The sequence below is a fragment of the Salmo trutta genome, chromosome 8 (assembly GCF_901001165.1).
Source record: "Salmo trutta chromosome 8, fSalTru1.1, whole genome shotgun sequence".
Classification (NCBI taxonomy): Eukaryota; Metazoa; Chordata; class Actinopteri; order Salmoniformes; family Salmonidae; genus Salmo; species Salmo trutta.
This window is the reverse complement of record NC_042964.1, coordinates 12,740,345-13,028,702: the sequence shown is the minus strand read 5'-3', so window position 1 is coordinate 13,028,702 and position 288,358 is coordinate 12,740,345. Positions and strand designations below refer to the sequence as shown.

The 288,358-nt window shown below is 42.5% G+C and overlaps 11 protein-coding genes, 3 long non-coding RNA genes and 1 pseudogene across 33 annotated transcripts in view; 8 read left to right on the top strand and 7 right to left on the bottom strand.

Annotated features, from left to right (window-relative positions):
* LOC115199230 (putative uncharacterized protein DDB_G0271974) overlaps window positions 1–2,688 on the top strand; it is a gene marked incomplete at its 5' end in the record, with an annotated part of 24,979 nt that extends 22,291 nt beyond the window's left edge. The window contains one exon of the mRNA XM_029761855.1: window positions 2,633–2,688. Coding sequence (XP_029617715.1) covers window positions 2,633–2,688 — 56 coding nt within the window. The remainder of the gene's footprint in view (window positions 1–2,632) is intronic.
* Window positions 2,689–32,454: 29,766 nt separating this feature from the next.
* On the top strand, window positions 32,455–33,649 carry LOC115197905 (uncharacterized). Its single transcript, XR_003879102.1, has 2 exons — window positions 32,455–32,705; window positions 33,196–33,649. It is a non-coding gene; the product is annotated as an uncharacterized LOC115197905 (long non-coding RNA).
* A 28,596-nt stretch (window positions 33,650–62,245) lies between these two features.
* LOC115198246 (pre-mRNA-splicing factor ATP-dependent RNA helicase DHX15-like) lies at window positions 62,246–79,482 on the bottom strand (annotated as a pseudogene).
* Window positions 79,483–102,586: 23,104 nt separating this feature from the next.
* On the bottom strand, window positions 102,587–106,476 carry LOC115198247 (pre-mRNA-splicing factor ATP-dependent RNA helicase DHX15). 5 transcript variants are annotated; one of them, XM_029760049.1, is made up of 3 exons: window positions 106,304–106,476; window positions 103,837–104,149; window positions 102,587–102,744 (listed from the first exon to the last, which is right to left on the bottom strand). In XM_029760049.1, exons 2-3 carry the CDS (start codon window positions 104,074–104,076, stop codon window positions 102,703–102,705), a joined length of 282 nt encoding a protein of 93 aa, XP_029615909.1. In that variant the 5' UTR covers window positions 104,077–104,149; window positions 106,304–106,476; the 3' UTR covers window positions 102,587–102,702. The 5 variants fall into 5 exon arrangements, with proteins under 5 accessions (XP_029615909.1, XP_029615910.1, XP_029615912.1 ...); XM_029760050.1 differs by lacking the exon at window positions 106,304–106,476 and adding an exon at window positions 105,720–106,296; XM_029760052.1 differs by lacking the exon at window positions 106,304–106,476 and adding an exon at window positions 106,197–106,281.
* LOC115198248 (uncharacterized) lies at window positions 105,398–108,824 on the top strand. Its single transcript, XR_003879195.1, has 2 exons — window positions 105,398–105,527; window positions 108,019–108,824. It is a non-coding gene; the product is annotated as an uncharacterized LOC115198248 (long non-coding RNA).
* A 22,419-nt stretch (window positions 108,825–131,243) lies between these two features.
* On the bottom strand, window positions 131,244–159,926 carry LOC115198244 (serine/threonine-protein kinase/endoribonuclease IRE1a). 7 transcript variants are annotated; one of them, XM_029760045.1, is made up of 10 exons: window positions 148,563–148,659; window positions 148,370–148,447; window positions 148,217–148,271; window positions 136,277–136,335; window positions 133,892–135,859; window positions 133,566–133,726; window positions 133,256–133,488; window positions 132,603–132,732; window positions 132,404–132,504; window positions 131,244–132,130 (listed from the first exon to the last, which is right to left on the bottom strand). In XM_029760045.1, the coding sequence occupies exons 5-10, from the start codon at window positions 135,825–135,827 to the stop codon at window positions 131,968–131,970; spliced, it is 2,724 nt and encodes a 907-aa protein (XP_029615905.1). In that variant the 5' UTR covers window positions 135,828–135,859; window positions 136,277–136,335; window positions 148,217–148,271; window positions 148,370–148,447; window positions 148,563–148,659; the 3' UTR covers window positions 131,244–131,967. The 7 variants fall into 7 exon arrangements, 5 of the variants coding, with proteins under 5 accessions (XP_029615905.1, XP_029615906.1, XP_029615903.1 ...); XM_029760046.1 differs by having other exon boundaries at window positions 135,323–135,859; window positions 136,277–136,338; window positions 148,563–148,658; XM_029760043.1 differs by having other exon boundaries at window positions 136,277–136,338; window positions 148,563–148,657.
* LOC115198243 (serine/threonine-protein kinase/endoribonuclease IRE1a) lies at window positions 152,285–178,019 on the bottom strand. Of its 5 annotated transcripts, none has more exons than XM_029760040.1 (7): window positions 169,119–169,419; window positions 164,718–166,709; window positions 164,392–164,552; window positions 164,082–164,314; window positions 163,380–163,509; window positions 152,538–152,635; window positions 152,285–152,449 (listed from the first exon to the last, which is right to left on the bottom strand). In XM_029760040.1, exons 2-7 carry the CDS (start codon window positions 166,693–166,695, stop codon window positions 152,311–152,313), a joined length of 2,739 nt encoding a protein of 912 aa, XP_029615900.1. In that variant the 5' UTR covers window positions 166,696–166,709; window positions 169,119–169,419; the 3' UTR covers window positions 152,285–152,310. The 5 variants fall into 5 exon arrangements, with proteins under 5 accessions (XP_029615900.1, XP_029615902.1, XP_029615897.1 ...); XM_029760042.1 differs by lacking the exons at window positions 152,285–152,449; window positions 152,538–152,635; window positions 164,392–164,552; window positions 164,718–166,709; window positions 169,119–169,419 and adding exons at window positions 162,301–163,040; window positions 163,127–163,224; window positions 177,150–177,344; window positions 177,422–177,587; window positions 177,753–178,019 and having other exon boundaries at window positions 164,082–164,119; XM_029760037.1 differs by lacking the exons at window positions 152,285–152,449; window positions 152,538–152,635 and adding exons at window positions 162,301–163,040; window positions 163,127–163,224 and having other exon boundaries at window positions 169,119–169,418.
* Window positions 171,074–176,168, bottom strand: LOC115198245 (uncharacterized). Its single transcript, XR_003879194.1, has 10 exons — window positions 175,045–176,168; window positions 174,259–174,958; window positions 173,869–173,960; window positions 173,645–173,740; window positions 173,024–173,558; window positions 172,752–172,924; window positions 172,612–172,670; window positions 172,292–172,344; window positions 171,735–172,192; window positions 171,074–171,647 (listed from the first exon to the last, which is right to left on the bottom strand). It is a non-coding gene; the product is annotated as an uncharacterized LOC115198245 (long non-coding RNA).
* Window positions 178,020–182,099: 4,080 nt separating the features above from the next.
* On the top strand, window positions 182,100–196,905 carry acer2 (alkaline ceramidase 2). Its single transcript, XM_029760036.1, has 7 exons — window positions 182,100–182,501; window positions 182,634–182,748; window positions 183,709–183,850; window positions 194,951–195,088; window positions 195,247–195,384; window positions 195,518–195,714; window positions 196,566–196,905. Exons 1-6 carry the CDS (start codon window positions 182,403–182,405, stop codon window positions 195,702–195,704), a joined length of 819 nt encoding a protein of 272 aa, XP_029615896.1. The 5' UTR covers window positions 182,100–182,402; the 3' UTR covers window positions 195,705–195,714; window positions 196,566–196,905.
* A 1,000-nt stretch (window positions 196,906–197,905) lies between these two features.
* LOC115198240 (U2 small nuclear ribonucleoprotein A') lies at window positions 197,906–203,594 on the top strand. Of its 2 annotated transcripts, none has more exons than XM_029760035.1 (5): window positions 197,906–198,012; window positions 200,872–201,144; window positions 201,559–201,738; window positions 202,030–202,107; window positions 202,778–203,594. In XM_029760035.1, exons 2-5 carry the CDS (start codon window positions 200,960–200,962, stop codon window positions 202,920–202,922), a joined length of 588 nt encoding a protein of 195 aa, XP_029615895.1. In that variant the 5' UTR covers window positions 197,906–198,012; window positions 200,872–200,959; the 3' UTR covers window positions 202,923–203,594. The 2 variants fall into 2 exon arrangements, with proteins under 2 accessions (XP_029615895.1, XP_029615894.1); XM_029760034.1 differs by having other exon boundaries at window positions 201,556–201,738.
* A 1,461-nt stretch (window positions 203,595–205,055) lies between these two features.
* Window positions 205,056–218,195, top strand: aco1 (aconitase 1, soluble). 3 transcript variants are annotated; one of them, XM_029760032.1, is made up of 22 exons: window positions 205,866–206,014; window positions 207,313–207,397; window positions 207,659–207,799; window positions 208,019–208,187; window positions 208,407–208,544; window positions 209,436–209,505; window positions 209,678–209,861; window positions 210,137–210,276; window positions 210,563–210,734; window positions 211,062–211,162; window positions 211,440–211,556; window positions 211,747–211,906; window positions 212,175–212,310; window positions 212,690–212,774; window positions 212,975–213,131; window positions 213,431–213,555; window positions 213,799–213,903; window positions 214,150–214,292; window positions 214,576–214,723; window positions 215,017–215,139; window positions 215,890–216,075; window positions 216,395–218,195. In XM_029760032.1, exons 3-22 carry the CDS (start codon window positions 207,673–207,675, stop codon window positions 216,509–216,511), a joined length of 2,703 nt encoding a protein of 900 aa, XP_029615892.1. In that variant the 5' UTR covers window positions 205,866–206,014; window positions 207,313–207,397; window positions 207,659–207,672; the 3' UTR covers window positions 216,512–218,195. The 3 variants fall into 3 exon arrangements, with proteins under 3 accessions (XP_029615893.1, XP_029615892.1, XP_029615891.1); XM_029760033.1 differs by lacking the exons at window positions 205,866–206,014; window positions 207,313–207,397 and adding an exon at window positions 205,056–205,074; XM_029760031.1 differs by lacking the exon at window positions 207,313–207,397.
* A 381-nt stretch (window positions 218,196–218,576) lies between these two features.
* On the bottom strand, window positions 218,577–224,717 carry LOC115198238 (FRAS1-related extracellular matrix protein 1-like). The gene is made up of 8 exons (XM_029760030.1): window positions 224,255–224,717; window positions 222,150–222,382; window positions 221,746–221,951; window positions 221,421–221,560; window positions 220,993–221,134; window positions 220,767–220,839; window positions 220,559–220,687; window positions 218,577–219,469 (listed from the first exon to the last, which is right to left on the bottom strand). The coding sequence occupies exons 3-7, from the start codon at window positions 221,803–221,805 to the stop codon at window positions 220,677–220,679; spliced, it is 426 nt and encodes a 141-aa protein (XP_029615890.1). The 5' UTR covers window positions 221,806–221,951; window positions 222,150–222,382; window positions 224,255–224,717; the 3' UTR covers window positions 218,577–219,469; window positions 220,559–220,676.
* Window positions 224,718–227,368: 2,651 nt separating this feature from the next.
* LOC115198237 (phospholipase A-2-activating protein) lies at window positions 227,369–244,734 on the bottom strand. The gene is made up of 14 exons (XM_029760029.1): window positions 244,511–244,734; window positions 243,823–244,016; window positions 243,586–243,686; window positions 243,301–243,421; window positions 243,038–243,205; window positions 239,686–239,821; window positions 236,148–236,317; window positions 235,670–235,821; window positions 232,902–233,121; window positions 232,124–232,189; window positions 231,928–231,999; window positions 231,638–231,745; window positions 231,222–231,389; window positions 227,369–228,081 (listed from the first exon to the last, which is right to left on the bottom strand). Exons 1-14 carry the CDS (start codon window positions 244,657–244,659, stop codon window positions 227,507–227,509), a joined length of 2,400 nt encoding a protein of 799 aa, XP_029615889.1. The 5' UTR covers window positions 244,660–244,734; the 3' UTR covers window positions 227,369–227,506.
* A 232-nt stretch (window positions 244,735–244,966) lies between these two features.
* On the top strand, window positions 244,967–251,724 carry LOC115198236 (probable palmitoyltransferase ZDHHC21). Of its 3 annotated transcripts, none has more exons than XM_029760027.1 (8): window positions 244,967–245,096; window positions 245,671–245,835; window positions 245,927–246,025; window positions 246,587–246,698; window positions 247,049–247,187; window positions 247,912–248,028; window positions 249,353–249,396; window positions 249,671–251,724. In XM_029760027.1, exons 2-8 carry the CDS (start codon window positions 245,682–245,684, stop codon window positions 249,813–249,815), a joined length of 810 nt encoding a protein of 269 aa, XP_029615887.1. In that variant the 5' UTR covers window positions 244,967–245,096; window positions 245,671–245,681; the 3' UTR covers window positions 249,816–251,724. The 3 variants fall into 3 exon arrangements, with proteins under 3 accessions (XP_029615887.1, XP_029615886.1, XP_029615888.1); XM_029760026.1 differs by having other exon boundaries at window positions 244,968–245,096; window positions 245,635–245,835; XM_029760028.1 differs by having other exon boundaries at window positions 244,987–245,045; window positions 245,635–245,835.
* Window positions 251,725–275,331: 23,607 nt separating this feature from the next.
* The window catches only part of LOC115199229 (nuclear factor 1 B-type), a 76,830-nt gene continuing 63,803 nt past the window's right edge, over window positions 275,332–288,358 (top strand). Inside the window, exons 1-2 of the mRNA XM_029761854.1 lie at window positions 275,332–276,009; window positions 280,081–280,612. Coding sequence (XP_029617714.1) covers window positions 275,980–276,009; window positions 280,081–280,612 — 562 coding nt within the window. The 5' untranslated portion in view covers window positions 275,332–275,979. The remainder of the gene's footprint in view (window positions 276,010–280,080; window positions 280,613–288,358) is intronic.

Genomic DNA, 288,358 nt, shown 5'->3' with positions numbered 1-288,358 from the left:
CGTCCTCCGAAATATGACCCTGCCAAGACTCACTGCTTCTTGACACTACTCGCTTAACCCGGAAGCCAGCCACACCAATGTGTTGACTGAAGTCTGGCGACCGAAATCAGCGCGCCTGCACCCGGCCCACAGGAGTCGCTAGAGCACGATGGGACAAACTCTCCCCTAACCCGGACGACGCTGGGACAATTCTGCGCTGCCTCATGGGTCTCCTGGTCGCGGCCGGCTGCGACACTGCCTGGGATCGAACCCGGGTCTGTAGTGACGTCTCAAGCACTGCGATGCAGTGCATTAGACCGCTGCGCCACTCGGGAGGCGCAATTACATTTTTTACACATATCATGCAGCTGTAACATCAGCACACACACACACACCACCCCCCCCCCCCCCATCTCCTTTACCAACATACTACACAAGGTTTCAGAAAACCGCCTCACACAAAACAGAACTAAAACAGGAAGCGATAGTGAGAAGACAATCTGCCGAGTTTCTCCACAGCGCTCGATTCTACACTGCAAGACATTCCCCTCGGTTGGCTGGGGATTGAGAACAAATGTAAATGAACGATTACTACGATTTTGCTACATTACGGTGAGGTTCCCCTCTCAGGTTAGGCTGATTTATAGGCCCATTTGGTTATATTTCTGGCACAGCTCCCTCCTTAATGGGTGTACCAGGCCTTGAATTGGTGTGTGGTGGAAGTAGTTCAATTAATGTGGTGCCACCATGAAATAACTATTGAAACTGACAAGCGGGTGAATGGCTGAGCGTATACGCCCCAGGCAAGGGGAAGGTTGTTTGACAGGTTGAAAATGTACACCAGCAAAGCATGCGCTTTTGGGGAAGATGCCGCTATGACTAAACGTCCCTCTGCAGAAGGCAATGGGTGAAAGATGATCCAGTTATTTCTCATGACATTGACAAAAAAAAAAGATGCCTCATTTGAATATTAATGCTCTTAAAATGATCGCTGGCGATTAGGCTGCAGCCCTTAAGCGAGGCAATGAGATGGATCAACAATGGCAGCTGTGGAGGTGAGCCGTATGAAGGTAGGAGAAATCTGGCAGAGGTGAGAACATCGAGCTAGCCCAATGAACAGAGAAGAGTGAACAGAGAAGAGAGGGGAGAAGTAGCTGTAGGAGGATCCACAGACAAACCGATTCCACGGGGAGACAGGGAATCTGGGGAAGGCCTGGAAAACACTTGCACAGCAGTCAATCATTTCAGTTGTATTGACCAAGCCTGGAACAGATGAATATGCATGAAAAAGAAGGAGTGAGGGAGGGAGGAAGAGAGAGAGAACTCCTGGCCGCTCTCAAGCCCACAATGTTCCCTGCATGCTGATTAAACACTTGAGTGTGGGGATGACTAAGTCAGGTACAGACGACTGAGAAGAGGTAGTATTTTCTTAGTCACGGCTGCCATCTCTCTAAGAGAAGTTGACTACTCACAGCAGGTGTTATTTCTGGTGGTGGTGCAACACAGTCATGAGATTAACATTTTGCCGTGGTTGTCTACTTTTGCCGTTTCCAGGAAGGCTGAGCAGCTGTCATTAAAAAAGATGAGCTTCCAGGAAAAGGGAAGAACAAAAATGACACCAAGTAAATTCATTCAGATTGTGCGGCGAGCATTAGAAAATTGACAACACGTCTTTTTTTCTTCCTTCACGCCCATCCCATAGCTGGTGTCATCGCATGGTTCACACGGGATTCAATTAGTGGTTGTCTAAATGAATTAAGAGGCTTTAATCCCGTTGCTGTTTTAGTGGTGGTGTTAACCTGGTGGATCTCATTAGCCACCCCTGGCTGATAAAGAGAGTAGGGAGCGGTGTTGCAGACAGACACCTCGCGCTGACAGGGGTGACAGAGTGGATCACATCGGCTCATGAATAGTCAAGGCCGCCGCCATGTCCCCGCTGCTCTCCCTTGTGTGAGGAGTGACTGATTCCATGTCGACAAAATGACGACTCAGACAGAGACGTTATGGAGGCAAGGCGAGAGAAATATATTTTTTTTAAAACAAAACACCAAGCCACCATGACATGAAGGCAACGTCATAACATTGTTCAGGCTGTCAAAAGTCAATGCCGTCGTCTCCCGGAGAGTAAGTAAATAAAGTTCACAGGGAAGTCGGACTAGATTTTCGGTCTGTGCCCTTTGGGGGAATAGGGAAGGCACCGGAGCATTTCAACAAATCAGACCGAGACGCCGTTCTTAATGCACTCCCCAGAACTATTGATAAGGGTTAGAAAAGTCAAACAATGCCATTCAGAGGGGTGATGTCACTGATAACCTGCCGAGCCTGTACTCGTCCCTGCTCGTCGGGCCCAGGCCAATCGATAGCAGCACAATGCTTCACTTGGCAAATGCATAGGTGAGCAGAATGTGAAATAAGGAGTGTAGAGGGAGTGGAACAAAGCCCCACTCTTTAATTGATCTAGGTAGGAGTGCTCACTGCAATGTACAGTCCTATATCGACAGACGCCAGGGCCGCTCTCCTCCTGAGCAGTATGGAAGTCACACTCCAGTTGACTCTAAAGCCATAAAAGAGTGGAGGGAAATGGAACGGCACTTCTGCTCCCAATTTTCTGGATGTGTTATTTTTGTCTGTTGTTCTCGTCTCTCCTGTTCAGCTCATCTAAGAGAAAAGGGTGACGACTGGAAGTGGAGAGCACAGCTGGGTCCCTGAAATGTTCATTTGTTCCCAGTGAACCCCCCTGGCCCACTGAGAGATCTCGCTTATGGCCCTTTCTGTTAGCCAAAAAAAGAAGACCGTACCGCCAGCCAGTTCTTTTCAAGGGAACATGCAGTTCCTCTCATTTAAAATAAAATCTCTCCCTCTCTCTAGCCAGGCTGAGACGTCACATCAATGTTTGTCAGACAGCATTCAGACGCGCTTGCTTTTTTTATTTTATTAACTGTAATGGAATGTTATTTGGCTGCAATTTCTTGTTAGAATCTTAATACCATTCTTTGTTGAGGTGTGATATGTGGCATCAAAAGCTAGGTGGCTGTCTGGATCTGAAGTGGCTGGAGAGAAAGACAGTGGCAGGTGAAATCTGATGTGATTGGCTGTTGCTTAGATACAGGATTCTACAGGAATATATATTGGCAATTGGAGGGTGTTTTATTTAATATGACTTAATTCTGACTAACAGAATACTAGGCTGTATGTTAAAGTCACAGTCCTATGACAATGTTATTCTAGTGACAGCTAATCTTCTAAAGTTCAAAAAGGTCTGAAACGTTGCTACTGGTAACATTAGCTACTGTACTTCATGCTGTTTCACTCTTTTAGAAACTCTTTGGCAAAATTGTTGTTTATGTTCCCATCGCTAGTCATTCCAGTCATTGGAGAAGGCTTCAATCTCCCCTCAAGAAATAAAGATCATGTTAATTTAAACTTTAAAGACCCACTTTCAAAACAGGCGGTAGGGTATTAACTAGACAGATCGGTTGTAATCACAAGCTTAATTCTATGGGTGGCAGAACTGTAGTGTCCTTGTTCGATCGCTAGGTATTAGCTAAATTAATCATTGTTTTCAAAGTGCTGGATCACAGAGGGGCACATTGATAGAATGATGGGGGGGGGGGGGGGGGTTTCTTTCATTATGGAGTCTGAGAAAGCTGAACATAATTTCCGGCATCCATTATTCACGCAGCCTGTTTCTTTGATAGATTTCCCATTGTCCCCTAAACGTCCCAAAATCACCACAGAGTCAACGAGGAAGACGGAGTGTACACTCAGCAGGAACTGAGGGGGGGGATGTCGTTTCCTATTGGTGGGAGCTGCACTGGAATCCAGGAAGTATCAAACTGTGGACGATAACATACAGCAGCATCAAGTTCATATTTTAAGTCATCTGACACAACCGGAAAGATACCTAGCTTTTACCTGTGAATCCCCCCGAAAAAGGCGGAATTTTAATCCATCAAATTATGACAAGCAAACTCAATATAACCACTTTATAGCTCTGGGTATTTTCTGCTATCATAGAGTGCTATTCTCTGAAAACAACTACACTGAACAATAATATAAATTAAACACGTAGTGTTTCATGAGCTGAAATAAAAGATCCCAGAAATGTTCTATATGTAGAAAAAGCTTATTTCTCTAAAATTTTGTGCACAAATTTGTTTACATCCATGTCAGTGAGAATTTCTCCTTTGCCGAGATAATCCATCCACCTGACAGGTGTGGCATATCATGAAGCTGATTAAACAGCATGATCATTACACAGGTGCACCTTGTGCTGTGAATTAAAGGCCACTCTAAAAAATGTGCAGTTTGTCACACAACACCGCAGATGTCTAAAATGTTCAGGGCCAGAGAATTTAATGTTAATTTCTCTACCCTAAGCCGTCACCAACGTTGTTTTAGAGAATTTGGCAGTACGTCCAACTGACTTCACAACCGCAAAGCACCTGTTGCCACACCAGCCCAGGACCTCCACATCCGGCTTCTTCACCTGCGAGACCTGCCACCCGGACAGCTGATGAAACTTAGGGTTTGCCCAACTGTAAGAAACCATCTCAGGGAAGCTCATTGCGTGCTCGTCGTCCTGACCAGGGTGTCCTTGACCGGACTGCAGTTCGGAGTCGAAACCGACTTCAGTGGGCAAATGCTTTCATTCGATGACCACTGGCACGCTGAAGAAGTGTGCTCTTCACGGATGAATCCCGGTTTCAACTGTACCCGACAGACGGCAGACAGCGTGTTTGGAGTCGTGTGGAAGAGCAGTTTGCTGAGGTCTCCCTTGTGAACAGAGTGCCCCATGGTGGCGGTGGGGTTATGGTATGGGCAGGCATAAGCTATGGACAACGAACACAATTGCTGCATTTTATCTATGGCAATTTAAATGCACAGAGATACCTTGACGAGATCCTGAGGCCCATTGTTGTGCTATTCATCTGCCACCATCACCTCATGTTTCAGCATGACAATGCACAGCCCCATGTCGCAAGGATCTGTACACAATTCCTGAAAGCTGAAAATGTCCCAGTTCTTCAATGGCCTGCATAGTCGCCAGAAATGTCACCCATTGAGCATGTGCGCAATGCTCTCGATCGACATTTGCGACAGCGTGTTCCAATACCCATGGGACAACAATCAGTGGGACAACATTCCACAGGCCTCAATCAACAGCCTGATCAACTCTATGCAAAGGAGATGTGTCGCGCTGCATGAGGCAAATGGTCACACCAGATACTGACTGGTTTTCTGATCCACGCCCTTACCTTTTTTTTCTGTGACCAACAGATGCAGATCTGTATTCCCAGTCATGTGAAATCCATAGATTAGGGCCAAATGAATTTATTTAAACTGTAACTCAGTAAAATCTTTGAAATTGTTGCATGTTGTGTTTATGTTTTATTTTTTTATTTCACCTTTATTTAACCAGGTAGGCTAGTTGAGAACAAGTTCTCATTTGCAACAGCGACCTGGCCAAGATAAAGCAAAGCAGTTCGACACAGAAAACAACAGAGTTACACATAGAATAAACAAACATACAATCAATAATACAGTAGAAAAGTCTATATACAGCATGTGCAAATGAGGTAGGATAAGGGAGGTAAGGCAATAAATAGGCCATTGTAGCAAAGCAATTACAATATAGCAATTAAACACTGGAATGGTAGAATGTGCAGAAGATGAATGTGCAAGAAGAGATACTGGGGTATAAAGCATGGTAAATAAATACAGTATGAGGATGAGGTAGATTGGATGGGCTATTTACAGATGGGCTATGTACAGGTGCAGTGATCTGTGATATTATATTTTTGATCAGTGTAGATGCCATTTTCACTTTTATTTTTTTTTTTCAAGGTGAAAAATATGAAAATTAAGTATAAATTCTTCAGATTAGATTTCCCCTTACAAAATTATTATCAACCCCTGCAAAAATAGCCATTCATCATAATCCACATTTTCTGTTGCTGCAGGGATATTTTCCTGCTATAGCAAACTGGCTCAAACTAAGATCCTACATCTGTACAGTATGTATTAAGGAGTACATTTTCTGGAATAGAAAAATAGAAAGGTCTTTCAATTTAATTAGGCAACAAACATCATATAAAGCCTTCTCCAAGGGAGTCAACTCGACAGCATCATCAATCCTTGAATAAAGTGGTGACTTTGATAGAACACTGTCCATGACTTTCAGATTAATAAGGTTTGGCCAAGCGAGACAGCTTAAAAATCACCGACTTCATGGGGTTCACTACATTAATCTGAAAATGGCTCGAACTGTACGGTATAAATACACTGTCATTGCATTTTCATAGCCACTACAACAAATAACTAAATCGTAATCTGAGTGAATTTGGGTTAAGAGCAGAACAGTTGATGTTTATATCAGAAACACCAACAATTCTCTTTTGCAGAAATCAACCATTTGCAATGTGTTACATTTAATTCTGTCCCCGTTTTAGGGTAACAAGTTCATGGCCTGCTTAAAAGGTTCCCCCTTCAATGGAAGTGGGACTGCTCCTTGATAAGGATAAATTTGTCTGGACAGCCTTGCAAATTGCACAAAGAGACAAAGTTGTCTTTGTCGTGCGCGACGTTGATGGATGTCCCCACACCTAGGCCGTAAATCCTCCCGACAGTGAGACGAATCTCTAGCGTGCGTCTTCTCCCCGTCACTCCTCCCAATCTCCTTCCACACTCCCTCACCCCCCTGCCCCTCACCCAAACCGAAAAACGCCATGCGGTTCAAAGTTTTTAATAGATATCCAAAACACATCCATCGCATTTCTTCCCTTTTATGTTTTGCATCAAAAATGTGCCAACTCGCACTGGCAACACATAAATATGCTTATCAGACACTTTATATGTAAATTCGCAGTGAGCAGTGAGTTTATTTTGTGAGGCTGTTACAAAAATTAAAAAAGCCATCCCCGTGAATACCAGATGAAGTCATTCCAAAATACTTTTTTTTTTATCATCCTTTTTTTGTCAGCGTACACGATAGAGTCGCTGTGTGCGACGCACAAGAACAAGCAGTTGGCGGGCGCAGTGTTTAAACCCCCAAAGTTAACAGCAGTCGGAGATGAAACTACTTCTCTCCGGGGCTGCTTTGTGAGGGAGAAATCACAGTATTCCCCGGAGGAGGCCACACCGCTGTTTGTTTCTGCTGAAACGCTACAGGCCCCGTTTTAAAGCCCCCCCCTCTCTAATCAAATGTGATCTGCTCAGTCACACGCCCCCATCCATCCTCCCTCGGGAAGCACTGCTCTGAAAATCTATTTTCATGCAGTCCCATGCACAAGAAAAAGTTGTTAGGAGATAAAGAATGAATGACTAGAAAATGCATTAAAAAAAAGCAGTTTGAGAAGAAAATCCTTAACTCTGTGAAGCTCTGAAAATGGGTCATAATTCCTAAAGTAAACTAAGATCTGGCTCCGTGTGAGTGAGTGAGTGAGTGAGTGAGTGAGTGAGTGAGTGAGTGAGTGAGTGAGTGAGTGAGTAGGAAGATAGAGAGAGCCAGTGTGTGTGTGTGTGATATATATATACACACACACACACACACACACACACACACACACACACACACACACACACACACACACACAAACACACATCATATTGTATATGAAAGGACACTGATCTTTGCGTGGGTATATTTCGTGCAGTGTGTACGTGGACATTTGTGTGCGCGCGTATGAGACAAAATAAGCCATCTGCTTCTTTTGACTTGACAGAGTAAAGGATTTGGAGAAAGCTGAAGTTTAAACTAGGCACCTCTCTGTTGGATGCATGTTAGTGTCCTCGCGGTTTTCATACCGTAACAGATAGGTCTAAATAATTAAGCAGGCTGTTCCCCCGAATAGCCACAGAGCAAAAGATAAGAGGGGATGAAGAAGGGGGGGGGGGGAAGAGGTAGCCTGCTAGCGCCATTTCAGAGAACCAACAACATCGTCATACAGTAATTAGGGCTTCTTTCCAGGGATCACCAGGAATTTTTTGGACTACAAAAAAAAGAAAAAAAGCTTCCAGGACTTTTTTCTCCTCTGCTCTCCAGTAATTAAAAGGGAAACCTTGCTGTCGTCTAACATGGAAGGCGCTGCCGCAGCACACTCCATTCTCCCTGGAACTTTAATGAGAGCAATAAATGCTACGCTCATTTTGGCTATTTATACATTTTTATGGCACAAATTGCAGCGTAAAGGGCACAAATCACAGGAATGACAGATGAAGGACAGCTGCGGCAAGGTCCTCCATTAAACGATGCAAAATGGCCAACTGTGGCCGTGGCAGTTAATTAGCTAAAGAGGGCCTAATCAGAGTTTTGGATGCCTGTCAGTCCCCAGGTGATGCTCTAATAGGAGACGTATGAAATATGGCCATGTGGAAAAGTGCCACTTTCTTTTTGGCATCTCATAAAGCCCAGTCTAACAGCTCGAAGAAAGCCAATGGAGCCAAAAAGGCAAAACAGAGGTGGGAAATTAACCACATTTAAAGTTGCTCCTGTTTAAGTATGGATCTTAGCATAAACGTTTAGTCATGCCATGGTTGTGAATCACACAATAAGATCTTGAGAAGTTTGGAATAGGAGTTTGCTGCTTATTTTTTTTCTCATCAATTAGGGCCAACCCACATAAGAGATGGTGCTTGGTGGTTCAAGTGCTTAAGCATTGTTCTGCTATTCACGGTGCCTAAAATTGGATATGGCAGTAACCTCACAGAGTGGACAGGGGGCGCTGCAGAGTGCACTGTAGCGAGGAGGGCATGGTATGAGAGCCATCATCACAGAGCAACAGCCAGCTCACAGACAGACAGGCAAACACTCGCCGAGATAAAACACAAAACGCCTGCAGCGCTCTGAAGTGAACCACAGCAGTTCTCTATGCATTTCAAATAGGCTCCTGAATAAAAACAGGAGGCTCCAGTTTCATAATCTACCACATAAAAATCAGCCAGCAAGCACATTCTGCTCCACTGTGAAAGACGAAAGAGGGGAAAAAAATCTAAAGTCAGGTTATCCTGACAGATGTGATGCTGTAAACAGGGAATCTTTTTTTTCCCTCACAATTAAAGAGTGGGGCTTATTGATTTCCGATGGGGCTCTCCGATGACTCGCTGGCTGGCTGCTGTCACAATGAGGCCTGGGGTAAGGTGGCCATGCCCTCTGCGCCACGCTGCGCGCTCCACCAACTACCGTGATAAACCTCCGATGTCAGCCAGAGAGGATGCCGAGTCCCCCCCCTTCCATTGCACGCACGCCGACCCCTCCTGAACTGCCACCGCAGCAGCAATTACCCACAAGCTCGTGCGATGTTGTTGCGGCCCACTTCATTAACTAATGAAGTCAGCTAGGAGTTACTGTAGCTAGCCTGTGTTATACCTGGAGAGACTAGAGTCAATGTTAACAGTTTACTGTGTTGTCCAACACCACCCACCAGGTGGTTTAAAAAAACACAAAAATCCAACCTTCACAAGAATTCTTGGTTCCATCACCATAACAAAATGTCAGATCAAAAAGGGGAAGTAATGCAATAAGCAGAATAGAATAGCATGAAGAGCATTATGGGATTGCATCTACACAGAGGTCAGCTTCAAGTCCAACTCCTCTGGAAAACAACCGTAAGTCGGGAGAGAAGCTGTCAAGAGGAACAGATCCATCAGAACGGACCTGCGACAACCCCTGGCACATTGACCTGTGTCAGAGGGGGAGAAATAAGGCTATGCAGATTGATAGATTGATTCATTCTTGAAATGAGCGCCGGTCGGTTACGTTTATCGATTCCATGGATAATTTACTGATTCCAATGTTGTTAGTTCCTAAGTAACAACTTCATGTCAGGGTTGTAATGGGGCGGTCCGCGGGGCACTAAGCACGGCGACTGATTTATGCGCGCTACAGAGTTCCGAGGCGATGGCGGAAGCATCCCCGCTCAGCAACACACGTAGCAACAGATGATCCTTTATTGCAAATGCAAATGTTGTTAGCAGCTAGATGTATTATATTTATTGTACTGTAACTGCATTAAGGTTTCAGCATACGTTCCAGACACATCTTCAAAACTGTACATTTGCTAAATAATGACAGTATAATCTTGTGCAGTGACAAGATATAATCGCAGCACGATTAAGTCTACAATTAAAGCTCTTGATACAGTGAAAATAACACAAAATAGACCTAGACTGTCATTTGTCAATGCAGATTGCTTTTTGAGGGGAGAATTGTGCCCGCATTCTGGTGTACAAGGTATTCATTACGGATTCTGCACCTAAGCCTACTATTCCTACGGAGACAATTTGTTTTCAGGGGATGTAATGTCATGGAGGACAAACAAGCAGTTTTCATGGACAAAAACCCAGAAGGCCCTGGAACAACCAAGCACATGTATTCATTACATCACCAGACTTCTAAACCTGCAGCATGGGATGCAGCAGGACTAGGCTACGATGCAAATCTGCTGGTCAGTACATTTATTCAGCCCATTATTCTGACAAACAGAATTAGGCAATAGACCCAACATTAGCAGCCCACATCAAAGTATAAAAAACGAACGGATTGGCCGCATCAAGCCACTGGGTTATCTTGGACTTGTCGACCAGTGTCACTGGCAAAGATTCCATAGTGTGGGGGCCGGGTGGGGACGATATTCCAGCGTCAAGTGCCTCCTCGTGTTCCCTGGGTCCCGTTAAGGGGGACATGTCTGGATGAAAGGGGTCATGGGAAGTTGTGTCGCCGGGCAGTGATAGGGGAGAAAGCCTGCCTGCTGGTGTGACGATATGGAACGCATGCAGAATAACTTCGAGAGGAAAGAGCCTATGACAGCATTTCCTTCCCCCGACAGTAAAACAACCACAATCTGGCTGCATGATGAGGGTAACATTAAGTCCAAGAAGCGACACTGATGAATATTAGACTGAAGCGGCATTAATTACTCTGGAGAAGGAGAAACAGAAACCCTTGGCTTGTTTACCACTTTGCCGGGAAACAACTTTTTATGATTGCTTTGTAATTATCTCCCTGATAATGTAAAATGGTTCCCTCCCTCTCGATGTAGTGGACCATGACCATTTATAAAGGAGTCATTATTAGACCAAATGCTTGACTTTTTATTGGCTGGGACAGGCAGGCTAGGAAGGCATGTCCCAGCAGATAATCGACTAACAAGAAAATGCTTGTGCCAGTGCATGATAATGTTTGTTTCTAAGGAGACATTGTTTTGTGAATTAGCAACCTTTCCCTTTCTTACAAGGTGCTACTTTAACCAAAACATCCATTATCCCCTCCACTGTGCGGCTTTAACAAGACATTAGCCATGCTAACAAGCAGGCAGCCGACTGAAACCGAATGTGACTTTCTGCGTAAAAGCCAGTTTTTAGACAGTCACCACTCCCTGAATGCAGGTTACGAAGGAAAACAATTCTCTGGGTCTCCATCTCAACAGCTTGTGGTGGCTTTTACAATGGGACCCCCAGGGGCCATGGAACACCATAAAATGTCTTATTATCCTCAAATACATCGGGTTAATCTGCCTGCATTGTTTGCTGTTGTTCCCAGATACAGAAAATGCAAAACAGCTGCTGACTGCCGAGCCAATTTAATCTCCAAGCTTGTAATGCTGTTTTATAAAGTAGAAAAAAAGTTGAAAAAGTAGGTCCCGCTGTTCTAAGAGAGTTGTTATCCGATTGTGGGTAAGTATATGATTAGCTGTTTGTTTTTACTTTAGAACGAAGTTAACAAAATGAAAATAAATCTGAGTTTCATACCAATCCCTATGCACGTTTCATATATTCCCAATGCATTTAACAAATGTTATTCATTTTCAGTATGGGCTGGGCTCAGTGTGGGATGGGTTTGAACTGTTATTTGTGAGACAGACAGACAGACAGACAGACAGACAGACAGACAGACAGACAGACAGACAGACAGACAGACAGACAGACAGACAGACAGACAGACAGACAGACAGACAGACAGAGACAGACAGACAAGGAAGTGCCACTGCAGAATCTACTCTGTGGAGGGCCCACTCCCCCCGCCGGGCCTCCCAGCTCAATTAGCTCAGCCAGGCTTTCTGCTGATGGGGGAAATCAGCATGCTGGGGAGGGTGGGGGGCAACCCTCCTCTCTCTCACACCTAATATACAGCCCTGGGAGTCTACCTGTGTGTATGTGTGTGCCTCTTAGCGCTGATGGATTGGAGCCCCACGGTGCTGTCCTTAACAAGCACCTGGACTACTACACTAGGGCCGTACTTGCTGAAAGGCCGAAAATACACTGATATTAATTGATGTGCGCAGTCATAGTAAAAGTTAATAAGCACAAGAGAGACTTGAAAATGTGCGAGGAGTTCATCTGTTTGCACTGTTGTGCTCTTGGATTATACTGTACGATGGGCATTTCCATCTAAATGGGCTCATTTCCATGTAAAATGATCCATTTCCATGTAAAAGGACCCATGAGCACCGACAGGTGAAGTTCATATGACCATTTCAAATGAAAATTAACCGAGTCTATATTTTGGGGAATTTAAAGAATATATACATTTTTCAACCATTTCCCATCCTCAAAATGTAGAATAAGCAAAAGGTTTTGATTTCTGGTCAAACAGATCGAAAAAGGGGTCTTAAACAACATCTACCAGAAAAAGTCTTAAAATAGGTATCTGAAATATATCAAAACACAACAATGATGATGTAAAGAGCCCTGCCAACTAATATCAACACATATTTCGTTTTGGAGAAAGTACTTGCCTTTAAGAAACATTGACCTACCTTGCAATTCCGTTACTAAAAACCCACATATCTTTAAGGTATTTTGTCATTTCTCTCCCTCGTGAGGGAACATAATGCAAGTTCACATTGGTAACAAGGTATACCTACCAATTAGTTAGCGTTTTTACTGATATCAAGTTTGTTTATGAATTATGTGATTAATAATTGTGTGAAAATTAAACAGACTACAATGGGAAATCAAAGTAGTCACAAAGTATAGTTTGGTTACCTGCTACTGTCTTCCTTCCACTGGTATACTGTTATGTTCAGCTCACATCTCTCTCTTTAATGTCACCTCTCCCGGCTATGACTGACACCATGACACCTACTGTACCACCAACCCTCTTTTCCATTTACTTTACCGAGCATCCTCACCCGCTGATCACAGACTGACACCGGATGTCCATGAGCCTGAACTAAATCATAGACGTTTATGTTTCACAAGTGTGTAGATTACACTAGAGTACAGTATAATGTACTGAACAGATCTACTTTACTGTACTCTACTGTGATGTCCAAACTTGTGAAACAAGTCCTTGCTTCAATTTGGTCCGGATCAACAAAATGTGGTCTTGTTAGCTCATTAGAATAATACCTAAATATGCAAAATAATTGTGCATTGTGCATAAATATCCGTAATTATGCATTTATGTGTAGTACAGATAAGGGACCCATGATGTAATTCTGTTACCGGATGTAAATCCACTTCACTTGTATGTATATATATATATATATATGTATATGTATATATTTTTTTTTTACATTTTTTTTTAACTTAGCTGACACCCCATTCTTTCTGCAGAAATCTTTTCATCTTCATTCCTAGCAGATATTTAGCAGTTTTTGGAAAACTAGGGAGATTTTACAGTAATTCTGTTACCAAACTGCACAGTTCTTCCAGTAAATGTGTTTGTGTAAATTGTTCAAAAGTAGTCCTTCTGCATAGAGTTTGTGGTTTGTTAAACTTTGAAATCGATGTTTTTTGTTTGGCATACGTTATAAAATGAAAACGTGCGATTCTGTTACCACGGAATTGACCTGATACATATTGGCAGGCATTTTTGACTCCATTGGTCTTATACTGATGACGTGAAATTTCAGCTAAGAAGCATTTTACATCTGAATAAAGCATGATTTTAAGGCCAGGCACCACAGATAAAAATTTTGATTTTGCTTCCTTCTGTCAATTTTCAGATTTTTTATAACTCCATACTTTCAAAAAAATGTAAACAAAAAAAAAGAAAAAAATATTGGCAATAATGTGTATAAATACTTTATTTGTATCGTTGAATCCCAACTCCGTCAACTACACTTATCATAAATGTCGTTCTTGATAGCATGTTTCATGTAGAACTTCAACCCTATTTTAAAAACTATTCATGTTGAATCATATATCATTCAAACGCTTGTTTTCCGGAGCATATCGTTAGCTAGTCCATACATGGCTATTTCGTTTGTAGACGTAGTGCTTCGTACTGAAATATTCGTCATTTCCTGACATCCGATTGGTAACTGGCATTTAAAGGCCCTTTCCGGCAAACTGATTGGTTAAAATGCCTCGCAGCATATCCTTGTTTGAGATAAAATTTGAAAATCTTGAAGAATATACCTACAGTATGTGAATAAAAATGGGCGATGTGAGAAAAGCAGTGAATGAAAGAAAAAATGTGCCTGATCAGCCGATCGAGGCAGTGCAGGTAGAGGAGGAAAAGGAGGAAGCCCGCAGCAGCGCATTGACACGCAAATGAGTCGAGATGAAGATGACTAGCAGCGATCAACCAGACAGCAGCCAGCCAACAGTGGCTTTTATTCCACGTCTCAAATAAACCAACTTGTACATGATTTGATTTTCCCTAAGTGTCTAAACGCTGGACTGAAAATCACCATAGACTTCACCAACCAGTGATTCTGTCATGATAGAATGTGAAGTTGATCGTGATGCATTTAGGAGGAGTGTTTACACTTCCTCCAGGCTGCAGGAGAGCTCCAGGGGAGATGTGGCATTTGATATAAAATGTGAGGATGGTTCTTCTAGCCCACAAACTTGGTTATGCAGCCCTAAAGAAAATAAGCAAAGTCCTAGGGATTCCTTCCTTGCTTCTCAGCTCATATCAGAGACGTGACAGGAGAATGACCAGTAAATAAAAAGGAAGAGTAGCTCATTATTGTCAGGTGACTTGCTGTGTATAAATAACATTTCCTCGCTCCATCAAATGTATTCAAAAGTTAAACAAAACAGAGTGATAGTAAACCAGAACTATACAATGAGACGGTCACATAGGCCTACAGTGTCATAGGGCCACAGGGCCTAACGCAATTAGTGACAAATTAGCTTTACATAAAGTAAATGCATGCTGATGTGCTAATAGTTACATAGTGTAACATGCTGATATTTAGTCCTGCAGTTATGTCTATAATGTCGACAGACATAAGTACTCCCCCCCACTTTAGTTGCAGAGATTCAGAGAGGGCTATAGTCAATGGTAAAAATCTGTCGTTCTGCCCCTGAACAAGGCAGTTAACCCAGTGTTCCTAGGCCGTCATTGAAAATAAGAATTTGTTCTTAACAGACTTGCCTAGTTAAATAAAAGTTAAAATAAAATAAATAAATAAAATGGAGAGCGCTGCAAAGATAATTAGAAGAGCATACGCAGATATTGACCCAGACATTCATGCATCTTCACAGACATTCATGCATCGTCACAGACATTCATGCATCGTCACAGACATTCATGCATCGTCACAGAGATTCATGCATCGTCACAGAGATTCATGCATCGTCACAGAGATTCATGCATCGTCACAGAGATTCATGCATCGTCACAGAGATTCATGCATCGTCACAGAGATTCATGCATCGTCATAGACATTCATGCATCATCATAGACATTCATGCATCATCATAGACATTCATGCATCATCATAGACATTCATGCATCATCATAGACATTCATGTATCATCATACACATTCATGTATCCTTTGATGGCACTTGGCACAAGTGAGGATTGATTCACTTCCAACTACGGGATAGGTGTGTGCATTGGTTCTGGTACCAGCGAGCCAAAGAAAATGGTGAAGATCCACCCTGTCGCAAAAACCTTGGGAGGCCATACATTTTTTAATAGAGACGTTGCACAGAAAATGGTACCTGTAAATCATAAGATGTCAAATGATAACGTCCTCAAAAGAATGTAGCACGGAGGAACCCGGAATGCAAATGAATGTCTGAACTCTGTAATATGGTCGCGATGCCCCAAAACTGTCTTCATGGGCAAAAGCCACATTGACGGAGCAGCCAGTATGGCAGTAGCCACATTCAATGAGGGAGCCACTGCTATAACAAATGTGAAGAACAAATTATGGTTTGACAGCACTTGTGACACTGGAGCAATCAGAGAGGAGTTGTGAGAGCTGATGCTTCTTCAATGGAGTGTGCCAAGAGTAGACGCAGGTCCCATGACACAGTCAAGAAAGTAAAGAGTCAACAGCAACAACTTAGAGGGCCTTAAATGTAGGGCAGGCATAGCTGATTAATGTTCTGCACATTTCAACAACCATACAAATTGAGCAAGGTGATATGAGAATTTGCCCAAAACTGCATATTTGCTCTATTGCTTGAAACAAATGTATTAAACGTGCTAATGTATTAGTAAAATGTATATTTGATGTTTATTTGTCAGTTTAGAAGTGATATATAAATAAGAGTTTAATTAATGTGACATAAATGGTCATATTTATAGAAAATAACATTTTAATTGCATTAGCCTATCTTTAATCGGCCATTTTCTCAAAATGACATGTTCCCGGTGCGCCAATTATTTTTCCTCAGTCTTCAAAGGAGGTACATTCCCAATATTCCACACACAGGTTCTTAGGTCTTATAGTCACACTTTTGCATAGACTTTTTTTTTTATATATCTTGTGTCGTTTTGATTTTAAGCGTCATTTTATGTGTAAATATATTCAAAACATGCATCCGTCCTACATGAAGTGTATTTTTAAATAATTCCATCAAATAACAATATTTTGATAAACTGATCTGTAAGTCTGACAATTGAGTGTCTTATCACAATAAAACAAAAACATTCTGCCTTGAAGCAATGGGTTGAAAAACAGATTCTCGGAATATGCAAATTAGCACATTTAAGGACGGTTTGCCTCATTTACATATCTTAAAATAAATAAAAGTTGTAATACAATAATATATTGTGTTTATGGATACTTCCAGCTGGTAAAGTTTCAGTCTGATGAGAGTAAAGAAAAAAAATCTCTATTAGCCTGTGGTGCCTGGCCTTAACTCCCACACTAAGTGAACAGCCAAACTGATAGGCTCAGCATTGCCGATTCTCTTATGAAACACTCATTCCAACTTTTCTCTATTATCAAACTAGGTTTTCCCCAAAGTGACTTTACTACGGCAAGTTCCAAAATGCGGAAGGCAGGTGGGTCCGCATTTCAGATGCAGCACACAAATCATTGAGATGGGCAGTGGTCGGATATGCTTCCAGGATGTCCGAAAAAAGGTCAGAGGAGGCGGGCCGTCGCCATGAGGAGGCGGGCCGTTGCTTCAAAAGGCAAAGCGTGAGGAAAAAAGGCTCAAGGGGGAAAAAAATAAAGGAAAGTGCTTGGGCAGCAGAACTCAAGGCCAAAATCTATTTAATCACAGAATAAAGGACAGTTCAAGAAGTGGCAATGTAATATTAACCTGCATAAAAATTCCCCTGCTTCTCCAGGTGACCTGCAGCCGGCGGACAGAGCTTTTATGACACTGAATACATTTTCGCGCGAACCCCGTGACCATCAAACTCAACTCATCTCATCCGGTCTAGCAACAGGCCTAGAAATGAATAAAACCTCTTCAACCACACACTGAGCCAAGCCACCTGAACACTCAGCCACCACCGATGAAATTCAGCCCATGTGCTGCAGTGAGCAATGTGACTGAATAAACAAACCAACTAAACTGATAATTGAGATAAGTAATAACCTGGGCGAAATGAAGGGATGAAGGTCAGTAATTGCGAGGCGGTGGGAGATTGGACGGTGGCGTGTTTCTTTTTTTCTGCCGTGGCGGAGAGCAGCGAGGGGTCCGTGTAAGCGCGTGCGGTGGGCTCCGGGAAGGTGTAGGACTGTAGGAACACGATTGTGCAGAGGTTAAGAAAAGCAATTATTTGGCGGTTGAGATAGTGAAAAAGGAACCTCCCTTTCCAGACACCTCAGTGTGAAGAGAGAAAGGGAGAGAATGTGTTTAACAGACAGAGTGTGTCATCACAGCAGCAAGATTTGCGACCTGTTGCCACAAGAAAAGGGCAACCGGTGAAGCACAAACACTATTGGAAAGACAATCTTTATCTGTCCATTTCCCCTTTTGTACTTCAAGTAATTTACACATTGTTACACTGTACACTAACTAAATAGCAGGCAATATTTGAAATGTCTATTCCATTGAAACTTGTGTGTAATTGTTCATTTCTGATTGATTATTTTACTTTTATTTATTATCTATTCCACTTGATTTGGCAATGTAAACATGTTTCCCATGCCAACAAAGCAGCAAGAGAACACTTACAGCTCTGTAAGGACAATCAAAAGCTCAGAGGCTCAGCGCAGGCCCTCCTTTTCAGGTGAAATTGCCAACACTTCAGATGCACAGTTCAAAGATTGAGGGAGCGCCTTCACCTCCTAGTGAGAAAGCAAGCAAGGCGTTACCACCTTTTGTTCTGTTACCTTTCATCTCCACGTTCCATACAGTATCACTGCGTAAAATTAGTCTTCCCTGTGGCTCAGTTGGTAGAGCATGGTGTTTGCAACGCCAGCATGGTGTGTGCAACGCCAGGGTTGTGGGTTCGATTCCCACGGGGGGCCGGTACAAAAAATAAATGCATGAAATGAAATGTATGCACTCACTACTGTAAGTCGCTCTGGATAAGAGCGTCTGCTAAATGACTAAAATGTAAATGTAAAAATTGCCTGTTTCAAGGTGTCTACATAATGTCTACATAATGGCTGGAATGGAGCAAATGTAATGGTATCAAAAACATGCTTAGCCGTTTGATATCATTCCATTCACTCCATCCTATCCATTATTATGAGCCGTCCTCCCCTCAACAGCCTCCACTGGTGTACATGTAAGTCAGAATATCTTTAATTATATGAAGTAGAACCTCAGTATTGAGAAGTCAAAATAAAAACAGAGCTTGACCAGTCAGCATAGGAAGGTCCTGGATCTTTACACATGCTAATAGCCCCTAACACCTTGTCTATTATACTCATATCATGCCCCAGTTCAGCTCAGCAGGCAATCTACTCCAAACATTTATTTAATAGGCCTATAACCTAGTTCATACATTTAAAAAACATCTTTGAGACAAGTAAAAAAATGGAGTCTATTCATACAATCATCAATTAAAAGATCCAATATCAAATCAAATTCCAATTCAAACTGGATTTCATGTGCATTTAAAATAGCAACACACTTAAAACAAAAAACAAGAACTGCAATATAGATAATGTTATCAAAAAAACATAAGTGTAATTGATTAAAGGCCAAGATAAAAAGGCAGGTTGGCAGATGGGATTTTAACACCTCAAACAGTTTGACAGTACAATGCAAAGTTTTATATAAAAACATGGATAATAACGTATAAGAAGTATGATACACTTTATAATTGTTTTATTTAAACCTTTATTTAACTAGGCAAGTCAGTTAAGAACAAATTCTTATTTACAAGGGTCGGGGGGGGCTAGGATTAATAATATATGGGACAAAAACACACATCACGACAAGAGAGAGACTACAACACTACATAGAGAGAGACCTAAGACAACAACATAGCATGGCAGCAACACACGACAACCACATGCAGAGCCTTTCGCCAAATGGAATCGAGGTGGAGTAACTGTGCCAGATCACGGTCGAACCAGGGGCAGAACCCGTTTTTAATTCTCACTATCTTTATGGGGGTGTGTTTGTTAACAATACCACTGAAAATAAAATAAGCTCCAAGTGTCTTCGACAGACGGGATCAAGCTGATTCTTTACCAATTTACAGAGACTAAATCTTGAAGGAAGGCTTGCTCACAAAAGCTTTGACAAATCAGGACAGGTCGTTTCACTGAGCAGCCATTACAAACACAGGCTGTAAAACAGTGATCACTAAGGTCATTCCAGAAAACACCAGACTGATACCCATCAGGATTATTTGTGAGGATAACAAATCAAGGAGAGTAGCCTTTTCTAGGTGTTTGAAGTTGTACCTTGTGGGATTGGTACACATCTGAGAAAGATTTAGGGAGTCCCATTGCTTTAGGACTTGGTCAGGTTGTTTAAGTGTATCCCAGTTTAGGTCACCTAGCAGGACAAATTCAGACTTAGTGTAAAGGGCCAGGAGAGAGCTTAGGGCAGGTAGGGTACAGGCCGGTGCTGATGGAGGGCGATAGCACCCAGCAACAGTCAACAAAGAGCTATTTAAAAGGTTTAATGCTTAATAAAATTGTTTGGGGACAGACTTGGTAGAGACAACCGACCACTGAAGGTGTTCCTTGGTAAAGATTGCCACTCCCCCACATTTGGAAGATCTGTCTTGCCGAAAAAAGTTATAACCAGAAAGGTTAACATCAGTATTCAAAACACTCTTCCTTCACCACGTCTCAGTAATGACCAACACATCTGGATTGGAGCTGTGAACCCACACCTTCAATTGATACATTTTAGGTAATAAGCTTCTAGTGCTAACGTGCAGAAAACCAAGGCTTTTACTAGAGCATAATTCAGTGAAATAGATAGAGCACAAGTCAGAATTGGGGCTAGCAACAGTAGATGGGCCAGGGTGTACATGCACATTGCCAGCGATCATCAGCATAACTTGAGAGAGTGAGGGGGTGGGTACCTGTACAAGACAGGGGGAGACAGGCCAGGGCAAATGGTGAACAGATCGCCAGGTGGTATCCAAGCAGCAGTGCAGCAGGCAACGGGGGTAGTTGTCGCACCCGAAAAAAAAGCTTCTCCCAAGTGGGAGGCAGATTCCTTGTAGAAAATCCAAGCTAGCTAGCTACGTAGCTAACAAGCCTCTGTCCACCACGTGCAAAATGAGGTCGTTCGCTAGCTATCGCTCTTCGGTTTTGGCGAATGGTTCTTTACAACGTCCAAACAAAGTTGTCCTGTGGCTGTGTATTTTCGAGATTGTGAGAAAGATATCTTATGTGATCAAAGCAACAATATTGTTTCTTATTGAGGTAATTTACAATTGAAGTGTCCTGGCAGCATTTCAGTTCAAAATAGAAATGAATCCAGGGGTACTGTATTGTAATGACCTCTGCACAGAGAGAGGGGGATTCAAAGGCCTCTGCATCTCCTACCATTGTTGGGCTCAAGGGCTTCGACACCTAACTTCACACCTTGGTGCTAATTGAAGTTGCAGCCGTATCTGTTCTATCCTAGCAAGCTTGGTAGCCTTAGCATTCAGTCCATATGAAGTAAAATATATCATTGTCATTTATTTTTCTTCTTGTCTTTAAAAGTAGATCCAGACTAAACATTACTCACTCAGTTCCAGGTTGGTTGGTGTTTCCAGGATTCTGTTATGCTTATTTTGCTGTTTGTTGGTTTGCCAGAGCATTAGCTGTATATAGTCCTTGGAAGTAGGAATCCTTCCTGGTAATTTTATCCAAAATCAGGTTGTAGGTTTGGAGTTTTGATTTGGAGTGAATGTTATGTTCTGGAGGGTAGTATCCTGTATATGTCCGTGCGGAAAAATCCAAGTTCATCCAACTCTAAATTTATATTTTTGTAAAAACATGCTGAAAAATGCAGGAACCCATCTACCCATGATCTCTCTACTCATTGTTATCTCGAAAAATAAACAATGAATAAACAAATGACTGAATCAAATGTTTTTTTTTTTACAGCTACTATGTAAGAAATAAACTGTAGCTTTGCTCTCAAATTCCCAATGCTAGACCCCTTGATTTCTCATAGTTTCACCTCCAAGTAGCCTAATGTCTAAAAAGCAGCGCTGCTTGAAACTGGTACTACCACAGCTGCTGTCTCTTTAGTCCTGACAAACTGCCCCTTTATACTGGCAATATACACAGCGCTTCATAATTCTCTGAACTGGAATAAACTGTGCCTTTGATACAGATTCCAATGCCTTGCCCCAAACCTTGAAACGATATTGATTCGGATGTTTCTGGAACCAATTTACACGAGACATGACATGAGTTTAAGGCACACATATGGGGAGTGGAGCACGGCAGAGTTTGAAGGTGAGTAGTCCCATAAAGACATGGACTGACTAACAGTTCTATATCTTACAATTGAAGGATTTTGATGCATATAACCATTGCTAATGCACCACTGGCTCTTCAGATGCAGCTGCAAATCAGTATTGACTGCAAGAGAGGCATACATCGGACACCCCAGACAGAGCAAAGGAACATAAAAAAGTGAATGCGGCGTCGCCAGAGACAGGTTAATTTATAAATGTAAACCAATCCATACATTTTAAATGTCCATATAATCCATACATTGAGATTTGTTCCACAGGTTTTAGTGTGTTCCTTTTCAGCTTTGAGATTCCAGTGTTCAAGACCATTTGTTTATTGGGCAGAATAACTTAGCCTCCTGTCATTTCACAGTTGGTCAAAATAACTGATTTGCAGGGGCAACTGAAGACATGCCTGATGTGGAGAGGACTTGGATGCATATTTAATAGCCTTCCCACCCTGGTGCTCCCCTGAGTTTGAGGACCCGATTGCATCAGCAGACCAGAGAAGAAGGGCCAAGCGCACTTACGGGAGAAAAAGTTCTGTCAGAATGATAACCAGAGCAACCGTCCACATCCGCGGCAGCCCAACCAGAACATCTGTGCAATAGAACACAGACAATCACCTGCACCTTAGAAACTATTTTCACTGACTCACACACATTAATCTTATTTTTACTAGTCTTTATTCCTTAATGATAAAGGTCTTGAAATGTGTATTGCACTATTGAGAGCTTGCAATTTTGGGGGTTTGTTATTTCATTCATTATTTTTTGGAAGGGGGTTTGGGAATATTTTTTTGACATATGTCTTGGCGTATCTTGTATACTCATTTGTATTATGTTCCATTTCCTTAGAGATGTTATTTAAAACATTTGACTTGAAAAAAAAATTAAGACAAATAAAAGCATGTTTATATAGTTTACATTTTTTGTGTTGAGGTAATACACCAATAGTACAGTGCCTTCAGAAAGTATTCATACTCCTTGACTTATTCCACACTGTGTTACAGCCGGAAGGGTTTAAAAAAATGGAATGTTTTAAGTTTCCAACAGCACAGTGGTCTCCATCATTGTGAAATAAAAAAAAACGGGCAAGAAGAACCTTGGCCGGAAAGGTGACCAAGAATCCAATGACCATTGACGGAACTACAGAATTACTTGGTTGAGATGGGAGAACCTACCAGAAGGCCAACAGTTTCTACAGCACCTCATCAAATCTGGGCTTTATGGGAGTGGCCAGACGAGACGAAAGAATATCTTGAGAAAAAAAACGCACGACAGCATGCCTGAAGTTTACAAAAAGGCATGTGAAAGAGATAAGGAAAAATATGTAGTCAGATGAGACAAAAATGTAACAATTTGGCATGAATGCAAAGCACTGTCTAGAGAACACCAAGCACAGCTCAACACCCGTCTAACACCATTCCTAATGGGAAGTGTGGTGGCAGCATCATGCTATGGGGATGCTTTTCAGCAGCAGGGACTGGGAGACTGGTAAGGATCGAGGAAACAATGAATAGAGCCAAATACAGGCAAATCCTTGATGAGAACCTACTTCAGAGTGCAAATGACCTTGGAACGTATATCTTTGCCCCAGTCTAACAGGACAATGACCCCAAGCATACAGCCAAAGCAACCCTGGAATAGCTTCAGAAAAAGAAAAAGTCCGAGGCCCAGCCTAAGCCCAGACTTGAATGCCATTGAAAAACAGTGGAAAGACTTGAAGATTGTTGTTCACCACCACTCCCCATTTAACTTCACAGAGCTTGAAAAAAATCTGTAGGGAAGAATGGGAGAAAATCCCCACTTCCAGATGTGTAAAACTGATACAGACATACCCAAGACAACTAAAATCTCTAATTGCCGCTAAACATGCTTCTATGAAATATTGACTCTGGGGTGTTAATACTTATGCAAATTAGATATTTCAAATTTTCAATAAAAAGTTTTTAAAACATGTTTTACATTTATTATGGGGTAATTTGTGTAGATAGGAGAGTAAATATACAGTTGAAGTCAGAAGTTTACATACACCTTAGACAAATACATTTAAACTCAGTTTCACAATTCCTGATATTTAATCCTAGTAAACATTCCCCGTCTTAGGTCAGTTAGGATCACCACTTTATTTTAAGAATGTGAAATGTCAGAATAATAGTAGAGAGAATTATTTATCACATTCCCAGTGGGTCAGAAGTTTACATACACTCAATTAGTATTTGGTAGCATTGCCTTTAAATTGTTTAACTTGGGCCAAACGTTTTGGGTAGCCTTCCACGAGCTTCCCACAATAGGTTGGGTGAATTTTGGCCCAGAGCTGGTGTAACAGTCAGGTTTGTAGGCCTCCTTGCTCGCACACGCTTTTTCAGTTCTGCCCACACATTTTCTATAGGATTGAGGTCAGGGCTTTGTGATGGCCACTCCAATACCTTGACTTTGTTGTCCTTAAGCCATTTTGCCACAATGACCCTAAGTATGCTTGGGGTCATTGTCCATTTGGAAGACCCATTTGCAACCAAGCTTTAACTTCCTGACTGACGTCTTGAGATGTTGCTTCAATATATCCACATAATTTTCCATCCTCATGATGCCATCTATTTTGTGAAGTGCACCAGTCCCTCCTGCAGCAAAGCACCCCCACCACATGATGCTGCCACCCCCATGCTTCACAGTTGGGATGGTGTTCTTTGGCTTGCAAGCCTCCCCTTCTTCCTCCAAACATAACAATGGTCATTATTGCCAAACAGTTCAATTTTTGTTTCATCAGACCAGAGAACATTTCTCTAAAAAGTATGATCTTTGTCCCCATGTGCAGTTGCAAGCCGTAGTCTGGCTTTTTTATGGTGGTTTTGGAGCAGTGGCTTCTTCCTTGCTGAGCGGCCTTTCAGGTTATGTCAATATAGGTCTCGTTTTACTGTGGATATAGATACTTTTGTACCTGTTTCCTCCAGCATCTTCACAAGGGCCTTTGCTGTTCTTCTGGGATTCATTTGCACTTTTCGCACCAAAGTACGTTCATCTCTAGGAGACAGAACGCATCTCCATCCTGAGCAGTATGACGGCTGCGTGGTCCCATGGTGTGTACAGATGAACGTGGTTGCTCCCAAGGATGAACCAGACTTGTGGAGGTCTACAATTTTTTTTCTGAGGTCTTTGCTAATTTCTTTTGATTTTCCCATGATGTCAAGCAAAGAGGCACTGAGTTTGAAGGTAGGCCTTGAAATACATCCACAGGTACACCGCCAATTTACTAAAATTTTGTCAATTAGCCTATCAGAAGCTTCTAAAGCCATCACATCATTTTCTGGAATTTTCCAAGATGTTTAAAAGGCACAGTCAATTGAGATACAGTGAATTATAAGTGAAATAATCTGTCTGTAAACAATTGTTGGAAAAATTACTTGTGTCATGCACAAAGTAGATGTCCAAACCGACTTCCCAAAACCATAGTTAGTTAACAAGAAATTTGTGGAGTGGTTGAAAAACAAGTTTTAATGACGCCAACCTAGGTGTATGTAAACTTCCGACTTCAACTGTAGGTACATGACGTAATGACGCCAATATTTTGTACTACACCTGCAACAGAGCATTCCTTGACCTTGCCCCCAATGTCTGCTGTGTGGACCGAGCAGCCAAGTCGAGCAGTCATTTAAAAGAGTACAAAAATTTCAGGGAGACAACTCAAAGGTGAAATCCATTAACACCAAGATAATGGAATTCATTGACAATCAACCGTTCTCTGTCGTGGGTGATGTTGGCTTTCGCGACTGGTCGAGCACCGGTACACACTAACGTTACCAAGTGCGCTATTGTTCAGATGTTGCCCTACCGGAGTTACACAGTAATAGCGTCACTGCTATTAGCTTCACGCCATACTATGGAATGCCATTTGGGTCTTTGTGTGTCAAAAAAGATACACGTCAAATAACACTATTTGACGCGTTAAATAGGCGTTTAATTTGACACGTCAAACACAGTTCTATTATAGAATGTTGTGTGTTCTGAATTTGCACGTGCAAGCCAAGCACCATCACTACTATCAGTAGCACTGTCAAAGCTGTACAAAAAAAGTCTGCAAACAAGCAAACACCGGCCACGAACGATGTGTTTACAATACCGCGTTGGTAATAAAGCATTATTTGTTAGACCGCAACTTCTGGGGTAGCCAGCTAGCTTTAGCTTGATACCTAGCTAGCATCAATGCAACCAGCCTGAAAACAATGACCAGTAGAAACTGCAGTCATTTTTATTATTCTTAGCAATGATTTAGGAATCCTTGTGAATAAGTATTAGCTAGGTAGCCACTTGTTGTTCGCCTATTGAAATTGAACTTCAGTTCATGAAAATAAATAGCTAGCCAGCTACTTAACCCTGTTGCCCAAAGCTAACGTTATAAGCAGCTAGCTAGCTTCATCTGGCTAGTGAGGCTCGACCTGACCGGGGTATGTGTTGTGAAGCTAGCCACAATAAGGATTAGGCATAATAGTGGAATTTGCAGTTATACCTTCAAAAATAAAAGTACCTCTTTAAAAGTGATGCAGAAGGTTACAATTGGTGGAATCATGCCATATTTAGACTAGATAATGTTAAACAAGGTTGGAATGTGAAGCAATGAAATGGGGTATCAGTCAACTCGGTGACACCCACAGAACACAATTGTTAAGAGTTTATGCAAATATTAGCGTTGTATCTCTTATCGCGGGACTGTGTGAAATCACCTACCCAGTCAGCCTACTGTGTGTATTGACATTCATATTGCACTGTACAGTTTTACCTAAGGATTGGGGATCAATGATATGGGGTAACAGACTACTCAATACCCAAGATATTTTTTTTCCAATGTCCTCCTCAGAGTTATCAGACTCCCAAACATCCACGAAGTATTGTTTTTCCTCGGGAATAGTCGTTCAATACATATAGGTTGACAATAAATGCGGCTCAATTCACATTTGTTTCAGAGTCCCACAATAAGAGTTACGATGCTAATGATCTCTGGGTGTCACTGAGTAGACGGATACCCCATGTCATTGATCCACAATCCATAGGTAAGGCCATACAGTGAAATAAGTATGGCCCCAATGCAAATCTAAAGTATAATACATCCAGTGTGATTAACAGATTTTAGTTAAATTATAAATCTTTTGTTGATTTTATATAACATTCCAACCTCGTTTAGCATGATCTATTCAATTATGGCATAATTATACTATTTGTATGCATTTGCATCACTGTCAATGACAAACTAACCGCAAAGTCCACAATTGTGGCTAATCCTTAATGTGGCTAGCTTCACATAGATGGGTCCGACCACCATTAATCAAATAAGAACTCTTATAAATTAGGGTTATTTTAGATGATGACACCTAGCTATATAGTTAGCTAGCTGACTATAGCTACTGAAACATACAGTGAGGAGAACAAGTATTTGATAACCTGCAAAATCGGCAGTGTTTCCTACTTACAAAGCATGTAGAGGTTTGTAATTTTTTATCATAGGTACACTTCAACTGTGAGAGACGGAATCTAAAACAAAAATCCAGAAAATCACATTGTATGATTTAAGTAATTAATTTGCATTTTATTGCATGACATAAGTATTTGATCACCTACCAACCAGTAAGAATTCCGGCTCTCACAGACCTGTTAGTTTTTACCTGTATTAACTGCACCTGTTTCAACTTGTTACCTGTATAAAAGACACCTGTCCACACACTCAAACAGACTCCAACCTCTCCACAATGGCCAAGACCAGAGAGCTGTGTAAGGACATCAGGGATAAAATTGTAGACCTGCACAGGGCTACAGGACAATAGGCAAGCAGCTTGGTGAGAAGGCAACAACTGTTGGCGCAATTATTAGAAAATGATGACGGTCAATCACCCTCGGTCTGGGGCTCCATGCAAGATCTCACCTTGTGGGGCATCAATGATCATGAGGAAGGTGAGGGATCATCCCAGAACTACACGGCAGGACCTGGCCAATGACCTGAAGAGAGCTGGGACCACAGTCTCAAAGAAAACCATTAGTAACACACTACGCCATCATGGATTAAAATCCTGCAGCGCACGCAAGGTCCCCCTGCTCAAGCCAGCGCATGTCCAGGCCCATCTGAAGTTTGCCAGTGACCATCTGGGAGAAGGTCATGTGGTCTGATGAGACAAAAATAGAGCTTTTTAGTCTAAACTGGAGGAAGAAGAAGCATGAGTACAACCCGAAGAACACCATCCCAACCGTGAAGCATGGAGGTGGAAACATCATTCTTTGGGGATGCTTTTCTGCATAGAGGACAGGACGACTGCACCGTATTGAGGGGAGGATGGATGGGGCCATGTATCGCGAGATCTTGGCCAACAACCTCCTTCCCTCAGTAAGAGCATTGAAGATGGGTCGTGGCTGGGTTTTCCAACATGACAACGACCCGAAACACACAGCCAGGGAAACTAAGGAGTGGCTCCGTAAGAAGCATCACAAGGTCCTGGAGTGGCCTAGCCAGTCTCCAGACCTGAACCCAATAGAAAATCTTTGGAGGGAGCTGAAAGTCCGTATTGCCCAGCGACAGCCCCGAAACCTGAAGGATCTGGAGAAGGTCTGTATGGAGGAGTGGGCCAAAATCCCTGCTGCAGTGTGTGCAAACCTGGTCAAGAACTACAAGAAACGTATGATCTCTGTAATTGCAAACAAAGGTTTCTGTACCAAATATTAAGTTCTGCTTTTCTGATGTATCAAATACTTATGTCATGCAATAAAATGCCAATTAATTACTTAAAATTCATACAATGTGATTTTCTGGATTTTTGTTTTAGATTCCGTCTCTCACAGTTGAAGTGTACCTATGATAAATTACAGACCTCTACATGCTTTGTAAGTAGGAAAACCTGCAAAATCGGCAGTGTATCAAATACTTGTTCTCCCCACTGTATGTCGTTTTGCTATGTTTTTGGGGAAGAACATTGTTTGCATCCATGAGCTAGCTAGCTTTTTTTTTATGACGAGCACTGTAGGTGTGCGAGACAACTTTACCAGCATCATAGCATACATAGATTAATCGTTGTGACATATGAAATACGAGTGCTAGTGTAATCAATGTGTAATAACTACAAAAAAAATAAATCAACACGTTAAGCTGTGACGTGCAGTCATTCAGGTCCTGATTGGTCAACAAGATCATTTGACACATCAAAGTGTTATTTGACGTGTACCTTTTTGACATGCAAAGACGCAAACGGCATTCCATAGAAATCCTGGTTAAGAATGAAACGCCTGAACAAATGAACAACAAAACAGCACAGTAAGTGAAAGAAATAGGTTTTGATTATGGTACTGGGGACATACGTAAATGCCAACAAAATAACTTTTTGGTCAGTGTGGTGTGTGTGAGTGTAACCTTTATTTAACTAGGCAAGTCAGTAAAGAACAAATTCGGGACTGGCAAAAAGGGCTCTTCACAAAGACCCAAGTGGCGTTCCATAGTATGTATGTCGTGAAGCTAATAGCAGTGACGCTCTTACTGTGTAACTCCGGTAGGGCAACATCTGAAAAATAGCGCACTTGGTAGTGTGTACCGGTGCTCGACCAGTCGGCGAAAGCCAACATCACCCACGACAGAGAACAGTTGGTTGTCAAGGGCAATGAATTCCATTATCTTGGCGTTAATGGATTTAGCCTTTGAGTTGTCTCTCAGAAATGTTCTTGCTCTTCCAAATGACTGCTCGACATGTTGACTGCTTGATCCACAGAGCAGACATTGTGGGCTAGGTTAAGTATGCTGCGTTGCAAATGTAGCGCACAATTTTATGTGGCGTTATTACGTCATGTACCTACGTTATATAGGTATGCACGGTAGCTTTGACATCGGTTTTTAACATTGGCGTTAAACTAGACGTCAGCCGATACCGATATTGGCATTTTTAGCTAATATCGGCTGATTCCGATATGTTCACCAATATATCATGCATCCCTAGTTGTAAATTTGGATTGAGCAGATATTCCCATATAATTTTGATAGCTGCACATGTGACTCCATTTCTATTCATAATATCATTAATAAATATTATTAAAAAAAATTAAAAATCCCATAAAGAATGATTTAGTATTAAATCAGTATATTTGAGTTTAACCATAACATTTGTTGGTTTACATTAACATTGTTTATAGACATTGGAGTAAAACAAGCTTATATTTCAGTTCTGGTGAGGAATTTATTTATATGTTATATTCTTCAATAATCAATGAGTACAGATCATTAAATTTGTCCCAAAAAAATACGTCGCAGTTGTAGACTGCCCCTTTAAAATGCCATGAACTGAGACTGGAGTAATACATTCCCAGTAGCTTAGCCATTATAGTATATATCAAATAGTTGAAATATAAAAAGGTTTGTCTCAGTCTGTCTTGGTTTGAGAACTTCCAGGAGTGATTAAACTTCATGAAAAACAAAAATTAATCTAGTGTTCAATCTACCAGCAGTGTTAGCACTATGGAAAATCTAATACTGTCAAACGTATAGGTACTTTACGATACACTCCCCCGAAAAAACAATTTGATACACGCTGCACAGTAGAAAAGTACAGTTCTGAACCTTTGCATGGAGTGAATTAGGTGGCATTTTCATTTAGCTCTTCAGCAGAGTGGCTATGCAACCTGAACCCACCAGTGATAAAATATGCTGAAGGGGAAACTCAGAACCTACTTTGAGACCGGAGCTGTGGTACTTGCAGCCTTTTGAAGCCTCTGGATGATAGGCCAGAGAGCGCTCGTGCGCTTTGTCGAGACAAACTGAATACATCGCTTTTGAAGAGCGAAGGGGCCAGACAGGGAGCGAGGCTGGAATTTCTAAAAAGGCACGCAGCAGAAATGTCTGATGAAACTTTCAGCACCATGGACAGCTGCCTGAAGAACCCCAGCCAGAGGAAAGGTGTGTATGCTGCCTTTCCTTCACAAAGACAGAGTTAAATTGGTAAATTAAGTGGACATGTCAACCCTTGTTCCTCATCCACCTCAGTGGTCTCCTTGTCTACTCATTTAGAATTAGAAGCAGTCAACCCACCACAGACACACACTAACCCCCGGCAAGAGCCAGCGATTCCACAGTTTACCCCCGGCCTCCATGTCTCAGCCTGAATAATGTAGAGCCTTTACCCAGTGCTCAAGCAAGAGTGGATAATCTGGCCACAAGGACAGACTGTGTCAACACTTCCCCTATTATATATTCTGTAGCAGGAGCCGAGAAGCAGAGGCAATGTGTCCATCTCGCCACATGCAGCAGGCCTGGCAGAAGGGATTTTTTATTGGGTATAAGGTTTATAAGAAGCTTTCAGGCCATATCAGCCTCTCTCCAAGAGGGAGTCCAGCAGGCAGCCCATATACTGTACCAGGCACAAGTCCCTCCCTGGTATTCTGTATAATCTGTATGGTAAATGTGTGAAATTAGGTGGCTCAGAGTTTTTAATTAATTACATGGCTTAGTTTGTTGCCCCACACACACACACACACACATCTGCACATGTGGATTTTGAGTTTTGCTCAGTCTTCTTAATGTAAATAAGCAAAGTCTTAATGGTGGCAGAATTATATTGCAATCACAATGACTTATTAATAATGTTTGGGATGATTTTGTTTTTCCTGCCTAAATACTGTTGCAATAGGATTTTGGAGCATTGCCAATTAAAAGCCTGGTTTAAGCACCTAATCCGCTTTAATTCGCAATTGCTTGTAATTCAAAACAGCTCTCCATGCTAAACTGCAAGTGTTTTGTTTCAATGTGCCCTCCAACTGTATTGGACTTGAATACAATTACATAAAAAGACACCTTTCCAGGAAATGTATCCTTAACCCAGGGGACGGCATCCAAGTAAATTTGCATCAAGAATTCAAGAAAACGTGCCAATATTTTGGCACCAATCAAGCGCCATAAGAGGGCTCAAAGTTATTTAGCAAATTAACATTCACAGCAAATACAGTCGCTCCCATTCTTGTTATAGAGATTATTATAGCTCACATGTTCACAAATTACAATCCTTGGAATTCGATGAAGACAGATTTCATACCTCAACATAAGTGTCTTAAAGCTGAATGATTTGAACAAAAATAGGAGTAAGGTCATTATCTCCAAACACTATATGGCTGTCCTCTTTTCTGTGAAAGCGGCGGGCCTAGTGCTGCAGGATGAAAACATTCCAATACTGCTCTACATCAGGTAGGTTGTTTGAACACCAATAACTCGTAGATCACAAAGTTGCTTCACGTCTACAGGCATTGCATACCAGTCATATTAAAACCACTTAATATGGATGAAACGGTTACGGTAAAAATCCCGATGATTAGTATTACCGTTTTTTTAATAATCATTAAAACCGTGTTTGATTACCATGGTTTCAAAACCTCACGGTAAACAGTGTCCAGCATCAACCAGAGTGAGTTAACAACAGTCTGACGCAGGCGCAGCATGCAACGTGGGTTTTGTTTTGTGTCAAAACATGGAGGAAGGCAGTGACAGCACTCGGGAGATTTTTCAGCCTTCTAAGAGGACCAAATCTGAAGTGTGGTCGTATTTTGGGTTTTACAAGAGTGCTGAGAGAAACTTAATCGAAGATGGTCACCCTGTCTGCAGAGCACGCAAAGAAATTAATTAATAATCGCTGCGAAAGGGGGTAACACTTCAAATCTCTTCATGACCACCACCCACTACTTTATAGCGAATGCAAGGTAAGTTAACTTCTCAATGCATGATGTGGGGACTTCAGAATGGGGGAAAATGTCAGGTTTGTCTGTAACTTGCTAATAGCGTGTCAATAATGTAAACTGAAGCATTCAGTGTTACCTACCCTTGTAAAAATACTACACGTTGTTCTGCTGCTGTATGGGTCGTGTGTCTGCTGACTCTATTGGCCCATTGCACACGATAACACGTTATGTAGTTTAGTAACCCAACCAACATATTTTGTTCATTTAAAATCCAGCAGACGTCGACTTGGTGTCCAACAGGAGAAACACTATAGACTCCTATATTCATGTCGTGTTGGACTCATTGCAAATACTATCACTGTCTTCATAAGACTCATTTGTATTTATGCATGGGGGTCATTGCATATACTCAAATGCAAAACAGAAGATAGTGTGTGTGTGTGTGTGTGTGTGTGAATAATAATAATTATAACGTAACACAGTAATATATTTGCTATTCCCTTGTTTACAGAGTGGGCGTGCAGCAGGCAAACCCAGTGATGCTACTGGTCCCTCATCGTCTACAGTTGTGACAGACACTCGAGCAAGCATTTAAAAAAGGCAGGCTGCTTATGCACCCACATCAAAAAATGCTCAAGACCTCACTGCAGCCCTTTCATATTGCATCGCAAAGGACATGATGCCATTTCAAATTGTTGAGAGGCCTGGCTTTCTGAGGCTTATGAAGGTTGCCGTGCCTCACTACAAAGTGAGGGCTGCTAATTGTATTAGTTGTTTGTTTATTTGATGTGCTTACTTAAGGTTGTGTTCATTTAAACCTGCACTAGGGAAACTTTCCTCATGGCCACATGGTGCCATCTTTAATGTTAAATGTTATTATTTTAATGTTTATGCACACAAAGTGCATTGTGCTGCTAAATTTATTTTTTGTTTGTTGGTTTTCAATATAAAACTTGGTGAAATGATTTCAGTGTGTGCATCAGTACTTTTTGATCATATCCAGCACATTTTAACAATACCGCAATAATACTGATAACCGTGATAATTTTGGTTACTATAATCGTGGTATGAAATGTTCATACTGTTTCATCTTTACCACCTAATAATATACAATGAGTCCCAAGTCATAACTCACTTATGATTTCAATACAAAATGTAGTCTGTGGAGCATCCAGCCAGTGGCTAGCAAATATATCAGATGAATGTTCTTTCAAAGCAATGTTGTGTTCCTGTTGGTTCTGACTGACTGATTAACAGGACTCCTGGCATAAGACGTATTCTCTCTTTTGAGTTAATTATATGGATACACAATATAAAAAAATAAATCAAATAAAAACTTGAAGCATATCAGAATTCGGCCAATATTAACTAAAAATGACAACATCGGCCCGATGTCTAGTTTAACGCCCATGTGCAAAACCGATGTCAAAGCTGACGTGCATACCTATATAAACGTAGGTACATGACGTAATGACGCCACAAAAAATATAGCGCTTGCATTCCTAACCTAGCCCACATCTGCTGTGTGGATCGAGCAGTCAACAAGTAAAGCAGTCATTTGAAAGAGTAAGAAAATTTCAGCGAGACAACTCAAAGGCTAAATCCATTAACGCCAAGATAATGGAATTCATTGCCCTTGACAATCAACCATTCTCTGTCGTGGGTTATGTTGGCTTTTGCCGACTGGTCGAGCACCGGTACACACTACCAAGCAGGCGCTATTTTTCAGATGTTGCCCTACCGGAGTTACAACAATACTGTGTAACGCACACCCATGAGCTACTTGCTATGGGCATCATTGCTATTAGCTTCACAACTGACATTTGGACCAGCGATGTCAGCCCCATGAACATGCCAAGTCTGATAGCACAGTGGGTTGACGAGGATTTCATACTGAGGAAAGCCGTATTGCATGCTCAAGAATGTGCTGGTTCTCATACCGCTACTGCCATTTCAAAGGCATTTGAGAACATGTTTGAAACTTGGAAACATGAACACACTAGCTAGCTCCATTCGATCAACTGACTCGAGAAATAAGCTCATCAACGATGTCTGCAGCAGACGTGATACCCTCTGTCATGGCCTGCTCAACAAAACCCCACGCTCTGTGTCGGCAGTTAACGTGGAAAAGAACTCTACTAGAGGCTGTGGCGAGTCGGTGGCATTCTCTCTGAGCCTCTTTACTGTGTCGCCACCATGCTCAATGCTAGGTACGAGGACCGCTACTTCGATGCAGACAAGAAACAGGGTGTAAACAGATGTAAACAGACACAGTGACAGTGTGGACTGAAGAAGAGAGGCCAAGGACAGACCGAGCTGAAACTTCACTGCTTGACATGTATGATGAAATCCTGGTTGAGATTGAAATGACTGAACTAATTAACAACGAAATAGCACCAGTAGGCGAAAGAAATGTTTTGATTATGTTTTACTGGTAATGAGGACATACGTAAATTCCAACAAATAACTTTTTGGTCAGTCAACTATGTAGTCAACTATTTAACTGCTACAATTTTTTTAATATTGGTTAATCTGTTTTTTTGGCAAGGAAAATATCGGAATCGGCCAATCATTTCATATCGGTGGATCCCTAATTAATTCATTATTGATTTCAAGGGTTTGCAATAGTTGTTTGATCCCTTGCAAAGCTGTGTAACTTTGGAATGGTGGCCTATTTGAGTGATGGGGTAGCTGTTTCCTGGAGAGTAGGCCACTTAGGCAGTGCATTTCCATTCTACCCAGAAGCATCTCCAACTAAACATAAAACCTCACTATTCTTCCCAAAAACAATGACAATGTCTCTCAACCAGTGGCATATGTGCTTTTTCAGTGAGCGCTGATGCCAACTTTGTTAAAAGCAGCGGTGCAACATTTTTTCACTTGTCCATTCTCAGCACGCCTCTCCAGGGTGCTGTTGGAGGCACTTCACTTTTACATAAAAATAAATCATCTAACATACAGTACCAGTCAAAATGTTGGACACCTACTCATGCAAGGGTTTTTCTTTATTTTTACTATTTTCAAAATTCTAGAATAATAGTGACGACATCAAAACTAAGAAATTTACTATATTTGAGATTCTTCAAAGTAGCCACACTTTGCCTTGACAGCTTTGCACACTCTTGGCATTCTCTCAACCAGCTTAATGAGGTAGTGACGGGGAACAAACTTCAATTAACAGGTGTGCCTTGTTAAAAGTTAATTTGTGGAATTTCTTTCCTTCTTAATGCATTTGAGCCAATCAGTTGTGTTGTGACAAGGTAGGGGAGGTATACAGAAGATAGCCCTATTGGGTAAAAGACCAAGTCCAAATCATGGAAAGAGCAGCTCAAATAAGCAAAGAGAAACGACAGTCCATCATTACTTTAAGAACTGAAGGTAAGTCAATACGGAAAATGTAAAGAACTTCGAACGTTTCTTCAAGTGCAGTCGCAAAAACCATCAAGCCCTATGATGAAACTGGCTCTCATGGAGGACCACCAAAGGAAAGGAAGACCCAGTTACCTCTACTGCAGAGGATAAGTTCATTCGAGTTAACAGCCTCAGAAATTGCAGCCCAACTAAATGCTTCACAGAGTTCAAGTAACAGACACATCTCAACATCAACTATTCAAAGGAGACTGCGTGAAAAAACAGGCCTTCATGGTCAAATTGCTGCAAAGAAACCACTACTAAAGGACATCAATAAGAAGAGACTTGCTTGGTCCAAGAAACACGAGCAATGGACATTAGACCGGTGAAAATCTGTCCTGTGGTCTGATGAGGTCAAATTTGAGTTGTTTGTTTCCAACCGCCGTGTCTTTGAGACGCAGAGTAGGTGAACGGATAATCTCTGCATGTGTGGTTCCCACCGTGAAGCATGGAGGTGGTGTGATGGTTCTTTGCTGGTGACACTGATTTATTTAGAATTCAAGGCACACTTAACAAGCATGACTACCACAGCATTCTGCAGTGATACGCCATCCCACCTGGTTTGCACTTAGTGGGACTATCATTTGTTTTTCAACATGACAATAACCCAATACACATCTCCAGGCTGTGTAAGGGCTATTTGAATAAGAAGGAGAGTGATGGAGTACTGCATCAGATGACCTGGCCTCCACAATCACCCAACCTCAACCCAATTGAGATGGTTTGTGATGAGTTGGACTGCAGAGTGAAGAAAAAGCAGCCAACAAGTGCTCAGCATATGTGCTCAGCATAACTCCTTCAAGACTGTTGGAAAAGCATTCCAGGTGAAACAGGTTATGAGAATGCCAAGAGTGTTCAAAGCTGTCATCAAGGCAAAGGGTGGCTTCTTTGAAAAATCTCAAATATAAAAGTATTGGTTGCTTTAACACTTTTTTGGTTACTACATGATTCCATGTGTTATTTCATAGTTTTGATGACTTCACTATTATTCTACAATGTAGACAATAGTATAAATAAAGAAAAACCCTTGAATGAGTAGGTGTGTCCAAACTTTTGACTGGTACTGTAAATCATGTAGCCTAGAGATAAAATGTATGACAATGTAATGAGACGGACACTTTTTACCAGAGGTAGGACCAAGTCATTGTTTACAAGTCACAAGTAAGTCTCAAATCTTAGCACTCAAATCCTAAGTCAAGTCCCAAGTCAAGACAGGCAAGTCCGAATCAAGTCTCAAGTCAAGACCGACAAGCCTCAAGTAAAGTCTCAAGTCCTAAACTTTGAGTTTCGAGTCCTAAACAAGTCAATGTGCTCTTCACCAAATGTAATAACATTTCATATTTTTAACAAGAGTAATAGTTATTATATTACATTTACACAAATCACAGTAGGAACATCAGGCAGGATTTAGGCTACCAACTGCCTAGCCAGTTCTAGCTCAATCTTGGGTGCAATGATCACGTTCCCGCACTTACTGACTGTGTGGAGGCTCAATGATTTAACGTTATGTTAGCCTACATGCTACACTAGAAAAGCTATATATAGCTGTCGGCTATATTAGCCACGACTTACCGTTCTTTGTGCAGCTTCAAATGTCGAACAAAGTTGGAAGTTGTTGCGCCTCCGTCTGTAATTTTCTTCCTGCATGTTTAGCAAGTTACAATCCGTTTTTGTTGACTACTGCGTAGTCTTTATATCCGAAAATAATACATTTGGGTATCATCTTTCCAAGGGCTCCGTCTGAATTCACCCACCGACGTTCCTCTGCACTGCCACACGCAACTTTTTCTTAGCTGGCACAATTTGATTGGCTGCTGTCCGATTCAAACTGTAATCCATTAAATGAAGAGTTGATGCGCGGCACACTTTTTTTAATAGCATCATTTTTTATATTTGTACTTGGGGAGGGTATCAAGTCAGTTCGAGTCAAAAGGCTCAAGTCCAAGTTAAGTCACGAGTCATTGGTGTTAAAGTCAAAGTCGAGTTGCAAGTCATCATATTTGTGACTCGAGTCTGACTCAAGTCCAAGTCATGTGACTCGAGTCCACACCTCTGCTTTTTACATCATCATCATCATCTGATCAAATAGCCTAACCATTCAAATTAAAAAAATGTGCTGACATGTTAACAAACATGTCCTAAAAACAGGACAGGTCAAAGTAAAATGGACAATATGGAATGGATATATACATTTTTGTCAATTACAGGAGCAATTAGAGGTTAGTGCCTTGGTCAAGGGCACAGACAGATTTTTCACTTAGTCGGCTCAGGGATTTGAACCAGCAACCTTTCGATTACTAGTACAACGCTCTTAACCGCCGTATCAGACTACTCACAGCTGCTGTCCAAGAGTTTCACCCCATGGGCTAAATCGTCCTTATAAGTGGTTTCAAGTTTGTATCCGTACATTTGTGACGAGCTGATCATAGCGAAAAAGAAAATACTTCTGCATTTCCCACTGTGTAAACAAATGGAAACTTATTGCAAATAGGCTCAGGATAACTCCTGATAAACTTGGGTAACTGATATTCAGAGCTAATGCAACTGCCTTTACAAACGGTAGGCCTACCACATGAATAGGCATTCATGAATTTCCATTGGCAGACACGGTAGGCTACAAGCCAGTAAGCATGGACCAATGTCTTTTTTTTGGTGTTTTACAAACTGTAGACCTACTACATAGATGGGCATTCATAAAAATGCCATTTCAGGGCGTCACTGTAAGCTACACCCCAGTAAGCACAGCCCGACGTTTTTAGGACAAAGAAATAATATTACAAATTTTCATTCAGAACCCAAACATGAACCGGATTTCAACATCTGGAGAACACATTTTAAAAGTCTGGAAAAAAACGTACTTTCACCTTTCATTCAGAACCTAAAATCAACCTAACTTCAACGTCTGGAAAATACGTATTTTAGATGTCTTTTCAATGTCATTTTGCTTACTGGGACTATTCTGGTTTTGCGGGGAAGCAATTGGGCAGCAATTTTTGCTTAGGACAGTAGAAAGGCCAGGACCGGGCTTGATTCTATCAGCATATCACAAGTAGCAAGCTGAACCAAAAGTTTCAGATGCCAGCAGATGGAAATGTAAAACTATGTTGTTGAGTGGGACAGAGGTAGTATAGGCCTATTAAATGAAACGTTAAATAAGTAAAATAGCCTATTGCTCTAACTTTGTATTTAAACTATGCAGTAAGACCTATACTGCCCTACCAAGCAAAAAGGCAGCAACTGCTCATTTGATCGAAAATGAGTTAATGTAATTTTTGCTACATTAAATACATGCTTAAGCATGTGGACAAGTATCCTGCCTCTATTGTATTGTGTTTTGGAGAAATGGGGGTCATGTTAGCAGTAACTGCATACTGTGAAACCAAGGTAAATAAAAGCCATTTCTCAGTTCCACACTGAGCAGTTACTGCCTTTTTGCTTGGTAGTGCAGTATAATTTTGCAATTTCATAATGTGTTATGTATGACAGTTAAGGATATACTTAAGAGTTAGTGCTATCTAGGATCATTGGGACATCCCTACCCTAAATATTTTAAACTTCAATAGGGTAGGGACCTATATTTGAAGGGTTGGTGTCACCTCTCATGATAAGAATACGTTTATTTAGTGGGATGCCCAAGCACTCAGGCTGCTTGCCTGGAAACCCGACGTTGAATTCTACATTGGGCAGAAATGCGTGTTTGAGTCAGGAAAGCTTCCTCTCATGACCTCTATAAGCCAGAACGTTAATTAAAATTATATTTGAATATACTTTAACAGTTGTCCATGCAGTTGTTCCTTTTGGCGGTAGGAATGTGAAACAATATCCACAGGAAAGTATAAATACATCAACTTTTCAAAGAACTGGTAGTGTATTCAGATATTCTGAAGCATGGACAGAACTGCATGAATTTGGTAAGCATGCTTTTCCTGCATGTACTCTTATTTTGTGCACATGCTTCATTTGATAGTAATCTGAACCCATCACTTTGAAAAGTTGATGTAATTACACTTTCCTACAACCGGTAAAATACCTTAAAATAATATTTTATTCAACATTCTGGCTTGTAGAGGTTGTGAGTGGAAACTTTACTCATTAAATTATGCCCGACATATAATCCAATGCAATGCAATGCAATTAAACGTCGGGGTTCCAGGCAAACTGACAGTGTAGGGCAGGGGTACACAACTCTTACCCTACCAAGTCCAGAGCCTGCTGGTTTTCTATTCTACCTGATCATTAATTACACCCACATGGTGTTACAGGTCCCTGATTAGAGGGGAACAATGAAAAAAAGGAGTGGATCTTGCTTCGAGGTCCCGAGTTGAGTTTGAGGGGTGTAGTGCAGTAAAGTAGCCTACATGGTGAGACGCCGATCCCAGGATCGTAAAAAAAAAAAAAAAAAAACGCTTCAACTGAATTGTCGCATTTGCCAAGAGACACGGTTAAATTGCTTTGCACTATTTCCTACCACGCGTATTAAGTATACATACGGGCTATTTACGGTGCATATCAAGGGAATTGGATGAATCCCAAATCATGCACCTGCACGCGGCAAAGGACAGCAAGGATACTTTAACTGAGTCGGCGAGGAAGACTGAGGAGTCACATTCCTACCTGCTCGTAGGAATTCTCCCAGGTGAGGTTCGGGAGGCAGGAGGAAAACAGCTCATCTTCTGTCAGCGCATAACCGTCCATGGTCTGTTGTGTCGCAACGAGTGAGTGTAATATTTGTTCGGGAATAGATTTTATTCTTCTCTCGTCGAGTCTTTCTACCCCGCTTGCTTCTCCGGCGCAGTGTATTAAACGACCGACAGCTGTATTGCAGCCTGGCTGCGTCACGTGGCCACGTTCCTCTACAAAACAAGGATGCCTTCATTGGACCAAGATTATCGTCCAAAAAATACAATGTTCACCTGCCTGACAGCTCAAATGTAACCTAAGTTTTAAACTCCTTTGCAATTGTCGCCTTAGTTGTTGTGTCGGCGTGAACTTTAACAGGTCGTAACCTTGAGGGCTTTTCTCCATCGTGTCACCTTAGAAACTAGGGACACTTAACCACTTCGATAGTGACCCTCTTAGCAGGTTAGGAAAGCATTTTTTAGTTTATCATTTTCCAAACGTTAACGTCAGTCTCCTAACCTGCTACGAAAGTCTCTTCAACATCGAAGTAGCTTAATAAAGTGTTTCCCTTTAGAAACTAGGCAGTGGAGGCTGCTGAAAGGACGGCTCATATTAAAAGCTGGAATGGTATCAAACAGATCAACCATGTGGTTGATCCCATTCAAGCCATTCTTATGAGCCTGGCTCCACTGAAACTAGCTTGCATCAGCTGCTCTTGATTTCATGCAGTGACAAGTGAAATCAAACAAGTCAGTTTCATTGGTTGGGCTTCATCTATACTGAACAAACATATATAAATGTAAAGTTTTGGTTTCATGAGCTGAAATAAAATATCAGATTTTCCATACACAAAGATTTTCGCTCGAATTTTTTGCACAAATTTGTTTACGTTCCTGTTAGTGAGCATTTCTCCTATGCCAAAATAATCCATCCACCTGACAGATGTAGCATATCAAGAAGCTGATTAAACAGCATAATCATTACACAGGTGCACCTTGTGCTGGGTACAAAAGGCCGCTCTAAAATGTACCGTTTTGTCACAACACAGGAGTGCTGATCGGATCAGGTCCCCACAGATGTCTTACGTTTTCAGGAAGTGTGCAATTGGCATGCTGACTGCAAGAATGTACAACAGAGCTTTATTTAATGTTTATTTCTCTACCATAAGCCACCTCCAACATTGTTTTTGAGAATTTGGCAGTACATTTTTACATTTTAGTCATTTAGCAGACGCTCTTATCCAGAGCGACTTATAGTAGAGTGCATACATTTTTTTTTATGCCTTTTTTTTTTTTTACATACTGGCCCCCCGTTGGACTGCAACTGGCCTCACAACCGCAGACCAGGACCTCCACCACCAGCCTCTTCACCTGCGGGATCGTCTGAGAAGAGGGGGTGGTGTTGAGGAGTATTTCTGTCGAATAAATCCCTATTGTGGGGAAAAACGAAATCTGATTGGCTGGGCCTGGCTCCCCAGTGGCTGGGCCTATGCCCTATCAGGCCCACCCATGGCTGTGCCCCTGCCCAGTCATGTGAAATCCATAAATTAGGGCCTAATGGATTTATTTATATTGACTGATCTCCTTCTATGAACTGTTACTGAGTAAAATCATTGAAATTGTTGCATGTTGTGTTTTATATTTTTGTTTCTATAAAAAATATATATATATATATTTTTCAACTTTTATTTAACCAGGTAGGCCAGTTGAGAACAAGTTCTCATTTACAACTGGGACCTGGCCAAGATAAAGCAGTGCGACACAAACAACACAGAGTTACACATGGGATAAACAAACGTACAGTCAATAACACAATAGAAAAATTGAAATACAGTGTGTGCAAATGTAGTAAGATTAGGGGGGGTGAGGCAATAAATAGGCCATAGTGACCATAGTGGTGAAATAATTAGAATTTAGCATTAACACTGGAGTGATAGATGTGCAAAAGATGATGTGCTGGTAGAGATACTGTGGTGCAAAGGAGCAAAAAAATTAACAATATGGGGATGAGGTAGTTGGGTGGGCTATTTACAGATTGACTGTGTACAGGTGCAATGATCTGTGAGCTGCTCTGACAGCTGATGCTTAAAGTTAGTGAGGGAGATATGTCTCCAGCTTCAGTGATTTTTGCAATTCGTTCCAGTCATTGGCAGCAGAGAACTGGAAGGAAAGGCAGCCAAAGGAGGAGTTGGCTTTGGGGATGACCAGTGAAATATACCTGCTGGAGCATGTGCTATGGGTGGGTGTTGCTATGGTGACCAGTAAGCTAAGATAAGGCGGTGCTTTACCTAGCAAAGACTTATAGATGACCTGGAGCCAGTGGGTTTGGCGACGAATATGAAGCGAGGGCTAGCAAACGAGAGCATACAGGTCGCAGTGGTGGGTAGTATATGGGGCTTTGGTGACAAAACGGATGGCACTGTGATAGACTGCATCCAATTTGCTGAGTAGAGTGTTGGAGGCTATTTTGTAAATGACATCGCCGAAGTCAAGGATCGGTAGGATAGTCAGTTTTACGAGGGTATGTTTAGCAGCATAAGTGAAGGAGGCTTTGTTGCGAAATAGGAAGCCAATTCTAGATTTAACTTTGGATTGGAGATGCTTAATGTGAGTCTGGAAGGAGAGTTTAGTCTAACCAGACACCTAGGTATTTGTAATTGTCCACATATTTTAAGTCAGAACCGTCCAGAGTAGTAATTCTAGACGGGCGGGCGTGTGCAGGCAGTGATTGGTTGAAGAGCATGTATTTAGTTTTACTAGCATTTAAGAGCAGGTTGAGGCCACGGAAGGAGTGTTGTATGGCATTGAAGCTCGTCTGGAGGGTTGTTAACACAGTGTCCAAAGAAGGGCCAGAAGTATACAGAATGGTGTCGTCTGCGTAGAGGTGGATCAGAGAATCACCAGCAGCAAGAGCAACATCATTGATGTATACAGAGAAAAGAGTCGGCCCGAGAATTGAACCCTGTGGCACCCCCATAGAGACTGCCAGAGGATCGTACAACAGGCTTTCCGATTTGACACACTGAACTCTATCTGAGAAATAGTTGGTTAACCAGGCAAGGCAGTCATTTGAGAATTCCAAGGCTGTTGCCTGCCAATACGAATGCGGTGATTGACAGAGTCGAAAGCCTTGGCCAGGTCGATGAATACGGCTGCACAGTACTGTCTTTTATCGATGGCGGTTATGATATCATTTAGGACCTTGAGCATGGCTGAGGTGCACCCATGACCAACCAGCTCGGAAACCAGATTGCATAGCGGAGAAGGTACGGTGGGATTCGAAATGGTCGGTAATCTGTTTGTTAACTTGGCTTTCGAAGACTTTAGAAAGGCAGGATAGAATAGATATAGGTCTGTAACAGTTTGGGTCTAAGAGTGTCTCCCCCTTTGAAGAGGGATAACTGCGGCAGCTTTCCAATCTTTAGGGATCTCAGACGATACGAAAGAGAGGTTGAACAGGCAAGTTATAGGGGTTGCAACAATTGCGGCGGATAATTTAGAAAGAGAGGGTCCAGATTGTCTAGCCCAGCTGATTTGTAGGGGTCCAGATTTTGCAGCTCTTTCAGAACATCAGCTGTCTGGATTTGGGTGAAGGAGAAGTGGGGAGGCTTGGGCAAGTTGCTGTGGGGGGTGCAGAGCTGTTGGCCGGGGTAGGGGTAGCCAGGTGGAAAGCATGGCCAGCCATAGAAAAATGCTTATTGAAATTCTCGATTATTGTAGATTTATCGGTGGTAAGTGTTTCCTAGCCTCAGTGTAGTGGGCAGCTGGGAGGAGGTGCTCTTATTCTCCATGGACTTTAGTGTCCCAGAACTTTTTGGAGTTTGTGCTACAGGATGCAAATTTCTGTTTGAAAAAGCTAGCCTTTGCAGTACGCCACAGGATGATTTTGTGCTGGTCAAGGGCAGTCAAGTCTAGAGTGAACCGAGGGCTATATCTGTTCTTAGTTCTACATTATTTGAATGGGGCATGCTTATTTATGTGGCTTTATGTAGTTTGTTTAGGGATGGACAATTTGCGTTGCACAATGGTTGCTACTAGCCATGTTGCCCCCCCAAAAGGTGTATCAGATAATTCTACTGCAAGGCCTGTACCCATAGAAATAGAATTAGAATTCCATTCTTTCTAAGGTACCCATAGCTTAGGGCAGACTGGGGAACAAAGGCTGCATTTACACAGGCAGGCCTATTGATATTTTTCCACTAATTGGTCTTTTGACCAATCACATCAGATCTTTTCACACCAGATCTTTTTCAGAGTGAAATGAGTGAAAACAAATATCAGAATTGGGCTGCCTGTGTAGAAATGCAGTAACACGGTGCACAAAGTAACGACTAAATAACTAATAGCAATAACTTAAAGCTGTTAAGCCTAGGAAGATTGTTTTTATTTTTTTATTTCACCTTTATTTAACCAGGTAGGCCAGTTGAGAACAAGTTCTCCTTTAACCATTTTTCTTCCTAATTCTGTGATATCCAATTGGTAATTAGTCTTGTCCCATCGCTACAACTCCCCTACAGACTCGGGAGAGGCAACGGTCGAGAGCCATGCGTCCTCCGAAACACGACCCTGCCAAGCCGCACTGCTTCTTGACACAGTGCTCGCTTAACCCGGAAGCCAGCTGCACCAATGTGTCGGAGGAAACACTGTCCAGCTGGCGATATTGGTGGTTACTGTCTTGTCCCATCGCTGCAACTTCCGTGCAGACTATACAGTAGAGATTGAAAAGAAAATAGACCCTATGTGGACACACGTTGGATACAAAACATTGTGTAGCGACACTGAACCATGATTGAATAGTGATCTGAGCCTGTATACATAAAGCGTCTCTGATCTAGCACTAGTTTTGCCTTTTAGATCACGAATATGATTTTATGGACAGGGGGGACCTGATCCGATCAGCGCTCTAAGATGCTGTATGAATACAAGCCTTGATCATCTTGATTGATGAACAACATGTAATAGATTTAAAGTTCGGAACAGTTCATGCATATATTATGATGACGTTTTGGACTACGGCAAGGGATTTTTCCACTGTTCAGGCACACTTTTTTTCTCGAGGCAAGCTGAAGTCGGTAGCTAAAGTCGACACCCCCTTGGCGATTGGTCAACAGTAGGGATTCTTCAATGAAGTGCCTGTTGTCGTTCAACGAGAGATGATTCGTCCACATGCAAAAAATTTTAATTTGACAAATACTGCACCAAACATCCAAGTCAGATGCAAAATTGCGCGATTAAGATCTCTGCAAAAATGTCAAAATGAATGACAGACTTCTTCAGTCATCTTCCTTTAATTCTGAAAATGTATGAGGAAGTGTATACTGGCTGGACAAACAGTACTATTGCCTCTAATTTTTCAAGCGAAGGTCTGTGTGGACTTGTCTACTACCAAAGAGAATCCGCCCTGGTTCCGGCAATCACACTAGGCCAAACAAATAAGATTCGATTTTTGGATTGCCGAGATGAAAGGATATCCAATGTTGCTCATCAAACAAGGGTGGTTCTCTTGCCTTCATTCTCAACTCACTTCAACAAGAGCTTGTTTATAGGGCTGTCTTTCGCACTGTTATCATGACTTGTTGCTGAGGACAACAAAGCAGCCAAAGCCTTTCATTCTCTCTCCATTTCTCTCTTTGCTCTCCTCCTTGTTTGATCTGACGTGTGTTCGCCACGCATCAGCTGTAACCTTTAGAATTTTGGTTGAGTGGCTCGATGTTGTGCGTTTTCATTTGCACAAATTGTCAGAGATTCACTTCTGACTAGAGTAATGGAAAGATGAAATTGACACTGATTGTTCTTTCCTCCCTCATGTTAATAGCATGTTCACTGTAAAAGGCTTTTCATACAGCATTCAGATTTTAGCATGGTCACTTGGTTTGGAGTAAGAGGAATAAGATTTATGAACAGTCAAAATCATGTTTTTCATGGAATTGGATGATATTTGAAGGAAAACAGATCAAAGTATGATGACTAAAGTTTGAAAAATGTCTGCTTCGACTTTGATAAAGTTTTATCATAAGGTTACTGGTCCCCTACCCCATGTCAAACACTTGGAATCATTATTAAGGGGTCAAGGTGACATCACCTTAACTCAAATTTTAATACACCAATGGGAACATGCTATTCTGTTACCTAATTTAAATAAGTACCACCATCATAACCAACATCAGAGAAGACGTTTGCAGAGGGGTGTGGTTTATATAGCTACTCTGCTGCCAAAATTTGACTGTAGGGTGTTAGAAAATGTAATTACAAGTTTACCCTATTCACCTATTGCAAAGATACTTATATGTTTCCCCTTTCATCTGTGTCTGGTGTTTAGCTAGTTACTGGCTAGCTAGGTCTTCAGCCAGCATGGAATGGGGGGGGTTCAAAACTCTGACGCAGTTGTCAAGTCAATACATATGTCAGTGCTGTTGTGAACCGCATCACAAGAAACATGCCGAACAAGAGATGTCTAATTTTTTATTTTTTAAATTAATATCATAGATGCAATTTCATTGCGGTACGAGTTTGTGCATCACCAAATTTGCTTGAGATGACCACTGCTCATTGCATCCAAATTGTCTGACATACTGTGCCTTCGGAAAGTATTCAGAGCCCTTGACTTTTTCCTCATTTTGTTACGTTACAGCCTTATTCTTAAATTGATTAAATAAAACATTTTCCTCAGCAATCTAAACACAATGCCCCATAATGACAGTGAAAACAGGTTTATTTATATACATTTTTAGACCTCTTTGCTATGAGGTCAAATTGAGCTCCGGTGCATCCTCTTTCCATTGATCATCCTTGATGTTTCTAAAACTTGATTGGAGTCCACATGGTAAATTCAATTGATTGGACATGATTTGGAAAGGCACACACCTGTCTATATAAGGTCCCACAGTTGACAGTGCATGTCAGAGCAAAAACCAAGCCATGAGGTCAAAGGAATGGTCTGTAGAGCTCTGAGACAGGATTGTGTAGAGGCACAGAAGGGTCCCAAAAAAATGTCTGCTGCATTGATGGTCCCAATGAACACATTGGCCCCCATCATTCTTAAATGGAAAAAATTTGGAACCACTAAGGCTCTTCCTAGAGCTGGACGACGGCCAAACTAAGCAGTCGGGGAAGAAGGGCCTTGGTCCGGGAGGTGACCAAGAACCCAATTGGTCATTCTGACAGAGCTCTAGAGTTCATCTGTGAAGATGGGAGAACCTTCCAGAAGGACAACCATCTCGGCAGCACTCCACCAATCAGGCCTTTATGGTAGAGTGGCCAGGCAGAAGCCATTAAAAGGCACATGACAGCCCGCTTAGAGTTGGCCAAAAGGAAACTAAAGACTCTCAGACCATGAGAAACAAGATTCTCTGGTCTGATGAAACCAAGATCTTTGGCCTCAATGCCAAGCATCACGCCTGGAGGAAACCTGGCACCATCCCTACGGTGAAGCATGGTGGTGGCAGCATCATGCTGTGGGGTTGTTTTTCAGCGGCAGGGACTGGGCGACTACTCGGTATCGAGGGAAAGATGAACGGAGCAAAGTACAGAGATCCTTGATGAAAAGTGCTCAGGACCTCAGACTGGGGCGACGGTTCACCTTCCAACAGGACAACGACCCTAAGCGTAGTCAAGACCCGTCTCTGAATGTCCTTGAGTGGCCCAGCCAGAGCCCGGACTTGAATCCGATTTGAACATCTCTGGAGAGACCTGAAAATAGCTGAGCAGCGACACTTCCCATCCAACCTGACCGAGCTTGAGAGGATCTGCAGAGAAGAATGGGAGAAGCTACCCAAATACAGTTGTTCCAAGCTTGTAGCGTCATACCCCAAAATACTCGATGCTGTAATCGCTGCCAAAGGTGCTTCAACAAAGTACCGAGTAAAGGGTCTGAATACTTATGTAAATGTATTTCATTTTTTGTCATTATGGGGTATTGTGTGTAGATTGGGGGGGGGGGGGGGCGGTTGAATAAGGCTGTAACGTAACAACATGTGAAAGAAGTCAAGATATCTGAATACTTTCCGAAGGCACTGTAGGCGTTTCAAAGAGCTGTCAGTCAAGGCGAACTCATGAATATAAATCCCCCGCCCACTCAGCCTGTCTTTTCAAACGTCCCGGTAGTTAGCCATGACAGGAAAAGTACTTTTCAGAATGACTGTCCAGGACCGTTTAATGTGGCCAATGGGTAATGTGTATCATGCAAATTTCACATAAAAATGCATACTGTGATTTGTATTTAATTTGTCAAATGAAATATAAAATTGTCTTAATTGGGATTTTTCACCAATGGTTATTAGTGTCATGTTTCCCCTATAATTTCGCCTATACAGAACTTTTCCAATTACTAGTCAGGAAAAATATGTTACCTATCCTATTTAGGTAATTATTTAGAATTCCAGTGTGGCCTTATAGCATGTTACACACAGCCTAAACTTTGTTTCTGTGGGAAGAAAAAATATAAACACAACATGCAACAACTAAAAAGATTTTACTGAGTTACAGTTCATATAAGGATATTAGGCCCTAATTTATGGATTTCACATGACTATGAATATACAGTATAAGTCGGATGTTTACATACACCTTAGCCAAATACATTTAAACGCAGTGTTTCACAATTCCTGACATTTAATCCTAGTAAAAATGTCCAGTTTTAGGTCAGTAAGGATCACCACATAATTTTAAGAATGTGAAATGTCGGAAAAATAGTAGAGAATGATTTATTTATTTCATTACATTCCCAATGGGTCAGAAGTTTACATACACTCAATTAGTATTTGGTAGCCTTCCACAAGCTTCCCACAATAAGTTGGGTGAATTTTGGCCCATTCCTCTTGACAGAGCTGGTGTAACTCAGTCAGGTTTGTAGGCCTCCTTGCTCGCACAAGATTTTTCAGTTCTGCCCACACATTTTCTATAGGATTGAGGTCAGGGCTTTGATGGCCACTCCAATACCTTATCTTTGTTGTCCTTTAAGCCATTTTGCCACAAGTTTGGAAGTATACTTGGGGTCATTGTCCATTTTGGAAGACCCATTTGCGACTAAGCTTTAACTTCGTGACTGATGTCTTGAGATGTTGCTTTAATATATCTACATAATTTTCCATCCTCATTATGCCATCTATTTTGTGAAGTGCACCAGTCTCTCCTGTGGAAAAGCACCCCCACAACACGATGCTGCCACCCCTGTGCCTCACAGTTGCGATGGTGTTCTTCGGCTTGCAAGCCTCCCCCTTTTTCCTCCAAACATAACGATGGTCATTATGGCCAAACAGTTCTATTTTTGTTTCATCAGACCAGAGGACATTTCTCCAAAAAGTACGATCTTTGTCCTCATGTGCAGTTGCAAACCGTAGTCTGGATTTTTTATGGCAGTTTTGGAGCAGTGGCTTCTTCCTTGCTGAGCGGACTTTCAGGTTATGTCAATATAGGACTCGTTTTACTGTGAATATAGATACCTTTGTACCTGTTTCCTCCAGCATCTTCACAAGGTCCTTTGCTGTTGTTCTGGGATTGATTTGCACTTTTTGCACCAAAGTACGTTCATCTTTAGGAGACAAAATGCGTCTCCTTCCTGAGCGGTATGATGGCTGCGTGGTCCCATGGTGTTTATACTTACGTACTATTGTTTGTACAGATGACGTGGTACCTTCAGGCGTTTGGAAATTGCTCCCAAGGATGAACCAGACTTGTGGAGGTCTACAATTTTTTTTGAGGTCTTGACTGATTTCTTTTGATTTTCCTATGATGTCAAGCAAAGAGGCACTGAGTTTGAAGGTAGGCCTTGAAATACATCCATAGGTACACCTCCAATTGACTCAAATGATGTCAATTAGCCTATCAGAAGCTTCTAAAGCCATGACATAATTTTCTGGAATTGTCCAAGCTGTTTAAAGGCACAGTCAACTTAGTGTATGTAAACTTCTGACCCACTGGAATTGTGATACAGTGAATTATAAGTGAAATAATCTGTCTGTAAACAATTGTTGGAAAAATTACTTGTGTCATGCACAATGTCGATGTCCTAACCGACTTGCCAAAACTATAGTTTGTTGACAAGAAATTTGTGGAGTAGTTGAAAAACGAGTTTTAATGACTCCAACATAAGTGTATGTAAACTTCCGACTTCAACTGTATGTATGTATGTATGCATGTATGCATGTATGCATGCATCTCTTAAAAAAAAAAATTGGGGTGTGGATCAGAACCAGTCAGTATCTGGTGTGACCATTTGCCTCATGCAGCGTGACACATCTCCTTTGCATAGAGTTGATCAGGTTGTTGATTGTGGCCTGGGAATGTTGTCCCACTCTTCTCAATGGCTGTGCGACGTTGCTGGATATTGACGCAAACTGGAACACACTGTTGTACACGTCGATCCAGAGCATCCCAAACATGAGGTGATGGCAGTGGATGAATGTCACGACAATGGTCCTCAGGATCTCTTCACAGTATCTTTGTGCATTCAAATTGCCATCGATTTAAAATACAATTGTGTTTGTTGTCTGTAGCTTATGCCTGCCCATGCCATAACCCCACCGCCACCATGTGGGCACTCTGTTCACAACATTGACATCAGCAAATTGCTCACCCACACAACGCCATACACGTGGTCTGCGGGTGTGAGGCCGGTGTGACGTACTGCCAAATTCTGTAAAATTATGTTGGAGGTGGCTTATGGTAGAGAAAGGAACATTCAATTCTCTGGCAACCGCTTGGTGGACATTCCTGCAGTCAGCATGTCAGTTGCACGCTCCCTCAACTTGAGACATCAGTGGCATTGTGTTGTGTGACAAAACTACCATTTTAGAGTGGCCTGTTATTGTTCCCTGCACAAGGTGAGCCTGTGTAATGATCATGCTGTTTTAATCATCTTCTTAATATGCCACACCTGTCAGGTGGATGGATTATCTTGGCAAAGGAGAAATGGTCACTAACAGGCATGTAAACAAATTTGTGAGAAGCTTTTTGTGTGTATGGAAAAATAATTTATTTTTGATCGGTGTAGTTTGTTAACCAATTCAGTGGTAAAAGGTTATACGGACACTCCTGACCTGCAAACCAATATTTAATTTCAGAATTTGTTAAAATTAGGTTATGGTAAGGTTGAAGGATTGGTTAGGGTCAGTTTTAGAGTTTGGTTAGTCGTTTTGCAGGTCAGCAGTGGCCTTGTCTATCCCAATTCAGTGTCTTAGAAGTAAAGAGGCCTCGATGAAAGAAGAGGGGGGTAAAAAGAGTGATGCAAGCGAAATGAACACCGGGGGGAGAGTGGTTTGTTCTTTAGCTCTATCTCAATCTCCATGATCTGTCCTCTACTGTAGATTCATTTAAAGATTGCGGCGCACCGTGCATTTGCACGGGGAGCTGCACAGAGAGAGAAATCACGATAGTCTGAGCAAGCTTTTTCAAAACAAATGGTGTACTATACCACTCGCTACCTACACTTCAGTGTCCATTGGTATACTGAATATTTGCTTTCTGTGATCTGTCTAATTCTAGGGACATATTTGTTTTTCAGAGAATCGTATTGACAGGTTGTAATAATCCACCGTGACAATGTAGCGATCATGTGCGTTTTCAATAATTCCCATGGTTTTTCCATAAGTGGATCACACCAGTGAACAAGCGTAGATATCCTGATATCACCTATCTATGGAGGAAATGAAAAAATATATTTTCCTGCCAGCACAGATCTTTCTGCACAGATCCCTCTGTGAACATACTTTGGATGGTGTATCAATACACCCAGTCACTGCAAAGATACAGGCGCTCTTCCAAACTCAGTTGCTGGAGAGGAAGGAAACCGCTCAGGAATTTCAACATGAAGCCAACAGTGATTTTAAAACAGTTCGTTTAATGGCTGTGATATCTGAGGATGGATCAACAACATTGTAGTTACTGCACAATACTAACATACTTGTAAATTACAGTGAAAAAAAGGAAGCCTGTGCAGAATAAAAAACTATTCCAAAACATGCATCCTGTTTAAGGCACTAAAGGAATACTGCTACAAATGTGGCAAATAAATACATTTTTTGTCCTGAATACATGCAGGAAGCCTAGTGGTTAGAGTGTTGGGCCAGTAACCGAAACGTTGCTGGATCGAATCCCCAAGCTGACAAGGGAAAAAGTTAATCCACTGTTCCCCGGGAGGCCATCATTGTAAATAAGAATTTGTTCTTAACTGACTTGTCTAGTTAAATAAAGGTTACATTTAAAATGTAAATTCATTTTTTGGGGAAAATCCAACAACACATCACTGAGTACCACTCGTCATATTTTCAAGCATGGTGTTAGCTGCATCATGTTATGCGTATGCTTGTCATCGGCAATGACTAGGGAGTTTTTAGGATTAAAAAAAAAACAGAATAGAGCTAAGCACAAGAAAAATCCTAGAGGAAAACTTGGTTCAGTCTGCTTTCCAACAGACCCTGGGACACATTCACCTTTCAGCAGAACAATTATCTAAAACACAAGGCCAAATATATGCTGGAGTTGCTTACCTCGACAACAGTGAATGCTCCCGAGTGGCCTAGTTACAGATTTGACTTAAATCGGCTTGAAAATCTGTGGCAAGACTTGAATATGTCTGTCTGGCAATGATCAACAACCAACTTGAGAGCTTAAAGATTTTTTTAAAGAATGTACAAATATTGTACAATCCAGGTGTGCAAAGCTCTTAGACTTTACCCAGAAAGACTCACAGCTGTAATCGCTGCCAAAGGTAATTCTAACATGTATTGACTCAGCGGTGTGTATACTTATCTAATCAAAACATATTACTGTTTTCCATTAATAAAAGTCAGATTTTTTTTCTACTTTGACAGAGTATTTTGTGTAGATCATTGACAAAAAATGACAAATCCATTTCAATCCCACTTTATAACACAACAAAATGTGGAAAAAGTCAAGAGGTGTGAATACTTTCTGAAGACACTAGCCAATCTCAGGCCTAACACAGTGGTTCATGCATATATATATATATATGTATGTGTGTGTATGTATATATATATATATATATATCACAGAAAAGGCTGGCAAGCGACTGTCAGATGGCATGATTGAATTGTTCCGTCTCACTGTCACCAGAGAGGCTATTACTTCAAATTAGCATACACATTCAAACCAGAACAGATGGATTTGTCACATTCCAGTCGCCATCTTCCTGTGAGATTGGCTGCTCTTGTGCTGCGTGATGGAGATAAGACACATGTCCGGGAGGAAAGGCTAGTGGAAAATACCCCCCTCCCAGCCCCGCCCGCCGCCCAACGCCCAAACTGATGAGGCCTCCATCCAGCGCCCCATGGGAGGTCCAGAAAAGCAGTCGTTCCCATACAAACTGGTGATTTGTGTGCCGATTGGCTAGTGGGGAACAAAGCCATTCCATCAGTACGTTTGTCTCAGAGTTTGTGATTTTGGGAAGTTATGTTTGAAGACAGCTCTTGAACGGTGCCTGTCCTCTGTCACATTCAAAAGGGGGCACATCAGCAAAGGCTGAGAATGACTGTGTCAGCAGGTGAGGGTTGGGTGAACAGCGATGCCCAGGCAATCTCCTTCCTCTACATAATAATGCATCCATGGCTTCTTATCACCCAGGACTCAAGGTTAAGCCTCTAAAAAATGCATTTGCTGAAATTATACAACTCCTTTTCTATTGAAACATGAGATTACTGAACTTCGATCATGCATAAATGCCTAGGCATAAATTTATGTGATTTTATTTTTTGTTGTTGAAAATATCAGCTAGTACGTGGATGGGCCGTGTTGTCATGCAATTACAATTCAGACACAATCATTGAAAACATCTGTGTTTACCTAAAACACATTTCAACATTGGAATAAACTGTACACACCATTGTCTTCCGATTTGATGGCGTCATTCTAACGCAACAAACGTCTGACTGACGTAAGACAATGCTGTACACATTAGAAAAAGGACATACGGTGGATGGGTCTAAAAAGGAAATTGGTTAAATATGTTTTGCTTTCACTGTGATTCATTAGCCACTCACTAATAAAATGATTTTTAGATTTTTCTTTTGTAATTATGTATGACAGAATGGATCAATTGGAAATATTGAGAATGAAAAATGCTCTTAGCTACCCCAGGATCAATACCATATAATTTCCAGATCAGCTTAAACTAATGGCTTTTCTATTGGCTTCAGTTAGGGGTGCTAATCTCCCTGGCACCATTTTCATGGTTACATTTACGTTCCTTTGCAAAAAGCAGCCTATTTAAAAACTGAACCGCTTGCCTCCCAACAGTCTGAAAATATCAAAATAAACATGCTAATCTCCTGCCTTGCATATTGCGCAAGCCATAGCAACTCCCTCAGTCATATATAGGAAGCCATATTCCTCTCCTCTCACTAATAAAGACAGCTCAGAGAACACTTCAACTGCTCCTCCCCACTTAGTTGACTTCGCTTTGAAATGTCAAATCGGGGCAAATGCTAAGGGCCGGTTATGAAGTTCCCATGTCTTTCTCAGTCATGCCTCATCGTACAAGACTCATCCCTTCTCGGGCACGCACGGCTGAGATGTATATTATGCCAAAGGTGGTCCTCATCTACGATTAATGGATCAACACGGAACTAAAACAAAAAGACCCCCTGGGTGCCCTGGCAAACCGTGTTCTCGTACAGTCCGCTGCATAAACATCAACTGTGACGCTGCAAACGCTTATGTTTTGGCCCAGCAACACAAGACACAAAGGCAGATTTTTTTTTTTTTTTAACAAATGGACAAAGTAACTGAAATGGCAGAGGTGAGCCGGTGGAAACTAGACCACCTACGCAGACCAACTGAGAATATGCAATGAGGGACAGGAAGATAAATGTCACAAGCGAAATGTGCCGCAACGGCCAGTTTATAAAGCACCATATTCGAAAATAAGCAGTAAATTTCAAAGACCATATCCACAACCATTGACATTTTTCTTAAAGCAAAATCCACCATGGGGGGACTAAAACGCTAAAGTTCATATAACTGTCAGAGGGCTTTAACTCTGAATAATACTGAGATTTTATGGAAGTCAACGAGCTCAGACAGAGCCAGTCGAAGCTGCCTTGAACACACGCTGTGAAACGCCCCTAACCCAAAGCAACCATGAGGGAGCCTTCAGGGGTGAAAGGACCCAAGATGCTCTCCCAGTTGGACTAGCCTTATTTGGGACCTGGGCTGACCTCAGCCTGTGGGACAGCCCCGGCTTCATGGCTGTCTTCACTGAGGAGTCCTCCTGACGCCCAATTCCTTGTGGCTTTATGCTCTGCCTCACACTGCAGCGTGCCTTATTTGGGCTCCTGACCCATAGGATGACAGGGGAGCTCTCGAAGAAACTTCTCCAGGGCTTATCCAACTTCCTTGAATAGGGAAGTAAAGAAATGTTTGGTTCATTTCTGTTCAAAGTTTGATCATAAGAACTAGTTGTCCAATCTTGATGACGAATTAGGAAGTGTACTGAAGAATGTTTAGGGAATGTTTATGGGTCCTGTTTAATGATTATGCAGCCTCGTCAGTGGCTTGCCAAAAACGTGAAAAATGTTATGCATCCTATGATCCTACCACTCCAAGAGAGATAAAAATACATTTTCATATCGATTTCGCTCTCAAACATTTTTAATTAACCAATCTCTGATTACTTTCAAACTAACAACGATATCTGGAATTATCTGAAAGAATCTCATTATAATGATTCAGGAAGATGTTGTTATTCACTAGGGATAATGTCTTAGCCAGATAATTCAATCAAAAATGTATAATTTTGGTATATAATTCTGGAAGTTTTGTTTGAATGAATCCTCTTAAGGATCCGCCCTTTTTTTAACCCAATTTTCGCCTGAAATTACATACTTTAGTCTAACTGCCTGTAGCTCAGGCCCTGAAGCAAGGATATGCATGTTATAGACTGATCCAATGAACTATTGCATTTCCATTCAAAGTTTTGTATCATGACTGCCCAAACATACCTAATTTGTTTATTAATAACCTTGTATGTTCAAAATTGTGCACTCTCCTCAAACAATAGCATGGTATTATTTCACTGTAATAGCTACTGTAAATTGGACAGTGCAGTTAGATTAACAAGGATTTAAGCTTTCTGCCAATATCAGATACAGTTTAAGTCGGAAGTTTACATACACCTTAGCCAAATACATTTAAACTCAGTTTTTCACAATTCCTGACATTTAATCCTAGGAAAAATTCCCTGTCTTAGGTCAGTTAGGATCACCACTATTTCAAGAATGTGAAATGTCAGAATAATAGTAGAGAGAATGATTTATTTCAGCATTTATTTCTTTCATCACATTCCCAGTGGGTCAGAAGTTTACATACACTCAATTAGTATTTGGTAGCATTGCCTTTAAATTGTTTAACTTGGGTCAAACGTTTTGGGTAGCCTTCCACAAGCTTCCCACAATAAGTTGGGTGAGTTTTGGCCCATTCCTCCTGACAGAGCTGGTGTAACTGAGTCAGGTTTGTAGGCCTCCTTGCTCGCACACACTTTTTCAGTTCTGCCCACAAATTTTCTATAGGCTTGAGGTCAGTTCTTTGTGATGGTCACTCCAATAGCTTGACTTGTTGTCCTTAAGCCATTTTGCCACAACTTTGGAAGTATGCTTGGGGTCATTGTCCATTTGGAAGACCCATTTGCAACCAAGCTTTAACTTCCTGACTGACGTCTTGATGTTGCTTCAATATAGCCACATAATTTTCCATCCTCATGATGCCATCTATTTTGTGAAGTGCACCAGTCCCTCCTGCAGCAAAGCACCCCCACAACATGATGCTGCCACCCCCGTGCTTCACGGTTGGGATGGTGTTCTTAGGCTTGCAAGCATCCCCCTTTTTCCTCCAAACATAACGATGGTCATTATGGCCAAACAGTTCTATTTCTCCAAAAAGTACGATCTTTGTCCCCATGTGCAGTTGCAAACCGTAGTCTGGATTGTTTATGGCGGTTTTGGAGCAGTGGCTTTTTCCTTTCTGAGCAGCCTTTCAAGTTATGTCGATATAGGACTCGTTTTACTGTGGATATAGATACTTTTGTACCCGTTTCCTCCAGCATCTTCACAAGTTCCTTTGCTGTTGTTCTGGGATTGATTTGCACTTTTCGCACAAAAGTACGTTCATCTCTAGGGGACAGAACGCGTCTCCTTCCTGAGCGGTGTGACGGCTGCGTGGTCCCATGGTGTTAATACTTGCGTACTATTGTTTTTACAAATGAATGTGGTACCTTCAGGCGTTTGGAAATTGCTCCCAAGAATGAACCAGACTTGTGGAGGTCTACAATATTATTTTCTGATGTCTTGGCTGATTTTTTTTGATTTTCCTATGATGTCAAGCAAAGAGGCACTGAGTTTCAAGGTAGGCCTTGAAATACATCAACAGGTACACCTCTAATTGACTCAAATGATGTCAATTAGCCTATCAGAAGCTTCTAAAGCCGTGACATAATTTTCTATAATTGTCCAAGCTGTTTAAAGGCACAGTCAACTTAGTGTATGTAAACATCTGACCCACTGGAATTGTGATACAGTGAATAAGTGAAATCATCTGTAAACAATTGTTGGAAAAATTACTTGTGTCATGCACAAAGTAGATGTACTAACAAACTTGCCAAAACTCTAGTTTGTTAACAAGACATTTGTGGAGTGGTTGAAAAACGAGTTTTAAAGACTCCAACCTAAGTGTATGTAAACTTCCGACTTCAACTGTATGTCCTGGGAAATTTCCCGTGAAAGGGACCCTGATCCCGAAGAAGGTAAAATATTTGGCAACAAAAATAAAATAAACACAATTTCAATGGTCTTGTTATTGCAATAGTAACATTCCTTCATGTTGAAAAAAACATGGGTAGTTGTCAAGCTTGGGCGTAGTGGGTGAGGAATCAAGCGCAGGAAGCAGCGATACAGGGTAGTGGCTTTTAATGAGCACAACGGCGAAACACAAGCCACCCCAACAGCGATCCAGAGCGCACACAAAACAATGTGCCCCAAACACAGGGGACAGAAAACAGTCGGCGCAAAACCACGCACTAGAGCATAAACACAATCAGCGTGAACACAAGCCAAAATACAGAGCAACACACAATCACGTACAAACACATGCATCCTACGCTAACCTAAATAACCCCCCCTTTCTAATGACTAACCCAAAACAGGTGCGTGCCTACCTAGACCTAACCAAACGAAAGTGAAACAAAAAGGGATCGATGGCAGCTAGTAGGTCGGCGACGACGACCGCCGAGCCCCGCCCGGCCGAGGAGGGGCGCCACCATCCGTCACTGTTGTGACAGTAGTGTTCATAATGGTAAATAAGTATTCTGCAAGATTTTCCCAAAATTCGGACACAAATTTACATTCAAAGAACAAGTGAAAACACATGTCATCAATAGCCACAAATTTGGACAACATAGGATATATCAATGTAATTCTATGTAGAATTTTAAAGTGCACTTCCTTAAATTTGTTTGATATACAATATTTGTAAGGCCTTAACCAAGCTTTTTTTCCAGACAATGTCAGGAATAAACATGTTCCCGAAAATGTTTCCTCTAGGCGTAAGATGGTTCCGTGAATGGAGAATTTGTTTTATATATTACAACAAGATTTCTCAAGTAAGCCCACGCCTTCCAAACTGAGTTCTGAATAAGCTTTGTGATCATCAACAAAGCTAAAATGAGTTTTCATTAGTGTAGGTAGACCACTGGGAATGGCTTTGATCACAGAAATAAACTCTCTGAAAGGTATTGGAAACTCATTCAATGTTATAAATTGTTCCTATGTACGAATATCACCCCTGTTGTCAAAAACCTCAAGAACAAAGTCAATATTCCTCTCAGGATAGCTGGGGTAGAACAATGACTTATTCCTTGGAGCTACATCTGAATTATTCCACAAAAGAGCTTTTATTTTCCAGGACATTAAAGCTTGTTGGTGAAACCTAGCCAATTTAGCAGGTAATCTTTCAGGAATATAATTACATTACAGTAAAAATCGAAGACCTCACAACTTATTAAACACATTATTGGGAATGAAATACCATATTGAGCAAACATCCTTTCAACCAGTTGATCTTGAAAGTGTTATTTATGTCAACAAAATCCAACACTTCCAGACTGCCGTCAGCTCTTTTATTAGAGAGGACTGACTTGTTTAATTTGACTTATTTTCCAGATGAAGTCAAGAGTCTCGTTGATCTCTTTACACATAGAAGGATTTACAAATAAAGATAATGAGGGGTACACAAAGTGAGACAGTCCCTCTGCCTTGGACAGAAGAACTCTCCCAAGTATAGAAAGATCCCGTTGTAGCCAATTATTAAATATATTTTTGGTTTTCTTAATTTTAGGAGTGAAATTCATATGTTGTCTGACTAAGTAGTTTTTTGACAGAAGTATTCCTAAATATTTAACACAGTCCTTTTATAGGAATACTTTATACTTCATCAGACTCAAACTCAGCAAAAATAGAAACGTCCTCACTGTCAACTGCGTTTTATTTTCAGCAAACTTAACATGTGTAAATATTTGTATGAACATAAGATTCAACAACTGAGATATAAACTGAACAAGTTCCAGAGACATGTGACTAACAGAAATGGAATAATGGTTCCCTGAACAAAGGGGGGGGGGGGGGGGTCAAAATCAAAAGTAACAATCGGTATCTGGTGTGGCCACCAGCTGCATTAAGTACTGCAGTGTGTCTCCTCCTCATGGACTGCACTAGCTTTGCCAGTTCTTGCTGTGAGACGTTACTCCACTCTTCCACCAATGCACCTGCAAGGTCCCGGACATTTCTGGGGGGAATGGTCCTAGCCCTCACCCTCCGATCCAACAGGTTCCAGATGTGGTCAATGGGATTGAGATCCGGGCTCTTCGATGGCCATGGCAGAACTTTGACATTCCTGTCTTGCAGGAAATCATGCACAGAACGAGCTGTATGGCTGGTGGGATTGTCATGCTGGAGGGTCATGTCAGGATGAGCCTGCAGGAGGATGTCTTCCCTGTAACACACAGCGTTAAGATTGCCTGCAAACAAGCTCAGTCCGATGATGTTGTGACACACCGCCCCAGACCATGACGGATCCTCCACCTCCAAATCGATCCCACTCCAACTCTCATTCCTTCAACGATAAACGTGAATTCAACCATCACCCCTGGTTAGACGAAACCGTGACTCGTCAGTGAAGAGCACTTTTTGCCAGTCCTGTCTGGTCCAGTGACGTTGGGTTTGTGCACATAGGCGACGTTGTTGCCGGTGATGTCTGGTGAGGACCTGCCTTACAACAGCCTACAAGCCCTCAGTCCAGCCTCTCTCAGCCTATTGCGGACAGTCTGAGCACTTATGGAGGGATTGTGCGTTCCTGGTGTAACTCAGGCAGTTGTTGTTGCCTGTACCTGTCCCGCAGGTGTGATGTTCTGATGTACCGATCCTGTGCAGGTGTTGTTACACGTGGTCTGCCACTGCGAGGATGATCAGCTGTCCATCCTGTCTCCCTGTAGCACTGTCTTAGGCGTCTCACAGTACGGAAATTGAAATGTATTGCCTTGGCCACATCTGCAGTCCTCATGCCTCCTTGCAGCATGCCAAAGGCACATTCATGCAGATGAGCAGGGACCCTGGGCATCTTTCTTTTGGTGTTTTTCAGAGTCAGTAGAAAGGCCTCTTTAGTGTTCTAAGTTTTCATAACTGTGACCTTAATTGCCTACTGTCTGTAAGCTGTTAGTGTCTTAACGACCGTTCCACAGGTGCATGATCATTAATTGTTTATGGTTCATCGAACAAGCATGGAAAACCAGTGTTTAAACCCTTTACAATGAAGATCTGTGTAGTTATTTGGATTTTCAAATTATCTTTGAAAGACCAGGTCCTGAAAAAGGGACGTTTTTTTTTTTTGCTGAGTTTATAAACATAAGATTTCACATAGAAACATTCCGTTTTAATCCTGATGCAATAGAGAATGCAGTGATATCGTTAAGGGCATGGGCGACCTGGTCTTTGTCTATTAAAAAAAGAGTAGTATCATCAGGCAGTTGGGAAATGTTGATTTCTTTGTTAAAAATGGTTATGACATGCAGATTTGCATTATTCAGAAAATCTAGAGATAGAAGTTCCACAACCAAAATGAATAAAAATGGCGAAAATGGGCATCCCTGTCGTACACTTCTGTTGATAGTGAATCTTTTGGATGTATTAAGGTTTAGTAACACAGAACTATTTATATCTTTGTAAAACATGCGAATGACTTTGATAAACTTTTTGGTTTCGGTGAAAATTGTAAGTGACCTAAAGAGAAATTCATGTTCAATTGTGTCAGGCTTTACAGAAGTCCAAAAATAAGACAACCGCATCTGACTTAATTGCATCTGAATAATCTAGAAGGTCCGAGACTAAACGAATGTTAGAGCTTATGTGACGGCCCTTCATAAATCCTGTTTGAGTCTCATTTATAAATGGTATCTATTCCATTCTTTAATCTTTTGGCATAAACAAGAGCAGTCGATTTGTAGTCAGTATTTAATTTAAAGTAATTGGTCTCCAATTGTCAGAAAAGGGTCTTTATTGGGCTTCGGAATCACTGAAATAATAAGGCCCTGTTTCATAGTTGAGACCATTTCCCCATTTTTAAAGCAATCCTGAAACATCTTAAAAATAGGGTCTTCTAGTAACTCCCAAAACTGCCTATAGAATTCAACTGACAGGCCATCTAGGCCAGGAGATTTCCCATTTTTTCATTGAATTCAGAGCCTCTAATTTCTTCAATTGACATAGGTGAATTGCAAACTGAGTGGAAATCATCAATTACAGGGACATAATTCTGAATGTGGCAAATGTAGCTTTCACAACTATCTTCCTGAAATTGTGAGTTGTAAAGGTTTTCATAAAAGGAATTGAAAAATGTTGATTGTAATGGGATCTTTGCATTACGTATCCTTCATTTTGAGTGCAGTTAGACTTTTTGTAGTTTCTCTTTTCAAGTGCAAAAAAGTAACTAGTGTTTCTTCCCTCTTCAATCTATTTTGCTCTTGATCTGACAAAGGCATCCTTTGCCAGATCTGTGTAAAGCTGTTCTAATTCTAGTTGTAAAGATTTAAATACAGATTCTTCTTCTTGAGATAGATTATCTTTCTTTAGAAAACTGTCAAGCGTGCTCATCAACTCTCTTTCTCTAAGTTTCTTTAAGTGCATCAGCTCTTTGGCATATTTAATGGCTACAACTCTGACTTTATATTTGAAAAATTACCAAGTCTTTTCTTGCAACAATATCTTTGGCTAACGATTTGATGTTTCCAATAAGAATAGGATCTTTAAGAAGTGTGTTGTTTAATTTCCAATATCCTCAAGTACCTTTCATTTTTTTTAGTAGCTTGTAAATTCAGGGAAATCAAGTGATGATCAGAAAAGGGAGCTTTATAACTGAATCCGTTCGTCCCCTCAACTCTCGCTGTGCGACATAAATGTTGGTCACCAGGCGTGTCCGTATAGCCTCTCCCTTGCGGAAACAAGCAAGATGTTGTAGCAAACAAGTCTTTGGTTGCCTAGGCAACACCTCCCACAATGCAGCAGTAGCATACATTGAAATAGAATGGCTTGGAACCTCTAATCCTGACAATTTGACTGGTAAACTCATGGATACACTTGCAATGACTGCCTGGTATTGTGACGCAATCATTTCCATGGTAATGTAGAAGGTTCATTTAAAATATGCTAACTGCTGCCGCTCATGCAATGGAGGGTGCGTTCGTAAATTCGCTCTGGCTATCTACTCCGATTTCAGAGCACTCTCGCCTGAGTTTGCCAGAGTGCAGAATAACTGATTTAATGAATTTACGAATACTCAACACCGGGTGAATATGGCCAGTGTCAGTAAACATCGACAAAAAAGTGTAATTAAATTGTTGCCAGCAGCACAGTTAGTCTCCAAGGATCTGCATAACATAAAAACAGCCTAACCATCTCTGCTAGGGCGAGTAAAATTGTCAGAGTCAGCTGTTCTCTACTTTGTGCCTGGAAGTAGCTAGCTAACATTAGCCAGTTAGCTTGAGTGCTTGACTACCGCTGTGAGGTCAGAATGCTTGGGTCAACCCTACTCCTCGGCCAGAGTGTCCAGTGTGCGCTCTGAGAGCGAAATGCTCTGAATTTATGAACGGGCAATCTGACAAAGCTCTGAATTTACGAACGCCCAGACCGCACTCTCTGGTACTCCAGATTTAATTTACGGACACCTGGAATGTATTTTTTGTAATTTGGGTTGAATCATACGATCACAGCCGATATTGATGGGTACACTTCCTGCTTTGCTGCTATTAAAATATATTTAATATTTCAACCTTCTGAGCTCATCCCCCCCCCCCCCCCGCTTGTCTGGACAAGCAAGACGGTGGGTTCTAAACCGTCAAAGCTGAGATGTATTTTTTCCTTAAATTGATGTCAAAGTTTGTTCAACGAATTAGCATGGACATTCTGTACCTAAGTACATTTTGGTAAGAGTTGACACGTTCTGAAGAGGAATGTCAACATCTACATAAATGGTCATGCTTTAACATGGTCAATGACGGTAATGGTGTTGACCGCTCACTCCCAACCCAGATCAACCGCAATGCCAACCACCTGTTAATCACAATGACCACAGGTGGTTGAAAAAAAAAACATTAAACAAATAAGAAAATTGAAGGCTCAGATGAAGAGTTCAGGGTTCCTGAGTGGTGGTGATGGTATTGTTCTCATGCACACTATAGTGTTAGTACAGAGTATTCCTTGGTTGAGAGTTTAGCGACGATGCGCTCCAACTGTCTCTTGGCTTCACAGTTGGGGAAGTTATCCATCTCTTAGTACTGCGGGGCGATTTTCACCAGCCTGGGAAAGGAGACAAGTAAACATATTAGTCATGACGTGTGTGTGTGTGTGTGTGTGTGTGTGTGTGTGTGTGTGTGTGTGTGTGTGTGTGTGTGTGTGAGAGAGAAGGCTTTCTCTCCCGTGTTCGGACACAGAGATTGCCGCAGACACTTCATCCGAAACATAAATGCGCAAGCACACACAGACAGATGAACAAACACCCACGTAATCCAACAATGTGCACACTGTCTCTCTCTCATATACACAAACACTGTCTCACACACACACAAGGAGCAGGCTGACTGCTTGTTCACACACGTGTACACACACATTCTCACAGGTCTAGAGGAATATCGGAGCAGGCGGGTTGACTGCAGGCAAGCACAGACACACACCTAGCAGAATCTAGGAGAGGACTGACTATAGGCCTGCACACACTCACTAGACAAGATGGATATAGGGGTAGGCAGCCCGTAAGCTGCTGACAGCTTACCAAATCTAATTTTATTGGTCGCGTACACGTATTTTACAGAGAGGTGCAGCGAAATGCTTATGTTTCTAGCTCCAACAGTGCAGTATACCTAACAATGCAAACAATACACATATGTTTTCTAAATACCACTCTGGTTTGATGTCGGTGCAGGTGCGGATGTAGTTCTTGGTGGTCAGCACAAACTCATTGTATATCACCAACTCCGGCTTGTGGTCGCGCACAGGACTGGTACAGCTGGACCACCTGGTTGTCCTTCACCGTCAGGTAGTGGCCTGTGTGCTCCAAATGGGCTACCTGGTAGACACACAGACAGACAGGAAAAAGTAGGCTAGATATGAGCCAGACAGGGCACACAAGACTAACTACAGTACATGTCAAGATCACTTCCACAGACCTGTATTATCAAAATCCAACCCATACAGTATATCATAAAGTCCATACGCATTTAACACGTTTCCTGACCGAGCGCTCCTGCTCTGTAGGTTTGTTTTCTAGCCTGAAGTGATGCAACAATCGAACAGTTATTACCATGTAGGATACTTGATGCCAAATAGGACTAGTACGGTTGAACAACACTGACCTCATGGAATGCAGTGCCTACCTTGATGTACAATGAACACAATCAATTCCACAGAAAAGGGGGGGAAAGCGCCAGCTCTGGGCGTAGGCGATTTAAACTTTGCCAAGTTAAGAGGGCGGTGAGTTTTCTTGTTTCCTTTCGTGGTACTTTAATATGCAGACGACGGCTGTTGCGATTAACCAGGGCAATCAGTCTCAATAAAGACCTCTCCGAACAAAGACGTGCGTTCAAACGCCCCTAAACTGCAACATGAGCTACAAATTTGTCTTTGTGATAAAGGTTAATGTTGACAAATATTTAAATATTAATGTCGTAATTCAACTTGTCAGGTCGCATGTTTTCAGGTTCCCTCCGGAAATGGACTTTCAACAAAATGTCATTTATTTTCCCTGAGTGGGCAGCAAATTGACTTGATTTCTTATTATGTGTTTAACTGGTAGCGCCTGTGTGTGTACACCTAGGGGAGGCTATCCATTACAATAAGTATCTTGACTTGTTGTGTTACAACGACTGATATGCGTTTTTTTTGCAGGCCGATACAGATTTAAAAAAAATATATATATATATATATATATATATATATATATATATATATATATATATATACATATATAAAATGGGGGTGGGGGTCAAGGAGGCCGATGTCTGTCTATTTTATGCCAATATTCAATAGCATTACATTAGAACACTTTGATGACAACAGTTGGTCCAGAGATTATTCAATTTTTTTAATAAACCAAATGGAACTTTATTTTACCTAATCAAACAACATAATGGTAATAATTTGATTTCAATGGTAAATCTCTATTGATAAACTTGGTCAATGAAGATGTACAGTGTCTAAGGAAAGTATTCAGACCCCCTTGACTTTTCCCACATTTTGTTACGTTACAAAATTGCTTTTTCCCCTCAATCTACACACAATACCCCATAATGATAAAGCAAAAACAGGTTTTTTTTTTTTTTTGCTCATTTATTAAAAATAAAACTCATGTCACATTTACATAAGCATTTAGACCCTTTACTCAGTACTTTGTTGAAGCACCTTTGGCAGCGATTACAGCCTCGAGACTTCTTGGGTATGATGCTACAAGCTTGGCACACCTGTGTTTGGGGAGTTTCTCCAATTCTTCTCTGCAGATCCTCTCAATCTATGTCAGGTTGGATGGGGAGTGTTGCTGCACAGCTATTTTCAGGTCTCTCCAGAGATGTTCGATCGTGTTCAAGTCCGGGGTCTGGCTGGGCCACTCATTGGACAATCAGACACTTGTCCCGAAGCCACTCCTGCATAGTCTTGGCTGTGTGCTCAGGGTCATTGTCCTGTTGGAAGGTGAACCTTCGCCCCGGTCTGAGGCCCTGAGCGCTCTGGAGCTCTCTGTACTTTGCTCCATTCATCTTTCCCTCGATCTTGACTAGTCTCCCAGTCCTGACTGCTGAAGAACATCCCCACAGCATGATGCTACCACCACCATACTTCACCGTAGGGATGGTGCCAGGTTTCCTCCAGACGTGATGTTTGGCATTCAGGCCAAGGGGTTCAATCTTGATTTCATCAGACCAGATAATCTACACTTAGTTTCTCATGGTTTGAGAGTCTTTAGGTGCCTTTTGGCAAACTCCAAGCAGGTTGTCATGTGCCTTTTACTGAGGAGTGGCTTCCGTCTGGCCACTCTACCATAAAGGCCTGATTGGTGGAGTGCTGCAGAGATGGTTGTTCTTCTGGAAGGTTCTCCCATCTCCACAGATTAACTCTAGAGCTCTGTCAGAGTGACCATCAGGCACTTGGTCACCTCCCTGACTAAGGCTCTTCTCCCCCGATTGCTCAGTTTGGCCGGGGGGCCAGCTCTAGGAAGAATCTTGGAGGTTCCAAACATCTTCCATTTAAGAATGGACCCTCAATGCTGTAGAAATGTTTTGGTACCCATCCCCAGATCTGTGCCTCGACACAATCCTGTCTCGGAGCTCAACGAACAATTCCCTTGACCTCATGGCTTGGTTTTTGCTCTGACATGCACTGTCAACTGTGGGACCTTAGACAGGTGTGTGACTTAACAAATCATGTCCAATCATTTACCATAGGTGCACTCCAATCACGTTGTAGATACATCTCAAGGATGATCAATGGAAACAGGATGCACCTGAGCTCAATTTCGAGTCTCATAGCAAAGGGTCTGAATACTTATGTAAATAACGTGTTTCAGTTTTTAATTTGTAATATATTTGCAAAAATTTCTAAACCTGTTTTCGATTTGTCATTATGGGATATTGTGTGTATATTGCTTTAAGACTGGTTGCAGACATCACTCTCAAGACACTCCTCTCACATGCAACAGTTTGTCAAGAAAGTGAAATACCAGTCATGTAACCCAGTTAATGTTTTTGCAGCCAATCAGCATACTTTGCGTTATGGTTTGCATTAAACAAATAAAGTTTTAGGGTGAAGTGATAAGCTAGCTAGCAAAGTTAGGTTACATTCAGTCACAAAAAGCTATTTAACTTACTTCATACTGGATGCAGATACATATAAATGGTATCCATGAGTTCATCTGACTCTGGGGATGTAGATAAAGGGCTTTATTGCCAAAATTCCGAAGTATCCGGTATCTTGTTTTGGAAAGTGCTATAGCCTGTATATAGGCATTTTTGTTTTTCACCAAACAGTACATTTAATGAACACTGTGTCTACATGGTGTGTGTCATTATTCAGGTGTTCATAAGCTTAACTAGACGCACCGGCTAGTTTATTAGATTCACTACACCGTTCACGAAAATGGATCACTTCTACAGTCAGTGAGTCATGTGGCCATGGCTTGCAATATAAAGCTGGCAGAAAGGCATCGAGGCATTCAGTTACAGTTCGATTGAACATTAAAATTGATAAAAAGAGTGACCTAAGTGACGTTGAGCGTGGTATGATCGTCGTTGCCAGGCATGCCGGATCCAGAAACGTCCACCCTCCTGGGACAATTGAGGAGTGGAAAAACATCGCCTGGAACATGACATCGAGTTCAGTTTACTTGGGTGGCCTGGTCAGTCCCCAGACCTCAACCCAATAGACCATCTTTGGGATGAGATGGAACAGGCTGTTCACAGCATGAATGTATTGCCGTCCAATCTGCAGCAACTGCGTGATGCCATCCCGTCTGCATGGACCAACATCCCTGTGGAACGTTTCTGACACCTTGTTGAATGCCCTGAAGAATTCCGGCTGTTCTGGATGCAAAGTGGGGTCCGACCCAGTACTAAACAGGTGTACTTAATAAACCGAATGCGTCTCTAACAGGATGCAATCTCCAGCCAGAGGTTCCTCATCAGCTTGCAACAGTTTGTGACAAGAGGCAAGGGCACTCGTACTACAAGTTGTCGAAAGCATTCCACAGGGATATTGGCCCATGTTGACTCCAATGCTTCCCATAGTTGTGTCAAGTTGGCTGGATGTCCTTTGGGGTGTGGACCATTCTTGATAGACATAGGAAACTGTTGAACGTGAAAAACCCAGCAACTTTGCAGTTCTTGACACACTCGAACCAGTGCGCCTAGCACCTACAACCATAACCATTCAAAGGAACTTCAATCTTTTATCTTGTCCGTTCACCCTCTGAATGGCACACCAACACAATCCATGTCTCAATTGTCTCAAGGCTTAAAAATCTTTATTTAACCTGTCTCCTCCCCTTCATCTACACTGATTTTGAAGTGGATTTAACTAGTGACATCAACAAGGGATCGTAGCTTTCACCTGGATTCACTTGGTCAGTCTGTAATGGAAAAAACATGCTTTGCACACTCATTGACTAGGGCTGTGTTCGAATACCCAGACTAATATACTACATACTTAATGAGTGTATACAGTATCTACTATTTACTATTAGTTCATTTTAGTATATTGCAAACAAACGGTATCATTTCAATTGAGCATACTAGCGCTATGCTTGTCTACTGGAACTTGATTCTGTTGCTATGCAACCTCTTGCTAGCATAACAAATTACTAGCTAGTCATTTTTGTGTTGGTAAATTCAATCTTGAGTGTCAGTGTGCTCTGGGCATTCTTAAATTCAGAGCGTTGTCAGATTGTCCATTTGTAAATTCTGAGCGTTTCCCCTCAGAGCGTTCAGTGCGCACACTGGCCGAGGAAGTAGGGTTGAGCCGAGCGTTCTGACCATCACAACTGCACTGAAGTCAAGCACACAAGCTAACTGGCTAGCTACTTTCAGACACAAATGAGAAAATACCTCACTCTGACCATTTTACTCACCATAGCAGATCTGGTTAGGCTGTTTCCACGTTATCCAGAGCCTTGGTCACTGTAACTGTGCTGCTGGCAACAATTTAATTATGCTTTTTTTGCTGAAGTTTACTGACACCGGCCATATTAAACGGGTGTTGAGCGTTTGTTCATCAGTTATTCTGCGCTCTGGCACACTCAGACGAGAGTGCTCTGAAATTGGAGTAGATAGCCAGAGCAAATGTATGTCCATTGAACGCACAACAACTATACCACTGAGCTAAGAATGACATGAATAATCAAGTCAATAAACGTTGGATAGCTAGTTAGATAGCATATAGTTAATATACTGGCAAGTTCAATGTATTATTAGCCAACTAACGAGGTAGCTAGCTAACATACCAGTAGTACCTACTGCTGTAATGATATGCTATGCGGTTCGTGAGGATGAGCATACAGCACATTGTCAGCCAACATAACGTGTAGCGTAACTTATTTGAAAAGTAATTACTTTATTACATTGCTCAACATTTTCTTAACATTTGTCATAATTAGTTAAAGCAATTAATTTGTATCCGCTCTTGTCGGACTACGGCTGCATATTTTCTTCAAATCTGGAAATATTGTGAAGCTGTGCCCATTTCCTGAAGAATTGCATTATGTGCCCTAAAAGTACAGAAATAGTGTCCACTGTGTGTATACTTCATATTTTGGTGAATTTAGTACGACATCCGGGAACTTTTTGCATACAAACTCAATCCATACTATGACCAATAAGCATACTACATACTCAATTTAAGTCACAAATAGTACGGCTAGTATGAGTATTTGGACACAGCTATGGTGTAGCTGACTAATCCACATACTCTGGTCTGTGATGTTTTGGGAACAAGGTACTTCTGCCTAAAGGTCAAAACCAAGTGCTGTGTTGTTGGGGAACATGATGGCACCGTCAAGCATGAGGACATACTGAGACAGAACCCTCTGGGCCCTTTCTCTGTTTGGCCGGTGAGCACTGACCTGCATGAAGAATCCGGTGACCAGTGCTCTGTGAATGTTGATATAGCAGTGTCTGATGGTGAACTCTGTGCTGCAGCGGGGAAGGTTGAAGAGGTCCATGATCTGGGACAGCTGCTGGTGCACGTTTGTCAGCGACCGGTAGTTCACAAAGTTGTCGTAGCACCACTGCGTCAACTCGTGGTCTCTGAGAGGCGAGAGATTTATGTAAGGGGACATTAAGGTTGGTTTACCGGAGACAGATTTAGTCTAGTCCTGGGTTACAAAGCATGCTTGGACATTTTAGTGAAGGACACATACACTGTTTGAAGGTGTGATAGACGTTGAGGAGGGTCAGGTGATTTTCATCAATGTGGGTGAACCTTCTCTTTGACTCCTCGGCCGCCTTCCTAGCCTCCGTGGGTCACACGAAACACTGTGGGACTAAACGAAGTTGGTATGGACTCCAACACAGCCACCCATAGGTACAATTTAATCAGTTCCCACAGAAAGGAACAAGGTCCGAGAGAGCACTTCACAGGGCATATAGGTGCATATTGGAACAGGAGGTGAAGGGAGGTGGGAGAGTGTGAAGGAGGGATGGCTTTCTGCTTTGCGCAGGACTGAGTTTGGCTATTTGATGAGCTGTGTACTGCATAACCAAAACTCAACCAAAGGGATGAGAGGAGGGGCATGGAAAGGAGCTGCAACCCCCCCCCCCAAAAAAAAAGTATATTTACTCAAACTTGTTGGCAAAAGGGCATCTATGAAACTAGCCTGCATCTGACTCAAACTCTTTAAGCGGGGCAGAAAGAGACCAAAGGCAAAGTGTCCTCCTAACCACTCAATCTGGGCCTGAGTAGTTAAGAGAGGGAAAGCCCTGGTCTTGCACCCAAGCGGAAGAGCACTCGTACATCAAGACTGCATCAAACACCTCCCGCCCTCCCACAACTTGCTCGGAGCCGCCTCACTTCAAAGCGTGCTCCGTCATGGACTGAACTGGTGAAAGTTGAGTGTTTAACGAACCCCTGCACTTGGTTGCCTGTGCGACGCTAGGCCTAGGTTCCACTGCTGACTCAGTAGTGAACTCAGCAGAAAACTGGGTTCCCTGACACACCCATTATAAATGTGTGGTGTGTCCAAACAGCTAGCTAGTTAAATTCCCTTTACCCCATTCAAAAGTATCGGATTCATCTCAATGAGGAGCATTCTGCTTTGGCAAGCCTAAAGTGCAATTACTGCCACAGCACATTGGTCCTGCTGAGACTAGCCTATAAACTCATTAATTTACTGTAGACACAAATGTTTCCTGCCTGACAAATATTAACTGACTGACACCTCCAGCTCCTTTTGCTATCCCTCTTTTTTTCAATAGTGCCTTGCAAAAGTATTCACCCCCTTGGCGTTTTTCCTATTTTGTTGCATTACAACCTGTAATTTAAATGGATTTTAATTTGGATTTCATGTAATGGACATACACAAAATAGTCCAAATTGGTGAAATGAAATGGGGAAAAATAACATGATTAAATTATATATTTTTTTAAACAGAAAAGTGGTGCGTGCATATGTTTTCACCCCCTTTGCTATGAAGCCCCTAAAAAGATCTGGTGCAACTAATTACCTTCAGAAGTCACATAATTAATTAAATAAAGTCCACCTGTGTGCAATCTAAGTGTCACATGATCTCAGTGTGTATATATACACACCTGTTGTGAAAGGCCCCAGAGTCTGCAACACCACTAAGCAAGGGGCACCACCAAGCAAGCTGCACCATGAAGACCAAGGAGCTCTCCAAACAGGTCAGGGACAAAGTTGTGGAGAAGTACAGAACAGGGTTGGGTTATAAAACATATCCAAAACTTTGAACATCCCACGGAGCACCATTAAAATCCGTTATTAAAAAATTGGCAAGAATATGGCAACACAGCTAACCTGCCAAGAGAGGGCCGCCCACCAAAACTCACGGACCAGGCAAGAAGGGCATTTAATCAGAGATGCAACAAAGAGACCAAAGATAACCCTAAAGGAGCTGCAAAGCTCCAAAGGACCACTTTAAGCTTGTACACTCCACAGAGCTGGGCTTTACGGAAGAGTGGACAGAAAAAAGCCATTGCTTAAAGAAACAAATAAGCATACACGTTTGGTGTTTGCCAAAAGGCATGTGGGAGACTCCCCAAACATATGGAATAAGGTACTCTGGTCAGACTAAAATGTAGCTTTTTGGCCATCAAGGAAAACGCTATGTCTGGCACAAACCCAACACCTCACATCACCCCGAGAATACCATCCGCACAGTGAAACATGGTGGTGGCAGCATCGCGCTGTGGGGATGTTTTTCATCGGCAGGGACTGGGAAACTGGTCAGAATTGAAGAAGTGATGGATGGCGCTAAATACAGGGAAATCCTTGAGGGAAACCTGTTTCAGTCTTCCAGAGATTTGAGACTTGGGACAGAGGTTCACCTTCCAGCAGGACAATGACCCTAAGCATGCTGCTAAAGCAACACTCGAGTGGTTTAAGGGGAAACATTTAAATGTCTTGGAATGGCCTAGTCAAAGCCCAGACCTCAATCCAATTGAGAATCTGTGGTATGACTTAAATATTGCTGTACACCAGCAAGAACGCATCCAACTTGAAGGAGCTGGAGCAGTATTGCCTTGAATGGGCAGAAATCCCAGTGGCTTGATGTGCCAAGCTTATAGAGACATACCCCAAGAGACTTGTAGCTGTAATTGCTGCAAAAGGTGGCTCTACAAAGTGTTGTTTTTTTTGTCTTATTTCTTGTTTGTTTCACAAATATTTAGCATCTTCAAAGTGTTAGGCATGTTATGTAAATCAAATGATACAAACCCCCAAACTATTTTAATTCCAGGTTGTAAGGCAACAAAATAGGAAAAATGCAAAGGGGGGGTGAATACTTTCGCAAGGCACTGTACATCACTGTGCCCAGTGGGGTCGTGGGCGAGCCTTCGTGCCCTCTCCCGTCTACATGTAGGGAGCAAAGACTAGTCTGTCTGTAGTAGGCAGATCTAAATCACCATGAGATTACATTTGCTATCAGCCGCAGTCAAATCACATTCATCAACATCGTTTCTGAGATTACACCTCCTTTACACAGCTCTCGTTGGAGCTCATTGTAGTCTCAGTGCTAGAGAGATGGCATTGCTACACTGACAAAGAGGCATGGTTTTACGATCTTTCCCGGACAAATATATGTTTTTCTAATGAAACAGCTGGTGTGAAATGGACCAGCTCTAGACACCATACAAACACATTTAGTGTCAACAAATGTTGTCTGCAAACCGAAGCACATCAAAATCTTGGGTTTCAGGAGAAGTTCATTACTTGAACATATCATCTAATTAACTCCAAAAAAACTGTCTGGTCAAATAGACTAAACAAGAAAGGGGTCAAGGTTGAAAGGGAGCATCATCTAGATAACTAAGGGGAAAAGTAGCAACAGGTGCAGTTCACTGAATCTATATTTTGTGGGGGATGGAGGGCAAATTTGCCATGAATATACAACTTTTCACAAGACAACGTATCGCCTACAATAGTGACAGAGGCTTGTGATTGGCATAGCGCACTTTTCCCCCTGACTATTACCTGACAGCATGGCTGTGATGGACAGGATCTCGTTGGAGCAGTTGAATACATTTTGAAATTGGAGAGAAAACAAGGAAGAATAAGGGATGGCAGAGGAGGTAAAGAAGAACAGAAGGAAAGCACCTCTGTGTGTGTGTGTGTGTGTGTGTGTGTGTGTGTGTGTGTGTGTGTGTGAGATGGCAGTTACCCTGGACGCCAATTTTGTAACCGTGGCGGAGAGGCTCATTTTTAATCCTCCGCTCCCCCGATTCAAAACAACTAATGCAATTACAGGGGAACCCTTAACTTAATGCATCAACACAAAGCTCCCAATGTTAGGTTAAAAGATTTTTCCCCAAGATGCAATTATTGACCTTTGGCTCGGGAGAATTGAAGCCTAATGACCAGTTGCATGTTAACTGAAAATTAGCTTCAGCTGAGGGCCGTGTTGTTCGCTTTCATCTCTCTCAAATAAGGAAGAAAAAAGCCTCTTTCAAAATGCAAGGGGGTATATTCTTATGATGAACAAATATCGATTTGGGGCATCAACCCTACTTTTTATACTAAAGTGAGAGCTAGCCGCATCACTTCCCACTGGGCACAGACATCAATTCAACGTCTATTCCATGTTGGTTCAACTTAATTGAATTGCTTTTGTCAGTTAAGAACAAATTCTTATTTACAATAATGGCGCCGCCCTATGGGAATCCCAATCACACCCGGATGTGATGCAGCCTGGATTTGAACCAGGTACTGCAGTGACGCCTCGTGCACTGAGATGCAGTGTCTTAGACCACTGCGCCACTCGGGAGCTAATATGAGTTTAATGATGTTGATTCAACCATGTTGATGCCAGTGTGTTACTACACCAATGGCTTGTGGCTCACCCACTCCTTGTGGACGAAAATCAGATTTTACAGATTGTGTGGAAATGCAATCTATGGCTCACCTCATCAGAAAGAAACTATTGACCGCCTCAATACACGAGAATCCGATATATTAACCAAGGGCCAAATCAATGGGACTAAAGGCTAAAAGGTACATTAAACTCACATTGGCTTTGAAATGTACTACTCTGCAAATGTCACGAAGCAAATGAATCCCACCCAGGGCTGGCCCTTCCTGTAAATCGCTACTGATTTCTCTTAGATTTTCCATATGGGTTCACGCCACGGTACTTATTGAGCGTGGAGTGAGGCAGGTCAACAGAAAAATAGACAGGCCGTTCGTGTGCTCCCTGGTTACAACGAAGAAACTCAATTTCCACCCTAAGATTCAGGCCGAACTCCAATCTAGCCTAACATAGACTAAAGGCCAATGGCCTTCATGCCTGGGTTCTTTGATAACCCTTGATAATCCTAGCCCACTCCTAGGTATCAGCCTGCCTGTTCCGTTTCATGAAATACAGCCACAATGGACAGCAGCTCCATGACAATATTCCCACTTTGTCTTAATAACAGTAGCACAAACCCAAGTCACGATTTAAATCCTTTTAATGTGCCCAAATTAATGACAAATAAAAACAAAAGGCTAATGTGAAGCATCCCCCCCACACCATTATCGAGCAACAGAGGTTTTCAATTGTCTCAAGGAAGCATTTCATCTCTCAAGTCCTTTGTTGAGCAGACGCTTTGTTTCGTGTGTGTGTGGTGTGTTCCCATGTCTCCTAATGAAGCGAACACCCGGACAATCAAACCGGCTAAGGAGAAAAACATGTTCCAATCATGCCCCTCTACCTGGAGATCCAATACCATGGCTCTCTTTAACCAGGTCCAGAGATTCACTTGGCTGAACCCACACCTCCGGCGTAGCCATCTAGGGAGTGGTTCTTCTGCACCGCATGTCAAATTGACCTGTGTGCCAGCGAGATACAAAGGCTTTTCTTGGAGGAGAAGCTTTGCAGTGCGTTGGAGCGATGGCACAGCCTCCGCCGGCTCTTTATCTTTCTATTCCAATCAGCTTGTGTACCCGGGGCGCTGAGCAGCTAGTTAGACAGACCCAGCGCCTCCACTGACAGCGTGTACAACTTCCATATATTCCAAAATATAAACGCAACGTGTAAAGTGTTGGTTTCATGAGCTGAAATAAAAGAATCCCAGACATTTTCCATACGCACAAAAAGCTTATTTCTGAGGACTATTTATGTCTGTAAAAAAAACATTCTGATTGGCTGGGCCTGGCCCCCCAGTGGGTGGGCCTGAGCCCTCCAATAGAAGGTCATGTGAAATCAATAGATTAGGGCCTAATGAATTTATTTCAATTGACTGATTTTCTTTTATGAACTGTAACTCGGTAAAAAAAAAAAAGTTGCATTTTATATATATATTTTTCAGTATAGATGAATAAGGTCATCATTCCTTCCCCTCATTTCCAATTAGACTTAATGGACAGGGCTTGAGTGGGCCGGCGGGGGGCTAAAGCTTGCGTGCTGGGAGACGTATAGCGGTGGATGAGTGGGTGAGGGGGGTGGGTGGCGGAGGTAGGGAGAGTAGGTCAGTCACGTTTCATTGGCGGAATATAAAGAGAAGGCAATAGCCAAGGTGATACCGGGGCTATTGATGTAACCAATTTCATTCTCAAAATGGCGTTTGCCGCAGCGGATGGGGAGAGATGGGTTTAATCTCGGAGGGGAGATGAAAACTGTATTAAGGTGGAGAGAGAGAGGGGGAGTGTGTGTGGGCTTGAGGCTAGGTAGAGAGAGGCCGAGGGAAGGGGGGTTCTCCTTGGGGAGAGTAAGAACACACACGGCACATTGGCTCTAGGGCTGCTGGGAAGGGAAGGAAGTTAGTGGCCTGGCTTAGTGTCTCTCGAGTGTGACATTGGGATGAGACAAAGTGCCTCTGTGTTCTGTCCAGGCTCCAGCCCAGTACGGATGAACAGGGGGAGCGCTTGGAGAAGTAGTAGCCCAAACACAACGACTGACCAGCCACAGACTACACCATGTACCCAGAGTGGATAGAAACAGACTTGTTTTGACACTGGAGTTTAACCATCTATTCTGACAAAAGAGCAAGGAACCACAAGGTCCAATCTGACCATTCTGCTCAACTTCCAAGACTGCTAAATTATTATTAACTACTCCAGAATGTGATTGATTTAAAAAATATATATATTTAAGCTCTCAAGTGACATCGCTGATCCAGATTGGTTGTCATACATCAAACATCTACAGTTAAACAAAAGGTTTTGTGGACTTCAGAGCACAGTTTCTACCGGTCTATGTCTGTTCATTAGATCTTAACAGATGGTTCTGTGATCAGTGAGACAAATTCACCATGATGTTATTTATCAAAGCCCACAATATACAACTTGGGGCCCTATTCAATCAATCGTAACAGGGTTTCCAGGATGAGTCAAGAACATTCACCTTTTTTTCTGTGAAAGAAATGCATGTTTGGCTTTGTGATTTACACTGTGAAACAAACTGTCAGCAACGTATACAATCACACTGTATACACACGCAATGCGCAGCAAGAATGTTCATTTAGCCTCGACTGAGATTGACTGGATAGGGCCCCTAGTATCACAAAAACAAAATGGATCCCTTTTGTCAAAATGCAATATAAGACCTCTTACCTGGTGGGTCCATGAAGTTGAAATGTACCAAGTCGTCAGTACCTAGCTTCTTGAGCTGCAGCACGACCGAATCCAGGTTGGACCTCAAAATATCTGGATACGTTTTGTCCTGTCATAGAGTAAGAAGAGGGGAAACCGGAGGGGAGGGGTCCAAATCAAAACGAATTAGTCAGGGTGCCGATTATCTCGTACGTCAAAGTGAACAGAAAATGGAAGTCTGGGGCTGTTTTGAAGGGCTATTTAACTTGTTTTCAAATCCCTCTGCCAGTCGGCGTGACGTGAAAGAATTACCCTGTTAAAGTGGAGGACTGGGTCTTTCACGTGTTCATTTGTCACGGGGGGGGGGGGGGGGGGGGGGGGGGGGGTCCGTGTCACTGGCGCAGGTTATTAAAAAGGCTGTGGGTGATTGGTGGGGAAACCAGATCTCCAAGTGAAAAGGGCTGAATAAAGAAAAGGCGACTTTTAGTTCTGGGTGGAAATACTGGATAACTGAGATATTTCTATGTACATAGGCTTTTTCTCTGTATAGCCTAGAGGTACAAGTGCACTACGCTTATATGAATCACGGATGTGAGTAAGCGATGAATGAAGACTGGAAATAATGTACGATGTAGGTATGGCTAAACCACCGGATATTAGCATGCCTATGCCTTAAGCTTTGAAGAATCAATCGGTTGTAGACATCAATTCATCTGGGAACAATGTGATTCTTCTAGCTGTGCCACGACGAACCTGCATCTCGGTCTTGTAGGCCTTCTCTGTGTTGGGCCGATGCTTTGCTGATGGCCGTCACCAGGAGGGACTCCGCTCAGATATGAGGATTATACACCTGGCAGGAACAGCAAGGCAGACAGGTGCGGCATAGACTGGATTCAAATCACTCTTTCATAAACACCCAGGTAGGGAGGGTAGCAGAAATCTGGGAAATAAATTCCCTGGTTTAACAGAAATCCTGGTTGGATAATTCTGGATTTTCTGCTTATTCCATCCTGATTCCAGGAATCCTCCAACTGGGATTTTGGGGAAAACCAGGGAATTATTTTGCAACCCAAAACACAGGTACACTAACATCTAGAAAAGGGATGCGGCATAGGGGGCATCAAGGTTACGAGGTGGAGAAATAGACCAGCGTTTGTGTGCAGGTTACAGGGGGAATTTTCACACACAGAGAACGAGACACTAACACACATTCCCAAATCACATACGCACACACACAAACGTGCACACGTGCACACACACACACAATCCACCGGGTGCATATATCATCTCTGATTGAGTCACATGTATGACTTGGCTCCGTGCTGGAAAAATGTCAGCAGAATTAATAACTGGCTTTTCTATCTCTGCCGCTGTCAGGTGCAGCGCTGCTCTGTTTATCTGGGGATTTTCAGGCAACAGAGGCAGACGATCGGAGGAGATTAGGCTGGGGAGGGTGGATGGAGGGGGGGGGGGCAGCAGAGGTGGGACGGCAAATCCGAGATCAATAACAAACACCATGCCGTCGATGGTCAGGGAAGTCTCTGTGATGTTTGTCGACACCACGTCCTGCGGAAATGAGCACAGCTGGGTGTAGTCAGTCGTTAGGGGAGGGGTTGTAGAAGAGAGAGTGTAACATGGGTTGAGGCCCTGCAATGGAATGGCACTATTCACTCATACAGTATCTTATAATGAGATGGAGAGAGCAAAAAACAATTTTTAATAATAGGAAGAAAGATCATTTGTGGCCCTATACATATCACCCTTTAGTGGATAGGTGACTTGAAGCACTGCTCAACACTCGTCACTAGACACTACACTTCCGCAGCGAGCAAGCTGCAACATCTGAATGAATTAAGTCCTGCAGATACCGCTGTGGTCTATCGCAGACTCACTGTTTAATAGATCCAACGGGAGAGTACCGTAACAGTTGCTGCAATCAAGTCGAATGAGGCGTCTGCAAACTGCGGCAGGCTGCCTCGCCGCAGAGTGTCCCTTCCGCATGCATTAGCGCTGCCCGTTTTGGAGGGGGTGCCGCTGTCGGCTCGCAGCATGCTACCCGTCTCCACGAGATGTCATCCTCTCTCTTCTAAAAAGCCCTTCCCACAGGTCTTCAAAATTAGAACAAATAATTTATGTAATAGTTCCTTTTCCAGCAGGTGGTCTGCATTTAAAGTGCAGTCCTTTCAGAATCACTGTGTGCGTTCATCCTCCGTGATGATAGTTTGACAAGACTGGAGGAATTTGTTTTAGGTGAAAAAAAATGAAAGGAAATTCAATTCTGCTTCGCTTGTGAGTAACCGTGCCTGTCGACTTCGACAAACAAAGCAAAACACGCGGATGATTCATGCGCCCCAAGGTGCAGGCATCGTGTGTCAGAGCGAGAGCGCCCACCAAATTAAAATCCCTGACAGAGGAGTGCTCCAAACCCACCTCGAAATAGGAGTTAAGTTGCATTAAAATTAATAAGCTTGGAGGATTGCTGCAATTATGTTTTGATTCACAATAAAATGAGTCACGGCAAATGAGGCTCTAAACTAGAGCGGGTGACGCGAGCAGAGGGTTTGTTTTCAACTGCCTCAAAGACAAGGAGGAGACTTGTTTCCTACATCTTGTTCTATGAATCACCATTTCCGAGTATAATTTTGGAAACATTACGACTGTGTTAGCCAGTAGTTCTGAAAGTAGCATTCACAAGCCAAAAGTGCACATAATGTGCAGATGTGTGCACCACGTTCACTCGGTCTGTCTGTCTCTCTCTCTCTTGCCCTGCCCTGCAACCTCATTGGATAACACTGGGCAGGCCTCTTGCTAGCTGTCACTCAAATGCGAGGGGCTGAAGCTCATTGGCTAGAACTCTAATTGCTAAGGGGCTGGCCCACGTCAGGGGAAATGTCGGGAAAATGGCCCGGCACAGCTTCAAGAAAACAGTCGCTTTCAAACTAGGGATTTTGTGGCTAATTTAGGCACTTCTGCTCATAGATTATACATGTATGAACTACACATTGACACATTCAGCCCAAAAAGTGGTAGGTTTAAAAAATACTTTCTTAGTTGCCAAAGTACCAGAGCATGTCTTTAAGAGAGATTCACCAGAGACAGCACATAGTAATACAGAGCTGAGAAGAAGCTGAGGGGAGACGAGGAAGGAAAAAAAGCCCACTCCTCAGCTGTCAGAAAGGTGGGTCGGTCGATCCAAGCATCATGGCCGGCTGCAACATTCATTTTCCATCAAATGTAATAGGGCCTAGACAAATAGTGCGTAAGGGATGAGAAATTAAAAGCTGTTTGGGTTGTGGGAGCGACGTGAGCCGGGAAGCTGCTGTGGAGTCGCGCGTCTCCCAGTCCCATATCTTTTTCTATTACAATTATCCCCTGTAGCAAGGCTGTCTATGAGAAATGACAGCTGAATCAGAGCACCCGAAATAATAAAATGAGTCATATCACCCTATGGGTCTCTGTCAGCGTTTACACAAACGGGGGAGAGGGAGGAAGACAGATCTGCAGCTGCTCTCATGTGAGCCTTGACCGCCGCAGGGGGGGGGGGGGTTCTCGTTATGTAACGGCGGAGCCTGATTGGCCCCAGAAACCATCGGAGTATGTTGTGCACCGTGACACTGTCGGACAGTCTGAATACTGCTGTAGTGGGAACTTCCACTCCAATGTCTCAGCATAATGTAAAGGGGTGTTAATAAAACTGCCTCATCACTGTCCCTTACATATATAGAAAAGCAAGACCAATACAACTGCAAGCACAGGAAAAATGCAAATGAAGGTAGCTATTTGTATTACATCTGCAAAAGCGTTGAACAGACACACTTCCTTGCAAAGGAAGGATAGGCGTGAGAAACATTCTCCAAAGGAAAAAAAAGACTATCCCTTTTCTCTAACAAAAGTGATCACAAAAGTGGTAGTATTTTTCCTTGGGAAAAATATGCAAAATTCACACACACAAAATTCACTTTGATCTCTTAATCAAAACACTTCTCTGTGAGTCGTCATCCATCGATACATGTCCAGAACAGATTCTGAGCACCGGCATAGCTCTGTTTCTATTGGCTGTCTAAAGCTGTGAGCTTCAAAGGCTTTTTAAAATCCTACCTTTTTAAGTGTGGATTTCTCTCCAGCCAAAGAATACCTGACTGTTTTTAGTTATTAATGCCTTGGGAGTTTTATTTCTGCTCAGCCCTTGGCCTTGTGTAATTCTGCCATCAGATGTAGAACCATTCTGTTTTGTATTCATGCTGAGGAGCGAGGCAGCAGTCAAAGACGGCCCATTTCAAACCTGTCAACGGGCAGCCTGCCCAAGCCAACGGCCGCTTTGATTATAGGGCCGGGACGACACCGGTATCGCAGGATTTTTTTTTTTTCATGGCAAAAATGAAAACACGAAGCAGACCAAACTCTTTGTTCCTTTGAAAACCTACTGTATGTAAAATATTGTGTGCTATAGCTTGTATCGCGGTAACGAGTATCGCGGTACTGGTAACGTCCCGGCCCTAGTTGATTTGTTTACACCTCCCCCTCGGGAGGGATGTACATCTTGATCTGAGTGAACACTAGAGGTGTCATCCAACAACATGTTTGAGTGGATCCCTTTGAACTAAGAGAATCAATCACCTATTACAAAATGTACAAATGTAAACGCTGAGAACCAAAGCAACACTGGAATTAAACCAAAGCCAATTGCTTGGCAAAATGTTCAGAACATTAAGAATGCTCAGCCACACTCAGTGTCCCGTAGGTGTTTCTGGAACAAAGATGGCTAGCCTAGCAGATACAGGCAGCTTGGGCCATCGCTCAGAAAATGTCTGCCAACATTTTCCCCAAGAGGAACGGTTGGCAAGGAGCAGCTTATGTCCTGTTCAAAGGGAGCTGGGAAAGGTTCAAGGGGGTGAGTCCTAGTGATGGGGGCAATATTATTTTTGGACCCAATATTATATCAATACTTTGACTCCCAAGTAAAACATTTGTTTTTGCTAGGTAGCGTTAGCTTGCGCCAGTTGGATGTAGCTGATGCTAAAACGCAGGTATTTTTCATCCTATAGCTTGTTTTCCATCTTTTTTAATAGTGAGCCAACATGTTTTCAGCACTTTTTTTATTTTTATTTCCATGACTGATCAAAGCAAATTTTCTCATTCTCTCTTGTCTCTCTGCAGCAGACATTGTGATCAATATGTTTGGAACATTATCACAATAAAATCACAGTATCGAATCATAATACATATAGAATCGTGAGAATCACAATACATATCGTAGCGTGAGGTCCCTGGCGATTCCCAGCCAATAACCTGTATGTCAGGATTCAGTCAATGTCCTAGCAGCTGCCAGAGTAGCTAGCCTGCCTCCTCACTTCATAACCATATAGGAGGGCCTCTCATTGACTGCATTGATTCAGAATGTGTCTGGAGGCTGGGACCCGTTACACAGATGAGCGCAGGCCCGGCTCCTTCCTGTCTGTCTGCCGGCTGTATAGAGCGTTGCAGACTTTTCATCAGTAATATCATTAGCGCATCATCTCTGCGCATTATTTCTGGGTTATTAACCGGCAGGGGGGCAAGCACTGTGGCTAACAGGGGCCATCTTTCACTCCAACCCTCTGGGAGGAGCTGCCTGTTGACAAATAAAGCATTCCTCTGATTGGTAGAAATGGAGGGCACCTCGAACAATTTGGGCCTGGCCACATCAGCGGCTCACTGCTATGTTCAAGACCCTTGGCCAATTGAGCTTAGTGAGGGACCAGAATTGATGGTATTCATGAACCTGGCCATTGAGTGAAGGCAAGTCATATGGGGTTCAAGAATCGTTGTGACCAACAGGGTCATTCTAGCCTCATCTCCCTGTTTGTAATGTAGGGTTGAGACACCGACACCTCAAGCTCACCTCTGAGACAATTGGGTTAAATGCGGAAGACACATTTCAGTTGAATGCATTCAGTTGTACAACTGACTAGGTATCCCCCTTTTCAGGCCAGGCAGCCAGTCAAGATAAAAAGGCTACATGAGAGGTAGCATGCCATTCAGACACAGTCTGTAATCACCAGATAGGAGAGCTAGCATGTTGGGGAGAGGTCCAGTGTTAGGACTTCAGAGAATTGTTGAATGCAAATTTATAGCCGCTTACCGGTCCTCTCAACCACGCAAAACACCCTGTCCCAATCTATCAAGATGTGGAGGTGGCGTCTGCTGGGACCAGGCGGTGTCCAAACAGCTCCCTGTGATACCCGTGCCCCTCTTTCATGTCAACATCCCTTTGAACAGCGAGAGCAAACATGGGGATCATGTTTGAACTTTGGAAAAGATCCCCGGCCCGGCTTAGGCTAATCAAACTGCTGAGAATGTTGAGCCTCCTTTAAACACTCACTCACACACCACACACAGCGTTAGAGGAGAGAGATGAAATGCTGCCAGACTGGGAGAGAGAGGGAGGGAGGGAGAGAGGTGGCGTGAGGGAGGCCGGAGTGAGCATTTCACCCGCTCGTCACGTACAACAGGAAAAGAGGGGCCTGTCAAAACGCTGTGGATCAAACCACAGTGGTAAAAAGAAGGGTGAGACAGCAGCCTGGCTAGACTAGGCATTAAACATTGTGAAAAAAAATGTATAAAAAAAATAAAAAAACTCTCGGGCTGTGACTTCATTATTCCAAATAAGTCATCAATAATCTTTCTGGGCTCCATAGAGGCAGCACACGATGAGTCATTCATCAAATCCCTGTCAGATGTTGAGGCAAATGTTTGCAAATTTACTGGCGGTGTGACGGGGTTTTGATATTCCGTCAGATTCCTTGCCAACGCCGTGGCCATCCAGGTGGTTCCACTGCTGTGATTATAGTGCGCCTGTTTGAACGCCGAGCTATAAACAAAACGCTGGACGCGTTTGCGGTCCGTATTAATAACAGAAACACAAAGACGAAGGGGCGTACATTGCTGTGTGGGACCAGTTCAGGACAAGGGAACAAGAGGAGAGGAATGTTCACACATTCTATAGACAAGTTGGTTGTTTAGCAATAAAACCGACACTTGCGCGGCAATTGGAGCAGAACAGACCGGGTTGGCTTAAATCAGTGTTTCCCAACTCCGGTCCCCAAGTACCTCCAACAGTAAATATTTTTCTTGTGGCAGCAGACAAGCACACCTGATTCTACTTGTCAACTAATCATCAGGCCCTTGACAAGTTGAATCATGTTTTTTTTCTCCGTGGCAACAACAAAAATGTGTTCTGTTGGGGATACTAGCTGACCGGAGTTGGGAAACGCTGGCTTACATTGTTGACATGTCAACTACATTTAGTCTCGAAATGTTTATTGAAAACAAATACAGTTGAAGTCAGAAGTTTACATTCACTTAGGTTGAAGTCATTAAAACTTGTTTTTCAACCATTCCACAAATTTCTTGTTAACAAACTATAGTTTTGGCAAGTCGGTTAGGACAAACCTGACTCCGTTACACCAGCTCTGTCAGGAGGAACGGTCCAAAACTCACCCAACTTATTGTGGCAAGCTTATGGAAGGCTACCCAAAATGTCTGACCCAAGTTAAACATTTTAAAAGCAATGCTACCAAATACTAATTGAGTGTATGTAAACTACTGACCCACTGGGAATGTGATGAAAGAAATAAAAGCTGAAATAAATCCCTCTACTATTATTCTGACATGTCACATTCTTAAAATAAAGTGGTGATCCTAACTGACTTAAGACGGGGAATTTTTACTAGGATTAAATGTCAGGAATTGTGAAAAACAGTTTAAATGTATTTGGCTAAGGTGTATGTAAACTTCCGACTTCAACTGTAAATGTGCACAATGAACACTTGTCTCTCAAATACATTGTTACAGTTGTTGCTTTGGTAGATATTTTTGCCATATTAGCATAAACATGACGGTCAAAACACCTCAAAACAGACATGGTATGAAGAAGATTTTAAAAAACTAGCTGAAACGAGCCACCTATGATTCCCCACATGGCAGCTTCTTGCCATTATTGCTACCTAGCTATCTGGCCATCCAGGATCACAACAACAATTAAAGGATGCGCATCGTTTTCATGACGTTGTCAGCTAACCCATCTATTGTAGCTGAGAAACCGTTTTTCCCCCCTGCTCTGGTAACGCATGCTGCCTTACCCTGGCACTGAGAAGACCAGATGACTGTAACCTCTGTTTTCAGAGAGCGCGAGAGAGGCTGTGCCAACCAATAGAGGGGAAGAGGTGAAAAGACAGTGGTACCGGTGCCTTACGTGCGGAGGACATGAGTAATATCCACACCAGTTATAATTTAGAGCAGGGAATCGTATGATGACAAAAGCAGCATATGGTGTGTGAGTCAGTCCTGCACCAAAGCTGGAAAAAAACATTTCTACCCCTCCAACCCTCTCCATATCCACCCCCCAACCCTCTCCATATCCACCCCCCCAACCCTCTCCATATCCAACCCCCCAACCCTCTCCATATCCACCCCCCAACCCTCTCCATATCCACCCCCCAACCCTCTCCATATCCACCCCCCAACCCTCTCCATATCCACCCCCCAACCCTCTCCATATCCAACCCCCCAACCCTCTCCATATCCAACCCCCCAACCCTCTCCATATCCACCCCCCAACCCTCTCCATATCCAACCCCCCAACCCTCTCCATATCCATCCACCCCCCCAACCCTCTCCATATCCATCCAACCCTCTCCATATCCATCCACCCCCCCCAACCATCTCCATATCCATGCACCCCCCCAACCCTCTCCATATCCATCCAACCCTCTCCATATCCATCCACCCCCCCAACCATCTCCATATCCACCCCCCCAACCCTCTCCATATCCACCCCCCCAACCCTCTCCATATCCACCCCTCCAACCCTCTCCATATCCACCCCTCCAACCCTCTCCATATCCATCCACACCTCCAACCCTCTCCATATCCACCCCCCAACCCTTTCCATATCCACCCCCCAACCCTCTCCATATCCATCCACCCCTCCAACCCTCTCCATATCCATCCACCCCTCCAACCCTCTCCATATTCATCCACCCTCCAACCCTCTCCATATCCATCCACCCCTCCAACCCTCTCCATATCCATCCAACCCTCTCCATATCCATCTAACCCTCTCCATATTCACCCCTCTCCATATCCACCCCCCAACCCTCTCCATATCCATCCAACCCTCTCCATATTCACCCCCCAACCCTCTCCATATCCATCCAACCCTCTCCATATCCATCCAACCCTCTCCATATCCACCCCTCCAACCCTCTCCATATCCATCCAACCCTCTCCATATCCACCCCCTCCAACCCTCTCCATATCCATCCAACCCTCTCCATATCCACCCCTCCAACCCTCTCCATATCCATCCAACCCTCTCCATATCCACCCACATACTTCCCTGTCAAGTCTCTCTGCATCTCTCCATTTCTCGCTTTCTTTAGCCCTCTTGCTTTCTAACTCTCACTCTCTCCTCTCTGAAAGAGAACTATTGAGTTGCTGGGATGCTCTGTGCTTCTCAGGAGTGATTTGAGCAGTGGCGGCATTTACCTTCCTCCCAATAGCTCCGTTGGGCTTGTGTGAGTGGGGGCGGCTCAAAGACCCTCTGCTGCTACTGGGGCAGCAGCGTCGAGTACAGCGGGATGATTTTGATGTCCCCCACATCGTGTCCCAGGTCGTCGATTTCCCTCTTGATGCGCTTGCAGGCCTTGTCGATTTCCTGAAAGATGAAGCGGAACCATTGAAAAAGGGCAGGCAGGTGATGGAAGGCTGCCGAACAGCAGCATTTGGGCGCACAAACAGTCACCTGGGGCTTGGTCTGAATAACACCAGGAGAGAATGGGGAGAAGAACGTCTGAAGAGTAGAGGAGGGGTAGAAAGGAGAAAGGGCCAGGGAGATGGTGGTTCCCGAACAGTACATTTGTTCTGCCTATCACTCCATCTGACTGAGGAAATTAAACCTGGACTGCCGCGTGCTTGGGTGAGCTCCCCATGGCTCCGTTGTCAAATGCAGCAATCAGGAAAACACACACACACACACACGGTTCATTATTCCATACCGCAATATTGTAGGAGAAATGTGAAATGAGGATGCTGCACTGATGCATAAACCAGAGGCAAATCATGGCAGATCAGTTTAGTGGAGCTGAACATTATAGAGCCAGTGGGCTCTGACAGAGGAGGAGGACCTGAGCAGCCAGGGAAATATGAAAACATGACAGTAGACAAGGCTTGGTCTCCGACTGAACTAGCCAGCCTGAACATAACGGACTACCATAATGTGACATTTGCAAATGCTACATATCAACTCGGTAAACGGCCCATGTATATTTAAGACAATTACATTGCTATCGACCATGTCCACGGGACCCCTAAGTGACTAGTCTACATTCTAGCCTGATAATTGTCTAGAATTCCTGGAATCTCTACACTAAATGACCACGCTTGACTTTTTTTCCATCTCCAGACATTGGACAATGTTAGCTATGAAAAGACCAGAAAAGGTACTGAAGCGATAACCGCTGCCTGATTAAGTCCATGTTTATGTCCTACTTAAACAAGTAGCCTAAGCCAACGTGTAAAAGGCCACAGCCTATGTTGTTGCACCACCTTCAGGCCCAAGTGAGCAATGCAGCTCCTTCTATAGATTGGCTGGGAGTGTCATGTGACACATAAATTTACACTCAAACTCATTCCATGGAGGGCCTAGTGTCTGTGGGTTTTTGGTTTTTCCTTTCAATTTAAGACCTAGACAAAGAGGGGAGCTCTTTACTAATTAGTGACCTTAATTCAATCAATTAAGGAAGGAGCAAAAACCCACAGACACGTGACTTACAGCTTAAAATCATGTTTTATTGGAGTGCAAAGGGGGCTGGGACAGAAAGGGGTATTGGCTCGGCGTATTCTGAAATGAAGGGAACCATTTTTGATACGGTCATGTCAAGGGCACAATGTGACACTGACTGCAACCTACAGCTACCCAGCAGAACGACTGCCCTCCTTTGTCCCGGAGCATTTCCTCTTAACGTGGTATTTACTTTACTCGGGGTATGAATTGGCAAGGCTTTGCCTTAGTTGAATACAGCACAAAAACATAAGCAACCTCTGTGTGTTTGCAGACAGTAATGTATTCCCAGCCCAATTTTGTGTTCACTCACTGCACAACACTAGCGGGGGTGGGGGCAGTGCCCCTGTGACAACAATTTTGGACCCCCTTGTGGCCCCCCTAAATGTGGATTATGAAAGAATTTTTACATAACAAATTTTTGCTATCGTTCTTTTTTTACATCCGTTATTAGACAGTGGCAACGCGGAACACTAATGTAACCCACACATTTTCTAGAGGGATGGCTTTAGGCGGAACACAACAGTATCGTACCACATGCAAAACGATATGACAACAATAACGTCTAATGTAACTGGCCCCTCTAACAGTACAACTGGCCCCAGCTTGCCCCCCCCCCAGTTGAAATGGTCTAGAACCGCCACTGCTGCACAAGTCAAATCCATTCCACCGATGGCTATGTACCTCATAATCAACACGTTGACAAGTTAGAGTGGAAAATAGTAAATATGAATGGATTGATAAAATTAGCCTGGTTATTAATAGACCATCAACCCTCTGGATACAACAGCTGTCATGAAAAATGGACATCGTTGCCAAGGTGAGCTGGTGCGCCTGTGTCTGAAGGGAAATGGAGCACGTGCACAGCGGGGCAGGCGGCCAATGGTGGGAGCCTGTCCACCAGCCGGCCCCCGCGACCCCAGGAGTGATGCGGTTGGGCGCCAGGCACCTAACCAGATGCAATGAGGCACTCGCCTCGGTCCACTTAATTAGCTGAGGCCTGGGCGTATCTTTACGTTTTGAAGTGAACCGCTGAAGGGCAGCTTAAATGGTACGGCTTATCAGGGCGAGGCAGCGGTGATAAGCCTTGCCTCTCTTTTTTTGGGGAGTTTGTGTCTGTTTGTTTTTAATGGTTTGTGGCAGGGAAATATCCCCCAAATACTTGAGGGAGGGAGGGTAAGAATCCCACCCCCTTCGCTTTTCATTTGTCATGAATTAAAAACGGCTTAATCTCAAAGCCATACAAAAATGGTCCGCGCTTCGCAGCAGATCTGCGTCCCCGATCACTAGTCGACATTCAAAGTTGCGGGGACACTAGAGAGGTTAAGATACGCTCCTTTGAACGCCCATCTCCTCCGGACCAACCTCACATTAACTTATTTCACCCAATTAGGAGTGTTAATGAAGTCGCCCTGGGAGTGTTCTCTGACTGTACTGTTTTGCCTCGGCAGCTTGACATTCAGAATTATCGAACTGGGAGGTGAGAAGGGAGGGGCATGCTCATCAAAATATGTCCACTTCCAAACAAATGTTTAACACAAGCTTCTCATCTCTACACATTCAAATAGAAGAGGCGAACGTTGTTCCCTGGCCGTCAGTGACTGGAAGGAGACCACTTCAAATACAATGCTCCTCTGGGACTTCATCCCTTCCCGAACCAGCCGGGCATCGGCGAATGAAAACAGATGTAAGTGCGCGGCGGCGCCGTCCCACCCGGCCGCTGAATGACGAATGACCACCGTTAATGAATAGGCTAATTGGGTGGGTATTAGACGGATTTGATTTTGAAGATGGCTATGCTGCATGGCGACTCGGCTCTAACGCGAGGGAGAAGCGCAAGGGGGCTTCTGGACCAAAATCCATACATTCAAAATGAAAAGCTCCAGGCACATTAACAGTCAAGCTCGGTCTTAAACTCAGTCTGGGGTTGCGTTCATAGTTCCCATGGCACAACCGTAAGCTACACAAACTGTTACATTACATAGGGAGAGAATGGTGAGAATAGTAGTGTGGTGCTGCAGCAGTGCTGAGTCCTCTCCCACTCATGATCTGAGAGGCCGACAGACGTTTCTGGGGGAAGGCAGGCAGACGTTTCTGGGGGAAGGCCGGCAGACGTTTCTGGGGGAAGGCAGGCAGACGTTTCTGGGGGAAGGCCGGCAGACGTTTCTGGGGGAAGGCCGGCAGACGTTTCTGGGGGAAGGCAGGCAGACGTTTCTGGGGGAAGGCCGGCAGACGTTTCTGGGGGAAGGCCGGCAGACGTTTCTGGGGGAAGGCCGACAGACGTTTCTGGGGGAAGGCAGACAGACGTTTCTGGGGGAAGGCAGACAGACGTTTCTGGGGAAGGCCGACAGACGTTTCTGGGGGAAGGCAGACAGACGTTTCTGGGGGAAGGCAGACAGAAGTGTGCCGCCCGGCTGTGATTAACCTAAGGTTGATGTCCGTGCCCCCGCGTAAATCGAATTAGCATAATACAAAAATCCACATCTATATCAGTCAGATTAAACGAGAGAGATCTTTTGCATTGGATACGTCTCAATACACCGCATCCGTCGATGTCGCACTTCTGCGTCTGCAGTGAAAGGTGACAGAGCTAGAGAGGTGTTTGTCAGATCATGAGACATCCCGGAAACCGGTCTTCTCGTCTGTAGTGTCTGAACGGTTTGGCCTACAAACTACTGTGACCCCTCTATGGAAAGATGAGACGCTCACGAACACGATGGTGTTCTCCGTTTTGCTCTACGACCCCCACAAGCCGATCTGCCAGATTCTGTCTGTAGCGTCCAAACCGTTTGAGCTACACACTAATACCACTCTGTGCAAAAGTGAGACTCTCACGAACATATACAGTACCAGTCAAGTTTGGACACATCTACTCATTCCAGGGTTTTTCTTTATTTTTACTATTTTCTACATTGTAGAATAATAGTGAAGACATCAAAACTATGAAATAACATCTGGAATCATGTAGTAACCAGCAATGTGTTAAACAAATCAAAATAGATTTTAAATATTTGAGATTCTTTCAATTAACAAGGTACACCTGTTAATTTAAGTGAATTCCAGTTTACTTCCTCATGAAGCTGGTTGAGAGAATACCAAGAGTGTGCAAAGCTGTCATCAAGGCAAAGATTGGCTACTTTGAAGAATCTCAAATATATAAAATATATTTTGATTTGTTTAACACTTTTTTTAGTTACTACATGATTCCTTATGTGTTATTTCATAGTTTTGATGTCTTCATTATTATTTTACAATGTAGAAAATAAGAAAAATAAAGAAAAACCCTTGAATGAGTAGGTCTGTCCAAACTTTTGACTGGTACTGTACATGTCGGATGTTTTTTATCAAATATTTTATCAAATATTTATTTAATACATTTTTTGATTCAAATAGGTCATACCAAGGATAATTTAGCTTTCTTAAAACAATTCCATATAGCTTAGTAGAACCCCTCCCCTCGCTTAGACAGGGTTTAGACTCTGATGGGTTAAATTAATCATTTTGGGCATGAACCTCGCCCTCCATTACACATCAGTGGACAACATTTGCAGGATCGAAACAAATAATAAATTACTTAATTTCAGGGATTCATGAGGGCAGAATCTGGGTCACTTGGTCTTTTTTCCCCTCCAACCTGGTAGGTTCCAAACAGGCAAGCCCACATGCATGAAATATCTATTAATCTAAGCATTGATCGTCTTGGTCGTGTGTGTGTGTGTCTCTTTGGAAATCTGGAATAGTGACAATGAGTACAATGTGTGAGTACAGCACAATAGGACAAGATGGGTGAGTTTGTGTATGTGTGTTTGTGTGTGCACGTCACGAGCTCTACACACAATGTTTATGTGCATTTGTATAGTACTGCTACCTAACGGTATTCCGTACATCAGTGTTCTGTACACTTGACCTAATTTTTGCACCAAAAAAAAAAAGTTATTCTTCCAGGTCAACTGTAATATTAATACCATTGTAAAGCACAATTTCTCCCCTTTCCAGCCAAATCAACAATGAGACCTCCCCCCTGCCCGTCTCTGCATGATTGAAGAAGGCAATGGAGCTTCGCTGGATCTTTTTAAAATGACAGAGCGGGAAGCAAAGGCTGCTGAGCGATAGTGAAAGGGGAAGACATGTCAACAGCTTTTATCACCTCTAAAATGTCAATAAAACACTGCATGATTGATTTGAAGGTTTGTGTCAAATATGAATATGGGTTTTAGGGAGGCGCTAAAGTTAACTGCAGCTGTCACGGCTTTTGAGAGTCATGATGACTCGCAGTGATGACGCGAAAAATTAACTTTTGAATAACTCACAAGTAATTCACTTTACACTCACCATTGATAATGTCTTAATGAATAAATATTGTTAAATATGAGTTACACAAAATAGGGAACTTTATTTTCAGGGTCGATGGATGTCATTCTGTTCAAAGTGAGAGATGAAGGAAAATGTTAATGAACAAAGCGTGAGCATGATTAGGGTTAATATTATAACTTCATCAGCACGAGATAAATACTTTTACAAACTACTTAACGTTACAAAATTACTGTATAAAGCAACAATATTAATATAAAAAATAAATCTAACAGCTGTTGTCCTCTCACTCCATCATATACAGTGTGTGTACATGAACACCTGCTCTTTCCATGAAATATACAATAATGTTATGTTGGATTACACAGAAATTATATCCACATTTGTGAGTGCATTTCCTTGGAACCATCTTAAAATGTTGCATACTTTTTAAAAACGTATTATAATAATTTAATTATGACAGGAAATGTCTGGAAAGGGAAAGACCCAACGAGAGCCCAAGAAACGGAGCCTCTACACCCGTGAACAGCTACAGGCTGCTAACGAGGAAGTGAATGCAGGGAGGAGCCTGAGGGAGGTGGCTCATGCCTCCTGTCAGTACTTGTTTACAGGGAAGCCAATGGTCCAAAAAACATTCCACATAGCTCGTTACCAAACTGAAATAGTTATGAACTGTCTTTTAGGGAGTCCTGTTCATCTTCTTCACCTGGGCACAATCAAGAGCAGTAAGAGAGGCACGCAGGGAGGTTGCGTCTCAATTCGGGTTAGGGCATGTCATTTGCAAACAAGTTGAATAGATTGCACACGTAAGAAATGTAGGATATACGTTATTGGCATGTGTTAATGCACACAATGTATTAAACACAGAGCTCTCGTGAATCGGTTGGCACAGCAAAGGTATTTCAAAACGTCAACGTGGCAAACGTGAGAGCAAGAAAACACAAGCTCTGTCAGCAGGTGTCGGGTTTGCTTGTGTAAATGCAGATCAGCGGTTGGAGCAGTGGAATTATTTTTAAGATTCTGCACATCAAAGTCTTATGCAATTAATTATTGATTGATTCAGTGTTTTTTTTATTGATGACCACATTGCTATTAACACCCAACTCATGAAAAATGTGTTTAATATCAGCCATAATAATATTAATACTAATGCTCATTTAAATGAAAATCATGAATAATTAAGGTTTCTTACAAGTGTATTTGGTTAAGTATGTTTTTAATCTGCGAGAGAAGCACTACCCCTGATGGGAAGACGCTGTACGGCTACAATGAGTTGCATAATGCTTGCCGTATGTTACATTGTGACACGGCACGATGTAACGTATAGTGTCGGAGGGGTGCGTTTTTTCATATTTTCTCGAATACTATTGGTATGCCTAATAAAAGTAATAGATAAGAGAACAAATAATTAAACAGCAGCAGTAAATAACAAAAGCGGGGCTATATACATGGGGTACCGGTACAGAGTCAATGTGCAGGGGCACCGGTGTTGAGGTAATTGTGGTAATATGTACATGTAGGTAGTTATTAAAGTGACTATGCATAGATAATAAACAGGGAGTAGCAGCAGGAGTCTTATGGCTTGGGGGTAGAAGCTGTTTAGAAGCCTTTTGGACCTTGACTTGGCGCTCCGGTACCGCTTGCCGTGCGGTAGCAGAGAGAACAGTCTATGACTAGGGTGGCTGGAGTCTTTGACAATTTTTAGGGCCTTCCTCTAACACCGCCTGGTATAGAGGTCCCGGATGGCAGGAAGCTTGACCCCGGTGATGTACTGGGCCGTACGCACTACCCTCTGTAGTGCCTTGCGGTCGGAGGCCAAGCAGTTGCCATACCAGGCAGTGATGCAACCTGTCAGGATGCTCTCGGTGGTGCAGCTGTACCATGTCAACGTAGCTAACACCCCAGATTTTGATGCCAACACAGTTGCTACATTCCCATTCGTTTTCATTGCAGCCTCGTTTAAATGCTCCAGTTACGCAAAATGTGTACGGAACACCGTTAGGTACCAGTAGAAACACACTGTGTATGAGTATATTACTTTGCATCATGATTCCTGCTAAATACAAACTAATTGTAAAAAGTGTAAAATCGGCCAACCTCGTGTTTGTTGAGGAAGAGATTTGGATGACCGTGCGGATGGCTGCCTCCAGGTAGTCCTTCTCTCAGGCTGGTCAGCAGCGGACAGCTGTCTAAGTACACCTAGAACTTGTCGGCGTCCAGCGTGACGCTCATGACGATGACCTGACCAGACGAGACGAGGGAACAAAGAGAGAAGACAGTGAGACGTGGACTGGGAAGAGAAAATGGCTGCCGATGGGGTTATAGGATAAAGTCGCCCCTAAACACTGATCTAGTTCTAGATTGTAGTTCGCTCCTAGTGGTTCAGGTAATGATTAGTTCATCTTAGATCGGTGCCTAAGGGCCAATCAGAAACAGCAGCTCAGAGCAGGAGAGAAGAGCTGACAGATAGGCATGGGAGAGTGACGTTAGTATAGTGCAGGTAGAAGTGCAAGTAGATGAGGTATTTAGAAGTTGGAGAATGGTATGGTCTGGTGTAGTCTCACCACAGGGTTGTTAAGAGTGACAGCCGATGCAGGTGACAGATGAAATAGATCATTATAAACTGGGTGGTTCGAGCCCTGAATGCTGATTGGCTGACAGCCATGGAATATCATAAATATATCATGTATTTTTACTGCTCTAATTATGTTGGTAACCAGTTTATAATAGCAATAAGGCACCTTGGGGATTCGTGGTATATGGCCAATATACCACGGCTAAGGGCTGTATCCAGGCACTCCGCGTTGCGTCGTGCATAAGAACTGCTCTTAGACGTGGTATATTGGTCACATACCACACCTCCTCGGGCCTTATTGCTATTATAAACTGGTAACCAACGTAATTAGAGCAGTAAAAATACATGTTTTGTCATACCCATGGAACAGATCATAGATAGCATGAGCCAGAAAGAGGGTGTAGATTGGACACTGGCCAAGTGAGAGGAGCCAACATGGTGGATATATCACAGGAGGACAGAACCCCTGACACGAGGATCATGGTGCTCAACGTCTGAATAAGTCTCTGGGCACACCATGTTCTCCCCAGGGCCCATTAGATCAGAAGCACATTAGGATTCTGACCGGAGGCGGCGCGCCTCTCTGCTCTTCCATTTTCGCTCAAATACTTCGGCCCAGCGTCTCGCCAACATTTCGCTTTATGCACTGCGAGACATAATTGCTCTTAATCAAGGCAAATTAAACTTCAAATTTGGGAGAGGGGGACGTGAGCGGGGTCGGGCCAGGAGGATGGTTGCCAGTAACCTAGACCTTATTTAACAGTCCCTTATGTCATGTATAACCTTCGATGCCATCCCTGACAACAACTAGTCATTACCCATCTGCTTTATGAGAATTGTGTCCGGCACATTCGGCCTATAAAAAACTGCATGCCTCTGGTCTCCTCCCACTCCCAACCCCCTCCCATCCTTGGCTGATTGCCTCAAAATGGGCTGACCCGGGGAGCAATCTCGGTGCTGCTGCAGAGGGGACTCGCTGTGCATTTCTGAGCTGAATGGCTGCCGTTTGTCTTTTCCTCAATAGACACGCAGCTGTCAGCCCGTGGAGAGACTGTCAGCAAAAGGTGAAAAGATGAGAAAAGGAGAGGAGGAAAAAAATAGGGAGGGAAACAAACACTGTCTGCCATCAAAGATTTTTTTTAGAGGGGGGAAGTAAAAATTGGGAGTGTGTGTGTGTGTACGCAAGTAGGAATGTGCACGCAGAGAAGCAGGCTCTCGTATAGGATAGAGCAGGAGTACCTAGTGGAAGGTAGTAGAGTCTAGGAGAGTGGACAAAGGAAAGATGCACTGGTATGGTAACATGTAGCAAAGGCAAGAGAGAAGCCAGTAGGATCAGACAGTACAGACAGAAGCAGTAAAGAACACCGTATGACTCTATGAGATGATGTGGAATATAGACAGGCGAGTGGGAACTGTTGGCAAGGCCAGGGTTCCATTCAGCAAGCACGTGCGTGAAAGCCCAGATCGCTTTCAGTGGGGCACAAAGTTACGAAACGTTCAGATAGAAATACCACGTAGAACTGACATGTTCCTCTGACAATTAGAAATCAGGTCTGCTCTATTCAGGACATTTCTACCAACAACGCTCAGTACATTGCACCCGGGGGTATGGAGGTTTGACATGTACCTTGAGGTCGGACTTCTGCCGGACCCACCTCTTTGAGGACGCCCATGAGGATGTCTGTGGCCCGTGTTGATGACGATGTCTGTGGCCCGTGTTGATGACGATGTCTGTGGCCCGTGTTGATGACGATGTCTGTGGCCCGTGTTGATGACGATGTCTGTGGCCCGTGTTGATGACGATGTCTGTGGCCCGTGTTGATGAGGATGTCTGTGGCCCGTGTTGATGACGATGTCTGTGGCCCGTGTTGATGACGATGTCTGTGGCCCGTGTTGATGAGGATGTCTGTGGCCCGTGTTGATGAGGATGTCTGTGGCCCGTGTTGATGAGGATGTCTGTGGCCCGTGTTGATGACGATGTCTGTGGCCCGTGTTGATGAGATGTCTGTGGCCCGTGTTGATGAGGATGTCTGTGGCCCGTGTTGATGAGGATGTCTGTGGCCCGTGTTGATGAGGATGTCTGTGGCCCGTGTTGATGACGATGTCTGTGGCCCGTGTTGATGACGATGTCTGTGGCCCGTGTTGATGACGATGTCTGTGGCCCGTGTTGATGACGATGTCTGTGGCCCGTGTTGATGAGGATGTCTGTGGCCCGTGTTGATGAGGATGTCTGTGGCCCGTGTTGATGACGATGTCTGTGGCCCGTGTTGATGACGATGTCTGTGGCCCGTGTTGATGAGGATGTCTGTGGCCCGTGTTGATGAGGATGTCTGTGGCCCGTGTTGATGAGGATGTCTGTGGCCCGTGTTGATGACGATGTCTGTGGCCCGTGTTGATGACGATGTCTGTGGCCCGTGTTGATGAGGATGTCTGTGGCCCGTGTTGATGAGGATGTCTGTGGCCCGTGTTGATGAGGATGTCTGTGGCCCGTGTTGATGAGGATGTCTGTGGCCCGTGTTGATGAGGATGTCTGTGGCCCGTGTTGATGAGGATGTCTGTGGCCCGTGTTGATGAGGATGTCTGTGGCCCGTGTTGATGAGGATGTCTGTGGCCCGTGTTCATGAGGAAGTCTGTGGCCCGTGTTCATGAGGAAGTCTGTGGCCCGTGTTCATGAGGAAGTCTGTGGCCCGTGTTCATGAGGAAGTCTGTGGCCCGTGTTCATGAGGAAGTCTGTGGCCCGTGTTGATGAGGAAGTCTGTGGCCCGTGTTGATGAGGATGTCTGTGGCCCGTGTTGATGAGGATGTCTGTGGCCCGTGTTCATGAGGAAGTCTGTGGCCCGTGTTCATGAGGAAGTCTGTGGCCCGTGTTCATGAGGAAGTCTGTGGCCCGTGTTCATGAGGAAGTCTGTGGCCCGTGTTCATGAGGAAGTCTGTGGCCCGTGTTGATGAGGAAGTCTGTGGCCGTGTTGATGAGGAAGTCTGTGGCCCGTGTTCATGAGGAAGTCTGTGGCCCGTGTTGATGAGGAAGTCTGTGGCCCGTGTTCTCTTGTGGGCCTCGTCCAGGATGATGCCGTAGCGCGCCAGCAGGGGGTCGTTCACGGCCTCCCACAGCAACATACCGTCTGTCATGTGCATGCACCAAGGGAGAAAACAAAACAGAGAGGTCTTTAAAGTGGACATTTTAATCAAACAACTGAAATACAGTGTCCTGCTATGTTAACCAGGTCTATCTTGTTAAGGATATTTAGAATCTAACTTTTTTTGCTAACAGAGAGACAAGACAGGGAGGTGTTATCTGAACTTCTCCAATAAGAATGCTCATTTTGGTTTTCCGTTGAAAAATGTTATTGCTACGAAGCGCCCCCACTGAACAAGCCCAGTTTTTGGCTTCAGTAGACTAGTCCTTACTTGAGGAAGGTCTTGGCCGAGCTGCAGTCCTTAAATCTAATTGAGTAACCCACCTCCTAGCCCAGCATGACGTGCATCTCGTCTGCCACCCCCTGGGCCACGCTCATGGCTGCCTCCCTAATGGGCTGGGTACAGGTCACTGCCTTCTTAGAGCCGCCCAAGAACTTCACCTTCTGAGGAGGGGGGAGAGGGAGAGGGAGAAAAGGAGATGGAGAGAGGAAGAGGTCATTCAAGCACACTCATTTGTACTCTCGCTTTACCTTCCCCACCTTCCACAAATCAGGAGCCAAACCAATACCATTCAAAAGCACTTTACAAAATGATACTGACGATAGCGTTGAGTAAGAAACACAGACGTTTTGAAGAGCAAAGCATTAATAAACTACCATTTACTGTCTGTAAACCCCATGGCAGCATCCCCCCCCCCCCCTATAAAATAGACAGCGAGCTCCAGAGATGCTGCGATGATAGCTTGTATTAGACAGAGTCTGACAGCTCTCTACTGATGTGCACGCCCGGTGGGGATCCCCTCTACTCGCTGTTCAAAACACGAGGAGACCTAAAGTTAGAAATGGTTCCTTCCGCTGGATTAGCCTTGGGCTCGGATGAGTTTTCCGTTAGTAGCAACCAACCTCTTTGCCACGTTTAGGGAAAACACACACTCTGCATTTAACATGTCAACAAATCAAGATGGGGGGAAAGAAGATGGGTTTCAGTGGCAGGATGAGTCTGCAGTAAATAAAGAGTGGGAGAGTTTGTGAGGACACCCAGGCTTCTCATTATTGAGTTATCAGTTGGCTTTTCTTAGCTGTGTTACCGTATACAGGGCATTCGGTAAGTGTTCAGAACCCTTGACTTTTTGTTACGTTACAGCCATACTCTAAACTGCATTAACTACATTTTTTCCTTATCAATCTACACACAATATCCATATCGACAAAGTGAAAACAGTTTTTTAGAAATTGTTCAAATGAATAAAAAATACAAAACTGAAATACCTTATTTACATACATATTCAAACCTTTTGGTATGAGTTTCGAAATTGAGCTCAGGTGCATCCTGTTTCCATTGATCATCCTTGATGTTTCTACAACTTTATTGGAGTCCACCTTTGGTAAATTAAATTAATTGGACACGATTTGGAAAGGCACACACCTGTCTATATAAGGTCCCACAGTTGACAGTGCATGTCAGAGCAAAAACCAAGCCATTAGGTTGAAGGAATTGTCCGTAGAGCTCCGAGACAGGATCGTGTCGAGGTACAGATCTGGGGAAGGGTACCAAAACATATCTGCAGCATTGAGGTCCCCAAGAACACAGTGGCCTCCATCATTCTTAAATGGAAGAAGTTTGGAACCACCAAGACTCTTCCTAGAGCTGGCTGCCCAGCCAAACTGAGCAATCGGGGGAGAAGGGCCTTTATCAGTGTCAAATCAAATCAAATGTATTTGTCACATACACATGGTTAGCAGGTGTTAATGCAAGTGTAGCGAAATGCTTGTGCTTCTAGTTCCGACCATGCAGTAATATCTAACAAGTAATCTACCAATTCCACAACAACTACCTTGTACACACAAGTGTAAAGGAATGAATACGAATATGTACATAAAAATATATAAATGAGTGATGGCCGAACGGCATAGGCAAGATGCAGTAGATGGTATGGAGTACAGTATATACATAAGAGATGATTAATGTAGGGTATGAAAACATATAAAGCGGCATTGTTTAAGGTGGCTAGTGATACATTACATCAGGATGGCAAGATGCAGTAGATGGTATGGAGTACAGTATATACATAAGAGATGATTAATGTAGGGTATGAAAACATATAAAGCGGCATTGTTTAAGGTGGCTAGTGATACATTACATCAGGATGGCAAGATGCAGTAGATGGTATAGAGTACAGTATATACATAAGAGATGATTAATGTAGGGTATGAAAACATATAAAGCGGCATTGTTTAAGGTGGCTAGTGATACATTACATCAGGATGGCAAGATGCAGTAGATGGTATGGAGTACAGTATATACATAAGAGATGATTAATGTAGGGTATGAAAACATATAAAGCGGCATTGTTTAAGGTGGCTAGTGATACATTACATCAGGATGGCAAGATGCAGTAGATGGTATAGCGTACAGTATATACATACGAGATGAATAATGTAAACATTATATAATATAAAGTGGCTAGTGATAAACTGATTACATCAATTTTCTCATTATTAAAGTGGCTTGAGTTGAGTCAGTATGTTGGCAGCAGCCACTCAATGTTAGTGATGGCTGTTTAACAGTCTGATGGCCTTGAGATAGAAGCTGTTTTTCAGTCTCTCGGTTCCAGCTTTGATGCACCTGTACTGACCTCGCCTTCTGGATGTTAGCGGGGTGAACAGGCAGTGGCTCGGGTAGTTGCTGTCCTTGATGATCTTTTTGGCCTTCCTGTGACATCGGGTGGTGTAGGTGTCCTGGAGGGCAGGTAGTTTGCACCCGGTGATGCGTTGTGCAGACCTCACTACCCTCTGGAGAGCCTTCCGGTTATGGGCGGAGCAGCTGCCGTACCAGCGTGTCACGCTGTATAATGATAGGAGACAGGCGCAGGAATACGTAATAGGTTTTTTTCATTCTCCACCAAAAATAAAGTACATTATGAAAACGATGGGGACGAAGACAAACAAACACGTATAAACACTACCATTCAAAAGTTTGGGGTCACTTAGAAATGTCCTTGTTTTTGAAAGAAAAGCAAAAAATGTTGTCCATTAAAATAACATCAAATTGATCAGAAATACAGTGTAGACATTGTTAATGTTGTAAATGACTAATGTAGCTGGAAATGGCAGATTTTTTATGGAATATCTACATAGGCGTACAGAGGCCCAGTATCAGCAACCATCACTCCTGTGTTCCAATTGCACGTTGTGTTAGCTAATCCAAGTTTATCATTTTAAAAGGCCAATTGATCATTAGAAAACCCTTTTGCAATTATGTTAGCACAGCTTAAAACTGTTGTCCTGACTAAAGAAACAATAAAACTGGCCTTCTTTAAACTAGTTGAGTATTTGGAGCATCAGCATTTGTGTGTTCGATTACAGGCTCAAAATGGCCAGAAACAAAGAACTTACTTCTGAAACTCGTCAGTCTATTCTTGTTCTGAGAAATGAAGGCTATTCCATGCGAGAAATTGCCAAGAAACTGAAGATCTCATACAACGCTGTTTACTACTCCCTTCACAGGACAGCACAAACTGGCTCTAACCAGAATAGAAAAAGGAGTGGGAGGCCCCGGTGCACAACTGAGCAAGAGGACAAGTACATTAGAGTGTCTAGTTTGAGAAACAGACGCCTCACAAGACCTCAACTGGCAGCTTCATTAAATAGTACCCGCAAAACACCAGTCTCAACGTCAACAGTGAAGAGGGCGACTCCTAGGCACCAAATACAGGTGTATTTATTTATCAGTATGTTACTACACTAAAGATCAATGACAAGTGATTGAATTTGAAATATTTTTTTATTTTACAGCAAGGCAAGCTTACAGAATTGTACATTAAATTGGTAGTAAATGCTTTAGCTAGCTAGCTGGCTAGGTTCTTCACATCCACTTGGTTTCACAAGATGACAGCCTGGTTTGCTGGTTTTCTCAGGAGTCCCTAAAACATTAAACAACACGAATTACAATTTATACAAATGTCAAATGCCCAAATGGCAAGCTAAATGTATAGCTTGTTGGCTAATTTTAGCTAATCAGCTGGCTTGTTAAAGTTGCACTATGTAGAAATCGTTCCTCCATTTCCTAATTGCTAAAATTCTAATAGTTCGCCTAATTTCAGTTTATGTGACAAAACAAGCAAGTATCGTGTAGAGACACAGGAGGCTGGTGGCACCTTAATTGGGGATTACGGGCTCATGGTAATAGCTGGAGCGGAATCAGTGGAATGGTATCAAATACATCAAACACATGGTTTCCATGTATTTGATGCATTCTATTTGTGCCGTTCAAGCCATTATTATGAGCCATCCTCCCCTCAGCAGCCTCCACTGGTAGAGAATCATTGTACCATCTAAACCACTGTGAAATATATTTTCCATAACCAAAGATATTGTATTTTCAGCTGTTTGAAGCTGGTGTACAAAACCGAAAGTAAAAGATGCAAAAACAAAACTTAACGGGAAGCATAGAAATAGTGATCTACTGCTTCTTAAGACTTGCTTTCAATGAGAATGACAGATCTATAACTCACATTTCTATGTGAATTTGGTCAGGTCGCCCAAAAAGTTACATATTGCAGTTTTAAATAGCAACTTTCGTAGATTAAAGTTTTGACCCAAAAATATGCAGAATCGTTTTTTTCTCTAGCTACATTAACATATTCCTCTTAACTGTACTTTTTTTTGTTGCTGCATGATTCATTATGAAGTTGTAATTACTTACAATTGCTTCCATCCTAGTATTTTTGGCAGCCATCTTTCTGAAGCAATTTGGGTCGCCGAGCTTTATGGGAGTTTTGATAACCACTCGATAGGAAGTCTGCAAGTCTAGTCTGCATGTCTAGGGCCAACTAGAGGGCTGAAAAGGAACTACCCCACATTCAGAGTTGAATTGGAACACCACTTCGGATGCAGGATTGTGCAAAACGGAGGGGGAGGGCTACAACTCATTTTATTTTATTTGAAGTAACTAAGTAAAAGACTGAGTGTGTGTGTGTACCCCCATGCACGAGTCTACCCCTTTCCCTGCTTACCTGTGTGGTCTTGCCGGAGCCTGTTTCTCTGATGAACACGAAGCTCTGGTGGTGTGCCAGGACGTCTTTGAATTGCTCCTTGTACTCCCACATGGGCAGCTGCAGCCTCTTCTTCAGGATCTCATAGTAGCATGCTGTGTGGGGCAGGTTGGTGAACGGGTTGATCTGCTGCTGTATGGCTGTCTGCTTGATGGAGAGAAGGCCCGCACTGCCGCCGCAGACAGCTGGTTTCAGGGCCATGCCAAAGTGCTTGACGTCCCGGTCTCAGTCCCTGTCCTTCGACCGCTAGTCTCGGTCCCTGTCGCGGTCTCACCTGTGGTGGAGGTTACATGTTAGTAGTGTGTCAGACAAGACAAAGCTTTTTTATAATCAGCCAGGCCCCATTCCCTTGTCTTTTCCCATCTCCTATGTCTTACATGTTGTCAGGGCTAGGGGCTAGAGTAAGGGGTACGGAACAAAATGGAATGACGCCAACACAGAAATAGAACAACTTAGATCCGAGAGGGTAAAAGTGCACCGCGGTTCGGCTATGACGTGTCCTTTTCCTCAAATAACATGAAAAGGTTACTGCGCATTTCCCTTTCACGCTACAGAAGAATGTAATCAAGTGTAGCATTCAAAGGTCACATTAATGAAGAAATTAAGAGTCTAAAATATAAGTCAAATGGTTAACACTTTCCTTTCACAAATGGGCGATATCTTTATTTCCTTTTTATCAAGCTACAATGCATGTCCGCACCCAAGAACCCAAGTCTTGAATTTCCTTCTTTGACAAGACCAATGTTGAAAACAGAGTGATGCTGACACTCAGATTTGTTCCTTTGAAATGTATGCCAAACAAAAACCAATGACTGCAAACCATACAAATTTGTTCAAAAACACATTTTATTGAAGAACAGTGCAGATGCAGTTCGGTAACAGAATGATGGGTTGAGCTGTTTGTTCCCATTTTGTTCCCATACTTTGCATCTGCACTGTTCTTCAAGCAAATGTGTTTTTGTAAAACACGTGCAGTGTCAATTGTTAAAAGTAGTCCTTGTTCAGAGTTAAATGGTTTGTTAACTTGGCAATCATTGGTATTTGCTTGAAATACATTTTAAATGGGAAAATCTGAGTCATGATGTTAAAATGGAATTGCCCCCAATGTAGCCTATGTCATGTCTCTTGAGCAATGCACTATTTCCTATAGCTACAGAATTATAAAGGGAAATGTGATGCTCCCGTGCAGTTTAGCTAGTGTAAAGCCTCAGAAGAGATTTTTCAACTAACTTGTTCTTGGCTAACCTTCCTCGTTCTCGATTTGGAAGAAAAGTGTATCTTATAAAATGGCCGTCTACAGTTGCAGGTGGTTCTCCAAAAACCAGAGAATATTCAGAAAGATATTAAATCCACGTTTTGTATCGAGTGAGAAATGTGTGTAGATCATTGTTTTGGTCGCACTGTGTGACCCGCTGTCGTCTACTTCTACACGTGTTTGCGGCCGCGTCGCATAGAAACGATTAGTTCCTGCAAAGATGTTGGAAAATGCAAGATGTCTAGCGGCTAAAACGGCAGGGGAACTCCTCACTCGATTAAAAAAATATTTGGATTTGAGAACTTTCTGAATGTTCTCTTGTTTTCGGTGAACCACCTGCAACTGGACAATTATAAGATACGTTCTCGATTCGGAATAAGTGTATCACGAAGAACAGGTTAGTCGAAATATTCTTTCTGAGGCTTTACACTAACATAGCTAACTGTAACGGATAATGTAGCGTCACATATCCCGTCACTGCAGCTAACTAGCTATATTTCCTAGGAACATCAGCAGACCACCGTGTTGTCTAGGGTACACCAGAACTCATGTCCTTATGGGCCTAGAATGTTAGCATGACAGTCGGTACCCAATTCCGTGGAAGGATTTCAACAATGTCTGTTCTGCCAACCAAGTTGGCCACGGGTTTCAGCACCACGTCGACGTTCACTGACTGAATCATTGGGGTGACATGCAAATGACACATCTCTTAGGGAATTGGTTATTCTCCTTTTCAGTTGCAGAACGTTCATGATAACGTTGTGTCTTAGCTAGCTAGCTAGCGAGCCAATTCGTTAGCTAACTAGCTCGTAGTATCTACAGAACAGAGCCAGCTTCAGATAGTTTCAATGAACTAGTAATGATCTAGCTAGCTAGCATGCTAACGTTAGTTGCAGCCAAAAAATCTCCTGCGCTGTAGTGCCGACGAAACACAAATACAAAGGATCCTCTCTCCATATTATCCCATATACATAACCATTAGAAGACGTTCTCGTTTAACTCGATGAATAATCATCTCCCAAATCCAACTAATGTCGTTTAGACATCTTTTTTTTTTTACACGTACATAACTATCCAAAATAAGGAACAAAAGTAGGTCGATTATGATTTATGCCATGCAATTTCTGCACCTTGCTGCTAAGCACCACAAATATGGCGACCGGAAGCACTTACCTCAATCATTGTTATCTCTGCGAAAATGACAGAAAAACAGCAATTTAACGTGAGTTTTGTCGAGCCAGATATATTCAATATTTGCGCCACCTGAACTGAACTGTAAAGGACAGCAGCTACCGTGGAGTCGGTGGTTGGCTGTCTGGGGACGTTCTGGCTGACCAAATGCAGCCTCCCCCTAATAAAAAAAGAGGGTCCATGTGTAATACTAAATTGACCTATGGTGATAACATAGACAAGATAAACTGAGTTGTAGAATCCATCCCAAAGCCAAAAATGTGAGAACTCACATTTGTTTATAAATGACATGGATATGATAAATACGTATTTGAAGAGGGCTGTCATTTTTTTTTTGTTATTCCAAAATGTGGATGTCATTTCAAGCCATGTCAATCTTTCAAGAACATATGAAAAACCCTATCCACAAGAGAAATGTTCAGTGGTGGCATCGCTTCCAAGAGATTTCTTGAATGTTTCAACCTATAAGATTATGTAGTGATGAATCAGCTGGCACTGGAAACAATCATTGTCATCGACAGAGGTAATTACACAGCTTGGGCATTGTTAACAAGCATCATAATGGCAAATGGCTCATTGCTTGTAACCAGGGATTGATGGCGATGGGGAAGGAGAGGTCAACGTTACAACAAAGCCTCACTAATGCTCTATATCCAAGGCGAATTTAAAATACCAGCCTTTTTTCTCCCTTTCTTTCACAGGCAATTAAATAACAGTCCAATTGTGTGTGAAATAGGCCTGCCAAGCAGAGCTGCTGACAGACATAGAGAAGACCAATACCACACTGACACAGAGAGGAATAGACCTTTTATTTAACTGTGAAAAGGGACAATAGCCTGCTACCTGAATGGAAAATCCTCTCAATAATATCAAGATGTGAGGATTGCAGGGCTGCACTGTAAACACCAAGTAACTGTATAATAATTGACAATAAAACTGGAATTGTTCAAAATAGTTATTTCAACAGATTTGCAAGATCTACGGTGTATTTTTATTTGTTTTGCACCATAGCTGTTCAATTCTCCAAAATGAACATTGACATCTTAGAATAGAATCAATATAACTTAAGTAGACAAGGTATTTAATACATGTTTATCTGGTTCTAAATATTGATTATTATTATTATTATCATTGTGTCTGGAAAAATGACAGAAGATAGCATTTTACTATAAAGATCATCAAGCCAGTTACAGAAATCTACTTACAAACTATTCCTAATTATTCCTTATCTAATGCTGCTCTCATGTTTGAGTTCATTGCAGTAGAGATTCTCCTCCAAAACACTCCCACTCCATTTGGTTGCTTAAATTCTGTCATTCAAGCAACTCCAGTGGTTATCTCTTCAGGCAATTCACTTCTTTTAGCACTGTATTCTTGCATGTGTGGTGGTAGGAATGTTACTTTTTGTGTCCTTTGTCGAATATCATGTTACTTCATTTCAAATAACCAAGCTACTTTGTCAATGTTGTGAAACTATTCCATGGAAAATATTTAACACCACTTAAAACAATCTATGTAGGCCTTTTGTGCTATTAGACAATTATGCTCAATTATACTTTTGATCCAAGAATCTGCAAGAAGCAATGGTTGTAGACATTTTCCATTTGTGTTGCTATTGTGCTGATGCACAGATGTAACCAATGCACCTACCCTTTCCAATAATATTACATATATTTACATATGCCATTCTGTTACAGGGTTAACAAAAATGGAACACAATACGCCCTTCTATCTGTTGTTAGTTGTGTTAGTGGTGAGACAGTGTACTGTGCCAGGAGGCAGACTCAAAAACTGAGGACAAAATTCCTGAGGTCAATGACTTAAATGGCACCCTCTACGCTACCTGTGATGTTAAACCTAGCCGCACGTTACCCCGGGGTCAACCCAAGGTCCATGGGCAGGTCCTCTTCAAGCAGTCCTACCCAGACTGCCAACTGCCGATAATGGTCTACGTAAAGGGTTTTCCCAACAAGAATTTGGGGCCCCCCATCAATGTGGAAAGTGCCATCCACATCCACCGCTACAGGGACCTGAATGAGAGTTGTGATTCGGCCGGCCCCCACTTCAACCCCCAGGGGGGCGAACCATCCCAACTACCCGGGAGACCTGGGTAACTTTGGCTCAGAGTGAGGACAGATCTGCATTCTGCCCAAAGCCCCTGCCACACTGTTTGCCTGCTGTGTCATGGGAGTGAGCAGTCCTACTCTTTGGGATGAGACAGTCGAGCCGGACTGGGAAAAGCCCATTAACTGGAATCGTGCCCTAACAGAGAGTCAACTACAGACAGTGAGAAGTGTTGGATCATGATACGGCATGAACGTTTGAATGAATCACTTAACTCATTCTTACCTTACACAATTGATGTGATTTCGTGACAAAAGTTGCCGCTTTCAAGGAAATGGATGTCTTTTTGATATTTTGAAATTGATTCTACAGACACAGATCTGTGAAAATGTAAAATCTGCAAATCATTTTTGAAATAAACATTTATTTAATGTAAACATATAGTAATTTGTTAATGTATAGTCCTGATATGTTTGTTTAGTATCTGAACACATTCATACACTCTAAGAAACAAGAAAATATCAGCATAATATACAATTAAATAACAAGAGCATTATCACAGTACCACTGAAGGAGACAGACATCTTTGAGAAAAAACTCACAAATCACAGTTTAAACTCCAGATCACAGTTTAAACTGCATTGCTTTGTGAGCTACTCACTTTACAATAAATTGATTTATTGTACCTAGGGTTAGTTAAAGCACATCTTTAGCCAATCATAAGTTATAAACAAGGCCAATTAATAAGGCCAATCACTGTGGAAAATAAGTCACCGTTTGCCCATACACGAATCTCACCATTATTTGATAAAGTGGCAGCAATATTTAGATCCATGGTTTAATCACAAAATTAGACACATTTGGAATGTTAAATATCAGTGCTGATGAGCACCTTAGATGGGGAAAGCACAGAAATATCCAAACTGTAAATTAGGATTTTCACCCCATACCCTTTCAGATCCAGATAGAACAGGTTTGTTTTATATGGTGGTGTCCCGACTCCCCTCATTATAATTATAGACACACACACAGTGATGCTATAAGTGAGCTAAAGCTGGTTGACTCATATACATTCACTGCTTTTCTCTCTCGGCAACTGTGTGGTCTGGAATGATGTGGCCGCTCAATGTGTCGCCCCCTAACCTGCTTTTAAAGGCTTAATGCTCATGCAGGTGTGTCATTTCGATCAATAGAAATAGCTCAACCATTACTCACGGTTGAATAATAATAATATTTTCCCTGTAACATTTAGCTTAAGCTTTAGTTATCCAAGTCTTTTTTTCCCTATGGGATAACAAAGCGAGTGACTAACCAGGTTGTTGGATAGCTCATTTTGCCTGAGTGAGACAGCGGTGCATTGATCAAGAGGGAGTGTGTGGGAGTTCGAGATGACAAAGCTGGCAGTTTCTAAAGATGGTTGTCACACACTGGAGTAATGGGGGCCCTGCAGGTAGTGATGCCCTGAGGTGATGCACTGGAGCAGCCAACTCCAACTTGAAAGGCTCTTGACGACAATGTGCATGATGGGACTTCTCCCAGCAAGGAGAGGCACACAAACAAGCACAATTCACCATTTCAATAGTTACGCCAAAGATTGGGTAGGAGTGTTGGGGGATGCTCCATCTAACAACACGTCAATAGACTATCATGTAAACACTTCAAACATTTGAATACATTTTTTTTTACTTGAAGATGACCTCATTACTATCCAGACCTGGGTCGAATGCATATTGTGTACTTGACGTGTGCTTGATTTAGCATGTCAGGCACAATGGAACCAATAGAATAGTCCCAAAACTGCATACTCCAGGAGAGCATAATCAACAACTGCACAATGCCAGGTGAGCTAAATCAAGAGCACTTTAAGTATTTGAAAGAAAAGAAAATACGTATTTGACCCAAGTCTGTTACCATCCAGGAGAGGGCCGATCCAGGACAGTGATGTCTATCCCCTTACTGCATATATCAGTGGCACCTGTCTCTTCTTATCTCTCCGGCCCACCCTGTTATCTTAATAGAGATCACACTGTACACCTCGACAGTGTGCTGACCCCCGGCGTGGCCTCTCTGCTTATCGGCCCACCACAACTCTCCATCCCTCCCTCCACAACATCATCTGACGCCGGCCTCACAAGGGTGCCTCGGGAGCCATTTTGGTGCAGCGGTAGATTGTTTCCTCAAAGGAAAAGCGGAAACTGTGAGATACACTCTTAGAAAAAAAGGTGTTATCTTGAACCTAAAAGGGTCCTTCAGCTGTCTCCATAGGAGAACCCTTTGAAGAACCATTTTGAGTTCCATGTAGAACCCTTTACACAGAGGGTTCTACAGTACACGGAACCCTGAAGAGTTCTACCTGTAACCAAAAAGGGTACTCCTATGGGGACAGCCGAATAACTCTTTTGGAATCCATTTTTCTAAGAGTGTAGGTCACAACGGACAAAGAACCATCAACAAATTAGAATAGTGACGCAGATGTACGTGTCTGAACTCGACTCGACGTGAGTAGCAACTCAACTTGGGTGATTTTACACAAAGTATTTGCATAACTGCCCATGGATTCTCCACCCCAATTCCCTGTGCATAAACAAATCAAATGGAATATAAATAAGGCCATAAAAAGCAACAACCCGAGTGGTTCCGCATGTTGTTTCCCCCGGGACTTTGTCCTTGTGGGGAAGCACAACACATGTAATTGGACGTAGTAAATAACAGTGAAGAGATGTAACTCTACAGTATATCTAGGACCTTTGTGGAGAGGAGAGGTTGTTTGATGTTTGCTGTTGGGTTCGAGTGATTGATACTAACGCTAATGCTAGCGGGCGGCAGCTTTATTTGCTTCTTTAATCAAAGATAGTATCATCAAAAACATTGCACTGACATATGGGGATCTGAACGTATAGACACAATGCAATAATCACAGCATCATTCAGTAAGCAGACGCTCGCACAAGGGTGGGAACGAGTTGAATGGCTCATCCATGCGTGGGTGTCAAACAAACAGGAAACATGATATCCGACAAGACATTTCACACTGTTTTTTTTTTTACCCTCCCCATCAGAGATAATGACAGACCTGTCATCCACTGAGCAGAAAGTTACACTTTCAAATCACAACACCAGGCAACGACCCCGTGGGCTCGCTCGGTGCACTCTGATTGGCTCCCTCGCCCAGGGATTGCTGATAGAAGTCAGGTAACGTAAAGAAGAGAGAACTGAATGAGACGTGGGACACAGACACACTGCCATTGGCCATCAGTGGCCAGGGCACCTGGCTGGTAAAGTAATTAACCCCGCCGAGTGGTTGGCATGGAAACCGCTGACTCCAAGTGTCCCCCCCACCCTCTGCTCTCCCCCTAGTTCCCTGGCGATGATGGAGTGTCAAATCCCACCACATCCAGCTGCCTCCTGCCTCCTCCAATCACACCTATTAGAGCTGGCAGGCTCCGTGGTGACCCGGCTGGGCCACTGTGTCTGTTTTTCCAGGGTACTGTGTGTGTCGGTGTGTGTGTGTGTGTGCCTGTCCAGGGTAGGAGAGTAGGGGGGGCTAGGCTGAAGTGTTTGGAGCAAAGCATCTCACTGCCGCTCCCTATGTGAGAATGTGATTATATTGTAGTGCTGCCAAAATCCCCACACTGGATCTCAAAACAAATTCACTGACAGGTACATATAATAAGGCACAACTGTACACACACACACACAATTTTTAACAAATAGTATTTTAAAAACTACGTAACTATTCTAAACAAATTCATACTTGCATAAGAACCCAGGCAGACTCACAAACTGACACCCACACATGAACACACACACATCCTTTCTCACACACACACACACACACACACTGTAGTGGAGTGTATACGCAGGTTTACGCCATATACCCACATGTTTTTCAGTGGGCATTGCCTATACTCACTTCTTAATCCCCAGGATGCATATCAAAGTAGTGTAGTGGAGGTATCCTCCGTATCAATTAATAAGGCTGATGGAACAGATCAGAATGCTTAAAATGTTGATAAACTATTATTTCTTCACATTCTAGGCACAGCAATGTGCCATAGGGCGGTAGGCCTACGCGTGAATGTTCAAAAATGCAATTAGCTGGAAAACACCTTTCTAAAATGCATATCGCACATGCAAGCGGTTTTATGGACAGAGATGGATATATCTGTTCGAAATGTAGAAAGAGAGGAGCTCTAAAGATGCAACAACTATCATGGGTTGCTAATATAATTAGTATAATGTCTTTGGCTGCTAGACCATGAAAGAAAGAAAACCAATCGAACAGGAGAACGCATATGAGGAAGTCTTTAAAAAACAATTGCCTCCACGTTTCTATGGTGAGATTTTGGCATTAGGCTACTTAGAAGCAAGGTAAGACTTTCAAACAATTAAGGTACAGGAAAAATATACCCATGCTAATGATAGGCCTAACCGTACTCTGGTAGATGGAAAGGCTTTCCCAAAAACCTTCTCAATTAAATGTTCACTAGCTACAAAGTAGCCTATGCCTACCTGGCAGAACGATATCATGATTATTTGCATCAATCCAGTGGCCATCTGTTTAGAAACTCCATCTCATGTGCTCCAGAAACACCCCTAACCAAACAACAGTGCTAGGTGCCTGTACTCCAGAAACACCCCTAACCAAACAACAGTGCTAGGTGCCTGTACTACAGAAACACCCCTAACCAAACAACAGTGCTAGGTGCCTGTACTACAGAAACACCCCTAACCAATCAACAGTGCTAGGTGCCTGTACTACAGAAACACCCCTAACCAATCAACAGTACTAAGTGCCTGTACTCCAGAAACACCCCTAACCAATCAACAGTACTAAGTGCCTGTACTCCAGAAACACCCCTAACCAAACAACAGTACTAAGTGCCTGTACTACAGAAACACCCCTAACCAAACAACAGTGCTAGGTGCCTGTGCACTTGAATTAAAGGGTAACTACATTTCTGCGATTTTTCCCAGACCTCAACAGTTGTCTCCTGATGTGGTTTAAGCGTTGTTATGGACTTAGAACATCCAATGTTGTTTTTCTATTAAAAAAGCAAAAACCTGAAAAATATTGGGAAAATTTGAAACCTGTCAATTACTGACTCAGTTGACAGCCTCGTTTATCTGTTTCAATAGTAGGCCTACTATTAGACTACTTGCACAGTACAGCTTGGGTTGGTCTGACGGTGAAAGACCAATATGGGATTCAGCATTTTAGGTCATTCAGAGTGTTTCACAGTTTCTCATATAATTTTTCCCACAGGGAGCCTTTCCTTAGCCGAGACGGGCCGCTTGGAAAATTCTTGGCAAAATTAGAGTATACCCACTTCTCCAGGCACCACTACACCACTGCATACACACACGTTTTTTTGTTGCTGGCTGGCGATTGGGTCGTGGATGTCTCTGTCAGAGATGTGGGGCTGAGATTAGTTTTGGCAGTGGTGACCATGGCCTCATTTTACAACATGCCCATTCACAGGGGGCAATATCAAACTAGCCTGGTAGCTCTCTGCTCGGAGACCACCACCAGGCAACCACCTGACAACTAATGGGAGTCTCCTAGGTAACCCTGTCACAGAGAGTGGAGGAAGAGCAACATGTCATTGGCCAGCAGGTTTTTGCTCTAACATACCTGATTTAGCTGCAGAACATTGATTAGCTAAATCAGGTGTGTAAAAGCAGGGCTGGAGCAAAAGCCTGCATACCGGTTAGCTTATTTACAATAACGTATCTGTCAGAAGGGGGAAGGGGGGGGGACAAAAAAAGTGAAATGTCATCTTCAATCCATGTCACAACTCGAGTAACCCCATGAGAGCAGCTGACATTGCTCACTTCTTCAATGCCCAGCCGGCTGGGCACAGACGCCAATTCAACATCTATTCCACGTTGGGTCAATGTCATTTCATTTAAATTACGTGGAAACGACGTTGATTCAACAAGTGTGTGCCCAGATGGAGGTCTCTCTGAGCGGCATTCAGTTTGGTTGACTTGCACAGGGCAGGGCTCACATTGTAGGCTACCATCTCACTTCTAGAACAAGACAACAATCAACTCTACGCCACTGCCCTGAATTGAACGAAAATGCTAGTTTAAACTTTTTTTCTGTCCATTTGTTCATTTCAAACAGACACATAGAAAAAGTCCAAATAGGCGAGACACCTGAGGATGTCATTAATACACCCCCTTATCGGGGTGAACTGGCACGCTGTTCGGCGTTTTGCTAAAGCCCAAGGCGCCACGTCGCTTCACAATTTCATTAGCGACAAATCCCATCTGCTTTATAAAGTCATCAGATTCCTCGAAACACCTCGCCAATATTCCAAATCAGCTGACTGGCCGCGGGCCTACACTGTGTGTGTGTGTGTGTGTGTGTGTGTGTGTGTGTGTGTGTGTGTGTGTGTGTGTGTGTGTGTGTGTGTGTGTGTGTGTGTGTGTGTACACGCCAAGGCTTCTATTTTGTGTCAAAGATTTAAAAATAGCAAGCAGCCTTCTGCAGAATAAGCACTTCATGGATTCTGGCTTTGATGGTATGCTTGCATGGAGAGGCCAGCTGCCCCCTGAATGTGGAGAGAACTGAATCAGAATACCGTAGCAGGGTCTGGACTTTGGTTTTAAGACAAGAGAGTGTGTGTGAGTGTGTGTGTGTGGTTATGCAGCCGGTATACAAAGCTTGTATAAGAATAGACAACTATGATAATCAGTTAATTGTGAAAACAAGGACTTTGACGTTCCTCGTGCAGCGCTGATGCCCATATTAATTACAAGTCTATGCTCCTACGCAACAAGTTGGACATGTGACATTGAAAGATAGTCATGCAGGTTCATTCAAATAACTTTCGCAAAACAAAAAAAATACCGCATATCACGTGTTGGTGTGTAAGGTACATGCAGTCACTTTCTATTTGTCGATTAGAGAAAATTATATGTAAATGGCACCATAGCTGATCTGTGACTGGAACTACCATCTATATACATAAAGATATATCAATACAGAACAAATGCATTCTTTTGTGTTTCCAAACTCTGGAACAATATCTTTCGCTGATTTCCATGCAAATCTAATATATTCATCACATTGGGGCTCCTCTATGTGGGGAATGGTAAAAAAAAAAAAAACATCTCTCATTTTACTAGCAACCCTTAGGAATAAGCAGGACGCAAACAGATGGGATTATCGTATGATGGGAGATGGTTTAGGGGGGGCTTTGTTATCTTTACTATTTTCTGTAGGGCATTAGGCTTGCAACTGGATTGATTTCAAGATTGTCTGCTCTTTTCAGAGCAACAGCACTGTTTAGATGCTCTGACTGTGAATGGGAGGCTGAGGGAGAGTTTTCTCTATCCATTCTATAGACTCATGCAGATAATGGTTGGGAACACAAACAGGGATGTGGTCTACGTTGCGGAAACGTCGCTAGTGAGTACTAAAGCAACTACCAAGATAAACATCACTTTTCAATGATTGAATTGACTCTCAATGAATCTTCTGAATTGCAATGAATATCGGGTCAACCCTTGTACCTGACTATGCCAAGCTGTTGCCATGGCCTGATTGACAGTGCAGGTCCCAACCCTCTCTGCCGCCCCAAACGGAAGCTGGCTTAGAGGCATCTTCTGTCTCAGGTCGAATTACCCGCCTCATAGGTGTGGTCTATGGTAGCTGTGGGAGGTTAACCAAGTGTGACTCCTCCTCTAAGGGCGGGGTGTTAAGTGCCAGGGCCGCCCCCTCTTCCTCCTCCACTGTGGAGCCCAGCTCATCATCCTCCACCACTTCCACCTTATGCCCCTCCTCCACAGGACTCTACCCCTCCTCGGACAGCGTCACAACCCCCCCCCCCCCCCCCCCCCCCCCCCGCCGCCTGTCACTCGGGCGGACGCAGTTAGTCTCCGCCTCTTTGTTGAACTCGGGGGCGCCCTCCCCGCTGCTGCCATCTGCGCCAAAGTCGCCGCCAGCTGTGGCCCGTTCCCACGACGACGCTCCTGAACTTCCCGTTCTGTCATCTGGTCACATTGGGAGAAGAGGTCATGGTGAGAGTGCACTTATAATTAAGCTGCAACTCCCTCTAAACCTCTGGAGTGGTCAACCGTCCTTCTGAAGAGCTACTTGGTGTGCAGGTTTTTACTCAAATACATTTGTATTCATACTCCTGCTCTGCTCTAACACAGCTGATTCAGCTAATCAAGGTTCTGATGAGCAGCTGAGGAATAGTCTAATCATAAGAATAATTGAATCAGGTGTGTTCGAGCAGGGGAGTAACCAAGTTCCCCAAAGCCCATTGGTGAAGTAGGTTGAGCTGTTCCTACTGCAGTGCCTATACCTGAACAGTCTCAGGCAGCTAGTGGTTACTTTTGTACAGGGTAAATGTCCAACTGATATTTGTATGTCGCAGGCAGCAATGCTTGATAGTGGTCAAAGACTCTCTCTCAATTTGTCTTTCTGCAATCTCCTCGCCTCCTTTCAATCGTATTGGAGGAGAAAGTCCAAGGTCCCTCCCCTCAGACCTTCTCATCCAATGCCTTTTGAGAAGAGGGTGAGGGTAAAGGATGGAAAAATGACTTGAGAAAGAGCCCCTGAGTCATGACCCAACCAAACTCCTGTTGATCGTTAAGCCACATGCTACATCCAAAACAGCTTCGGTGCATGTAGTGCTGTGTAAACAGATAACGTATCAGTGGAAGCTTTGAAAATCACTCAAGAAAAGTGAGTGAGTCAATTTGAATGTTACAGACATTCAAAACACAACTCCATATCATTCTCTCTGAGCGTCTGTAAAAGTTCCTTGCTTAAATCCTCACTTTCAATTGAGAGAATGAGGATGACATTACAGCGTTGCGTAACTAACTACTTCTCTTTGGAGTTGGGGGCGGTGTCAATCGACAAAGTTATTTTGATTACTTATGTGACTGAAGCACTTCCATGGCAACAGGCTAAAAATAGTGCGGCGGTGATGAGCGCCCAGACAGGGGACAGGGAAGCGTGACGCCCCACTATCCCAGCGATGGCAACAGCTTAGTTCTGCCACCTCTCCAAAATATGCTCCCATTCCGCGGATTACTGACCCATATTTGTGAATGTTCATCTAAAAAGGTTAGAGACGGCACACAGAGTACACCTGCCCCACCCAAAATAGGAAAATAAAATTCACACTGGCATCCATATTTATGGGGCCCCTCCTTCCAAAAACACGCCCCAACTTTTTGAATGTCAGCAGGCGAGAATCGTGCACGCATTTCCAAAATGCCATGGCATTTGAGGAGCATCGGGTTCTTATTTGTCAGCACCAATGAGAGGCCAGGGCTGAGGGAGAGGCGGGAAAGGGGTCAAATGTAGAGGGGGGAGGGGGGAGGAGCTAATTACCGCGTTTTAGCTGCTGGCCGAGGGCGCCGTTTAACAAACAGTGAAACCCAGTTACACGATGACATACTTCCCTCTGGGTGGCTGTGTTGTGGCGTGAACGTGGGGCTGAAGCACGATGTGGCAGTGGACGAAAGGAGCTCGGGTCGCTGGCTCTCACTCAGCATAATGGTGTCTCTTTCTTCTTAACCAACAACCCCATTGGGAAGAAGAGTTACCTTCCACTAAGTTTTCCCCACAAAGTCACAAAATACAAGTACACAACAGACACAGAAGCTAAAAACAGAATGACATGAGGGGGGTTTTCAGGCGTAAGCAGGTAAGGACGGAGTGTTCTCCTACACAGAGATAAAGTCATATTCATCCAAATGCGCGCACACGCACACACACACGCAGAACTGTGCTCACAGGAAGTGGCTGCAGTTCCCTGTCATCCGTCTTCATTAGTGATGGCTGCACGCCTCCTGGGCTGACGCCATATGCTACTCATAGGGGACCGTGCACCGTATACCAGACATCACACACGCACACACATTTATGCGCAGACAAACACACACAATCACTGGACGCAAGACAAAAACCACTTCCTGGTGCACTGAAGTGTGAAACACAAACAAAAACAGAAGAATGCAAAAATGGATGATGGCACGTTTCAATATTATGTTTCAATATCATGTTTCAGTATCATGTTCCAGTGGCACGTTTCAATATCATGTTTCAGTATCATGATTCAATATCAAGTTTCAGTGGCACGTTTCAATATTATGTTTCAATGGCACATTTCAATATCATGTTTCAGTGGCACGTTTCAATATTATGTTTCAATATCAAGTTTCAGTGGCACGTTTCAATATTATGTTTCAATGGCACATTTCAATATCATGTTTCAATATCGTGTTTCAATGGCACGTTTCAATATCATTTTTCAGTTTCATGAATGGCAACCAAACAGTTATGTTATGAATGCAGGGCACTGCTCATCTTTTCTGTAGTATATCAGGGGTTGGGGTCAATTCCACTTCAAATCAATCTGCTGTATGGCAACGGTTGCAGACAGTCCCTTGAATTTCTTGTACAGTTTACCCTTTTTCTTTCCTCTAAAGTTGTTTATGGACAAAGACTCACCACAATCCCTTTTCTGTACACTCATTTCTCATGTTAGCATATTTGTCTTAAACACCCATTGGGATCCTTGTAATGGCAAGGCATATCCTACATTTGACATGTCATTTAAAAAGAAAAGGAATTTAGCAGACGTGCTTATCCTTAGCGACTTCAGAGTAGAGTGTACATACATTTTCATACTTTTTCATACTGGTCCCATGTGGGAATCGAACCCACAACCCTGGTGTTGCAAGCACCATGCTCTACAAACTGAACCACGTGCTAAAAACACCTCACCAATACAAACTTTTCTTGTGACAAAATCCCTTATACTGGCTGAGAGATTTGCTCTCTCTGAGTTGAGAAGGCCTTTGGTGACTTGTAAGTTGTTCAGGATGCTTTTTAAATCAGTAATAAGGTGGTTATTATGTATGCAGAGCAAAGCCCGGGCTGAGCACAGCAGGTCTTCAGCACACGCCGTGCTCAGGAGGAGGTGTGGAGGACTGGCTTTATACCCTCCTGACAGCTGCCCATCCATCCGTCCATTCCTCCTCACAAACACACACACACACACTCTCGCATCTCGTACACACATACACAGGCACACACACACAGACACACACACACACACTCTTGCATACAATCATATACACAAACACACCAGGCATGCAGGGACACACTGAGACAGATATCCCACCAGTACGCAGTATGCATCCAGATATGAATGTACACGCTCACAAAGTCGAGTGTCTACGCTGACACCGCATCCTACTTCTGCCCAAACATATCCTACAGCACAAACAGGGATCTGTAAACACCCAGAGGCACCTTCTCCTGATACTGTATACAAACACATTCTAAAACAAAGACAGCAGAGAGGTAAGTACCACCTCCACAAATAGCCCTGTATCCACCTTTAAACTGACAACCAAATGATAAAACCCCATACTTTAAGCCTATATCCCTCTTATTTTGACAAGGTGGCAGGTCTGTCACAACCGAGACACCGTCTTCATGAGACGCCGGCCCGCACCATCCCTGACGTTGATCCGCGGAGAGGTCGGCAGCAACGACAGGGTAGAGAGAGGGAGCGAAAAGAGAGGGAGCTCGGTTCAAATAGACCCTGGTAATGATATGTCTATCTATCAGGGCATTGGACCCTGTATCTTCTTCTCCAGTGTGGTAGGCTACGAGTCTCGCCCCGTTTTGCCGTCGAGTCTGGCTGATGCGCCCTGACAGGCTTTCAGTGTGTATTCCAGCGCTCATTCAACAGGGGATCGCTCCCAGGGGGGTTTTGGGTAGTCGAGTCAATCACAAGTCTATTTGAGTGAGTCGCAGTGTTTTTTTTCCTCCCTTTTTACTTGTCGTTTGGGAACAACGCACTGCACCTCTAATGTTTTGACTCAGGGCGTGCCCCCAATCGGCACCTCTTTCGTTTTTTATTTTCGCCCCGTCGTCTGTCCATCTTGACACGGCCACTGTCTTTTCCTCTCTCTCACTCGCTCTCTTTATCTCTCTCTCTCTGTCTCTTCATCTCTCTCGCCATCTCTCCCTCTCTCTCTCTCTCTCTCTGCCCCACGCCGACTGTGGTGGTGGACAGAGTCATGTGGCACTTTGAGCCTCGTCTCCAAATTCCCTAATAACAGCACATTCCCCTAAATGTGTTTGTAATGTGGGCAATCATTTTCAGTAATGGATGCTTGTCAGTTTTATGGCGGGGAGAATGACAGTCTCATGACAGGCGAGCTTCATCGAGCCGCAGCTCGCCACCTAAATCCCGCCAGTGCACTTTAAATACAGACCAACACCCCCCTCTGGTGCATGCTGGACGTACTGTCTTGTAATCTCAGGTCTGGCTGCCTTATCTCTTAATGGCACTATGTATTACTTCCTTGAGAACTATTGTGTTAAACTAGTTCAGGTAGTAATCATGTTATTAAGAATTAAGACGTTGGTATTTGAAATATTTAATGAGCAGCGGGAACGGCCCCTTCGACAGCCCTGACTTGATGCTGTTATGGGACGCGTCCTTACGGGGGAAATATCTCCCCAAATTACCTTTGCAATTCATCACAGGTAGTTTTGGAACGCATCCCGAAGTTACCCTAATGCATGAGACACGGACAAATGCAGAGGTCCACAGACCATCCATCCTTCCCATATAAGTGAATGGATCTAGAAATATCCTCTGTAAATCCTAACACACATGAAACACCTGTTGCTAGAGGCTAATCTGACATTCAATGATCATCAACACTGCTCTGATTGGGCAGGAGGTAGCATAGCGGTTAGGAGCATTGGATCAGTAACTGAAAGGCCGCTGGTTCAAATCCCGGAGTCGACTCGGTGAAACATCTGCCGATGTGCCCTTGAGCAAAGCACTTAACTCTAATTGCTCTAGGGTCGCCATCAATAATGGCTGATCCCTGGCTCTGACCCAACTCTCAGGGGGAGTGGGATATGCAAAAAAAATACATTTCCAATTAGCACGTGTGACATAGGACAAATGGAAGCACCCACCTAATTATCTATCTCAGCATATGGATCTGACTCATCCCAGTATTGGAGACTGTATTTGTACTTACATTGAAATATACACAAAAGATGGATTCCCCCTCTAATTTTGATAAAAGGGAGCAGTAAGTAGACTCTCGCGACAGACTGTTAACACAAATGTTATGTATTGAGTAGCCAAATTGAGTAGGTGGCCAGTGGGCATGATGATGTTGCTCTGGGTTCAGAGGTTAAGCAAGTGACTACATAGAGCAGGTGAGAAGATCCCAAAAGTTGACGTGAATACACAAGGAGGCTGTAATGGAGCTGGTATCAAGACGGTGGGTATGAGGTGGCATCAGGATGGAGGGTATGACGTGGCATCAGGATGGAGGGTATGAGGTGGCATCAGAATGGAGGGTATGAGGTGGCATCAGGATGGAGGGTATGAGGTGGCATCAGGATGGAGGGTATGAGGTGGCATCAGGATGGAGGGTATGAGGTGGCATCAGAATGGAGGGTATGAGGTGGCATCAGGATGGTGGGTATGAGGTGGCATCAAGATGGTGGGTATGAGGTGGCATCAGGACGGTGGGTATGAGGTGGCATCAGGACGGTGGGTATGAGGTGGCATCAGGATGGAGGGTATGAGGTGGCATCAGGATGGAGGGTATGAGGTGGCATCAGGATGGAGGGTATGACGTGGCATCAGGACGGAGGGTATGAGGTGGCATCAGGACGGAGGGTATGAGATGGCATCAGAATGGAGGGTATGAGGTGGCATCAGGATGGAGGGTATGAGGTGGCATCAGAATGGAGGGTATGAGGTGGCATCAGGATGGTGGGTATGAGGTGGCATCAGGACGGTGGGTATGAGGTGGCATCAGGGCGGTGGGTATGAGGTGGCATCAGGATGGTGGGTATGAGGTGGCATCAGGACAGTGGGTATGAGGTGGCATCAGGACGGTGGATATGAGGTGGCATCAGGACGGTGGGTATGAGGTGGCATCAGGATGGTGGGTATGAGGTGGCATCAGGATGGTGGGTATGAGGTGGCATCAGGACGGTGGGTATGAGATGGCATCAGGACGGTGGATATGAGGTGGCATCAGGATGGTGGGTATGAGGTGGCATCAGGATGGTGGGTATGAGGTGGCAACAGGACGGTGGGTATGAGATGGCATAAGGACGGTGGGTGGGAGCTGGCATCAGGACGGTGGGTATGAGCTGGCATCAACACGGTGGGTATGAGCTGGCATCAGGACGGTGGGTGGGAGCTGGCATCAGGACGGTGGGTATGAGCTGGCATCAACAAGGTGGGTATGAGCTGGCATCAGGACGATGGGTGGGAGCTGGCATCAGGACGATGGGTTGGAGCTGGCATCAGGACGGTAAGTGGGAGCTGGCATCAGGACGGTGGGTTGGACCTGGCATCAGGATGGTGGGTATGAGGTGGCATCAGGATAGTGGGTATGAGCTGGCAGTTTTTGGGAGGATGCTCAGGTTTGTACTGGCATGACACAATGGAGGGTATGAGGTGGCATCAGGATGAAGGGTATGAGTTGGCATCAGGATGGTGGGTATGAGGTGGCATCAGGATGGAGGGTATGAGGTGGCATCAGGATGGAGGGTATGAGGTGGCATCAGGATGGAGGGTATGAGGTGGCATCAGGATGGAGGGTATGAGGTGGCATCAGGATGGAGGGTATGAGGTGGCATCAGGATGGAGGGTATGAGGTGGCATCAGGATAGAGGGTATGAGGTGGCATCAGGATGGAGGGTATGAGGTGGCATCAGAATGGAGGGTATGAGGTGGCATCAGGATGGAGGGTATGAGGTGGCATCAGGTTGGAGGGTATGAGGTGGCATCAGGATGGAGGGTATGAGGTGGCATCAGAATGGAGGGTATGAGGTGGCATCAGGATGGAGGGTATGAGTTGGCATCAGAATGGAGGGTATGAGGTGGCATCAGGATGGAGGGTATGAGGTGGCATCAGGATGGAGGGTATGAGGTGGCATCAGGATGGAAGGTATGGGTTAAGGGCGCAATACACAACACATACTCCCTTTTCCCAGAGACCAGCGGTAGGTCAAGCCTGAGGGCATCCGCAGCAAGGGAGGGGCTACCCCCAGTTAATAAAACTGCATTTCATTGGTCAGTTCATTGGTTAGTTGAAGTGTAAGTAACGCTGGGTAACATTTAATCATACAGTCCTATTGTAGCTGGCATTAACTAGGTATTTGCATATAAATGTTGGTAGACACCGTGTGTTTGCTCATGGTGATGTGCTGTGTTCTCTGTAGAGTTAGCTAGCTGCTAGATCTAGTACTATTCAACCAGGCAGAAGCCCAATGTCTAGGATTTAATCTCATTATTGTAACTAACTAGGAGGAGGGGAGGACATTGCGTGGCGTGGTATATGAACTTGTGTGTGGACTGGGGTGGAGTGTGTGTCTAGGCCTGTGTGTACTTTAGACATTTTTGTTTGTGTGTGTGTGTGTGTGTACCTGTCGTTGCGTCTCTGGGGCCGTGGCCAGAGCCTTGAGGTCAGAAATGGCTTGGGGCGTGGCCGGGAGACAACCAATCCTGCACTGCAGACAGAGAGAGAGACAGAGACAGAGAAACAAAGAGAGAGAGAGACAGAGAGATAGAGGCCGAGAGACAAAGAGAGAGAGAGACAGAGAGACGGGGACAAAGAGAGAGAGACAGAGAGAGGCAAAGCGAGAGAGACAGAGAAACAAAGAGAGAGAGATAAAGAGACAGAGAGACAAAGAGAGAGAGAAACAGAGAGACAGAGAGAGACCGAGCGACAGAGAGACAGAGAGATGAGCTAAAGAAGGGGGATCGGAACATAGAGAGAGAGAGACAAGGGGTAAAGAAACCAAGGTAGAGAGAGGGAGGAAAGGAGTGAATGGGAGAAAGTCTCCAGGACAAAGATACAAGAGGAAGGAGGTCAAATAGAGGAGAGGGAGATAAAGAGACAGAAGTGTAACAGAGTGAGGAGGAAGAGGTATAGAACGAGGGAGACCAAACAGATAGCAAGAAAGCAACAAAAAATGGAGGAGAAACAGTATATAGACAGAAGTGACACGCAGGTCGGTGAGGGGAAAAAGAAAGCAAGAAAGCAAAAGAGAGAGAGTGAGTGAAAGAGTGACAGAGAGATAGAAACAGCTGTCTGTACAATATACTACCTCCCTGCTCCCTGTAGCTTTAACTGCTACCCTATTCTTCTGGCTCCCGCCGACACCTGTCAATCAAGACCTCTGATTTGTCTCACTGCCAGAACTCAGAATACAAATTAGGACGAGGATCAGGTGTTTTTTTTCCTGAAGTTAGGCACCGGAGTCTTAACTTAACTCTAATGAAGAATGTCTGCTTAAGACAGGATGGGGATTACAGGTGCTTTCATGTCTGGAACTGGAATCCTGGTCTGGTTGAAAAACGAGGATTTGCCTTCACAAGAGCTGAAAATAAGTTGAGGGTGCCCTTTTAAATGGTACGACTTCTACACAACATCAGCATGCTATTGTAGACTGTAATGCAACCTGCACTACCACACTACAATACCTCCTGTACAGGTCCTCGAATAGATCCTTCAGGTGTCAGGGAAGGTGACATTATCGCAACTCAGTCGCTGTGTTTATACTCACTGTTGTATGCATCACCTAGCTGCAATGAAAGACGGACAGAGGAGATCACTTAGATAGCTCCTCATTTCTGTTCTGGGATCAGTTGCTCTGACCAGCCTCCTTATCTTATTCACCGCAGAGCAAGCTGCCAGTCTGAATTGGGACCTGCCATGTGGTCGCTGGATGTATCTGTATGTGAGGGTGGTGTACCTCGTCTGGCAGAGAGGACTGCTGTTAGAGCACTGCTGCTGGACTTCACAGACACTTTGGATTTCTTCCTCGTCTCCGACACAGTCTGCAAAACAAACACCCCCCCCCCACACACACCTTCATCAGCTGTCACCTCTATCAACTCTAACTCTCTTTGGGACTGTCAAGAGACACTGGCTAGAATTCAATGTAATTGCAATGCAATGTTGACACAGTGCCATTGTTTACTGCCTACACACACACACACACACACACACAAACAAACAAACAAAGTATTGAACCATGAGGGGAGTCTACCTGATGGTAAAAAAAAAAGTTACTTGTTACTGCAATGCGGTTTGGATCGAATTGAGTCCACTGTCACAGACAGACAGGATGACAGACAGGATGACAGACAGGATGACAGACAGGATGACACCTCTACCTTGTATTTCATGATATTGGACTTGGACAAAAAGTTTCATACACCGCGAGGTTGGCACCACTTCAGTGGCATTCTATTCCAGCTAGGGTGTTCTGTGTGTGCTTGCAGTTGAAGAATTGTTTCTTGCTGCTGTTTTTTGTTTTTAGCTGAAAAGATGAAGGCTATTTTAGCCCTTTGTCAGGTATTTACATGAGAGGTTCAACCAAGTCCAAGAGGAGGTCACACAGAAAACCCCTAGCTGGAATAGCATGATAATGAAGCAGTGCCAACCTTGCAGTGTATGAAAATGTCTCATTTTACAGTGTACAGTAGTTACATTGTTTTGTCTGTTAGGGCTCATTTCAATCTGTTTAATACTGTGTTTAATACTGTGTGATATGTGGCATGCCGTTGTTTTCGCCTACCTTAGTTGAATGCACTGACTGTCAGTCGCTCTGAACAGGGGCGTCTGCTCAATGAATCAACTGTAATGTCAAATGTAATACTAGCAGAGAAGAGTCCATCACCTTTGACCCCCTCACCTGTTCTCCATACAGAGGGCGTCCACGGCAATGATGCGCGTCTCGTGGCCACCCAGGATGTGGTTCAGCTCCAGGTTGAGGCGCTCGGCCTGTGCTGTGCTCCGCCTTAACGTCCTGCAGCTCGTCAGTCAGCGCCTTAACACTCTTCTCCAGCTCCTCCATCTGAACACACAGACAGAAAGAGAGAGGCAGAGATAAAGACAGAAAGAGAGACAAAGAGAGAGGGTGAAAGAGAGAGAGAGACAAGAGGTGAGCGAGCGACAGATAGAGAGAGCGAAAGAAAGAGAGACAGGAAGACAAGAGTAGAGAGAGAGAGAGCGGGGCCCTCTCCTTATTACCTTTCTCAAAGTGCTGATGAAGGAGAGGCCTTGTGCTGAAGTTGATCCCTCTTTAGAAGTATTTTTAAGGCAGCAAAAGGTGGAAAAAAGTTCAAGGGGGTGTAGGCTTTCTATAGGCAGTGTAGTTCCTGGTGTGTAAGTGTAACCAGTGTTATGTCCCTTTCTGTACCATCCTATATATTGTTCCATAGTTCCTGGTGTGTAAGTGTAACCAGTGTTATGTCCCTTTCTCTACCATCCTATATATTGTTCCATAGTTCCTGGTGTGTAAGTATAACCAGTGTTATGTCCCTTTCTCTACCATCCTATATATTGTTCCATAGTTCCTGGTGTGTAAGTATAACCAGTGTTATGTCCCTTTCTCTACCATCCTATATATTGTTCCATAGTTCCTGGTGTGTAAGTGTAACCAGTGTTATGTCCCTTTCTGTGCCATTCTATATATTGTTCCATAGTTCCTGGTGTGTAAGTGTAACCAGTGTTATGTCCCTTTCTGTACCATCCTATATATTGTTCCATAGTTCCTGGTGTGTAAGTGTAACCAGTGTTGTGTCCCTTTCTGTACCATCCTATATATTGTTCCATAGTTCCTGGTGTGTAAGTGTAACCAGTGTTATGTCCCTTTCTGTACCATCCTATATATTGTTCCATAGTTCCTGGTGTGTAAGTGTAACCAGTGTTATGTCCCTTTCTCTACCATCCTATATATTGTTCCATAGTTCCTGGTGTGTAAGTGTAACCAGTGTTATGTCCCTTTCTGTACCATCCTATATATTGTTCCATAGTTCCTGGTGTGTAAGTGTAACCAGTGTTATGTCCCTTTCTCTACCATCCTATATATTGTTCCATAGTTCCTGGTGTGTAAGTGTAACCGGTGTTGCAACACTCACTATAGAGTTCCTAACTACCTCTGGACGCAACTTCAGCACCAGAACTGTTTCAACATGACAATGCCCCCATGCACAAAGCAAGGTCCATACAGAAATGGTTTGTCGAGATTGGTATGGAAGATCTTGACTGGCCTGCACAGAGCCCTGACCTCAACCCCATCGAACACCTTTGGGATGAATTGGAACGCCAACTGCGAGCCCGGCCTAATCGCCAAACATCAGAGCCGACCTCACTAATGCTCTTGTGGCTGAATGGAAGCAAATCCCCGCAGCAATGTTCCAACATCTAGTGGAAAGCCTTCCCAGAAGAGTGGAGGCTGTTATAGCAGCAAAAGGGGGACCAATTCCATATTAATGCACATGATTTTGGAATGAGATGTTCGACAAGCCTGTGTCCACATACTTTTGGTCATGTAGTGTAGTTCACCTGGAGAGAGGAGGAAGAGATAGAGGGAGAGATAGAGGGAGAGATAGAGGGAGAGAAATAGGGGTAGATGGAGTGGAAAGGGATGGAAGTGAAAGAGTGGGAGAGTCACAGGATGCAAAAAAGCCTGGCTTGAAGGCTGAACTGGTAAAGCTTCAGATAAGCCTTGTCCATCATCATTGTGATAAAGTGACAAGAGTTTTAAGAATAAGAATTGAATGGCCAACAACAGCACAACTTACCTGATTGCGTTTTTCTGGTGGCAAAGACGGATCTCCATCCTGAAACACAACACACATTTAAGAACTGATAGAAATGAATAAAATGCAAACATTTACTGCAAGGTGATTTAGGCTTGCTTTTTAGATCATGCTAACAGGGGTCCCATTGTTTTGCACTCAATAATACTAATGCTAAGCTCTAGCAAATAAAATAAAAAACATTCATGGGTCACTGACTTTCCAGGTCCTTAGACCCTTTTTATATATCCATAAAACAAAGTCAAATTCGTCATTTGGACGAACTATCACTTTAAGGCAAAACGTCGCAGAAAAGGAGTACTAAATTCAAATATAAATCCTTTAGGCAGACTCACAATGAGCTCTCTGTATTTCTTCTTGAGTCCATGGTGGTGTTCTCGCAGCTGGTTGGCCATCAGCTTGTACTGGTCTCTCTCCTGTTGACAGGTGTCCAGCTCTTTGGACAGGATCAGTAGGGCCTCCTTACTCTCCAGCTTACGCTTCAACACCAGGAACTATGGAACAATATATAGGATGGTAGAGAAAGGGACATAACACCGGTTATACTTACACACCAGGAACTATGGAACAATATATAGGATGGTAGAGAAAGGGACATAACACTGGTTACACTTACACACCAGGAACTATGGAACAATATATAGGATGGTACAGAAAGGGACATAACACTGGTTACACTTACACACCAGGAACTATGGAACAATATATAGGATGGTAGAGAAAGGGACATAACACTGGTTACACTTACACACCAGGAACTATGGAACAATATATAGGATGGTACAGAAAGGGACATAACACTGGTTACACTTACACACCAGGAACTATGGAACAATATATAGGATGGTAGAGAAAGGGACATAACACTGGTTACACTTACACACCAGGAACTATGGAACAATATATAGAATGGTACAGAAAGGGACATAACACTGGTTACACTTACACACCAGGAACTACACTGCCTATAGAAAGCCTACACCCCCTTGAACCCCCTTTTTCCACCTTTTGCTGCCTTAAAAATACTTCTAAAGAGGGATCAAATAAAAATAAATCCTACAGATCTAGATAAAATAATCCACATTTTCAAAGTGAAAGAAAGATATTTTCCAAATTGAGAAAAAACAACAACTGAAATATCATAATTGGATAAGTCTCCACCACCTTGACTTAATACTTGATGGAAGCACCTTTGGCAGCCATTACAGCTGTGAATCATTTTCATTAAGATTCTACCTACTTTTCACAACATACTGTCGATTGTTTTGGGTGGACCAGGTGCTAGACTACCAATCGCGTTGTGTTAAAATACGTTGTGCAGGGTATAGGACCATGCCTCAGGACTACCTGGCCTGATGACTCCTTGCTGACCCCAGTCCACCTGGCCGTGCTGCTGCTCCAGTTTCAACTGTTCTGCCTGCGGCTATGGAACCCTGACCTGTTCACTGGACGTGCTACCTGTCCCAGACCTGCTGTTTTCAACTCTCTAGAGACAGCAGGGGCGGTAGAGATACTCTGAATGATCAGCTATGAAAAGCCAACTGACATTTACTCCTGAGGTGCTGACCTGTTGCACCCTCGACAACCACTGTGTTTATTATTATTTGACCCTGCTGGTCATCTAGACACATTTGAACATCTTGGCCATGTACTGTTATAATCTCCACCATGCACAGCCAGAAGAGGACAGGCCACCCCTCATAGCCTGGTTCCTCTCTAGGTTTCTATCTAGGTGTCACGTCCTGACCAGCAGATGGAGCTAGTGTTTTAGTTTTGGGGTCAGGACATGACAGGTTTGTGTTTGTATATGTTGGTTGGATGATTGGGACTTCCAATTGAAGGCAGGTGTGTATAGTTGCCTTTGATTGGAAGTCCTATATAGGTGTGTGTGTTTGTCTTTGGGGTTGTGGGGAATTGTTGTGAGCACTGCTGTGTTTGGTATAGCCTGCCACACCGTCACATTGTGAGTACCGTTCATTGTTTTGTTTATTGGTTTTCAGTGGATGCTCTACTCCTTTTTGTTTTCAACATTAAAAACATGAGTATCCACACTTCTGCTGCGCCTTGGTCCTTCTCTCTCAAATACGACATATTCGCCGAAGAGTACGACATATTCTGTGACACTAGGTTCTGGCCTTTCTAGGGAGTTTTTCCTAGACACTGTGCTTCTACACCTGCATTGCTTGCTGTTTGGGGTTTTAGGCTGGGTTTCTGTACAGCACTTTGTGACATCAGCTGATGTAAGAAGGGCTTTATAAATACATTTGATTGATATATGCACACAAACAACCCTAGAATCCATACACGTGGCTTCATAATCGTAACAAAAGATGTATCTTGAGACTTTAATTTCTCCTTCCATATGGCAACAGTAGTTCTATTCGCTAATCATCACTGATGGCTCACGCCACCGATTGTCACAGGGTTTTTGCAGCGCACTCACTTCGCTGACCAGGCTTTGCCAATCACTTTCACTCCTTTTCAAACTATTCATATTTTCTTGGCGTCTTCCCGACACGCAGATGTCACGGTTTCTCCTGCGTTAATCGGTTAAGGCTACAACTGTGTTCAGCAAGGTGAATTGAGATTCTCCTCCGCTGGCTGCTATGTTTAGGTCTAACGTCAGCGGTTGTTGGTGGGCAGGGATGTCAGAGGGTGGACATGTTCACAATAATAAATTCTATTTTATCCTAGGTGTATTGAGAGAGGTGCTCGGGGACTTGTCATGTTTGATTCAAGTAGCTTAAATAAACAGTGAGCAGAGAACGAACAGTTTCTCAAAGAGAATATGAGGAGGTCCTTTTAAAGGTATTTGATTTACTTTTGCCTTTGGGGTTGCTCTTGAGGCAAAAGTGGTCCCCTATATGGTCAGAAATATTGCCTAGAAATGACCTAATTTGACAGAAAAGGGCGCATGACTTATGCTGTATAATATGTTATATGAACCATACAGGCAACTCTCAAGCCTAAATTAAGGTGAGGGCTTCTTGTGGGCAACTTACATTGTGTTCACTCCAGCACTTATCCCTCTTCTTTCCCTCCAGGTTTCCATTATGTTCAGGCAGCCCCCTCAAGCCTGACATGGAGCCTAAATAGTTAATTGCGTTGAACTCTGCAGGGAGACCAAGCATTGACCTCTGGAATATCAAGTGAAAGCATAGAGTTCAGACAGACAGACTGTCAATTCAATTTCTTTATAGGAATGAATGAATAGTATAACCAGCTTTTAATAAAACAACCATGGCTGTTACATTACAGTAACATTTTCTGCTATGATCAGGACAACAACAAGGGCAGAACGTTCTGTCAACTAAACCGTTGCAGCGTGTCATTTACCCAAAATAACCATACAATTTCAATAGGCGGGATTTACGTTGGGAATTACGCAACATTTTAACAGTCATTTTTGAAGAAAGCATTTAATGGTTCCACAGTCAAGCATTCTTTTACGTGAACAATCATACAGTTGTGACCAAATACCCTCGTAGGCAACAGTTAACAGTGTTCCTCCATAAAATCTCCCACTCAGAATGCATGACAATCACTAGGCCTGCTTACAACTGCAGGCTAAAATAGAATAATGGTTAGCAAACCCTTTTCATACGCTGCTGGCCTATGTGCCATATAATATATATTTTTTGTGACAATCTAATAGAATGTATTCCTGGAAATATTATACTAAAATCAACAGTTTTCCTTCAAAACATTGTGTCAAATTTGCACTAATCTATTTACTCTAACGAATGGGAAATATAAATATATTGAATTTCAACAGCATCTTCCAAATGAAAAAAGTCTGTGTTTACACAGGCAGCCCAATTCTGATATTTTTGGTCTTTTGACCAATCAGATCAGCTCTATTGCCAATTATTGGGCAAAAAAATCCGAATTGGACTGTCTGTGTAAACACATATATGTCAGCATCATGAGCTTAGTTCCTCTGCATTAAAAAATATCTCAGATCAGGTCGTCTTGTATTCCAGTTCTGTTTCTTGGCAAACTTGTAAACGCATCCAAAGAGATCAGGAAATGTTGTCTCCAGATCTTTGCAAACACAGCAGGCCGCATCTGCATCCTTATCCGCAACCTTAGTGCTGCAGAAAGACAGAAAATACAAAAGCCATTTTCTATGATGTCAGTGAAGATGCTCAGCGTTGGGCAGTTTCAACATACTGTAACATCAGTTGCAGAGGCAGATTTGATTAACAGAAATCAGAGGAAATCTTTATCTAACTTGATATCTGGTATGTCATGTTAGGACTTGAAATGAGTACAATATCTATTCAATTCCCCCAATTGATTGAAATGTAAAGCAATTTGAAATTTAGATCAGTACCACTAACACTACTTCTGGTATTTTGACTTACTAGTGTGCATCAAGGTTGCGTATGAAGCGCAGTAACCCCAATGTGTTCTCAGTGTAGGCCTTCTTTTTACCTTCCAGCTTCTGGATCAACAAAGGGGGCAGCTGTGAAGACAAAGAATTGCTGTATGCGTTAATATTGCTTTACACTCTCATAAATGGCTTGTGGTGGTAAGTAGTGAATAAAATGTTGTCTGGCTAACCTTGGATTTACACTGATAGAAGGATCTCTTCTCAACACCTTGGTCTAGAGCTTGAACGAGCTCTTGGTCAGCATTACGATGGTTCTCTGCCTCATCCTGATTCCCAATTTTTATCAAGTAATCCAATCTCCTGATCGAACAGTGTACATGAATACATTTGAAACGAATTATAGGGGAAGTTATGTCCATGTTGGAATTGTCCTCTCAGTCTCATGCTAATCAGTTTAAGAATGGCACTGCCTCATAATTCTCCCCATCCCTTGTTGTCAAGCCTCAAGTGATGCAAATAGGTGTAAGTCTCTGGCAAAGGTGTCTATGTAAGGTAAGAATTTCAAGCCATGGATAATGCAAATCTTGCATGATGATAAATCATAGGGCGTCCACAAACTTTATCGAAAGCTAACTACCTTTACACTTGGTTTTTAATTTGTTTAACATATTACATTTGCTTTAATGCCTTAATACATTTGAATAATATGAATTATTGTAATTATGCACGTAGAGTATTATAATTGTGTCACCATGTCAATCGTGTAACTGTAACTAGAATTTAGTTTTATCTCCATGTTCATTATTATTTTCATTATTACCTATTATACACGGTGCCATACTAATAAAACAACTTTTCAAGTGACAAATATAAGGATTTTCACCTCTGTGGTTTCCAGAAGAGGGGATGATTCAGGGTCTCCTCCACTGTAGGTCTCTCATCAGGGTCTTCATTGATCATCCACTCAATGAGGTCTTTTGTCACCTCGTCTGCCACATGTTCTAGTGTGTAAGTCCCCTTGATTATGTTTCGATTCTGTTCAAGTTCATCACCAAGTGGATCTTCAAAGGGGTGGTGTCCACCAGAAAGAATGTAGTATACCAACATCCCAGCCACCTGAAATTACAACAATCATTCAGTCCATCGCTCTACAAACAGGAAATGTTCTGTTTTCTATCTTCACGTTGCTCAACCTGTATATCAGAGCTCCTCTTATATCCAGAGCCTTGTTTGTCTAACGTCTCCTTTGCCATCCAGCATTTTGTTCCTGCGGGGATTGTGTATAGAGTTGTTTGTTCCACTGTCAATCTGCGACTTATGCCAAAATCTGCCAATTTTGCATTTCCATTGATATCTGTAAAGGATAAATAATATCACTATCATGCTTTTCATAAGTATAGATACTAGAAAATGACTTTAAGATACTGCATATGGATTTTTAATCCATAATGATGAAAGCCATGTTTTAGATTTAGTGGGAGTGAAAGGCTTAACTGTGCAATACTATAGTATCTCTCATCTATCAAAACATTCTGAGGTTTGATATCCCGATGAAGGACTTTGGTAGTTGGACAATGAATGACACTTAAACTGCGGAGCACCTCTTGAGTGATTTTCATCAGGGCATGAGTGTCGTCCTTGGACAGGTGTGTATTAATGTACTCATCCAGAGTGTATTCACAGAGCTGAAGAGCAAGATAACCAAAAAAACTGTCTTCTGCAAAGTCCATGTATCTCACAATAAAGGTACTGTCAAGCTCTGGAAGACGTAAAAATCCTTCCTCACTCTTGAGAATTTGATAGTTTGACTTTATCATTCTCTTTATGGCTACTTCAGTGCCATCATCCCTCAGGCCCAAGAAGACCTCAGTTCCATCACTTCCCTTTGCTATGCGGAAGTAATTATCATCATATATTAGAGTGAGATTTCCTACTTTATATACTTTACTTTCACCATGTTGGCAAGCTTCTCTAACTGTCTCCCACCGCTTGCTGACTTTGTGCCATTTGCGCTGTAATGGTGACATGTCAGTGGTGGGTTGGAACGGCTTCACACTAGAACATTCATCAAGGCCAGATTCCTCAACAGGAGTAGATGAAGTATTGAAGGCTAAACATGTTTTATTTTCTTGTGTGTCTGTCTCTTGTTTTGGTATGTCTTTCTTTTTTGCCTTTCTCTTCTTCTTCTTGGTTTCTGACAAATTACTGTCTTTTGAATCTTCACTTGCTGACTTGGAGACTGAATGTTGTCTTTTTAAGGACCTGTTTAGAGCTCTCAGCTTTGCTTTCAGGTTTTCATCCGTTCCCAAGATAAGCAGTCCGTCAGGTACCGGAGTCAGTCCCAGAGAGCTGATGTAACCAGGAACACAACTAAATGTGGAAAGATCTGCTAGCAAGGCATAGGCATACATCATCAATTCATAGGGATAACCCTTCCTCTGTGTGCATGGGACAATGTGCTTGCATATTTTCTCAAGGTCAGAGTTGCTCCAACAATCCTTGTCTTTTGTCTTCTGTGTGATGCCATAGAGCGTAACAATGATCAATGGCATGAGATAATCTTCTGTTTTACAGGAAATCAGTTTCACTAACTCAGGAATTACAGTAAGTGACACCTCATTAGGTATTTCCTTCATGGCGCAAACAACTCTATCTAAGGATTTCAATGCACCTGCCCTAAATTTCAGAGGAATTGTACACAGACGTCTGCTTATATCTTCAACATAGGAAACTAGTTTCTTGGAGTCGTTCAACCATTTAATGGCTTTCTGGAAGTATTCGTCTTCATTTGCACCTTCAATGTTAAAGCACATGTCAATCATAGTGAGGTGGGTTTGTGGGTTCTCCTCTAGTAGGTGAAGATCATAGTGTTTGAAAACATCTGTTGGGGATGAATGTTTTATTGCTTGTACAAAATGTAAAAAAAGCTTGATTTTGGAAAAGAACTCACTCTCTTTAGCAAAGTTTACAATTATTGTGGCCAATTTCTGATCAATTGCAGGATGGACGCCATGTTTTAGCCACATTAAAGCTCCAGATTCTAGCAACTTCTTCACAATATCCTCTCTGTCATGTGCTAATTGAAGTGGAGAGAATGATTGTTCTGCTGGACCATTTGGATCTGCCTTTGCTTCCAGTAATGTTGTCACTATATTCACTGGAACTTTATGCCGTCCAGCATAATGCAGCGGTGCTAAATATCTCCTTGATGGTTTGTTGGGGTCAGCACCTTTTCCCAGAAGAAATGTACAAATCTCCTGATTTGCAAATGCAACAGCAGCAATTAAAGGTGTTACTTCATCTTGTAACTCAACACAAGGGTACAATGCATTGATGTCCTTGCCTCTAATCAATTTCTTCAGCCTCTCCAGATTATTATTAATAATGCACTTTATAAGAGGATCTGTTGACTCTGAGATAACCAGTTTGGCCAGATGTTCAAAAAAGTCTTCCATAATTCCTATCAATTTTTTCTACGCAGGGATATCTGAGGGAGAAAAGGTCATGAGTATATTTTTCAATTCAATCAAATTGAAATGGGATTCATAGTAACTTAACATGATATTTTCAATATGCTCTTGTATGTTAAATAACAGTGTATAATATCCTCTTATAATGTATATGTTATTAGTGTCTAAATAGATAGTGAATATACTGTACAGTACAATTGGTTTAGTTCATTAGGAGAATATTAAATCAATAATACAAGCCCTATTACTCAAAGAAATCTTGCAGTTTTACATCTCTGGTGCATACCTGTGTGGTGCCTTTACCTGACTGAAATACTATTAAAGCTGTTTTATATTTATGTCAAATGCAGAGTTAGGATTTGTTATAACTTGGAAAGAGCAGCATTCATTGGACTGTGCCAATACTCTCAAAAATCGACTTTAAAAGTGCATACCCCTTAGAGTTCTTGGAGCAGAAACGTCCTCTCTCAGCCCGAAGCTCACAGTGGCCACTCTACTGATGTGGAAGAGACACAATTTAAAGTTCTTCCTGAAACCCAACTAGACTGGTACAACAGGTATATTTAGTGCTTTAGACAACTCTTCTTACATTTGTTTTCACAATCTTTATCATGGAAACAGCAACATTTCCTGCACTGTACCAAAAACTCATCAGTACTAAACACAAGGAAACAAAAAGAGATGCAAATCGACTTTAGGAAATAATAAACCAAGCCTATCCCCCCCATCAATACATGGAGTGGATATTGAGATTATGTCAGTACTTGGGGACCACCACTGATTACAAGCTGAATTGGAACATCAATTCCGTCACCAGGGTTGGGGAGTAACGGATTACATGTAGAGGATTACATAAAAAAATCCATTACATTACCAGCAAAAATATTGTAATCAGATTACAGATACTTTTGAAAAACTAGATGATTACTTCGAGGATTACATTGAAATTCGGAAAGGATGTTTGCGGGAAAAAAAATGTATTTGACACTTCTCTGTTTTGTCAATGACATTCAAATCAACATTAAAAAAAGGCTTAAATTTAAGTTTGTTCCACCTGAGCGAGTCTGACTAGAAGGCAGAGACCACTACGATGACACACCAAATGTGTTTGATGGATCGCGGGGAAAAAAGCAGGAATAGGCTTTTGTAGGCTACAGTCCAAGCTATGTCTTCCAATGGTGCGACAGCTGTCGGCATCCAAAGATGAACTAACTTGAATAAACGCTTGGAGGTAAGGATGACAGCAGTGGTGTAGTCTACATATCTACATAGCACATTGATGTGAATCACACTGCTGCTCTCTCATTTAGCTATTTACGCCTTACGGATTGTGGTTGTTGTGGATGGCTGTTCACAAATCTAAATTAGTATTTGAACCCAATAATGGTTGAATTCAAGAAGTTTAAGCTGCCTATCAATCATTGTTTTTGAAACCAGTGGACAGCCAGTGAGAAATGCGCTCTTGCAACAGCTGCATAGTGCTGATCCCAGCCTATAGAATAAAAGTGAGGCTTTTATTGCGCAATCTAATTCATGCTGATAAATAATAAATCCATAGGCCTAATGGACACATGCTTAAACTCAAACACCTTTGTTAGACTTATAGGGGCAATCTGTAGTTGCTACATCCCTTTATATACAGTGGGGCAAAAAAGTATTTAGTCAGCCACCAATTGTGCAAGTTCTCCCACTTAAAAAGATGAGAGGCCTGTAATTTTCATCATAGGTACATGTCAACTATGACAGACAAAATGAGAAGAAAAAAATCCAGAAAATCACATTGTAGGATTTTTTATGAATTTATTTGCAAATTATGGTGGAAAATAAGTATTTGGTCACCTACAAACAAGCAAGATTTCTGGCTCTCACAGACCTGTAACTTCTTCTTTAAGAGGCTCCTCTGTCCTCCACTCGTTACCTGTATTAATGGCACCTGTTTGAACTTGTTATCAGTATAAAAGACACCTGTCCACAACCTCAAACAGTCACACTCCAAACTCCACTATGGCCAAGACCAAAGAGCTGTCAAAGGACACCAGAAACAAAATTGTAGACCTGCACCAGGCTGGGAAGACTGAATCTGCAATAGGTAAGCAGCTTGGTTTGAAGAAATCAACTGTGGGAGCAATTATTAGGAAATAGAAGACACACAAGACCACTGATAATCTCCCTCGCTCTGGGGCTCCATGCAAGATCTCACCCCGTGGGGTCAAAATGATCACAAGAACGGTGAGCAAAAATCCCAGAACCACACGGGGGGACCTAGTGAATGACCTGCAGAGAGCTATGACCAAAGTAACAAAGCCTACCATCAGTAACACACTACGCCGCCAGGGACTCAAATCCTGCAGTGCCAGACGTGTCCCCCTGCTTAAGCCAGTACATGTCCAGGCCCGTCTGAAGTTTGCTAGAGAGCATTTGGATGATCCAGAAGAGGATTGGGAGAATGTCATATGGTCAGATGAAACCAAAATATAACTTTTTGGTAAAAACTCAACTCATCGTGTTTGGAGGATAAAGAATGCTGAGTTGCATCCAAAGAACACCATACCTACTGTGAAGCATGGGGGTGGAAACATCATGCTTTGGGGCTATTTTTCTGCAAAGGGACCAGGACGACTGATCCGTGTAAAGGAAAGAATAAATGGGGCCAAGTATCGTGAGATTTTGAGTGAAAACCTCCTTCCATCAGCAAGGGCATTGAAGATGAAACGTGGCTGGGTCTTTCAGCATGACAATGATCCCAAACACACCGCCCGGGCAACGAAGGAGTGGCTTCGTAAGAAGCATTTCAAGGTCCTAGAGTGGCCTAGCCAGTCTCCAGATCTCAACCCCATAGAAAATCTTTGGAGGGAGTTGAAAGTCCGTGTTGCCCAGCGACAGCCCCAAAACATCACTGCTCTAGAGGAGATCTGCATGGAGGAATGGGCCAAAATACCAGCAACAGTGTGTGAAAACCTTGTGAAGACTTACAGAAAACGTTTTACCTGTGTCATTGCCAACAAAGGGTATATAACAAAGTATTGAGATAAACTTTTGTTATTGGCCAAATACTTATTTTCCACCATAATTTGCAAATAAATTCATTAAAAATCCTACAATGTGATTTTCTGGATTTTTTTTCTCATTTTGTCTGTCATAGTTGAAGTGTACCTATGATGAAAATTACAGGCCTCTCTCATCTTTTTAAGTGGGAGAACTTGCACAATTGGTGACTGAATAAATACTTTTTTCCCCCACTGTATATATATATATATATATCTCAATTGATTCTAGAAGATTATAACTTATGAGCTTAGTTCAACTGTCATACCCCATCAGAACCCAACATATAAACTTGTTTTACTCCAATGTTTCTAAACATTGTAAATGTAAACAAACTGTATAGCCTCATAACATAGTTAAAACAATAATTTTGGTATCATGGATGGTCAGACCTTGCATCCAAAGCTCTGTCTATTAATCTGAGAGTGGTTTCATTTCTCCAGGCCCAACCCTCAGCTTTTCAGCAAAACTGATGCGGGGCAACTGTTTTGTTATTGTTTCATCTGTGGATTTGCCCTTTAAACAACTGTATATTATCAAGATATCAAAGTGTCACCAACAAAAAGGTAACAATAGGCCTATAGCAAATGCAGCATTTGGCATTCATTTTCACATGTAAATATCACATTTCAGTAGACTTTCTCAACTCGAATCAATGATCACAATCAGTCCAACAAAATCATAAACAATAGAGTAGGGCTGGCTAATAAATCCTTAGTTTTGGGGTTATGCTCAGGTAAAACAATTTGGCTAATTTATACTTTCATATTTCCAAGTCCTATTCTTGAAGATCAAAGGGTATCGACCACCACATTCTTTTGGAGAGATTGGAAACCCAAATTGGTCTACATGGACAAGTTCTGGCCTGGTTTAGATCTTATCTGTCGGAAAGATATCAGTTTGTCTCTGTGAATGGTTTGTCCTCTGACAAATCAATTGTAAATTTCGGTGTTCCTCAAGGTTCCGTTTTAGGACCACTATTGTTTTCACTATATATTTTACCTCTTGGGGATGTCATTCGAAAACATAATGTTAAATTTCACTGCTATGCGGACGACACACAGCTGTACATTTCAATGAAACATGGTGAAGCTCCAAAATTGCCCTCGCTAGAAGCCTGTGTTTCAGACATAAGGAAGTGGATGGCTGCAAACTTTCTACTTTTAAACTCGGACAAAACAGAGATGCTTGTTCTAGGTCCCAAGAAACAAAGAGATCTTCTGTTCAATCTGACAATTAATCTGGATGGTTGTACAGTCGTCTCAAATAAAACTGTGAAGGACCTCGGTGTTACTCTGGACCCTGATCTCTCTTTTGAAGAACATATCAAGACTGTTTCAAGGACAGCTTTTTTCCATCTACGTAACATTGCAAAAATCAGAAACTTTCTGTCCAAAAATGACGCAGAAAAATTTATCCATGCTTTTGTTACTTCTAGGCTGGACTACTGCAATGCTCTACTTTCCGGCTACCCGGATAAAGCACTAAACAAACTTCAGTTAGTGCTAAATACGGCTGCTAGAATCCTGACTAGAACCAAAAAATTTGATCATATTACTCCAGTGCTAGCCTCCCTACACTGGCTTCCTGTTAAGGCAAGGGCTGATTTCAAGGTTTTACTGCTAACCTACAAAGCATTACATGGGCTTGCTCCTACCTATCTTTCCGATTTGGTCCTGCCGTACATACCTACACGTACGCTACGGTCACAAGACGCAGGCCTCCTAATTGTCCCTAGAATTTCTAAGCAAACGGCTGGAGGTAGGGCTTTCTCCTATAGAGCTCCATTTTTATGGAATAGTCTGCCTACCCATGTGAGAGACGCAGACTCAGTCTCAACCTTTAAGTCTTTACTGAAGACTTATCTCTTCAGTAGGTCCTATGATTAAGTGTAGTCTGGCCCAGGAGTGTGAAGGTGAACGGAAAGGCTGGAGCAACGAACCGCCCTTGCTGTCTCTGCCTTGCCGGTTCCCCTCTTTCCACTGGGATTCTCTGCCTCTAACCCTATTACAGGGGCTGAGTCACTGACTTACTGGTGTTCTTCCATGCCGTCCATGGGAGGGGTGCGTCACTTGAGTGGGTTGAGTCACTGACGTGGTCTTCCTGTCTGGGTTGGCGCCCCCCCCCCCCCCTTGGGTTGTGCCATGGCGGAGATTTTTGTGGGCTATACTCGGCCTTGTCTTCGGACGGTAAGTTGGTGGTTGTAGACATCCCTCTAGTGGTGTGGGGGCTGTGCTTTGGCAAAGTGGGTGGGGTTATATCCTGCCTGTTTGGCCCTGTCCGGGGGTATCATCGGATGGGGCCACAGTGTCTTCTGATCCCTCCTGTCTCAGCCTCCAGTATTTATGCTGCAGTAGTTTATGTGCCGGGGGGCTAGGGTCAGTCTGTTTCATCTGGAGTATTCTCTTGTCTTATCTGGTGTCCTGTGTGAATTTAAATTTGCTCTCTCTAATTCTCTCTTTCTTTCTTTCTCTCGGAGGACCTGAGCCCTAGGACCATGCCTCGGGACTACCTGGCATGATGACTCCTTGCTGGCCATGCTGCTGCTCCAGTTTCAACTGTTCTGCCTGCGGCTACGGAACCCTGACCTGTTCACCGGACGTGCTTGTTGCACCCTCGACAACTACAATGATTATTATTATTTGACCATGCTGGTCATTTATGAACATTTTAACATCTTGACCATGTTCTGTTATAATATCCACCCGGCACAGCCAGAAGAGGACTGGCCACCCCTCATAGCCTGGTTCCTCTCTAGGTTTCTTCCTAGGTTTTTGGCCTTTCTAGGGAGTTTTTCCTAGGGAGTTTTTCCTAGCCACCGTGCCTCTTTCACATGCATTGCTTGCTGTTTGGGGTTTTAGGCTGGGTTTCTGTACAGCACTTTGAGATTTCAGCTGATATACGAAGGGCTATATAAATACATTTGATTTGATTTGATTTGATATAACATTTATTGGAATGACTGTGTCGTAGGGTGTAGACCAAAACGCAGCGGGTACGTGAATGCTCATATTTACCTTTTATTTTTTATAAACATGAACACTTAACAAGAAAACGAACTAGACAGTCTTGTCAGGCACACAGCAAAACAAGAAACAAACTCCCACAAACCCCAAAACAAACATACTCCTAATTATAGGACCTTCAATCAGAGGCAACGATATACAGCTGCCTCCAACTGAAGGCTCCAACACCAATTAGAAAAACATAGAAATCCAAACGACTAGACAGAACATAGAAATAAACTAACATAGAACAATAACCAAAAACCCCGGAATGCATAAATCTAACACCCCTCTACATACACAACCACCACGAACCATATAAAACAAATACCCCTTGCCACGTCCTGACCAAACTATAAGAACAAATAACCCCTTTACTGGTCAGGATGTGACAAGACTGGAATTCTGATAGACTTTGGTTTTTAATAATGTAAAGATATAATTTAATCGTATTATTATAAGTAGTAGAAAACGATGGGTTAGAAGAAGCCTACATAACCAACCCATAAAGTAAAATGTAACTTCCATATATGGCCAGCCGAGAAAAACCCCATAACTGATCCAAATGGTTGCCCAAACAGGCAGGCTAGATGCAGTTATTTCTAAATGAATACTGGGTGGGTTGCATTCAAAACGCCACGCTTTTGAGCTGTTATTCAAATGATAGGCTATTCACTGCAGTTTACAGCCTAGACTAGAGTTTTGTACTCACTTGAAAACAATAATAGAATGTTTCATTACATTGTGCTGTTGTAGCCTAGGCAGCATACATTTCTTGTCCCTAAAAAACTGAAACATGGTAGCTTTTCCAGCTGCATACCTGGGGACTGGGAGGGAGCGCATTCGGCACAGCTTCGGGAGCTCACATAAATCAAATCAAATTGTATTTGTCACATGCGCCGAATACAACAGTGAAATGCTTACTTACAAGACGTTAACAATCAATGCTGTTTTAAGAAAAAAATTAAATAATAATAATAATTAAGGAGCGACAATAATAAAATAACAGTAGCGAGGCTATATACAGGGAATTCAGGTATAGAGTCAATGTTCGGGGGCACCAGTTAGTCGAGGTAATATGTACATGTAGGTAGAAGTAAAGTGACTATGCATGGATAATAAACAGAGAGTAGCAGCAGCGTAAAAATGAGGGGTGGGAACAATGCAAATAGTCCGGGTAGCAATTGTATTAACTCTTCAAGTGTCTTATGGCTTGGGGGTAGCAGCTGTTAAGAAGCCATTTTGACCTAGACTTGGCGCTCCGGTACTGCTTGCCATGCGGTAGCAGAGAGAACAGTCTATGACTAGGGTGGCTGGAGTCCTTGGCAATTTTTTGGGCCTTCCTCTGACACCGCCTGGTATAGAGGTCCTGGATGGCAGGAAGCTTGGCTCCAGTAATGTACTGGGCCGTACGCAGTAACCTATGTAAAGCCTTGCGGTCGGAGGCCGAGCAGTTGCCATACCAGGCGGTGATGCAACCAGTCAGGATGCTCTTGATGGTGCAGCTCTATAACATTTTGAGGATCTGAGGACCCATGCCAAATCTTTTCAGTCACCTGAGGGGGAATAGGCATTGTCGTGTCTTCTTCACAACTGTCTTGGTGTGTTTAGACCATGACAGTTTGTTGGTGATGTGGACACCAAGGAACTTGAAGCTCTCAACCTGCTCCACTGCAGCACCGTCGATGAGAATGGGGGCGTGCTCAGTCCTCCTTTTCCTGTAGTCCACAATCATCTCCTTTGTCTTGATCACGTTGAGGGAGAGGTTGTTATCCTGGCACCACATGGCCAGGTCTCTGACCTCCTCCCTATAGACTGTCTCATCGTTGTCAGTGATCAGGCCTACCACTGTTGTGTCATCGGCAAACTTGATGATGGTGTTGGAGTCGTGCCTGGCCATGCAGTCATGGGTGAACAGGGATTACAGGAGGGGACTGAGCATGCACCCCTGAGGGGCCCCTGTGTTGAGGATCAGCGTGGCAGATCCAGTTGCAGAGGGAGGTGTTTAGTCCTAGGGTCCTTAGCTTAGTGATGAGCTTTGAGGGTACTTTGGTGTTGAATGCTGAGCTGTAGTCAATGAATGTGCGATTGAGAGTGCAATAGAGATTGCATCATCTGTGGATCTGTTGGGGAGGTATGCAAATTGGAGTGGGTCTAGGATTTCTGGGATAATGGTGTTGATGTGGCTACAGACGTGAGTGCTACGGGTCAGTAGTCATTTAGGCAGGTTACCTTGGTGTTCTTGGGCACAGGGACTATGGTGGTCTGCTTGAAACATGTTGGTATTACACTCAGTCAGGGACAGGTTGAAAATGTCGGTGAAGACACATGCCAGTTGGTCAGCGCTGCTCGGAGTACACATCCTGGTAATCTGTCTGGCCCTGCGGCCTTGACTGTTGACCTATTTAAAGGTCTTACTTACATCGGCTACAGAGAGCAAGACCACACAGTCGTCTGGAACAGCTGATGCTCTCATTCATGGGTCGGTGTTGCTTGCCTCGAAGCGAGCATAGAAGTGATTTAGCTCGTCTGGTAGGCTCGTGTCATTGGGAAGCTCGCGGCTGTGCTTCCCTTTGTAGTCTGTAATAGTTTGCAAGCCCTGCCACATCCGACGAGCGTCGGAGCCGGTGTAATACGATTCAATCTTAGTCCTGTATTGACGCTTTGCCTGTTTGATGGTTCGTCGGAAGGCATAGCAGGATTTCTTATAAGCGTCCGGGTTAGAGTCCTGCTCCTTGAAAGCGGCAGCTCTACCCTTTAGCTCAATTCGCATGTTGTCTGTAATCCATGGTTTCAGGTTGGGGTATGTACGTACGGTCACTGTGGGGATGATGTCCTCGATGCACTTATTGATGAAGCCAGTGCCTGATGTGGTGTACTCCTTAAATACCATTGGAAGAATCCCGGAACATATTCCAGTCTGTGCTAGCAAAACAGTCCTGTAGCTTAGCATCTGCTTCCTCTGACCACTTCCTTATTGAGTGAGTGACTGGTACTTCATGCTTTAGATTTTGCTTGTAAGCAGGAATCAGGAGGATAGAGTTATGGTCAGATCTACCAAATGGAGGGCGAGGGAGAGCTTTGTACGCATCTCTGTTTGTGGAGTAAAGGTGGCCTATACGTTTTTTTCCCCCTCCGGTTGCACATTTAACATGCTGGTAGAAATTAGGTAAAACTGATTTAAGTTTCCCTGCATTAAAGTCCCCTGCCACTGGGAGTACTGCCTCTGGATGAGCATTTTCCTGTTTGCTTATTGCCTTATACAGCTCGTTGAGTGCCGTCTTAGTGCCAGCATCGGTTTGTGGTGTAAATAGACAGCTACGAAAAATATAGATGAGAACTCTCTTGGTAAATAGTGTGGTCTACAGCTTATCATGAGATACTCTACCTCAGGTGAGCAAAACCTTGACACTTCCTTAATATTACATGCACCAGCTGTTGTTTACAAATAGACACAGACCGCCACCCCTTGTCTTATCGGAGGCAGCTGTATGCTGTATGTTATCCATGTCGTCGTTCAGCCACAACTCTGTGAAACATAAGATATTACCATTTATTATGTCCCGTTGGTAGGATATTCTTGATCAGAGCTCATCCATTTTGTTATCCAATGATTGCACGTTGGGATTTGGGGCAGGGATTTGGGGCTGTTCCCGAGAAAGCAATATATCTTTAGCGTCGGACTCGTTAAAGAAAAAATCTTTGTCCAGTTTGAGGTGAGTAATCACTGTTCTGATGTCCAGAAGTTATTTTTGATCATAAGTGATGGTAGCAGAAACAATATGTACAAAATAAGTAAAAAAACAAAACAAGTTACAAACAACGCAAAAAAAATTAACAAAATAGCACAGTTGGTTAGGAGCACATAAAATGGAAGCCATCCCCTCAGTCCCCATTCTACCTATGATTTTGTTATCTGATAAACTATTTTTCTTTCACTGTGTGAAAACATTGAGCTTATGAATGATGGTTTAATATGCATACACCTCTACTTAGGCTATAGACTACATCCAGTGGTGTAGTGGTGCCTGGAGAAGTGAGTATTACTCAAATGTTGCCAAAACATTTCCAACAGCCCGCCCGGCGAAAGAAAGCACCCTGTGTGAAAAATTCTATGAGCAACACTGAATGACCTAAAATGCTGAATCCCATATTGGTCTTTCACCGTCAGACCAACCCAAGCTGTACTGTGCAAGTAGTCTAATAGTAGGCCTACTATTGAAACAGATAAACGAGGCTGTCAACTGAGTCAGAATTTCACAGGTTTCAAATTTTTTTCAGGTTTTAGTTGGTTGTTACATCTTTTAATTCCCTCCCTTTCTAACACATTGTTCCATCTCTGTCAATGAAACCGCTTGCATGTGCAGTGCACATTTTAGAACAGTGTTCTCCTGCATACATAGGCCTACCGCCATGTGTTTTTCTGCGCTGCATGGATCACCAGTGTTGTTGAATGTGTCATTGCTGTATGGTGCACTCAAAATGTAGCTGTTATAGTTGGGTAGCTGAAGGGGTTAGGGTCCCAAAGACCCTCCCCATTATCGATTAAGTGGACCTTAAGATTCATATGTTTTGCTGCAGACCTTATAATAAGATACTGTTGCTATGTGTCTAAAAACTCTGGCACTATACATTGCACAAGCGATCTATATTAGTCTTTGCGGTTAAGCCCTGGCTGTTGCGAGAGTGTGCTTGCAGGCTAGGTCTGAGTCAGACTGAAACTAGATAAAGAGAAGTAACCATTGTCTGCTTTTGACATGTTGATCTTGTGTGACAGTGGACAATGCTAATGAATTCAGAGAAGCTACTGTACTAGGTTGCCTTATAAGGTAACCTCAGCATATTGCTGTATACATACATTGACGTAGGTGATCATACCACTAGGCCCTAGTGGGTGCAGAACTTACTCTGAAACATACACGCTATGTTTACATTGTCAACTTCTGTCTGCAATTGCATTAATAAAGGTTTGATTGATTTACTTAAAGAAGATATTGTCTGACTGCTGATTTCACCAATAAGCCAATGATTGACAAGGAATCAAGGAACCTACCCCGACACAGCCAATCTAGACTACCGCTCAAATGTTGCTGTAATAGGCCTACATGTTTCGGTTTTACATGGTGTTTTGTTTTTTGTGTTATTGTCAGGCTTTAAAAACCGAAGCCAGATTGCAACATTTGAGTAGCCTAGCTCAGACTGTGGCATGTGTCTGTACACTTTCTCTCTGCTGTAAATGGGAGCAATTGAAGTTTAATTCACCAATGCAAGCCCATCAGGCTGTATTTCCATAAAGTAGATGACTCAACTGTTGACTCATTTATACTCACTTGTGTGTCCTATTCGGCACACGGGCCTTGTGTTTGACACATGTGCACTAGCCTATTAGCCACATTATGACTGACTTGTGATCGTTGCTAGTTTGATTGTATTGACATTCCCAGCTTTAGTTACAGTCGTCCGTTTTTGTTCAAAATATGGAGTCATTGAAACTGAAACAGTTCATCCCGAATGGGTGGAGACAGTAAACAATGTACCAGGCCAGCTGTTATTTACAACCTGATAGCAATATTTTTTGGGACTACCAAGAAATGTATTGGTGAATTATATCATGCATTGAACTGCATCCATCTATTCTGCCAACAATGCCTTACTGTACGTCATGGAATAAAAAAACTATTTTAAAACATCTTATAAAGTCGGTATTGAAGCATAAGCTGGGAATTTGATATTTTTGACTAATATGATTGTCTGTTTCAGATCAGCAAAGTAGTTGAAATGCTGTCAGTTCTGCTTGAACTCTGACACAACTAAAGGAATTATCACAACAGAACTACTAGTAGGTCTAGCTAACGTTAGCAAACTTGAAAGAAATACATAAAACGACACTTATAAATTGACTTCAAATAATTTACTCTAGCAAGTTTGACACTGGCGCGCTGCAGTAGGTAAGTAAATTGAAAGTTGAATCCATCACTTCCGTTGTTTGACTGTGCATATAGCAAAGTTTGAACATTTGGTGGATTCTTAATAAGAACTGAGACCCTACAATGTTGGGAACACTGTCTTGACTATGTCCTATCAAAGCATCCTAACCTTCTGCATTATGGGAAGGATCACTGGCAGTTCAAAACAGATGAACAAAATAATCAACTTATCAAACAATATTACCTCTGATTAATTTCCCTAGCGTCCCCATCCTTAGTGACAGATGCCCACAACATATTGCTGATGACCAGACCCATATTCTAAACAGTGATACACCCTGATGCCATCTGAACAGAACAGTCTTGAATACAAACCTTATTCTTAAAATGTACTTACCTCTCATTACTTAGAGAAACATCCTCTCACCTCGAAGCTCACAGTGCCCACTGGACTGATGAGGAAGAGACAGAAATAAAAGTACTTCCTGAAAGCCAACCTAGCCTGATATCTGGTACATGTAGTGCTTTAGCCATATGCTGACAGCCTTACCCAATACAAATGCATCCCATGCAAATTGGATGGGGTGGGCTGAGTCCCAGGAACAACAGACATCCCAATGATGAGGTCCTGATGGAAAACAATTGCAGCCAGCAATTTTCCATAATATTTATCTTGAAAACAGCAACATTCCGTGCACTGTACAGCCTAAAGAAAATCAACCTTATTCTCAAAAAGTAAGTACCTCTTGGAGTTCTAGAGGAGAAATCTCCCCTTTCAGCCTTTAGCTCACAGTACCTGCTCTACTAACGAGGAAGAGACCATATAAGTACTTCCTGTAATGCTTTAGCTGGGCTGACATCCGTTACACAAGTGGGGTTATTCAGGGCAGGCATAGAGCATTCTGGGTGATGGAACCCACATCCTCCATCACTCATTTGCCTCCTGCTGTCAGGAAGGTATGAATTTGAATTGATTTGACTACAACCAAGTCCTATACTTTCAGACGACACCCTGTTTAGACCGAATGCTCAAGAAAGGACACTTTCCTTCATTGGAAACTTCTCAAACGAAACAAAACTAAAACTCTCATTCAAAGTAGTTGTATCAAACTTGAATCTGATGAACAGTCAGTCTTTTATGTGAAACTGCTGTGATAGAAGTCATGTTGTGCTGCTGAGACCTGAGAAACCATCAGAGGTAAATGAGGTCGAAACCTAGACTTTTTACAGCAGCATTGTGGGTAAGTGATGAAAGCAGAAGTAGTTGTCAACACAGGAAGAATTACAGCAGCAGGGACTTCAGTGCAGAGCTGAGCCACGTCTGTCCCATTGTCTCAGACTGGAACCAAAGTTTTTTTCATAGGACCCAGCAGCAGGCCTGGTGGAAGCAGATATTGGATGTGCACCACCTCAGCAGCCAGGAGATGGCACTAAAGAACAGGGCTGCGATATCACTTTCTATGATGGCTTGAATATGTCTACATAGATTCTTAGGGATGACGCAAGCAACAAACAGTAATTTCTCTCAATATAGTTCCTCTGATGTTGGGCCCCTCCACTGCAGTTGGGGCCATTGAAGCGGTCTGCCAAGAAGTTAAAGATGCGGTCCAGGATCTTAAGAACTTATTCATAACATATTGAACAATTTGGAATTCGGAACATATCAAAATACAACAAAATTGCAGGACGAAATGGATGGCATAGTACACAATTGTTGAATTGAACACTACTTTCGAAACGAATGACTGAAATTATACATCTTTTTTTTAAAGTGCTGGAACCAGGGGAATTAGAATGTGTATACTAAACAGACTAGACCTCTTGGTTTCAAAGAGGAACAGAAGACATGTTGTCTGTGCTTCAGTACTGAAGAGCTATAGCAAGCACAAAGGTGTGGCTTTTAGGTTCACACACACCATGCAGGAGCGCCAACCCAGCGTCACCTAAACTGTGTCAGAATTCCTGACGACTCTCTGAGGTCTGTTTTCTTTGTTGTGGTTGATCTGGTACTGGATATGTGGCTGATTGTGGCTTTATACCAGGAAGGAGGTCTATGTTTATCTGGGCCTGCTGGTGTTTCTGCTGCTGAGATTTGTTATATATGTCAGCTGTTGCAGGTGGGTGGGGATGTACGGGTGGGTTGAAAAGAATGACAGTTCTATTTAGCTATTTGATACCTTTTATTATATTGAGACTTGCTGGATTCTTTTGTGGTGTTCAATTCATAGAAAACTGATGATTCTCAGTTCTATCCATAAAAGGGCGTCAGAGCTCCTTGATTGAATCACTGAATAGAGAGCAATACAGTTGTTTCAATGCACACTTGGTAGACTTCATTTTCATACCAAGGAACACACAGATATAAAAAAACGATAGAACGTAAACACTTTGATCCAGACATCTCTAGAAAATCTCATCCAGATAATTCATATTATTACAAATCCCGTAAAGCTCCAAATAAAAACATCCATGAATGTTTGCGATGTTAGAGTAGAAGTGTCACTGAGGGATATTTTGTTGTCTAACAGCTGTGTTAAAATGGAGAAAAAAAAGAAGAAAAAAAAGTGGACAACACTGGACCAAACCTACTAGATACCTTTAAAAAAAACTACTGTATGAACAATAAAGTTGACAAGTCATTGCTATCATATCAATGCTTTGTGGAATAAGTAAACTGAAACAAGTAAACAAATAGTCTTATGAAGATTTCACAAGGTTATATTTTACATTCAAATCCCCCATGATAGGTAGGCTACAACCATGTAATCTTGGTTTGTAAAAATCATATGTACAGTCGTGGCCAAAGGTTTTGAAATATTAATTTCCACAAAGTTTGCTGCTTCAGTGTCTTTAGATATTTTTGTCAGATGTTACTATGGAATACTGAAGTATAATTACAAGCATTTCATAAGTGTCAAAGGCTTTTATTGACAATTACATGAAGTTGATGCAAATAGTCAATATTTGCAGTGTTGACCCTTCTTTTTCAAGACCTCTGCAATCCGCCCTGGCATGCTGTCAATTAACTTCTGGGCCACATCCTGACTGATGGCAGCCCATTCTTGCATAATCAATGCTTGGAGTTTGTCAGAATTTGTGGGGTTTTGTTTGTCCACCCGCCTCTTGAGGATTGACCACAAGTTCTCAATGGGATTAAGGTCTGGGGAGTTTCCTGGCCATGGACCCAAAATATTGATGTTTTGTTCCCCGAGCCACTTAGTTATCACTTTTGCCTTATGGCAAGGTGCTCCATCATGCTGGAAAAGGCATTGTTCGTCACCAAACTGTTCCTGGATGGTTGGGAGAAGTTGCTCTTGGAGGATATGTTGGTACCATTCTTTATTCATGGCTGTGTTCTTAGGAAAAATTGTGAGTGAGCCCACTCCCTTAGCTGAGAAGCAACCCCACACATGAATGGTCTCAGGATGCTTTACTGTTGGCATGACACAGGACTGATGGTAGCGCTCGCCTTGTCTTCTCCGGACAAGCTTTTTTACGGATGCCCAAAACAATCGGAAAGGGGATTCATCAGAGAAAATGACTTTACCCCAGTCCTCAGCAGTCCAATCCCTGTACCTTTTGCAGAATATCAGTCTGTCCTTGATGTTTTTCCTGGAGAGAAGTGGCTTCTTTGCTGCCCTTCTTGACACCAGGCCATCCTCCAAAAGTCTTCGCCTCACTGTGCGTGCAGATGCACTCACACCTGCCTGCTGCCATTCCTGAGCAAGCTCTGTACTGGTGGTGCCCAGATCCCGCAGCTGAATCAAATTTAGGAGACGGTCCTAGCGCCTGCTGGACTTTCTTGGGTGCCCTGAAGCCTTCTTCATAACAATTGAACCGCTCTCCTTGAAGTTCTTGATGATCCGATATATGGTTGATTTAGGTGCAATCTTACTGGCAGCAATATCCTTGCCTGTCAAGCCCTTTTTGTGCAAAGCAATGATGACGGCACATGTTTCCTTGCAGGTAACCATGGTTGACAGAGGAAGAACAATGATTCCAAGCACCACCCTCCTTTTGAAGCTTCCAGTCTGTTATTCGAACTCAATCAGCATGACAGAGTGATCTCCAGCCTTGTCCTCGTCAACTCTCACACCTGTGTTAACGAGAAAATCACTGACATGATGTCAGCTGGTCCTTTTGTGGCAGGGCTGAAATGCAGGGGAAATGTTTTTGGGGGATTCAGTTCATTTGCATGGCAAAGAGGGACTTTGCAATTAATTGCAATTCATCTGATCACTCTTCATAACATTCTGGAGTATATGCAAATTGCCATCATACAAACTGAGGCAGCAGACTTTGTGAAAATTAATATTTGTGTCATTCTCAAAACTTTTTGCCACGACTGTATATTAGGTCTATCAGTGAAAATATAGAATATAAAATGTCCTTAACACAGATCATTGGCTCTACTTACAAAGAGTCTTGACTAAGTATGACATTAGTTAATATTTCATCAGGTTAAAATGACATACAGTTTACATTTCAGAATCATGAGCTTAGATCTCTCTGAAACATGTTTTTCAGACCAGGCCTTGAATTCCAGCCCCGTTTCTTGGCCAACATGTAGACGCATCCAAAGAGATCAGGGAACATCTTCATCAGGTCAACAGATTCTAAATCCTCAGCACTGCAGAAGGAGAAACAAACACACAGCCACCTTCAATGGTAAGAGAGTGAAAACTGTTAGTACTGGGAAAAACATTAGTCTTACTTACTAGTGCTCATGGAGGTTGCGTATGAAGCGTAGTAACCCCAACATGTTCTCAGGGTAGGGCTTTTTGCCATCCATCTTTTTGATCAAATCAGACGGCATCTGTGAACACAAAACAACAAGGTGTGGAAAGCGTTCCACAGGGATGCTGGCACATATGACTTCAATGCTTCCCACAGTCTCAAGTTGGTTGGGGGACCATTCTTGATACACATAGGAAACTGTTGAGTGTAAAAAACCCAGAAGCGTTGCAGTTCTTGACACAAACCGGTGCACCTTGCACCTACTATATTAACCTGTTTAAAGGCACTTATACACTACTGTTCAGAAGTTTGGGGTCACTTACAAATGTCCTTGTTTTTGAAAGAAAAGCACATTTTTTGTCCATATCAAATTGATCAGAAATACAATGTAGACATTGTTAATGTTGTGAATGACTATTGTAGCTGGAAAAGGCAGATTTTTTATGGAATATCTACATAGGCGTACAGAGGCCCATTATCAGCAACCATCACTCCTGTGTTCCAATGGCACGTTGTGTTAGCTAATCCAAGTTTATCATTTTAAAAGGCTAATTGATCATCAGAAAACACTTTTGCAATTACGTTAGCACAGCTGAAAACTGTTGTTCTGATTAAAGAAGCAATAAAACTGGCCTTCTTTAGACTAGTTGAATATCTGGAGCATCAGCATTTGTGGGTTCGATTACAAGCTCAAAATGGCCAGAAACAACAAACTTTCTTCTGAAATTCGTCATTCTATTCTTGTTCTGAGAAATGAAGGCTATTCCTTGCAAGAAATTGCCAAAAACTGAAGATCTACTCCCTTCACAGAACAGCGCAAACTGGCTCTAACCAGAATAGAAAGGAGTGGGAGGCCTCGGTGCACAACTGAGCAAGAGGACAAGTACATCAGAGTGTCTACTTTGATAAACAGACGCCTCACAAGTCCTCAACTGGCAGCTTCATTAAATAGCACCCGCAAACACCAGTCTTAACGTCAACAGTGAAGAGGAGACTCTGGGATGCTGGCCTTCTAGGCAGAGTTCCTCTGTCCAGTGTCTGTTCTTTTGCCCATCTTAATCTTTTATTTTTATTGGCCAGTCTGAGTTATGGCTTTTTCTTTGTAACTCTGCCTAGAAGGCCAGCATCCCGGTGTGCCCCCTCTTGGTGTTTTGCAGGTACTTTGAAAAACAAGGACATTTCTAAGTGACCCCAAACTTTTGAACGGTAATGTATATTTTGTCACACATACACAATCCATGTCTCAATTATCTCAAGGCTTAAAAATCCATCTTTAACCTGTCTCCTCCCATTCATCTACACTGATTGAAGTGGATGTAACAAAAGACATCAATAAGGGATCATAGCTTTCACCTGGATTCACCTGGTCAGTCTAGGTCAGGGAAAGAGCAGGTGTTCATAATGTTTTGTGCACTCAGTGAACATGTACAGGTAAGTACACTGAACAAAAATATCAACACAACATGTAAAGCTTTGTTCCCATGTTTCATGAGCTGAAATAAAAGATCCCAGAAATGTTTGATACGCACAAAAAACGTATTTCTCTCAAATTTTGTGCACAAATTTGTTTATATCCCTGTTAGTGAGCATTTCGCCTTTGCCAAGATAATCCATCCACCTGACATGTGTGGCATATCAAGAAACTGATTTAAACCGCATGATCATTACACAGGTGCACCTTGTGCAGGGGACAATAAGAGGCCACTAAAATGTGCAGTTTTGTCACACAACACAATGCCACAGATGTCTCAAGTTTTGAGGGAGCATGCGATTGATATTCTGACTGCAGGAATGTCCACCAGAGCTGTTGCTGGAGAATTGAATGTCAATTTCTCTACCAAAAGCCACCTCCAACATTGTTTTAGAGTATTTGGCAGTACATCCAACTGGCCTCACAATCGCAGACCACGTGTATGGCGTCGTGTGGGCAAGCCAAGTGCTCCACGATAGCATTGGGGCTATTGTATGGGCAGGCATAAGCTATGGACACCGAACACAGTTGCATTTTATCGATGGCAATGCACAAAAATACCTCTGACCAACAGATGCATATCTGTATTCCCAGTCATGTGAAATCCATAGCTTAGGGCCTAAGTCATTTATTTCAGTTGACTGATTTCCTCATACGAACTGTAACTCAGTAAAATCAATGAAATTGTGGCATGTTGCGTTTATATTTTTGTGCAGTACCAATTTCATAAAATGACATATGGCTTACCTTGCATTTCCACTGACAGAAGGTTCTCTCCACAGCACTTTGTTTCAGAGCTTCTAGAAGTTTTGGGTCAGCATCACTATACTTCCCAACCTCCTCATTCCCAATTCTTCTCAAGTACTCAACTCTCCTGAAAGACAACAATGTTCAGAAGAAAATGTCTAGTCAATACATAGATGTTGCATATTTTATATACTTGGGCATTGGCTCTTCTTGTGCTCAAGCTAAAGCATCCTAGCAAGCATCTCAACAAGTTATCTATTTTTATCTGTGGGATACGTTCTCATGGATGGTCAGTATTTGCAGACATAGCTCCATCTAGAAATGTATGACTGGTTACATTTCTCCAGCTGCATCCCTCAGCTGTTTACCAAAAAAAGTGCCCAGATGAACTCTTCATTTTGTTTTAATCCCAGATTGCCCATTTAACCAAACCTTTTGATTGACTAGTATTAGCAGTTCTTCTTACCTCTCCTCATCCCAGAAGTAGGGGTGATCCAAGGTCTCCTCCACAGTGGGTCTCTTTTTTGGGTCTTCGTTGATCATCCACTCAATGAGGTCCTTTGCAACCTCATCTACAACGTGATCCAGATTGTACTTCCCATCCAGAATGTTGCCCTCACATCGAGGACCTCTGCCAAAGGGGTGGTGTCCACCAGAGAGGATGTAATATGTCAACATCCCAACCACCTGGAAATTACAGTAAGCATTTGAACAATTAGAAAAACATTATGGAAACCAGGATATGGTTACCTATTTTCATTACACTAACCTGAATATCAGTGCTCCGCTTATATCTGATATTGCTGTCTTCCTCCAAAGTTTCCCTGGCCATCCAGCATTTTGTTCCGGCACTTCTTGTTTTTACAGTTGTTTGTCCCGTGGTCAATTGTCGACTTATACCAAAATCAGCTAATCTCGCCCTGCCGGTAACATTGTTGAGAAAACCATGTTAACAGTTTAATAATGACGTGTGGTTTAAAAATATCATAATTAGCATTATTGTTAAATTATAGAATGACATTGTTGTATCATGTATTTTATTCCAATGATCAGTGCTGTTTAAAATGGACATTAAATCTATATTCAAAATAAAGTACATTCTCCTCAATGCTTTTCACATTACTCCCTGATTGATGTTCATTGGTTTGTGTCTTCTGCTGTCTCTGCAAACAGGAGGTTAAGTCAAGACATAATAAAATGTGGTCTTACCTATCAAAACATTCTGGGGTTTGATATCCCTGTGGAGTATGTTGGTGTCTTTACTGTGAAGCACTCCTAGACTAGAGAGAACGTCATGTACAATTTCCTTCAGAACATGAGGGTTGTCCTTTGGTAAGTGGTCTTTGATGTATTCATCCAAGGTGTATTCACACAGCTGAAGAACAAGGTAGCCAAAGATTGTATCCTCGGCAAAGTCAACATATCTTACAATGTAGGGATTATCAAGTTTTGGAAGACGTAGGAATTCCTCCTCATTCTTGAGAACTTGATAGTTTATTCGGGTCATTCTCTTAACTGCTACTTCAGTGCCATCATCCCTCAGGCCCAAGAAGACCTCAGTTCCATCACTTCCCTTTGCTATGTGGAATTCTGCATCATCTACAATAGTGAGGTGTCCTACCCTACAAACTTTACTTTCATCCATGTTGGCAAGCTTCTCTAACTGTGTCTCCCACCGCTTGCTGACTTTGTGCCATTTGCGCTGTAATGGTGACGTGTCAGTGGTGGGTTGGAACGGCTTCACACTAGAACATTCATCAAGGCCAGATTCCTCAACAGGAGTAGATGAAGTATTGAAGGCTAAACATGTTTTATTTTCTTGTGTGTCTGTCTCTTGTATTGGTATGTCTTGATTTTTTGCCTTTCTCTTCTTCTTCTTCTTGGTTTCTGACAAATTACTGTCTTTTGAATCTCCACTTGCTGACTTGGAGACAGAATGTTGTCTTTTTAAGGACCTGTTTAGATCTCTCAGCTTTGCTTTCAGGTTTTCATCCCTTCCCCAGAGAAGTAGTTCTTCAGGTACCGGAGTCAGTCCCAGAGAGTTGATGTAACCAGGAACACAACTAAATGTGTAAAGATCTGCTAGCAAGGCATAGGCATACATCTTCAAATCAGATGAATAACCCTCCTTCTGTGTGCATGGGACAATGTGCTTGCATATTTTCTCAAGGTCAGAGTTGCTCCAACAATCCTTGTCTTTTGTCTTCTGTGTGATGTCATACAGTGTAATAATGATCATTTCCATGTGATAATCTTCTGTTTTACAGGAAATCAGTTTCACTAACTCAGGAATTAGCGTAAGTGACACCTCATTAGGTATTTCCTTCATGGCACAAACAGCTTTGTCTAATGATTTCAATGCACATGCCCTAAATTTCAGAGGAATTGTAGACAGACGCCTGCTTACATCTTTAACATAGTAATCTAGTTTATTGGAGTCATTCAACCATGTAATGGCTGTCTGGGGGAATTTTTCTGCATATGGACCGTCAATAATAGAGCACATGTCAATCATAGTGAGGTGGGTTTGGGGGTTCACCTGTAGAAGGTTCTGGCCAAAGCGGCTGAACACTTCTGTTGGGGATGTTTGTTTTACTGCTTCCACAAAATTTAAAAAAAGCTTGATTTTGGAAAAGAACTCACTCTCTTTAGCAAAGTTTTCAATTATTGTGGCCAATTTCAGATCAATTGCAGGATGGATGCCATGATTTAGCCACAATACTGCTCCAGATTCAAGCAGCTTCTTCACAATATCCTCTCTGTCATGTGCTAATTGAATTGGAGAGAACTTTGGTTTTACAGGTAGGCCTATGCCTACTAGACCATCTGGATCTGCCTTTGCTTCCAGTAATGTTGTCACTATATTCACTGGAACTTTACACAGTCCAGCATAATGCAGCGGTGCTAAAAATATTTTTGATGGTTTGTTGGGGTCAGCACCTTTTCCCAGAAGAAATGTACAAATCTCCTGATTTGCAAATGCAACAGCAGCAATTAAAGAGGTTACTTCATCTTGTAACTCAACACAAGGGTACAACGCATTGACGTCCTTGCCTCTAATCAGTTTCTTCAGCCTCTCCAGATTATTATTAATAATGCACTTTATAATAGGATCTGTTGACTCTGAGATAACCAGTTTGGCCAGGAGTTCTTGAAAATCAATCTGGTGTTCCATAATTCCTGACGATGTCATCTACACAGGGATATCTGAGGAAGAAAAGCAAGGTGGTGAGTATAGTTTAACCTTTAATTAAATAAACCAAATTATAGTAGGCCTAACTTTATATCTAATCTACACTTATACTGAACAAAAATATAAACGCAACAATTTTAAATGGGCCTCAGGATCTCGTCATAGTATCTCTGTGCATTCAAATTGCCATCAATAAAATGCAATTGTTTGTTGTCTGTAGTTTATGCATGCCGATACCATAACCCCACCGCCACCATGGGGCACTCTGTTCAAAGTTGACATCAGTAAACCGCTCGGCCACACGACGCCATACACGTGGTCTGCGGTTGTGAGACCTTATGGTAGAGAATTTAACATTAAATTCTCTGGCAACAGCTCTGGTGGACATTCCTGCAGTCACCATATCAATTGCACGCTCCTTCAACACTTGAGACATCTGTGGCATTGTGTTGTTTGACAAAACTGCACATTTTAGAGTTACCTTTTATTGTCCCCAGCACAAAGGTGCACATGTGTATTGATCATGCTGTTTAATCAGCTTCTTGATATGCCACACCTGTCAGGTGGATGGATTGTCTTGGCAAAGGAGAAATATTCACTAACAGGGATGTAAAACATTGAGAGAAATAAGCTTTTTGTGTGTATGGAACATTTCTGGGATATTTTATTTCAGCTCGTGAAACCAACACTTTATATGTTGCGTTTCTATAATCCAAAGGGGTTTTATTGCTTGATTCATATATGGCATCCTAAAAGGTTCTTTATGAATTGAGTGGTTTGAGCCCTGAATGTCGATTGGCTGACAGCCGTGGTATATCAGACCGTATACCACAGGTATGACAAAACATTTATTTTTACTGCTCTAATTACTTTGGTAACCAGTTGATAATAGCAATAAGGCACCTCTGGGGTTTGTGGTATATGTCCAATATACCACGGCTAAGGGCTGTATCCAGGGACTCGGGTCGTGAAAGAACAGGCTTGCAAAGAACAGCCTTTAGCTGTGGTATATTGGCCATATACCAGGTTATAAATATAGAACCCTTTTGTAGGCTATATAAAGAGTGTACTGTACAGTAAAATATGTCCCAGTGGACGTGTCAATACACATAAAAACACTGAAATGGTTCTAATGGTTTTTCCGAATTACATTTTTCACATTGTGAATTTTACAAAAAAAATCGTTTAGTGTAGGCTTACCTTGGTGTGACGTTTTGATAGCCGTGTATTCGCCTCAATTTACTCAAACATTTGCAATGTTAATTATCAATAAAAGTTACCTTGTCCGAGAGAGAGATTTGTGCGGTTATCCAAATGTCATGCGACGGTAAGCCTACACGAAACTCAGACCTGGGATTTTAGAACTAGCGTTACTTCATAATAAAATGCCAAAATTCATGGTGAAAAAACATGTTATGACTGGACTGTGGTACTGAATAAAACATGCAGTTTGACAGCTCTGGTGCACACCAACTAAAGGTGTGGTGGTTTACCTGACTAAAGTACTATTGACAGACTTTTGGAAAAGCTCATTTTAATAGTTTCAAATGCGGAGGATTTATAGTCTCCACTAAAATAACTCGGAAAGAGTAACATTTACTGGACTGTACAAAAAGCCTCAAATCAATTTTAAAAGTACATACCTCTAAGAGTTCTTAAGAGAAAAGTGAAAGCGCACAGTGCCCGCTCTACTGATGCGGAAGAAACATCGGCCGTGTTCGAGAGCATCAAAACCCCTGCAGGCGACTGTCGACTGACTGCTCTACAAATCACCTTGCATCATAAGTAACGACTCATTATTATTTACTAAAAAGTCAGTCAGTCACAATGTACCCATGATACATTTTGCTTTTGAGTCTTGAACACATACATGGTTGCAAGGCTCATTTGAAAAAAGCTGTATCCCTTCTAGCCATGACCCTCGAACACGGCCATTAACTGTTCTTCCTGAAATCAGAGAGGAAGAACAGATAGAACAATGAGACAGATATTTCACCGGATGTAAAAATGTGAAGCATCCGCTTGGCGTTTCCACTCACTACCAAATATTGTAGTAAGAAGCCCAGTGGCCGGCAGTGGGAGAAGATGGGTTTTGGCCGACATTATGCAAATGTTCTCATCGATTATTTTCGGGGTTTTATTTCAGTACAGTTTTCTGTTCCCAAAACTATAATAATGTTATGAACAAGGTGGACTACGTTTTGTAGACTTTAACCTTTGCTAAGGTTTTAAAAAATAGCGTTTAGAAGGAATGCAAAGGCGAATTGAGTTATTGCACACGTGAACTCTGAGTAAGCGTTCCCTAACGGAAATATGCAGATATATGCCAAAACGGGCTAATAGGATCCCGCAAGCTCGTGCTTGACTCTTTTATTTTATTTAACTAGGCAAATCAGTTAAGAACAAATTCTTATTTTCAATGACGGCCTAAGGAACAGTGGAACGCAACAAAAACTGCCTTGTTCATGGGCAGAACGACAGATTTTTACCTTGTCAGCTCTGGGATTCGATCTTGCAACCTTTCAGTTACTGGCCCAACACTCTAACCACTAGGCTACCTTCCACCTCATTGTTTTTTCTGGCCACTGTTACTCATTTGTTGCCATTGGAAACAGCCTGTGGTCTATCTTATAAAAAGTATTTAGAGGAAGAGGCGAAGATCGAAAGCAGAGCTTGTAAACCCAGAGGCGAGACTTTCGGGGATGCTTGCGAAGGCGGCTAGAAGCGCCCTCCTTTGATCTGTGTGCATGTGGGTGTAGTCAGACTCTTTTTGTTGCGTTCCACCCAGAGAGGAAGTCCACCTTGTGTCGTGGGTATCCACTAGGGGGCCATGGGAGGAGTCGAGGCACTCTTTTTGGACCGAGCACGCATCCATTCTCATTGATGGGCCTGCAGTGGAGCAGGTTGAGAGCTTCAAGTTCCTTGGTGTCCACATTACCAACAAACTAACATGGTCCGAGCACACCATGACAGTCGTGAATCGGGCACGACAAAACCTATTCCCCCTCAGGAGACTGAAAAGATTCGGCATGGGTCCTCAGATCCTCAAAAGGCTCTACAGCTGCACCATCGAGAGCATCCTGACTGGTTGCATCACTGCCTGGTATGGCAACTACTCGGCCTCCGACCACAAGGCACTACAGAGAGGAGTGCGAACGACCCAGTACATCACTGGGGCCAAGCTTCCTGCCATCCAGGACCTCTATACTAGGCGGTGTCAGAGGAAGGCCCTAAAAATCGTCAAAGACTCCAGCCACAATAGTCATAGATTGTTCTCTCTGCTACCACACGGCAAGCGGTACCGGAGTGCCAAGTCAAGGTCCAAGTGGCTTCTAAACAGCTTCTATCCCCAACCCATAAGACTCCTGAACATCTAGTCAAATGGCTACCCAGACTATTCACATTGTTCCCCCCCCTTTCCCTCTCCACACCACTCTGTTTTCGTCTATGTATAGTCACTTTAATTAACTCTACCGACATGTACATAATACCTCATCTAACCGGTGCTCCCGCACATTGACTCTGTACCGACACGCCCCTGTATATATTGTTATTTTTTACTGCTGCTCTTTAATTACTTGTTACTTTTATCTCTTATTCTTATCCATATTTTTTTAAACTGCACTGTCGGTTAGGGGCTCGTCAATAAGCATTTCACTGTAAGGTAATACCTGATGTATTCAGCGCATGTGACTAATACAATTTGATTTGATACTATCACCTGAATTGATCCACATCAGCTTGGTTTGCAAAGTGCTTTTCCTCATGTTTTGGTGGATCATAACTTGATCCAGACGAACCAAAAAGCCCTAATGCTACCACCACTGTTTCATTGTTCTGTAAAGAGATCTCAAATATACTTGCATACAACGTAATAGTTGTTGGACCCCAGATGATGGGGATCCCAATAAACAAATAAAATTAAAGTCTGTTAGTCTGTGCAGTTGTTTGATAAAAATAACATGTTTCTAATATATAAGACGGCACAACATATTAAGTTCTGACATAGCATGTCGACCACATTCACCTGAATGGTGTGATTGGTATGATTTCCACCTTTTAATGAGGTGATTGTCATCTCATCGGGTGGGATAAGGGACCACCAGGTGTCACAGGTGACAGAAGGTCTACTACCCTGTCAGAATTCCTGATGACTCTGAAGTCTGTTTTTTATTGTGGTTGATCTGGTGCTGGATGTGTGGCTGCTTGTGGCTTTATACCAGAAAGAGGACAATGTTTTGTTCCTGCTGCATGCTAGTTTGTTTACTCTACACCAGCAGCTGTTGCAGGTGGGAGGGAATGTCTGGGTGTGTCAAAAAAAGACAGTTCTATATTGTTCTTTGAAAGCCTTTATTATATTGAGACAGATGCATTAACATTTTATTGTGGTGTTCGATTAATATAAAACTGTTGATGATCATCACCACATGTGTAACCTTCACAGTTCTATCCACAAGAGGGCGGCACAGCTCCTCCATTGTATTTCTCAATTCAGTGATATCAATTGTTTCAATGCACTCTTGGGCAGACTTCATTTTCATATCAAGCAAAACACAGATATAAAAAACATGTCAATACTTTGATCCAGACATCCCTGATAAATCTCATACAGATCATTTATATTATTACAAATCCTGTATACCTTAAGTGAAGACAGTAAAAAAGTTATCACTACCTTTTATCAAAGCTTTGTGTGTACTGTATTTTTGTATGAACTCCCATAATATGTAGGCTATAACCATATAAGATCATTATTTGTAAAAAACATATGGATATTAGATCTATCAGTGAAAATATAGAATATAAAATGTCCTTGAGACAGATAAAATCATTGGCTCTACCTACAAAAAGTCAAAAGTATTACAATAGTTCATATTTCATCAGTTCAAATTTACATTTTTTTTTTATAATGACAGACAGTTTACATTTCAGAATCATGAGCTTAGATCTCTCTGAAACATGTTTTTCAGACCAGGCCTCGAATTCCAGCCCTGTTTCTTGGCCAACATGTAGACGCATTCAAAGAGATCAGGGAACATCTTCATCAGGTCAACAGATTCTAAATCCTCAGCACTGCAGAAGGAGAAACAAACTCAGCCACCTTCAATGGTAAGAGAGTGAAAACTGCTAGTACTGGGAAAAACATTAGTCTTACTTACTAGTGCTCATGGAGGTTGCGTATGAAGCGTAGTAACCCCAACATGTTCTCAGGGTAGGGCTTTCTGCCATCCATCTTTTTCATCAAATCAGAGGGCAGCTGTGAACAAAACAATATCTGTAAATTGTGTAGCCTCTGAACTTTCTACACGCTCTGCCAGGGGAGAGGGTACTCCCATTCTTTTGCGTTAGTGTATACATGTTTTAATATACACGTACAGGTATATACATTTAATAAAATGACATCTGGTTCACCTTGGATTTCCACTGACAGAAGGTTCTCTCCATAGCACTTTGTTTCAGAGCTTCTAGAAGTTTTGGGTCAGCATCACTATACTTCCCAACCTCCTTCTCATTCCCAATTCTTCTCAAGTACTCAACTCTCCTGAAAGACAACAATGTACAGTAAAAAATGTCTAGTCATACATTCATGTACTTTGTGTACTCATAGTTTAATGTATATACTTCAGCATTGTCTCTTATTTTGCCCAAGCTAAAGCATCCTATGCATCTGAATAATATTAACTAATTATTTTCATTATGCATGCACAGTATTATCATTGTGTTATAATTGTGTCACTGTGTCAATCATTCTGTCACAATTACTGGAATACTGATCACAAAATGTTTTGTCCTTATCTCCTGATGTTTAGCTTTAGTTTGTGTGTTAAATGCAATGTGGTGTGATATCCCTCCTAAATAGCTCGGGCTAATGTTCCTATCGATCCAGTAAGGCCAGCAGGCTAGTCTCTTTATTGGTTGTAACTTATGAAAGTTGTATTGTCAATTTGTTTTGTTATTTAAATGACACTTTAATGGTGTACATGACACTGCAACAAAATTTCCCCATGGGGACAAAAAGTCAGTAAAGTTCATTATTATTATTTTCATTATTACCCATTATACACAGTGCCATACTAACAAACAACTTTTCAAGAGACAAATAAGGATTTTCACCTCTGTGGTTTCCAGAAGAGGGGATGATTCAGGGTCTCCTCCACTGTAGGTCTCTCATCAGGGTCTTCATTGATCATCCACTCAATGAGGTCTTTTGTCACCTCGTCTGCCACATGTTCTAGTGTGTAAGTCCCCTTGATTATGTTTCGATTCTGTTCAAGTTCATCACCAAGTGGATCTTCAAAGGGGTGGTGTCCACCAGAAAGAATGTAGTATACCAACATCCCAGCCACCTGAAATTACAACAATCATTCAGTCCATCGCTCTACAAACAGGAAATGTTCTGTATTCTATCTTCACGTTGCTCAACCTGTATATCAGAGCTCCTCTTATATCCAGAGCCTTGTTTGTCTAACGTCTCCTTGGCCATCCAGCATTTTGTTCCTGCAGGGATTGTGTATAGAGTTGTTTGTTCCACTGTCAGTCTGCGACTTATGCCAAAATCTGCCAATTTTGCATTTCCATTGATATCTGTAAAGGATAAATAATATCACAATATCATGCTTTTCATAAGTATAGATAGTAGAAAATGACTTTAAGACACTGCATATGGATTTTTAATCCATAATGATGAAAGCCATGTTTTAGATTTAGTGGGAGTGAAAGGCTTAACTGTGCAATACTATAGTATCTCACCTATCAAAACATTCTGAGGTTTGATATCCCGATGAAGGACTTTGGTAGTTGGACAATGAATGACACTTAAACTGTGGAGCACCTCTTGAGTGATTTTCATCAGGGCATGAGTGTCGTCCTTGGACAGGTATGTATTAATGTATTCATCCAGAGTGTATTCACAGAGCTGAAGAGCAAGATAACCAAAAAAACTGTCTTCTGCAAAGTCCACGTATCTCACAATACAGGTACTGTCAAGCTCTGGAAGACGTAAAAATCCTTCCTCACTCTTGAGAATTTGATAGTTTGACTTTATCATTCTCTTAACTGCTACTTCAGTGCCATCATCCCTCAGGCCCAAGAAGACCTCAGTTCCATCACTTCCCTTTGCTATGCGAAAGTAACTATCATAATGTATTAGAGTGAGGTTTCCTACTTTATATACTTTACTTTCATCCATGTTGGCAAGCTTCTCTAACTGTGTCTCCCACCGCTTGCTGACTTTGTGCCATTTGCGCTGTAATGGTGACGTGTCAATGGTGGGTTGGATCGGCTTCACACTAGAACATTCATCAAAGCCAGATTCCTCAACAGGAGTAGATGAAGTATTGAAGGCTAAACATGTTTTATTTTCTTGTGTGTCTGTCTCTTGTTTTGGTATGTCTTTCTTTTTTGCCTTTCTCTTCTTCTTCTTCTTCTTCTTCTTGGTTTCTGACAAATTACTGTCTTTTGAATCTTCACTTGCTGACTTGGAGACTGAATGTTGTCTTTTTAAGGACCTGTTTAGAGCTCTCAGCTTTGCTTTCAGGTTTTCATCCGTTCCCCAGATAAGCAGTCCGTCAGGTACCGGAGTCAGTCCCAGAGAGCTGATGTAACCAGGAACACAACTAAATGTGGAAAGATCTGCTAGCAAGGCATAGGCATACATCATCAATTCATAGGGATAACCCTTCTTCTGTGTGCATGGGACAATGTGCTTGCATATTTTCTCAAGGTCAGAGTTGCTCCAACGATCCTTGTCTTTTGTCTTCTGTGTGATGCCATAGAGCGTAACAATGATCAATGGCATGAGATAATCTTCTGTTTTACAGGAAATCAGTTTCACTAACTCAGGAATTAGGGTAAGTGACACCTCATTAGGTATTTCCTTCATGGCGCAAACAACTCTATATAAGGATTTCAATGCACCTGCTCTAAATTTCAGAGGAACTGTGGACAGACGTCTGCTTATATGTTCAACATAGGAAACTAGTTTCTTGGAGTCGTTCAACCATTTAATGGCTTTCTGGAAGTATTCGTCTTCATTTGCACCTTCAATGTTAAAGCACATATCAATCATAGTGAGGTGGGTTTGTGGGTTCTCCTCTAGTAGGTGAAGATCATAGTGTTTGAAAACATCTGTTGGGGATGAATGTTTTATTGCTTGTACAAAATGTAAAAAAAGCTTGATTTTGGAAAAGAACTCACTCTCTTTGGCAAAGTTTTCAATTATTGTGGCCAATTTCTGATCAATTGCAGGATGGACGCCATGTTTTAGCCACATTAAAGCTCCAGATTCTAGCAACTTCTTCACAATATCCTCTCTGTCATGTGCTAATTGAAGTGGAGAGAATGATTGTTCTGCTGGACCATTTGGATCTGCCTTTGCTTCCAGTAATGTTGTCACTATATTCACTGGAACTTTATGCCGTCCAGCATAATGCAGCGGTGCTAAATATCTCCTTGATGGTTTGTTGGGGTCAGCACCTTTTCCCAGAAGAAATGTACAAATCTCCTGATTTGCAAATGCAACAGCAGCAATTAAAGGGGTTACTTCATCTTGAAACTCAACACAAGGGTACAACGCATTGACGTCCTTGCCTCTAATCAGTTTCTTCAGCCTCTCCAGATTATTATTAATAATGCACTTTATAATAGGATCTGTTGGCTCTGAGATAACCAGTTTGGCCAGGAGTTCTTGAAAATTAATCTTGTGTTCCATAATTCCTGACGATGTCATCTACACAGGGATATCTGATGAAGAAAAGCAAGGTGGTGAGTATAGTTTAACTTTTTAATGAAATAAAACAAATAATTATGGGACTTATAGTAGGCCTAACCTTTTATTACTTTATATCTAATCTACACTTATACTGAACAAAAATATAAACGCAACAATTTTAAATGGGCCTCAGGATCTCGTCATAGTATCTCTGTGCATTCAAATTGCCATCGATAAAATGCAATTGTTTGTTGTCCGTTGCTTATGCTTGCCCATTCCATATCCACACCGCCACCATGGGGCACTCTGTTCACAAAGTTGACATCAGTAAACCGAGATATATGGTCTGATATAGCATGGCTATCAGCCAATCAGCATTCAGGGTTTTAACCACAGAGTTTATAAGGTTCTTTATAAACTTGGTGGTTCGAGCCCTGAATATTGATTGGCTGACAACCGTGGTATATCAGACTATACCACGGGTATGACAAAACATTTATTTTTACTGCTATAATTACGTTGGTAACCAGTTTATAATAGTAATATGCACCTCTGGGGTTTGTGATATATGCCCAATATACCACGGATAAGGGCTGTGTCCAGGCACTCCGCGTTGCGTTGTGCATTAGAACAGCCCTTAGCCGTGGTATATTGGCCATATACCACACCTCCTCGAGCCTTATTGCTTAAATATAGAACCCTTTTTTTTAGGCTATATAAAATAAAATAAATTCTAAGTGTACTTACTGGACATTACAATTGGGTGGAGTTCATTTGGAGAATAATACATAAATAATAAAACTCCTGTACTGTTTTATCAAATAGTCTGCCACAGTGGAAGCGTCATAATACCCTTAAAATCCCGGAAATGGTTCCAACGGTTTTCCGTCATTCATTTTCACATTGCTTACGTTCCAAACACTTAAAAGACACACCCTATTCCCTCAGCCCACAAATGAAGTGCACACTTCTGATGACGTGCCATGACGTCTGACGAGTATACACTTGCAGGGCAAGAGAGGAAGGAACTTTTTTCCTTCCATCTTAGGTAAAAACACCACATTTCTTTACCTTACAAAAAGAAATTGAACTGTATTTTAAGACAATTAAATACTCTACTAACAAAAAAGCTGTTCGAATAATAAGTGTATGTATGTCCCTTAAGGTCCTTGTGTAATGTGATATTGTACCCCTAGCCCAATTATCCTTTGTATATTATTTATATATACACACACTTGTGTTCCCACATTTACTTCCTGTATGGATTTGTTGTTAATAAAAAATAAAAGTAACAAAGAAGGAATGATTTGTAAATGGCCGCCTTGCCCGGAAAATCGTCACTTGTTCATCCCGCGATGATTGTGTTTTCATCCACCGGTAGGTGGCGCTTTATATGTGCTAGTCAATTATGATTGCATGTCTACTTATATTGACTATATAATTATTAATATACGCCTACTGTATGATAGCTAGCAAATTAATTAGCTAATTAACGTTAGCGTGCCTAGCTACTTCTGAAGAAGGAAATGTTTTTATTTCTACAATTTCCAAATGCTAACCAAACTAAAACATCATTACTTTTATGAGACGTGTTTGTGCATTAGTAGCACAATTTCTAACTTATTTACCTTCGTTTTTACTTACACTTGTATGATGACTTCATATCGACGTAGAGTTTTTAAGTTTTGGCGATACTTTTCTTAGCGGATGTACAATCATCGCGAATTGAATTGTGGGGCGTTTCAAGCCCGGATGTGAACATAATTGTACACTTGTTAACTCCATTAAAAAAACAGGGCTGAGGGGCTTACGTTGCAAACGTCCCTGCTTTGGCTAATCATTTGAACCGACGACAAATATGGCCGATGGGATTCCCCCAAGGGCATAGGGCGGAGGGTTTAGGGTCGAGGGCTGTTTACTTTCAGTTTGAAACACAACCATTTGAATTGTACATCTAATTTATTGTGTGTTTGGTGTAGGCTTACCTTGGCGTGACGTTCTGATAAGCCGTGTATTCGCTTCAATTTACAAAAAAAAAAATGCTATGCTAAATATTTATAAAAGTTATCATGTCCGAGAGAGATTTGCGCGGTTATCAATGTGCCACCCCAGGGTAAGCCTACACGAAACACAGACCTTATATGAAGTAGTTTTAAAACCACAGATGGAAAAATTAATGGTGAAAAAACGATTGGAACGATTTCCGGGTTTTATGATTCATACTGTGGCACTGAATAAAACATGCAGTTTGACAGCTCTGGTGCATAAAACTAAAGGTGTGGTGGTTTACCTGACTAAAGTACTGTTGACAGACTTTTGGAAAAAAATCATTTTAATAGTTTCAAATGCGGATGATTAGTTGTTTCCACTAACATAACTTCGAAAGAGCAACATTCACTGGACTGTGCCAATTGCCTCAAATCTATTTAAAAAGTACATACCTCTAAGAGTTCTTAAGATGAGAAAGGCTGACGCTTACAGTGCGGAAGAAACATCGGCCGCGTTCAAGAGCATCAAAGGGACTGTTGACTGACTGATCTACAAATCACCTTGCATCATAAGTAACGACTCATTATTAACAGTCAGTCACAATTTGCCTATAATACATAGCTAGAAGGTTAATTTGACAAAATGTATCACTTCTAAACATGACCCTCGAACACGGACATGAACGGTTCTTCCTTAAATCAGAGAGGAAGCGAGCGAATCCCAAAAGCAGAGTTTGTAAACCCAGTGGCGCAACATCGCGAGACTTTCGGGAACGCTTGCGAGGCGACGCACAATTGTCCCAGCGTCCTCCGGGTTAGGGGAGGGTTTAGCCGGTCGGAATGTCCTTGTCACACCGGGCTCTAGTGACTCCTGTGGCGGGCCGGAAGCATGCACGGTCGCCAGGTGTTTCCTCCGACACATTTGTGCGGCTAGCTTCCATTGTGTCAAGAAGCTGTGCGGCTCGGGTTGTTTCGGAAGACGCATGGCTCTCAACCTTCACCTCTCCCGAGTCCGTACGGGAGTTGCAGTGATGGGACAAGACTAACTACAAAGTGCGGAGAAAAAGGGGTAAAAGGTATACATAAAGTGTCTAGTCGTACAATCAAGCTGTTTCCAAAGTTTACTGATGAGTATATTCAACCCTAGCTAAAAGCCTATAGGCCTGTTTATTAAAAATAAAGTTATTTTAAGTCCGAAATTGTAGTGAGAACATGTTATATGTTTAATTTTTATTTATTTTATTTAACCTTTTAACTAGGCAAGTCAGTTTTACAATTCTTATTTACAATGACGGCCTACCAAAAGGCAAAAGACCTCCTGCGGGACGGGGATTAAACATTTTAAATAAATAACATAAATATAGGACAAAACACACATCACAAGAGAGACAACACAACACTACATAGAGAGACCTAAGACAACAACATAGCAAGGTAGCAACACATGACAACACAGCATGGTAGCGACACAACATGACATGGTACAAACATTATTGGGCACAGACAACAGCACAAAGGGCAAGAAGGTAGAGACAACAATACATTTAAGGGGTGTTTCATGATTGTGATTCCAGAACAAAAACGTTTAAATGTTTCAGTGCTTAGGAACTACAATGGTTCGAATACACCTACGCTTTCTGTGAAGAACTACAACTCCCTGTTTCACATTGCATCGGTTCCAGCGGTGGTGACCGGAAATGACTCCGAAATTGTAACCTCTTCTTTGGTTTGTTTAGACATAATGTACACTGTAATGGATACAATTATTTTTAGCCATTGCTTTTGACACCAAACTGTAGATGGAAATGCATGCTATTCATTTTGTACTATGCCCTTCCATCTAAGATGTAAGCCTAACTTATCGCTTCTTGCATGTTGAATGTAGGCCCTAAATGCATGTACCAGAATAATTATTTATGTGCTACTTCGACCACACCATGGCCTCGAGTCTCCTCTATCCAGCAAAGTATAGTTATCAGAAATTATGAGTCTACAAGGCTTTATCTCTATTTGTTTTTCTCTGTAATATTTACACTTAATCCTTAAAGCTAGAATCATTTGTTGCTAAATCCATTTTTGGATGGTTAAATGTTGCAGGATCACATGCAGAAGTTATTTATTTAAAAAATGACAACGGTGATTTAGATGTTCGAATTACAATATTTACAAAATTATCTAAATTGATGTTTACAAACTCCACAACTAACAGGTCAATGAAAATACAATACTTTGGAGGAAGCAAACCTGTCTATTCCATTAGACTCAGGTTGGGGTATACCAGGTTCACGTCAGGTTCCCCTCACCATGACATAAATGGTAAATTACATGAAAGAATGGCCTATATATCACATCTAACAATTAAACAGAAATGGCCAGAGTGCTTCCTTTAACCCAAAAATAACAAAACATTTTTGTTGTATGTTTATTATTTTACCCCCCTTTTTTACTTAAATACTGTACACCACTGAATTACATACATTAAAACAGAATGGACAAGAAACAAACAACAATTAGACACATTCAGCCTCATACATTTTTTCCTCCATCAATATCACCATCGTTGTCGTAAACCCCATCATAGTCATCATCCTCATCCACTTCCTCAATGTCCTCCACTTCAATGTTTATACCGCTGCCCTCAAAAAAGCACTTCTGAACAATTCACTTTGTCCTTCTGCATGCTGATGCTCAGCAAGCATTCCAGCAAGGACAGCTCTTGCCCCAAGACTAAATCCATCTTGCTCTGTGTAATGTTGTAAGGCCTCCACGATCAGTTCCTGCTCATGTGAGTAGAACTTCTTGGCAGTGATGGCTTCATCCTCAATGTACCAGTTATCTTCACACGCCCGTTCTGAGGGAATGGAGCACAGAGAGCCTTTGCTTGAAGTGAAACTCCCCATCATCCTCAGCTCTTCCTGCTCTCCAGGACCAAACAGTGCTGTCCACCTGCACTGCATCCTCATACACCAGGACTTGTGAGAGCTGTGAGGAAAAATTTGGTCTCAGGTTGTAGTCCTTAAAAAACTTTTAAAAAAAATAAATAAAAATAAAGAGTATGCTACTACCGACCGTGGCAAGCTTTTTGGACAGGCGGTTGGCAATACCTTGACCATCTATTGATAACAGATAAGACAGACAAAAAATATGTTAAAGGTAATCCAATCTAAACAAAAACATTCAAAAATGACAACAGCTGCTATACACTTTATTACCATCCAACAATAGACCATAAGCATCAGAAACAAGTTCAAAAACAGCAACACATTTTTGATTTATTGTGTTTGCCCACCCAGAAATATCATAGAACTGATATGAGTTGACTTGTTCCTATTGTTGAATATATATTTCCTGCATATTTTCTCTTCAGGCCACAGAGTAACCTCCGTTCTAGCACCAGACTGAATGTTCCTTCCAAATTGGTCTTCAATCTGTTACTCTGCAGTCTGTGGAGTGCAGTCTGGAAGAGACTGCTGGTGGGGGACCATCGATGGAGGATGCCGTTCTTCCTCTCCATCGTCTTCAGTTTTCTGTAATCAGAAAAGTTCTAAATACTTTAACCAGGGAGATCAATTATATTAATTAATCTAACAATTGCACTATTAAAAACTAACTGAGGAAGTACCTACCGATCTGCATAAGCTGAGCAACAGCTATTCCATCTCCACTTTCCTGCTGGGCCCTGAAGATAAAAAAAAAATGGATTAGAGATGCATGCCAAAAAATTTTTAAAAATAATTACATACATTGCTATTGTATGTTGCTGGAGCATTGCAACATATTGCTTATCCCAACACAGAGCAGGTTTTTGCTTCTCAAGGGTGACACTAACATTCCTGCCACAATCCCGAATGGTGTCCAGTGTTGTTCCTAAAACATAATTGACAGATGTGACAAATTCTAATCAATACTGAAATTCTATTCTTAGAGAATTGATGCAATGGTTTACCTGTTAGAGACTGCAATTTCTGCCATTTTCCATTCTGCTTCTGTTGCAACTGTCGTCCACTAAAATAAAAAACAGGAAATGTTAGGAACATCACAAGAGTCAACCAGCATCAAGTAAATGACAATTCCAAGTGTACTAACGTTGCCTCTGGCACATCTTTTCTCATGGTGAAGGGCATCAGTCAGGAGGTCAATACGATGGGACGGCGTCATCTAGTGACCTTCCCAAAGTGCCTCAGATACGACCACAGCATCTCCATCTGCTTCCCATTTCCCAGTCCAGCACCTTCAACATATCTTGTGTTGAATTTCATCTACAAATATAAAACATGTCATACCATGGCAAAAGGGTTTAGTTAAACCTTAAAAATATTAAATACCTAGTGACAATATTAATGATCGTGTTCAAGTACCTGACATGGCAAGTCGTGTCCGTAAGCATGGAAAACTGACAGATTTGGTCCCATGCTTCAATTCAGGAAAGTATATCTAAAAAGTTTAACAAAATGTAAGTGTGAAAACTGCTGTTCAAATGTTAAAGTAAATGGGATCTTGAATAACAAAGGTTAATTACGTGCACATGTGGTTAGATCTTGCATGTAATGTCATACATGAAGATGAGATTGATGTTCTCACCTCTCATCCCCTCCATCTCTCAGCAGGTACACTGCATTTGACAAACTACGTAGGAGAGTCATCATTATTTGCATACTAAATTACCAAACACTGCAAAATAAAACTTTAATAACCGTTTCCTACCTAGGTTTGATCATCAACAGTTTTCTATTAACCACCCTAAAATGTTAATGCATCTCTCAATATAATAAAGCCAATCAAAGAGCAACATAAGTCTTTTTTTGACACCCCTGTTTCTTGGCCAACATGTAGACGCATCCAAAGAGGTCAGGGAACATTTTCATCAGGTCAACAGATTCTAAATCCTCAGCACTGCAGAAGGAGAAACAAACTCAGCCACCTTCAATGGTAAGAGAGTGAAAACTGTTAGTATTGGGAAAAACATTAGTCTTACTTACTAGTGCTCATGGAGGTTGCGTATGAAGCGTAATAACCCCAACATGTTCTCAGGGTAGGGCTTTCTGCCATCCATCTTTGATCAAATCAGAGGGCAGCTGTGAACACAAAACAATCTGTAAATTGTGTAGCCTCTGAGCTTTCTACACTCTGCCAGGGGAGAGGGTACTCCCACTCTTTTAATACACATGTATACACACATTTAATAAAATGACATCTGGTTCACCTTGGATCTCCACTGACAGGTTCTCTCCATAGCACGTCGAGAAGCTCTGGGTCAGCATCATGACACTTCCCGACCTCTCATTCCCAACTCTCCTGAAAGACAATGTACAGTAGAAATGTCTAGTCATACATTCATGTACTCAGTTTAATGCATATACTTCAGCATTCGCTCATTTTGCCTAAGCATCCGAATAATATTAACTCATTATGGATGTACAGTATTATCATTGTGTCACTGGAATCCTGATCCATAAATGTTTGTCCTTATGTTTAGCTTTAGTTTGTGCGTTGAATGCAATGTAAGAAATGTGGTTAATCATAATTTATTACCCATTATACACAGTGCCATACTAATAAAACAACTTCTCAATTGACAAATAAGGATTTTCACCTCTGTGGTTTCCAGAAGGAGGGATGAGTCAGGGTTTACTCCACTGTAGGTCTCATCAGGGTCTTCATTTATCATCCACGCAATGTGACCCTCCAAGGTTGCCGAGTAAACCAGGATGTTGTCGCTATACACGTCCACCTGGCGTCAGAGCATGTCCCGAAACACCTCGTTGACGAATGCCTGGAACACTCGTAGTGACCAGATATTGTGCTAAAAGCTGTCTTCCATTCATTCCCCTCCCAGATGAGGATGAGATTGTATGCACTCCGTAGGTCCAATTTGGTAAAGAACTGGGCCCCGCGGAGCTCTTTGATGGCTGCCGGGCACCAATGGGAGAGGGTAACGGTACTTGGTGGCGACTTCATTGAGTCCTCTAATCAATACATGGGCGTAACCCTCCATCCTTGGCCATGAAGAATTAACCTGCTGACACAGGAGAAGTGGACGTGCGGATGAAACCTAGTTGGAGCGCCTCATGGATGTACTCTTCCATGGCCTGGGTTTCAGCCACCGACAGAGGGTAGCGGCATCTGCTGTGGGGCGCAGTGAGTGGTTTGATGACGTGTCTGATGGTCCCGGAACCTAGTTGCTGATTATCGAGGGCTTGAACCGGGAAAGGAGAGGAGAGCGGGTATGAGGTGAAGTTGAGAGGCAAGGGTCTGGTCAATAAAGTTCCCCGCGGCACAGGAATCCATTATTGCTGTAGAAACAGTACATGAGGGACAGTCAAATAGTGCGATCGCCACCAAAAAGGGTTTGGCAGAAAGTGATGAGGGGGATACTCACACCTGCCCCAGGAGGTAAAAGATCGTGACCATCCCTCTACTCTCGTGGATCCGAGTTGGGCCGTATCGGACACTGCTGGAGCAGGTGCCCTCCTTGACCACAATAGAGACAGAGCCCCAGCTGTCGCAGTCTGCATTGCTCCGCCACGGGGAGGCAAGTGACCCCTACCGCCATGGGTTCAGGCTCTGATACAAAGTTTTCACTGAGGGAGGGAGAGAAGCGATGAGTGCCGATGCTCCTGAAGAAGGTTATCCAAGTGGATGGCCATCGCGATGAGTGCTTTCAAGCAGAGGTTGTCATCGACAGGCCAGTTCCATCTGAACCTTCTCGCACAGTCCAGCCGCTGGATGCTGCTACTGTCCAGAAGGTGAGCGCGTACTCGGCAGCCGTCTGGTCCTCCGTAGTTGGAGTAGGCACTCACCCCTCTCTCTGCCCTCCAGTGGATGATCGAAGATCTCTGAACCGAGCCATGAACCCCTCATACGAATCCAGTTCCTCCTCTCTCCCAGACATCTATGGCCCATTCCAATGCCCGCCCAGTCAGCAGAGAAATAACTGTGGCAACCCTGGACCTGTCGGTGGTAGGAGCTCCCATCTGGTGCAAAAAGTAGAGAGAGTACTGTAGTCGGAAGCCACAGCATTTACATGGGGTGCTGTCATATTTATCCGGGAGGGACATCGCTGACCTGCACAATTTGCTGAATGGGCTGGTGTGCTAGGTTGACTGGTGGTAGTGTATCCTCCGCTAGTTGAAGGCAACGCCTCTCGGGTATGTTCGAGATGTTGAACACTGCGAAGAGCCTCTTCCATAGCCGTCCCCAATTGTGCCAGCTGGTCGTGGTGTTGACAAAGTAGGTATCCCTGCTCGTCGACCGTCTGCTGCTTCCATTTCGTGAGGCAGTATTCTGTAACCTAGATGCTGGGAGTCGAGAAGCAGGGGGTAAGTTTAATATAGCAAGTAACATGGGCAAATACTACATAGGAGTCACATCTAGACATGAACAAAATAATACAATACTGTATTAATACTCCTAAGGGAGTGCCAGATAAAGGGGAGGTAATAAGTGAGGTAATGGAGTACAGGTGTGCTTAATAATGAAGCACATGTGAGCGTAGTGATGAATGCCAGGTGCGCAATGATGGTTCCCAGGACCGGTGGTTAGTAAACCGGCGACGTCGAACGCTGGAGGGGAGGAGCAGGAGCAGGAGCAGGAGCAGGAGTAGGAGTAGGAGTAGGAGTAGGAGTAGACGTGACAAAGGTAGAGGAGATGAGACAGAATCAAATGCTCTTTGTGCTAAACAGTAGCTTCTGGTGGTTTATGAAGCCAAAGTGGCTATAAGTTCTAAGTAAAAGACGCAAAAACAAAAATTAAGGACGTGAAGCATAGAAAAGTACACATAGAACAGATCTACTGCTTTTAGACTGGCTTTCAACAAGAATGACAGATCTATAACTCACAGTTGTATGTGAAATTGGTGAGGTTGCCCAAAAAGTTATATATTGCAACCAGTGGTGATTTTAGCATGTAAATCTTGGTGGGGCAAACAAAACCAAAAAATGTGGGATGCATGCCAGCAAAGCCAGTACAGAGCACAACAGTAAACAAAACATGAATTGCACTATAACAGTGACAAACTGTGCCCAGAAATGCTACATAAAGCTGTCCCAACAGCAGTCCCATAACCTTACCACTGATACACCAGGGTATCAGCGAGCCTTGTCTGGCAGTGAAACAGTTCATTCAGCCTCATTTACTTATTTAAAAAAAACATAGCTGATATGGCTGACTCGCTGAAACAAATGTGGTTTCTACTGACAATTGAGATGTACAAACTATGGCATAAGGGGACAACAAGCAGATAAGAGGCAATCCGTAATTTCGATTAAGACATTGATGAGCAAGCTAAGATGGACATAGTCAATATAACTATTTGTTCAGCACTTTTAAAATGTATGTTGTGGAAATATTTGGTCAATCATATTTCACAAGTACCGGAGCATGTGAGTTCAAATAGACTTTTTATTACTTCATAATAAAAGCCAAGCTGGAGCATGAATACAACTGCCTTCCAGTCTTGGCACAGACTTCTTATACATTTGTCTCCTCCACTGTAGGTCTCTCATCAGGGTCTTCATTGATCATCCACTCAATGAGGTCTTTTGTCACCTCGTCTGCCACATGTTCTAGTGTGTAAGTCCCCTTGATTATGTTTCGATTCTGTTCAAGTTCATCACCAAGTGGATCTTCAAAGGGGTGGTGTCCACCAGAAACAATGTCGTATACCAACATCCCAGCCACCTGAAATTACAACAATCATTCAGTCCATCGCTCTACAAACAGGAAATATTCTGTTTTCTATCTTCACGTTGCTCAACCTGTATATCAGAGCTCCTCTTATATCCAGAGCCTTGTTTGTCTAACGTCTCCTTGGCCATCCAGCATTTTGTTCCTGCAGGGATTGTGTATAGAGTTGTTTGTTCCACTGTCACATAACTCTGCGACTTATGCCAAAATCTGCCAATTTTGCATTTCCATTGATATCTGTTAAGGATAAATAATATCACAATATCATGCTTTTCATAAGTATATGTACTAGAAAATGACTTTAAAACACTGCATATGCATTTTTTAAACACATAATGGTGTAAAACATGTATTAGATTTAGAGTGAAAGGCTTAACTGTGCAATACTATAGTGTCTCTCACCTATCAAAACATTCTGAGGTTTGATATCCTGATGAAGGACTTTGGTAGTTGGACAATGAATGACACTTAAACTGTGGAGCACCTCTTGAGTGATTTTCATCAGGGCATGAGTGTCGTCCTTGGACAGGTGTGTATTAATGTATTCATCCAGAGTGTATTCACAGAGCTGAAGAGCAAGATAACCAAAAAAACTGTCTTCTGCAAAGTCCACGTATCTCACAATACAGGTACTGTCAAGCTCTGGAAGACATAAAAATCCTTCCTCATTCTTGAGAAATTGATAGTTTCACTTTATCATTGTGCCATTTGCGCTGTAATGGTGACATGTCAGTGGTGGGGTGGAACGGCTTCACACTTGAACACTCATCAAGGCCAGATTCCTCAACAGCAGTAGATGAAGTGTTACAGGTTCCAGTCCTTTCTTTGTATTTTGACATGTCTTGCTTCTCTTTCTTCTTCTTCTTCTTTTTCTTCTTCTTGATTTCGGAGAAAATGCCATCTTTGTAATCTTCACTTGCAGAGTTAGAAACAGTAAATTGTCTCTTTAAAGACATGTTTAGATTACCCAGTTTTTGTTTCAAGTTTTCATCCATCCCCATTCCTACAGATGTAAGCAATTCCCAGTGATGTAATGATATTAGGGACATAATGAAATGAAAGCAGACCAGCAAGCAACACATAGGTGTAGACCTTTATGTTCAAGGTGTACTCTTTCTGCAAAAAAGGGACAATACCTTTGCATAATGTTGTAAGGAAGGACTTGCTCCAGCCATCTTTGTCTTTTGTCTTTTGTCTTCTGTATGATTACATACAGTATTGTAACAATTAACAGCAACTGTTGTACATCAGCATTTCGTTTCTCACTAGGAAGCAGCTCCACTAGTTTAGGAATTATGGTAAGTGATACCTTGTTGGGTATTTCTGTCATTGTGCACACTACTAAATGCAAGTTTCTTACTACTGTTGACTTCAGGATTCCCTGAGGAATTCTAGACAGACGTGTGCTTGCATCTTCAAGATAGATATCTAGTTTATTAGAGTCCCTCAGTCATGTAATACTTCTCTGGCGGTATTCCTCATTGTCAAAACACAAATCAATCATAGTAAATGCTTTTTGAGGGTTCTCCTCTAGTAGGTGTTTGTTGAAGCAGTCGAAAATCTCAGTTGGGTATTTCTGCTGTACTATACTGAGTTGAAAATCTACGAAAGTTAGAATTTTGGAAAACAACGTATCTTTTGGTGCCAAGTGCTAAATTATTTGGACTAGATTCGTATTAATATGCTCATCATTAGGCTGTATAACAGGTCTTATTTGCGCAAAAGCACCAGCATGAATAAGTATCCTCACAATATCCTCTCTATCATCTTTCACTGCCATGTCAAGTGGTGTAAGCCCAAGTGGGCCTATGGCATTCAGTTCGGCTTTTGCTACGATCAATCTCCTCACTGTATTGACAGGTGCTTTGGACATTAAGGCATAATGCAGAGGAGTCCAAAGATTGGATGATGGTTGGTTGGGGTTAGCACCCTCTTGTAGAAGGTACGTACATATTTCTTCATTTGCAGATGCAACAGTAGCAATTAAAGGGTTACGATATCTTTCCACTCGCACAATGGTAAAATCCATTAATGTCCTTGCCTCTAATCTGTTTCTTCATTGTTAGAACATAATACGTATGTGAATAATACAATGTAAATCCAAGGCAGAGTTTATAAGACAAATGCTAAAATATAGCTGATTATTTTACCTTATGCTAGCTATTACTGCCATCACAGTTTGACAGCTTAAGTCAGGTGCATACCAAATAACTTTATTCTCTTCCAAGGGTGGCATGGTTAAATAATTAAACCGGCTATTACTGCAGTTTGTGGCATTACAGTTGGCACCAGAACATCAGTGCTCATAACATGTACTTTTCTGATACACAAAAAATACAATGTTTTTAGTAAAGCTTATGACGTGATTGTGTAAAATGTAGGATTTGTATTTATTCACTTAATAACTCGCCTGATAATCAAGAAGTTGGAAAACAAGTTACAGTCACAACAATGACATCACCTGAAATATAAAAACATGTGTTAATGTAAGTATTGCATGTCAGTCTTCTTTCCAATAAAGACAAACAATTGCATTAATAAGGCTATTCTAGTCACTTACCTCGCTCTCTCACTATTACTGCTATAATCTATAACTTGGAAAGAGCAACATTCACTGCTATTTACCCCAAAAATCTACCTTACAACCTTACATTTCTCTTAAAGCACCTCTAAAAGTACTTTGTGGTTAAAAAACCCTCCTCTTTCAATCTATAGCTCCACTATAGTGTCCACTCTACTGATGAGGAACAGACATCAACTACCAGTTCTTCCTGATACCCAACTCTTGGTATGGCAGGTAACTTGAGCGCTCTAACCAACACCTCTGGGTCGTTCCAGGAAATGAGTGCCTTTTGCGTCCCTTTGGTATTTTAAGTAGAAATAGTGCACCAATATTGAATTTGAAAAACCTGTTATATTAAATGACGTGCCTTTTACTATAGACCACATGGAGAATTCAATCAATCACATTTTTCATTTCAGTAAAGACTTGCTAAAGTGCCAAAATTCAGCATTTTGACATGTCACGCCATGCACACTGTGACTTCTAGGAAGATTTTAACACACTTAACCACAAAATATCTCAAAGCCATTGTATTTTGTTGAATTGACAAAGTAATTTTTGAAGATTATTATTTATTCAATAGAAACATTGAACACCTAATGGTGTAAAAGCAGGTGAGCTGGTTCTACTCTTTTTTTGCATTTTTCTGCAGTTTTGTGGTGGGAAACTGAGCGGGTCGAGAATAATCCGCCAACCCTTTACCACATAGAACGACAGGCTTTTTCTTCTTCTAACAATTATCATGTTGGGGTGAAGCTATTGCCACTCCTGTTGCACAAAACAAGCTTCCATTTCCCCTGTCACAAGAGAATTTATGGCTGATTTAAGATGAAATCATCAACCTGTTACAGGCAACCGTTACTTTATTTGGCACTTCATAGGTACTTTTTTAATTTAACCTCTTGAGATGGCAAAACATGTTTTTTATGAAGTTGAACATGTGCTCTTCATGACAGAATGTAAACATTTGGTGAAATCACAGTTATTATCATTTTTACACTTCTTAAATGGCACCGAATTGGTGGAACGACCCTTTTAAAAATCATGGTCACGTCAACTATCACACAGAGGAGTTGGCTAACCCAAAAACATCAGCTGACAGCCTAACCCCATTTCCCTCCCATATTGTCACAAGGTGAGCTTCCTGCTAGATGAACTGATAGTGGGAAGAATTGTGAATGTTAGGCAGGTTGGGTTATTCAGGGCATGCAGGACTGGCCCTAGCCTTTTGGGGGCCCAAAGCAACAACAAAAAATTAGAGCCAACCCCACCACCTAGGCAAAATATTTGAGTTGCCCCCGTATGGAGCAATTTCAGTGCCAACAGAAATTGTATTTGAATTCCATACATTTGAATTTATATTAGGATATTGAATTTTAATGTAATATTTTGTTATTTGCCCCCGGGGGTGCCAACACACTCAGCCAACATATTACTACTTTACTCAAACATTTTCTAAATTATTCTCTCTACACAAGTGGATTATTTATCTTAAGGCTTTTCTACTATATTTAAAATATTGTATATAAAAAACAAAACAATTATAGATTAACTTCATTGGAATATATCTACAACTTTTTCAAAATGTCAAAAAATTAGATCAATTTACCACAAAATATTTTGTTGAAATATCGCCAGAAATTGTGATGACACAGAAGAATCTAAGGGCTAGTTACCCCCAGTACTCTAAAATTGAACAAGGCGGAATCAGGAAATTAATCCCACTCTCCATTGCTATTCAATAAAGATCCCGCATTCATTCCGCTTTGATCAAACTTTTCTTTGCCTTGGTGTGTGAATCTGGGCCAGCGATAAGCTGCTTTGTTTTTTATAGAGGAGCCGATACACAATTCCCCAAAAATTAGACGTGCCGCTACGGCTTTCCGGACAGCTCTGGCCCATCTAGCCTATATTCTAGACAACCACACTGAATCACAAACGTAGTAAGTACATTTTTCCAGTGCTAGTAGGAAATACAAGTGCAAGTTTTTGAAAATTGTATTTATTTCAATTTTGTTTGGTCTGGGCCAGGAGGTCACAGCCACGGAAGACAAGACATAAGAGGGTTCTGCCAGAGACTCAGACACAGCAGAGACTTTCACCCAAAACACCAAAAGTGGTACCGATCCACTTTCCCAGTGTATCGAGAGGGCTTTTATTTTGAAGGTAAAAAACCGGAAGTTTAGTTTTTGTGACGTACACGTACAGCTGTACACACTGTTGTTGACATGTACGATTATATCTCCGTTAGCTCTGACAGTCCAAATAGTGTACTTTCAAAACATTACAGGTAGTTAGTTTAACTACTTTAAAATAGTTATTTGTAAGTCAACCTCGTGTATTATCAGGTACGAACATGACAATTCGGTAAAAGTGATTCTTTTTTTTATCAGCTACAAATTTGTATCTAACTTATTCTCCTACTCTAATGACATAGCTGGCTAGTTAGCGAGGTCATTTTGCAGTTTTGGCTAACGTTATCTATAAACATGAGCAATCTTGTATTCTGGAGTCAAGGTAGCTCCGAAGTGGATTGGTGTGAAGGAAATTATCTTATTTACCCTGGAATTGCGGAGTTCTACAATACGGTAAAGATGTCACTGGTTGATCACATTTTAACTTATTTTGGGTGGGGCTTTAGGCCTAATGTCATGTCTAATGTTAGAGATATGTTCATCTGCTCATAATACATTTCCTCCCCTATATTTTGTTCTTTGCAGATCAGCAACATACTGTTTTTTATTTTGCCACCTATTTTGATGTGTCTGTTTCGACAATATGCTACACATTTCAACAGTGGGATTTATCTGATCTGGGCTTTGCTGGTTGTGGTTGGTAAGTCTACTGCTCTAACTTTTTTAAATGACACTCGCAGAACTTAACAGGGATGTGAACCAGAATTTGGCTTTACAGGAGACGTTGATATGGCGAATCTCCTTTAAGCACAGGAAGCAGCCATTCAACATGCCATTCACTAGCTGACTCAACTCCACGATTTATGATGGAGTTGAGTGGAAACTAATGTTTGCAGACTGGAGGTCCGACGTCACATAAAATTATGTTTTAAAAAAAAGAAAACCTATTGATTTCAGCGCCTAAAGAATAGCCCGCAATTACACATAACAATGTCATGTGTGTAATTGCTGGCTATTCCATGGATGCTGAAATCAATTGTTTTTATAAAAACCAAATGCTATTTGACGTCGGATCTCCAGTCTGGCCACACTAGTCGCTGCTCAACTCCATTGTAAATCGTGGAGTTGTTTAATCGTCTAGCCATTCATAAACTTTTTAATCGTTATAATGTCAAAATACCTGCGTTACTCACCAACGTTTATATGAGCAACTATCGTCATTTACTGCCTTCACGGCCTGTATGTACTTCCAAAAAAAGTCTAAATAAATAATTTACAAGCAACAGAAAAATTGCCTCCAGGCACCTCCATATTTGGTGAGTAACAAACTTATTTAGTCATTTTAATGCTTGAAAAGCTGGTGAATGGCAAGTTGAATGGCTGCTTCCTGGGCTTAAAGGAGTATTGCCATATCAACATCTCCTGTAAAGCCAGATTCTGGTTCAGCAGGTATGCATATTTTGGTGTCACTCCCAAATCCTACACAAGAGTTGCCTCTCCTCAGTAGTCTGGAAAAACCCAACCCTAAGCCGGAACATTGTGGGAGGCAACCAGGATGTCTAGATAGACGATCTCCTCAGCATCTAGCCTAAGCCTATAGATGGCAGATTGTGTATTCTACTCACATTGTACTCTCTGTAAACATTGTCTCTTCTCCCAGGCATTGGATCCACTTACTTCCATGCCACCCTTAGCTTCCTGGGCCAGATGCTGGATGAGCTGGCCATCCTGTGGGTGCTCATGTGTGCCATCGGCATGTGGTTCCCAAAGAGATACCTGCCCAAGAGCTTCCGCAGAAACAGGCAAGTGACACACACACATACACACCGGTGGAGGATCCTCAGAGGAGGAAGGGGAGGACCATCCTACTCAGTGAATTTCATAAAAATATAAACAGTGAAACATTAAAAAAGTGATCCTTTTTAGATAAAACTATAGTAAATATGTTCACATGTCACCAAATAACTGGGGTTAGCGATGAAGGTCTACAGAAGCTTTCTAGGGTAGCACTACGATGTAGCAAAGGACAGCTATTTTCTGTCGTCCTCTGGGTGCATTGACTTCAATACAAAACCTAGAAGGTCCCCTTCCATAGACTACCACAGTAATTATGATAACTTCCGGAGGATGTCCTCCAATGTTAACTGACATGTTAGCCATCCAATCAAGGTATCAGAGAATGAATCTAGTACTGAAAGCATAAGCTACAGCTAGCACTGCAGGTGCATAACGTGTGGTGAGTAGTGGACTTAAAGACAAACACAGTAGTGGAACAGTTTTGAACATTTAATTTCTGCAAAAAATTAAGGAGAAGCAGTAGAGAGAAAGAGCTATCTATATTTTGTTGTATTTTTTAAAGTTATTTTTAGTTTACCTTTCACTTATTAAGCTAGCTAATGCAGCTAATTTAGCCTACTCAACAACCTGACTCAAAAAGAGAGGAATGCTATTTATGTTAGCTAGCTGGCTAAGGCTATCCAACACTTCAACTCTTCCAAGTCAAGGTAAGCTTTCGGTTTTATTAATTTATTGCCACTGGGGCCCGCCGGCGTAACTGCTAAAATACTTGCTGTACACTGTACTGTGTGTTTGTACACATATTGGATTGTGGGTTTACTAACGTGTTAGTTCTAGTAGCTAGGTTGACTATGACGTTAGCTAATATGGTGACAACGATGTAGGCTGTGTAGCGGTTAGCGGTCATGGTAGGAAGGTTTGGCTTGGAGAGTTTTTTTTCTTTTTCTTCTTCACAACAGACAGCTGTTGGTGTTGTGCACTGAAGTTCACAAGCGAAGGAAAAAGGTGAGAGGAGACAGTACCTTATTTACATAAGTATTCAGACCCTTTGCTATGAGACTTGAAATTGAGCTCAGGTGCATCCTGTTTCCATTGATCATCCTTGAGATGTTTCTACAACTTGATTTGAGTCCACCTCTGGTAAATTCAATTGATCAATCAATCAAATGTATTTATAAAGCCCTTTTTACATTAGCCGATGTCACAAAGTGCTGTACAGAAACCCAGCCTAAAACCCCAAACAGCAAGCAATGCAGATGTAGAAGCACGGTGGCTAGGAAAAACTCCCTAGAAAGGCCAGAACCTAGGAAGAAACCTAGAGAGGAACCAGGCTCTGAGGGGTGGCCAGTCCTCTTCTGGCTGTGTCGGGTGGAGATTATAACAGCACATGGCCAAGATGTTCAAATGTTCATAGATGACCAGCAGGGTCAGATAATAATAATCACAGTGGTTGTAGAGGGTGCAACAGGACAGCACGTCCAGTGAAACGGTCAGGGTTCCATAGCCGCAGGCAGAACAGTTGAAACTGGAGCAGCAGCATGACCAGGTGGACTGGGGACAGCAAGGAGTCGTCAGGCCAGGTAGTCCTGAGGCATGGTCCTAGGGCTCAGGTCCTCCAAGAGGAAGAGAGAGAGAATTAGAGGGAGCATACATACATTCACACAGGACACCAGATGAGACAGGAGAAATACTCCAGATATAACAGACTGACCCTAGCCCCCTGACACATAAACTATTGCAGCATAAATACTGGAGGCTGAGAGAGGAGCGGTCGGGAGACACTGTGGCCAGACAGGGCCAAACAGGCAGGATATAACCCCACCCACTTTGCCAAAGCACAGCCCCCACACCACTAGAGGGATATCTTCAACCACCAACTTACTACCCTGAGACAAGGCCAAGTGTAGCCGACGAAGACCTCCCCCATGGCACGAACCCAAGGGGGGCGCCAACCCGAACAGGAAGATCACGTCAGTGACTCAACCCAATCAAGTCACGCATGGAAGAGCACCAGTAAGCCAGTGACTCAGCCCCCCCAGTGGAGAGAGGGGAACCGGCCAGGCAGAGACTGCAAGGGCGGTTTGTCGCTCCAGTGCCTTTCCATTCACCTTCACACCCCTGGGCCAGACTACACTCAATCATAGGACCTACTGAAGAGATGAGTCTTCAGTAGACTTAAAGGTCGAGACCGAGTCTGCGTCTCTCACATGGATAGGCAGACCATTCCATAAAAATTGAGCTCTATAGGAGAAAGCCCTGACTCCATCTGTTTGCTTAAAAATTCTAGGGACAGTAAGGAGGCCTGCGTCTTGTGACCGTAGCGTATGTGTAGGTATGTACGGCAGGACCAAATCGGAAAGATGGGTAGGAGCAAGCCCATGTAATGCTTTGTAGGTTAGCAGTAAAACCTTGAAATCAGCCCTAGCCTTAACAGGAAGCTAGTGTAGAGAGGCTAGCACTGGAGTAATATGATCAAATCTTTTGGTTCTAGTCAAGATTCTAGCAGCTGTGTTTAGCACTAACTGAAGTTTATTTAGTGCTTTATCCGGGTAGCCGGAAAGTAGAGTATTGCAGTAGTCTAATCTAGAAGTGACAAAAGCATGGATTAATTTTTCTGCATCATTTTTGGACAGAAGGTTTCTGATTTTTGTGTCACATTGTCACAAAGATGGAAAAAGACTGTCCTTGAAATATTCTTGATATGTTCGTCAAAAGAGATCAGGGTCCAGAATAACGCCGAGGTCCAGTTTTATTTGAGATGACTGTACAACCATCAAGATGAATTGTCAGATCCAATAGATCTCTTTGTTTCTTGGGACCTAGAACTAGCATCTCTGTTTTGTTCGAGGTTAAAAGTAAAACATTTGCCGCAATCCACTTCCTTATGTCTGAAACACAGGCTTCCAGGGAGGGCAATTTTGGGGCTTCACCATGTTTCATCGAAATGTACAGCTGTGTATCGTCCGCATAGCAGTGAATGTTAACATTGTGTTTCCGAATGACATCACCAGGAGGTAAAATATATAGTGAAACAGTGGTGGAACTAAAACGGAACCTTGAGGAACACCGAAATTTACAGTTGATTTGTCAGAAGACAAACCATCCACAGAGACAAACTGATATCTTTCTGACAGATAAGATCTAAACCAGGCCAGAACTTGTCCATGTAGACCAAGTTGGGTTTCCAATCACTCCAAAAGAATGTGGTGATCGATGGTATCAAAAGCAGCACTAAGGTCTAGGAGCACAAGGACAGATGCAGAGCTTTGGTCTGATGCCATTAAAAGGTCATTTACCACCTTCACGAGTGCAGTCTCAGTGCTATGATGGGGTCTAAAACCAGACTTAAGCGTTTCGTATACATTGTTTGTCTTCAGGAAGGCAGTGAGTTGCTGCGCAACAGCTTTTTTTTTTTTTTTTGAGAGGAATGGGAGATTCGATATAGGCCGATTCGGTTTTTTAAATATTTTCTGGGTCAAGGTTTGGCTTTTTCAGGAGAGGCTTTATTACTGCCACTTTTAGTGAGTTTGGTACACATCCGGTGGATAGGTAGCCGTTTATTATATTCAACATAGGAGGGCCAAGCACAAGAAGCAGCTCTTTCAGTAGTTTAGTTGGAACAGGGTCCAGTATGCAGCTTGACGGTTTAGAGGCTAAGAGTATTTTCATCAATGTGTCAAGAGAAATAGGATTAAAAAACTTGAGTGTTTCCCTTGATCATAGGCCCTGGCAGTGTTGTGCAGACTCAGGACAACTGAGCTTTGACGAAATACACAGATTTAAAGAGGAGTCCGTAATTTGCTTTCTAATGATCATGATCTTTTCGTCAAAGAAGTTCATGAATTTATCACTGCTGAAGTGAAAGCCATCCTCTCTTGGGGAATGCTGCTTTTTAGTTAGCTTTGCGACAGTATCAAAAATAAATTTGGGACTGTTCTTATTCTCCTCAATTAAGTTGGAAAAATAGGATGATTGAGCAGCAGTGCGGGCTCTTCGATACTGCACGGTACTGTCTTTCCAAGCTAGTTGGAAGACTTCCAGTTTGGTGGAGCGCCATTTCCGTTCCAATTTTCTGGAAGCTTGCTTCAGGGCTCGGTATTTTCTGTATACCAGGGAGCTAGTTTCTTATGACAAATTACTTTTGTTTTTAGGGGTGCAACTGCATCTCGGGTATTACGCAAGATTCAATTTAGTTCCTCAGTTAGGTGGTTAACCGATTTTTGTACTCCGATGTCCTTGGGTAGGTGGAGGGAGTCTGGAAGGCCATCTAGGAATCTTTGGGTTGTTCGAGAATTTATAGCACGGTTTTTGATGATCTTTGGTTGGGGTCTGAGCAGATTATTTGTTGCGATTGCAAACGTAATAAAATGGTGGTCCGATAGTCCAGGGTTATGAGGAAAAACATTAAGATCCACAATATTTATTCCACGTGACAAAACTAGGTCCAGAGTATGACTGTGGCAGTGAGTAGGTCCGGAGACATGTTGGACAAAACCCACTGAGTCGATGATGGCTCCAAAAGCCTTTTGGAGTGGGTCTGTGGACTTTTCCATGTAAATATTAAAGTCACCAAAAATGTGAATATTATCTGCCATGACTACAAGGTCCGACAGGAATTCAGGGAACTCCATGAGGAACATTGTATACGGCCCAGGAGACCTGTAAACAGTAGCTATAAAAAGTGAGTAGGCTGCATAGATTTCATGACTAGAAGCTCAAAAGACGAAGACACAGTACTTCTTTTTTTTTGTAAATTGAAATTTGTTATCGTAAATGTTAGCAACACCTCCGCCTTTGCGGGATGTGCGGGGGATATGGACCCAGATTCACAAAACACTTCTTACCCAAAAACTTAAGAAGAGTCTTAAGAAAAAAAAAAGAAGTTGATAAGATAGTTTGAAAGAGCAATTCCTCCACAATATCTTAAGATTTCATGATTTTCCTACAAACTTGTCAAATATCTTGTTCGAATCTTCTTAAAAGGTTTGTTGCTAGGCAACTGACAATCATGTTAGCTATTTCCTACTGAGATTACTGATCTAAAACATGTTCTTTGGTTTAAAATAATCATACTGAAACTGTCAGATGTTCAATTGCTTTCATGCGCTTATTCTCTCAATGTCTGAGTTTAAGAGAAGGATTTAGCTATCTTGGAATTAAGAACAAATCTTAAAACGCTATTTTCAAGAATCTAATTTCTTAACTTTTGTTAAAGGAGAAACAAACTAAATAGCTTAACAACATTTCCAAGATTAACTTTCTTCATAAATCTATAGTTAAGGAAAAAATTGCAGTTAAGAATACATTTATTTTGTGGTTTTGTGAATCTGGGCCATGGTCACTAGAGTAACCAGGAGGAGAGGCCTCATTTAACATAGGAAACTCATCAGGCTTAAGCCATGTTTCAGTCAGGCCAACCACATCAAGATTATGATCAGTGATTAGTTCATTGACTATAACTGCCTTGGAAGTGAGGGATCTAACATTAAGTAGCCCTATTTTGAGATGTGAGATATCACAATCTCTTTCAATAATGACAGGAATGGAGGACGTCTTTATTCCAGTGAGATTGCTGAGGCGAACACCGTCATGTTTAGGTTTGCCGAACCTAGATCGAAGCACAGACACGGTCTCAATGGGGATAGCTGAGCTGACTACACTGACTATGCTAGTGGCAGACTCCACTAAGCTGGCAGGCTGGCTAACAGCTTGCTGCCTGGCCTGCACCCTTTTCATTTTGGAGATAGACTGGGCTCTAACTCCTCTATGTTCATAGATAAGATGAGAGCACCCCTCCAACTAGGATGGAGTCCGTCACTCCTCAGCAGGCCAGGCTTGGTCCTGTTTGTGGGTGATTCCCAGAAAGAGGGCCAATTATCTACAAATTCTATATTTTGGCAGGGGCAGGAAACAGTTTTCAACCAGCGATTGAGTTGTGAGACTGCTGTAGAGCTCATCACTCCCCCTAACTGGGAAGGGGCCAGAGACAATTTCTCGATGTGACACATCTTTCTAGCTGATTTACACACTGAAGCTATGTTGCGAGGGGATTTTTACCACTATCTGTACTTATTGGTGGTGTTGTGTCTTTGCTATGCCGGATTAAGTGATATGCCATGCTATTCTATAAAATCTTTTCTACTGTAATTAATATTACCTGATGAAACTAATCATGTAAATGTAATTAACTAGAAAGTCGGGGCACCACGAAAGAATGTTTATAGAGCTGTTATCTTCCGAATAAACTCTTAAAGACCTGGTAATCTTTTACCTCAATAGCAGTCAATATTTGATCGTCACCTTATTCAGTCTCATCTGAAAGTTGTAAATTCTTCACGAATCTTCACGAACCCTGGCTACCAAGTTGAATCAGCAATACAAAATTTGGTTTATTTATTTACTAAATACCTAAATAATCACACAGAATTACATATACACAGAATGAATCATACATTGAATACTAATTATGTCATACAAGAAAACGTCCCCGGTGGACGGAACCGTTATGACGGCTGGTTACACAAAGAGAGGGGGTTGGGCTTGAATGAAAGCGCGGGAAGACTGAGTAACAAAGGGAGAAGCTATGCTATCGTAAATACAGAATCTTATGCATTCTATATTTGGAAAAGGAAAATTCAAGGAATATTTACTCTGAGCTGCGCTTCAATAGGTTGGTCGTAGATGGAAGGCCGGGTTACCCAGCAGGGATCTCTTGTGCTCTGAAGAATGTCTCTGGTGGTAAACTGGATACGTATTAGTATCGTCGTTGTGTGTTAGACTGGATACGTCATCCGTCCTTTCCTAGCCCACGTTTACAGCAGCTGCTGCTAACTCAACGGCTAGGAGGTATCACTTCTGGAGTGAATAAGAGTTCAAAGTTCATACCAAGTTGCCATACTTTTAAGCTCATGCTATATTCTGGCTGGTATAGTCAAATTCATCTTCGGCATGTCGATCGTCACCTTCACGTTGAACACGATGCTAATTTCGTTAGGTTATTATCTTAGCCCTATTAACGTAAGGACCGTCGTCCTCCTGTCCTCGGAACACAAAGTTACATTTTCGTACAGGGGCTTATATAGTGGTAGGAGATAGGGGCATGTTTCATAGTTTACAACCAATGTCTGATCACATGGGCGGGGCCACTGAGTTGAGCCTAGTTCACTTATGAAAACCAATTCTCTCATTTAGAAGCTAAAATTACATTTAATATTTTCACAAATAGTTTCATATTTAAACATTTAAATTGCACAACAATTCCATGTGAATCTGATAACTAGAATGTGTAGACTTTCCAAGATACTGTTTATGTCGTCCTATCATCAGTAATGTCTCAGACGCCAACTGATCTGACATCATATTCATTAAATACCAACGCATATTTTCAACTGGTTGAATTACCGAAATATGATTCCGTTCCCCACCTTTTGATGTCACCAGACTCTCTCTATGTTAACAAAGAGCTTTCCTAGAGCCACTCTGTAGAGTAGAGAGAGAAAAGGGGAAAGGTATCTATGGGGGGTCATAAACATCACCAACGGCCAACGTCATGAGTGGCACAGATGCAGTTTCATCCTTTCCTAAACTTAAATTACACTTGCCTAACGATTGCGTCTGAAGCTGGGCTTCCAGCACGGCTATCCTCGCCATAAGGTGATCGTTCTCCTGTATTTTATGAGTATAGCAACTGCAATTAGAAGGCATAATGTTAATGTTACTACTTAGCTTTGGCTTGTGGAGGTTGTGTAGAACCATGTCCGGATAAAGCGTCCAGGGTGAAAAAGTTGAATGAAAAAAGTAGGGCGATGGGAAAATAAAAAATATAAGACGGTAATTAAAAAGTAAAAACCGTAAAGTTGGCAGGTAACAAAGAAACGTTAGCAACAAACCGCACAGCAGCACGTAAACAAGTCTACAAGTTGTGACCGGAAATGACGACACAACAATCATGTGTGTCTGTGAGTCAGAGATGTACGTAGTCAGACATACGTTGGACATGATTTGGAAAGGCACACTCCTGTCTATATAAGGTCCCACAGTTGACAGTGCATGTCAGAGCAAAGACCAAGCCATGAGGTCGAAGGAATTGTCCGTAGAGCTCCGAGACAGGATTGTGTAGGATTGACAACCATCTTTATTTTATTTAACCTTTATTTAACTCAGTTAAGAACAAATTCTTATTTACAATGAAGGCCTACACTGGCCAAACCCGGACGACGCTGGGCCAATTGTGCACCGCCCTATGGGACTACCAATAACAGCCGGTTGTGATACAGCCTGGAAACGAACCAGGGTGTCTGTAGTGATGCCCCTTGCACTGAGATCCAGTGCCTTAGACCGCTGCGCCACTCGGGAGCCATCTCTCTAGCACTCTACCAATCAGGCTTTTGGTAGAGTGGCCAGACAGAAGCCACTTCAGTAAAAGGCACATGACAGCCTACTTGGAGTTTGCCAAAATAAAGGACTCTGACCATGAGAAACAAGATTCTCTGGTCTGCTGAAACCAAGATTGAACTCTTTGGCCTGAATGCCAAGCATCACATCTGGAGGAAACCCGGCACCATCCCTACTGTAAAGCATGGTGGTGGCAGCATCATGCTATGGGGATATTTTTCAGTGGCAGGGACTGGGAGACTAGTCCGGATCGAGGGAAAGATGAACAGAGCAAAGTACAGAGAGATCCTTGAAGAAAACCTGCTTGAGAGCGCTCAGAACCTCAGCCTGGGGCAAAGGTTCACCTTCCAACTGGACAACGACCTTAAGCACACAGCCAAGACAACGCAGGAGTGGCTTCGGGACAAGTCTCTGAATGTCATTGAGTGACCCAGCCAGAGCCCGGACTTGAACCCGATCAAACATCTCTGGAGAGACATGAAAATAGCTGTACAGCGATGCTCCCCATCCAACCTGACAGAGCTTGAGAGGATCTGTAGAGAAGAATGGGAGACTCCCCAAATACAGGTATGCCAAGCTTGTAGAGTCATACCCAAGAAGACTCCAGGCTGTAATCGCTGCCAAAGGTGCTTCAACAAAGTACTGAGTAAAGGGTCTGAATACTTACAGTATGTAAATGAGATATTTCCAGTTTTTTAAATGTTTATACATTTTCCAAAATGTATAGAAAACAGTTGTTGCTTGGTCATTATGGGGTATTGTTTGTAGCTTGATGAGGGGGAAAAACAATTTCATCCATTTTAGAATAAGGCTTAACATAACAAAATGTTGAAAAAGTCTAGGGGTCTGAATACTTTCCAAATGCACTGTATTTTCCTTCTTTATTATTTTCCCCTAACCCTACCACCCCTCACCTAATTGGAGTAAACTAATGGACAACAATACTTAGGCTCCTACTTCCAGCTTATACCTACTGCATACATTTTACGGACAGTAGATTTTACATGAGTTATCTTTTGTTTGTTTTTTAGGCCCAGCCTTCAGCTACCCTCAACCCCTCCCATCTATCTCTGAAGACCATCCAGTTTTGATTTCTAACTGCCATATATATTTCCACTGTGCTGTGATGTTTCAAAAGTTCTCAACCTATTCTCATAGTTTCTACAGATTGTAAATGTAAGATAAACACCTTTGCTAAGAGTATTATCATATTATTGATTGATTGACTATGACTTATCAAATCACCCAGCAGTGCTATTTGCAGAGTTGGCTCCAAGACAATATTGAATTTTTTCAGCTATTCCTGAACCTGTGACCAAAAACAAGCTACGTATGGGCAGTACAAAAACAAGTGATCTAATGATTCTGTCTCTTAGCAGCTAAATCTGCAGAGCTGGGATAGTTGTGTATATATATTACGTTCTATTGGTTGCAAGTATTTTGTGTAATTTAAATTGAAAAACTCTTATGTTTTGAATCCGGAGTCATTTTATGTATCAGTTCACAAACCATGTGCCATGGAATCGGTACATCGAAATTCTCCTCCCAACTATTTTGCAACCTGTATGGTGCAGCTGTCAATTTTTTGGTCCTTTTTTGGTCAGATCTACTGTTACCCAACATTAGCGAGCTAGCTAAATGCATGATGTCCTCAATAACAAAGCAGGTAGCTAGCTTCCAATAAGCCTGTATAGTCCAGTCAACAACCCACTTGCCCACTTGATCAAGGTCTAGCTGTGTTAAACATTACAGTAGTATTGACATGGGCATCGGATCGTACTGTGTTAGCCAGTTAGCTTACAGCAAACAAGGTTAGTAAGCTAAATGCATGGTAATGCCCACAATAATAAAGTCACTATTGCAGGCAGATCGTGTGCACTATGCATTAAATGGTATTCAATATGGTTTGCAGTGAGGGACTTCAGATGTGCCAAACCTAGGAGAGGCTGGGTTATAAAAATGAGTATTCAGTCAATGCAAGCTAGCTAGGTGTCTGTTCTGAAAGCATTAGCTACAGACATCTAGGGTTGTTAAGTGTCCACTCCTATTAAATCAATTGCAGCTAGTTGTGACTTGCCAAATGATGCTGCCAATGCCCATAGTAAAATCATGCTCTGTAGCAAGCTGTTCAGCTAGCTAGCAAAATATGAATCAATGATAGACCAAAACCACAGCAACTCAACTATCTGGATAGCTAGCTCACCTTGCACAGTATATCTTTTTTTTGTACATTTATTGTTCATGCCATGTTACCTTGCTAGTCTCGAACAGGATAGCCTTCTAAAAAGGCACTTCTTTTCATTTCTTTTTTATTATTGTTAAAGTGAAAACATTCTCAATGAGGCTACTAACATGCATTGTAATCTGGGCTGCCTGTCAGACGAACCATTCAAGTGATGTCATTGATGACACGTTATCAAGATGGCGGCACACAGTAGTCAGATGAGGCAATTTAAATTTTTGTTACATAAATATGAGTTTTCAGCAGTTTTAAGGGTAGGAACATGCTTCTTTATCACATTTGGTTATCAAAATTACCTTAACTTCAGTTAATCTTTAAACGGTACCGACCGCCGTTGATACACACAGTCATGCTTGCAAAACGGCATACATTCAAGTGAAGTGAGTTAACAAATAAGGGGTGTTTGATTATTCCCATTCTGATCTATTTATGTATGTTGAGTGACAGCTCAACTTTTTCTCTCCCCCAGGATAAGGTTCAAAGTGGTCATTGGGATCCTCTCAGGAATCACCACAGGGCTGGCGTTCGTCAAACCTGCCATCAACGCCATCTCTCTAATGAGCCTGGGCATCCCCTGCACAGCCTTGCTCATAACCGAGATCAAGAGGTCAGGGCAAATTCAGCATTGTCACTTCATTCAATTTTATGTCAGAAATTGTGCAGTGGGCCAGTTAAAAAAACGAATAGCTGGACATAGTTTGGACAAGCCTGCAATCAACATTTAAATTCTGAAACGCTCTGTAAATGTGCGTCTGTTGTCTGTAGGTGTGAGAACCTGCGTGTGTTTAAGCTGGGTCTGCTCACTGGGATGTGGTGGACACTGGCACTGCTCTGCTGGATCAGTGACAGGATCTTCTGTGATATGTGGTCCTCTGTCAACTTCCCCTATTTGCACTGTGCATGGTATGTCCAATTTTAGTACTATTACATGGAAAGTGTCATGCCAGGGGTCTTAAACGTTTTCTGCCTGCCACATGATTTTATCCGCCCCCACTTGTGTGATTAACCCCTGATGAACCCCTCTCTGTTTCCGTAGGCACATACTCATCTGCCTGGCTTCCTACCTTGGGTGCGTGTGCTTTGCCTACTTCGACGCAGCCTCTGAGGCCCCAGAGCAGGGCCCCGTGGTCAAGTTCTGGCCCAGTGAAAAGTGGGCCTTCATTGGGGTGCCCTATGTCACTCTTCTGTGTGTCCAGAAGAAGCACTCTGTCAAAGTGACATAACCAGTGTACTGTAAGTCTTACCGATGAACTAGCATACTTAGAATAATTTTTTAAAAACAAGATCTGCAAAACTCACAGGGTTGTGGAAAGCTTTCAGTGCCACATTTCTTTAAAATAAGATTTCTAAGAATTCTGATAATGGATCTTTGGAGAGATCGCTATTTTTTTCTTTTTAACAGTGTTCAATGATAGGAATATCTTGGGATCAAGTGTCCTGATCATTTCCTAGCTATATAAAACTCAATGATAATCTAGAGGGAAGAACTACATAGGTAAGGGTAACCTTACCCTAATAGTTGCAGTCTCTCTCTCTCTCACTCCGTATCCAGTTTTGTCACATAAGTCAGCTAGCATTAGTATCAGTGCTGCTAGCTCCAGATGATCCATTTTCACAATTCACTATCAACTCCCCATGCACACCACAGTTTGTCAAAAAATGAAGACAGGATTGTATTGATCCCTATTGACTGAATTGTTCAATGTCTCTGGATTCAGTGATTTTATAGTTTTATCCATGGCATTGTTATACTTACCTATTTGACTTATACGCAGAGTGTACAAAACATTAAGAACACCTGCCCTTTCCATGACATAGACTGACCAGGTGAAAGCTATGATCCCTTATTGATGTCACTTGTTAAATCCACTTCAATCAGTGTAGATGAAGGGGAGGAGACAGGTTAAAGAAGGATTTTTAAGCCTTGAGACAATTGAGACATGTATTGTGTATGTGTACCATTCAGAGGATGAATGGGCAAGACAAAAGATTTAAGTGCCGTTGAACGGGGTATGGTAGTAGGTGCCAGGCGCACCGCTTTGTGTCAAGAACTACAACGATGCTGTGTTTTTCACCCTCAACAGTTTCCCATGTGTACCAACAATGGTCCACCGCCCAAAGGACATCCAGCCAACTTGACACAACTGTGGGAATCATTGGAGTCAACATGGGCCAGCATTCCTGTGGAACGCTTTCAACACCTTGTAGAGTCCACGCCCCGATGAGTTGAGGCTGTTCTCCTGGCAAAAGGGAGGGTGCAACTCAATATTAGAAAGGTGTTCCTAATGTTAGGATACTCAGTGTATTGTAAACATATATCCAATATCAGGGTTTCCCAAACTCGGTCCTGGGCCCCCCGGTGCACGTTTAGTTTTTTTGACCTAGCGCTACACATCTGATTCAAATAACCAACTCATCATCAAGCTCTGATTATTTAAATCAGCTGTGTAGTACTAAGGCAAAAACCAAAACATGCACCCAGGGTGGGCCCCAGTACCGAGTTTGGGAAACCCTGGCCTATCTTATTAGTGTGTGTGTGTGTGTGTGTGTGTGTGTGTGTGTGTGTGTGTGTGTGTGTGTGTGTGTGTGTGTGTGTGTGTGTGTGTGTGTGTGTGTGTGTGTGTGTGTGTGTGTGTGCACGCATATATAGGTAACATAACCATTACATTTTCAGTGTTATTTTAGCCAGTATTATTACTGTTAAATGTTAAATTTCTTTTTTCAAGGGAAATGTGCAGTATCTATAGTATTCTAAAGTATTTCATCTCAGTGTTGTCTGGTTACTGTGATAAATTGCATGCACCTAGTTAAATGTTCACTGAAGAAGAGTTTATGCAAGAATTTGTGCTCCAAAAGTATTTTGCAAGGTAGGCCATTCTGAGAAGAGAATAAATAAAATCAGTATTATCATGTTTAGTATGGGACATGAAGTACTCTCCCTGACAACAGCCATCATAGGCGTTATGGCAGTGGCCAAACACATGCCAGTGCCAATGTGGTGAAAATATGTTACTTTTCAGAAAGTGCCTTTTATTTTCCTATTATAACAGATTAATCATTTTGTAGGTTAATATAATGTGTGTTTGTAAACAAAGATGGAAGAATTTCTCATGACTTTTTACATTTCCATTTTATTTTGTGTAATAAAACTGTTCAACATTTACTAAACCCTTTGTCAATGGAGTGCTTTGTCCCTTGAGGAATAACTATATGAAGGATTTTTACTTTGTTTGGAAATAACTGTACGTTGTGGAAATATCAGATAGAAATAAATTATGTAGAACGAAAACGCCTCTCTGACAGGTGGAACAAGGAATCACGTCCGCTCTATTCATTACTATTTCTATCAGCAACGTGGCCTGGGTTTTAGCCTTTGGGAGAACCTGTGGAGAGGAGGGGGTTAATGGCCAATGTGATTATCTAGATCTTGTGATCCAGAGCCGTCCGATGAATGTGTGCCTTTTATGTGCAGTGAGCAGACTGCATCTCAGCTGGTAGAACTGCCTGAAAACCACCTCACTACACATCTTGGTGAGTTGGGTCAAATGAATGATTATTTGTATATAGATATGTTTATAATGCGCTGTATGTCTTGTTTTTGAATGCTGTTTAAGTTGACCTGTTTAATATTAATGGTCCTATGTATCTCTGACAAGTTTAAGAGACAGCTCTGCTTTCTTTGTATTATCCTTGAGCGATGTAGACTGTTTTTTTAAGAGTTGCTGACCATACAAGCATAGTTTTTTTTACATGTTTTCGATGGCAGGAGTTATAGATGTTTGTAGCACCAGACGGATCTGCCTTGATTACCTTCAGTTGACATTAAATGCACAAAACATTTACCAGACACTCTTATCCAGAGCGATTTACAGGAGAAATTAGGGTTAAGTGCCTTGCTCAAGGGCACATTGACAGATTTTTCACCTAGTTGGCTTGGGTATTCAAACCAGCGATTTTTCTCAGTTACTGGCACAAGGCTCTTAATCACTAGGCTACCTGCCGCTGAGTAAATTACATGCACAGGCATTTGGTCTGGTTTTCTAACTAACACAGTGGATCATTCATAGTGTTTTTTGACCTCCAATACCTCAGCCTGGATCTAAGGATGAAATGACTACAATAGCACATGAGAACAGGCACTGCTGTTGACCTACTGTATGCTACAAATAAAGGTCATTATTATAAAGGTGAACTGAATGAAAACTGAATCACCTCGGTGATGGTAAACTACTGTATTGTATTCCTCTAGCCAGAACATGTTTGGATTCTGTTAGTGTAGTTTTTTGACCGATGATGTTCTTCGCTCATGTCAACATTCCAAAGTTCAAGATGTACCAACACATCTCAAAGGTGAAAAAGTAGGGGAAATTGTTTAGGTATTCAATGATTGTCCTTAAGGGCTACTGCAGCTGCTGCTTTACATTCAATCCTGCTGATCAGGGACTAAATACTAATTGAAATAATTTCAAATACTTTAGCTGTACTTGATTGAGCTTGCCTGTTGCAATGGAACCAATAGAAATCTCCCAAAAGTGCAAACCCCAACCACATTGCACTCCAGGCAGGCTGAAGCAAACGCTGAAAGTATTTGAAAGATTTCAAATAGTATTTTAACCCAGGTTTGCCTGGGTAATAACTCTTTTGTCAGTCAGTTATACAGTGAGGGAAAAAAGTATTTTATCCCCTGCTGATTTTGTATGTTTGCCCACTGACAAAGAAATGATCAGTCTATAATTTTAATGGTAGGTTTATTTGAACAGTGAGAGACAGAATAACAACAAAAAAATCCAGAAAAACACGTCAAAAATGTTATAAAATGATTTGCATTTTAATGAGGGAAATAAGTATTTGACCCCTCTGCAAAACATGACTTAGTACTTGGTTGCAAAACCCTTGTTGGCAATCACAGAGGTCAGACGTTTCGTGTAGTTGGCCACCAGGTTTGCACACATCTCAGGAGGGATTTTGTCCCACTCCTCTTTGCAGATCTTCTCCAAGTCATTAAGGTTTCGAGGGTGACGTTTGGTAACTCGAACCTTCAGCTCCCTCCACAGATTTTCTATGGGATTAAGGTCTGGAGACTGGCTAGGCCACTCCAGGACCTTAATGTGCTTCTTCTTGAGCCACTCCTTTGTTGTCTTGGCCGTGTGTTTTGGGTCATTGTCATGCTGGAATACCCATCCACGACCCATTTTCAATGCCCTGGCTGAGGGAAGGGGGTTCTCACCCAAGATTTGACGGTACATGGCTCCGTCCATCGTCCCTTTGATGTGGTGAAGTTGTCCTGTCCCCTTAGCAGAAAAACACCCCCAAAGAATAATGTTTCCACCTCCATGTTTGACGGTGGAGATGGTGTTCTTGGGGTCATAGGCAGCATTCCTCCTCCTCCAAACACGGTGAGTTGAGTTGATGCCAAAGAGCTCCATTTTGGTCTCATCTGACCACAACACTTTTACCCAGTTGTCCTCTGAATCATTCAAATGTTCATTGGCAAACTTCAGACGGGCAGGGAGACCTTGCGGGCGCTGCAGGATTTCAGTCCTTCACGGCGTAGTGTGTTACCAATTGTTTTCTTGGTGACTATGGTCCCAGCTGCCTTGAGATCATTGACAAGATCCTCCCGTGTAGTTCTGGGCTGATTCCTCACCGTTCTCATGATCATTGCAACTCCACGAGTTGAGATCTTGCATGGAGCCCCAGGCCGAGGGATATTGACAGTTCTTTTGTGTTTCTTCCATTTGCGAATAATTGCACCAACTGTTGTCACCTTCTCACCAAGCTGCTTGGCGATGGTCTTGTAGCCCATTCCAGCCTTGCGCAGGTCTACAATCTTGTCCCTGACATCCTTGGAGAGCTCTTTGGTCTTGGCCATGGTGGAGAGTTTGGAATCTGATTGATTGATGGCTTCTGTGGACAGGTGTCTTTTATACAGGTAACAAACTGAGATTAGGAGCACTCCCTTTAAGAGTGTGCTCCTAATCTCAGCTCGTTACCTGTATAAAAGACACCTGGGAACCAGAAATCTTTCTGATTGAGAGGGGGTCAAATACTTATTTCCCTAATTAAAATGCAAATCAATTTGTAACATTTTTGACATGCGTTTTTCTGGATTTTTTTGTTGTTATTCTGTCTCTCACTGTTCAAATAAACCTACCATTAAAATTATAGACTGATCATTTCTTTGTCAGTGGGCAAATGTACAAAATCAGCAGGGGATCAAATACTTTTTTCCCTCACTGTATGACCTGTACTATTCAGAAAACGTTTGGGTACGGAATGAGCATTTTGGCTTGTTTATGTTTAACTCCTAGAAAAGGGTTTTTGATAGTAAGTACTCTCAATAACTAAACCATTATGCCCTTGTTGTTTTGATTTGTGGGTGGATTTCAGGGATTACGGCGCAATGTATCTGAATACCCTGGTAATCTGGCTAGTTGACACCGAGGAGTGAGGTGTTCAGAGGCTCGGCTTCTTAGCCATGGAGACAGAGGGGCCGCCTGCTGCACCAGGCCAGTATAGCCAGCCCGGTCAGCCAGGCCCAGTGCTGGGGCTTCGGAGTCTCTCCTTTGCCTACCAGGGCTTGCTAGAGATCCCCTACGAAGTCATACTAGCCCAGCAAAACACCCTGGAAGTGTTGGACCTCAGCTACAACCTGCTGGAGGAGTATCCTTCTGTTATGAGCCCTGTACACAGACAGTATATACACACATACACACATATTACACGCAGTCGTCATACACACACACACACACACACACACACACACACACACACACACACACACACACACACACACACACACACACACACACACACACACACACACACTTGTAGTCATGTACATACACTCACCAGAGATGGAAAACCACACTGTTGAAGACACATACATACACAAGCAACACAAACACATTTCTCTCTGACACAAAGAAATACGAAACGTGCAACAGGGTTGGGGTCAATTCAACATAAATGCCAGTCAGGAAGCATGCTGAAATTCCAATTCCATTTCTCCTCAATCCTATGTACACGCCGCACATTCACACAAACAATCTCTCCTTCACTCCGCTGCCAACGGAGCCCAGCTCTCCTGGGTGAACTGGAGCAGCTCAGCACTCTGATCCTGGACTGCAACAGCTACTCGTCCCACGTCAAGTTCCCCTACATGCCTAGTGTCACCACCGTGTGGATCAACAAGAACAAGATCAGCAACCTACCCATCTTCGTGGAGGAGATCCGCAGCAAGTTTCCCAACATCAAGTAAGAATGGCTTTTACTGAGGGCATTGTGTGTGTGTGTGTGTGTGTGTGTGTGTGTGTGTGTGTGTGTGTGTGTGTGTGTGTGTGTGTGTGTGTGTGTGTGTGTGCGTGTGTGTTTGCTTGGGTGTCATTTTGTTTCTGTTAAAGCCAACTTCTTTGGGGTTCAGTATGGTGCAACATTGTGGAGCATGGTAATGGCATGGTAATACAATGTACAAAAAACATGACACCATACCACAAAGACCACTTTAAGTGTCGTTGTTCGACCTCTGGAAATTTCTACTTCATTTAGGATCCTCAGCATGATGAACAACGAGGCAGCACCCAGCTACTTCAATGGAGGGAGTCTGCCCCAGTACATAGACTACAGGTGAGCTAGAGTGAACACAGCTGATACAGTAAAGCTGCACCTGTGTATTTAAAAAAAACGAGATGACAATGATGTATTGTGACACGGTAATAGGAGCAGGATATGATTCTATAACTCTAAATAAGTTACAGAGTCGGTGCCTGAAGGAATCAGATGTTGTATGATAGACATCTTGCTGTAATGTATTTTGTCCCCAATCCATGACAGCTTCATTGAAAAAAAATGTAACCTTTATTTAACTAGGCAAGTAAGTTAAGAACAAATTCTTATTTACAATGACGGCCTACCCCAGCCAAACCCTCCCCTAACCCGGACAACACTGGGCCAATTGTGCAGAGCCCGATCCAGGCCGGTTGCGATACCACCCGGGATCGAACCAGGGTCTGTAGTGACGCCTCTAGCACTGAGATGCAGTGCCTTAGACCGCTGCGCCACTCGGGAGGCCCCAAAAATCATGAATCAGTCGTAAGCTAATGTACAACGTGACACACTGTCGAATAATTTTCAGTGCTGTCAAATATTAGCCTATATACCATATTTGTCTTCCTGCCCCTCATCAGCGTGTTCTGACATTATTCCAGTACTGATGTAATTTAAGCTCAAACTGCAACACAATGATGTCATTCAAAGCACTGAAATGACCAACCTGTTCCTCCTCTGGCCCACACAGGCAGTATGTGATCAGTCAGATCCCAAGCCTGACGATCCTGGATGACACTGAGGTTCTGGGGAAAGAGAGGGCACAGGCTGAGAAGACCTATAGGATGCAGAGGACCAGGGAAGGCAGCAAAAGGAGGAAGGAGCTCCATCGTTGAACCCTCCTTAATACCGCTACCTATATAACTGATCTGAAGACGTATCAAGATGAGCAAATCATTCATTCTAGCGATAGATGATTAGTTCAAGCAAGCTAGCGTGCTTCTACACCTGCATTGCTTGCTGTTTGGGGTTTTAGGCTGGGTTTCTGTACAGCACTTTGTGATATCAGCTGATGTAAGAAGGGCTATATAAATTAATTTGATTTGATTTAGCACCAGTTGTAAATATATTATCAACATGTCATTTGTTAAAATGAAAATGGGATACCTTTTGTTATGATTTTCTATGGACATGGGGAATTTCCCTCATCATTAAAGAAATGAAGGGAAGATATTCCATTTCAATGGTGAATGAAGATGTTTTGCAAAAGTAAATAATTCCATGTCACACTCAAACGTCATTTTGTCATTACTTGTATGTTACATATGTCCCTTTGGCAAGAAAATAGCTTATTTAGGCCTATGAGATATCAAATTACCAGTGTACTGACCGATCTGTTAATATGACCATTGAAAAGTCCTAACTCAGAGAGTGAGTGACAACGTGGAATTAACATGACAAGCATGGTTGAGAAATGGATTGTTTCCTCCTACAGAGTGTCCAATTATCTATTTGAAAAAGTTAGTTTAAATCTTTATCTTGTGGCATTAAAGATGAAGTGATACACAGCACTGTTCTGTTGTGTTTTTAAATGGTTGTTAGACCTACCGAGTGATATGATACAATCTATTGTGTATTGTGTAGGTAACAAATTATGTCAGACAATAGCTATCAAGCTATAAAGGTGACCTATAACCTTTTAATGCACATTATAAAAACGGTTTGCTGGTATGCCCTCACCCGTCTGAGCGGTTGGCTGTGAATGCCCTCACTCACTAGTACAATTATGCTGACTGTGATTTGGGTTCTGACCCTCCACAGGATGTCCAGTCAGAACAATGCTGATGCTTCTCTTTTTAGGGATTTATTTCCTTTTCCTCTTTCGTCATATAACATGAATCTTGACTGGGAGTGAATCTTGGAATCTTGAATAGTACTCTGAATGAATTTGATGCACCCACCACTTTCAGGTATTCTTGTTACTGTCCACAATACAAATAGTCCTCAGAAATGTGTGTCTTCTTTCTTCGGACAACGATAACACTGACCTGAGTGGGCGGGTGCAGTGTCCAGATGCGCCTTTCCATGTGCTCTGATTGGTTAGGAATGGCAGGGCTATGATGGGTGATGGATAACTAAGGTAGGCTAAACAGCCAAACTAACGGCACTCAAGGGAAACTGAAGGGACTGTAAGGGAAATGTAGGTAGAGAGGAGGGGAGCAGGATGGCCTTTTTTTTACACACATTAATGAAGAATCAGTAGGGCCTAGGCTTGTTTACACATTCACATGTATTGGATTCTAAGCAGCGATAGGTCAGAAAAAACACCTGCCTATCAATATTATTTGAAGAAGATGCTATCAACCATATTATGAACCATTCAGAAGAAGAAAAAAAAAACGTCAGTCACTCACTCCCTCACTGCTAGGACTTATCAAAGTGGACTTAGGTTTTGGAGCTTTGGACCAATGATTCATATATACACTAGATGACTGTAGGGGCGAGCTGTGTTGAAGCCAACTCCCCCACCGTTGTAAAAAATATTTTGGAAAATATAGAAATGCATATATTAATGGCTACATTCGTTTTTGCCACATTTATTATATTACAAACACCATAATGCATATTTTTGCATTATATTATGTGAGCTAAACAATATAAAAATGTATATATATATTTTCCTTAAAGTATCATTTTTAGAGATTACTAATGTTACTCTCTCAACTACAGCATCAACATACTTAAATACATTTAATTGAAATACTGTAGAATTCCATTCATTCCTATAGAGGACTGCGCCTACTGGGGAGTGCCAATATGGCCAACCGGTGGCTTCAAAGCCTCTCAATGGCCAACGCATAGCATTAGCATGCATGGTTTATATACATCATTGGCTTGGACCCCTAATCTTGCTGATTCTGCTTATTTCACAATATCACTGGAACAAGCTGCAAAAAACACTCAAACTAGACATTTGTATCTTGATCTCTTCATTCAAAGACTCAATCATGGACACTCTTACTGACAGTTGTGGCTGCTTCACGTGACGTATTGTTGTCTCTACCTTCTTGCCTTTGCACTGTTGTCTGTGCCCAATCATTTTTGTACCATGTTTTGTGCACCTACCATGTTGTGCTGCTGCCATGTTGTGTTGCTACCATGTTGTTGTCATGTGGTGTTGCTACCATGTTGTGCTGTCATGTGTGCTGCCATGCTATGTTGTTGTCTTAGGTCTCGTTATGTAGTGTTGTGGTGTCTCACTTGTCTTGATGTGTGTTTTGTCCTATATTTTTATTTTGAACCCCAGCCCCTGTCCCCGCAGGAGACCTTTTGCATTTTGGTAGGCTGTCATTGTAAATAAGAATTTGTTCTTAACTGACTTGACTAGTTAAATAAAGGTTAAATAATAATATATATTTTTAAATCACGTGAACAGAAGCACTTGCTGAGGTGGTCCAACCAATGATGCACATAAACCCTGGATTAAACCCTGGATGACAATCAAGGGGTGCTGTATTGAAGCCAACTTGGTACTCTTCCTAGAAATGCATTTATTAATGTCTACATTAATTTTTGACACGTTTATTCTATTACAGACACTTTAATACATACTTTTAAATGATATTATGTAAGCTAAACATTTTTTTAAAAATATTACAAATATATAAAACATTTTCCTTCAAGTATTTTTTAGAGAGTACTAATGTTCCTGTCCCCACTACAACATCAAAAAATACTTAAATACATGTAATTTTGTCCTTTAAATATTTAATTGAAATACTGTAGAATTCCATTCATTAATTCCTATGGCGGACTGCTCCTACTAGGGAGTGTCATATGACCGACCCGTGCCTTCAAAGCCTTTCAATGGCCAGTACATAGCGTTAGCAATTCAGGGTTTATATACGTCATTGGGTCCGACTAGCTAGCTACCAGAACAAAAAAAACAACAACATTAGCTTCGCTTCAACTGTAAAGAGAAGAAGTGGTATGTGTGACTGTTTTTTGCAATTATTTGTAATCTTCACCATGCTTTCAAAGTAAATTTACTGTATTTAAGTTATTAAGGGCAAGTGCTGTGACTCAGCAAACTGGTTAGTAACCGGTGACGTTGCTTGCTATTCAAAGCTAGCAAGATACGCTAGCCAGTTAGCTAAGTCAACTAACGAGCTACAGTAACTAACTAGTTTAGCCAGGCGTAGGTATAGTTATAGTTAGCCGCTGTTAGAGATACCTAAATGTCTCTCTCGCTCTCTCTATTATCATGTTTAACACCAGAACCGCACAAAGCCTGTTGTTGTTAGCAGTGTCTGGTGTGGGAGACTGTCAGTTCAGGACCCAGTCTTGGTCCCAATGGGTTGTTGAGTTGAGTTTAGTCGGATACTATTTTCTGATTGCCTCAAAGCTAGCTTTATCAACTTCCCAGTCTAGTATGACTGTCTTAGATATCGTGTAACAAATAACAGGCCTAACATCCCCCTGTAAAATCCAACCCATAATAGAATCTCATTCTATTTCCCATTCTAATATAATACAAATGACAGGTTCCAGACACTACTAGGATATATCTTGGGCTAACCATTTAGTCAACAGCGTCAACATTTACACGAACATTTAACATACGCTTACTTGAGAAAATGTATGCCCCGGGAGTTCTGCACAATGGAGAATGTAGTTATATTTCAAAATCTGGGTATTTGTTAATGGATACTGTAACAGGGCAGTACTTGGAAAGTTGCGAGAGTACATTGCGGCACAAGGCTTTCTTAGGTCATCATGAGTTGACTGTTTTTTAACGTTCCCTTCAATTCCATTTGTCCTCAAAGTCACAAGGGTGCTATAAATATGCAATTTCTTATCAGAGGTCCCCTTTGACACAGATAAATATGGGGACACGTATTAACCTTGGGTACCCTTACATCACAAACACTGTTTGACATCTGATTGCACATTCATAGAGGCTGATGTTGTTTGCGGATTTCACTGTCTGTTCAATCTTGGCAGAGAATCTTCATTTTTAGGCAATAGGCTTATGCTAATACTTCTAGCCTATTCCTATCAAGCCCGATTTGTAGGCTATTTGGTTGCATTTTCCGGAGTATAAAAAGGATGTTAGATAGGGATTGGTAGTGAATTAGTTCAAAGCACAGTTTGAACAATGCTCAAGTTCTTTCCACTTATTGAGTGATTAGCCTAATTTAATACGCAGCAGAGGATAGTAGTATTCCAGAACTATTGTATTTTGGAACACCGTACTAGGCTAATTCACAGGTCTGTTATACCCAGCATTTAGCCGGAATCGTACTTCCCTGTCCGTCCGTGCTGAAACATCCTTGACCTAACAGGTTCTCCCGTAAAAAGATAAAAAGCAGTAAGTAGCGATTTTCACCTACATACACACAGGGGAGGAACAAGAAAATTCCAGAATACTGGAGTTCTTTGCATTTGGTTGTTATAAGTTAAAAAATAAAAATGACAAATTCCCTATGCAATGGGGCAACCACAGAGCAGGCTCAACTTTCGCGACTGCTCAGGTCACTTGTCCTGGGCAATATGGCAACCCTTATGTCAATCCCTAAGAAGTTGCCACTGTTTTAGTTTTTGACGCTGAACCTTGAATTGTTTCCTCCAGGTAACCCCAGGTGTATGTGTGAGAGAGGGAGAACGTCTACAGCCATGAGTAATCCTTTTGCCCACATAGTTGAGGCCCTGGACCCAAACAACCCCGACCACAAGTTCTACAACCTCTCAAAGCTTGGAGACCCCAGATATGGTAGGATCTCAAAGTACCATAACCCCTTTGGCAATTGTTGGTGAGCATGGTTGGTGTACTAGGCTAAATTCAGGAAATGTACTGACATTTAGTTAATTTGAGTAAATGCTCAAACTAGATTTATTCTGATTCATGAATTACATTTCAGTTAATTGCACTGTCACTCTTTTTGAACTTCAACCCTGATGTTTGATATGAAATGCTTCCCTCCTCCTACAGACCGCCTGCCATTCTCCATCCGTGTGCTGCTTGAGTCGGCTGTGAGGAACTGTGATGGGTTCCTGGTGAAGCGGTCAGACGTGGAGAGCATCCTGAACTGGAAGCGGACCCAGACTCAAAGCGTAGAGGTGCCGTTCAGACCTGCCAGGGTCATCCTGCAGGATTTCACGTGAGTTAGACCACATGGTGTATCAATTCTGCAGGTGTGCTCATGAGAAATCTTTAATGGTAAAATATGCTGTGGCAATATCTGTATTGTAAACTGGGAAAAGCTGATGGGCAGGTATCCAAATTGAGGTGGCTTTTCTTTCCCTTTTTAAAGGGGTTGCTTTGAATAGTGAATGGATTTATATTTTAACTTGTGTCCTGTCTCTCTTTCCCCTTGCAGTGGAGTGCCTGCGGTAGTGGACTTTGCTGCGATGCGCGACGCTGTGAAGAAGCTGGGGGGAGATCCAGAGAAGATCAACCCAGTATGTCCAGCGGACCTTGTCATTGATCATTCCATCCAGGTGGACTTCAACAGGAAGTAAGTCTGGGGGGTCAGATTTGTGTGTGGGGGGGTCAATTAAAGTAGGGCTGAACATCATAATTAAGTGCATTTCCATTAAGGAGGAATTGTTGTGAATTAGAAGTTTATGAATACTGGTCATTTCAGTGAAATACTGCTACACAGGCTAATTGCTGGAGAAATTATTATACCTTTCACTACATATTTATGAAGGAAACACAGGCTGATGTGTAAGCACAGAATGGAATGTTCTGTAGGGTGAGCTTGTTTGTTGGACTTTGCTCTTAAGAGACTTAGTGGAGCCTGTAGATTTCGACATTTCTGTTGACCACCAGTCTTCATAATGTTGCATTACGCTGAAATAATGACTTCTTCATTGTGACCATGCTGAGTCTCCAAGCTGACATTGTTGCAAATGTTAACTGCTATTTTGTCCCGAGAGGTGTAAACCTATAAAGCAAAATATTCCAAATTCCCAACGCTGATACACTGTTTCTTACAGATTTGTAATTTTGTGCTCATTCTACTCTCAAGTAAACATATTAGGAGATGTACATTATGACATTTGTGTAATTTTCACCTGGAACTTAAAAGAAAGCTTTTGGCTAGAGTTTTATTTTGGTATTTGCTTCAGTAGTCAATTGTTGATATAGTTCCAAAATGTTTAGTATGTCAGCAATAAAGTTTTCAAGATATGTACTGTAACTTTCAAAATACAGAAATCAGGCCCCATATGATGCAAAACTCATCCAGCGGGCCAGATTCTGTATTCTGAAAGTTACATATCTTGATTGCTGAAATACTCCTCAACTCCTTTCCTAGATGTTTTACTTTTATGAGAACAGATTACGACGGATGTGTTTTTAAAAGAAATTCAGATTGAGTCAATTGACATTTTTCTTTTCCCAGGTCTGACAGCCTCCAGAAAAACCAGGACTTGGAGTTTGACAGAAACAGAGAGCGATTTGAGTTCTTAAAGGTATCCAAACCCTTTGTCCACCATTCAAAACCTGTAGTTTAATTCATAAGCCTTTCATAAAGGGCCACACAATTTATAACACACATGGCCCTCTTTTAATCATAGCAATATCATGTATAAAACCCACAAGCCTCCCTAAACTATTGATCTTTATCCCCCTCCCGTTCCACAGTGGGGCTCCAAAGCATTCCAGAACATGCGTATCATTCCCCCCGGTTCGGGGATAGTGCACCAGGTCAACCTGGAGTACCTGGCCAGGGTGGTGTTTGACCAGGACGGCTACTACTACCCCGACAGCCTGGTGGGCACCGACTCCCACACCACCATGATCGACGGCCTGGGCGTGCTGGGCTGGGGTAATTACTAGATTGGATTATGTACACTGTTAAAAAGATAAATGGGATTGACTCAAATCATTGCTAATGGTGTTACAGGGATAGTTCACCCAAATTACAATATTACTGCAGTTACAAATTACTGGAGTTGTTTTTTTTTTTTTTCCCAAGTGGACAGTACTTAGCTACCAATAAACCAAACCCCAAAATGTAGTTGAGAAAATATGAGCTATCTAGCCATGCTACTGGAATGTGCCCAGAGCTGGAATGAATCCTGTCGGACATGTTTGTTGTAGGTGTGGGCGGAATCGAGGCGGAGGCCGTCATGCTGGGCCAGCCAATCAGCATGGTGCTCCCCGAAGTCATCGGCTACAGGCTACAGGGCACCCCCAATAAGTTCATCACCTCAACCGACATCGTCCTCACCGTCACTAAGGTAACTGGTTACGCGGTTGCACGACTGCCACTGTTTTATCGATGGACATCTCTTTTAGACAAATCTGTCTAATCAATGTAGCTCAAGGCATGAACTGATTTAACAAAGTAGCCCTATCAATGCTATTGGTTTGGAGAATTGTGTTGATTTGATAAGGGGATAAATAAAGTTGTATTGACTGAGATTAGTTGTAGATAAACAGTGGCAGCAATTTCATTTCACCAGTGTATGTCACATAGAAACACTGTTTGTCTGAGTGTCCCATTCTCTCCCTCTGTGCCCACAGCACCTGCGCCAGGTCGGCGTCGTGGGGAAGTTTGTGGAGTTCTTTGGGCCAGGTGTGGCACAGCTGTCCATAGCCGATCGAGCCACCATCGCCAACATGTGCCCGGAGTACGGCGCCACTGCAGCTTTTTTCCCTGTAGACCACATCAGTCTTCAGTACTTGGAGCAGACAGGTGAGATATCCACACCAATGCACATGAGCACCACTTAGAATGGGCGTTTCTGATTCCGATGGAAAGCAATACAGATATTATATTGGCCTCTTTTTTTAAATTGCAAACTTTCAAACAGCCTTTGAATGTTACACCACCTACTTAGCGGAGTAATTTCTCCTTTTGTAACTGCAAAAACCTTTCTGAATACATTTTAAATGGAAAACGGGGCTGATAATAGTAGTATTAAAAACCTGAGGGAACTGTAGATGTAACTGGCAAAGTCTAATTTACTTCATGTCTGGATTCTTCATTTTCTTTCCTCTTTCCCCTGCTCACTCTGCCCAGGGAGAGATGCTGAGAAACTGGATTACATCACCAGGTATCTGAAAGCAGTAGCCATGTTCAGAGACTACAGCAACTCCTCCCAGGACCCTGACTTCACCCAGGTACTCTATTCCACAGTGGATCCTTCTCAAACACTTTTAGCCATTTAGAAATTTGGACTTGTAGTTTCTGGATGTATTTGATTAAAGATTGTCAGGCATGCTAGACTAGCTATGGTGACTTTTGGAAGTCATTCAGTTTTGAAAATGATTTGACAAGTGGATGACTGGAATGTATTTGTAAAATGATTGGCAAGTCTCCCTTTTTAATCTCCTCCTTTTGTTTTCGGTCTCATTGTGATTTTCCCTCTGTGCCGCCTCCTCTCTCCATCCTATGAAGGTGCATGAGCTGGACCTGAGCACTGTGGTTCCGTGCTGCAGTGGTCCCAAGAGGCCTCAGGACAGGGTGGCTGTGTCGGACATGAAGACTGACTTTGAGGCCTGCCTGGCAGCTAAGGTAATGACGACACCTGCTTAACACTGACTTTTTTGGTATCTACATGCTAATAGCATCCTGTTATCTCAAATCCTTCCCTTTTTTTATATTTGCATGTGTGTATGAGGTGTGCACAGAGTTAGAAAACCTATAGGTCATATATAGGTGAGCCCACTAGCTTTTCTAACTCCGTGGACGTGTGCCATTGCAGCAAGGCTTCAAGGGTTTCCAGGTGACTCCGGAGCTTCACCACGTGAAGGTTCCATTCCAATACAATGACAAGGAGTACAGCCTCTCCCACGGCTCAGTGGTCATTGCTGCCATCACCAGCTGTACCAACACCAGCAACCCCTCTGTAATGCTGGGGGCTGGTACGTATTCCTCGCTCCATACCTCATACCCTGCGCTTTCTGGGTTGTGTTCGTTAGACACCAAGCAGACGAAATTGACGGAAACAGAGGGACTACCTGGACTCCAAAAATAAATGTTCTTTTTTTCTTTTCTGCTGCAAAAACATTTGCAAAGTTTTCCGTTACGTGCCCCAATGAACACACACCAGCTATCAGCGGCTGTAATTTGACTAATATCTGGGAAGTTGCTCAGTCAATAAGGTTGAATTGGCTCTGCGTTGCTTTTCAGGTCTCCTGGCGAAGAAGGCCATCGAGGCTGGTCTGAGCATGAAGCCCTACATCAAGACCAGCCTGTCGCCCGGCAGCGGAGTGGTCACCTACTACCTAAAGGAGAGTGGCGTCATGGACTACCTCTTCCAGCTTGGGTAAGGCACTCATTCCTGAAGACTAATTGTCTGGAGAAGGAGGGGTTCATCTCAAGTCTTTCCTAGGTTCTTTATCCTCCATTTCAGGATGATGGTGTGTGACGTATTTAAGCAGTAAGGCCCGAGGTGGTGTGGTATATGGCCAGTAGACCACGGCTAAGGGCTGTTCTTATGCGCAACGCTGTGGTATATTGGCCATATACCACAAACTGCTGAGGTGCCTTATTGCTATTATAAACTGCTTACCAACATGATAAAAAATGTTTTATATCATACCCATGATATACGATGGCTTTCAGCCAATCAGCATTCAGGTCTCGAACCACCCAGTTTATAATTTCCTTTTTGTCGATATATAATGTTATTTTTCCCCCGTCAGGTTTGAAGTGGTGGGTTATGGCTGCATGACATGTATAGGCAACAGTGGGCCCCTCCCAGAGCCTGTGGTGGAGGCCATTACTCAGGTAACTACTAACTTTTAATATTCTAATATTAGGGCATGCAATGGAAAACATAATGTTTTTTTTGGGGGGGGGGGGGGGGTCCATGGAATCCCCCCCCCCCCCCCCCCCCGTTTCAGTCCATTTTCTTCTTTTGGGTGCCTAATGAACACGACCCTGCATGGTCAATGGCTACAGCTCCTCACACATTCCTCTACCTTCAGGGAGATCTGGTAGCCGCTGGGATCCTATCAGGTAACAGGAACTTTGAGGGGCGTGTCCACCCCAACACACGAGCCAATTACCTGGCCTCTCCCCCGCTGGTCATTGCCTACGCTATTGCCGGAACCGTGAGAATTGACTTTGATACAGAGCCCATTGGTGAGTGTCCTCAAACCAACGCCGTGAATTGGCAATGGTTCTGTAGTTTTTCTATATAGCATTCACACCAGTGGAGGCTGTAATGGGTGGAATTAAATTAATCTAGTGGTACTGTTCCATTCATTCAATTCCACCCATTACAATGAGCCAAATCCTCCAATTTTAAAGTGACACCAGCCTTCACTGGTTCACACATACACTGTTCCTGGAGCTCTCAAGACGTTTCAGCAGATTGGGCTGTCGGTGCTGATACTGGTTTCTGTTGTTTCTCTCTCGCCACCTCTGGTTTCATGGTGTAGCTCTGAACAACGAAGGGAAGGAGGTTTTCCTCAGGGACATCTGGCCCACACGGGAGGAGATCCAGGCTGTGGAGAGACAGTTTGTCATTCCTGCTATGTTCAAAGAGGTTTATGAGAAGATTGAGGTAAACTCAACTCTTTGGATATTAATTTTCTATGATTTTTTCCCCTGGTTTGATTGTGTAGACAAGTTGATTAGTGGGGGGGTTAAGTAATGCCTCAACATTTCAGCCTCTAGAAGGCCATAAAGTGTAGAAATGTGTGTCAATAGGTTACCTTTTCAAGGTATTGTTTAGTACATTAGTGTAAAGAGCTGTTGTCTTTGTAGTTTTGATATGGGACTGTTCTACCTTGCTCCGCCCTGTCAGAAAGTGAATGAACGCTGGAACGCTCTCAACGCCCCCTCAGACAAGCTGTACACCTGGGACCCCAAGTCCACCTACATCAAGTCTCCACCCTTCTTCGATGGACTGGTACAACACACTAACCTAATGCTGTCACTGTAATGTCTGAGTTTTTTCCCATCGGCTTTCAGGTTTCGTTAAAGGGATAGTTCAGAGAAAGTACATATTTATATATTTGTTTCCAAGTAGTCTATGGACAAGGAGAGACTGCAATCCACAACTAGACACTTTTACCAACTGCTAATATTATAAAGACATTGTCATTCATGCAATTCAGGGGGAACTATCCCCTTAACCTTTCGGTGATTTATTCAGACCAAGGAACTACAGACCCCCAAGTCCATAACTAATGCTTACGTGCTGCTGAACTTCGGTGACTCTGTGACCACGGACCACATCTCTCCTGCTGGGAACATCGCCCGAACCAGTCCTGCAGCACGATACCTGACCAGCAGAGGGTGAGCGATTGGGAGGCAGTCACTATTTCACATTACTAATAGTATTTTTTATACTACTGTACTGAGCTGTACTGCACTTGCCTGGTAATACACCCCCCATGGCTGGAACCGTGCTGGAAAGGACCATGCGGAATGAAAATATCCCAACCAGCAGAGTATACGTTTCTGGTCCGCACGATGGTGTGAAATTTAACGCTGGCTTTTTTTAGTATGTTTATGATAGAGTGAAGTTATATGAAGGGTCAAAGGTTTAATCTTTATCTCTTATCCTTTGCCCTGGCAGTTTAAACCCACGTGACTTCAACTCGTACGGATCTCGGCGTGGCAACGATGCTGTGATGGCCCGGGGCACGTTCGCCAACATCCGTCTCTTCAACAAGTTCCTGAACAAGCAGGCTCCGCGCACCCTGCACTTACCTTCTGATGAAACAGTAAGGCCCTGTAATAATTATCAATAATAATCTCTGTAATAATCTCTTATAATGTAAAAAATCTCTGGATAATATTAGCCACCAGATTATGTAAAAAGTTATTACATTATCAGATGAGTAACATTTTTTTTTAGCTTATGTAATAACTTACAATAAATGTTTAGAGTTTGTTCTTATATTTTGACCGCATATTGCAGTTTCCTTATTGTATGGCTGTTATATGTACTCTAGTTGTCCACATGAATCGATGTGTATATATTCGGTGTATTCTTGGCTTGTCTGTTTCTCTACAGCTGGATGTGTTTGATGCTGCTGAGCGCTACCAGCAGGCTGGCCTCCCCCTCATGATCCTGGCTGGGAAGGAGTACGGATCCGGCAGCTCGAGAGACTGGGCCGCTAAAGGTCCCTTCCTCCTGGTCTGTCTCTCCTCTTATCATAACTGTGTTTTGTGATCTGTTATACATTATTACGTTATCTTTTTTTACATTACCTTTTGATAATGTATGATGTTGTAGATTAGAAGAATGTATGGGGGGAAAAAAGGGATTTGAATGTCATTGCCTGTATGATACTTTCCATTAGCCAAGATAAGATTCTGGTGGATTTGTTATTTCACTTTATTGAACAAACATACAATTCAAAGTAGGGACAATGTACACAGAAGCCATAAACACCAGGTGGCACCATGAGAAAGACAGTAAAGAAAAGACACAATTAGATGATGCAAGACTCTTGAATAATAATAATAATTTATTCAACTTGTATAGCACTTTTCAAGGAATCTCAAAGCGCACACAAAATACAAGTAATTTAGAAAACCATCATGAGATGGACAGTCATTAGAAAGTTCATGGCTTGAGTGGTCATCTGAGGGAGGTGGTCAAGCTGGGAGAGAAAGTCCAGAGGCAGGCAGGAAGCGCGGTCTCATCAAGGTGTCTCACTGTTTCTGGCTTCTCCGTAGTATAACTTAGTCAGATGAAGTTTTAGCTATGGCATTGCAGTCCATGGACTCTGTAGTAAGTAGGTTGCTAGCTACTCCTTCGCTACTACCAAAATGAAGCACCCACTTGGATGATGCCATGGCAGTCATGTATAATTAAGAGTTTCTCAGAGGGTGGGCTGCAGGGATACCTCCCTGATACCCCTCTTCTGTGCCCCTCTTCCAGGGAATCAAGGCGGTGCTGGCAGAGAGCTATGAGCGAATCCACCGCAGTAACCTGGTGGGCATGGGGGTGATTCCTCTGGAGTACCTGGCTGGGGACACAGCAGACAGCCTGGGACTGACAGGACGCGAGCGCTACACCGTGGTCATCCCTGAGCCACTCACACCCAGGATGATTGTTGACATTAAGGTTGGTCTGCCTGGTGATGGAATGGGAAATACTGGACTGAGGAAGGGTTACCGATCATTCATATGGTCAATTTTGCAGGAGTTTCTAGATCCTTTTCATGACACAGCTACCAAATGGAACTTAGTAGTTTCTGTTCACTTTCTGTACTGTATATTGTGATTCTGTGGCAATACTTTGTATATAGTAATGTGCTCATATTTTACTATTTTGTAGTGTTAAATAAAAGTATACTTAGCTGGGTAGCTTACTCCTGGAGCATACGGCATCAACAGCAGTTAATCCTAATATCCTACCGCTCTCTTTTTCCCTTCCGTCACAGCTCGACACGGGCAAAACATTCCAGGTGAGGATGAGGTTTGACACGGACGTGGAGCTGACGTACTTCCACAACGGAGGCATCCTGAACTACATGATCCGCAAGATGTCTGAGAACTAGAGAGCACGCCGTCGGGACCAAGTCATGCTGAACACGAAAATCCTCTGTGTAGATGGAGATACAGAACGTGCTGAGTCCCCCTCTCTGTTTCTGTTCGATTTTAACATTTGGTTTACATAATCTTGTGGTTTTAGTGCATTAATTGGTTCTATACTTGATCCATTGCAGGTTGGAATGATGGAATGAGTCAGAAGTACCCCACAGCACATTTAACACTGGTATGATGTACACCTGGGTTCAAATGGTCTTTGCTTTCTTAATCAAGCCCAGCTAAAGTGTTAGAAAGAAAACAAATATTTCTAACCCAGGTCTCGTATGATGTGACGACAGTACAGTAACCACCCTACCTCTTTGTTGCCAAACCAGTGGTTCACCCACCCTCATCCCTCCCACCGTCCATGCACACAAACCTAGTCTGCCCTGGTTGGCTGTCTTGTCCAGTTGTTACCATCATTGGTTCAAAGCTGCCATTCAGTCATCTGTTGATTTCATGTCTTATTATTTCATTTTACAAACTGCTGCTGTGGTGGAGCAGACATAGGCTGCTTCTGAAATGGAGCCCTATTCCCTTCATAGTGCACTACTTGTGACCAATGTGTGCACTATATAGGGAATAAGGTGTTAACCCCAGACACTGTAATAGGTTGGCTTCGACTCCTGACAACAAGGGTGTTGTCTTTGTATTATGAAAAAGAGACCAGCATAGTTTATTAGAATGCAATTAGAGTACCTAAGTTTAGTTGCCTTAAATGGTAAAGTTGACCCTCGCCTTTCATGAGAGGAACAGTATATTGTGCGTGTGCCTCGTTTCTTTTAAATGCTGCCTCTGCACTAAGGTATGTTTCTACTAGATCACTAATTTCAGTCTTGTCTCTGTTTCATAAATCCACTTTTCTTTCTTAACCTGTTGATGTTGGCAACAGGACTTATATGATTTTGTCAGTGAGTACTTACTACTGTTGGTGAGTAGGGTTGCAACATTTTAGTACGTTTCCAGAAATCCCTGTTAGAATCCTCCAACCAGGGTTTCTGGGAAGTTACCAGAATTGTGCAACCCTATTGGTGAGTGGCTGGACTTAATTCCCAGTTGCCGGTGTGACAGGGAGGCTAGTAAATCAAATTAATATAATCATGAATTCCAAACGGCATGAAATTTCTTAGCTGAAGCGAGAACTCATATTTTCTCTAAGCACTTGGGGTTTAATGGACCAAATAGTTTATCAATAAGAATGAAGTCCTACTTTGAGATTCTTTTCAGAAGGTACTTGTTTGTGGTATGGATAAAATGTATTTTTCCCCCACGGTTAGCAGGAGTCTGCTACAAGGCCACACCGGGGCTAGTGGTAGTCTTCGTCCTTCCTGTTTTTCTTTCCGCAAATAACTGGACATATCCACCATATTGCTGTCCCCTATCATGTATTTTCAGTGATTGCATAATGTTATCAACAATCCTGTTATGAAATGGCTCAGGGGCAGAGTAAGACTACGTTTGTCAAATTTAATACACATTCATTTATGACAGGAATGTTCTCCAAAAGAAAAGGAGAGCTGCAATAATTGAATAACCACGTTTCGACAGACAAGCTGTCTTCATCAAAGTATGTTCTCCGCTAGCCAGCACCTCGCCTAAACAGGTGTGCGGTTCTTTCGCCTCTAATAAACTTGAACTTCTACATAACTCAAATGCAGCACTGTTGTCAAAATAATTGTGCATTATTAGCATTCTGTAGCCTATTCTTAAAATGTATTTAAAGAAATGCAATGAAGACACTGGATTTTGAATAACATTTTATAAGAATTGCACACAACACAATTACATCCTGTACAATAACAGGCGCAAATATCAATGTAATGCATCAATGTAACTGCAAATAAAAAACATCCAGTCAGTGGTAGTCCTGTGGGCGAAAACGGCTGATTGATGAGAGAGGTCAAAGGAGAAAGGCAAGAATCGTGCAAGCTAACAGGCAGGCCACAAACAGACAAATAACGGTGCAGAACGCACAACTCGTCGATCCTTGTCATGGATGGGCTATTGCAGCAGACGTCCACACCGAGTTCCACTCCTATCAGCTAAAAACAAGAAGCGGCGGCTCCAGTGGACAATTGAGGAGTGGTTAAACACCACCTCGTCCGATGAATCCCGGTTGCTGATGGCAGAGTCAGGATTTGGCGTAAGCAGCGTGAGTCCATGGACCCATCCTGCCTGGTGTCAACAGTACAGGCTGTTGCGTACCACAGCTTTGCTGACCAGGTGCATCCCTTCATGTCTACAGGGGGGGTCTGAGTGTATATGACGTTGAGAGCTTCAGCGGTGCATCTGTGACATGTTTGCTGACTTGAGTTTGCAACTGATGTTTAATGCACTACTACTACTTTAACTCTTTAATTGAAGCTGACCTCTTCATTAATCTATTGCTGTAGTACCATATTAACTTATTTGGGTACCTTTAGGTCATCTGTTGATTAGCTGTATGAATGCAGCTTGTCTTGACGGTCAGCTCCATTTCCTGTTGCAATAGCAGTGGAAAGAAACATAGTTCTGTTTCATATCTTGAATCCAACGTAGAGATCCCTCTTGGCTCACGTCTTGACGTAGCGATGTCCCCTGCCCGTCTTAGTCTCTGATCTGCCGACTGGTCCTCCTCAACACCAGAACACACCTCCTGGTGCTCTTGCCTCTGGCCGGGCTCTTCCTCCAGTTGGTGTAGCCGGGCTCTCCACTCACCCACCCTCAGCGCCCCTACTCTCACTGTTGTTCAGTCCTGAGATATGGAGAGGACAGTGAGTGAGGTGAGGTAGACGCACGCACACGCATGCATGTTGAGTCACTTTTCAGCCAATGGAGATGGAACAGGATACTTATTTGACCTATCCAGAATGGTTTCCGTCCACTTAAGTCCAACAGCCAGTCCATATCAGCCTTGGAGAAAATGCCCACCAGATTGGCTTGGTGACCTAAACCACAGGAAAAATAAGAAACTTTAGTTTCCTACAACAGAAAGGCACATTCCCTGATGACAGCGCTCCATGTCGCCCTGCGCTCAGTGCTACGGATTATGGAAGTGGCAGTAAACGTTGTGATACGTCCAGCCCTTACAACACATCTGTGCACTGACCATCTGTGTTGGTGAGGAGGAATGGCCAACCAATGAGGTTACTGAAACATGAAACAACTGACATACAGGGTCGGTTTCCCTGACACATATCAAGCTTAGTCCAGGAAGCTCAGAATGTTGAGATATGATTCCCGGGTAACCCATACTCAACCCTGAAATAGTCTACATATGATATTCACATCACAATTGGGTGAATTACAGGGGTCAATGGAGGCTGGTGGGAGGGGATATAGGAGGACAGGCTCATTGTAACGGCTGAAATTGAGTACAGTAAATGGAATGTAGTCAAATGTGGTTTCCATATGTTTGATATCGTTCCATTGATTCCATTCCAGCCATTACAGTGAGCCCGCTCCTCCCACCAGCCTCCACTAATGGGGGTACATTATTTGCTATTCTGTTTCAGGCACTATCCATCTCAGGTTGATTACCTCATTAGTGGGAGCCCAAGGCTTCCAGGAGACCCCGTTGCAGCATAGGAGCCGGCCTGAGCTCTGGGCTCCCGAGTGGCGCAGCGGTCTAAAGCACTGCATCGCCATGCTAGATGCGTCACTACAGACCCTGGTTCGATCCCGGTCTATATCACAACCAGCTGTGATTGGGAGTCCCATAAGGCGACACCCAATTGGCCCAGCGTCTTCCGGGTTAGGGGAGGGCTTGGGTAGGCAGTCATTGTAAATAAGAATTTGTTATTAACTGACTTGCCTAGTTAAATAAAGGTTAAATTAAAAAAATGTCAATACTTCTGTAGGATACGGACACAACAAGCAGGCTCAAGGGAGTAGTTGGAGAGAATTTATCATGGTAGATCATGTTTCTTGATGTAAATACATATTATGTAACAAAAGAAAATGCGATAAAAAAAATACAAATTTAGACAAACACATTGTTACGCCAGCATGACTGTACTTCTAACCAAAAGTCTCACCTTTTCCTGAGCCCTGGAGGTGCTGCCCAGTACGGCCTCCTCAGGGGACACCAGTCAATTCAAATGTCTCCTACGCCACCTACAGTTGGTCTTGGGTAGTCTCCATCTGCCAGCTCCTTTAGGACACGCCTTCATAAAGAGCAGAGGTTTTAGTTTCCAATCTAATCTATCACGGTAGTTCAACATCCCACGACAAAGCCATACACACCAGGATCAAACTGGATTAGGCTGGAAGGGCTCAGAATGGAATCCTCTCCAGCTGTTGCTGTGACTTCTCTCACCTAAGATATTAAGAAAAGGAGATTCCAAAAGTGACATTCATCTCACTATAATTCATTTAATGTGCCATCTATTACTCGATATCACTCGATTCCCTAGATGACAGGACTTGGTATAAGAATCACAGACTGTTTTAAAAGGGATAGATCAGAAACCTTGATGGTGATGTACGAGGACTCTGCCACGTTGCCTTTCCGTAGGATGTTCAGTGAGACAGCGCCCTGGTTCTCATATGCCTGGTACTCAGTACATGCCTGGTACACAGCCAGCTCCACGCGAGGCCACTTCAATTCCAGTCTGCAGCAGGGAGCCATGAGGGACAAAAAATTGTTTTACACACCAACCAAGGATTGTGCATCGTCTTTCCAAGTAGGTTCAGTGTGATGGTATCTTCTTTCATTACAAGAACACAGTACATATGTTACATAAAGAGACTAATACAGTCGTTGAGGACCATTTACCAAATCTTCATATACTGTCATAGAAATTGGCATTGTCATATAGTATGTATGTGACCATTGGTTCTCCTCCCCTAACTGACCATATTAATATTATTTGTGTGGTGCACGGAGCAGCGTCTTACATGTGGGAGGGTCCAGTGTTTCCTAGAGGATCAGACACTCTGAACTCCAGGCTATCTGACCGAGCTTCCGTTGCTGGGTCTATGATATACACAATAGTCCTCTTGCTCTGGTCCCTCCCTTTGTTGCTGGGCAAAGCTGCCTGCAAAAGCACAGTGCAAAGTTTACTGAAGAGCAAACACAATTAACCCGTTTATGGGCTATGGTATCGGTCTTTTTTTGAAGTGGCACTGATGGCCAAATTCAATGCATTTGGATGAATTATGAGTAAAATCAAATATTCAACTGAGGGAAAAGGACCTCAAGCCCCTGGATATGGGGCCACACCTGTGATAGTGCTGTCCAGGTAACCGAAGTATGGTGGTCTGTGGAAGGTGAGGTCTTCATCCTTGGTGCAGGAGTCCTGCGCTCTCAGCTCCCGGGACGAGAAGTAGATCCCATAGCGACCATCATAGCGACCGTCAGACAGAACTTCAGCTTTCCAGAGACAGTAGCTGCACTACCTCAGGGTCCGAGCTGCCCAACGGATCCATCTGGAACATGTTCAATAGGTACCATCAAAACCTACTTATTATTTTGATTCCATTACTAATGAAGAAGTTGCTGTGCTGATTTATACCTGTATGAATCGACCCCTCTAGCTAAATATCTGGGCAGAGGTGTGTATGCAGATGAGTATGCAGGAGGCCCCTGTGGGTAATATTTGAAGCTGTGAATGCAAAGCGGCCCACCTGTGAGGGGCCACCCCCATGCCTGTAAGTCACCTCCAGCTCCTGCAGGTCCCACTGGGTGAAGTTACTCCCGGCAGTGAACGGGACGCCGCCTCAGAGCAGGCTGTGCCAGGAAGAACAGGAGGTCACTGGGCGAGGTGTCGGAGTCAGACAGGGCGGCAAGGGCAGGACGCGGCCGGGGGTCTCCACAGAGATCTCCAGGGTGCTGTTATGGGTGGCCTTGCCGCTGCTGACTACAAAGCCGTTAAAGAACCTTATCATTCATAAACAATAGATACTAAATATACCTGTATATTAGGTAAGGTTGTGGGTGTGAACCTAGGGTATTATTGCACCTAGCTTGCATTGTTCAATGCATTTGATAATATTTTACATTGTACAGTCGTGGCCAAAAGTTTTGAGAATGTGAAAATGTATATTTATGTCAAAGTTTGCTGCTTCAGTTTCTTTAGATATTTTTGTCAGACGTTACTATGGAATACTGAAGTATAATTACAAGCATTTCATAAGTGTCAAAGGCTTTTATTGACAATTACATGAAGTTGATGCAAAGAGTCAATATTTGCAGTGTTGACCCTTCTTTTTCAAGACCTCTGCAATCCGCCCTGGCATGCTGTCAATTAACTTCTGGGCCACATCTTGACTGATGGCAGCCCATTCTTGCATAATCAATGCTTGGAGTTTGTCAGAATTTGTGGGTTTTTGTTTGTCCACCCGCCTCTTGAGGATTGACCACAAATTCTCAATGGGATTAAGGTCTGGGGAGTTTCCTGGCCATGGACCCAAAATATTGATGTTTTGTTCCCCGAGCCACTTAGTTATCACTTTTTCCTTATGGCAAGGTGCTCCATCACACTGGAAAAGGCATTGTTCATCACAAAACTGTTCCTGGATGGTTGGGAGAAGTTGCTCTCAGAGGATGTGTTGGTAACATTCTTTATTCATGGCTGTGTTCTTAGGCAAAATTGTGAGTGAGCCCACTCCCTTGGCTGAGAAGCAACCCCACACATGAATGGTCTCAGGATGCTTTACTGTTGGTATGACGCAGGACTGATGGTAGCGCTCACCTTGTCTTCTCCGGACAAGCTTTTTTCCGGATGCCCCAAACAATCGGAAAGGTGATTCATCAGAGAAAATGACTTTACCCCAGTCCTCAGCAGTCCAATCCCTGTACCTTTTGCAGAATATCAGTCTGTCCCTGATGTTTTTTTGTTGTTGAGAGAAGTGGCTTCTTTGCTGCCCTTCTTGACACCAGGCCATCCTCCAAAAGTCTTCGCCTCACTGTGCGTGCAGATGCACTCACACCTGCCTGCTGCCATTCCTGAGCAAGCTCTGTACTGGTGGTGCCCCGATCCTGCAGCTGAATCAACTTTAGGAGACGGTCCTGGCGCTTGCTGGACTTTCTTGGGCACCCTGAAGCCTTCTTCACAACAATTGAACCGCTCTCCTTGAAGTTCTTGATGATCCGATAAATGGTTGATTTAGGTGCAATCTTACGGGCAGCAATATCCTTGCCTGTGAAGCCCTTTTTGTGCAAAGCAATGATGACGGCACGTGTTTCCTTGCAGGTAACCATGTTTGACAGAGGAAGAACAATGATTCCAAGCACCACCCTCGTTTGAAGCTTCCAGTCTGTTATTCGAACTCAATCAGCATGACAGAGTGATCTCCAGCCTTGTCCTCGTCAACACTCACACCTGTGTTAACGAGAGAATCACTGACATGATGTCAGCTGGTCCTTTTGTGGCAGGGCTGAAATGCAGTGGAAATGTTTTTGGGGGATTCAGTTAATTTGCATGGCAAAGAGTTTGCAATTAATTGTAATTATTCTGATCACTCTTCATAACATTCTGGAGTACATGAAAATTGCCATCATACAAACTGAGGCAGCAGACTTTGTGAAAATTAATATTTGTGTCATTCTCAAAATCTTTTGCCACAACTGTATAATTTGAAAAGCAGGTATAACAATTTTTTGCCGCTTAATGAACACTGTAAATGTAATACAAACAGTGATTTCACAGGATATTTAGGTGTGCATAAATCAACTTAGAATTGACCCCTAAGAGAGGAATTGTATAGATTGGAAGAGGTGTTGCCATTACTGTAGTGTCTCCAGCGGTGCAGTGGCTCTGTTGTTGTGGATGTAGCTCACCAGGTTGGCAGCGATGTCCATCTGGCTGAAGGTGCTGATGGCCACCACGGGGTGTTTGATGTACTCCATGTGGCTGTTGCCGGGGTGGGACCGTGACCATGTACAGCAGCTCCTCAGGTTTGTCTGTACCATCTGTCACCAGCAGGACATCTGTTGTCAGAACCACACGCTCGCCGCGGCTGGTTTTTGTGGCTATAGCATTGACAATGAACTCATGTCATAACAAGTACCATTTGGTAGTCTGCCTGTCCACAAACCTTTATCCATGTCCTGGAGGGATATGTGGACTTGCTGTGAGGGGGAGCATAATTCCCGTCTAGCAGGTGGAACACAAATAAGTCCTGTGTGGCAGGGATTGCAGGGAGCTCGGCCCCAGTTGTGTACTGGGCCGTACTTACCACCCTCTGTAGTGCCTTGCAGTCGGGTGCGTTCCAATTGTTGTACCAAGCGGTGATGCAAATCAACATTTTTAATCAAAATGTTATTTGTCACGTGCGCTGAATACAACAGATAGACCTTACCGTGAACTGCTTACTCACAAGCCCTTAGAGTTAAGAAAATATTTACTAAATAAACTAAAGTAAAAAAATTCCAAATCAAAAAGTAACAATAAAATTACACAACAATGAGGCTACATACAGGGGTTACCTGTACTGAGTGAATGTGCGGGGGTACAGGTTAGTGGAGGTAATTTGTAAAGTGACTATGCATAGATAATAATGTAAATAGTCTGGGTGGCCATTTGATTAATTGTTCAGCAGTCTTATGGCTTGGGGGTAGAAGCTGTTAAGGAGCCTTTTGCTCCTAGACTTGGAGCTCCGGTACTGCTTGCCATGCAGTTGCAGAGAGAAGAGTCTATGACTTGGGTGACTGGAGTCTTTGACAATTTTTTGGCCCTTCCTCTGACACCGCCTAGTATATAGGTCGTCCGGAAAAGCTGGTGGTCCAATGCATGGTTTAGTGTTGCTTGCCTCGAAGCGAGCATAGAAGGCATTTAGCTCGTCTGGTAGGCTCGTGTCGCTGGGCATCTCACGGCTGGTCTTCCCTTTGTAATCTGTGATCGTTTGCAAGCCCTGCCACATCCGTCGTGTATCAGAGCCGGCATAGTAAGATTAGATCCTAGTCCTGTTTTGACACTTTGCCTGTTTGATGGCTCTTCGGAGGTCATAGCGGGATTTCTTATAAGCGGCCGGATTAGTGTCCCGCTCCTTTAAAGCGGCAGCTCTAGCCTCTAGCTCAGTGTGCATGTTGCCTGTAATTCATGGCTTCTGGTTGGGGTATGTGCGGTAATTGTGGGGATGACATTGTCGATGCACTTAATGAAGCCTGTGACTGATGTGGTAAAATGAATGTTATTGGATGAATCCTGGAACATATTCCAAATTTGGACCGCCACTTCCTTTCCTGTGGCGGTCCTCATAAGAGACAGTTTCATCATAGCGTTTGATGGTTTTTGCGACTGCACTTGGAAGAAACCTTCATGTCTTAAAGTAATTATGGACTGTCGTTTCTTTTTGCTTATTTGAGCTGTTCTTGCCATAATATGGACTTGGTTTTTTACCAAATTGGGCTATCTTCTGTATACCACCCCTACCTTGCCACTAAACAACTGATTGGCTCAAACGTATTAAGAAGGAAAGAAATTCCACAAATTAACTTTTTACAAGGCACACCTGTTAATTGAAATGCATTCCAGGTGACTATCGCATGAAGCTGGTTGAGAGAATGCCAAGAGTGTGCAAAGCTGTCATCAAGGCAAAGGGTGGCTACTTTGAAGAATCTAAAATTGAGTTTGAGTTTATTTTATTTTTACAGGGACAGTGCACATTAGTCAATGTTTCTAAATATAAAATATATTTTGATTTGTTTAACACTTTGGTTAGTACATGATTCCATATGTGTTATTTCATAGTCTGGATGTCTTCACTATTATTCTACAATGTAGAAAATAGTAAAAATAAAGAAAAACCCTTCAATGAGGAAGTGTCCAAACTTTTGACTGGTACTTTATATCCATGTCCTCGTTCATCCACAACTCCCGTTGATAGGATAGTCATCGTTTGTTCTCCAGTGACTGCACGTTTGCTAGTAGGACAGAGGGCAATGGCGGTCTATTTACTCACCGACGAAGTCTTGTCATGGTGCCGGCTCGCCTGCCTCCGTTTCTCCGCCGCTTCCTCTTTCGATTCCCGGGGACTAGGGCCTGGTCTAGAGTAAGCAGAACGTCCAGCGCTGCCAACTCATTTAAGTAGACGTTTTCGTCCAAATAGAGGGTAGTGATCGCTGTTCTGATGTCCAGAAGCGGTTTCCAGTCATAGCAAATGATGGCAGAAACATTATGCACAAAAAAAGTTAAGACCAGCTCAAAACAAACATAGCAGAATTGGTTAGGAGCCCGTAAGACAGCTGCCATCCCATGCAGCGTCATAGTTGAGATTCCACTGTTTACAGTTACAGTATTTACAATGAGGATCTGAGATGCTGGGTAAATAGTTCACCAAGAGGGTGGCACTGGGGACAACATGTCACTTACTTCATTGTTGCAGAGTGGACGTTCATTGCATGCTTTCACCTGTGATCTGATCTGCTATTGATGCATTTCTGAGGCTCGGATCACGATGCCAGGTGAAAACTTGCTTTTGCTTGATGTTCCATGACTTTCTAAACTTAAAGGGATAGTTCACCCAAATTCCATATTGCTTTCCTTTCCCTGTAAGCAGTCTATGGACAGGGTAAGAAAACCAAATGTGTCATTTTGTAATTTCAGTGAACTATTCCTTTAAGATCAATGACCTTTTAGTATTCATCTAATAATTCAACCGTGTCCAACTCAGGTAATGTAGCAGATGGGTGATAAACTAGCCTGATCACAGCCCAATTCGGATATGTTTCCCACTAATTGGTCTATTGACCAATCACGTCAGATCTTTTCACATTTGATCTTTTTCAGAGCAGATCTGATTGGTCAAAAGATCAGGATTGGGCTACATGTGTAAATGCAGCCATTTCTATTTAAATTCTACTTTCTCACCAACTCCATCATTAATAAAGGCTGAATGAAATATTCAATTTGTACATCTTTTTATTGCAGCACATGCAATCCAACAGTCCACCAGTCAGAAATCACTTGAACAGAGACTAGTAATAATGTAAGGGGAAAGGGGATACTGGTGCGGCTTAAAACACAGGAAATGAGATCAGATCACTGCAGTTCTTTTAAAACCAGCTGGCAGCACTCGCCAACCTTGGCCGGGTCAGTGACGGAGGTGTACTTGGCGATCTGTGACGTGACCCCCAGGGACTTGGCCAGATCCTGGGCCGTCTGGTCGGAGGCCACTGTGGTCCCCAGGGCCACTAGGAGCCTAAACACTGCCTCCTTGTCCTGCACCGACTCCAGCGCCGCGCTGGCCACCGATAGACACTGGGCCTTGGCTTCCAGGTCAGGCTGGCCGTGGAGGGAGCCGGCGTAGTTGAGGACGAGAGTGGCCAGGGCGATGTGAATGTTTTTGTTGCACACGGAGCACAGGTCGGCAGCGCGCGACAGGACAGCCTCCCGTTGGGCCAATAGGAGGGCTCGGCCACGCCAGCCACTAAAGCAGTTGCAGAGCGTCCGCAGCGCCAGCATTTGATTGGCTGGCCGGGCCTGCGGCTTCATCAGGCTCAGCAGGTGGTTGCAGAGCGCAACGCCATCGTCCGCGTCGCCGCCACACAAGCTCTCGTTGACCTGTGGGTGGCGCACCGCCAGCCTCAGGATGTCCAGGACGGGGAAGACGATGTCTGGAGAGAGAAGAGGTGATCACAGGTCAATGAAGTGATAGTAGGCTCACAAGGGACATCATCATATGTTTAAATACTGGAATGTGCAATAGTTTCACATGCTTGAAAAGGCTGATGGGGCTTTTAATTCTTGAAAACACTGAAACTGAAGTCAAACAATAAAATGCTTATCAGAACTGCCCAAGGCTATAGTAAAACAATTTGTGCCCTCAGGCTTGGAGAAGCAAAAGTAATTCCGCTACCCAAGAATAGTAGAGCCCCCTTTACAGGCTCAAATAGCCGACCAATCAGCCTGTTACCAACCCTTTGGAAACATTTGAAAAAAATTGTTTTGACCAGATACCATGCTATTTTACTGTAAACAAATTGACAACAGACTTTCAGCACGCTTATAGGGAAGGACATTCAATAAGCACGGCACTTACACAAATGACTGATGATTGGCTGAGAGAAATTGATGATAAAGGTTTGTGGGAGCTGTTTTGTTAGACTTCAGTGCGGCTTTTGACATTATCGATCATAGTCTGCTGCTGGAAAAACGTATGTGTTATGACTTTACACCCCTGCTTTATTGTGGACAAAGAGTTACCTGTCTAACAGAACACAGAGGGTGTTCTTTAATGGACGCCTCTACAACATAATCCAGGTACAATCAGGAATTTCCCAGGGCAGCTGTCTAGGCCTCTTACTTTTTTCAATCTTTACTAATAACATGCCACTGACTGACTAAAGCCAGAGTGTCTATGTACGCGGATGACTCAACACGATACACGTCAGCTCCTACAGAGAGTGATATCACTGCATCAGTTAACAAAGATCTGCAGTTAGTTTCAGAATGGGTGACAAGGAATAAGTTATTCCTAAATATTACAAAAACTAAAAACATTGTATTTGGGACACAATCATTCACAAAACCCTGAACCTCAACTAAATTTTATAATAAATTATGTGGAAATTGAGCAAGTTGCGGGGACTAAACGGCTTGAAGTAACCCTGGATTGTAAACTGTCATGGTCAAAACATATTGATACAACAGTAGCTAAGATGGGGAGAACCTGGACTGCTGTTCAGTCGTGTGGTCAGGTATCACAAAGAGGCACCTCTGAAAATTACAGTTGGTTCAGAACAGGGCAGCACGGCTGGCCCTTAAATGTACATGGAGAGCTAACATTAATAATATGCATGTAATCTCTTTTGGCTCAAAGTGGAGGAGAGATTGACTTCATCACTTCTTGTTTTTTAAGAAGTGTTGATATGTTGAATGCACCGAGGTGCTGGTTTAAACTACTAGCAAACAGCTCGAACACCCATGCATACCCCACAAGACATGCCACCAGAGGTCTCTTCACAGTCCCCAAGTCCAGAACAGACTATGGGAGGTGCACAGTACTACATAGTGCCATGACTACATGGAACTCTATCCCACACCAGGTAACTGATGCAAGCAGTAGAATCAGATTTAAAGAACAGATAAAAATACACCTTATGGAACAGGACACACACACACACACACACTCGATGAAACAAATCTAATGTTATTTGTCACATGCGCCGAATAGTGAAATGCTTACTTAACCAACAATGCCTTAAGAAGTTAAGAAAAATGTGTTAAGTAAAAAATAGAAAAGTAAAAAATAGAAAATAAAAGTAACAAATAATTAAAGAGCAGCAGTAAAATAACAGTAGTGAGGCTATATACAGGGGGTACCGGTACAGAGTCAATGTGCGGGGCACCGGTTAGTCGAGGTAATATGTACATGTAGGTAAAACAGGCATTCCACACACATGGATTTTGTATTGTAGATATGTGATAGTAGAGTAGTTGCCTGAGAGAACACAACGTGTTGTGAAAAGTGTTATGAAATGTAATGTCATGTAATATTTTAAATTGTATATAACTGCCTTAATGTTGCTGGACCCCAGGCATTACATTACATGAACAGGCACGACTCCAACACCATCATTAAGTTTGCAGACGACACAACAGTGGTAGGCCTGATCACCGACAACGACGAGACAGCCTATAGGAAGGAGGTCAGAGACCAGGCAGTGTGGTGCCAGGACAACAACCTATCCCTCAACGTAACCAAGACTAAGGAGATGATTGTGGACTACAGGAAAAGGAGGACCGAGCACGCCCCCATTCTCATCGACGGGGCTGTAGTGGAGCAGGTTGAGAGCTTCATGATCCTTGGTGTCCACATCAACAACAAACTAGAATGGTCCAAACACACCAAGACAGTCGTGAAGAGGGCACGTGCAACATCGAGAGCATCCTGACTGGTTGCATCACTGCCTGGTATGGCAATTGCTCGGCCTCTGACCGCAAGGCACTACTTTGGGTAGTGCGTACGGCCCAGTACATCACTGGGGCAAAGCTTCCTGCCATCCAGGACCTCTACACCAGGCGGTGTCAGAGGAAGGCCCTAAAAATTGTCAGAGACCCCAGCCACCCCAGTCATAGACTGTTCTCTGTACTACCACATGGCAAGCGGTACCGAAGTGCCAAGTCTAGGACAAAAAGGCTTCTCAACAGTTTTTACCCCCAAGCCATAAGACTCCTGAACAGGTAATCAAATGGCTACCTGGACTATTTGCATTGTGCCCCCCAACCCCTCTTTTTACGCTGCTGCTACTCTCTGTTTATCATATACGCATAGTCACTTTAACTATACATTCATGTACATACTACCTCAATTGGGCCGACCAACCAGTGCTCCCGCACATTTGCTAACCGGGCTATCTGCATTGTGTCCCGCCACCCACCAGCCCCTCTTTTACGCTACAGCTACTCTCTGTTCATCATATATGCATAGTTACTTTAACCATATCTACATGTACATACTACCTCAATCAGCCTGACTAACCGGTGTCTGTATGTAACCTCCCTACTTTTATAGCCTCGCTTCTGTATATAGCCTGTCTTTTTACTGTTGTTTTATTTCTTTACTTACCTATTGTTCACCTAATACCTTTTTTGCACTGTTGGTTAGAGCCTGTAAGTAAGCAGTTCACTGTAAGGTCTACACCTGTATTCAGCGCAAGTGACAAATAAACTTTGATTTGAAGAGTAGCTGCTGCCTTGGCAGTAACTAAATGGGGATCCTTAATAAATACAAAACCCATGTTTGTTAGCCTACCTTCTGGCCAGTGAGAGGTCTTCCAGAGAAGGCTGATCTGCTCGGTGGTGGGCTGCTCTGAGGCACAGGGGTCACATACAGATACCAGCAGCTTCTCCAGGCTCCCCAGCACCTCCTCAGACAGCCTGTATTCCCCAGGGGCCCCACCGTTCAGCTCCCTCAGCTTGGCTGGTGGTGGAAGGGCAAAGAGCAACGTTAACATAGAGAGAGGCAATTGAGTATGTTAGGACACTGTAATATCCGGTATGTATTTTCTGTAGTGAGGTTTTCATAGAGCTATGCACATTATTTCAGTTCAGCCACAGTGCTGGTTGATCAGTTTTGTACGCTGAATAAATAGACAGAGATGATTTCTGCTAGTAGGAAAATATAGAATAAAATATGAAGGGATCATGTTTTGGTCAGTGCTTAGTTACCCATTATCTGTGTGGCGTTGGCCTGCTCGAAGGTCACCCCGTCCGTTTTGGGGAAGTAGATGTTGGTGGAGGTCTGCCTCGAGGCAGCTGAGGAGTAGGCACCCCCACCTGGGAAGAGGACAGGCAAATGTTACACCTCAAACAAACAAAATACAAGAGACTAGATTTCATCTGCTTTAGCAGTGTTATTGGGTTGTCTTTTATTATGAGTGAAAAAAAAAAAAAAAAACAGGATTGTGTGTCAATGCAACCTTTGATTGAACCCGAGGCATTGCTATAGTGACTGTTACCTGTGAAGGGGTCTGCCACGCCCACCGGCGCCCCTGTGGGAGTCCCCGATCCTGGGATGTACCGCCCAGTGCCTGAGGAAAGCGCCGTAATAATGTATTAGCATAGCCATAGAATGAAAATGGCATATAATGCATTAGAACAGCATGTTCTCAACAAACTGAAATCTACAAGAAAAGGACAATTGTTTTTATTTACCTGTGAAGGGGTCAGCCCCAAAACCTGCTCTATTGTCGGCAGCTACAGGGATGTATCGGCCTGAGCCTGATGGTGAACATGACAAAAGCAGGGTAAATATACAGTTAGTCTGGTATTCCAAACACATTTTGTATTTACTTGCTGTGATCCCATCTATTCCAATTGTTTACGGTAACGTTGCACAATGTTTGTTAGAGGAAATTCCACTGTAAGAGATTTTTCACTTTAAAATGGATGTCAAACAAAAAAACAATGATTGCAAATTTAAACAAACCATACAACTCTTTGCACAAGGATGACTTAACAATTCCCAAAGAACATTTTACAAAAACACATTAAGAAGAGTGCAGATGACGGAACGACGGTTTGTGCTGCCGGTGCCGTCATTCTGTAACCGGACATTGCATCTGCACTGTTCTTCAAGTCAATGCGTTTGTGAAATTTTCAGTGAACCTTTTTAGAAAGTCGTTCTTGTGCAAAGACTTGTGTGGTTTGTTTAACTTTGCAATCACTGGTTTTTGTTTGACATACATTTGAAAGTGAAAATTCTGAGTCACTCTGTTACAGTGGAATTGCCCTTCGAAGAGAAATATGCTGCCCCAGGTGTAGCCTATAGAGTGAAGATGGCTCAATGGCTTCACCAGTGAATGGATTGATACTACTGGGCTAGGCCGGTCTATTTCAAACATTATGGGAACTTGGTCCACTGCATGTTTTCTTTAGAAGAAAACATTGCCCTAAGTGTAGCCTATGGCGCTCGTTGATCCAGTGGCTTTACCGGTGAATGGGTCGGCAGCGCTGGGCGGGGCGGCTCCCAAGGTGTGTCCTTTGGTGTTCTCGATGATGAAGTTGGCCACCTGGTCCAGGAACATGGGGCTGAGCTCGTTCTTCTGCAGGAAGTTGTGAGCCGTCAGCCAGGGGTCGTCCGTCACGTTGTAGGGCAGCTTCATGGACGGGCCACCCTCGTTGATGTCGATGGTGAAGACAAAGTCGTACTCCTGGGAAATCATTCGGAAGATGGGTTGAGTGATTCACTGTCTGACAGCTCGCCTCAGTGAAGATCAAATGCTCTTGTTGTGGATCATTTGCCGTGCGTCTGTACTTTGTTCACCAGAGTCGTCTTGTAGTGAGCACACAATTTTCCTCTGAGGACAATAGTCTCTCTCTATCCGTATGTCCATCTATTGTTATCATCATTGACCTAACGTTGGGGTGCACCTATGGCTGTTGCGGTGACCTTATTACCGCCATTCCGTCGGTCACAAGTCATGAAGGAAGTCAAATTCCAAGTGACCATTTCGTCACGGTAATTAGGCTTCTCCAAGCTATAATGCTGCTAATGGTCATTACCAAACTTGCTAACTGCCTGGTACTCAGCACTCTATTGTTCCTCTAGTCACTCTGACATCAATGCAAATGTAATCGAAAATCTAATCAAACACTTCATGAGAAGCTCATGTAACGCAATATTTCTATAGGCCACGCAATTGAGTGCAAAAACAGAGTGATGGCCCCTATTAAAAAGAGGAGGATCCCATCAGCTTTCTATAGGCTAGGCCTACTATATTTATTTCTCAACTTTCCTAATATTAAGCACATTGCTTCTCTTAACAACAGGAGCATAGTCTACCTGGCTGGCATGAAAATGAACCATGGGAAAAGCGTCCTCCATTCACTATTTAAGTGCATAGATGACATGTATTGTTTTCCGCTGCCCATGTTTCGAGACAGGTGCATGATAAAGGTACATTCTAAATCAAAACAAATTTCACACATATTTTATTTAGTATATGTAATGACAAGACTAAATCAAGAATAGTCTGATGGGTGACAATATTAGCCTATCACTTGTGAATGATAAATTATCACTTGTGAATGATGCCCAGCTTAAGGTAAGAAACAATGCATTTTTTGGTGACTTTTTCTAATCATAGTCGCACACCTCATGTAGCCTAGCCCATAGACCTATATGTTTTGATAAGGTTAGTATCACAACTAAAGTGGCCAAATAACTTTTTAAAATTAAGCACATTAATCTGCTTTACAAGGGGTGTAGTGCCTAACTGGCATTCATAAGCATCGAGTGAGTTTCAAGTTTGGGGAAGATCATTTTCACCATAAAAATGCACCTCTATAATAAAAGCATTACATGCATAATCGCATGTGTGGTCACTTTTGATAATGGTGTTTTCCCGCTAATGGAACATTCGCACTTTTAGCCTACTGCCATGTGCGCATTGCTGTGCTTATAATGTGAACAAATTGCCTAATAGTTTGATCAACATTTAAAGCTAAACGTTCTGATCTGTTGTGTTAGACACATTGCGTAAATATTTTTTGGGATGCTAGTGGTTGTATTAATTTGGGATCTATCACATCTCACAACTGTCCCAGACTATGTTTGGAATATTTATTTCTCGCACAGAATAGAATGTCAACTTATGTACTATGGGGGACAGTGCATTTAGATAGACTAGTGCTTTTGCTGTTCGTTAGGCCTACTCATCTTGTTGGCTGACGAAAAGTAAAAGTGGACAGTTCTTCCAATATCTTCAATATGCACCTCAGAATTGTATAAGGACGTGTGCAGTTGCGTCCCCGATGTGTCTATCTTCACTTGTAGCCTGTGAGAAAAACCCGATCATGTGATGGAGAGCCATATGAGTGAGAGGTGCTTCGGGGCACGGAGCACTCAGGGAGAAGGGAACAACACAGCACTCCAGGCCAAGGGCACAACGGCCATTGGCCACAAAAAGCGCAGATTTTTTTAGGGTGCATTACGGCCACACAAAGGGGACGCTGCCATGAAATTTGAGGCATTATCAAGTGCATTTCAAATTCTGAATGAGAGACTGATGAAGTGTGTACAGCCTGCGCAAAAAAACAAAGCAGAACTCATACCTTTCAAACTACTTTTTTTCAAATCATCAGTGTCGCATCATGCAGCCTTAGAATGTATTAAAAATCGAAACATATAGCCCAACATTTTTAGAACAACTAAAGTCACATTAACAACTCTAAATGAAGCATATAGGAGTACCTATTTCCTTGTTAACCACTCAACACAGAATAGCTGCATGTTTGCACTCCCTCAAATTGTTCGGAGAAAATATCCTTTCTATTTTATTCAACTTGGTTCAATTGCATTCTTCATACTATAAAATAATATAAACAAATGCCACGGAATTGAAAGCAAATCTTGTCTCCTAAATGAACTAGTGTAGCCCACAGCCATATGGCATAGCCAGATCAGGACCTAACATAAGAACAACTCACAGTATGCTATTCTATTCTTCTGAAAGACTACAATTTCTCCATATCATGCTTCTTTAGACTGGTCTAAAATATATAATGGATTTATTGTGAAGGTGTAGGCTATATTAAATGGATTTATTAGACTTTTAAAAATGTAGGTGTTCCAAAGGTCTGCATCAGTGGGGAAGCCAGGAGATGCTAAATGTGTTCATGTTAATTAATGGTCAATTACCGTGAGACCGACAGTTATTTGCTTGACAATCCCCGGCAGACAAAATTTAGTGACCGCACCTTCCCCTCATAGTTGACTTTCTTGGAGGTCTGCTGGTTGGACCCTCCCACCACATCTCCTATCTTCATCCAGCGGCTGTCGGCCACGCTCCACTGGTACGCCTCCACCTTCTGGCCCTCTTTGATCAGCCGCGTCTGTCCGTCCCGATTCCCTGGGAGACAGACACATCTTAATGAGTGTGTATACTTTACACACTCCAATACAACAAGGTTTCTGAATTACTCCACTTTTTATGTGCTTCTGTGGTTTATAGTTTCAGGTTCTACTAAAGATTGGTGATTGGTAAAATACGTTTATCATTCATGAAAGATGTCAGTGATCAGGGGCTGTAGATGTAAAAAACAATAACAGCCAAACAGTGATGTTGGGCATGTAATGTCCTAATAGTTTTTCTGTTAATTGAATATATAGATATCAATACACATATAGTGTAATGAAATGGATTAATATAATGGAATATGTACGTAATATAATTACCAGGCTCATCAAGGTGATCCCTTCCTGGAAGATCCTCCATCTTGATGTCCCCCAGGTCCCCGGTCTTGGGGTCGATGGTGGTCTTGGAGAGCTCATCCTCGAAAGCTTGGAGGTCCTGAGGGCTGGCCATGCGGTCTTCCACCTCAGTGAACACTCTGATGAGGCCGTCACTGTGTGTGAGGCGAATAACACACATCGGTGACACAAAAGCAAGGTAATAGCAGCAACATTGCTCTCCTCACTCTTTCCATCTAACTGTTTCTCTTAATTTACTTTGAACTACTCACTGACTAATTAATAATAATATACAGTGCATTCAGAAAGTATTCAGACCCCTTGACTTTTTCCACATTTTGTAACGTTACAGCCTTATTCTAAAATGGATTCAATACTTTCCCCCCCTCATCAATCTACACACAATACCCCATAATGACAAAGCAAAAACAAGTTTTTAGAAACGTTGGGTAATTTATATATGGGGAAAAAAACGGAAATATCACATTGACATAAGTATTCAGACCCTTCACTCTGTACTTTGTTGAAACCCCTTTGGCAGTGATTACAGCCCTGAGTCTTCTTGGGTATGTCTCTACAAGCTTGGCACACCTGTATTTGGGGAGTTTCTCCCATTCTTCTCTGCAAATCCTCTCAAGCTCTGTCAGGTTGGATGGGGAGCGTTGCTGCACAGCTATTTTCAGGTCTCTCCAGAGATTTTAGATTGGGTTCAAGTCCGTGCTCTGGCTGGGCCACTCAAGGACATTGAGACTTGTCCCGAAGCCACTGACGCGTCATCTTGGCTCTGTGCTTAGGGTCGTTGTCCTTTTGGGATGTGAACCTGGAGCAGGTTTTCATCAAGGATCTCTGTACTTTGCTCAGTTCATCTTTCGTTCGACTCTGACAAGTCTCTTCCAGGCCCTGCCGCTGAAAAACATCCACACAGCATGATGCTGCCACCACCATGCTTCACCGTAGGGATGGTGCCAGGTTTCCTCCAGACGTGACGCTTGGCATTCAGGCCAAAGTGTTCAATCTTGGTTTCATCAGACAAGAGAATCTTGTTTCTCATGGTCTGAGAGTCCTTTAGGTACCTTTTGGCAAACTCCAAGCTGGCTGTCATGTGCCTTTTACTGAGGAGTAGCTTCCGCCTGGCAACTCTACCATAAAGGCCTGATTGGTGGGATGCTGCAGAGATGTTTGTCCTTCTGGAAGGTTCTCCCATCTCCACAGAGGAACTCTGGAGCTCTGTCAGAGTGACCATCGGGTTCTTGATCACCTCCCTGACCAAGGCCCTTCTCCCCTGAATTCTCAGTTTGGCCGGGAGGCCAGCTCTAGGAAGAGTCTTGGTGGTTCCAAACTTCTTCCATTAAGAAGGATGAGGCCACTGTTTGTGGTGACCTTAAATGCTGCAGAAATGTTTTGGTACCCTTTCCCAGATCTGTGCCTCGACACATTCCTGTCTCAGAGCTCAATGGACAATTCCTTCGACCTCATGGCTTGGTTTTTGTTCTGACACGCATTGTCAACTGTGGTACCTTATATAGACAGGTGTGTGCCTTTCCAAATCATGTCCAATCAATTTAATTTACAACAGGTGGAATCCAATCAAGATACAGAAACATCTCAAAGATGATCAATGGAAACAGGATGCACCAGAGCTCAATTCTGAGTCTCAAAGCAAAGGGTCTGAATACTTATGTAAATAAGGCATTTCTAAAAACCTGTTTTTGCTATGTCATTATGGGGTATTGTGTGTAGATTGATGAGGAAAATGTTTTATGTAATCAATTTTAGAATAAGGCTGTAACGTAACAAAACGTGGGAAAAGTCAAGGGGTCTGAATACTTTCCAAAGGCACTGTATATACGTATATGTATGTGTGTGTGTGCGTATATAAATATATACAGTACCAGTCAAAAGTTTGGACACCTACTCATTCAAGGGTCTTTACTTTTACTATTTTCTACATTGTAGAATAATAGTTAAGACATGAAAACTATGAAAAAACAAATATGGAATTATGTAGTAAGCCAAAAAGTTTTCAACAAATCAAAATATATTTGAGATTATTCAAAGTAGTCACCGTTTGCCTTGATGACAGCATTTCACACTCTTGGCATTCTCTCAACCAGCTTCACCTGGAATGCTTTTCCAACAGTCTTGAAGGAGTTCCCACATATGCTGAGCACTGGTTGGCTGCTTTTCCTTCACTCTGCGGTCCAACTCATCCCAAACCATCTCAATTGGGTTGAGGCCAGGTGATTGCGGTGGCCAGGTCATCTGATGCAGCACTCCATCACTCTCCTTCTTGGTAAAATAGCCCTTACACAGCCTGGAGGTGTATTGGGTCATTGTCCTGTTGAAAAACAAATTATAGTCGCACTAAGCGCAAACCAGATGGGATGGCATATCGCTGCAGAATGCTGTGGTAGCCATGTTGGCTAAGTGTGCCTTGAATTCTAAATAAATCACAGTGTCACCAGCCAAGCACCCCCACACCTCCTCCTCCATGGTGCACGGTGGGAACTACACATGCTGTGATAATTCGTTTACCTACACTGCGTCTCACAAAGACACAAAACATTTGGACTCCAGACCAAAGGACAGAATTCCACTGGTCTAATGTCCATTGCTCATGTTTCTTGGCCCAAGCAAGTCTCTTCTTATTATTGGTGTCCTTTAGTAGTGGTTTCTTTGCAGCAATTCGACCATGAAGGTCTGATTCACGCAGCCTCCTCTGAACAGTTGATGTCGAGATGTGTCTGTTGAACTCTGAAGCATTTATTTGGGCTGCAATTTCTGAAGCTGGTAACTCTAATGAACTTATCCTCTGCGGCAGAGTTATCTCTGGGTCTTCCTTTCCTGTGGCGGTCCTCATGAGAGCCAGTTTCATCATAGCGCTCGATGGTATTTGCGACTACACTTGAATTTTCCATATTGACTGACCTTCATGTCTTAATTAAAGTAATGATGGACTGTCATTTCTCTTTGCTTATATGAGCTGTTCTTGCCATAATATAGACTTGGTATTTTACCAAATAGGGCTATCTTCTGTATACCACCACTACCTTGTCACAACACAACTGATTGGCTCAAACGCATTAAGGAAAGAAATTCCACAAATGAACTTTTAACAAGGCACACCTGTTAATTGAAATGCATTCCAGGTGACTACCTCATGAAGCTGGTTGAGAGAATGCCAAGAGTGTGCAAAGCTGTCATCAAGGCACAGGGTGGCTACTTTGAAGAAACTCAAATATACATTTTTGTTTAACACTTTTTTGGTTATGACATGATTCCACATGTGTTATTTCATAGTTTTGATGTCTTCACTACTGTTCTACAAAGTAGAAAATTGTAAAAATAAAGAAAAACCCTGGAATGAGTAGGTGTGTCCAAACTTTTGACTGGTACTGTATATCTATCTCTGATAGAGGTGATGCAGTTGTTTTTTCATGTATTATACTGCTATGTCTCATGTCCTTTGACAGTGAGATAGAAATGGTTGGACAGTGGATTAACAGTGGGGTTTGGGGTTTACCTGGCTCCCACAGCTATATCCCCGTTGGGCAGGATACAGCAGCACCACACTGACTGGGCTGGGAGACGGATGGTCTGTTGGCACTCGCCCTGCTTCCATATCCTCAAGGTCCGGTCCTCTCCTGTGCTCACAAAATCTGAGAGGGGAGGAGAGCACCAACAGATTGTCTTGAAAAAATGTCTGACGGAAACTTCAACAAAGTAAATGTGCAGAGGCAATATCGTGTGTGCAGGAGTAATCTTTTCTATTATGAAAACATAATGGTGCCGGGGGAGATGGCTGCCGTTTAACGGGCGCTCAACCAATTGTGCGTGTTTTTTCGCATTATATGTAACTTATTTTGTACATAATGTTTCTGCCACCGTCTCTTATGACATCCCTGTCATTCACATGAGAAATAGAGACGGAGATATCGGGAACATAAGTTGGGGTGCCTTGTGAGGATCTGACGGCAAGTGGGTAATCTGCCTCTACCATCAGTCCTATTAGCCAACGTACAATCATTGGATAACAAAATAGCCGAACTACGATCACGAATATCCTGCCAATGGGACATTAAAAACGGTAATATCTTATGTTTCACCAAGTCGTGGCTGAACGACAACATGGATAAAATACAGCTGCCGGGATTTATGCTAAATCGGCAAGATAGGACAACTGCCTCTGGTAAGACAAGGGGTGGCGGTCTGTGTATATTTGTAAACAACAGCTGGTGCACAAAATCTAAAATTAAGGAAGTCTCAAGGTTTTGCTCGCCTGAGGTAGAGTATCTCATGATAAGCTGTAGATCACACCATTTACCAAAAGAGTGCTGGCACTAAATCTGCACTCAATGAGCTGTATAAGGCCATAAGCAAACACTCCACACACAGAGACGCGTACAAAGCTCACCCTAGCCCTCCATTTGGCAAATTTGACCATAATTCTATCCTACTGATTCCTGCTTACAAGCAAAAACTAAAGCAGGAAGCACCAGTGACTCGGTCAATAAAGAAGTGGTCAGATGGCACAGATGCTAAGCTACAGGACTGTTTTGCTAGCACAGACTGGAATATGTTCCAAGATTCTTCCGATGGCAGTACACCACATAAGTCACTGGCTTCATCAATAAGTGCATCGATGACGTCGTCCCCACAGGGACCGTAAGTACATACCCCAACCAGAAGCCATGGATTACAGGCAACATCCACACTGAGCTAAAGGGTAGAGCTGCCGCTTTCAAGGAGCGGAACTCTAACCCGGACGCTTATAAGAAATCCCACTATGCCCTCAGACGAACCATCAAACAGGCAAAGCATCAATACAAGACTAAGATTGAATCGTACTACACCGGCTCAGACGCTCGTCGGATGTGGCAGGGTTTGCAAACTATTACAGACTACAAAGGGAAGCACAGCCGCGAGCTGCCCAGTGACACGAGCCAGACGAGCTAAATTACTTCTATGCCCGCTTCGAGGCAAGCAACACTGCAGCATGCATGAGAGCATCAGCTGTTCCGGACGACTGTGTGATTACGCTCTCCGTAGTCGATGTGAGTAAGACCTTTAAAAACAGGTCAACATTCACCAGGCTGCAGGGCCAGACGGATTACCAGGACGTGTACTCCGAGCATCCGCAACATGTTTCAAGCACACCACCATAGTCCCTGTGCCCAAGAACACTAAGATAACCTGCCTGAATGACTACCAACCCGTAGCACTCACGTCTGTAGCCATGAAGTGCTTTGAAAAGCTGGTCATGGCTCACAACAACACCATTATCCCAGAAACCCTAGACCCACTCCAATTTGCATACCGCCCCAACAGATCCACAAATGATGCAATCTCTATAGCACTCCACACTGCCCTTTCCCACCTGGACAAAAAGAACACCTACGTGAGAATGTTATTCATTGACTACAGCTCAGCGTTCAACACCATAGTGCCCTCAAAGCTCATCACTAAGCTAAGGACCATGACACTAAACACCTCCCTCTGCAACTGGATCCTGAACTTCCTAACGGGCCGCCCCCAGGTGGTGAGGGTAGGTAAAAACACACCCCTTAAGGAAAAAAACAAAAAAACACATCTGCCACACTGATCCTCAACACGGGGGCCCCTCAGTTGTGCGTGCTCAGTGCCCTCCTGTACTCCCTGTTCACCCATGACCGCATGGCCAGGCACGACTCCAACACCATCATCAAGTTTGCCGACGACACAATCAAGTTCACAATCAAGTTCACCAACAACGATGAGACAGTCTATAGGGAGGAGGTCAGAGACCTGGCCATGTGGTGCCAGGACAACAACCTCTCCATCAACGTGATCAAGACAATGGAGATGATTGTGGACTACAGGAAAAGGAGGACAGAGCATGCCCCCATTCTCATCAACAGGGCTGTAGTGGAGCAGGTTGAGAGCTTCAAGTTCCTTGTTGTCCACATCACCAACAAACTATCATGGTCCAAACACACCAAGACAGTCGTGAAGAGGGCACGACAAAGCCTATTCCCCCTCAGGAGACTGAAAAGATTTGGTATGTGTCCCCAGATCCTCAAAATGTTCTACAGCTGCACCGAGAGCATTCTGATTGGTTTCATCACTGCCTTGTATGTCAACTGCTCAGCCTCTGACAGCAAGGCACTACAGAGGGGAGTGCGTACGGCCCAGTACATCACTGGGGCCAAGCTTCCTGCCATCCTGGACCTCTATACCCGGCGGTGTCAGAGGAAGGCCCTAACAAATGTCAACTTAACTTATCTATTTTTTACTTAACACTTATTTTTCTTAAAACTGCATTGTTGGGTAACGGCTTGTAAGTAAGCATTTCACTGTAAGGTTGTATTCGCCAAATAAAATTTGACAAATAAAATTTGATTTGAAGCACAAACAGACTGTCACACTTTCCTCGGGCATAGTGGTTCTACAAACAGACTGTCACACTTTCCTCAGGCATAGTGGTTCTACATACAGACTGTCACACTTTCCTAGGCCATAGTGGTTCTACATACAGACTGTCACACTTTCCTAGGCCATAGTGGTTCTACATACATACTGTCACACTTTCCTAGGCCATAGTGGTTCTACAAACAGACTGTCACACTTTCCTCGGGCATAGTGGTTCTACATACAGACTGTCACACTTTCCTAGGCCATAGTGGTTCTACAAACAGACTGTCACACTTTCCTCAGCCATAGTGGTTCTACAAACAGACTGTCACACTTTCCTAGGCCATAGTGGTTCTACAAACAGACTGTCACACTTTCCTCGGGCATAGTGGTTCTACATACAGACTGTCACACTTTCCTAGGCCATAGTGGTTCTACAAACAGGGCACAGGTAGATTGTCTGGGATCAGTCGTCCATACTGTACCTTGTCCGTTGGGGAAGACGGCCAGGCTGTAGATGTAGTTGGTATGGCTGTAGTATACCTGCACACATTCCCCAGTCACCAGCCATCTCCTGATACTGGTGTCGTTGCTGCAGGAGAAGAACTCCATGTCGCTGACCACCGCTAGCCCCCTGACACAGTCCTCGTGACCTGGGACAGACGAACGCATTCAGTGATGTCTGGCCTCAGTACTTCCACAGTATTTATGGAGGGAACGGTGGTTTGTGGGTGCATCAATCTCTCACCTGTAAATGTCTTCTCACAACGCCCAGCCTTCCACAGCTTGATGGTCTTGTCAGCTGATCCTGACAGCATGAGGCCTTGTTCAGGTAATATGACCACTGCCCACACTGCTGCTGTGTGCCCCTGGAATAAAAAAGAGCCCAACTAGCCATATTCACTCACCTGGGTTGTGTTCAGTACAGAGAAAATGCTGCGAAACTTATCCAATAAGAACACAGATTTTCGTTTTATGTCGCAAAACGTTTTTGCTAAATTGAGCCCTACTGAATATGTCTCATACACTTTACCTGTAAGGTCATCATGCACTTCTCGTTGAGCCAGACTTTTGCTGTGGTGTCCCATGAGCCACTCAGTAGGGTTCCAAACTTTCCAGAGGACAGAGTGCACACTGTGGACATACATATCATGGATAGTTTCTAGTTATTCACAACGAAAGTGTCATCAGACCAAGTTGGTATTTGAAGTAAAGTAATCACGTTCAATTAGGTGTTGCCAATAACGCATCAACTGTTTATCAACTCTACCTGTGTTTTTGTGTCCCTTGAGGGTGAACAATGGTTGTGGTTGGTCCAGTGTAAAAACACATATGTTGTGGTCATTTCCACCAGTGGCTATGAGTCCCCGAGGATATGTGTCACTTGGAGCGATGATGCATACACAGGATACAAAATTTTGATGACCTGTCATGCAATGCATTTCTGTGAACCCCCTGTCTGGGCTGAAGAGAGACAAAACATATGTTATATGAAATTAAATTGTATTACATTTAAAACACAGACCCGGGCGGTGTCAAATTCTGAACAGGCTCTGGCTATTTCTAATGATTGATTAGCTATAGAAAAGCGTAGCTAGCTATAAAGGAAACGTTAACGTTAGCTAACTAGGTAGCTAACAATAGCCATAAGGTCTAGCGATAAATCTCGTCCTTCAAGTTTGAGAAACCTTGTGTCACCTACAGTTGGCGTGATATGAATGGGGGACTGTCCGATGTGGAAAAAGCACTGCATAATACTTGCTGAGAGAATGACAACGCCAATTTTGCTAGCTAGCATTGTTGCAATAGCAGATACTTGGTTTGCCTTTACGTAACGCTTATGGTGAATTGAGAGGGGCATCGATGTGTGAGGCTAGGGTTCCTAACTGATTATCTTTACGACATTAAAATGGTGAGAACCACATTATTGTCTGTTGAGCTAAGCTAGCTCGCGGTACCTTGCGTTTGGTACCCAGACTCGTCCGGTTCGGTCTCGGGAAACAGACACAAAGGCTCCGTCAGGGAAAAAAGCAGCTGAAAGACCTCTCACATCCATTTCATGACCAGGTATAGAGCAGCTTAGCTTATATGAGTTAGGTGATGCCATTTTATCCCCAATATCACAATGTAATTTCTGAGCTGAGAAGTGACGTTTCTTGACAACAAGAAAGCGGCCGGCAAGTAAGGCGGAAGTAGCAATGCAAAACGAACCTTGACCTCAGATTGCATGATGGGTCAATTACATTTAGTTTTTGAAATTATATATTTTTTTCTGCTTTTGACGATTGAATAAAAAATGTACGAATACAAATAACAGAATAATGTTTTTGGGGCTGGCAAAAAATACATCTACAAAAAGTTCGAACGCAAGTCCAATAGGTGGCAGCAGAACTCATATCTTTGAAGGCATATCATTCATCACAGTGTTGCTGCACCTCCACGGAAGTAGCCACTAAAGAACTGAACTGTTGTGCTCATGGAAAAAGAGCGATCGTAAGTGGGTATCCCTCTGAAGTTTAGCAATACACATCCCCAGCTTGATAGGTAGGTGAAGTAACTAAAGTAATATCTACATTTTGAGCTGTTACTGCTATGCTAACTAGTTATCACCAGGTCTGACGTTAGTTATTTACAAATCAAGTTACATTTCTAGGAAGACCAAGCCCAGCTAGTTAGCTAGCTAACGCGTTAGCTACCTGTCAGAATAATTAGCTAGCAAGGTACAGTAGATAGCCCAACATGTTTAATGTTTCCACATTCTAGTATCTACCTGTCTGCTTGACATTATCTACTTTCAGAAAATATGTTGCTGGCTACTAAAGTGTCAGTGTGTAAGGTACAATCAGAATGTTTAACTTGTGTAGTTGTGGGTGTGTGTATCTAATGAGACGTGTTGTTTGGGGTGTACCCTATCTTAATAGCGCATGTACACACCTCAGATGAAAATCAGAAGAAGTGTATGAGAAAGTGAGATAAAATTGACTGTAAACTCAATGGTTATTGAGAACAGCCTTAACAGGTGCAACCTAACCTATTGATTAACTCTGATCATAAGCTCTAATTTAGCTATCTTTTTTCCCAGGGAGGTTATGTCACATTGTCCGTCTGTGTCCCAAAGTGACAGGAGCCATGAAGCTTCGGCTGCACTTTGTGATGGACCCCATGGGCTGGTTCTGCATCAGTATGGTGTTCGCCATCTGGCTCTACAACTCCTTCTTTGTCCCCAAGTTGGTGCTACTGCCCCATTTCTACGAGGGGAATATCCCTTGGGCCTTGGTTGTCAGTGAGTATTAATCCCATAGACCAGGTGTTTAGTTAGGTCTGCTTCATCATTGACTTTGACTGCTATAGTCATCCTGTACCTCTCCTCCTAGGTTACTACTTAGTATCAGCCCTCTGTATGGCTGCACTTTTTAGAGCTTCTACAGCCGACCCTGGCCGACTCCCACCCGACCCCCACATCCCTCACTCAGGTAATTTGACATTCCACAGCCTCTGTCACAAATACTGATATATAATGTATACTGAGTACAAAACATTAAGGACACCTTATCTGTTCATGACACAGCTTTCACCTGGTCTGTCTATGATCCCTTATTGATGTCCTCCTCAATCAGTGTAGATGAAGGGGAGGAGACGGGTTAAAGAAGGATTTTAAAGGCTTAAGACAATTGAGACGTGTGTGTGTGTGTGTGTGTGTGTGTGTGTGTGTGGTGTGTGTGTGTGTGTGTGTGCCATTAAAAGGGTGAATGGGCAAGACAAATGGTTTAAGGGTCTTTGAACGGGGTATGGTAGTAGGTGCACGAACGTTATGTCTAGAACTGCAAAGCTGCTGGGTTTTTCACGCTGAACAGTTTCCTGTGTGTCTCAAGAATGGCCCACCACCCAAATGACATCTGGGGACGGGGGGTACAACTCAATATTAGGAAGGTGTCCTTAATGTTTTGTACACTCGGGATAAGGTCCACTGATATAAAGTTTGTTGCCTGGGTCATGGCAAAAGTATAGATTTTGACATGGTTACTTTGTTTCAGAGCGAGAGCACTGGGAAATGTGTACCAAGTGCAACATGAAGAGACCAAAAAGGTCCCACCACTGTAGTCGTTGTGGCCATTGTGTACGTAGAATGGACCACCACTGTCCATGGTAAGGCTTCAGAAACTTCTATCACTCCCATAGGACATTCAGCTAAACAAGACAGCTCGTTCTGGGGGGACATTTAGAATTTTCTGTTGCATTAAAAGAGCTGACGGTGATATTGTCAGGGTGTCTTTCACTGAACTGGCCAAGAGAGGGGGACAACTGCACCTCTTCTCTAGCAGCACCCCCCAGGATTGCCACATATTTTAAAAATTGATTGACAGTTCATTGAATGGTTTAGGCCTGTTTATCTGTTTATCTTCATGGGTAAATGTGCTTGATATTTGCCAAGCTTGTAACCTAGGCATTTGAGCAGTCCTGTAAAATGTATTTTTCTCCCTCTTGTCTCCTGGCAGGATCAATAATTGTGTAGGGGAGGACAATCACTGGCTCTTCTTGCAGCTCTGTTTTTACACGCAGGTCCTCAGTTTGTTCACCCTGGCTCTGGACTTCTGCCAGTTCTATTACTTCCAGCCCTTGACCACATTGGACCAGGTAAAGTCAAGAATGAAAAGTGAGGCCTTTAACGCTAAACTAGAATGAACATTACTGGACAGCTTGGTTTCACCATTTTTTTTTTTTTTTGTAATAGCAATCACAAGGAAGACTTTCGTCATCAATGATTTGGATTACTTTCTAATTCAATTCAAGATTTGTCCATATTTCCTTGGAAAGTGTGTAATCAAGCTCTTACAGATATCTGCCTGCCACACCCCTAAAACCACTCTCCCTTCTATGCCTTGATGAACATTTTAATAGAGATGTACATGAACACATTTGCAGCTACAAGCTGAATTGCAGCATACATAGGCCTACGTAGGCAAATAAATAAAACAAAGATATTTTTTAAGTTACTGGTATTTCAGATTTCATGAAACCTTTTTCACAGTTAAGCAGCATTGAGCAGTCTCACAAAGTAGGGCAGGCATAGGGCTGTAGTAATATGTGTCAGTGAGAGTAGGGAAGGTCCCGTTTGATTGGATTGGGTAGATCTGCAACAGAAATGGCCTCGTCTGAGAATGTGCTGTTTTCCTGGGATTTTGCAAGCTTCTGAGCAAAGAATCTGCAGAGATGGGACTCCAAGGTTTGTAAGCCCAGGTCTTTACATTCAGAGTAGGAGGTGTAGATAGGCGGTATGCTGAATGTGTGAAAGGAGTACGGGAGTATGTACATGGTGCTGTGAAGTTGACTTTGGCCTCTCCTGGTTGTACTCTCACAGGAGGCATTCATGGCACGTCATGAGCTCGCCCTGATACGAGTGTCTGCGATCATGGGTCTGGTGATGTTCGGAGGCATGAGCAACCTCTTCTATACTCAGATGGCTGGCGTCCTGACAGTGAGTCAAATCTCTCTCCTGTTTATTTGGATCTCCATTAGCTTTTGCAGAAGCAGCAGCTACTCTTCCTACTGTCTCTTGTTAGAGATTGTGGTCAGGAAATTGTAGTCAAGTAAATATCAACGTATTTGTTATGTATCAAAGTAACATGTTATGCACTGTTTATACTGCCCATTTCATGCAACCCAGTTCCTTTCTAATTCTGATGTATGCCAATCTGCCTCAATTCCATTCCCTGGGTATGCTACTCAATCCATATTCTTAGCTATTGTTACTGGAGTAGTGGGAATATTAGGATGTGTTTGTGAACTTGACCGTGCCCTTGACTGTCATGACTCCTTACCAGATGAGCCCTCACCTTTAACCTCTGTGAGTGGATTGACAGGATGTAATGCTCCAGCACCAAGGTGTAATAGACTTAACAGCTTACATGTGAGCCCAGCTGCGTAAAACCGTCTTATCTGGACTGCTAAGTCGTTATTTCTATTACCGTCCCTCTGGGTAAACGTGGGTCCTTCTCGTAGCCACACAAACTTTTTCTACCTGATGACATTAAGGGATTGGGGCCTGGAAGGCGTAGTTAGTTTTGTACTTGTCTTGTTGCACAGACCCATGAACAAGCTTAGTAACAGATTTGGTGATTGGCCAAATCCCTACATGTCCAGGTCTCAATGTATGGGTGCATGCCACCAGAAGCCATAGGTTATTTTCAGACAACAAATCATATGGTAAGGAAGGGAATTGCAGGATGTTGATCAGCTGTTTGTTGTTCACAGAGAAAAACAACCTTTCAGGAATACGTTAAGGTGATAACAGCATGTTAACAATTGACAATAACTATGGATAGTCATGTGCTACTTAGGCTATTTTCTTGTTGATTAAACATGTAGAAATGTCCTTTTCAGAAAACAACTTAATTTGGAAACCTGGGCCTCACAGCACGGGTGGGCGGGTGCATTAATGTCTCCTAATTAGCATGTGGTGTGTTATCTGTCACGCTTTGTGTGTAAGGCGTCCATTTGAAGAGATTTTCCTGGCTAATTAGTACACATGCAAATATATATTCCAGGACAGCCTGTGATCATGCAAACTACATTTTACATTTTAGTAATTTAGCGGACGCTCTTATCCAGAACGACTTACAGGAGCAATTAGGGTTCAGTTCCTTGTTCAAGGGCACATCGGTAGATTTTTCACCTAGTCGGCTCTGGGATTTGAATCAGCAACCTTTTGGTCACTGGCCCAATGCTCTTAGCCACCCTACTCAAAGATGTGAAATCTATCAATATTTAAACTATGTTCCTCTTGTGTTACCGTCTAACAGGACACCACCACCATTGAGAAAATGGCTCACTTCTCAAATGAAATGTAAGTAGCATGGGGTTGTTCCTTTGTGCTGCCTTTGATACAAGGGACAAGAAAATAATTTGCCTGGCTCTGTGGACAGCCTCTTCAGGTTCCGATTTTACTTATCTGATTGGAAACAATTTGTCCAGCTAGTTGACAGGTCATTGCAGTACCATTAAGTTGAGAATTTGGTGTTCCACAAGGTTCAGTGTTGGCACCTCTGTTTTTCCATTTTGGGCCCATTCAGCCTTGAGATCTGTGCACACGCTTGTGAACATTATTTTCTCTTTCACAGAGGCGGGTCTGGTGGTTGGTCAAAGAAATCCTGGCAGCGGACTCTGGCCGAGGTGTTTGGCACTACCTGGAAAATCCTGTGGTTCATCCCGTTGAGGAGCAGGCAACCACTGACCTTTCCCCACCACTTCCGCAGTCATGTGTAGATAAGTGGAGCTCTGTCCCACTTCAGTCCAGACGGTAGGCTGCCATCTCTGACAGAGAATATACTGTGCACACTCTCAGCGCCCCCCACCTGCCTTCACCTCTCTGTTTTGTGCCATCTAAGCTGGTTGGTAGTATTGGTTGGCCAGTGGATACCTTTTCGTCTTTTCCTATAGGAATCACATTGAAAGTGCTTGAACTGGGTCACAAACTTCTGCGACAGTCGAGAGACATTTTACTAAGTGCAACCTAATGCCTCCCTTATACTTACTAGGGGCTCCATTGTGCTCTGTTGTCACATTGAGGGAACCACTTTAAGGGGAAATTGCTTTTTAAAGGGAACTTTGACAAAAGGGAAATGACAAAGAACTACAAGTTGATTGTAGGTCCATGTAGACCTTCAAACGACACAAAATGCTAACTCTAACTCAATAGCCAATAGAGAGCCAATTAAAAAATATATAATTTGTGCCTTCTTCTTGGGACTTATGGTCCATTCATGTGTCATAAATCAACAGTGTTTCTGCTGTTGTCTGGTGGGCTGTGGGCTGTTGTTTTCAAGATAAAAAAAATGACATTTTTAGTCCGTCTCCCAAGTGGTTTGTATACTTGCCTTTTACAGAAGGCTATACAAGTAATTATTTTGGTTAGAAGTTGGATATCAAGTGGTGGGCAAATTGGTTTGTGGATTGCTATAAGAAAGAGTAGTTCCATGATTGAACTGCATTCCATAATGATATTGTTAAAGAGTTCCTTTGCTTGACTTTTTTAGCCATATTTAAAAAAACAAAAAAATGTGTTATGATGCTCCTACCAAAACGAAATGCCACTATTAACACCTGATTTGAACAATGTTATAATGTCTTGTACAGAAGGTAAACTTAAAGTTGCCATGAAACTCATTATGTGTCGCATCTTTGATATTTTCTCCATAAACCTTTTTATGAATGGTTTGAAGTAGAATTTACTCACCTGGCTAAATAAAGTTATATTAACTTCTATTATTAATATATTATACACTGAAACACAAGTTTTAGTGTACCACAGATCAGGGGTGCAACTTCCACTGGGGACGGGGGACGGAGGGGGGGACGGGCATACCACCCCCAGACACATTCTGAAGTTGCATTTTTGCCCCCCCCCATTTTATAATTGGAATGTGATACAAAACGAGGCAACGGTGGGCTTTAGGACCGTGCGGATGCCTCCGAGCGGTCGGGTCGGTTGTTTTGGAGTGTTTATCAGACTTGATTAAAAAAAATATATATAATGATGTCCCCCCCACTTCTAAAACCCAACGTTGTGCCCATGCCACAGATATATGGTAGAGACCGGCAATGAAGGAGACCTTCGCTTGCAGCATGACTGTCTGTCATGCATAATTTTGTCATAAACTAGCATGACGTCTAATAATATCTATAATGTCAGCCTTATGACAGTGTTACGCAGGCCTTATGACTGTTATGCAGGCCTTATGACTGTTCCGCAGGCCTTATGACTGTTCCGCAGGCCTTATGACTGTTCCGCAGGCCTAATGGCAGTTCCGCAGGCCTTATGGCAGTTCCGCAGGCCTTATGGCAGTTCCGCAGGCCTTATGGCAGTTACGCAGGCCTTATGGCAGTTACGCAGGCCTTATGATAGTATTATGCGGGCCTTATGACAGGGTTCAAGTAAAGTGTTACCCAAATATCTTACTGTCAAAGTTGGTAGTTGAATTTCTTAGCCGTCACAACTGAGTTGCACTGTTTGTTTCTGTAGTTCAGTTGGCAGAGCATGGCACTTGCAATGCCAGGATAATGGGTACAATTCCCGGGACCCCCCGTACGTAAAATGTATGCAAGCATGACTGTTAGTCGCTTTGGATTAGGTGTCTGCTAAATGGTATATATTTTATTTATTATATAGTACAAATAAATAAATAAAAAAGTACAAATTTGTGCACTATTCACACACTGTACCTTACAAAATTGGTTGATAGATAGCTACTTGCGTATCGAGCTACAGGGCTGTAACAACCAACCATCACAACAGTGGTAACCATGTCTTTATCTCCCACTAAAATAAAGATAAAATAAAAATAAACTTTCATTACCATCAATTAGACAAACATCACAGAGTCGTTGTTCATCCATTTAAAAAAAAATGTTGCTTGTTACTTTTTCAAACCTCCATACTGCCTAAAGTCAAATGATTTAACCTTACCAATGACTAAGACTAAAAATGTCACAATGAACTGTATCAACATTAATTTCAGGGTATACCAAATAGTTGTATTTATATTTATCTGCTGTTGTACACTTGGTTGTAACATTGTTCATAAATCCTCCTCCTACTACTACTAAATATGCACTGATATACTGTACCTCTGTATTTTTTTGTACACATTCCACTTTATTTTTCAAGTCAAGTTTTATTTTGTTTTTATGTACATGTTTTCACGACTGTTGAGTCGATTACTTTTGATCATTTGAATGTATGATACTAACTTTGAGTTTTCTGAACCTAGTGTGACTTAATTAACCCTATCAGTCCCGAGACCCCTTATGTTATCAGGGCTATAAGTAGAACACAAAACAATTTGACATAAATAGTTGCATTCATAAGATTCATTGATAAAAAGCAAAAATCTGATAAAAATGAATTTATATGAACGCTGGAAGTACAGAAATTGTTTGCTCACTGGGAAATGAATATCCAACTCGTCAGTGACAACTCTTTGGAGTTTGATAGCAACTATGAGCTTGTTACAGTAGTATAGGCACTATGTCCTGGGATTTCCTATGGTCTTCTATGTTGAAGAACCCCTTAGCTTCTAACGACTCTTGTGTAGCATGTGGGCGTCACAAAGCAAAACATTTTACACGTGCGTGTTCGTAAGAGTTTCGGCTTTTCATAGGCAGCTTTTAATAGTTTTTATAGCTCAAACCATTCGGACTCATTTTTGTAAAAAGAACCGGTCCGAGCCCCCTCGGGATCCGCCCTTGTCTCACAACACAGCTCTAGTCAGCCTCTGTTAATCACACAGACTAATGGTATCTACGGATGCAGAAGAAATAGATTCATCCAATGGTGAAACCCAGAAGTCTGTCGCTCAAACCCACTATGTTTTAAAAGGGGCTAGAAGTCCAAAACGCCCCGGCATTACGGTGGGACTCATTAGGTTAATGGAGTCTCAGAACACTTTATGTTAGTATCTAGACATCGATTGATGTTGAATTGTTTTCATGTTAATTGTGAGGACAGCTGCTCTCAATTGTCTGTCATATTTGTAGTTTCTCTGATTGTTCGTAAATGGTAGTGGACACTGAATTCTTTCTTTTTTATAACAATATTGTCTTCAATTTTAATTTCCTGGTTGGTATTGTGTTGATTTGTATGTTTTATACTTCATACTTTCTTCATTATATAGGATGCATCATATATAGGATAAGGGGAATGTTAATGTTGCATTAATGCAAAGTACATGTTTTTCGTTTACACTTGAAGTATCTGTCAATCATCGCACATCACCAATAGGAGTTCTACCAACAACTGTCTTGAACCATAGATGTATTTAAAAACAATCTTTGTTAAAACTACATCAACCGTTGCTTACAGAATCACCAACCTACTTTGGCGTCTAAAAAGCACCTTTTGTGAGGATCTGTATCCTCACTATGTCTCACAGGGCTCAGTGCTGAGTCCCCTGCTGTTCTCCATGTACAGTGCCTTCAGAAAGTATCACACCCCTTGACTTTTTCCACATTTTGTCGTGTTACAAAGTGGGATTCAAATTGATTTAATTGTCTTTTTTTTTGTCAACGATCTACACAAAATACTCTGTCAAAGTGGGGGGAAAATTATACCATTTGTAAAAAATAAAAATAGAGATATAATAGAAAATAAAAATAAAACCGTAATATCTTGCTTAGATAAGTATTCAACCCCCTGAGTCAATACATGTTTGAATCACCTTTGGCATTGATTACAGCTGTGAGTCTTTCTGGGTAAGTCTCTTAGAGCTTTCCACACCTTGATTCTGCAACATTTGCCCATTTTTGATTATTTTCAAAATTCTTTAAGCTCTGTCAAATTAGTTATTGATCATTGCTTGACAACCATTTTCAGGTCTTGCCATAGATTTTCCTGCAGATTTAAGTCAAAACTGTAACTCAGCCACTCAGGAACATTCACTGTCTTCTTGGTAAGCAACTCCAGAGTAGATTCTGGCTTGTGTTTTAGATTATTGTCCTGCTGAAAGGTGAATTCATTTCCCAGTGTCTGGTGGAAAGCCGACTGAACCAGGCTTTCCTCTAGGATTTTTCCTTTGCTTAGCTCCATCCCATTTATTTTTTACATTGAAAAACCTCCCAGTCCTTAACCATTACAAGCATACCCATAACATGATGCAGCCACCATTATGCTTGAACATATGGATACTGGTTCTCGGTAATGCGTTGTATTGGATTTGCCCCAAACATAACACTTTGTGTTCAGGACAAAAAGTGAATTGCTTTGCCAAATGTTTTGCACTGTTACTTTAGTGCCTTGTTCAAACCAGATGCATGTTTTGGAATATTTTTCATTCTGAGCAGGCTTCCTTCTTTTCACTCTGTCAATTAGATTAGTATTGTGGAGTAACTACAATGTTGTTGATCCATCCTCAGTTTTCTCCCATCACAGCCATTAAACTCTGTAACTGTTTTTAATGTTACCATTGGCCTCTTGGTGAAATCCCTGAGCGGTTTCGTTCATCTCCAGCAACTGATTAAGGAAGGACACCTGTATCTTTTTAGTGACTGGGTGTATTGATATACCATCCAAAGTGTAATTAATAACTTCATCATGCTCAATGTCTGTATTCTTTTTTTTTGTTCTTTTTACCCATCTACCAATAGGTGCCCTTCTTTGTGAGGCATTGGTAAACCTCCCTGGTCTTTGTGGTTGAATCTGTGTTTGAAATGTACTGCTTGACTGAGGGACCCTACAGATAATTGTATGTGTGGGCTACAGAGATGAGGTAGTCAATTAATTATTTTTTATAATGTTAACCACTTATTACACACAATGAGTCCATGCGTCTTATGTCCCTTGTTAAGCCCATTTTTACTCCTGAACTTATTTAGGCTTGCCATAACAAAGGGGTTGAATACTTATTGACTGAAGACATTTCAGCTTTTGATTTTTAATTCATTTGTAAATTAATTTGTAAACATTTAAAGAAACAGAATTCCACTTTGACATACACTAGTGTGTAGGCCAGTGACACAAAATCTAAATCTAATCCATTTTAAAACCAGGCTGTAACACAACAAAATGTGGAAAAAGTAGGGGGTGTGAATACTTTCTGAAGTCACTGTAGGGGCCAATTCTGACCCAACCCTCCCCTCTAACTTAATCACTTGTGATGGTGTGTTGTCTTATAGCACTATGCCATGTAATGTACCAGTACTGCTGTAATCATTGGACTTCCTACTACTGCACTCCATTATGTGCCTTGATGTTGGGATTTTGCACTTTTTATTTTATTTGGGTAAGGAAATTGGCATTAACATTTGCCATTGACATGGATCTACTTACAATGTTTTATTTTGTTGTTTAACCTCCTTATTAGCATCAACTTTTAATAACTTGCTCTAGATAAGAGTACCTCTTGCTTAATGACTAAAATGTAGGAAAAGGAGGAGGAAGGAGAGTCCACGTTAAGTCTATTGTAGTTTTAAATCTAATTGAATTGCCATAGATGAGTCACGCATGTTCAAAGATAAATGTTTACACATTGTTTGCTGCTCTTTTATATTTAAAAAGAAAGCTGTAATATTTCACGGTTAGAGATTTCAGCTTGAAGGACCAAAGTTATGCTGACTCGTACGTTTTGCTATTTGATTCTCATTTGGCCTTTTATTTGCGGCAACAACTTTTCTTTCTCAGTGTAATTAGGGAGAATGCGTGTGTTGTGCATATAGCATTTCTATATTCCGGACTGTTGTGTAATGAATTGGACTCTAACTGGACATCAAGACATAGACTTGGAGATGTATTAGAATTTATAGAGGCTTGAAGCTTAATAACCTTTGTCCCCAGGAGGTTGCAATAAGATGGAATTGAATTTAACTGTATCTCAATTACTCTACTCAATGCTGATGTCTCCATACGCAACATAATATATATATATTTAAAGGAAATGTCTCATAGATGTTGATGGGCCACCTATATGCCATTACAGTTTTTATTGCACTCATAATACATATACTGAACAAAAATATAAATGCAACGATTTCAATGATTTTACTGAGTTATAGTTCATATAAGGAAATCAGTCAATTTAAGTTAATTAATTAGGCCCTAATCTATGGATTTCATATGACTGGGCAGGGGCGCAGCCATGGGTAGGCCTGGGAGGGTATAGGCCCACCCACTTGGGAGCCAGGCCCAACCAATCAGAATGAGTTTTCCCCACAAAAGGGCTTTATTACAGACAGAAATACTCCTCAGTTTCATCAGCTGTCCAGTTGACTGGTCTCAGACGATCCCGCAGGTAAAGAAGCCGGATGTTGATGTACTGGGCTGGCGTGGTTAAACATGATCTGCGGTTGTGAGGCCGGTTGGACGTACTACCAAATTCTCTAGAGAAATTAACATTCAGTTCTTTGGCAACAGCTCTGGTGGACATTCCTGCAGTCAGCATGCCAACTGGACGCTCCCTGAAAACTTGAGACATCGGTGGATTTGTGTTGTGTGACAAAACTGCACATTTTAGAGTGGCCTTTTATTATCCCAAAAAGTTTTTTAAGAAATTGTTCAGTTGAAATATCATTTGGGAACATGTAAGGAGAGAAATAATGTGAAGTTAATGTACAAATTTATCTGGGTTATAATATATACATTTTATTTTACCATATGTTTTAATCATGGGGAATATAAATGCTGCCAAGAGTTATTATCATGTATTAAATAAATGGTGTAACAAAGTTCTGAAATGGGTTTTATTGTTGTTTCTTACAGGATAATTTCTGTACGGCAGGGGTGGTCGACTGCTCCTCCTGGAGAGCTACTGGGTGTGCAGGCTTTCACTCCAACCCTGCTAAAACACACCTGCTTCTACTAATCACTTACTCAATCAGGTGTTGGAATAGGGTTGGAGCAAAAGCCGGCACACCCAAAGACTTTGAGGAAGGATAAACTTAACAGACCTTTCGTCTTGGTCACACAATGTGTTTCCAGTCTCTGCTGGCAAGCCCGATAATGCCCTCTCCTGGCCATTAACCCCTGTACATTCAGTAGAACAGGCTGGCCATTAACCCCTGTACGTTCAGTAAAACAGGCTGGCCAATAACCCCTGTACATTCAGTAGAACAGGCTGGCCATTAACCCCTGTACGTTCAGTAAAACAGGCTGGCCAATAACCCCTGTACGTTCAGTAAAACAGGCTGGCCAATAACCCCTGTACGTTCAGTAAAACAGGCTGGCCAATAACCCCTGTACATTCAGTAAAACAGGCTGGCCAACAACCCCTGTACGTTCAGTAGAACAGGCTGGCCATTAACCCCTGTACGTTCAGTAAAACAGGCTGGCCATTAACCCCTGTACATTCAGTAGAACAGGCTGGCCATTGACCCCTGTACGTTCAGTAGAACAGGCTGGCCATTAACCCCTGTACGTTCAGTAAAACAGGCTGGCCATTAACCCCTGTACGTTCAGTAAAACAGGCTGGCCATTAACCCCTGTACGTTCAGTAAAACAGGCTGGCCATTAACCCCTGTACGTTCAGTAGAACAGGCTGGCCATTAACCCCTGTACGTTCAGTAAAACAGGCTGGCCATTAACCCCTGTACATTCAGTAGAACAGGCTGTCCATTACCCCCTGTACGTTCAGTAAAACAGGCTGGCCATTAACCCCTGTACGTTCAGTAAAACAGGCTGGCCATTAACCCCTGTACGTTCAGTAAAACAGGCTGGCCATTAACCCCTGTACGTTCAGTAAAACAGGCTGGCCATTAACCCCTGTACGTTCAGTAAAACAGGCTGGCCATTAACCCCTGTACGTTCAGTAAAACAGGCTGGCCATTAACCCCTGTACGTTCAGTAAAACAGGCTGGCCAATAACCCCTGTACGTTCAGTAAAACAGGCTGGCCATTAACCCCTGTACATTCAGTAAAATAGGCTCGCCAATAACCCCTGTACATTCAGTAGAACAGGCTGGCCATTAACCCCTGTACATTCAAGCTCTTAAATGTCTATGTCATTATGACCTTCCTGGTTATTTAAATGAAGTATACATAAAAATAGAGCATGTAATTCTCTATGGAGCTGTTATGTCACATTTATGTAGTGGTTAAAGGTGTGTGATGTAGTTATGACTGACTATTCACTGTTTGAATGACTTAATATGTAAGATGACCATGGTGTAACTATGGTGTCCTAAAATTAAATAAAATAATATGTGGGTCCTCCTACATTGTCCATTGTCTCTATCCCCCAGGTCCAAACAACTCAATGAAGTGTTCATTAATGTGTGCATGATCCGTGGAGTTAATTTATGCCGCCATTGTTGTCTTCCAGACGATGTAAACTGGCAACGTGTATGGCACACGTTCCTCGCAAACTCTGATGACTCGTGCCTTTTGGATGCCCCAAGCAAAACTGGCATAGAGGCAATTTCTGTCTTTTAAATTGACAAAGTTCAAATGTTTCATACTTAGTGTATGGGTACTGTGGGGCTATTCTCTAATCCAGTGACATTACAATTTACCTTTGTTTTATTTCTTCTGACTAAATCTTACCTTTTTGTTTATTTCTAAACGTTTTATTTACTTTAGGAAATAACAGGTGCAAACTTTGTACCTAGTGCAAAAATGTAGTAAATCTGGGCCAATATGGTTTGTGTCACAGTGGAATTTAGAACAACGCATAAATACACTTCCAGTCTGGGACCAAGCTAAGACTTTACGTCATTTAGTAGACGCTCTTATCCAAAGCGATTTAGTGAGTCCATACATTTCTGTACTGGTCCCCCATGGGAATCAAACCCACAACCCTGGCATTGCAAGCACCATGCTCTACCTACTGAGCCACTTGGGACCAGACAAATCCATTTGTATTCAGATAATGTCATGGATTTTTTAAAAGGAACCAATTTAACTTTGGTGTAACATTGGTATTGAAACATACCCTATATAACCATGCTTAGACATGTCCACATACGTTATGTATGTCTGAGTGAACTTACAAAGTCACTGATGAAGATGAGATGGGCCTACTTCTTACCCATCACGAGTGGTCGATGCCAATGGCTGATTTCTTTATGTTCTACCTAGAGTCCACGTTAAATGATTTCCTTATTCTTTGGCCCTGCTTCGTCAAGTGGACTAATTAAACAAGAGGGTCACCTGTTACCAGTACAGGAGAGGACATCTGTCTGAACAAAGGAAACAATTACAGGCTTGATATAAACATAACTAAAGCGTGGAGGATGCAAGCCATGTCTACGTAGAGCTTTATTAGGAGTATGATTGGAGGCATTACTGCCACAAATGGCTCTGCTCCATTTCACCAAACCTAGACTAGGATTAAGTATGTGATAGACATGTTGTCAAACATCTTTAAATTTTTTTCGATTGGTAATTCATCGCAGACAGTCTTTTTTTTACTTCAGGTCTCTTTGTTTCCATGTGGGTCATGTTTAATCCAAGCCTATATGACAAATGCTGAGCAGCACTCTGTCTGCTTTCCACATAATTATGGCATAGAAACTGCTGGTGATACTTTGCATATAGATTTTATGATGTGCTCTTTATTTCCGTTGGTAAACAAAAAAACTTCCAAAACATGTACTACACATAAAAATGTATTTGCCAGTTTAAATGATCTACAATATGCATCTAGTAAGTGTGTTGGAATTGCCTTAGGACATTCATTATATTTCCAACAATGTTTTATTAATTCTAACACAGTTACAGTGGGCTCCAAAATTACTGGCACCCCTGACTGGCAATGCACAAATAATACTTAAACAAATATAAACAATCTAATTATAGAGAGAAACTCAAAATACCAACATGTGAGAAATACTGTACTTTATTAATGTTTCAATGGAACCAACCAAAATAATTTATTGATTTAATTAAAAATCAATGTCCTCCAAATCAAGGTTTCACAATTAATGGCACCCTTAAAGATTATTGTAAATAACATCTACCAAAATTAAACCACAAATTAAATTCCACTTATTTAAGTTTATCTAAGTCTTAAGGAACTATATTGAGCCATTACATCACTTCCTGTTTCACTAGGGTATAAAAATGAGGTAACACACATGCAATATCCCGCTGTCATCCAACACCATGAAGAAAACAAAATAACTGGCAGTTCAAAAGAGACAGATGGTCGTAGACCTTCATAAATCTGGTAATGGCTACAAGAAGATCCACAAACGATTGAATATGCCACTGAGCACTGTCAGGGCAATTATAAAAAAATGCTAAAGATATGGAACAGTTGAAAACCTCATGGATAGAGGACGCAAATGCATTTTGCCCCCCAGGATAGGGAGGAGGATGGTGAGAGAAGCAACAAAACCCCCAAGAATCACTGTGAAAGAATTGCAGGCCTTGGCGTCTTGGGGTCACCAGGATTCAAAAAGCACCATCAGACGCCACCTCCACAACCACAGGCTCTTTGGAAGGGTTGCCAGAAGAAAGCCCTTTCTGACCCCAAGACGCAGATGCAAGCGCTTGGAGTTTGCCAAATGTCATTTAAATGATGACTGGAAGAAGGTGCTCTGATCAGATGAGACCAAAATTGAACGTTTTGGTCAGATACAGCATCGGCATGTTTGGCGTCGAAACAGATGCATACAAGGAGAGGCACCTCATACCCACGGTGACATATGGAGGGGGGTCAGTGATGTGTTGGGGCTGTTTTAATTCCAGAGGTCCAGGGGCACTGGTTAAGATTGATGGCATAATGAATTCCACCAAGTATCATGCAATTTTGGTTGACAATCTGGTTGCCTCTACCAGAAGGCTGGGACTTGGCCGTAGGTGGACTTTCCAACAAGACAATGACCCGAAACATACCTCAAGATCCACACAGAAATGGTCCTGTGACAACAAAATCAATGTTCTGCCATGGCCAGCTCAGTGGAAGAGGGCAGTTGATAAGTGCAAACCCAAGAATGTGAAGGATCTTGAAAGGATCTGCATAGAGGAAGGGTCCAAAATCCCTCCAAATGTGTTCCTTAACCTCCTTAACCTTGTCAAACAGAGGAAAAGACTCCATGCTGTTATCCTTGCAAGAGGTGGTTGCACTAAGTACTAAATGCCAATAATTATGAAACCTTGATTTTGGTTACATTTATTTTGTATTAAATAATTGCATGATTTTGGTTGGTTCCATTGAAACATTAATAAAGTACAGTATTTCTCACATGTTGGTATTTTGAGTTTATCTCTATAATTATATTGTTTATATTTTTCTAAGTATTATTTGTGCATTGCCAGTCAGGGGTGCCAGTAATTTTGGAGCCCCACTGTATCTTCAAACAAAGAAAATCATAGCCAAAACAACCAACATGTCTCATCTCTATAAAAATGAAATATTTTGTGCCTTGTCACATAAGAGCAACCACATAGAACTTTCCATGACCAGCATGAATGTCAGAGGTTCAAAAGTATATCCACAAACCTGAAATCTTTAAAATGCCATGGCTACTTGACAGAAAATGTGTGATTTAATCAACTGTTTTTTATGTAGGAAACAATGTTTGCTTGATACCAGTTGCTTTGAATCACATTCATTGAGGTGCAGTAAAGGTTATGTGGTTCTAAAAGTGGGTTTTCTACCTCAATACTCTCTCCATTAGCAGGTGGTTCTAAAAGTGGAATGTCCCCCCTCGCAACTCTAGCAGCTGTATCAGAACCACTTTCTGGACTGGTCAGTGAAGGTATTGATTTGGCATATTGTAGTTGAAAAAAAAGAGTGTAGAAATCCAATTAAAGCTGGATCTCCAAACAGTTAAGCCTAATCCAATCAAGACTACGAAATCTATCGATTTTTCATTCCAAATCAATAAAGTGTGTGGTGCGTGCCGACTGTCGACTCTTCAGTGTGTGTGAGCGTGGTCTTTGACTTTCCATTCTGTTGGCCTGAACCACATGAACAAGCCTAATTAACTAGGTTATGCTGTTTCAATAAATCAACTTTTATAACTTGTATTTCCATGTTTCATGATGTATGTCCCATGTTATTGCTGCCTTCACAAGTGCCCTTGTGCGATAAAGTATTTTCATAGGGTAGGTACCATTTCTTTGGTCAGTGTTTCCCAGGGGACCTTAATTAGGAAGGGACATGACAAATAATATAATAGCAGCCATAGACCTCTTCAGGGGTCATCACTAGGTACCACAGCCACAAAGTCATAATTATGGCTAAACCCTGCCTATTTCTTAAAATCTGATTTTAAACCAAACCCTAACTTTAACCACACTGCTAACCTTATGCCTAATCCTAACCTTAAATTACGTTTTTATGAATTTTTATAATATAGACCATGTTGATGTTGTGGCTGTGGTAACTAGTCATAACCCTGTTCAGGTGAGAGCTTCATTCTGAATGTACAGTGTGCTGTGCCATAGCTGCATTAATGTATTTGTTTGAGGGCAACCATTTTGTGACCATTCCGTTTGAGAGTAAATAATAACCACTGCCATTTAGCAGTTCCTTTTATCCAAAGCGACTTAACAGTCATGAGTGCATATATTTAAGTATGGGTCGTCCCAGGAATCAAACACACTATCCTGCCGTAACAAGCACCATGCTCTACCAACTGAGCTACAGTGGACCATTTTGGGGTGTGGTCCATACTACTGTACATGCCATTTTCTTTACAAATTATATACTGTCTATACACACCACATATTTATATTCTGGATTCTGACACTTGATTGTTAATTTGATCTCTTCTGTCAGCTCTTGATTTCTAGATTAGATTTTAGATTATTTGTGTATTTGTGAGACATTCTACTGCCCTGTTGGAGCTGGTAACATGAGATGTTCTACTGCCCTGTTGGAGCTGGTAACATAATACATTCTACTGCCCTGTTGGAGCTAGTAACATAATACATTCTACTGCCCTGTTGGAGCTGGTAACATAATACATTCTACTGCCCTGTTGGAGCTGGTAACATAATACATTCTACTGCCCTGTTGGAGCTGGTAACATAAGACATTCTACTGCCCTGTTGGAGCTGGTAACATAAGACATTCTACTGCCCTGTTGGAGCTGGTAACATAAGACATTCTACTGCCCTGTTGGAGCTGGTAACATGAGATGTTCTACTGCCCTGTTGGAGCTAGTAACATAATACATTCTACTGCCCTGTTGGAGCTGGTAACATAAGACATTCTACTGCCCTGTTGGAGCTGGTAACATAAGACATTCTACTGCCCTGTTGGAGCTGGTAACATAAGACATTCTACTGCCCTGTTGGAGCTGGTAACATAAGACATTCTACTGCCCTGTTGGAGCTGGTAACATGAGATGTTCTACTGCCCTGTTGGAGCTGGTAACATGAGATGTTCTACTGCCCTGTTGGAGCTGGTAACATGAGATGTTCTACTGCCCTGTTGGAGCTAGTAACATAATACATTCTACTGCCCTGTTGGAGCTAGTAACATAATACATTCTACTGCCCTGTTGGAGCTGGTAACATAAGACATTCTACTGCCATGTTGGAGCTAGTAACACAAGACGTTCTACTGCCCTGTTGGAGCTGGTAACATAAGACATTCTACTGCCCTGTTGGAGCTGGTAACATAAGACATTCTACTGCCCTGTTGGAGCTGGTAACATAAGACATTCTACTGCCCTGTTGGAGCTGGTAACATGAGATGTTCTACTGCCCTGTTGGAGCTGGTAACATGAGATGTTCTACTGCCCTGTTGGAGCTAGTAACATAATACATTCTACTGCCCTGTTGGAGCTGGTAACATAAGACATTCTACTGCCCTGTTGGAGCTGGTAACATAAGACATTCTACTGCCCTGTTGGAGCTGGTAACATGAGACATTCTACTGCCCTGTTGGAGCTGGTAACATAAGACATTCTACTGCCCTGTTGGAGCTAGTAACACAAGACGTACTACTGCCCTGTTGGAGCTGGTAACATAAGACATTCTACTGCCCTGTTGGAGCTGGTAACATAAGACATTCTACTGCCCTGTTGGAGCTGGTAACATAAGACATTCTACTGCCCTGTTGGAGCTGGTAACATGAGATGTTCTACTGCCCTTTTGGAGCTGGTAACATGAGATGTTCTACTGCCCTGTTGGAGCTAGTAACATAATACATTCTACTGCCCTGTTGGAGCTAGTAACATAATACATTCTACTGCCCTGTTGGAGCTAGTAACATAATACATTCTACTGCCCTGTTGGAGCTGGTAACATAAGACATTCTACTGCCCTGTTGGAGCTGGTAACATGAGATGTTCTACTGCCCTGTTGGAGCTAGTAACATAAGGCATTCTACTGCCCTGTTGGAGCAGGTAACATGAGATGTTCTACTGCCCTGTTGGAGCTAGTAACATAATACATTCTACTGCCCTGTTGGAGCTATTAACATAATACATTCTACTGCCCTGTTGGAGCTGGTAACATAAGACATTCTACTGCCCTGTTGGAGCTGGTAACATAAGACATTCTACTGCCCTGTTGGAGCTGGTAACATGAGATGTTCTACTGCCCTGTTGGAGCCAGTAACATAAGGCATTCTACTGTCCTGTTGGAGCTGGTAACATGAGATGTTCTACTGCCCTGTTGGAGCTAGTAACACAAGACATTCTACTGCCCTGTTGGAGCTAGTAACATAAGACGTTCTACTGCCCTGTTGGAGCTGGTAACATAAGACGTTCTACTGCCCTGTTGGAGCTGGTAACATGAGACGTGCTACTGCCCTGTTGGAGCTAGTAACATAAGACATTCTACTGCCCTGTTGGAGCTGGTAACATAAGACATTCTACTGCCCTGTTGGAGCTGGTAACATAAGACATTCTACTGCCCTGTTGGAGCTGGTAACATAAGACATTCTACTGCCCTGTTGGAGCTGGTAACATGAGACGTTCTACTGCCCTGTTGGAGCTGGTAACATAAGACATTCTACTGCCCTGTTGGAGCTGGTAACATAAGACATTCTACTGCCCTGTTGGAGCTGGTAACATAAGACATTCTACTGCCCTGTTGGAGCTGGTAACATAAGACATTCTACTGCCCTGTTGGAGCTGGTAACATAAGACATTCTACTGCCCTGTTGGAGCTGGTAACATAAGACATTCTACTGCCCTGTTGGAGCTGGTAACATAAGACATTCCACTGCCCTGTTGGAGCTGGTAACATAAGACATTCTACTGCCCTGTTGGAGCTAGTAACATAAGACATTCTACTGCCCTGTTGGAGCTGGTAACATAAGACATTCTACTGCCCTGTTGGAGCTGGTAACATAAGACATTCTACTGCCCTGTTGGAGCTGGTAACACAAGACATTCTACTGCCCTGTTGGAGCTGGTAACATGAGATGTTCTACTGCCCTTTTGGAGCTGGTAACATGAGATGTTCTACTGCCCTGTTGGAGCTAGTAACATAATACATTCTACTGCCCTGTTGGAGCTAGTAACATAATACATTCTACTGCCCTGTTGGAGCTAGTAACATAATACATTCTACTGCCCTGTTGGAGCTGGTAACATAAGACATTCTACTGCCCTGTTGGAGCTGGTAACATGAGATGTTCTACTGCCCTGTTGGAGCTAGTAACATAAGGCATTCTACTGCCCTGTTGGAGCAGGTAACATGAGATGTTCTACTGCCCTGTTGGAGCTAGTAACATAATACATTCTACTGCCCTGTTGGAGCTATTAACATAATACATTCTACTGCCCTGTTGGAGCTGGTAACATAAGACATTCTACTGCCCTGTTGGAGCTGGTAACATAAGACATTCTACTGCCCTGTTGGAGCTGGTAACATGAGATGTTCTACTGCCCTGTTGGAGCCAGTAACATAAGGCATTCTACTGTCCTGTTGGAGCTGGTAACATGAGATGTTCTACTGCCCTGTTGGAGCTAGTAACACAAGACATTCTACTGCCCTGTTGGAGCTAGTAACATAAGACGTTCTACTGCCCTGTTGGAGCTGGTAACATAAGACGTTCTACTGCCCTGTTGGAGCTGGTAACATGAGACGTGCTACTGCCCTGTTGGAGCTAGTAACATAAGACATTCTACTGCCCTGTTGGAGCTGGTAACATAAGACATTCTACTGCCCTGTTGGAGCTGGTAACATAAGACATTCTACTGCCCTGTTGGAGCTGGTAACATAAGACATTCTACTGCCCTGTTGGAGCTGGTAACATGAGACGTTCTACTGCCCTGTTGGAGCTGGTAACATAAGACATTCTACTGCCCTGTTGGAGCTGGTAACATAAGACATTCTACTGCCCTGTTGGAGCTGGTAACATAAGACATTCTACTGCCCTGTTGGAGCTGGTAACATAAGACATTCTACTGCCCTGTTGGAGCTGGTAACATAAGACATTCTACTGCCCTGTTGGAGCTGGTAACATAAGACATTCCACTGCCCTGTTGGAGCTGGTAACATAAGACATTCTACTGCCCTGTTGGAGCTAGTAACATAAGACATTCTACTGCCCTGTTGGAGCTGGTAACATAAGACATTCTACTGCCCTGTTGGAGCTGGTAACATAAGACATTCTACTGCCCTGTTGGAGCTGGTAACACAAGACATTCTACTGCCCTGTTGGAGCTGGTAACATAAGACATTCTACTGCCCTGTTGGAGCTGGTAACATAAGACATTCTACTGCCCTGTTTGCATTTCGCTGCACCTGCTATAACACCTGCAAATCTGTGTACGCAACCAATAAACTTTGATTCGATTTTTCTTGGAAGGTGCATGTTGACTTTGGTTATCAGTGTTTGTTTGTTTATCCTTGACAATATTCAGATTTGTATTGTGTAAGTTATGCCAAGGCAATAATGTATTTTGTTTTCAGTTCGTTGCAGATTATTCCGTGTGTTTTGAAAGGCTTTGGGGGTCCAAGCAGTATAGTGAATCAGACCCTTAAAGTAAGTATATTATCTTCAAGTAAATGATCTTCAAGTAAGTATAAATAGGCGTAGAACCTTCAATTTTAATTCGATGTTGCAGTACTATTTACAACAATAACAGTAATAAAATTATGCCATTTGTTGGCTGGTGCCTACATTTTCTGGACACAGATTTAGCCTAGTGTTAGACTAAAAAGCACGGTGAATGGAGAATCTCAGTTGAAATAGCTTTTTTCTCTAGCACTAAGCTTAATCTGTGTCCGGGAAACAGGCACTTATTGTGTTGGTATTAACTAATCAGGTAGCTAACTTTAGCAGCATGCAGTAAGTGCTTCACAAAAAGAAGAGTTCAGATCTCACAATCCCCTTCTACGAGCATGGGGGCAAATGCATGCAAGAGGTTATTTGCACAACACTCAAGGTATTATTTCCAATGGCCTTCTGTCTAAATGCCATGGACTCTGAATGCCAACAGTTCAGAACCACTGCCATTCATGTTTTACTGCTCAGTCCACCCACGGTTCACGTGGGTAACCCAGCTGCCTGAAAGAGGACAATGTGACCAGTTGGGGGCTTGGAATGTGGCAGGAGAGAGGTCTTTTCTACTGCCCTTTTAAATAACATGTTGGTACTTGTTTCTCAGAAGAAAAATCACTTGTTTTCTTGTCTGGCCTAACCAAGTAACAAAGCTGGTATTCTCTTGGTTGTTTGGGGATGTATAGTACAGTCTTCCCTGTGGCTCAGTTGGTAGAGCATGGTGTTTGCAACGCCAGCATGGTGTGTGCAACGCCAGGGTTGTGGGTTCGATTCCCACGGGGGGCCAGTACAAAAAAAAGTATATGCATGAAATGAAATGTATGCATTCACTACTGTAAGTCGCTCTGGATAAGAGCGTCTGCTAAATGACTGAAATGTAATGTAACATGAATGTGCAGAAGTTGACCATATGAGGTTTGTTGTTTTATAAAATGTTTATATGGAACTTAGGTAAGACAAGTTGAAACACTCAAGAATACAAGTGAACTTCAGCCAGCACTGCGTCACAACAGAGCAGCTTAACAACCGCTGGCTGACTCTGAGACGTTACAAAAGAATGATGCTCCTGTTCTCAAGATTAATCCAGGCGGAAGGGGTGTGTGTGTGTGTGTGTGTTTGTGTTGCATGTGTGAGAAAAAGAAAGAGACAGACATGCACACACACACACAGACTGAGAGAAACCTGGTTGGGTATATGAGGGAGTCTGGACACAGTCAGTGGTCGTGTTGTAGCCTCCTTCCCATAATGCAGTCTGTCAGGTAGGATTGGCTTACATGTAGCACAGCATGCCACTTGTGACTGATCTCTCCTTGATTAGGTGTCTCATCCTCCACTGAGCTGCGTCCGATGAAGGTAGCAAACACAACAATGGCTGGACAGAAAGCAACAGACAGTGCCATCAAATGGCAGCTATGTTACGATATGTCAGCCAGGACCTGGTGGATGGTAAGTTCTGGTTTCTTTCTCTCTCACTATCTCTGTATGTTGCTGTCGTTCTACCTTTACATTTTTGTTATTTAGCCGACGCTCTTATCCAGAGCGACCTACGGTTAGCAACTTACAGTTACTCCCTCTCTTTTACATCCTGTTTTGACCAGGCTCAACGTTGCTGTGAGTTGTTCTTTTCAGCTGCAAGTATGATTGAATTTAAAGGGCATTTATGTCAGGTATTAGTTAGCCCAAATTGATATTCGTTGGCCCAAGTTGCCCAAATAGCTTTTTTTGAGAAGCAATACATTTTGAAGTAAGTCTGACCGCTTGCACCGCTGCTGTATTATACTTCGCTACAATACCTGTCAGTATGTTAGACCTCATTCTCTTTTGAGCTGTGACACTGTGTCGGTGACGGCCTGTCTACAGGTCAAGCCTGAGCAGCTTTTAGAAGGGCTACGTTTGAAACGGTTTTTGGCAATGGTTCTTTACTGTAACAGACAGGTTACAGCTACAGCGCTTCGTTATCAGCTTGTTGACCAGCCAGCGATCACACTTCTCCAAACGCTCTACTTGTTTGGATGACTAAGTCAAGCAATCACTGATGAGCTTACTGGAACTTGACATGCCGAGTGGCTGCTATAATGAGAACAACGGTGGTGGTCTTTGTGTAAGTGTGAAACAGCCCTCTCTAGCACTTTAATGTCTTTTAGTGAGCACCCCTGGGTTGGCTACAGAATACAACTACCTCCCTGCCCCAAGTCCTATCACTCCTCCTAAACTTTGCTTAGCAACTGCTCAAGTTTTCATTGTTATCCTTTTTATGTCATGTTTCCGGTTTCCTAGAAATCCTGGTTGGAGGATTCCAGATTTTCTGTTTATTCCCTTCTGATTTGGTGTCAACCCTATTTATGATATTGTACATCCGCAGGCTAGATTTGCTTTCCTGTTCATGTGTTTCTCCAGATGGATATTATTATTGGATTTGATCAGTGTGCTGGATGTAATATACCAAATGAATGAAAAGTTCTCCTCCTACCTGAAGAAGGGGTGGAAAGAATTGACAGTGTAGATAAATGAGGGGACGTTGGACGGGAGACATTTTTTACAATTTTCTATGGCTATGACGAGATACCGAGGAGTTTGTGTTTCTGCCATGAGAGCTTTCCTCCAGTTCACCTCGACTGTTGTTCTGCCATGAGAGCCTTCCTCCAGTTCACCTCTACTATGTTCATTTAGCGATCTGAGACAAAAGGCAGTTGTACCCATGCATTTCCCAGGGTGAAGGAAGACGTGTAGGGGGAAGTTGCCCCTAGACACTGATCGTAGGTCAGTTTTGCATTTCCCCCCGCTAATGGTTAAGGGGAGGGGAAACTGACCTCCAGAGCAAAGGAATTTTTTCATCTGTGGTTTCACTAAATTTTATTCTACTAAAGCTCATTTATCCAGCTTGTTTTGTGTCTAGGCTTAGGACAATAGGAGATCAATTCTGAGGTCCAGTTTATTTAGAAATGTATTCCTAACAGTATCAAACCTCACAATGCCGGAATTGTGTCATTCCACATAGTGGATTTCTGCACTCTGCTTTCATATCTGTTTGATGTTGACACTTGAATTAGGATTTGTCAGTCCCAAGCTACTGTTGTGCCAAACTCACGGCATAGTTATCACAATCAAGAACACTGGCGCCTCCTACTGGAATAGAAAATGAAATACAATCTCAATTCAATGAACCTCCCCTCACTCTACAATGCATGTACATCCACTGTCATTACACTGTACTTACATAGGCATGTTATTACTATGGTATAAAGTTTATGTATTGTAAAGTGAGAACTTATCCATATACCAATAATACATTTTTTTTGGGTCAGTTTAGTAGTCTTGTTAGGGTTAGGGAAGGCTTTTGATGATGTAATATCCACACTGGGTTTGCAGTTCAACGTCAATACAAAGTTAAAATGAGAGACTATGAGAGAGACCTTTTCTTACGTTTTTCTTCGCCACTGCAATAGACTATTTCAGAAAGTATGTGCGATGTAATCCCACACCACACCACTGGGGGGCGATAGTCACAAAGATAAGACAGATATTTAAAATCGGATAATGTTGCAGTCGACAGTGTTTTTAACCATCAAGTCTGTCAATGATCAGAAAAATCACTGCTGAAAATGGTGGTCAATTAATCAATTGAATTATGAATTTAATTTTCACATAACTATAAAAAACAGGTTTAACATTATTAATATTCTTGTCTGATACACTTATGACTCTTTCGCAATCTTCCCTGTCTGTTCTCCAAGTCAGTGTTGTTGTCTGGCACACTATTTGGCTCCTTGTATAGTCTACAGGCCAAGTTTGACACCAGCAGGGCTCTCTTTCCCCTCTTCCTTTCTCCTCCAATCCATGAATCTGGTCCAAATCTCCCCAGCAACTGCAACTGCAACTGCTGACCTCATTTCCATGCTTTCTATCTCTGTGCTAGGCCTACTTGCTATACAATTCTGTTGATTCCTCAATGTATTTCTCAATATACTCCACCTATCTTTTTAGCATTATATCAATATACACCAGTCCTCCTGGTAACTTTAAGGGAAAGGGACCTTTTTCTCTGTCTTTCATGAATTCAAATTCACACACACGAACACACACGAACACACGAAAGGTCTAAAGAAGGGCACCAATGCGTAGATGTATCTATTGTAACATTGAGGGCGCAAAATATAACACGGGAGAATTACAAGCAACATGTTCGGCAAAAATAACACTTTGTGAAGTGTTGTCTTTTTGCATGGACCTTTATCTTGTTTTGTACTGGCAAATGAGTGCCGCATTAAGTATGTGTGTTGTTAGAGTACAGTGAGTGTACAGTGTTTGAAAACAATATAATTTACCGAAAATGTACAATACAAAGGCCCTTATAGTAGCTGTCGAATGCGACTTGGAGCTGATGGTTTCAAATGAACAATGGACATTCGAATGTAGGATTATTTTATGAAATCTTAGTGAATAATCCTTATCAAAATATTATGCAATGACATTACATGGTTAAACTCAGCATGCACTTTGATCAAAAGGCAACATATTAATCACATCCATATTGCCAACATATGTCCAACGGCCAATAGAACAAGGTCCAGTGACTTTGAGCCACTGAAATCTTCATGTCGCCGTCCACTGGAGCGTTTTGTAAGGCGTGACCAAATACATATGGGTCGACATAAGCACAATATATATTATCATTGAAAACGATGTTTTAAATTTGCATACAGTAGGCTATAGCAAAGAAGACCATATACACCGCATTTAATGCAAAAAAATATATACATGTAAAAACTGTGGGCACGTTGTGCGTAATGCGTGCGTAAAATGGGTAAACAACATAAATTAATGTGAAGATGTGAAAATGTTATTTCGGCTACGTCTTAGATTTTGTCGCACCTTATTCTTGCATTTATCGAGAAATAATTGCGTGCCAAAAATACTCCTAATAAAAAGTTGTCTAGATAGTGTCAAAACACACAGCATTTCTAATAGAGTTGCCTACTGTGAAAGAGGCAGTATGAAAACTCACATTTTCCCTCATGAAATATGTTCTCTCATGAAAATGTTCTCAAGTTCACTCTCAGCGGAGTCAGTGTACCAATGGGATGGTGTCGATTTATACTCCGGTTCCCTCTTCATAAGAAGGGAAGAACTGCTTTAAAAAAAAAGCTTAGGCGGTGAAATCAGATAAGGACAATGGTAAAAGTTCTTTATTACCGGTAACCTATTTATCGTAGCTGGGCTGCGTAAAACATGTGTTTGCCAGATAGGGATACATTTTTGAAAGCACATGTTATAACATATAGCGCTAGTTGAGTTCATTTGCCTCTTGAGTTTTTGCAGAGGTCATTCTTCCCCTGCATGCATGTCAGGGACTATATCAAGGACAATATCAAGAAGTAATTGAATAAAGCAGCCTAATTTGCTCTTATAGCGGTATTTCCGAACAATCAATGTTAATTGGCAAATGGAATATTGTTGCATTGATTGAAGGTCTGTGCAAAACACTTAAATTATATAGCATATACATCTTTGTTTTCATTTCGGAGTTATACAAGTTATATAGAACAAATAAATAACTTTCTAATCAGCTTTATTATATTAGACGGTTAGATTCAGTGACCTCTCTAGGCCATATCCATGTTCTGTTGGGCATTTGTATTTATGTCCGTCCTTTGGGGCTATATTCACTTAGCCTATCATTCATTAAGCATTTCTAATTAAATTAAATTATTTAATTATAAAACATTGAACTACAATGTATAAAACAAAATGCAGAGTGTGTGGACTGTATAAATCCTGTCACAGTCCATTATCCATTATCATTTGGAGTCACCCAAGCCTGACCTTCCCTACTGTATTGGTCCAGAGAATAATGATGCAATTGCCTCATATAGAATATGAATGATTTGCATGTTAAGGAAATACTTCACCAAGAGTAGTTATTTAAGCCTAGTTCAAATCAATAAACGACAGTAGCCTCACTGTTGGTAGCCTTTAGTACAATTTGAAAACTATTATAAATGATGGGCTGTGAAAACAAAAAAAGTACCTGGTATAATAATCATGGTAATATGCTAATAATAGTATGCCTATTAAAAGCAGTTTCATAAAGAGTATTATTTTTATTATTAGTGGCCAGTAGACTATAGCCTATAATATAATAACAGTGTGTTATGATTATATGTCTAATTGACATATTAACAAACAAACAAATATTTGGTTTCCTTGTAACCACAGATAACATAAATTAACTCACATCTATAACCACTGACTAACCACAACTTCTGCCAGTCCAGCAGTTTGCAGCCTGTGATGTATTGCCACAAACACTGAGTAGCGAGCGGAAGTGAAGGGTCTACAAGCGGAGTCGTGAGGCCGCCGCGGCACTGACCAATGAGAGGCGAGAATCCAAGTTCTAGTGCGGAGCTCTCTTTGGCTGCGCAGAGCGGCACAGAGAAGGCAGTCAGACAGGGAAAGTGAGGCGTAGACCTGCCCAGTTCCGAAAACTCAGCCTCTTCTGGATCGCATTCAACAACAACTGAACAACCCAAAACCTATCCAAAAGTAAGACTTGAAGAGGAAGGAAGATTTTTTTGGGGGGGGCGACTTGATTTTACGCGCATTTCTGCCAAGAATTCTCTTCCGTTTTTTTTTGCAAGCACTATCAAGAAAAAAAGCCCGAATAGCACAAAGTTGAACGTGAGAAATGTGAAGGCACCGGCTTGTGTTTCACCCAGGTTCCAGGATCCCCCTTTAAATCCATGCAATACAGTGCAATGGTACGTGAACGTGGATTATTATTACAATAATGTGTCATTTTACAACTGTTACAACATCGCCTTTTCCTACTGTTGACTTGCTCTTCACTGCAACCCGGTCTGGTTGAGCAGGAATAGAATTATGTCAAAGACAACTGGACAAGACCCGTTAACAGATATGCAAATGCTTTTCATTGGTCGGAGGAGCGCCCAAAGAAAATGTATTGGCACACATACTGCGTTAACCTCCCCTGCCTCCTTTGGTGGCAATGAACTTCATTCGTAATGTATGGAGCAATTCTATAGGAGATTACAGAGGCAAGGCGTTTACGACAATGTCTAGTTTTCTGCGAACGAAAAAGTGCACATTTGTAGGGATAATTGTTCTAATTTACACCATATTTGTATCATTGCTATATAGTCCAATAATGAGCCGTAACTTCCGTGAAAAGGAAAAGGTTAACAACACGTTGTTCCTCCGCGTGCAATGAAAAACAGGTTTACGTGCCATTGGCGAAGTTGTCGAGAATACTTTTACGCATAATCGCTCTTTACTCTCTCAGGATTAATAATGAAACATTGTTTACTATTTGTTTGACACAAAATGGTAGTTTGGGCCAGTACATGTATATTACTGTGGAGTTGGAGCGAAGAGTCGTTGACAGGCTGCCCTCTGCGCTGTTCCAGTAGTTCCTAAATGGTGGATCTGGATGACTAGTCGGTTGTGGTGTTGGGAAATGTTGTTGTCTCGTTTATGTGGTGGGTCGTGTGGAAATTGTAATGACCTCAGGTGTGTCAGAGTTTTGGAACCAGTCCACCGTTTATCCAAATGACATCAGAACCATGAGCCACCTTGACATACCACGGTTTCAACAGTTTCCTGTAACTGGCATAGTTAAGAAAGGCCATATGCTATATATTTGCCGACATTTAAAGTGGCAATATACAGTTCCTACATCAATTTTTGGACATATAAATGAATGATATGTACCCATTTATTCTTGAAGAATATACTTTATGAATGCCTCACGAGCTTAGTTCAACTGTCGTGCCTCATCAGAACCCAGAACCCAAAAGCTGTTTTCACTCCAATGTTTGTAAAGAATGTCCTCGTAAACAAACATTATATAACCTCAATACATGGTTAAAACTATAATGTTGATATCATGGATGGCCAGTCCTTGTGTCCATAGCCCAGTCTATGAATTTGAGAGTGGTTACATTTCTTCAGGTCTTTCACTGAGCTTGTTGTAGAAACAGGGGTGGGGAGCCAGAGGTATCAGGCAATAAGAATTAGGTTACTTGAAATTCTAAACTATTTTCAGTTTTATTAAAGGTGTGCCATCAAGGCAAATCAAGTTACTTTTGTTGCAATTTCAACATGTATTGTAAGCAGAGGGGGCCATTGTATATATTGTGGAGTGAGTGAGAAATGCATTTTAGAAGTTTATTATACGCTATATTGGGCATTTCTATTGGATTTTCTGTTGCATATGCCTGTGTACTGTAAAGGAAAATGATCGACCCGGTGAAAGCTGTATGTAAAACAGAGTACGAATAATGTCTCGAGTCCTTACTGTATCCGTGAGGGGAATTTTCCATTGCGATTCTTTTTGAACGGGGCGCTGGTCCAAAGTCTTCCGCTCATAAAATCATAACTCATAGAGCAGGGGGGGGGGGTCGTTTTATGCTGTGTTTTCTGAGGGAGACGAAAAGGTGGGCTAGTGGAAATGGAATGCGTTTGTTGGAGGAGGAGGAGGAGGAGTATAGACTATGACTGTGTAATTAAGTGAGAGAAAACATATTGGGGAAGGATTTGTTAGTATCGTGCAGACTGAGGGTGTACAGGTCGGTAGTATAGGTTATCAAGTTTGAACAAGAAGAGTGTGGAATCTGAAATTCAGCGCTTTCTGTACTTTTCACAATGCTTTCATGAATTAACTTCTCACATTATAAAGCGCACTGTTCCAGAAAAGCGGGTTTTCTTTTTAACTTCATTCACCGGCTCGGATTGAGATAGCCATATAGGGATTCAATGTGCTGCTTTGGAAAAGAATAGCCTGTCTGCCGTATCGTCTCCACGATCGTCTCCATTTAAACTGAGAACAGAGAATTTTTTTGGACCTCAACAATCTAACTGATGTTCTTGTATAACACCTTTGCGCGGATAACTTCTCCACAATCTTGCATGGTGCTTTACGGGCAAGGAGGAATGGCGCGATAAAGTGGTAGCCTATACCTGGCATTCAGAAGAATCAATCGAAGTACCTATTTTGTGTACACTGCTGGCTCATGATGTACTCTCCGATTTGTCTTACTCAGGTATATGGAATGATTTTAAGTTTTGATTTCTTATTATCGATTATGTGCCTTTATTACATACGCTAGTGCCGCGCAATTTATTGAGTCGGCCTATCTTAGTTATAAGATATCTTAGTTATAAGATAGTCACTTGCACTACCAGACGACTATCGACAAAACAATGCTTTGAAAATGGTCGTGTTTTGTATCAAACTATAGTTCATATACTGCTTATCTTTTGTAGCAGCCATTGGTTTTTTGTAACTTTTGGTATGGATATGATTTTCACCTGGTCTTACGCGTGTTGATTAAAAGTGCACGAAATAGGTTGTATTATAGGATGACAAGTTCATTTTGAGTTAGAAAGAACATGTGTGTTACCAGTGAGAGAGAACCCCCCCCCCCCCCAAAGAGTATGTGTATTACCACCATGTGTATCCGACATTAACTACAGTACAAGTCATCTTCCAAAATGCCGTGATCATAATCATGCTATCAGATGAAATTATACAAAACTACATTCCTTTGTCCCGTGTCTCGTGTGTAATCTGAAACAAATCAACAGATTACCCTTTAACCAAATGATATTATTATTATATATATTTAGATGACTCCAATTTGGTTATGGCCTGGTAATATTATAAAATCAAAATAATCATAGTGCGTATCAGGAGAGAGTTTCACTCAGTTGAGCTGCATGGGAGCCACTTGCAGTGAATGAAGATGAAAACAATGATAGTGGTTAGACATAGTAGCATGGCTTTTGGCTGACTCAATTCGACTGTTTATATTTTACTTGGCATAAGTAAGTGATTGACTGAGATGTGGTTTAGTTTGTGCTTAAGAGGATTGGGCTTTTATGGCCTCAACTGAAGTTCACTGCACAAGGCCCTTGCCAACTCATTTGTCTTACACAGCATCACATGCAATTCCAAGGCTTACCTTAGAAATGTTGCGTAGCTAAACCTTAATTCTAGTGCAAACTCGGCTTACTTTCTTATATGAAGGGAAGCAGTTTCTGAGTTTTAATTGGTTGCTGTGTAATTACAATTTATTAAAATGTAGCAAATCGGACATTTTATGCCATTATGGTCCCTTTGTAAGTAAAGCTAATTCATGTAATGAATTATATATCTTACTGTTACTGTTATTGGCAATATTGTTAAAAAACTAACTTCACTTTTATAACAACTAATGTCTTGCTTAAAATGTACTATCACTTCACAGCAATATTGACTATATTACATTTTTTTTCTTCTAAAGACTCAAAAAACGTAGCTTTTAATCTTTCAGAAACTCGCCTTCTAAAGCAAAAGGGCTATAACAACATCAGTTCATACTGTTAAAAATGTAATGAGTTGTTATTAATGACCGATTTTGCTTCAGTGTTTTAGTTCAGCGCCCAAAGTCACGTTTTATTGGCACATGACAGTGCAGAGCAACGATGTGGCTTTCTCTAAGCAACACCATGCGAGTAGCATGAGAGCCTAGATACAGGAGGGAGTGGATCTCTGGTTTTCCCAGAGGCGTCTGCCTGCCTACACAAAGAACAATATGTGGTTTAACTCCTCCAAAGCCCTTTTCAAAAGAGCTGTCTCACAGTTTTTGAGTTTGAAATGTTAATGACTTAAACATTCTGATGTTTACGTTTTTGCTGTTTATTCAGCCCAAAAAGGTATAATATTTACATTTTACATTTATGTCATTTAGCAGACGCTCTTGTCCAGAGCGACTTACAAATTGGTGCATTCACCTTATGATATGGGATTGCTTTGTTATTTATTGTTTATGTTAAAAGTGTATTAAAACACTTTAGGCTGGCCATAGATTTGTCTAAACTTAAACTTATTTGCAATAAAGTTGGTTTTATACATAGGAATTTGAATCATTAAACACCTAATAATTTTCATAATAATTTGTCTTAGTCAAAATGACATGCTCCATGGCATTGCACTTTGCAGTCAAACAAGCTACCTATAGACAGGCCTACATTTATGAGGAAAAACAAATCTAACCTACCTACCTAAAGTGGATTTAGAAAGGATTTAATTTCTGCTTAGCACAGGGCATTTCAATCCTCCCTTATTAAAGGAGCAGAGGAACTAGAAAGAATGTGGAGGTTGTGCCAAGATGCCATTTTCATTGTCAACCTTGGTTAGATTTAGGAATGACTCGGAGTAAGTGCCATGCGTCTATGAAAACATATTAAGGGACATGACACGGGACTGCAAACCTAGTCCCAAACCAATGTTAATACCGACCTATGAGCATTTTTCACTACACTCCAGTCCCCCCTTCTAGACTATCGTTTCTCCACTTCCAGCGAAGGGCAAATACATGTTGGAATGTGGACGGTTTGATAAGAGAAATGCAAGTGTGAGGGAGCATGATCCTCTTACCAACTACCCAGCAGTCTTAGTCAGAGCATGTTCGGGGGAAACGGGAACAGCACCAGACTACATTCTAATGTGGGCTTCCCAGCAGTCTTAATCAGAGCATGTTCGGGGGAAACGGGAACAGCACCAGACTTCATTCTAATGTGGGCTTCCCAGCAGTCTTAGTCAGAGCATGTTCGGGGGAAACGGGAACAGCACCAGACTACATTCTAATGTGGGCATCCCAGCAGTCTTAATCAGAGCATGTGCGGGGGAAACGGGAACAGCACCAGACTACATTCTAATGTGGGCATCCCAGCAGTCTTAATCAGAGCATGTGCGGGGGAAACGGGAACAGCATCAGACTACATTCTAATGTGGGCTTCCCAGCAGTCTTAGTCAGAGCATGTGCGGGGGAAACGGGAACAGCACCAGACTACATTCTAATGTGGGCTTCCCAGCAGTCTTAATCAGAGCTTGTTTGGGGGAAACAGGAACAGCACCAGACTACATTCTAATGTGGTCTTCCCAGCAGTCTTAATCAGAGCTTGTTTGGGGGAAACAGGAACAGCACCAGACTACATTCTAATGTGGGCTTCCCAGCAGTCTTAATCAGAGCATGTTGCAAGGGAAACGGGAACAGCATCAGACTACATTCTAATGTGGGCTTCCCAGCAGTCTTAGTCAGAGCATGTGCGGGGGAAACGGGAACAGCACCAGACTACATTCTAATGTGGGCTTCCCAGCAGTCTTAATCAGAGCTTGTTTGGGGGAAACAGGAACAGCACCAGACTACATTCTAATGTGGTCTTCCCAGCAGTCTTAATCAGAGCTTGTTTGGGGGAAACAGGAACAGCACCAGACTACATTCTAATGTGGGCTTCCCAGCAGTCTTAATCAGAGCATGTTGCAAGGGAAACGGGAACAGCACCAGACTACATTCTAAGGTGGGCTCCCCAGCAGTCTTAGTCAGAGCATGTATGGGGGAAACGGGAACAGCACCAGACTACATTCTAATGTGGGCTTCCCAGAAGTCTTAGTCAGAGCATGTTGCAAGGGAAACGGGAACAGCACCAGACTACATTCTAATGTGGGCTTCCCAGCAGTCTTAATCAGAGCTTGTTTGGGGGAAATAGGAACAGCACCAGACTACATTCTAATGTGGGCTTCCCAGCAGTCTTAGTCAGAGCATGTGCGGGGGGAACGGGAACAGCACCAGACTACATTCTAATGTGGGCTTTGCTGTATTGTGATGTTGGCGGTTGTAATAAACACAGTGGCATCCTCATGTCTTCGGCAACCTAGATTGTTATTTCTGGGATGTAACCCCAGCCGTATTTAAGATGGTAAAACTGGTGTTAAGGATGGTGTTTCTCCTTTTTTTTCTGAACAGATTTGTGCTGTAAACTCTCAGACCAGATAGACTTGACTGTCTTATAGGAGTCAATATGTGACAGTTATGACATTGTGGTTTGTCTCCAGTACAGAATTGTTTTCATTTTGTTGTTACGATTTTACTGTATTTTAACCACAAAATGCCTAACGTCAAATTTTGTATATAAGGTATTCTGTAACAAGTTGAATGTGTGTATTGTCTATTTATTTTTTGTTCAGGGTGACTTCTGGCTTATCGAATGGGAACTTTTGGGGGAAAAAGTCACTTGACATGACTTCTCTGTTTCTTTTCTTCTGTCTTCCCTTCCCCCTTGCCTTTCAGGATGAATTTCATCCCTTCATCGAGGCACTTCTCCCTCACGTCCGTGCCATCGCCTACACGTGGTTCAACCTCCAGGCGAGGAAACGCAAGTACTTCAAGAAGCATGAGAAGCGGATGTCTAAGGATGAGGAGCGTGCGGTCAAGGACGAACTGCTCAGCGAGAAGCCCGAGATCAAGCAGAAGTGGGCCTCGAGGCTCCTCGCCAAGCTCCGCAAGGACATCCGCCAGGAGTACCGCGAGGACTTTGTGCTCAGCGTGACGGGCAAGAAGCACCCGTGCTGCGTCCTCTCCAACCCTGACCAAAAGGGCAAGATCCGCCGGATCGACTGTTTGCGGCAGGCCGACAAGGTGTGGCGCCTAGATCTGGTCATGGTCATCCTGTTCAAAGGCATCCCGTTGGAAAGTACGGACGGAGAGCGCCTCGTCAAGTCGCCGCATTGCACCAACCCAGCACTTTGCGTCCAGCCACATCACATTACAGTGTCGGTCAAGGAGCTCGACTTGTTTCTAGCATACTATGTCCAGGACCAAGGTAGGTTGAATTACTGTGTGAATCACTGGTTGGGTGGGTGGAGTTAGGGGTTGGCCAAGGTCGTTGATCATATTTGCTGCCATCTTGGCCGCCTCATTGGAGGGTGGTTGGAGTCTCTCACCTATGGTGGCTTCAGAAGGTAGCTGGCCTTTCGTGAAAGAAAAAAAAGTCTAATGTGCAATCAGGCTTTTACATTTTTTATACAATACAATATAACCAGTATAAAAACCATAATATACCATCACACTTAATTTGCGCACACAGACAATAGAAGACAAGATAGTGTGTGTTGCGTTGCTTTTCTCTTCTGATTGGTCTGATACCGGTGCGGTTGTGAATGCTGTGTTGTTTAGGCACACACAAGTTCTCTTTACAAAGACTACATTAAAGTGCCGACAACTTATGTGTTCACAAAATGTATTGTACACTTTTGGATGATTGAACATAATAGAAATTAGAACATAATTTGATGTGACGGATAAGAATTTATGGTTTTAAAGAGGGATTTAGGGAAAGAGAGAAATGCACGTTTTTTTTATGGATGTAAAGTATTTATTTTTTCCTGACAAATGTTGATATCAGTCTTGATTTTTGATTAGATATTAAATCTAGTTTTTGTAACAAGGAGTTCCTACATTAGATTTTTACTGATAAATGTAGTTTGGATACAGATGTAAAATGAACAAATGTGTTACTTCAAACTCGGCATATAGTCAAATAATGAAATTGACAAAATTTCACAAATAGTGCATAAATACAGTAGATTACATTGGCAAAATATACATTACATGATTTGTTGGGTAAGAAAATGTAAATGTATTGGATTTTTAAAATAGAATGAAAACTTGTAATACAGAAATTAACTTAATGCCTATAAACTCAAACGTAGTCATAGCATTTCTTGATGTTATGATAGAGAGTGATCTTTATATTGTTGTAAGAAGGTGAAACTAGCAAGAACAGTCATTTTCTCATACCAAATATATATAATTTTACAAGACGTTGCTATACCGCACTGCAAATATATATTCTGGCAAATTCTGGTTGTTTTCTTATTCATTCTCTTAGGTATTTGCTACTTGTAACTTTTCTGTACTACATTAACGTCTATTTCCTTAACATTTTGTTCGATTTTATATTACAAGTGTGCATTTTAAAGTTATTTCAAACTCCCTGTCCAACCTGGGCCACAATAAATCCTCTAACGATAACGCCAACACATGCAGAAAGATACCCACCGTAATACATTGGCTGTTGGAGAAGAAACGCAGACAGTTTAGCTAGCTCATTGTCATGAAAGGCAGAGCCTCCATTTTGTGTTTGATAAGTACCAGGGGAAGCAGAAGGCTCAGCAGAGAGACAATAATGGTTGCCACTGGCACCATGGTTGGCATCAGACACTCTTTTGTGTCTTTTGTGGGGCGCTGCTGATTCTCATGTCTAGTTTGCATCTGCCACTGTTGAATAGTATCAGAGAGCACACCTCAAAATGTCTCGAATGTGGTCCGCTGATATGTAAGGAATAATCATTTCCAAAGCATACTGCACACCATAGGTTGTGGTAATTTAATTGAATGATTTATATATATTTTTAAAGTCTAAATGTTGCATTTGCCACTTGCAATGTGTATACATTTGGTTGCCAAGTTGGGGAATCTTAATATTTGAAAATATGTTTTTCCGTTATTAATATTTTTCCCAAGTGATGAAGGGTAATCATCTTTTCCTGTATTGGCAGCTTACCATATTCATTTTTTGAGTAGCTTAGACACCACGTATCGAATCTTCATTTGCAACAGGACGGACATTTTGTTAGCCGTTTCTTTTGAACAAGACTTTCAAAGATTTTCCAACCGTTTTTTTTTAATAGCCCCGAAAAGTAGGACACGTTTTCGAGTACAGCGCAAGGGCGGTCTTTGGCATACCGTTACCAGTGCCCAGCTTTCTAGACAATCTCGCCACATTGTGGTAGCGTGCAAGGCGGGTGCCATTTTGTTTGCGCTCTGCCAGGCAGGCAGGCAGGGATAACGCCAGTAATGGTTGTTAGAGTTTCCGAGGTTGGCATCAAACCCTCTTTGTCTGCTTCAGCGTGCCTTTGATTCGTTGGTTGGCCTCCGCAATGCAGTGGGAACGCTGGAAAGTTTCTGACAGTGGCAGAATGTGGACCGCCATGCTTTTGTTCTTCTGCAACAAACAAACAAACAAAACACAAAGACAAAAGTAACAAGCTGCTGCCCCACTTCAACAGAATATGCCGTTTCCGTTAGTCGTTAGGAAAAAATGATGTCATATGCTCCATGGTTTATTTGATTTAGATTGTATGCCATTCAGACTTTAGTGTTCTCCTAGGTGAATTATACAATTACATATTCTTGAATATGTATCTGCATTCAAATCGGTTTAAACAGTAACCCTCTGAAATGTTGTGGTGCCAGCTGCTTCTTAATGGCTTCTTATGTAATGTTAATGAAATGCTACTTTGTATATATAAACATGAGTTGGAGCTATAATGAACATTGCGGGCTAATGCCCAAAGAAAGGTCGCTGGCTCAGTGAGTTGGGTGAATCTAGAGAGGCTTCTCAACCCGTTGTTGTCGTGCATAGACGCGCTTAGCTGGGCAAAATCTGCCCTAGCAGCACCCATGTGCATGCCCAGATGAATGGCGACGGGAGGGGGTTGGGGGCAGGGAGTGGGCAAGCCATTGTGCCAACCTGCCAGTCTTTCTCAATGGAAACTCACTGGCATGGGCATAATACCCTTCGCCATGCGCTGCTGCTAGATGCTAAAACTACTAACCACCTTGTGTTCATCAGACATTTCTGGTTCGTATTGTAATTTCAAAGATTTTTGGTATCATATTTTCCATATCAAGTTCCAGGGCTAGAGAGAATATTTTTTTTTATAATAACCAGTCTGATTTGTCAGGACATGTTTGGAGATAGGGCCTCTGTTCATTCAGTTTCATTTCACTAGTCATCACTGTTTCACAAGCATACATTTTGCTGACCATATGTGAACTGTTGAGGATAAACTGTAGACTTACTTCTTCAAATATTCAGAATAAGAGAGCATTTCATTTATTCAACCCAAAGCTCGTGATTTCCATGAGATTTCTTATAAATCTCTGGGTCCCTTTAGCAGCTAAACAGTGATTGGGATGACTAATGGATTTTTTTTTTTACAAATCGTGCTCTGAATGCCAGATTTCTAAGAGGATTCAGTAGATTCTGCATTATTTATGTAGTATTTATCTCTTATCCGGCCTGGAATACCCTTTTCTACTCTGTGTTTAGCTCTGTTCTAGACTAGGAGGAACATTATTGATGAAATATACTCAGAGCCTCAAAAGACCAGTTATTTAATATGATTGAAGTGTCTCATACGTGAAGGGGCTGTCTGAGTGCTTCTCTTTTAGATAACTGGCTGAGGTCCTTCCAAAGTTTTTACCTACTAATGAGTACTGATGTCTGTAGAACTGGTGTCCCAAACTTGTCCCATTTTGCTTTGGATGTAGATCCTTTCAACAATAATTCTTTTTCTTGTTGAAAATCTTCCCACACTATTTTGTTTTTACTTTGAAGAAAATCAGTGATTTGCGAGTCCATGTTGAAGATAAAAACAGTTTAACTCATAGCCAGTAAAATAACAGGCTTGGTGGATCCAAGGGTCAATTCCTTTCCCTGTTATCCTGGTGCTGAAAGTTAACGCGGCCGTAAAAACATTGTTATGTTTTCATTCTTTAAATTTTCCCCCATTTATTCCTTCCACATTTTTTTTGTTGACAATCTTGATTGGTCCTGGATCTAATACATTCTGCCATGTTAAAACGACGGCTCTGTTTTACGAGAGCCAGACATCGCTTATAGTCCTGGTGTCTTGACCTCGGCTAAGAGATGTGGCGGCTGTCCTCTGAAGTTTAATTGAGCAAAAAAAGATCTGTGAAAATACACGGTTGGCCCCAAAGCGTGTGAGTGGACTGGGGGGGCTTTTGGCCTAAGGGGGTGGCAGGGGACTACCTGTAAGGCCCTCTGCTCTTTGACCCCGATAATTGGGGTCAGCCGTCGTGCTTCACAGACCACCAGTGGTCTCCTGACCACCATTTCTCAGTCTGCGCTCGTCCTCCTGTCCGTCTGTCAGATTTTGACTCAGTTAGTGGGAGAGTCAACAAAAGACAGGTGTTCCCTCCCAGGTTGGCGTGGTGTCAATGTTGGTCGGTTGTCTTCTCTGGTCATTGGCCCGCTAGTCACGCTGCACTGTGTGGGGTAGCGGTTGGAGCTGTGTGCCTCTGGGTTTCCAGCTGGCTGCATTTGAGGCATGGTCAAGGGCAGTGAGTTTGATCTCAGGACCTCCGGGTCACAGTTTGACCTCAGGACCTCCCTCCCTCCCTCTTTTCCTTCCACCTTCTCCCTTTTCCTCCTTTTCTCCCTCCTTGCTCTCCTCCCTCTTCTCCTCCTCCTCCCTCCATTCTTTCTTCTCCTTGCCAGGAGTTACCCCTGTGGGTCGGCACACCGCCCACCCCTCTCTGACTCTCCGTCAAGTCACCCCCAGACTCCTGTGACAGCTGCTTCAGGCCCAGGGCTCATAGCCAGAAAAGGATGGCTGGGAGGATGCCAGTAGCGGGAAACTAAATCGTTGCAGACCCACTGCGTTAAGGACACCACCATAACATGTCTTTTGTTGTGGTTAGGATGACAAATAGCTATTTTGTTAGTACAGTCCAGTAGTCTGCTTATTCCAGTAGTCTCCGTCGGTGGAGTCAATATAAGAATGGTTGTCCTTTGGAGGAAACGTGTTTTTATGTGCAGTGTCACGATGTTGAACGTAAAAGAGAGATGGTTGGTTCACATTTCTTTTTTTAAACAACAATACAATTATTCGTAGTTCCAATGTAACAGAGGAAACTTCGTCCTGAATTTAGCCAAGAAATTCTGCGAAGGCTTTGTTCATTGTGAACCACAACCCTGTGCTGCTCGGTAGCATGCTGTCGGGCCTGCAGTGAATACCTCACTCGAAGCCATAACCTATCGATCACATTACATCTAATCCACTTAGAACAAGTCCCTCCCAGCTCTGCTGCCCACTTTATTGATTTGCTCTTCCTGCTAAATGTCCCTCCCCCATATCTCTTCCCTCTGCTAATCTTCTCTTCTACCCTGTTGCTGTGTAAATGATGTGGTGTTACTCTAGGCTATTCGGCTAAAGCTCTCTCTTTGATTTCTTTCTTTCTTGATTGATTTCATAATTTCTTTCTTACATTTTAGCAATTTAGCAGATGCTCTTATCCAGAGCGACTTACAGGAGCAATTAAGGTTAAGTGCATTGCTCAAGGGCACATGGGCAGTCTGCACGGGAATTAACCGCTAGGCTACTGGTCGACCCTCTTTCCTTTCTCCCATGTTTAGGATCTTTCCCTGCTCTGCCTTTGCTTTCTTCTACAATCATTTCTTCCCTCCAGCTCTCTCTTCGACGCTAACCCCGGTGCTCTGAAACCAGGCCTCTACAACTCAGTATGAGCCGCATGTCATTAGTAGAAGGGTTTTGCTCCGGCAAATACCTCCAGGCTTAAACAGCCCATGTTACCTCCTTAGCCCTCCTCAAGGCTTAAACAGCCCATGTTACCTCCTTAGCCCTCTTTTGTGTGCACTGTGTACATAAATCTCCATGGAAACTAGACTACTCTGTGTAGAGGTCACAGCCCTATGTGGATGCCTGCTTCTCAGCCAACGTTATCACTCCTTTTCACTTTAAAAAAACATTTGGTCTGTAACTCCTTTAGCGCCTCTTTAGGCCTTTTGTCTGCTTGAGAAAGGAGTTCAGATATTTTTATAGAAGTTTCCACAGTTTTGTAGGCTACCGATCAATTTTTCTGTGGGTTCAGCTCATAGAAATAGAATTAGAACATAATTATATATTTATATATATTTATATATATATATTTATTTTACAGTATCCTTATGTTTCAGCGCCATCAGACTTTCCCAGACTTTGTGAGAATAGCCTAATACATTTCAACCCCTCTGAGACCACTTGACAGGAGTGCTGGTGTCACCCCCTCCTCCCAGCTAGTCCCGTCCTGTCCGCCAGCCCTTCTAAATGAAGACAAATGGGTACATTCACCCCCTGTCCCAAACCACACACTGTACACTACCTTACTGTCCTGGCTTACAAAGACCCTGCTGCAGCCTCCACTACTACCATCCAATGAACTGCTGTCTACTCTACTCTGCTCTACTCTGCTCTACTCTACTCTGTTCTACTCTGCTCTGTTCTACTCTGCTCTACACTGCTCTGCTCTACTCTACTCTGTTCTATTCTACTCTACTCTACTCTGCTCTACTTTTCTTTAATCTGCTCCGCTCTACTCAGCTCTACTCTACACTGCTCTGCTCTGATCTACTCAGTTCTACTCTGCTCTACTCTACTCTGTTCCGCTCTTCTCTGCTCTTTTCTGCTCCACTCTGTTCTGCTATACTCTGCTCCACTCTGTTCTGCTATACTCTACTCTCTCTAATCTACTCTGTTCTACTCTACTCTGTTTTACTCTACTCTGTTTTACTCTGCTCTACTCTCCTCTGTTCTTCTCTACTCTACTCTGCTCTACTCTACTCTGCTCTACTCTGCTCTACTCTGTGCTACTCTACTCTGTTCTACTTTGTTCTACTCTGATCTACTCGCCTCTGTTCTACTCTATTCTGCTCTACTCTGCTCTACTCTACTCTGTTCTACTCTATTCTGCTCTACTCTGCTCTACTCTACTTCTGTTCTATTCTATTCTACTGTGCTCTGTTCTACTCTACTCTGTTCTACTCTACTCTGTTCTACTCTACTCTGTTCTACTCTACTCTACTTTACTCTACTCTACTCCGCTCCTCTCATCTCATCTCATCTGTCCTCTCCTCTTTCCTCCTCTCTTCAAGCAGCCAGGCTGCCTGCCAGGCCCTATCTGACAGCAGGGATTATGGATTTGAGCAAAAGATCAGGAGGGAAAGACAGAGGAAGATGAAAAGAGAGAAGGAGATATGTAGACGAACATTGGGAAGCGGCAAGATGAAGAACTGTACATCATTGAATTCTGGCCAGATAAGACCTTGATTCACATACAGAGGACAATAGAAGCATGGAAGAAGCATTCCTTTAATGTCCTCTGTGTCTCTCAGATCCAGAGAGTGCAAAACCAATGTGCATCCTTCATCAAGCTAAAGCACATGAATGACCGCCAAGGCAAAATAAGAAAGGGGTGGAGGTGGGGGAGGGGGGGCGGGAGTGAGGGCCAGACAATCGGGGGAGGTTGCCAGGGAGATGGTAACTTCTCTGTACCCCCTCCCGCGCTCCCCATTAGACTCTTTTCATTCGGGACAGGCCCGATCAGAGGTCGAGAGTGATGGTAGTCTCTTCTTTTGTCTGCAAGTACTGTACTCCCTGTCATTCTACAATGAGTTGCCAGGTTTGAGACGGATAAAGAAAAGGCAACCCATTACAATGTTTGTGTGTGTGTGTGTGTGAGTGCGCGCATGTGTGTGCGGGCGTGTGTATGCGTTTGCGCATGATTGTGTGTGTGTGTGTGTGTGTGTGTGTGTGTGAGTGTGCGTGCGTGTGCATGTGCATGCCTGTGTGTGCCTACACGCGTGTTTGCACATGTGTGTGTGTTGGGGTAGGTGTGTATACTGCATGTTGTTTGCAGGGTGAATCCCCAGTGGAACACTGGATAATGTCATCCTGTGGGTCAAAGAGGCGGCTGGGGCTTG

Coding starts and splice junctions, on each gene's coding strand:
- LOC115198240 (XM_029760034.1), top strand. CDS start 200,960: ATGGAGACAGAGGGGCCGCCTGCTGCACCAGGCCAGTATAGCCAGCCC. Junction 201,145..201,555: donor AGCTACAACCTGCTGGAGGA/GTATCCTTCTGT, acceptor CCGCTGCCAACG/GAGCCCAGCTCTCCTGGGTG. Junction 202,108..202,777: donor CCCCAGTACATAGACTACAG/GTGAGCTAGAGT, acceptor TGGCCCACACAG/GCAGTATGTGATCAGTCAGA.
- LOC115198243 (XM_029760040.1), bottom strand. CDS start 166,695: ATGACATCGTCAGGAATTATGGAACACAAGATTAATTTTCAAGAACTC. Junction 163,510..164,081: donor CTCTTCTGGAAACCACAGAG/GTGAAAATCCTT, acceptor GTTGTCTTTCAG/GAGAGTTGAGTACTTGAGAA. Junction 152,450..152,537: donor CGCAACCTCCATGAGCACTA/GTAAGTAAGACT, acceptor CTCCTTCTGCAG/TGCTGAGGATTTAGAATCTG.
- aco1 (XM_029760033.1), top strand. CDS start 207,673: ATGTGTGAGAGAGGGAGAACGTCTACAGCCATGAGTAATCCTTTTGCC. Junction 209,862..210,136: donor CCTGGGCGTGCTGGGCTGGG/GTAATTACTAGA, acceptor TGTTTGTTGTAG/GTGTGGGCGGAATCGAGGCG. Junction 210,735..211,061: donor TCAGTACTTGGAGCAGACAG/GTGAGATATCCA, acceptor CACTCTGCCCAG/GGAGAGATGCTGAGAAACTG.
- acer2 (XM_029760036.1), top strand. CDS start 182,403: ATGAGCAATCTTGTATTCTGGAGTCAAGGTAGCTCCGAAGTGGATTGG. Junction 195,089..195,246: donor CTCATAACCGAGATCAAGAG/GTCAGGGCAAAT, acceptor TGTTGTCTGTAG/GTGTGAGAACCTGCGTGTGT. Junction 195,385..195,517: donor CCCTATTTGCACTGTGCATG/GTATGTCCAATT, acceptor CTGTTTCCGTAG/GCACATACTCATCTGCCTGG.
- LOC115198236 (XM_029760027.1), top strand. CDS start 245,682: ATGAAGCTTCGGCTGCACTTTGTGATGGACCCCATGGGCTGGTTCTGC. Junction 246,026..246,586: donor CCCCCACATCCCTCACTCAG/GTAATTTGACAT, acceptor ACTTTGTTTCAG/AGCGAGAGCACTGGGAAATG. Junction 247,188..247,911: donor CCTTGACCACATTGGACCAG/GTAAAGTCAAGA, acceptor GTACTCTCACAG/GAGGCATTCATGGCACGTCA.
- LOC115198244 (XM_029760045.1), bottom strand. CDS start 135,827: ATGGAAGACTTTTTTGAACATCTGGCCAAACTGGTTATCTCAGAGTCA. Junction 132,733..133,255: donor CTCTTCTGGAAACCACAGAG/GTGAAAATCCTT, acceptor CTGTTCGATCAG/GAGATTGGATTACTTGATAA. Junction 132,131..132,403: donor CGCAACCTTGATGCACACTA/GTAAGTCAAAAT, acceptor GTCTTTCTGCAG/CACTAAGGTTGCGGATAAGG.
- LOC115198247 (XM_029760049.1), bottom strand. CDS start 104,076: ATGGCCCTGAAACCAGCTGTCTGCGGCGGCAGTGCGGGCCTTCTCTCC. Junction 102,745..103,836: donor GCTCCGGCAAGACCACACAG/GTAAGCAGGGAA, acceptor TTAATGTTTTAG/GGACTCCTGAGAAAACCAGC.
- LOC115198237 (XM_029760029.1), bottom strand. CDS start 244,659: ATGGCATCACCTAACTCATATAAGCTAAGCTGCTCTATACCTGGTCAT. Junction 231,746..231,927: donor CGTGGCAGACCCCTTCACAG/GTAACAGTCACT, acceptor TCCTCTTCCCAG/GTGGGGGTGCCTACTCCTCA. Junction 228,082..231,221: donor GACCTCTCACTGGCCAGAAG/GTAGGCTAACAA, acceptor TTCTCTCTCCAG/ACATCGTCTTCCCCGTCCTG.
- LOC115198238 (XM_029760030.1), bottom strand. CDS start 221,805: ATGAAGACCTCACCTTCCACAGACCACCATACTTCGGTTACCTGGACA. Junction 221,561..221,745: donor CCTGGACAGCACTATCACAG/GTGTGGCCCCAT, acceptor GTGCTTTTGCAG/GCAGCTTTGCCCAGCAACAA. Junction 220,840..220,992: donor CCTCGTACATCACCATCAAG/GTTTCTGATCTA, acceptor TTAATATCTTAG/GTGAGAGAAGTCACAGCAAC.